At 35.2% G+C, this 288,358-nt stretch overlaps 1 protein-coding gene across 1 annotated transcript; it reads right to left on the reverse strand.

Annotated features, from left to right (window-relative positions):
- Positions 1–50,706: 50,706 nt before the first annotated feature.
- On the reverse strand, positions 50,707–227,680 carry LOC138694564 (uncharacterized). The gene is made up of 5 exons (XM_069818423.1): positions 227,469–227,680; positions 216,566–216,701; positions 92,863–92,996; positions 79,395–79,653; positions 50,707–60,400 (listed from the first exon to the last, which is right to left on the reverse strand). Exons 1-5 carry the CDS (start codon positions 227,604–227,606, stop codon positions 60,327–60,329), a joined length of 741 nt encoding a protein of 246 aa, XP_069674524.1. The 5' UTR covers positions 227,607–227,680; the 3' UTR covers positions 50,707–60,326.
- Positions 227,681–288,358: the final 60,678 nt, after the last annotated feature.

Raw genomic sequence — 288,358 nt, forward strand, 5'->3', positions numbered from 1 at the left:
AGATCTATGATATAGGTCTATCACTTTCACTACATCTCCGAATTAAGTCAAGCTATGGAAATTTATCGTCCAGTAAGATTCAGCAACGTTTGAATCGCGAACTTCTGATCTAATAGCAGTCGCGGTAGTCCCTTTTAATATAGCTGAATTAACACATAAAACAATAAATTGTTTTGTTAAAGTAATACATTTTATTTTTACAAATGAACCCAAAGTAAATAAAGAATTTCGTTTTGACTTGAATATGGACTGCATGAACACACGAACAGTTGGCTACACATTTATTACAGATTTTGTATTCAACTATATAATATCGATTCAACAGGCCTAATATCCATGGCTCCTATCCGTACAAAATGCTGTATACTCGGATCACGAGACCGTGTTGTAACAGTGAACGTAATGTATGCGATAAAGGAATGGTCCTCTAAAATCTCTGACTTGGCATAAAGAAGCAAATATATCACTGCACTGCAGGTCAGCGGAGCAGCTCAGCTCCAGGGACTTGGAAGAGGGGGAGGGAAGGGTTTACGGCGTATATCTATTGGAAAGGAAAGAGAAGGCAAGTCTTCTGGATAAGGAATGTTTTCAGTTGCCAGATAGAAAATTATTGGTCTAATCATATCTACAGTAAGAAGCAGTTACTACTTTTACTGATCCTTTTTCTTTTATTATCTTTGTTTTCGTCATGTCTAGGTTTTAACTTAGAAAGTAAGAGTAAAATGTCGTATTCTCTCACAATGGCCTAATACATCCGCAAGAAAGATTCTCTTGCACGTAGGAGTGATTTTATAGTTGTAATGTAACAAACAATGTGAACAACCTTATGGTAGATAATTAAAATAACTATTATTACTGTTGATTAATTGAATGATAAATAATTTCTATAAAATATGGTTATAAATCTCTCATATCTTTTAATAAATGAATAGGGCGGAGCTAAAACGCATTACTTTAAAATCTGACATGTACTAGATTTTTATGTATTCCAATACTTGAAAGTGAGCCATCGCCGAGATTTGAACTAGGTCCCGCGCTTGTTTTAAGCCAGAGCTTTGCTAATAGATGCACCAAGGCAGCTGATGTTACTGGATCGTGATAACAATACCTGTAACTGTAAAATCACTATATGTACTTTAAAATAAAAATTTAACGAATTTCCACTTATGATAGCTTTACAAACTTTCACCAGGCATGAGAAAACCTTTCCTATTCTGAACAATTCAGAGATGGTGTCGGGTGCAGTTCCTGGGTATCTCAGTCGGTAGAGCTTTGGTGCGTTCAGCCAAAGGTCCCGGGACCGATACCCGGTCCCGAAAAATTTGCTGGACATTTCCTTAGGAGGTTGCAGATAAGCCCTTATCACAATCACTCCATATACAGTAGAGTATAAAAGAGGTTATTACGTTATAGCTTACAGATAACACATATCAGACACCACTCCATCTCATAATAACACCGCTAGGACAGCTGAATACCAGAAGTGTTTCCACTAATTTTCGAATGATCTATATAGAAAGCGTTGCATGATGCGTGGTGAAAATTTCATTAAAATATTCTAAGTTGAAGTTAGTTAATTTTTATTTTAAAATATAATTATTTTAGAACTACAGTGACAGGGTTGTAAGTTGTAATGTTCCAGTATAATACTGTCTATGGTGATATTAGAGCCCCTACATTGCCAATGTTAAATAATAATTAGTAAGTACCTTTAACTTAACTAAGGAAATAATATAGATAATTCTATGAAAATTTTACTGCTGATTCTTTATTATCTGAAAGTGATGAGCTCTTGTTTATAAAGTGTACTTTGTGAGAATAATAAATTATAATTTTCTTTGTAACGGACTACGTTTTAAGAAAAATGAAATTACATTAATACTCATGACAAAACCGATTTTATCCAAATGATCTAAACTAGAGCTCAGCAATCAATATACCCGTAGGTAAATTGTAAAAATTTCATGCTACTAGCTGTCTTAGTTTCTAAGATAAGTTAGGCCTATACAGAATAGGCGAAAAATCGCTTTCCCCAAACACTTCCTTACATTTAACTCATTCAATTTACATTTTATTACACATTCCTTTGCAGATATTGTTCAGAATGTTTCTCGATACACAATTCACAATGTTTAGGCACTGATTTACAGATGGCAGAACATAAGTCACGATGTTCATCAATTTTCACGAATTTCTTCGACCATCTGTCGCAACTGATGCAGATATTGAGGTTCCTGAGAGAAAAAAAAAAAAAAACATCATTTTTCAGGATACTATACAGCGAAAAATCACATGGTGCCAGGTCGCATGATCTGGGTGGCCAATCTGATTTGCCAATCCATTCATGGAATTGCTAATTCAAGAATCCCTCACTCCTACACCTAAATGAGGTGGTGTTTCATCCTGCTGCCATATCAACTGCATATCGGATAAGTGAGGCTTCTTTGGATGTTGAGAAATAAGCACCTTTTCTAACATCTGAAGATACCGGTCGCTGGTAACCGTTCCTTCAAAAAAAAAAAAAAAGAGAAGACCCTATGAAACCTTCACTCCAAATGACACCCCAAACAGTCATACTAGAAGTGTTTAATTCTTTTGAGATAATTGCATGTGGATTTTCTCTGGCCTAGTAAACACAATTGTACCGGTTCACTTTGCCGTTTAGCTTAAATGTGGCTTCGTCAGTCAATAGAATTGTTTTCCAAAAGTCAGGATGAGCTTCAAGTCGAATGCAAGAAATTAGCAGTTATGTACAGACGCAATTCAATATAATAAATATAAAACAACAATAACAAGACATGACATCGGAAAAACAGCTGACGCACGAACATGGTTGCCAACCCAACACTTATTACATCAGCTATTAGTTTGTTCAAGTTATGACATTTGTATAAATTATTCAGTTTGTAGAAGTTGCTATAGAGTATGCCATTAGGAAAGTCCAGGATAACAGAGAGGGTTTGGAATTGAACGGGTTACATCAGCTACTTGTCTATGCGGATGACGTGAATATGTTAGGAGAAAATCCACAAACGATTAGGGAAAACAAGGGAATTGTACTTGAAGCAAGTAAAGAGATAGATTTGGAAGTAAATCCCAAAAAGACAAAGTATATGATTATGTCTCGTGACGAGAATATTGTACGAAATGGAAATATAAAAATTGGAAATTTATCTTTTGAAGATGTGGAAAAATTCAAATACCTGGGAGCAACAGTAACAAATAGAAATGATACTCGGGAGGAAATTAAACACAGAATAGGCTAAATATGGGAAATGTCTAAGAGGGATGAAGTTACAGGAGAATTGAGAAAGTTAAACAACACAGAACTGCACGTATTGTATTCTTCACCTGACATAATTAGGAACATTAAATCCAGACGTTTGAGATGGGCAGGGCATGTAGCACGTATGGGCGAATCCTGAAATGCATATAGAGTGTTAGTTGGGAGGCCGGAGGGAAAAAGACCTTTGGGAAGGCCGAGATGTAGATGGGAAGGTAATATTAAAATGGATTTGAGGAAGTTGGATATGATGATAGAGACTGAATTAATCTTGCTCAGGATAGGGACCGATGGCGGGCTTATGTGAGGGCGGCAATGAACCCCCGGGTTCCTTAAAAGCCAGTAAGTAAGTAAGTATGAAACCTAAGTACGAATGTTGAGGAAAACGACTTTTAACCCACCTTGAATATATTGTGAATTTTTCACTTCCGAGAAAATGAGCAACAAAGTAAACATTAGGAAAATTTACATTGTCAGAACCACAGAATACCAAATTTGTTCTGAAATTTCACAACGTCAGCCATTACAGTCTTTAACAATGCCGCAAAATTGTGAAACAAATATTCAGCATCAAAATACTCCAAACTATCACCTTTAACCAAAACGTTTCCAGATATATTTATATTTTGTGCAATAGTATGGAACGAGAAAGGAAAAATAGCTTCACATGTAAATCGCATTATATATTAAAATTACAATTATAATTTTTCAAAAATATTAGACCAAATTACGTACACATTTTCAAATAATCATTTGAAACAAAAACCCAATTTTGATTACTTTTATTCACAATTTGAACTCTAATCTCACCTGAAAGATAAATTTCGTAAGAGGAACGATTTCAGAATTATCTTTAGAACATTAATACCTCAGACAAGAGTTTCAAGGGTACCCTTTATTCCCAGTTGCATATTATTCCGTATAGAGTTAAAAATTCACAGTAGGCGGGTCTGCAGCAGAACACACTCAGCATGTCTGTGCCACTGCTCTGGCCTGCGGACAGTGCACGGTTTCACCATTCCATTCGCTGCATTTCATTAGTCCTTTACCACCCTAATGGGATTATTCTACCCTGCTCTCTCTTTCTCACTCTCCGGTATCCCTACATTTACTTATTTAGTATTTTTTTTTCCTCTCTCACAGGATCAGCTTTATACCGCGTTAGAATTAGTATGGAAGAAATTCAGGAACCAGGAATTAATTAATGGCAACGGTGGGTGTTGCGTGCAGCTTGGGATGTTGTAGATAATGTCCAGAGACATCTAAAATATCCTGCAGGGACTGAAAGTTAGTTGTCCAGTCGAAAGGGAAGACAGAGGAAATGTGTCCTCCTCGTGTTTCCCCTCATTCTCAACCTACGTAAAGGAAGCGGAACTTGCCTGCCCACTGTGTAGACTATATTGGAAACAAAGTCAATAACTCATTACTATAAAGGTAACCAACCTGTGGTTCGTGATCCAACCTGTGGTTCGTTATCCTATCAATTTAAAAAAAAAAATAAATAATAATAATAATAATAATAATAATAATAATAATAATAATAATAATAATAATAACTATTATCTTACCTAGCAGAACCAAGGTCTTAAAGTCTTCTCTTCCACTCAACCAGCTCTTCAGCACACTTAAATGCCACCAACCTGAGCCAGGATCGAACCCCCAACCTCGGGCACAGAAGGCCAGCACTCTAATCGACTGCGTTACCCAGGTTGACACGAAGTAAAAAAATATTGAATTTTATCTAAGGTGGTATTTATCTGAATACATTAGAATTTTAAAGATATTCAGGTACTTAGAACTTTATCATAATGTGACTAGTTGCAGGAAATGGGACATAAAGTAGGATTTTTCACTTTTTGTTTTCTGTGGTTTCAAAAAGAGGATGAAATACTGAGCATTAAAAAAAAATTCATGATTCTAGTTGCTATAGCAGTGGTTACCAAACACCACGAAATTGTGACGTAATAGAAATGCAACCCGCACACCACTATCGCAGGGAGAGGGGTGGAATGGGTATATCCTCAGGTAATGCAGAGACGGACTGTGACCAAAATATATATATATGATATTCTTCTGCTTATTAACTGCGCACACTTTTTTCCGTGTTAACTTTTATCCTCCTATTCATTATTTTTGTATTATTAACAAAATAAAATATATTTTCTTATTTACCATAAAAAGAGCGTGTACTTTACACCAGCAGATATTCGTACCAGGCTAGTCACGAAGTTGTAAATTACACTACATACTTAAAAAAACGTCGAAGTATTTTACCCCGATTAAAACATAGAAGCTGATACTTTTTATTGTTTGTTTATTAATGAAATATTCAAATTACACTACACAGGTCGAAAAAAACTTCGAAGTATTTTACCCAGATTAAGACATAGAAGACGATACTGTTTAGTGTTCGTTTATTAATGAAAAATTCAATTTACAGGTAAGGGCGTGGTAGTCTATATATCAAGAGGAATAATGACAACGTACATTGTTCTTTTATACTTAATTTAAAACTTTACAACAAATTAAGTATATCATATTTTTGCCATCTGCACAAAAAAAAAAAATACTATGCTCCTTAGAATTAAGTTTTTACATATTATCAGTTTTCTGTTTTGGAAAATATATCGAAACACATTATCCTACACACTTGTAACATCACATATATACGTCCGCTGCTGATAAATGTCTTGTCTTATATCGAAGTGATGGATGTAAACAGATGGCGAGGGTATGATGCCATGGTTACGCTTGAGTGCAGACAGGGACATGTGTCGCGACACAGCTTTTGGCGATCACTGTGCTATAGTATTTAATATATTAGGGGAGAGTTGGGTAGTATCGGACATCGGGTAATATCGGACAGTGAGTTTCCTTCGTCTACCACCAGATGATAGTACCTGAATGACATGGTTACGTTTCTGTGATGTCACATACAGAAACGTAACCATATTATTCAGGTATTACCATCTGGTGGTAGATGAAAGAAACGCACTGTCCGATATTACCCGATGTCCGATACTACCCAACTCTCCCCTACTTATTGAATGTTGATATTACATTATGTAATTTTCGAGAAAAATGCAATTAAAGTTTTCATTTGTTTTTTTTTTTTTAGCAACTAGAAATATTTAGGTATTTAATAAGCACTGTGTAAAACTACGTCCTAATTTAGTATGTAAAAAAAGGCCTATAGGTAGCGCAAGATGTCAAAACATAGAAATGCAGTTTTTACACCGCAAATTCGTTATTCTTTCTCCTGTAAAATTTCCTTTCACGACTTTAGGTCCCTTTTCGCGCAACGGGTCACACACGTAAATTAAAAATAAATTATTATATACAGTGTGATCAGTTTTGCTTTCCCCAGTAGTAGTTTGCTTATGGGCGAGCGAGTCGCTCGTTAGCCGGTTAACCAGGTCGGTGATTAGCAGGAGGGTAAAACAATGAAACAAACCAATCATACAACAATACACAAACAAATTTAAGAGGCTCTTTACTTACCAAATTATCAATGAGGTATTGAAACTGCCCGTCTTCATTCTCCACACATTTTTCGCATCTCTTTAGGAAATTATTCATCACATTTTCCAGAATCCACTCACAAAATTTGTGCCTACGTACGGGGTCACATGGCTGAAGAGCATGTTCCACAGTTATTTTATACGGCTTGAAGCGCAATAATTTAGTAGCCTTTTGCAGAGACTCATATGAAAGTCTCATCTGTTGTGCAAGACGACGAAGAGATTTTATAGGAAAATTTTCTAAACCAGTACGAATGTCATGAAATCTTTCTTCGGTGAGAACCCTACGCTGCTTTTTGGTTTCTTAGGCTGGACACTTGCAGTTTCCTGAAATTTACGATAAAAATTATGAAGTGTTTCACGATCTGGAGCGTCCACATCCGGAAATCTTTCTTGAAACCGTCTTCGAACTTCACGAGCTGATTGAGTTAATACAATATATGAATCGTAAATAAAGACACGCTGTGCCGTTGTAAACTCACGAGGCATAATACACTTTATATATACTGTCGAATTAATAAATAAACAACACAACACACACCCGTGAACAGCTGCGCTGCGACATTCAGCAAGGTCAACAAGTAAGCAAGTAGGCTTGCTACTCCCTCCAGTGAGTGTGAAAGGAGTGGGGCTCGCTCATAGCAAAAATTCCGCGCCGCGGGGGAAAGCATAATTGATCGTACTGTACTTAAAAATAATCATTGTTTAACGTAATAAGAGAAAATCAATTCGGCAAACTAGTCTGAAAGCAAAGCTCAAATTAAGCAAGTTCACAACAGTTCACGAGATTAATCGAAGTTCCCTTTCGATAAATATCTGACGACCTGGATATCTTTAGTTATCCAAAACACATAAACAAACTTACTCAACAGAAAATATGCACAAACTAAAAAAGAAAAATGTATAATGAGATGCAGAAACACTAAAACCACATTTGCTCTTCTTTTATTCCCTTACACTAACATAGTTCTATAACGCTTCTTGTTCGAATCTTCTCTAAGTATACCACCAAATTAGAACATTGATAAATGTTTTCATAGCGAATCAAGTATTTTTCAAATTCTCAGAATCATTGCATATATAAACTCAACAATCATCACGTGAAATAATTGTACAATGCGATGTACCCTCAGCCGTAACATATAATAATAATAATAATAATAATAATAATAATAATAATAATAATAATAATAATAATAATAATAATAATAGTAATACTAATAATAATAATAATTTATTTATTGAATCTGGCAGAGCTAAGGCCAGTAGGCCTTCTCTTCCGCCCAGCCAGACTCTAATTATAATTAAATACATTTGCTTACATAGTTATTACATTAATATCTAGATCATAAACAACATGAAAGTAAATAATGAAAACTGGATAACTAATGTTAGTGTGACAATAATAAACATTGGTAAGAAATAGTTATAATAATAATAATAATAATAATAATAATAATAATAATAGTAATAATAGTAATAATGAGATAATTTAGATATTTATCTGTGATATATATATAACCATTAAGCATTGAGAAACCTGAAACAGCTATTATTGTTAACAAGAATTGTTAGAAAAATATCTCGTTAGGCTATTCTTAAATTGGTTTGATGTCTGACAGTCCCTGACATTACTCGGTAGGGAATTCCAAAGTCGAGGAACAGCCATAGTGAAAGAAGATGAATATGAGGATGTTCGGTGGGAGGGAATAGATAACATTGAGGAGTGTTGTGATCGCGTGTCTAGGTTATGATGGGTGGATAAATTTTGAAAACGAGACGCAAGATAGACAAGAGTGGAGAAATGCAATATGTGAAAGAGAAGGGAAAGACAGTGGATTTTCCTACGATCTTCTAGACGGAGCCAGGACAACATTTCGAGGGATGGTGTTACGTGATCAGCCCGGCGAATATTGCAGACGAAACGGACGCACATATTATGAACACGTTGTAGTCTCTGCGCCGAAGTAACGCTTAGGTCAGTAAGCAGAATATCACAGTAATCGAAGTGGGGCATCACGAGTGTTTGCACTAACATTTTTTTCATAGAAAAGGGTGGAAAATTCTTCAATCTTCTAAACGAGTGGATTAATGAGAATACTTTTTTGCAGGTTTCTGCAACTTGAATGTTCCAATTTAAACTTTTATCCATATAAATACCTAGATTCTTTACTGATTCACTGAACGATATTTCGGTGGAAGTGAAATATCCTTGCAGATATCCAGAGCGAATAGCTCATGTTGTATGTAACAAAAAACTATAATACCATAATAGTGGAAAGGTCATAGTTCTTTGAGAAATTATTTTTTTCCAAATGTTTAACAGTCCCTAATTCGGTAACTATTGCGAGTAGGATCGTGATTTTTATCCATATCGATAGCAAATCCAATAATGAATCATTTATCCCTCTGGCGTATTTTAATAGCGTGCACGGTTTTCATGACAATTTAATTTTAAAAATTGAATCCAGGCCATATCACAATACGAGTAAGTGGCAAAGTCTTGACAGAGAACAGCTCACCTACCTAGACACACCGAGTTCGTTGACCTTTTCCATCACGAGCAGTGTGTGTTAGCGACGATGTTGCAGGAGTGCTGAAACTTCAAACTAAATTTTATAATTAACCGTGCATTTAATCGCAAAATGCAATATACTAGGTTTTCTTTTAATTTACGTGTGCCCTATCTTCTCTTTCAATCTGCAATGTTATTTCACTTCCACCTTGTAGAACCCACACACAATCAATAAGAAATTAACAAGTATAATGGACATAAACTAAAAAAAGCGACTGCTTTAAACGACAATGTTACCACAGTAACGTCATAATCGCATAATCTAAGCCTAGTGAAATAAGAGACTATACAGGGTGTAAGGGGTATAAGTGCCATTATTTTAAGTGATGATTATTCATGTCATAAGGAAGAAAAAATGTCCTCACAATTTTTTTTCTAATTGCAATATTTAACTATGCCTAGTTATTAAAGTTTACAATATTAGACGTTTGGCAACGTTGCTGGATGTGGAGGAGGGAGTTTACAAGTACACAGTACAGCTCAAGCGAGTACAGATATATCGGTATAATACAGATGCTCTGTTCTAATGCAGGGGCTAATGGTTTACATAAAACGAGCAACAAATAGAAACTTTCAATTTCATTAATAGAATATTGAGATAAATTTCCACTTCATTCAACAATATTGCTCCATTTTTAATTGCACGCCTAAAAAATATACAATAACAGTTTACCGCACAAAATCACACAAACTTTTTTTCTAACGCAAAATTTTAGTATCTCCAGTTTCCGTAAACCAGTATCATTTTTCAACAAATTTCTGGTTGTGTGATTTTCGAAACGGGGTAAGAGACTCCTAGTTTCTAATAATCGTTGAGAAACCGCTACAAAAGTTCGCCGATTGGGTAACCTTCATTGCGGAAAACATTGACGGTACATATTCTTGTCTCGCTTGAATTACGACGACTTTCTCCATAAATTAATAACATATGATGTTCCGAAACTGTGAATAACATTGTAAGTTGTTTATCGAATACCTGGTACAGAACTGTCATCTGCTCGGCAGCAGACCTATGCGGACAGGGAGCTTGACCTCAGCTGACATGTACGTACGTCTGTCCAGAGTACTGTCTGCTCAACACGTTGCCAGTCTCTCACACCAGAATATTAACAGATTTAAGCATGCAATTTTATTTAATTTCACGAAAACGTAATAGAACACACAAATTAATATGTATTTAAATTAATATTAACTCTTTGCTAGATATACCTACTGATGTAATTGTTCCCGTATAATTTTACTAACGATATAAGCAGAATAACGCGAATAAAATAAGAGAAGAAATATTTTGTTCTGAGAAAACTATCAAGTTTTGACCCTATGTTGTATGGACATTTTTTGATCCTGGAGACCGTCCCCGAAAACTGTGAAAAGGACGGCAATTATACACCTTACACCCTGTATATATTATAATATATAATCATACATACGCATTCGTACATGTAGGACGAACTAATTTTTAAGGTTATTGAAGGATATTTGCTCCCTTATCGCCAATACATTCTATGAAAACACATCAGCTGCTCATCAGTCACATTTAAATTATTAATAACTACATTGGAAAAATTCACAAAAAATATTAAAGTAATTGAAAAAGTTACGGAGAAGTTATTTTAAATATTTACCCAAATATAATGTTACATGAATTTTCATGATCGTGACACCCAAATATTCCTTGGCCTTCAAAGAGCAGATTATAGTTAAACTCCTCTCTACTTGTTACCGCGTTACTTTTACCTAATCTATTTTAAATGCTTCTCTATTCCCATCGAGTTCTTTTATTCTTCAAAGTCCAGCAAATATTATGCACTTCACTACAGAACGAAAAACTGTTGTTTTACTCATTTTCAATTGTCTGCATAAATAATAATACCTAGGCTGGTTTCTGTTCAACCGAAAATTAACAAATAAATACACGTTCTCATTCGGTAAATAAGCATTTGCAAGAAATGTATTTTTAAGTGCGGATACACAAAAGATACACTTCTTTCTCCTATTTTGTACTGTTACGATTTTACGGCATCTGAACAAGTTATTACGCCAGTCTGGATATAGGCCTACTGTATTTCTGAATTGATACACAAGTATTGTACCTACAAATACCTAAAGATTAATTAAATAAATATTGCCTTCATTGTTCCATTACATACATTTTTCAATTAACTTCACAACATTTACACTACAACTATCACACGGATTGAGCGTAACACAGTCGCTTTCTATACTTTTACTTAACCTATTCACTTTTTCCATGTCATGAAATGAACTGGTTACGCTTACTATGGCGAAAAATGTTCACTGATATTAAATCACCTGGTACGATATCTATGGTGCTAATAAAAGGTAAGTTACGTCATCTACAGTGTTAACAACGCTGTATGTGTACACTGACGTTCAAATCCAACACTGTCCATCTGACTTGTCTGCTTCTAGTAGACATTAGTTAAGCAACAATAATCATCTAACTAACCATATGTCACCCTTCAGATTCTTTATAAGGCAAGGGTCCTAAGGACCTGGTACTTAATCACCACTGCTTATTAAAAAAAAATACGTTCAAAGGTATCTGACTCTACTAATCGAATGTGATCGATATTCGTTGGTGTAAGTGTGATTTCTAAAGTTAATACTTTTATGAATAGATGGCGGTTAATAGTCAGTGTTGCCAATCGTACAAAAATATACTCGCATTATAGAATTCAATTTTTCATCCCACTCTACTGATTGTAAACAACACTGGGCTTAGTTGGAAACCGCTGATATGGTCGATTATGAAAATAATTTATGCTTAATCTACATACTCATTTTTCCTGAAACTTTTTAATCGCCCCAATAATGGTGCCACCTATTGGGAACTAGCGGAACTCTTTCAAAGAATGTCAATTTTTAATATCTTTGGTTCAGACATCCCGTGGCTGGAAAGTTCGTTTACACGATCACAAAATCGTAGGTCAGATATCTTTGAGTGTCAGTGTACCATGTAAGAAACATTTTAGTATGTGCTCATCAACTAATCGGTAGCATAGTGCATTAAATAGGTGTACTCGTTTGATAATCGGAATTTATTAGTTCGGTCCCATGGTCAAAAATATATACTAGTTCGGTCCGGAACCAAGAAGTAAACAGTACTAGTTCGGTTCCGGGTCATTAAATTAACAATACTAATTCGGTCCCGGATCGAAAATAGGGCAGTACTGGTTGGAAATCAACATTTTCCTTCCCATTCTATGCAGGTCTAGGATTGTCATAAGACAAGGACGGGAAATTCGTGACTCGAGACGGCAAACTACAAAATCAACATTTTCCTTCCCTTCTCACTATAAACAACACCTTCTTCTTGTTTGGCCACCTTTGTGAAGATCCGACTTAAAGAATGGTTGCCAGTGACTGAAATGACAGTTAGGTACGACTGCGCTTAATTATGAAAGCAAGTTCGAATTTATCTAGAGAAAATCAAAACTCGAGTGTTGTCTCTACTTTCATTTGAACCACAATATTTAGTCATCGTTTATCTTTAATAACCGTTAATGAATACGCCTACTTGAAAATACTTCTATGTTACATAAGATTGACTTTTAAGGAAATTAGAATTAACTTATACAGTGATTGACGAAGGAAGGTCATAACTTTAAAAAATGCCTCTAGAAATCGTTTTCAGTAAAACTGTTCATATGAATTTGAGAAAACCTCTGAAATGTCTGAAGCGCATCATTACATCTTTTGGCATATAATACTCCTGAAGGGCAGTGACTATAAAGATAGTGATGGTTACGAAATCTGCTGCTGCATGGCTCTTCATTAGCGATATTTATGTACTAACAATATTACTTTCTTGTGATATTGTACTGTACAGACACCATAAGAGTAAGCCTTGAGATATTTCCTTGTATATGCAACCGAGATTTAAACGGTTTTACATCTCTGAAAGCTTAATTTAAATGTTTTGTGAAAATCGCAGCCTCGTGCACGTCCGGTAATCCATTTAGCTCAATTAAAACGTTAGGAGGCATTGTTAGTAAATGAATCCCTCTTTCACCAATAAAGTACGTTCAAGTTTTTGTTTCCACTCTAAACATTAAAATGGGATTTTAAGAGGTTTCTGCATTGTGGGACTTCCTAAAAAAAGTACAGCAACTTCAAAATGAAATTGACACAGTACTGCCGTATATGCTCGCGTACTTTGCGCCACCGCGTATTTTACGCACCCTAAATTTTAAAGGATTATTTTGAACTTTAATTTTGCTCCGTGTATTTTCCCACACATTTTACGTACAATTTTTTTCAGTGTAGTATGAATGTTCCTTCCCTAAATTCCATTGCGTATATTTGCATTCCACGGCATTGTTGATTGGCTAGTACTGCTTCACAAAGAAATCCTAAATAACATTACTTCAACACTGACGCTTGTCCTTGTAAATTACCTCTAAGGACAGTGACAGTGACAAGTTTTACTGTTTAATATGTATCGTGCAGTTGTCACCGCAACATGAAGAATCCATCGATCAACCACCTATAGGCCTATAAACTCGTACAATGTACTGAATTAAAGACTACCTATTGAGACTGCTACATTTGCTATGTACTTTGCATTCATTATGATTGTCATATACCCAATTTAATTATTATTTGTAATTCAAAATTACCAGTAGTCTTAGGTGAGAAAAGTAATGTATACTTAATTACTATATACTTGAATACAACCCAGATCAAGAAGTTTAATTTAAAAAATTCGCATATTTTACGCACCCCAATTTTTCAAACAGCCAAAATAGATTAAAAAGTGCGCAAATTACGCTAGCAAATACGGTATTCAATATTGTAATTATGTGTGATAATGTATAGCAACACCAGTGAGCAATATTGCATGGAGTGAAAATTTTTATCATAGTTCTAAGATTAAAAATTTACGTTGAAGGCCGAATGTTACTAATAAATAATGAAAATATTATTACTTGTTTCAGTTATTTCTTGTGATTTCAGAAACTATGATTACAACTACAGTGTGTCCCAAAAGTCACTGTACACTGAACATTTTCACTTATTTCGACTATTAAATCAGAAATGACTTTCTCTTGGAAAGACAGCTTCGCGTTCAACGTGGGGAATTGGGAAATGGTTAAAAAAAATAAACAACAAAACACTGTCATGCAGTGTATCAATTCAATTTCATTCAAAATCTATGTTACTATAATCATTATATTCAGTGCAAAGTCGCTTTTTGGACACTGTCTATATGTTTACTATTTATTTCAGTGTGGTCTAATTCGATTCCAGTCTTTTTCTTTCTTTCTTACTTTTTTTTTTTTAATTTAGACCGGCCAGAGGCCGTTTACCAAAGTTATCTTTGTTTTCTGTTTTCGTTTTCAATTGTTTCCTTTGTTTTTACTTACTCTAATACAAACACAACACCCATGCCCGAGGCGGGACTCGAACTCACAACCCTTCGAACCAAGCGATAGAGATATGCCGTCCCCCTACCGCTTGAGCCATCCGGGCCGGCAGTCTCAGAATTGCAGAATTATCTTTCTTTCGGATTGGTTGTGGATGGATAGATTATACTGTATGTGGAAGTAGACATTCCTATGAGAATTTTGGCCACGAATAGGTGTCCATTATATTACTTTCGGAGTTGAACTTTAATGTGTTTGAGAAATGACCGATACAGCTCGTCTGGAGACCTCTAATTTAATGATCTTTCTCTTACGTGAACCTTATACAGATCTCTCACATTCGCTTTCATTTCTCCGGTTATCCAGTAGCAAACGTGGTAACCAAAATATAGGCCTAATCGAGAATTACAGACAGAGACAATATTATATCCCCTGTTCTAGAAGTTGTATTGTCCTGAGCGATAGTCTTATCCCAGGCTGACTACATGACCATAAGTCAGTTTGGTTATAAAACTCTAGCATTGGACATATAGGAATAACAGACAGGTTGATACTATGTGTCAAATCGCTCAGTCCTTGAAGCTTTATGTTAGGCATTATGATGGTAAATAAAATTATAATTTTATTAAATATTCTAACGTATCATTAATAATCACCCCTGTGGAGAATGTGCGCGATGGCGTAGAGTTTATGGAAATTTCGCTGCAAGCCGGAAAATAGCGCGTTCGATTCCCGATGGGATCACGGATTTTCTCCACTGATAGAATTCTTTCGGCCTCACTATGTCATTGATGTCTAGCAGAATTGATTACCAGGGACATTTCCTTAGGGATAAAGGTGGCAAACACGTAGGTCTGGTATTTCTACTGCTACTAATGTTGATTGCCGATAAAACTGCCTATTTATGTAACTGCAGTATTAATAGGCCTACATTATATGGGGTGGGTAAAATAAAGCTAGCCCGTGGAAAATATATATGAAATATATGAATTTATATGTAGGCTATAAGACTGACGTGGAAATGACCCTGACAATGCAGGAAACCGTGATTTCGATGCATCTTCTGTGATGTTCATTAACAAAGGTCAGTCTTTAACAGTCTTATAACTATAAATATATGTATATAAATGTAAATATTACAGAATTATTTTGCCCGCCCTGTATCTATTAAAACATGTGATAGAAAGTTATGGTTATTAATAAAATGGTAGTTACAATTTATTTCATTTTTGTACATTTCTTAACTAAAAACATACATTCCTTAACTACAGTCATTTTGTTTCAACTGCTTTAATGATTGGTTGTGAATAATTCAAGCAAGTCACATGATACCTAAATTAAGAAAAATGCACTTTAAATTTAAACTTGAGTAATAAATTTGCAAATAAATGTAACTAAATGCTTATTACTTTAATCAAAAGCGTATTATAGGACGTATCGTTGTTCAAAATATGGATCCTTGGAATTAATTATTGAGACATTAAATTTGTTTGTGGGCAGGTTCCTTTCTGCAGAATGCAGTTCATTAAGATAACTAGTTTTAGGAATAGTTACAAAATCGAGATTTGGCTGCGTCGCATTATGTTTCGTTTAGACTCCGAATAATGAGAGAGTTGAAGAAGAGAACCTCATAAAAAATCAGATTAAGGGTGATTTATATGGTGCTGGTTTAGACGCTAGTCGCTAGCTTCTCCTGTCGCCACCTTGATGCTTTCCTGGAGTGAACGTGAGGCTCCAAACTTGGCTAGTTGATAAACATTTACACGGTGCTGGTAAAAATGTAGGAAGTTTTCAGCGTTAGGTGTCATGGGGTCAGAGGAGGATATTATTCGAGCCGCTATTACGCTTTGTGCACGAGATATTCAATCCCAAATACTCGATTCTGTAAACAACTATAGACTATTGCATGTCTTTGATCCAAGATACCAGTATTACATTTGGAAGGCTCTGTATTTCCTATAAGTGGATCAGTTGTAAGTGACCGAGCTGAGAAATTTCATGTGCATGACTCAATATTAGGCCTAATCTTTCCTTGAGTTATTGCGTTTTTACTTAGGATGACAGAAATGTGTTTCTACTTTCTTTGTAGCCAGCAGGCTATCTCGAGCATGCGCAGAAGGCAGATCTATTTGAAAGTCTCTCTCTTATCGCTTTGAGGAAGGTTAAAGTTGGACATGTTCAACTTTTCAGCGATTCTCTTTTAGACGCTGCGAATTCAAGATTAGTCGCTAGCGAACAAAAGAAGCAGCGTCTTTTAAAAGTTTTGCCAGCGAATTGGCTAGCGACTAAATTTGCTTGATCAAAGTGAATAAAACCAGCAGAGTGTAAATCATCCTTTAGGCTGTTTCGGAGACACAACAGCAACTTTTATACGTAAACACGTTGCTGATAAATTATTGTTAAAGTACACGTCAGCAATGAAAATAAAAATTATGTTTCCCCTGATACTATGAAAGCCCGGTATATTTTAGCTGTGATGGGACTCCTGGGAACAGCCATCTTGTATGCATTGAAAGTAAACATGTCGGTTGCTACAGTAACCATCGTGCTCTATCATTTGATACTCGTTGCATATATGTTTGCTCCCATTTGCGTTGTATTTGTTTCGACATTCTGAATTTTCTCACTTGAATCAATTAAATTTGCAAACTTTTCTAATTTAACTTGTTGACTGCTAATTTTTGCTGACTTGAGATTGTAGCCTAGTTCGTTACGAATCTACAGCTTTGCATTCTCGAATTACACAGCCTCGGCTGCCGCGCGACCAGCCAATTCATGTCTCAAATTCTCTTCTCCCGTGCATCGCTAGATGACGTCACTTGCTCCAATTTTTTATTTTATTTTATTGGGTTATTTTACGACGCTGTATCAACATCTAGGTTATTTAACGTCTAAATGATATGAAGGTGATAATGCCGGTGAAATGAGTCCGGGGTCCAGCACCGAAAGTTACTCAGCATTTGCTCGTATTGGGTTCAAGGAAAACCCCGGAAAAAACCTCAACCAGGTAACTTGCCCCGACCGGGATTCGAACCCGGGCCACCTGGTTTCGCAGCCAGACGCGCTGACCGTTACTCCACATCTTGCTCCAATTCGAGGTCATATTAGATACATTGATTCTTTTTCTGTCGATTGTTTGCTTCATTGGAAATGTCTTTTAGTTTAACAAATTGTAGGCGCGACAAAACTCGCCTGAAAATGTGTCGGTAGTGTTTCTGGGATTTCATCCTAGTACTGGACCGAACATATAGATGTTTTCACACCAAAAATTCAGAGTGAAAAATCACACTAATATGTTGAGAAGCCACAAAAATAAACTTTAGCAAACATACAAGACTTATTTGTAGAAATCTCAGGAAAATAGGATGAAAAGTGGTGGACGATGTAGAGAGACGATACATTCGAGAGGGTTCATAAAATAAATTTCTTTTTCTTGATAATGATTTTGATAATGATGATGATAATGTTACGTCATTTGGAATAAAGTATTCACGGCTCACCTGCTAGGTTCTATTCTATTCTGTTATTCAAAACAGAGTTAAATGAGGTAGGCCTAATATAATTAATTCTACATCACTTTCGCTTTAATGTTTATCCATTTATCCAGTCCTCTCTGTGACGTCCATGCCTTTCACTTAATTCGAAGTATTAGTGATATAAGAGAACTAATTCTAACTCTATTTCATTACAAAGCCACAGTCATGTGTACCACAAACACGTCTGCATTCGAAATATAAAAGAATTAATTGTAAACCTCTTTCACTCTGCATGCTGGTCCCTGCATGTGGTCATAGGCATATCTTCCACTCATTCTATAGTAATGTACAGTTTTTTGTGTTAAAATAGAATTAATTGTAAACCTCTTTCGCTCTTGTTATTCCATTCGTGTTCGCAGCATGTGTTAATTACATTTCAGCGCATCTGTCTCTCCGCATGGAGCAACTCGATTTCCGGAATGAATTTTCATCAACACTTTTATTGAGCATCGGCATTAACGCAATTTACCTTATGTAAAATGTTCACAACAATTCCACTAATTTCTACAAAAAATTTAGCGTTCGCACTGAAGACAAAAACGATACATGAACGAATTTCTACATAGTAACGCACAACGCAATGAACCGCGAGATATGTCGATGTGTCAATTTTTAAACTAAAAATTGGTACAAGTCCGTCGCTATGGCTTAATGGGTAGAGCATGCCTTTCCAGCATACCGGTTCGTGGTTTGCTTACCGGCATTAGCGGAAATTTATCTCTATTCCACGGGACTGGGTATTTGTCCAACATCTTGGTACTTTTCCTGTGACATCTCACAGCGGCACTATATCGTGCTGACCCCACGCTTACGGAGACCAGCATTGTGAAAGAATGTAGTGTTGGTGCAAAACCACTTTCCCCAAGTTTCCCTAGACCGCACTGGATTGTAATTTGGTAGAATGGACGAGATTGAATAATAAGACAAAAAGAAGAAGACTATATGATATTTCACAACGTCCGCCAGAAAACATGTTTGTCTTTAATAAATGCCGTCGGTATTTTTCTGTTCTAGATCGAATACGACCACCAAGGATATAGTGTATACAATCTGTTCTATTAATTCCGTAACTTTTTGATGTTTGTTTAACCCCTCGCACTGACTATGCTACTAAGTTGTGTACAACAGACAAACAGAAAGCGTTCCTATGAGCAGGGGCTCTGAAATGTTGGCATACATCGCAAACAAGTTCTAATTGTGTAGCTACTACTCTAGCATGAACACCACTGAAGACTGAGATACTCAATAGAGGCGAGACAACCCGCACGTGTACAGTAGGAACGAGATAGACATAGTTTTCGTTGTCAGTTAAGACTAGGAAATCAGTGTAAATTTTCCATGGACCAAGAGTGGAAAGATTGTGTGCTGCGTAGTAAAGTATTGACAGATAACACAGGCAAGAGGGACTTCATTGTTAGAGTGTTAGTATACAGCTGACTTCCACTGAGTGCAATTCAGTTTAGTTCGTAGCGATACAGTACACATCAGAACAGTGAAAATTCACGCACGATATGTTGTGAAGAAATCGTACAAAACCTATCGTTCTATAGGCTATGGCTTTGGAGATTGCTCGCGCCCTAAAATCTTTTAGTGACGGGGAATTAATTAAAAACTGCATGGTAAAATGCAGCCCAGGGTATAGGGGATATGTCTTTGTATATTACCAAAAAAATAGGGGAAAAGTTCAAAGAGTTTATTTGTTTCTCCCTTGACAATGTACAATTAGCCATTTTTATTCGTGGTGTGGACGCAGATTTATCAGTACATAAATATTTACGGTATCTAATTCTCGTCAAAGGTACCACCACAGGTGAGGAGATTTTTAAAGGTGTTTGCCGATGCATTGAGTCTAAGTAACTTGGCTGGAAAAAATTGGTTTCGGTTGCAACTGATGGCACTCCGGCAATGATAGGAAAGCAAAAAGGATTTGTTGGGAGACTAAGGTCACATTTCAAATCATTGGGCTATTCTCACCAGGTGCTTAACATTCACTGCATTATTCGCCAGGAAGCATTGGCTGCTAAGGTTGCAAATATGACACATGTAATGGATGTGGATGTAAACACAATTAATAAAAAAAAGTAAAAAACCCTAAAGCACCAACAGTTTCAAAATCTTCTGAAAGACATGGAATCTGATTATGAAGATCTGATTTACTATACTGAAGTCAGGTGGCTCAGTCGGGGTAACTTGCTTCATCGCTTCTTTGAACTTAGTGAGACAGTACATGAGTTTATGAAACGTCTGGTCAGTAAAATTTTTCATACAAATAGCTTTTCAAACAACTACTTTATTATATTAAAAGTTATCATTTAATTTATTATGCTTGCTATATTTGTATAATGTTCATGTGCATTAATCAATATTGTTTTTTTACAGGGAAAGCAAATTATGGAATTAGCAAACAAAGAATGGATTCAAGATTGGCCTTCCTTATTTATATATGAAAACACTTGAATGGTCTCAATAAGACATTCAAGGAAGAAATCAAAATATTGTGAATATATACGACGCAATTAGATAGTTTGACGTGTTACCAGAGGGGCAGCTGTATCATTTTCCCTGTTTGCAATCTCTGCAAAATACAAATGACTACAATGAGTTTAATAAGTATATTCCCTTATTAGAAAATCTAAAGACTGAATTCTTAGAAAAACGATTTGCCGATTTCAAAAACATGAGAAATGATTTTGACTTATTTGTAAATCATATGCACGTTTAACCTGTAAAGATAAGGCTGGATTTGCAGTTACAATTAATATACGTGCAAAATGATACTTGTTTCAAATATCTATGTCATGGTAAACTTGATGTCGATGTACGTAGAGCTATTTAAACAATTTTCAGTTCCTAACACATGTCATTAAAATAGAAAAGGTTATATGATCAGTCAACAACTTATCGAAGTGTAAGTACAAAATGAATTCTGTCATATCACATTAAATTATATGTTTCACACATCACATTAAGTTATACTTCACAAATATTTTCGACTTATATAAAAAGTCATCTTCAGGTGACATAATAAAAGCAAACAGAATTGAACACAGGTGGTGGCTATACAATAAGTGAACACATATATGCATTACGAAAAAAATATGCATGCTCATTATGGAAGCGCATAAGTGTGGCTCTAAGTCACAACAGCATACAACATAATGAGTTAAAAGAATCTTGTAAAAGAAGATCACACCTGGATTAATTCCATGAATGTTGTATAAGTAATAACAAACTGTGTACCAATATTTAAAATTAAAATTTTAAAAGTTTAAAACGACGGAATGTATTCATATTTATTGCAATATTCAAACAGGCAAAGTCATTGAGATGTGGATATTGTACGTGTTTTTTTCAGTTGCTCGTAGGAAGTTCAAGATAACTTGCAATAACAGTACCGCTCTCGTTTGACTGACTAATATCTGTTGGCGCAATTAAAAATAGCTTTATCTGAAGTAAACCCAGATTTTGACGAAATAATTACAAATGTAAAAAAAAAGTAATTCAAATGTCGTTTCGTATTATTTGTTTACTCTAGTCTAAAATACACATAAACCGTCATCACTATTTAACTAAAGATCAGCAATCCGTCACTGCACTCATTGTCTGTTCATGTTTGCATCTATCAGTTCGTTCTGAACCACTTGGCGTTCTATGGTTCTGTGGATTGCTTATCAAGTGGTTAGGCGTTTGCCCATCGCTGGACTAAACGAATAAAATTCAAGTTACATATTAGGCCTTTATTTACATAGGCCTCCTACAGTTCGTTTCAAGACATTACAGTTACTTATCTACATACATTTTCCAGAGTTCAACGAACCGCAGCCCTAGCGTAGTTGAGATGATAGCGATCTGGACTCCTGCTTCGAATCTGCGATTAAGAGTGGATTCGTTCGAATTGCGCCTGAACTAATATTCAAACGTTTCCAAACTGTAAAGTGAACGAGGCACTCAGAAGCAAAGTAATATAAGTGACTTTTTTTAAAAAGTTAGATAAGTATATATTCTAAATCTTTAACGTCATTTCTGTTCAGAGAAAAAGTAATATAAGTGCAGTTCCAGTCAGTGCTGCTCCATGTTGGCCTTACACTTGTATTACAATGCATACAGAGTTTCACTGAGAGGCAAAGTAATACAAGTGCGTTGTTTACATAGTGTTGTTGCGTTTCTTCTGTTTATGACTAATTCATTTGCCATAATGGAGAGAGGTAATAGATTACATGTTCGAAACATCTTCGTGGAAGGCCTGCACACTTTGAGCTGGACCAACTATACCGTGATCTAATAAGGATAACTTTTGCTAAGTGAAGCAACTTGCAATAGCTAATGAAATTCATCCCACTCTTTCCTTGATGACCTGAAGCATTAGGATGGGCCTATAATGACTGTAGGACGTGGAAAAGTGCGTGGAAAAGGAAGTTGAAGGAATATTCGCGGTAGGAACACTACAGATGCACTTCATGACAGAAACATAGATGTTTCAGCAGAGAGAGATGTGACTTCATTAAATGAGGCTAGTAACGTAATGAACAGCGACTAAGGCTGAATTTCAGTTAAAATTTGAAATTTTCTTAGCCCTCTTCTTTCGGAGTACAAAAAACCACATCAACTGTTGCCTTGAAATTGAATATAATATTCAACCAATCAGACACTACGTATTAGAAAGGATCTAAAAATACATTTAAAATTGCAAGTCTCATCCAGATCTCAGATGTTCTTCAAATTGTTAGATAATATCCTATGTAATTTCTGCAAAATAAGCAAAGGAGAAATACCAGTCTATATCGCAGACACACTCATTGCCAAAACTCCAGTTGTAAATGAAATTCCTCCATGAAAATGGATAATTCCAGAACATAGCCTACAAATTCCACGAAATCATTTAAAAAATGATCCTCCATACATTCTTAAGTTAGATGCCATGGAACTACTCTGCAGCACATATAAGGATTACCTTCAAATTTATACAGATGAATCTCTAAACCCTGATGATGGAACATCAGAACCAGGGTATTATATTCCAAAATATTGTGAATTTTATTTGTAACAACAATGTAATTTATTCGTCACAACAATAATTCCTTTCTACAATTCACCTTAAAGGCTCTCGTCAACAATTGGATCTTCACTCACACAGTATTCGTTATAGCACTCCACCGACGACAATGACAATTTACTTGGACTAGTACGAACAACAATTAACTGTTAATCTTAACTAATATTTACAAAGCACTATTTACAAATCAGAACTATCAGTTCTCAGTTCACAGTTCTTCTATCTCAGTCACTCGAGTTCACAGTATCTCGAACCACAGACCTTCAGAGACAGTTCACTGTACTCGAACTCGGGTCCCTCCAACTGCAGTCCACTGCACTCGAACTCAGGTCCCTCCAACTGCGGTCCACTGCACTCGAACTCAGGCCTTCGGATGCTGACGCAGATGCGGACGCACACTCGAGTCGAACTCCGGCTGGCTTGCTTGCTCTGGCTTTCTCACTGACTGAATAACTGAAAACTCTACAACAACTCTCTAGTTCGCTGGCGCCTGCTCTTATATAGCAAAATCATAGTTGCGAGAACCTTCTACAGGTGTGTAGAGAATTATCTCAATATCTCTACATCGACATTTCTGGAAGGGCCGGGAAGGTCCGTTCCCCCTTCCCTCCGTAAGCAGCTGCGCGCGCGGACTCGTCGCGTGACGTAATACACCCTCTCTCTTCTCTCCACCGCGCGACGTCACTCAATGTTCCGTGGAGCCTGTGCGATCTGCTTTCTTGCGGGACGCTGGTCGTGAGTTCGATTCTCACGTCGCTGTCACAATATCAAGAAAATTACTTCATACCATGTTCAGCCTCCTCCAGTCTTGACACTGAATTGCTAGCTTTGATGCTGCTCTTTAGTGTGTTACTCAACTTTCTGAAAGATCTATTTGAATACTTACCGACTCCAAGGGGGCTATATTTAATATAATCAAATATGTACCACACCTATACGCACATAGAATTATTGCAATTCAGAAACAACTAAGTGAACTAAAAAAACTCCAAAAGAAAATAAAATTTCAATGGATACCTAGTCATTGTGGTCTCCCCTGGATACGAGAAAGTCGATAACGTTGCGAAACAGGCAACATATTTGCAACCAAGACCTCTTCCAGTGATATCTCTATCCAATGCCTTTACTTCAGTAAAGTTTCATTTTATAAACTTATGGATCAACAATTGGCTCTCTTCTGACAAAGGAAAAATTTTACAGTCCGTTAAAAAGAAACCGAATGACCTGGAAATTTACAAAAACTTGCCCAGACATGTTCAAACATTTTTAACAAGAGTCAGAACAGGTCACATTGTCACTCAATTGTACCTACACCGATTTCACATTTCTGATACTCCTACTTGTCTGTGGTGTAATAATCATGATAAAGATCTGGAACACATTCTTCTATACTGTCCATCCATAAACCACAAAAGAAGTTACTTAAAATCATCAGTATCAGTTGCAGAAGACACATCTCTGCAGTATATATATTATTGACTACACCCTACCTCTGGCTAGTAGCAACAGGCGTCTATAATGAACACAGATCAAAATATCCCTAATGTACTATGAAAAAAGAACTGAAAATCCTACAGTGGACTATAGTTGACTTTATGTTGTCTGCAAACAACTGGATACATTAAGAAGATTGATTGATTGATTGATTGATTCTTTCGGTTATACAGACACATTTTTTGTTGTAATATGATAATAAGAAAGCTGAAGTGCTGTTAAGACAGAAATGTTTCAATGTTGTAAGCAATGTCCTTGTTCTTGTTTTAAATAATATAAAAATACTGAAAACCCTTACACTTATTACTTTTCCACAAAAATATTTTCGTAGCAAAATAATACAAGTGACTTTAGGACCCTATTTTACCTAAACTGTTTTAGAATAGATAATTTCTATTTAGAAGTTAAAAAATAGAGGTACCAACATATACAACTGTAAATTTACAGCAACATAGTCCTGTAACAGATTTTTTAATTTCCGTTTCAACTTCAAAGTCACTTATCTCAAATATTACTAAATGTCACTTGTATCACTTTGCTTCTGAGTGCCTCAAATGTCAGTTAATCACATAATGTATCCTTGGATTCATATAATCAAGTATCATCTCTCTAACATCAATTCAACCGACGCGAGGTAATCGTGCAGTTGACATTTTGTCGTTACTGACGTTAAATAACAGACAGGAGGAACATATTTCTGTATCTGTATCTCGTGAAACATTTCATTTTTCTGGATCAGTGATCCGTAAAGATTACTTCATATAAAATGCAGCGCGCAATACACAGCAAAGTAGGAGATAGGAAGAGAAGGATACCTAAACTGCTTAACCTTGAATGAACAAGTGACGGCTAAGGGGAGGGTGATCATGTCTTACCCCTTCTTCCTGCTTATGTATTAAGGAGTTGACTAGCGAGTCAAGAAGTGCCGACCACTGGTTTAGATTTTAGAAGACACTCAAACAACGCAAATCAGCACAACATTGAGCTTTCCTCTCTCAATAGCTGTGGAGTAACGGTTAAAGTGTCTTACCATGAAACGAGCGGTCCCGGGTTTAAATCCTCGATGACGTAAGTTACCAGGTTGAGGACTTTTGCCGGTGTCCGATGATGAAATCAAGTCATAGCAGCGACGAATCTGTATGCCATGAAACAACATATTCCCTACGAAGTCTTTATGGCATAGCGATAGAGTTCTTTGCCCTTGTTACAAAGACCGGGCTTCGAATCTCTCTATGTAAAACACACTTGTGTAAACACAGCACACACTATAATTCCCGAGGTATTCCGAGGTGAGACTTAGCATCTGAACAGCGACCAATATCCGTTTCAAAAGGTATACAATGACGGACATAATAGTTGATCGACTCCCGAAAATTTTCGGTTATATGTTGACGAGATATTAGTATCACTTTCCTGTTTACAAATTGCATATCCATGCTGAGAAGCAACCAAAACTATAACCTTTATGAACCGCGATACAGATCTTGAAACACTTTCGCCGCATGTCCGTCACTGTACTTCATGAATTTGTTTCTTCGAGGATATGATATTAATTGTTGATTTTGCTGTTGAATCAAATGTTTCTTTCCATTATTTATCACAATCTGTGTCGATACCGCATAATTAAAACCAATATGGACAGCTAACTGGTCACCAGAGAAATTTTAAACCTCAGGCCGCGAAATAGCTGTTTCTTCTTATTTGTCGAGGGAACAAGGAAGTATGTATTACGTATGTGTACACAAAAAACTGGCACATGACACTGACATTCACACTCAGTCAGTATACTATACTTCACCTCTAAATAACATATAACAGAAATCTGTGAAGCTGAAACAGGTTCTTGCCAGCTTTAAAAATGGTGATGCCGACCTCACTCGCAATGCGAAGTTCGCGATCGAGATAACATAAACATCTGTGGTCGAAAAAATGTTGTGTTTTGGTATATTAATAGGCCTAAAATAGAACATTTCTCTTGTGTAACGGTCTTTTCCGATCCATTACAACATTAGGCCCATAGTTAAAATTTGTCATTTGTCCTGTAATAAAATATGGAAAAATTAGGGTCTCTGACTACGTTCTGAACGGATTTCACACTTTAAATAACATAAACTACATTAAAAAAGAAACAAATGTAATGGCTTGAGTGTTAGCAGCAGATTATAATAGTACAAAAAACCAATTGTTCACATATATCATATAATATTTAAAATGCACTACAACGCAAATCTGAAATGCGTGTTCACAGAGAGTTGGAGCATACTCTTCTCATTTTAATGTGAAGCAAAAAGTGCAATATTTTCATTTCAGGGCGGATTTAACGTAATATGACAAACGAATATTAGAGCAGTGAGACAGAATGTTATTCAGTACGATTAAGTAAGTAAAAGTGATGTTTTACAGCACTCATCACAAATTATGTGTCTAGACTATGATATGCACCAGCTGTAAACTAGTAGAAATTTACAAAAAAATGCGTCACTGTACAATAATAATGACTATAATGAAATATATGAAAAACATGACAGTAAAGAGAGAAGCTACGAAAGGATGCTTTAGTTCTGGTAATAATTTAATATTAATATAGGTGGTAGAACATAATAATATAAAATAATTATTGCGCTGATAGCTGGAAAATTGCGTGTTCGCTTCTCGATGATATAGTGTATTTTCTCCTTTGATATAATCATTGTAGCTAATCCTTTCGGCCTCGCTATGGCTCTGGAATGTATTCAGCATCTAACAGAAATGAGTAGAGTAAAAAGTAAATCCATGGTGCTACAGCCCGTGAAGGGCCAAGACCGACCAGCCGGCTGCTGGCCTCACGTCCACATGCCGAAGCAGAGGTGGACGATCATCCAACCACAATGGAGGTATCGTGTGGTTAACACGATGATCCCCCAGCCGTTATAGTTACCAATCGTAGCTCCTCAAGTGCATCACGATGCTGGGTGGGCACCGGTCCCATACACTGGCCGAAATTTCGTGAGAAAATTTCTTCCCTCATGAGGACTAGAACCAGCGCGCATTCCGTAACGCGAGTCCTAGGCAGGATGCCTTAGACCACGCTACGGCGCGGGACAACAGAAATTACTGAAAGTTATTTCTTTGGGATAAAGGAGACAACCATGTAGAACTCGAATTTCTACTGTTCGTAATGTCGTTTATATTATTTATTTATTTATTTATGTATTTAGTTATTTATTTTAATTAATTTAACTAATTTAATTAATTTAATTATTTATTTATTTTTTTAATTTATTTATTTAATTAATTTATTTATTTTTTATTTTAATTAATTTAATTATTTATTTACTTATTTATTTATTTATTTTATTTATTTAATTTATGTAATTAATTTATGTAATTTATTCATTTTATTTATTTATTTATGTATTTAATTAATTAATTAATTAATTTACTAATTTATTTAATTTATTAATTTAATTAATTTATTTATTCATATAATTATTTTATTTATTTAATTAATTAAGTTATTTATTTATTTAATTTACTTTACTTATTTATTTAATCTGAGAGGATTAAGGCCATAAGGCCACTTTTCCATCCTACCAGATAGCACATATAAAGATAAAAAAGAAATACAAATACTGATGAAAATAATACAAATTAAATTAAAGCCCTACAGAGGGTCAACAGGGTCAAAAGAAACACTGTAGAGGTCTCATCGAGGTAATACAAGACAAAGAAAGAAAGAAAGAAAAACAGAGATAGCATTAGGAATGTTTGCAAGAGAATAAATAAACAAACTGCACTATGTTAGTAATACACTGGTACGTAGATTACGTCATCAGTATTGGAAATGAAATTACAATTGTGTGTTTTTTCTTTTTTTTTTTTTTTTTTTTAAGTTCTGGTTTACCAATGGAGGATATGGATATCTGATATATGAAGCAATTAATGAAGGTCATGCAATATGTTTTCGCTTCCTATTAAGCGACATTCCGAAATTAGTCCCAGCTCACAACAAATTTTTCACTGTGGTTCACTCAAAGTATGTCGTAAAATGGTTCACGGTATAACTACTAACAACACAAACACTCAGCTGTAGTTCACAGTGTTGTTGAGTGTACATTTAAATGTATGCCGGTGTTTGTTTCACTACGGATCCCAGAGCGGCTGCCCATAATTGGTGTTGGAAAGCGGGTACATGATTTACCGCCAGTTGATTTTGCGCCATCTAGTGTTATTTTTCGATAAACTGTGTTTATATTGGTAACATTTAATGTTAGTTGACTTTGCAAATAATCTGACGCAGATTCCCTCTTTTGCAAGCTTGGTGGTGCAAGTTAAAAAATATTGGTTTAGCAGAGACAGGCAAAGATAAAATATCAGAAGACGGTATTACTCGACCAAGGCCAGTGGAGTCCAGCAGCCCGGAGCCGTGGTGTTACTGCTTCTGCGTTCGTAATACCTCATTGCGATAGTTCACATTACGCCCGCGGCTCCGGTCGAGTAATAAGTGGCTTACTCAAATTTTTGGTCTTCCTTATCTCGCTCCTAAATGAGTGAAGGACTATATATATAACGGATAATCGGTATTTGTAAGAAAACGTATTGTAGTATTATGTTATTTCACTAATGAGATGTTACAAAAGAAGAGAGATGACTTTGATATGAACAGAAAACTTACATCTTTAAAGTGATAATAGTGAAAAAATAAGACTTTACAAGACATAATTAACAAGCTCACAAAACCATAAATAATACTGATGTTGTATTATTTCATCACGGATAATTGTCAGCTACAAATTTCCCAGTATTATGGACAAGAAATATCTTTTAAAAATAGTCCTCAGGCAAAATTAATTAATAATAAATGTCAGTTAATTTCATGTTTTTATGTTTGCTAACACAAATTAGAAATAATATGCTATTATTTATTTTAATCGATGGGATTAAGGCCTTAAGGCCTTCTCTTCCAGCCTACCAGATAACGCATATAATTATAACAAATACAAACAGTGACAAAAATGACAGACTATAAATTAACGTCCTAGAAGCTCAGAATCAAAGAACACTAAAGAGCACTAGTTAAGCTAATGCAAGAGAAAGATAGTTAAAATAATAGTAATAGAAATGATGATGATAATAATAATAATAATAATAATAATAATAATAATAATAATAATTACAGTACATATTAAGGGTAAAACTGACTATAGCATAGTTACAAATTTATTATATGTTATAAGTTAAGCAGACATTGCGTAACCCGAGAGGTGCTTAACAAGCAGTTCCATGAAATAGAATGTGATTCCTTAATTTAAATTTGAAATTTGATATTATCCGACAGGCTTTGACATGGTAAGGGAGAGAATTCTAAAGGCGTGGAATCGATATGTGAAAGTTGATGAGTAGAAGGATGTTCTGTGCACAGGAATAGAGAACAAACGCACATATTGTGAACACGCTGTAGTGTGTGGTCAAGATCAGCATTTAGGTTCGTGAATAGGGAATCGCAGTCACCGAAATGGAGTATCACTAAAGTTTGAATGAGGCTCTTTTTTAAGCTAAAAGGTAGAACGTTGGATAAGTGTTTTAGGAAATGAATTATAGAGAAAAGTTGTCTTACGTATGTAGGTCACTTGACTTTGAAATGTTAAATTTGAATCTAAATACACTCCTAAATTTGTTATTGTATGTAGACCCCTAATTGAGGTATTTGGTATTTATTTTCGTTTTCGATACGGTGGCTAGATCTATTTAGTTTAACACTCGTTCGTGTCCCATTATAATAGCTTGGGATTTGTCTGGATTTAGTCTGAGTCCAAATTTTTGCAGCAATTGAGCTACAGATGCTAATTCTTCATTAATTCTGGTCACAGAAACATTGATTGTACAAGTTCGGGAGTGAATGTAAAGTTGTAAGTCGTCAACTTATAGATGGTGTTTTGAATATTTAAAGTTCTTTGTTACGTCATTTATGTAAAGCGTATAAAAGTAATGACCCCAGAACCGAGCCTTGAGGGATTTCGGCCTTCACGATGCGACAATTGGAATAATGACCATCAGCTGATACACAGCGTTCGCGAAGGTAGGAATCAAACCAAGCTACGGTACTGTTAGAAAGATTGTAGATTTTAAGTTCACACAAAAGGAGATTCGTGTCAACTGTGTCAAAAGCTTTGCTGAAGTCTAGTGATTTCAGTAGCATTAGTTCTCCTCTGTCACTAGCTTCTCGAGTGTTTCGAGTGTTGCAGGCGACTTGCAAATAGACTTTCCAGGAGATCGCTGTATCAAGGAAGCTTATTTCGTTTCTGTTCTCATTAGCGAGTAGAGCATGCTCCAGTGTCATTTGAGTCTGATGGAATGAAACATAGATTATGTGTAATGTCTCCCTCTCATGCAATGTCAATTCCTCATACATATTTTATCCTGCAATTTCAATGCTCTTTAAGCAAACAAGCCAAGTAAACCCTTAAGTAAGTATGTGTTTAGTATCAAAGCCAACGTTTCGGGCTGATTCTCTGGTCACTAAACTCACATATCACGACAAAGAATAGTGTTCGTCCAGTGGAATTTGGAGTGGTCAAAGTACGATTTCTTTCGGGCCGAATAGTTACGCACTTGTGCAGTGTATTAAATTAAATCAACGGAAATCCAGTTGATACTTTGTGAGCTCGTCTGATTACTTGTCGTTGTGAAATATTGCATAGAAATGAGCAACATAATATGTATGTATGAAGTTCTTGCTGAGACTTGTGGACGATTAACGACAATGTATAGGCCTATTATAGTCAATTAATAGTTGTTACAGAATATCTCCTATCCTGACGACTGTTACGACAACGATTTGAATTCCTGTAAGCGGACTTGCGGGAGGAAGAGGCGGGTGTGGCGAGTATGAAAGCAAATCCTTCACATTACTGAAATTAAAAACATCCGCTTACTGCCACTGTCAGTCTCATTTACTTCACTGGAATGAAAGAGTAACATAGAGAGCAGTGAGTCATCGATGTTTGCAGTTTTAACATACATACATAACAATCCGCGCTACGGAATAACTTTTTTGTTTCTCCTTATCTCTGTGATGTAGGGCAGACTTGGGGATATTTTTCTTCCACTGTACATAATAATGTATGCCTTAAATTGCGTAATGCACTCTTCAGCTACTTTGTACATTACAAATGCAACTTTCTCGATCTCCCACTTTATAGACTCGACCTAGCTTCTAAAGATTAATATCTACTAAAATGTTATTAACGGAGAAAAGTTCTCTCCGGCACCGAGGATCAACCCAGGATCCTCAGTTCTATGTACTGGGTGCTCTAACCACTGAGCTACGCCGAAGTTCAATCCACAGCACCGAATCGAATATTTCTTCTTTGGTTCTTTCCCTTAGTGGCCTTACTCCATGTTCGACATATAGCCATGTATATATATTATATATATATATATATATATATATATATATATATATATTCAAGGAAGAGGCAAAGGAACTGGCCACCCTACCTCATTACCTCCTGGTCAAGTTACCTCATATCTGGTGCCTTCTTGGTATCCAGTATTATATAAGTGATTGTGTAAAATGGACGATAAATCTCTCAATACTATTATACAAATTTTGTCAATGTTGTCGTTAGAAAATTCAAAATAAAGGAGGATGGTTTTAGTGAATTTAAATGAAGGTACCCTAGTACCAAAAATAAGTCATTTCACTTCCCATGTATTAATATTTTTTTTAGCAATGACAGGCACTTGACTTATGTCATTGGCCCATATGAAGCCAGTTATGTAGACCAATTACCGAGAGAGTCGTTGCCCAGTGTGCCGGTACGCTAAAGGAGGCTGATCTGCACTACACCCGCAATGAGATGATTATGTAGATTTGTTGGGATGCCATAGGGGAACCGGAGCTTCCCGGAGAAAACCCATATGTTACCTGGACCATGGGCTTGCTCAACACAAGTTATAAATCGGGGTTACAACGGGGATCGAACCCGGGTCCACAGGATTATAAGTCCAGCACTCTAACCGCGAGACCACCGTGGTGGCCCAAGTATTAATATTCAGTGTAAAAAAAGGGAATGCTAACACAATAAAACGACACCCGTGAGGGTTCTAATTGCATTGCAACTAAGGTAAATGACAAAAAAAATCCGAATACATTCACAGAATCTGTTATAGATTGCCATTTTGAAATGTTGTGTACAGACAGATTATTTAGTCCTGACAGCTCAGCGACGCAAAAGAGGTGAAGTAATCGGAGGAGTGGGGAGAGTTCCGGAGTAGAGATAAGGGCAAGCAGTCGGTAAAGGCAAGCGAGTGAATAAACCAAACACCCCTTGGCGTAACTAAATGGACTCGCCTGTCCCTCGCGCACATCTCCGGCGACTGTCAGGACTAAATAATCGTACTGTACAAGGCGATAGAAAACACAGAATTGATATTGATTACAACTCCTTGTTCTATTCTGAAAACTGCACCCACAATTGAGCCGCTGGGTGCAATAACAGATTAAGTTGAAAATCTATGTTTAGAGAGAAACAATGTCAAAGTTTTAGAGGAATGTAGAAATTTTATTAGTACATAGTATACTCGTATTATTTGTTTTGTATAATATTCTAGATTGTACAAATTATTCAAATCCAATATCAGTTAAAATTTATTATAACACAATTTTAATAGCCTATTTTTCATTTCATAGAAAGCATGAGATTTCTTAAATGAGAGTACCTAGGCATTAAAACCAGTAGAAAATTGTTATTTCACTAACATACACGAACTTCATTCAATGAATAATAAGAATAGTACATTAATGCTTCAGATTATTAAAATAATACAAAATAGTAATGTTTAGCTGATAAGCCTTTACATTTTGATGGAAATATACTGTAGAAACAAAATAGCGTTTGTTTTAAATTTCTAATAAGAAAATCAAAAGATGTATTTTTTATTTTTTTTATTTTAGTAGGTTATTTTACGACGCTTTATCAACATCTTTGGTTATTTAGCGTCTGAATGAGATGAAGGTGATACCTAATGCCGGTGAAATGAGTCGGGGTCCAGCACCGAAAGTTACCCAGCATTTGCTCATACAAAAGATGTATTAAGAAAATCAGTTGTGAAACTATGCTACAGATGAAAACTCCTCTACTATAGTGTCAAATATTCATGTTCACTGACTTCACTGTTGATTTTCAAGAAAAACGTTTTTAGGTCTAAAATTTCTTATCAGGTAGACAAGAACTTCCAAACTAACGGCGAAATTGTACTTTCTGGTGTCAATCTTTCAGAATTTTGTTTTGTAGTTTAAATACACGGAGTTCCCATGCTACGAAACCTCTTGCCAACCGATATGGTCCAAGATATTAATGTTTGGAGGTGAAAGGAAATGAAACGCGCTACAAGTATCCGAGAGGAACATATGAACTATTTTCCGCGTCCACACTCCCTTTCGTCCTCCGTTTTTACTATTTCCAGTGTCTTTTCTCCGTGTTCCTGTGACAGAGACCGGACAGGCTCTTGGCTCGGCGTTAAGATTTATGGCAGAATGCACTCTGCAACATGCTAGCAATAAGCAGGAGAAATGGCTCCCCACAGTTTTAACTCTGCTCGCTATCCAAGACAAAAGACTGGGGAGGGTCATTGGACTTTAATACTGCAACAACGGCTCCTCCGCGCGGGGTTCTTTAAGCCGGGAAATACAGGCCACTGGGGTGAAATTACTTGACGGGGGTCTTCTAACCAATCTCTATGGAGGTCCTGAGGGGGGAACTTCCACTCCTGAAGTTTCACTTTAATTTCCATCCTTCGTAGTGGGATTTATCATGGAAATTAATGTAACTCTGAACTATGACTAATCCCAATGGCTGAGACGGAAATTCGCCGCCAGTACTGTACTGCGAGTTAAGAGAGACAACGGAGGTCGAAGAATATGTGGTTGGCAAGAGATTTCAGGGGTTAGTGGTTGATGAAGTTTTTGGCTTTTGGAACCGTAAACAGATAATTAATTGCAACAAATGTTCGACACTACTTACATAATTTTTATCTTTATGAGTAAAACCATGAAGTATATGATTATGTCTCGTGACCAGAATATTCTAAGAAATGGAAATATAAAAATTGGAGATTTATCCTTCGAAGTGGTGGAAAAATTCAAATATCTTGGAGCAAGAGTAACAAATATAAATTACACTCGGGAGGAAATTAAACGCAGACTAAATATGGGAAATGCCTATTATTATTCGGTTGAGAAGCTTTTGTCATCAAGTCTGCTGTCAAAAAATTTGAAAGTTAAAATTTATAAAAGAGTTATAAGCTATTACCGGTTGTTCTATAGGCTATGGTTGTGAAACTTGGACTCTCACTTTGAGAGAGGAACAGAGATTAAGGGTGTTTGAGAATAAGGGTCTTAGGAAAATATCTGGGGCTAAGCGGGACGAAGTTCCAGGAGAATGGAGAAAGTTACATAACACAGAACTGCACACATTGTATTCTTCACCTGACATAATTAGGAACATTAAATCAAGACGTTTGAGATGGACAGGGCATGTAGCACGTATGGGCGAATCCAGAAATGCATATATTGGGAGACCGGAGGGAAAAGACCTTTGGGGTGACCAAGACGTAGATGGATTTGAGAGAGGTGGGATATGATGATAGAGACTGGATTAATCTTGCACAGAACAGGGAGCGATGGCGGGCTTATGTGAGAGCGGTAATGAACCTGCGGGTTCCTTAAAAGCCATTTGTAAGTAAGTAAGAGTAAAACCATGAATGAATTTCATCTTGTCGATAATTTCACAAGCCCGGAGGGAAGCGCAGCAAGACGGAAATCATCTGAAAAAAATATGAATCCACGAATGATAATTGCTAACAGTATTTCGTGACTAGAATATTTAATACGGAATATTAATAAAATAAAAACAATATATTTTTTTTTCCAATTTAATTTACTTGGATACTGGACTTCGTAAAGTGAAACAGCCTACTATATGCTTTAGTACTGCTTGTCATCTGGTATTAAGAATCTCAAGTACACGTGAATAATTGAACAGCGTAATGGTGTAAAGTATCTATTGAATCTTATTAAACTAAAAGTGAACTAAACACAATGAAAGTTTCATTTAACCTATGTTTATTGTAAATAAAAGTTTGAAAGTTTATAATATGACTCTACACTTACTTAAGTGTTCTAATTAAAAGTAAAATAAGACTGTGGAATTGAAATGTTTCAAAAGTAAAATTTGTCCTCTAAAATCATAACTAACAATATCCAAAAACTTGTTTCTTGGCAATTGGGCAAAAACTTACTTCTCACTGATTACCGGTACCATTTGAAAGTGTTTATTTTAAATATGGCAACTGTTGTAATTCTAAACATTAATGACTGTTTCTAAGTAAAATCGTTTGTTCTATATAAGTTTATGAATTATTAAAGAATAAATAAAATGAAGCTGTGCTGGAAAGAGTTGGTGAAGAAAGAATGATTCTGAAACTGATCAGGAAGAGGAATACGAATTGGCTGAGAAGAAACTGCCTGCTGAAGGATGCACTGGAAGGAATGGTGAACGGGAGAAGGGTCCGGGGAAAAAGAAGATATCAGATGATAGACGACATTAAGATATATAGATCATATGAGGAGACAAAGAGAGAGGCAGAAAATAAGAAATATTCGAGAAAGCTGAGTTTGCAGTGTAAGACCTGCCCTTGGTCAGAACACGAAATGGATGAATTATTATTATTATTATTATTATTATTATTATTATTATTATTATTATTATTATTTGTCCGTGTATTTTTGTACTGGTTGAGTGGAAAAGGAGGCATTAAGGCCTTAACTCTGCCGGCAAAATAAATCTACTGAATAAATGAATAATAATTTAAATAAGAGGAAAAGTTATCGTAGTATCAGTCTTTATAAACAATCTGGGAGGTTTAGTTTTGAATAGAGCTGGGGACGGAGCGAGTAGAACTGTTGAGTGGTACTCGGTTCTATCGGTTTATGTGCTTGGCAGCGGAGCACCGAAGTTATACGGTTAACCGTAGCCGTTACCGGTCAGTTCAAACAGAGTTCACGTGTTTTACTTAATTCTAGCAGACAACAACGTAGGTACTGTTGTATTTAAATATTTTATGCTGCAGGACAAATTATTCCCTTATCCCCAAAGCAGGCTGAGAGACCTATAGTATTGAAGAGGAGTTCATCCTATTATAATGACCTGTCAAGTGAGCCTAATGAACACTGACAGTCTGAACATATTACTGTACATAATAATAATAATAATAATAATAATAATAATAATAATAATAATAATAATAACAATCATCATCATATTAAAGTGATTAATATTAAAATATGTTAAAAACGAAGTGCATTATATTTTTCTTCTATTGTGTTTATTGGATTTTTGTTACCTCATCAGTCGTCACTTTATTTGTATTTATATGTACGACTTATGTTACCGGTACCTAATTACTTATAATTTATCAATAATATTACTTTTCACCAAAGAGTATATGGTTGTATTGAAGGCTAGTAATGTTATAATATAAATAAACATTATGTTCTTCAGTTTAAGATTCCACGTTTTATTAATTATTTTATCCACTTTCCGTAATAGTAAATAATTCTGTGTGTTATTTTTAAGTGATTTAGGCAGCGCTTCATGGAACCCATTTCTTTCTATCTTCTTTTTTACTTAGCTGCAGCGTTTAACGTTTACCTCACATGTTAATTTATTAGCTGTTAGTATTATAAATTATTTTATCAATTTTATTTCGTCTGTCATATATAACAACACTGAAAGTTAAATAGGCCTTTCGTATAAAATAACTCCTCAAATAGTTGTAATCACGTAAATAAAATTTGCAACCGCCATTTTGTAATGAAGAGAAGCACTTTTTTCTCGTCAATTGGCAAAGCGAAAGCGCTTTACTACAACGCTTTTAAAACACGCTTGGTTTCACTTTCAAAGTACGTTCTAAAATCGACTCAATCTAGCTAAATTTTAAATCTGCCGCCACAAATTTGTACTCTGTACTGTACTCGGATCAACCGAGTAGTCTAATGACTTCACAGTAACTGCTCCGAACCGAACCGCTCCGTCCCCAGCCCTAGTTTTGAATCATAACAGCGGTACTACGTCATCATACTATATCACCAATGTTTTCCAGCTTGTGAGTAGTGTATTTAGTCTGTTGACATGGCTTTAACTAAAATTGAAGGCAATTATTTATATTAATAATTAACTTATAAGACTGCTAACACATGATTTCTCTCAAAAATGCATGGAACGTCAACTGAAGCACAAACAAGAGCCAAGTGTTACCTGATAGTAGGCCTACCTGCGACAAGCACCAAAAATGAATTTAGTCTATGAACAACTAACCTTATCTCCGTGCGCCATGGGACAGGAAACGGTCCCTACTTACCATAAATAATCTACAAACATGTACAGATACTGCACTCTATTGAGTTATCTGGGTCGCGTATTGTGCACACAGCGTCTGTTCCCCGCCACACCCCTCAGAAAAGTGGGTTACAACCTGCTTTCATGGAAAAATTACTTAGTACGTATGTCCACTGTGTTGGTACAATAATTAATTATTGTATAATTTCGGGAGGGCATTCTTTCCGGTAAAGTGACTTTAAATTAAATTACTCGCTTAGCTTACAAAGCTGTACTGACTCATTAGTGAAATATGTTGGAATATTTCAAGAAAAAACAAATTCACGTGATACCGCTATGGGAATCATTATTTTAAGAGTAATTAATAACGATTACTAAATAAAATATGACGAAATAATTAAAAATAATACAATGAAACCTCCTATAAAATTTCCTAAAATTAAAAGTTAAGCTTTCATTAAATCAATAAAGCCAAACTCAAACAAGGAATATAGACCTACATATGGTAGAGACATCGAGTGCTTTTATTTAGGGGGGTGGTAGCGGATGATGTTCCAAACAAAACACATTAATAGATGTTCTGTCTGTTTTCACATTTAACTTCAAATATCAAACGATTACTGTGTTCATTTCTTTAATCAGCAAATTCGTTTAAGAAAAATTCCATTATAGAAATTTCGATGTCATACTGGTACTTATTTGTTTCCTTAAAGTGGCGTCCACTGATCAAGTAAAAAGAATAACAATGGAATTCGGTGATCTTTAAGCTAAACATCACCAACAAATATCTTTGTCAGTAGCCAGAAGAACGACAGAGTAAGTGATTACTTCCAAAATAGTTATTTATGCAACAAGTGGATAATCGTGATGATTATAGCAAGAGCGAACGAATGATAGTGAGTGAGACCATTTTCAAGAGTGTCATAATAAGATTATCCACCAGTTGGATATAACACTTTATGGCATCTTAGCATTAGGAAAGAAATTATGAAAGAAATTCAATTCGAGATCCATAGCTGAAAAATTGTCTTCATATTTTCGTATCGATTAGTTGAGCCTGACATTGAACAAAGAGTAATGGATGACCTTGCAGATTATGTTACAAAGTAGAGTAATGGATGACTTTGCACGTTATGTTACAAATGTTCCTTTATTTTGTTAATATAGTTTCTCTGAACTACAGAAGTGTTTTATGTGATATTACAAAAGTGATACAAAATTATTAAAGGTTGAAAACAGATAATACGTTACCTTCTATCCTGTATTTCATTTCTTGTTACGTCGCGTTTAGAAGATATAGGGGAGAGTCGGGTAGTATCGGACATCGGGTAATATCGGACAGTGCGTTTCTTTCATCTACGACCATATGGTAGTACGTTTCTCTATGCGACATCACAGAAACGTAACCATTGTCAATCAAGTACTATCATCGTGTGGTAGATGAAAGAAATTTCACTGTCCGATATTACCCGATGTCCGATACTACCCGACTCTCCCCTAACCAAGATAGCAATTTGAATTTTATATTGTAATCCGAACTGTCGGAAATTTTATCTTGTCTGAAAATAAATTTGTCGTGCTGTAAATAAAGAACTCAGCGATAACATAAATGCAGACAATACATCGTTTTTAAATCACATTCTGAAAATTGCAAAGCTTGTACTTTCTGTACAGTAATTGGCTTGGACTAAAGATCTTCAAGCTCATTCGTTTTAAATTAATGTTTTGTGTTCAAAAATAAAACGATTAAATGCTAGGTGAACAAATAATTATAAAATATAATTACCGAAATAATTATTTTCCACGGAATATGTATTATATGACTTTCTCGTGTTAAATTTTACCGTACCTGATTAACATGTTTCAGCCTGTTACGGGCCATCTTCAGGTACGTAAAATTTAACACTAGAAAGACATATACATATTCCGTGTGATATAGTGTTAAAAGTTGTGTAATCAAGATTTATAATTATTTTCCAGTAAATTGTCTATAATTCTGACTTTCACTAATTCATACTAGATCCCCCCCCCCGCCAAATTAGTCCGAATTAGTGAGGTTCTACTGTGTTTTTATGAATTCAACAAATTAGCAATCTTCTTTATCGGACCATTTTATTGAAGCGTGACTTAGTTCTCAATAAGTCGTCAATTATTCTCAATTGCGACTTTATGAAATAAGCTTTCTTACACAGTTCTTATTAATTTAAAATTTATTATTGCCGATAGACACACAATAGGTTTCCGTGTAGTGTAAAGTTTATGCATCACGAGACTTTATTAAACTCAGAGCTGTGCTGTAATTCAGGCTTGCAATATTAAACTTCTTTGTGGCAAAAGTTCACACTATTCAGATGTAGTGGGTGGAGAGACCTATGTATTTCGCCACCTTCACCTTATGAAGTCCTGTCTTTATTAATTCTGGAGAAGCAATATCGCGGCTTGCTTGCGCTATGGGACGCCTTTGTTGTTACACACTGCGAGGTGCATTTCCTTCATACTAAATTGTTCCACCTACACCATTAGCATACGCAATTCTTCTCTCAGTGTCGTAAAATAATTCTGTAACAACTATATGGAACAGAGGTCTGAATCGGACGTTTTCACTCGAGCGTCAAGTAGTTCATAGCATAATCCGATAGTTAGCGCACATGCATGATGGGTAAAATTGTCACGAGCGATAAATCCTCGAACGGTATAAGCCGAGCGTTAGACATTCGTTCTTGTTACAGTGATGAACTGTGTAGTAACATCATAGATGTTTATCATTTCAGAACTTTGCAGTGTTTAACTTACCTCTCCATAGTACAACTACAAAACTTGCTTTAAAATGTAATATAAATGTTGTAGGTAAATTTCCCCCCCCCCCACACAGGAGTGATTTTGTCTTTGCCACATCTGGTAGATGTTATTATATGTAAATGTAATTATTATAAACGGAGAACACAATCACGATAATGCAAGAACTGTATCAAGTTTTCTAGTAGTAGTAGTAGTAGTAGTAGTAGTAATAATAATAATAATAATAATAATAATAATAATAATAATAATAATAATAATAATAATAATAATCTCTAATAATTAGTGTATCAATCTTTGCGTCTGTAACAGTTGTGCAGCATGATCATTCGCTTTATTATATTTTCTGTGACGTTATCTCTGTACTAATATTGTTATTAATCTACTGCTATATCAATAATATTTTGTAAAACGTTTCTACATTGTCGCAGTATATAGGCGGAACATTAAGTATGGACCTATCATATTATATATGTGGTAAATCAAATATTGAATAATTATTAATTAGCAATAATAACTGTATATAGAAGTTTTTCATACTATTTTATTTATAACTTCATGTTCCCGTTTTGGTACGTTCCATTGACTGTTCCATTAAACGTTTGTCATAAACGCAGAAAATAAAGCCTTATTTTTACCGTATGAGCAAAACATGTGTGTATCTTATCTGTCGCCTTCCATACAAGATAAGACATGTCGGTGAGATGACCTTGTATTGTACTTCTATTTATTACGAGCGTATCACGACCGATCGTATCTCACTCGAGGGTGCGACACTCGACCGAGTTCAAGCGAGCGATTTAACTCCAATGCAGCACTCTGATGGAATAAGATGGAAAGAAGATTAAAAATAACGTCAAAAGTTGTATGTAAATTGTAAATTTGTTACAGAAGATACATTACATCAATTAAAGAGGCATGTATTTACTTAGTTTGAGTTTTTATTTAGATTTGAAATTCAAATTAGTTTAACATATTGGTTGCTGGTACGGAGATCTTAGGCTGGATATTTTAGGTTAATCTAGTTTATAAGTATGATTCTACGGATAATAAGCGCGTAATTATTCATCTGTTATTTGAATTATAGTGACAGCGAAGTTTATTATGTCAGTCAAATGAGTCTTTGAGTAGTAAAAAGTTTTTGGAAATAAAAGTGAAATCAATTATATGGACAGTGAAATGTGTCATAATGACAGTGAAGTGAGCGAGGTGACAGGAGAATCAGTGCATTGGAAAATTATCTGCACTAAAATGTACTTGTGCATATATGGACAGACATAGCCTATGTTATATGTAATTATTTGAAACTACTGACTGTGATAGCATTGGAACAGATTTAGATTTAGATTTAGATTTATTTATTTAACCTGGTAGAGATAAGGCCGTCAGGCCTTCTCTGCCCCTCTACCAGGGGATTACAACTATAATATGAACAATAAGATTACAATTAATATTAAATTTACAATTACAATTACAATAAAAATTAAAGTACGACAAGAATACCTGATTAATGAAAGCTAGACATTTTATCATAGAAGTTAAGAACAAAGAATATTTTTGTATTTACTAAATTACAAATTAAACCTACAATAACAAAATTCTATAGTGATGAAATTACCGGATATTGAGATATTTTGTGGTAGATTAAAAGAACTATTTACAAGAAACCATGTCTGAACGAGTCTCAATTACTGACCAAGTGCCTAGTAAGTTTGCGTTTGAATTGAATTTTATTTCGACAGTCCCTGATGCTAGCAGGTAACGAATTCCAGAGTCTTGGCAGGGCTATTGTGAAAGAGGATGAGTATGAGGAGGTGCGATGGGATGGTATTGTTAGTATTGTTTCATGGCGAGAGCGTGTGTTCAGATTGTGGTGGGAAGAAAGGTAAGTGAAGCGAGACGACAGGTACGAAGGAATAGAAGAGTTCAATATTTCGAAGAGAAAGAGAAGTGAATGTAAATTTCTTTTCTTATCTAGTTTAAGCCAACCTATTGCTTCCAGGGATGGGGTAATATGATCATATTTACGAACATTGCTTACAAAACGTACACACAAATTATGAGCACGTTGAAGTTTCATTTTGTTGTCGCTGGAAAGGTCAGTCAGTAAAATGTCAGCATAGTCAAAATGGGGAAATACAAGGGTCTGCACAAGGGACTTTTTTAAGCAAGAGGGAAGATGAACATTTATCCTTTTTAGCACATGAATAATAGAATATACTTTTCTGCAGGTTTCTGTGATTTGCATGTCCCAGTTGAGATTATTATCCATGTGAATGCCAAGATTTTTTACCGAAGAACTGAAAGGGATATGCACTGTACTTACTTTAACGGGGGAAATGTCGAGGTGCTTTACAGCGTCGGTTTGCCGTTTGTGTCCTAATATGATTGCTTGTGTCTTTCCAGGATTGATATTAAGATGGAATTTCTTTGTCCATGTCACAATCGAGTCAATGTCTTTGTTCAATTTATCTATAGCGTCATTTATTCGATCTAAGCGGGAAGAGATGTAGCATTGAAGGTCGTCAGCATACAAGTGATAGTTACAATGCCTTACATGAGATGTAATATCACTGACATATATCGTGAACAACAATGGTCCGAGTACCGAACCCTGTGGTATACCTGATGTTATGTTAAACCAGGAAGAGCTTCGATTCCCGGATACAACACATTGTTGTCTTTCCCGTAAGTAGGATTCGAACCAACTCACAGCAGTCTCTGACAAATGCAGATTTCTTCAGAGTGCCTTGATATGTAATTATTAAGTTAATGCGTAATTAATTGACATAATTATTAAATTGATGTGTTATTATTAACATTACGTGCAATCAATTATATTAAAATGTATTATTATTAAGTTTGACTTGTAAATAATTAGGTTAATACGTTGTAAATTGAGTTAACATAAAAATAACTTAGTTAACAAAAGATGACAGGAGAGAATGTAGGTTTCAGCTACGAACGGTTTTTGTTTGTTGTAATAGCAGGGATAAGTTGCGAGTTAGATTCACATTAATTAATTGCATTATTATTTCTACGATAGTGTGTAAAGTTTATTTGATTATGTCTCGTGACCAGACCATAGTACGAAATGCAAACACAAAAATTGGAAATTTATCCTTTGAAAGGATGGAAAAGTTAAAATTTCTCGGAGCAACAGTAACAAATATGACGAGAGGAAATTAAACGCATAATAAATATGGGAAATTCCTGGTATTATTATGCGGTGCAGAAGCTTTTCTCATCCAGTCTGCTCTTAAAAAAGCGAAAGTTAGAATTTATAAAACAGTTACAGCAATGGCAAAGAAAGCTTTTAATAGAAAAAGAAACATCTTCTGCTGACCTCTGGAGAAAGAACTAAGGAAGAGATTAGTGAAGTGCTTCGTGTGGAGTGTATCATTGTATGGGGCAGAAACATGGACATTACAACGAAGTGAAGAGAAGCGATCAGAAGCATTTGGAATGTGGATATGGTGAAGGATGGAGCGTGGAAAACGGACAGACAGAGTAAGAAACGAAGCTGTGTTGGAAAAAGTGGATGAAGAATGAATGATGCTAAAACTGATCGGGAAAAGGAAAAGGAAAAGGGATTGGCTGGGTCACTGGTTGAGAAGAAACTACCTTCTGAAGGATGCACTGGAAGGAATGGTGAACGGGAGAAGAGTTGCGGGCAGAAGAAGATATAAGATGATACACAACATTAAGATATATGGATCATATGCGGAGACAAAGAGGAAGGCAGAAAATAGGAAAGACTGGAGCATGCTGAGTTTTCAGTTAAAGACCTGCCCTTCGGCAGATGATTCCTAGGCTATATAACTATCGACCATCAGGATTGAGAATTGTGAAACCAACGGAACAGAAATGGAAGTACAGGGACATCATTTTATTTTTACTAACATTTTTAATATTAACTTGCCTATACCTCTGGATCAACGCCGTTTGGTACCCCCTTCCACGGCTGGAGTTCGATGATACTGGGGTAATATACGAACAAATCACTTTACTAGGTATAGGAGGGAAGAAAAGTAGTTCATCCATTTACGCAAACTAGGAAATATTGCGCTTTTGAGTTTGATCATTTTCATTAGGTTTTTGTTTAATCAAAATACAGTACAGTATTAACAATGAGTGTTTTTATTCACGAACTGAGCTGTCCATGTGGACGTATTCATTATACAGAGTATATTATACTGTCTACAGCACATTAGCGTACAATATAGAGAATGAAGTTAAATTGAAAAATAATCATAATATGGATATTTAAACACATTTTTTAAAATAGTGGCCGTTCATTTCGATACAGGCTTCAGTTCTAATACGCATATTATCGCACTATAGACTATTGTACCTAATCCCAATTACCAGTTTCGTTCTTCGTACTAGTAACTCATGTTGAAATAATTCTGTACCTACTCTATAAAAGAGTACCTTACGTACTGTAAATTCAATCTTCACTTCTGCCCGACCCGAAAAGATAAAATTACTCAGACATGCTATCTACTGTCCGTCCAAGTGGTTATGTCGTAGGGTGGTAGAAAGGGAGGAAATCACGTGACAGTTAATTACTTAACGAGACCCTTTTATTTAAGTTATTTTAAACAGTTGTATAATATTACGTAGACGTCCAATTCCTAATAGAAATTAATGTTCTCAGAAAAGAGCTAAGACCGCCCAGCCACTAGCTGGCGAATAGAACCAGGTGGGGGAAATGGGGATACAACGTAGGTAAATGTACGACAGTACCTGTCAATATTGAAAGGTCTTTCGTCACTGGAAAACGCGAACATATTTTTGGAACGTACTGTTTGCTGTGACCGTAAGGCTAGTATGTCTGTATATGTGGTCTTGGAGGACGGTGGAACTTCATTAGTAGAAGGGGTGGGAGTGAAGTACATTCAAAAACTCAAGTACAATAAAAATTGAAGTAAAAATAAAATGATGTCCCTGTATATGATGAGATGGCGGAATGAAGTGTGGAAGAAGAAGAGATAACGTTTTTATTATATGTGAATTTGCATTGTGACTGAGACCTTATAGTTAAAAATTTTTAATCTCGCGCTGTATGACCAACTGAACATAATATTAGTCCACTCAGCATAGTGGGAAACGAAAATGCATTGTCGGAGAAGGCTTAGTGTACTCGTATATCTGTGTATGTTATGTACATATAGTTCTGAAAAAGGGTTCCAATATTTAGAGAGGAGGTAGTATACATTAAAACAAGAAATAAAAGTCCTATAAACATGGTATCTAAAATTAATATTTTCTAAGAAATGAGCAAATGTTTATCATAATTGTAAGAGCGGCATATCTTCCACTATGAGCTCTTTGGCAAGAGGAAAATGAGGGAAGGGAATGTAACCGTTTGTCACTACGTGTTTCGTTTCTTTCTCAAGAGCTAACAGTAAAATATATGCGCTCTCACAGCGATGGTAAACATTTTGCTAATTTCTAAGTGGATATTAATTTTTTGGACCCGTGTTACTGTAACAACAAAACATGGTCCGATCCAACAGATACGAAAATAATTATTTACCCGACTCGAACAGATATAATACTGAAGAACTCACATACTAAATGTGCTAAGTGCCAATTTGTCAAATTTCATTTTATTAATTCTAAGGGAGGAACATCCATATGAGAATATCGTACTAAATTGTCTTTGTCATAGTTCAACTGTAAGGGACTCATTCGTGAGCCAAAAGACGGTGTTGTAAGTATCTCAACATGCATTTCGCAGTGTTTTTTTTTCATCAATATCTCAGAAAGTTGTTTTTGGCACTTAGAACATTTAGAATGTTAGGTTTACGATTAATAGTACGATTACGAACGAACTGTAACGTAGTGCCGTCTGCTTAAGCGTCATCTTGATACAAATACAAACAAAGGTATGCTGTGTAATATTCGTACATAGTGACAAACGTCTGCATTCTGTTTCCTCATTAATTTATTGCCCAAGAGCTCACAGTGGAAGATATGCTGCTCCTACAGTGATAGTAAACATTTCCTGATTTCTCAGAAAATATTAATTTTAAGAACCATGTTTATAGGACTTTTCTCGTTTTGATGCGTACTACTTCCTCTCTAAACATTGGAATATTTTTCAGAACATTCTGTATACAGGGTGATTCATGAGAATTTAGTCAATTACGGAGCTTATTTCCGAAGACATTCTGAGCAAAAAAATGCCATATAAACATTTGTTCTAATCTCAATATTTTCAAAGTTACATTAATTTGAATTGTTAGTAAAATACTTTTTTTCTTTAGTTTTAAGGTTAAAGAAATATTACAGATAGAGAATGAACTATTCAGAAGTGTCATTTTTTTAATTGACTAGTGTTCTGAAGCTAAAATGTGTTGTTAATTGCTTTGTACAGATTTTATTTTTCAATTTTTAAGTAAAAATGACATCATTCTTACGTCCTTAACACAAACATTGTTACAAATCATACAACTTTAGGAACTCGAGTCATTACAGTTTAATTATGCATCCTAATGTACAGTATTAAAGAAATTACAAGAGTGGCGTGATTTGTAACAATTGTTGTGATAAGTGCGTAAGAAAATTTAATTTTTCAGTTAAAAATCGAAAAAAAAAAATCTGTATGAAACAACTATGGAATTCACAACACATTTTTAGCTTCATAATACTATATTAAATTAACATGAGCCGTCTGTGCTTATCTAATTTTATGTAAATTGATTATAACATGAACGTTTTCGGCACTAATGTACCATTTTCAAATGCATGAAAGTTTGCCTAATTACATTTTCAAATAGATGCACATGAACTGTGTAAGTGAAACATATAATGTGTACCCTTGATGATTTGAACATAACATGTAAAACACTTTTATATAGATAATTAAAACACTCAATTAGTACTAACAATTAAAACCTATCAACTAATTTGTTCTTCTGCTATGTTGTCCATCTTTTGTAGAACAATGTGGTTAGCTTGACGTTAATATTTTGTCAAATGCAGTTATCCAGTCATTAGAATTGTTAAATTACACTGTGATATAAAATATTAAAATGTTAAAATACTTAATGTTGACCTGTCTTATTCATTATATCACATTTTATATCACAGTGTAATTTAACAATTTTAATGACTGGATAACTGCATTTGACAAAATATTAACGTCAAGCTAACCACATTGTTCTACAAAAGATGGACAACATAGCAGAAGAACAAATTAGTTGATAGGTTTTAATTTTTAGTAATAATTGAGTGTTTTAATTATCTATATAAAAGTGTTTTACATGTTATGTTCAAATCATCAAGGGTACACATTATATGTTTCACTTACACAGTTCATGTGCATATATTTGAAAATGTAATTAGGCGAACTTTCATACATTTGAAAATGGTACATTAGTGCCGAAAACGTTCATGTTATAATCAATTTACATAAAATTAGATGAGCACAGACGGCTCATGTTAATTTAATATAGTATTACAACTTGCTTATCGGAAAAACCATATAAAATGAAATTCATAATACTAGCTAATTAAAGAAATGATACTGCTGGATAGTTCATTCTTTATCTGTAATATTCTTTTATCCTGAAAACTCAAGAATAATAGTATTTTACAAACAACTTCAAATTAGAGTAATTCTGAAAATATTGAGATTAGGATAAATGTTTATATGATATTTTTTGCTCAGAATGTCTTCGGAAATAAACTCCGCAAGGGAATACTCGTGAATCACCCTATATATCAGTGACAGACATTCAATTCTATATGTCGCCACCATAGTACCACTCACACTTCTCAGAAATGTGAACAAAAGAAAGAAACTTTGTTTCTGAATGACTTTGTAAAATTTCCTGCAATTTACAGTATATTGTATCTCCAGAATTGATTTTACTGACTTCTGTTCCTTTCTTATGTCCACTGAGCATTCATCAAAGAAAATACTCTTTCTACGTTATCATTGTACCTAGGTGCAGAGAAATAAAATTATACAACTTTCAGAAATTCTGAGTACTGATCCATAGAAATACAGCTGTGAAAACAATATAACTAAATTTTGTTTGAAAGTATATATTTGTAACTTTCCTCTTTGTTGTCCGATAGAAAAGATTTCAATTTGATCATCTGGTCAAAGAGAAGACTCCCGTTCAGTTCGCAAGATATAGTATTACTACAGTCTAGTATATACAGTCACGAAATTCAATACGTAGTAAATATGAATCCATAGATAGTTGCTAACCACCAGGATCGCTATTATCGCCTCATTACAGACAATGCGATATAGTACCGGCACAGTCTACTGTTCCTAGTACCCTCAACAACTCAAGCTTCGTGACTGTATATACTGTATTAGACTCTGGTATTACCTTGTATCCACCTGAGTACCATTTCGACATATTCCACTAATAATTTCGAGAATTCTGCCCCAATGCATTCAAAATTGCGGACTTCTGTCTTTTCGGCCCGGACTTTCTTATTGCACTATAAAATCGCGGACTGTCTGCGAAATTCGCGGTGTATGGCAACTCTATTTACACCGTATGATTTGTAAGATCTGGCTCACATTCACGCACGCGGTCAGACTACTGTATTTACATAAATTAAGTTTGCATTTTAACTTCTATTGTAAGACCATTTAACGTACCGTTAGTCCGTGATGGTAGTTTACTCTAGTCTTCGCTTTAGGAAAAAGGAATTATTTTTTTGGAACATGCCTCTTCTAGAAATTTATTTCTTCTAACCAGCATATATTGAGGAATATTCTCGTCTAGGCTCTCGTTACCAGCATAGAATAAATAAGTTCAAGCAATAAGACAACAATGAATGGAAGTAAAATCAGCCGTTAATAATTCGAACAATTACTCAGACATTTTACCTACTAATACTAAAGAACATAAATGTTAATCTCCTGAGTCCTGGAGTATAGTGTACCATACTTTATAAATGCATTTAGTTTCATATTTTCCACTAAATGGAATCGTTATCGATCACTTCTTTTCTGTGCTTGTCAAGCTCCTGACATCTCTTGGGACTTACAGGAAGCACAAGAAGAACGATTCAATCATTGCAATGCGTGTTTCAACTATTTGTAAATGAAAATTGCGACCAGCAACTCAACGCCAAGGCACCGTAGGACATGCTTTGGAAATAAGTACACAGTAAGCGCTATATTTTAAGCGTAAAAAACATGGTATAAGATGTATTTGCACAGATCCGAATTATAGTATAACATAGCCTACCTGCATTTGTGCCCTAACTGTAACTTGAAGAATTTTTTAGCATTTTTTCTCATTTCAGTGACTTTTCGAAGTGTACTTTAAACTTTGAACTTTAAAAATAAAACAAAAAATGTCTCATGACTCAGGAGTATAATAGTTACAAGATAAAATAATATGACTTTGATACTAACAAATATCAGTAAATCCTCTTGTAATGTTTGGTATACCTAATTATATGCAGGATTATACGGAATCGTAGCTGCACCGATAACTGCATTCAATTTTAAACAGAATGACAAATGTAACTGTGACTGTGATAATGCGCGTGTGAAATTCGTGAGTAACTTGTCATCGCTACTTCTATGTCATTTAATAAAACAGTATTAACATTATGTAACGTGGTTCCAGGAAAGGACTACATACATTAAAATGAATGACAAACGCGAATTCAACTTAGAAATGCATATTTTATTTATTGACTACGTCAAAGCATTGGACATGGTTTTACGACATAAATCACGAAAATTCTTTCATAATAATTGTTATCCGTAACACTTAATAAAATAATACAGAATATATATGAACATGTACTTTTTATTAAAAAGAAAGTGATAAAATAAATTCCAAACAAGAAGGAAAACTTCAAGAATTAAGGCAAAAACGCCCTAATTTATCTCTGCCTTTGAACATTATGCGGAGTAATTCAGGAGAATAGTAAATACTTTTGCGGTGGTAGTTTGGACTATTCTTAACAAAAAAGTTCATATAAACATGAGTCCAGTTTTTAATGTTTGTGGAGATACAAACAGCTCTTTGAATGTTAGCATAAGAAGCATTGCAAGCGGCAAGTGAGAACACGTGACTTAATTATTGCATTTATCGCTTATTTACAAGATTTCAATAAATTTCAACAGTTCAAATTAATTCCTCAAAAATTGCATCAACGGTTTAAATGTAATTTGATGCTTCCCAAATCTACACAGACTAATTTACAAACAGCTATTTTTCTACATCATTTTTTTAATAGTGCTGCCCTCAGACGGTCTGAGAAGAGAGATACATAACGGGATGACTTGATATGCTGGGGTGACGAAACATCAACCTACAAAACGTTGATGTTTTGAAACGAAACATCAACTTGCAAAACGTAACAAGTCCCCCAGCGTATCAAATCACCTCGTTTTACGGTACTATTTCTTGTACGTAATTAATTGTCATTTCTTCATACCATTTGTCAGATATGTTATGCGCAACTTTCCAAACGCTATATCTCCACAAATTTTGAAACATTTACACACATTTATATAAAATTTCTACTCAGAATAGTTCATAATATCACATTATAAAATATTTAATATTCCTTCTAAATCACTCTGTATTTCGACGCAGTCATAGAATAATGTCACAGCCAATTAAAAAATTGATTCTTACGAAAGTGGGTTTTAAATACATAAACACTTGCAGAACACCATTGGCTACTAACAAATCTGAAAATAAACTACAGTTAGTCATCCAGTAATTACGCGATATTATTAAAAATATAATTCACAAATATAAAGTTTAAAAATAATTTAAATGTGAGAAATATACTTTGACACCAAAAACAGTAACTGGCAATAAAAAAATTGCAATAAATTAGTTATTCCGCTTATCTAGCACGTGATTTCTCTTCTAGCTGAAGAGCTTCATTAATTTAGTTATAAATGTATAGAACTATGAAAATAACACTTACAAATAAGACTAAAAAGAATCTCAAATGCTGTAAAATTATGATGCACCAATACTGCTTGTTGGCATCGAGATATGGTCTCAGAACACAGATCTCACAAGAGAATATTAAAACTACACATGTTTAAATATTAAATAAATTATTAGTTGTAACAAAAGTAGTAACCCAATGGTTCTAAGTTACATGTTTTGCACATTATGACAAAGTATGTGAAACTTAATAATCTTATGGTATTATTAAAAAGGAAGAAGAAAAACTAAGTAAGCTATTAAATATGAACCCACAGAACAAGAAGACGTGGATCTCACAGGAAGATTATAGCAATATTACCCTTAAATTTCTATGTGAGCGAAAGACATCTTGAAACTGATTCTGAAAATGATGCGTGATCATGCTAACGAATATAACTTTCGTGGTGATGATGATGATTATAGTGAATGTTGTACAGAGAGATGAAGAACTAGAGAGTACAAAAGCATAAGTATGTGTAACTTAACATCAAGCGAAATAACATATATTTAGTTTAGTTTTATGAAATGTAACATTTCAGTAAGTCACAAATGGAAGGGATAGATATACGTTCAACACGTTTGTGGGATGGGTGAGAATTGTAAACAAATAATTGAAAGTGAGTTTTATACAGTTACCATTGGATGAATAGTTCACAGCACAGCACTATTAAGTGTATTATTATATTACAAGTACACGATACAGCCACATGATACGTTTCTTCAAAATAATTTAACAATTTCAAAATATAAATTACTTAACACTTTTGTAATCAGATAATAATATGCCGCTCGAAATCTTGTACTCTGCATTGTCACAGATTTATGAGATACAAACACGGTGTTGTGAAATAAGATTCGTGAAAGGGTTCTGACAGTCATAATTCTCATGGAGTTGTTCGAATATATAATGTGGAAAACAACAAAAAAAAAATTACAAAGAAGGTAAGTTATAATTCATTTGTTTACTGCTACAATGTATTAGGCTATAGTTGGTAGAAAATGTGTAACTTAACATAGGAGTAAAATGAATGTTTGATGAGTGCTTGAAATGGAATAGAGCTTAAAAGCGTAATCCCAAAACGCGTTCAGTCCATTTTGTACGAAAAGACTGGTCTAGTTTTTTTATCCACCAATCTATGGACTGAGCGAGTTTTCAAGTGGTTTGCACAATAACACAAACTTCTAGACAAGGAATGACTTTTTTTAGAAAAGAAGCTTCAAATATAATGATAGGAGTTTCAAAAATATGAGGGAGAGTAAAAAAGTAACAATAATTGTTTTGTTAATTGAATATGTACAATAAGACTACAAACACTTCATCACTTTTAACATAGTATAACAGGAACACTTGCATTGAACGTAGTTGGGACTATGTTGAAAAGTTATAAAGTGTTTTTAGTCTTGTTGTACATATTCAATTGATAAAACAGTTATTAAGGTTAGGCTACTTTTTGACTCTCCCTCGTATATAAATCACAAAAATGGCCAAAGGAAATGAACGAGTTTTGGGATCGTACTCTTCAATCACATAAACAAATAAGCGCCAAAATAACATTACATTCTGAATAATTTCAAGGAAAAATTGTTCCGGGGCCGGGTATCGATCCCGGGACCCTTCGCTTACCGCACGAATGCTCTCCCGACTGAGCTACCCCAGGGACTATACACGACACCGTCACAATTTTTCCTTTATATCCACACAACTCAAATGGGCTGACAAGACGCCAGAATCCAACTTTGAGTGCACACAAACCTGCTTTACAGGAAGCTACTACCTGAAAGCCAGATTTGCATAACATTACATTCTGTTCTTGTCTCAAACTATACGATGAAACAGAAGCATGTTAATTCACTCTATCATTATTAAATACAAAATGTATCTCCATAAGATCAAAAATTTGAATGGTCCTAAACACGATTAGGTTATTACCAATTTTTTTTCTCATAATTCGGACCCAACTAAATAGTAGTATCACTGTATGGGTGAATTCGATTTCCTTTGGGTTAGTGGTAAGAAGAAAAGGTACACTGGCGTTCAAAGATACTTTACCTCCACTAATCGATAGTGACTGAAAATTTGTTCGTGTAAGTGTGGTTTATTTAGTTATTATTTGCACGAATAGATGGGGACGCTAACAGTCAATGTTGCCAATAGTACATAAATATACCTTTACAGAATTCAAAATTTCATCCCCCTCTGATGATTGTATAAACCACTATGTTTAGTAGGAAACCGCTGATATTGTCAATTATGAGAATAACTTATATTTAATATGCATCATTTTCCTGAACACATTTTTACCCGTCCCAATAAGTGTAACCTATTGAGAATTATTGGAACTCTTTCAAAACTCATCAATTTGTAATACCTTTGGTTCTGACTTATCCAGTAGTTAGAAAGTTCACTTATACGATCAGAAAAATCTAAGTTAGATATCAGAGTACAACCGAATTCCTTCCCGAGTCAACGAAGTATACAACCGAATTCCTTACTGAAATGTTCACAGACAAGTATATGTGTCGGAACAATTATTACGTTTCAATTTTTCACCACATAGCATTTGCGTAAACTTGTCATGGGCCTTGGATTTGACTGTTCCCGAGGTTTCACCCAAAGCACAAATGAAGGGTTGCAGATTCCATTCAGGTCACACGTGATGATGAAGTTCAGTCCTGTGGTTCTCAGCCCTATCTATAGGGATCGTACTTTGAAAATCAGTACATTTTTTAAACCGCTCTTCGATCTCTCTTTCCTTTCGGCAAGCGACATTGAAGACTGTTTTATGACTATACCAGTTAAGTCAAACGACAGTATAGTACAAGCATTTTGTGACTATCTTTTAGAAAACTATATTACTGAGGAGAGTGAATTTTCCTCCATGTGTCTCGGTAAACATGTCCTCAAGCTCAGTGCGCACAACGAATGCTATAAGTTTCTTCATTCGTACTTAATTATGGTAGTCAGCATGTCCTATCATCTTCATCCCAGCATTTTTTATTCATAATGTAATTGAATGTACACAAGCAGACAAATAAAAATGAAAGAACAACCACAAACTACAAGGCTCCTCCCAACGGCAAAGATGTCAGCATAGACAGACAAAAGTCAGTACTGTAAGCATCAGATGACAAGACTTGAATACGTGAAGGCAGTATGCTACTGACAGCTTCCAAAACAGTGAGAGAAGAGGAAAAATGTTTTAGAAAGTACGACATGGCATTTATTTTAATGTTCATTTACGTTATTATATGTAATATTGTATGTTCATGAAGAGGTCCACTGCATTTCTGAAGATGACTCTCATAGAAGAGCGGATATAATACCATTAAATAGGCAACAACAAAAAGGCTATTATCACAGATCCAACTATAGGCCTACGCTTGGAGAGAGATCTAAACCAAGCTCATCAGGTTGATCATGAAAAGGGGACCATTTATGAGCCTTGTATGTCCTGCCTTAGTGCCAAGTGCAACATCCCTCGCTTCAATTGTTCAGTAACAGGTTTATTTTTTGGTGCTAGGAGTTCTTTATCAAACTTCACATATAATTTTTCTTAAAACAATTGAAGACATTATTACAAAAACAGCCCTAGTCATTTTTAATGAAATTGAGTTAAGGACACATTTGCTACTATTTTAAATGTTTATAGACTCCAAAAACGGCCCATGTCAAGTGCAATAGACACAAGGTTAAAACACCAGTTAAACGGGAATAGCCGACATATGTTATTCTATTATTTTTTATTGTTCTCCTGAAAAATAGCAATTTTGACAAGGGTTGTTTTTGTAATAATGTCTTCAATTATAATCAATACTATCTTTTGAAATTCAAAATATCATCACCCAAATTCTTAAAGATTCCCTGCAGATTATACAATTTCATATATATATATATATATACCACTCAGAAGGTCTCATAAAGAAAATGCTATATGATGATTTTAACTAAAATCCTTTATTTATAATTAAAGTGGGAATGTCCATCAATTTGTTTATCAGTATTATAATGTTATAATTTACAAAATATTTGAATATTTACGATGTAATATTATAATTATTATTTTATATCGTAAATATTAAAAAAATTGTAAATTATAATATTACAATGTTGTTAAGCTAACTGAGGACATTGCCACTTTGATTAATGTAAAGAAACTTATCGGACCCACAAATCATGTTTATTAAATTTTATTTATAAGTTTAATTTTATGGTTATCTTTTAAGACTTTATTTTATAATTGATATCAACTATGCTTAATTGTACCAGTAACTAGGGTATCATTTTAACTACATCACCGATTTCCATTAGTGCTTGCTTAATTTATAATATCCTTAATCTTGCTGTTAGTGGTCCTAAATCTTTGAAGTGATTAGAAAAATGTTAGTTAATATCGTGGTAAGGAATTCGGTTGCACCCCCAAATTGCCCCACAAGAAATTCGAGTAGTTTCGAGTGCTTCGATTTCTCTTCAGTGTATATGTATCATATTATATCATTATTTGGTCTTTTATTTTGTTGTTTATTTTATCTATTTTGTACTATGAACATAATTTTATTATTCATTCTCACATCCTAATTGTTCTCTCAGTTATTGGTTATGTGTATGTATCCGGTTTTACATAATAATGACATGATATGAGATTTTACAATCTCTCGACTGTAACTTATAAACCAGGTATTTCCGAACATACTCATATTTGACATTTTTTCGTGTTCAGATATAGTTAACTAATCTCCAAAGTTTGTACAAGTACTATATTTCAGGAAAACCATTACTATTTACTAAAATGTTTCTCCTTGCTGATTTTGAAACTACTCTGAATTAATGAGATAAATTAGTTTATTTTTATACAATATTTTATTCTCATTGCAAATATTCGTACCATATTAAATGCACGGAACTTAAAATTAATGAACTACTTCGTTAATCTTACTTTTATTGTTTTAAGTAATTTTACTTCCACACATTTGTAAAAAAAAATAGTAAAGAGACTAACTGGTGCTGAGTAAGTATTTCGATATCACATAAACTGTTAAATGGTTTACGTAATATTACGTTACACGGATATTATAAACAAGAATCGTTTAAACATTCATAATAATGGAAAAAATAAACTTGAAAGAATTACAGAAATTGAAAGACAAGGTTGGAAAAACTAAAATTAAATGCAGAGGAAATGAAAATGAGAAACAAAAGAAAAATGAAAAGATAAAAGTGAAAATAAAGCAACAGAAAATGGTTAACAAAGAAATTAAAACCAGACATGGAAGTAATAAATAAAACATTAAGAAATAAGAGAGAAAATCAATGAAGGAACAAAAAGGAAAACTATAAAATTGTTAGTTTTTCACTTGGATTTATTTTATTGTATGAAATTATCGACATATGTAATGTTTTCACCATTTCATCTCTCTGAAAACGAAAGATAATCTAACTTTCGGAAAGTGCTTTTGTACATATTATTTCACCAAAAATTAGAAAGCATCAAGCTGTACCACTTAAAAAAAAAAAGTGAATTTTTCTATCATATTTACGATCTCCTCTATTTGAATCTCTTCTAACAACTGACAATAACTATAATTTATAATCAAGATTAGAGTTAATAGGAATACTTAATTACTTCGAAAGTAATTGTATTAAATTTGAAAAATATTATAATATTGATGTTATAAAAATACAATTGAAGAAGATTTTAAATTCCTGTCTTTCTTTTTTTAATTTTCATATCTGTGTAATTAAATAAATCATTTTGGTTACATTTTTATTAAACATAATATTAAATGGATGAGCTTTGTGTATGATTCCATAAATATGTGATAAAATACATTTAATTAATTATTGACGTAGACCAGTGGTTATCAAATTATGGGTCGCGACCCCCTGGGGGGGGGGGATCGTGTGAAGAGGCGAGCGGGTCGCGACATGGTTTACAAAATAAAATAAAAAAAACGCTTTATTAATAGCACATTTATTTTGTATTTAGAAATATAAACATTTTTTAACATTAAAGTAAAAAGACTTTCAGTAGCTATGTGAAAAATAATTAATGCGATAACTAGCCTATGCTTATTTTTGAGATGGTAGCTTCTCAAATTCTATATTCGATACACACACACTGATAGCGTTTTCAATTTTATGGACTTTTCGCTTCTATTACGATGACAATTGTGGGGAGAAACTTAATTTGCATGATTAATAATTTGCAAATGCTATAAAAAATTCAAAACCTTCTTTTAATTTCGAAGTATTCTTACATTATTTTGATCCAAAACTGGTCAAAGCTTTGCGAAAAAAAAGAAGAAAAAAGCATAGTTTGAATATTCCATCAGTAGGTACATATTTCAATGAGTTTTTTCCTAATACTGAATTTCTGCTAGTTGAGTGCAATTGTCTAAAAACAAATTCAGTATCCATCTATGACTCTTGTATTTATTTTATTTTGAGTTTCTTCCGGAAAATATATATAAAAAACTCTTATTTAAAACTATGCAAACTTAACTGTGTGCACAAAAAAACAAGCTCAGTATTTGTTATAGCCTGTCACAAATTTCCCATGAGTTCTTTAATACATTGGAATGAATAAAATTTGTTTTTGTCAAATGATGTCGGCCAAAAACCTAGTTTCCTTATAAATCACTCAATTGTATCTACGCTTGTTATTATGTCGACATCTTGGCCTTGCAGACTACTGTTCAAAGTGCTTCAGCATGGAAGGCAAGTGTAAGAAGTCAAAGATAATAATTGGAAAATAGTTTTGCATATTCCAATTTCTCGTTTTGCATTTATCGGTATATTAGAAGTTAGGTGGTATCCACTGGTTTGAGTAAAATAGTGTTTTTTGAATGGAATTAAATGACAATGGAGGGGGGGAGGTCGCAAACAAATGCCTTGCTCAAAAGTGGGTCGCACCTTGAAAAAGTTTGGGAACCACTGACGTAGATAATAAATTCTGCAGAGACATTTCATACCGACATGAGCAAATACATATATTTTCTTGTTTCACTGCGTCAATTTTATTACACTACTGAAATTTGAATCCAGAGTTGCATATTCGAACAAGAGAAATATCTGAAAATATTCAAAGTATATTGTCATTTGAGATATAATATATTAAAGATTTTGTGATTAGACAGTGTATTCCATATTATCGATTGGTTGAAGAGTCGTTTTCACACTTAGTAAATACATTAAATTATACTTTTATCAGATATCTTAATGCATAACGGTTTATTATTATTTCTGGGTAAGAAAATAATAACGATAAATTTAAAACTAATAAAATAATTATAACAAATGCTGGGAAAATTCTGCAAAAAAAAAATTCCTCAGGTTTCTAGTCACTTCTTATCAACAATTGTTCAATTTGTGATCTTGTACTTCCTACTTGGAAACGTCTCTATCTTTCTCTTAAGAATAACGTAAATTTTTAACTCTCGTTGGTATTGACTGTTACTTTTCACTCTTTCATTACTTCATTGTAATATTATGAAGCCCTTTTTACCACAGAATACTTTGTCAGGTCTCTTACACAAGATGCGAAGTCATCGACTAATATGGATTTGCCTCATCTTGTTTCGATAATGCTCAGCGTTGCATCGTAATGAAAACTCGTCTGATATGACGTGATTCTTCAACTGTCTAATCTCATAATCTTTCATACTTCATATCTCAAACACCAATTCAGTCTGGGCACGGCGATTTTCTCTGTTGTATTTCTTTTAACATATTCAATATTTCTACGAATTTGTCACAAATTTTCAGAGAAATACTGCATAATTCCTTATTTCTGAAAATTTAAACGTAATAATATATGCCTATTCAAATGTTTATACAATTTATATTATAGAAATTTTTAAATGGAAAATTGCTACTGATTTTAGAATCAAAACCTCAGGACCCTTTCACAAATATATCGATTTGTATTTCATTGTTTTCGTCAACGAGCGTAACAGTTTATTTGATAATATCATGAGCTGATATAAGAGCACACACACGAATCAACGGCCATACACACTTCAAGTGTCTCTCTTCACACACACGTAAACAGTACGTTAACAAATATCATCACATTTTATCTCAGAATATTTAATCTGAAAACACACGGAGTACTTTCTTATGAGAATTCATACGTTCACAATTTCTGGCACTGACACTTCCTTCTCGTGTAACATGACCACGATGGAAACACTTAAACAAACCAATCCAATACCTCTCAAACCATTATATTTAAAAGTTTTCTGTCTTTGGTATGGAAGGGACATTTTAGATTATGTATATATTTTGATGTGTGGGACGTTGGAGGCGCATTCTTAAGTTTTTATATCTCACCTTTCATTCGCTCTAACCTCAAGATGAGTACACAGTCTGGATTGACGTAGTGAGCAGGACAATAACGATCAGTGGTGACATTACCAAGACACCTGTAAAGAAGGAAAATAAAGTATTAATACTTTCAAATTATGTAACTCTCCATTTCTGGGCTTGAAGTAGCAGCATTTAATGCCACAATAATAGCAAATCTAAACTTTTTAAATTGTGATTGCTTTTTATCATATAGGCTCTTGTTCTTGTAATCTGTGTCATTTTATCGCTTATATTAATTGCTTATTTTGTCTTCTTCTTCTATCTGCTTATCTATAGTGCAGTCTTGAACTCCCGAACACGAGAGGTTGCTCATACGGGGGTAAATTCTTTAATTTATATTTCTGTTTTGTTTAAGTACTTTACTACATGTTCATACTTGTTTTATGTATAGGCCTAATAGTTTTAATATATTTTTGTTTCTATTATATTTAATACGTATTTTTGTAGTTTCCTGATCGTAATAAATGTGTATTTAATTGGTGCTAAAAATCTGATTTCGATATCCAGCAGAGAAATAGAAATATAGGCCTAGTATAATCTTTCATAGTCATCGCGTGTATGCGTATTTTATAAAATATTGTTTTTTTTAACTAGTATTCAATCAGTCATCTAACGTTGATATGCCGATTGAGAGGTTAACTAATGTCGATAGATTTTGTAGTTAGAAGTTGTTACCGAGAATTCATCACGAGATTACCTTATATTCGCTTTAAAGTTGGAGATAAGATCTGTATAATATGACAACACATCGGAACGTAGAATAGTCACCCAGTTTCGGGATTGAAATTACATTTTTTGCACGATAGTGTGTTTTCTCGTCGTTACAGCAAACGGCCGCCACGATTGAAAGTTGATTTTAATGAGTTCAGAGTTGCCAACCTAGATAAGATGTTGAAATATTACAAATAACTACTCTAGAGTTGTAATGAAAACCATATCTTCTATGTATGCTACAATCCTACAATGCACATAAAATTAATACGCAAAAGGCTAATTAATATACTTGCGTGAGCTTTCTGCTCTCTTCGTTTCTTGCTTAGATAAGCGTCAAGTTTTTAGTATTTAGTACACTTGCGGCCGGTGGCCTTACAAGCCATAACTCGCTGATCCCTGAAGCACCGGACTCCCCAGAGCAGAAAACTCACGCAAGTAACTTGAAAGCTCCAAAGTATCTAGAGATTGATAGTTAATTAATATACTTTATGCTCGAACATGCCGAAATGTAGTAATTATACACCTGGTAGCAGCCCTTTAATGGACCTCATTAAAGTACAACTATTCTTTAAAGTTCAGGTTTTCCACCAATCAGAAAGCAATATGAAAGCGCAAGTATCGATTATTCTCAGATATGCAATCGAAAGACTATTAGCGAAACGTCACGGAGGCTGGAAATCCAATAATGTCGCAGAAGGTTATGTTCTGTTACTATAATAATTAGCGTTAATTGTGGTAATAATATTCAAATAAATTCAATTTGTCATCTCGTTTTTCAATGTCTAAATCAATTTCCAGGTTATATCAAGATTAATGTTCATTTTACTCTCTAGATTATATCAAGGTCAATGATATTTGTTCCTCGGAAAAAATCAACACTTTCGCGTCTGCGCACATCTCACAGTTTATGAGATTGCACAAGGTCACTTCCATTCCCCACTCAGATAAGAATAATATGAATACTTATGCATAGGCCTAATTTCAAGCTAGAAATATGGTCGAGCATAAAAAGTCGTATGAAACTTGCCTATAATGGTAATTAAGACGCTCGTATGAAAATTATGAAACTCGCGTCTTAATTACTACCATTATAGGCTCGTTATATAATGTATTATTATACGAAACAAATCACTGCATTTGAATGTACTTAACTTTATTTAAACAATTCAAACTTCACTTAACAAAATGAAATAAAAATTATTCCAATTGAACACAAAATACTATAAGTACCCGAATCATTTTTACTCCTTCACATTGAAATTGATGGTGAAGTTTGTACGTTGGTCAGACTGCTAACCTTCAGTCAGCTGTTCATAATTTAACGTACGCACTGTATATCAAGATTTTTAAAAATATTACTTTGAAAATATACTATCGTGCAAAAAATACTGTACAATACACTTTTGTAAAGTACATTACAAAATCTCGGAAATTGAGATGCTGAAATATTACTGAGAGAGTTACCGCGATACAGTTTTATACGCAGTTTTTTCGCCCTCATGCTTCTAGCGAAGCGAGGTGCTGTCATTGGGCTTGGTAACAAAATTTACACTGGTTCATGACGTAAACTGGTCTACTAATAACATTAGCAACCGGCTAATACTCATCATGTTGTTACAGTAAAAATTTGAAACTGTCATTTTTTTTTTTCGCCACTGATCCCGGAACTGGTGCCCATACTCATGAGGGAAAAGGTTATATTTTTACGTCAAAATTCGGAAAAAAACACACATACGCCTGAACGTAATCTCTGATCACAAGTCTAGCTCGTTGCTAATGAGATATGATGGTGACTTCCCTTCAAATAAAAAAAAACCTCTCGCCATGCAGACTACGTCAGTGAGAAGGGAAGGGACAACGGATTCAAGCTTGATAATTGAATAATTGGTATGACTATGATTATGACTGTGGTTACAGGACATTTAATGGTAGACCACAAGGGTATTTAAGATTCATTAGTAGTTATTTTGGAAAAATTGTTAAGAAAATCTTCAATAGGACTACTATAAGCTATTTAGGTTGTGTTCTTATCTGTTGTAAATTATTTCTACGTCTACAATCTCAAACTCCATAAACACTTAAGCATAAATATTGACAAAGACTGGGTTAAAGTCGGAAAAGCGTATGCTAGCTCAAGTACAGTTACAAATCGAAGCTTCATATTATGATAATGTCGTGTCGTACGACTTAACTGAGCTATCACATTCTGAAGAAATTCATCATCACAGATTATGTTCGAAAATGTTCTGCAAGTAGTGTAATGCGTTAAGAAAGCAACCGAAAGTAAATGTAATTTACCCGCTAGCCACAGACTTCGCGAAGGAAGCAACTTTTTCTTCTCATTGCATGGACTTCCATAATATTCCGGTTGACTATCTCTACCGGCTGCGCATGAATGCGTCTCATATATTTCAGCATAGGTGTTCGTTCGCAGTGAACAAAAGGTAGACTGCCTACACGTGGTCGAGTGAAATATACTACGCAATTTTTGGACTCTTCGTGTGGAATTTCGCAGTTTTATTTAATTTAATAAATGTTCCTCAACTTGGTGAGGTTGCCAAAGACAAAGAATGTTAAACAGTAACATTTAAGGTGTGACATTAAACATATCTTACAAGAAGTTTGTTTACAATTAATTGAAATTTGCAATAGATAATGTTTTACAATAATGAGAATTTCCAGTAAAAAAAATATACTGAGAAAACTCAACTGTAATTTGAATTCAAGTACAAGTGCCGCCGTAAAATCTGCAGAGAACCCTTCAAAGCTATCATAGAAATTTTCTTAATTGTTGTTGTTGGAACTTCAAATTTATGACATAATGAGACGAATTGTTTTGTTATGGTCCCTCTAGCGCCCAACATTAATGCGATGACTTCTTTATCCCTGAGTGTATATGATGGTTTGTAATATGGGATAGTTGGTTCATAAATTGCCCTTTTCTCTAGACAACCTCCTCGGGTTGATTCTGATGCGTCTCGAATCCGATGGTCGGATCCAGAATATAACCTTTTGTCACTCCAGGTTTAAATGTTATACCTATTATCAATACGCCAAAGACTTCCGGTATCCGTAATTCCATGGACTTACTTTTTCCTTTATTGTCTCAAATAAGCCCGGAAGTGTTAATTTCCACGATGGAGTAATTAAGATGATGTGTTGGTGTTGTAAAGACATGGTTTTGCTCTTCTACGATTCTGTAGAAGCGACGTATTATAGCCTATGCTTTGGACGACTACGAATTCTGTTGCCAACAATATCCACCATTATATAATCCTATCACCATTATAATGTGGCACCACGAGTATATCTAATGATAATAAATATATTTACTTCGTTCTGTCTTATATTTTATCTTAAGACCTGACTGGCTTAATCAGAATGCTTAAACCTACAAGCATATTTTGCATTACTTGAATATAAGGTTCAGATCTCATTGTGAAATAAAACTAAATTTAATTTACTGTTCTTAAATAATACAAATTGACCACAGGCACAGGCGTGGCTCAGGCTGCAGGTGCGATTACCTGTTGATCCGGGGCTGAGCTTGGGCGTGGGTTCGATTCTCGCTTCCGGTGACTATCTGGTTAGATTTTCCAAATTATAAGACGCATTTCAGGTGGTCATATGGCGAGTTTTTGGTCTCCTCTTGTCAAGTACCATTTCATTATCATCACTTCCTCTGACCCTTAAATAACCCAGTAATTGATATAGCATTGGTAAGTAGCTGTCGACAGGTACATAGCTTTACTATGCTGTAGGCCTATTTCTTTATGAAGCACTGCTGGTGTGCGACGCGAGAAATGAAATGAGCCAAGTAGAAGGAGAATAGGGAGAATACAAAAACAAGGAGATAAGGAGAATAAGAGGATAGTAAGGAGAAGAATGAGAAAACAAGAATAAATACGGGAATGCAGTTCTATTAGAACTTACTTTGTCATTACTGCTCTCCTTTTCACTTCTTGGTAGCAGCTCATTTAGAATTCACACCTTTACGTTCTTTATTTTTCTTCGATAACCATGGTCTTGGTCTTGTCTGGTATTCAAGAATAGCTCATTATGAAACGATACGTACTATTGTCTACTATTCAAATATGATGAGAAAAAGTGTACCTGTGTGTATCATTTAGGCCTAATACATATGCACAAAGCTATCAAGAGTTTTATATTTGTTAAAGAAATTAATGACTTGCGTTTCTCAAAATTATTTAAGATGTGCCTATTTTTCTTTCTTCCAGTCAATAATCCGATATACCCCAATTTTCTTGGGAAATGGAACCAAAATTAGAAGTGTCTTGATTTTGCAAATGAAAGCCATTAGAATTTTATGTAAATATAACTATGTGGAACATTGTCGGCCACTTTTCAGACAATCACAGATTTTAACAATCATGAACTTGTATATATACGATCTAGTACTTTACACTCGACAAAATATCCACAATTACTCATTAGCGGCCAATATATACATGATCATGGAATTAGAAATAGTGAACAAATTAATATTTCATATTGTAGATTACACAAGAGCAATAGAAACGTTTAAATTATGGGGATAAAATTATATAATAAGCTCCCCAGTCAATACTATAAATTACCAATCAATAGCTTCAAAACTAGATTTTACAATTGGTTATCAAATAATCCTTTTTATTCCGTTTCTGAGTTTTTGAACACAAACTTGTATGAAATTTTATTGTTGTTTTAATAAATACATTTAATTGCAACTAGTTACAATTAATACATTGAGTGAACTGTTTTCTTTAATTTAAAAGTTCAAATTTTTTCACGTTTTAATTGTACATTTAAATTTTACTGTTTCTTTTATTAGTGTTTTTAAAATGTATTATAATGTTTTTCAATGTATTCTGACGAAGCCTAAAACTGTATGTCTCATGGCCAAAAATAAATTGAATTAAATTGAATTGAGTGATTCTTGCAAAATTTCCCAAGAGCCCCTTCGTGTACAATTTAATAGATTCAAGGAGATAGAAGTTACGCCCAAATATAGGTAAAGGACATTTCTATCAATTAGGCTACTATGAATTAAGTACTTTTGTTGCACCTAAAAAGAGCTACCTACTTTATCACTGAATGTTAATTCACTATATTTTGCAGGAGTGCCTTTTGCAGATGATTTGATTGGAAGCGGTTTCATAGCTTAAAAATTTTATTTTATTTAGATACATAACACAAGCAAATATGTAGCTCTACTATTTCGATTTAATTAAAGCACTTGTTAGTAAGAATACGAAGACGATTTGGCGAAGAAAAGTATTAAGAGAAATACTACCAAAAATGCTCAGTGTGAATCGATCCTGTGACCTCACGGTACATGTATGGGAGCACACTAATTTTGACTATCATAACCTTCTTCGTCTAGTCAGTATCACTGCATACTTCATGAACGCAGCGTTACAAACAACGTAATATTTTATAGAACTAATGAAAGCATCGGAGCAGACATTACAATTATCCTTAAATCGCAAGGGAGAAGAGAGCTACTAAGGCGATTAAACATTTAAACACAGCCACAAGAAACGCGAACTTGCTCGGTTTCTAATCTGCGTGGAAAGTTGAAGTCTGAATGAAACGGAAATAAATAGCCGCATCGTAGCGAAACCCACGAACAAATTACCCTGAGTTTACATTGCAAATTTCTCTCCAAATGGAGTTAGGTTAAGTTCACTTCAGCCAATCAGCAATTCATTACAGCCAACATGACAGTACAACTCCAACTGGAACTGATCACATTCTTATTCCAGTCACAATACTCCTAATAGTGATTTGGTCATATCTCGAAACTGCTTTACAAATTCAGTCGCGTTTAACTATTCTTTGCCCAACGTGTCGTGTTCATCACTGTGATTCAGTTCTTGCTGGTTTGACAATTATGCAAAGGACAGTAATAGAAACTCAAAATTAATAGGAAATATTTGTCGAAAATTAGTTATTCGACAGGAGCTGTGCTCAGTTTTGTAGTTACGCCTTTCACCGAGTTTGCTATAACCCGCCACATGGTGACGTTTTATGACGTGTGATCATCACACTTCGGTCCTGGGCACAGAAACGCATGAAGTTCAGAACGCAGGTCGATAGTGTTGTGTTGATCGAGTGGACTGGGAGATGGAGCGCGCCGTTACTTTGTGTCTTAACACGTGAATAGTCTGTCACAGTAAGGCACAAAATATATTTCATCCTGTACAAATGCAGTATATACAGTACATTACTAGTGTAGACAATAAATGTATGCCATTAAAGTATTAACGTGAGTTGTAACCTTCAATCAGGTGTCCCTACGCCGAAGCCTGTTACACGTACCGCAGCCAAGCAGCAATAGGCTTACACACAACGGTAATGCACATTACGGACCCACCTGTGCTGTTGCAGTCACCCCTCCACACGGGTCATGACGTCATTTATACTCCGTGTACTCTAAACCTCATACTGGCCGAAGCCTGGTGATCATCTAATAGCGTTTGTATATAACCAGAGATGGCTGGTGGAAACCTAAGTTATCATCTTAGACATGAATAATGATCGGCACAATGTACTAAATCCTTTTTGGAAAACTTTGTGTGCTTTCGTGAGAGAGTGGCAGCAGCTCATGTTACTGCTTATAGTACACCCCAAGTATTTGAAGCTTTCCACTTGCTCTACTGCCTCATTTAGAATTCCCAAGTTTACCTTCTATACTTTTCTTCCTATGATCATGGTCTTCGTCTTGTTGACATTTATCTTCATTCCACACTGCTCAAGACTGCCATTTAGCTCCAGTAGCATATCTCTTAGTATCATCTCCTCTTCTATTAACAACGCCATATCATCAGCAAATCTGACACATTTTATTAGAACTATTGAATTCACGCATCCAAGTTGGGTTTTAGGGGCTAATATGGTGGATTATATGTGTCAGCTTAGTCCTCGAAAAGGTATTCTTCACTGAATAAAACATGCTGAACGAAGGATTGGTCACTACACAAACACCGAATAATCTAGTTTCAGTAAGCTCACCTGTTCCGTGAATCGTGTTCTTTAATTATGCGCATATACTGAAATTTTAAGAGGGGAAACGTGCCCATCTCGATACTCCGCATACACTAAATTACTAATACGAATCTCTCGAGCAACATAGTGTACATAGTGTACTAACCTGCTAGGGCTGACTAACATCTTTGCAATCACATTCACTGAATATTGTTCGTAGGTAGCCGATTTACCGTGATCACTTCGTTTCATGTCCAGCATACTAAACTTTCGGCCCAAGACTTTATAATAAAATTACAAATCATTTCCCAAATTTCGAATATTTTAAAATTGAAGCTTTTAAAAAGAAATTTATAAAATTATTTATGATATATAATATTAACAAATGCATTTTTTACCTTTTATTTTTTTTCGACTAAATTCATGTTTTTATTGAATATCACTTGCTTCTGTCTGATTGTCAATTTATATTAAATGTGTATTTTTCTCTCTTTTTCTCTCTCTTTTTTTTTTTTTGCTCTTGTGTGTTATTTCTTGGTTTGAATTAAGTTACTTACTGTATTTAGTAAACTGTCTTTGTAAATTTTATGTTATATTATTGGCTAAGACCACACCGTACACGAGCCTGGCTCTTACGGTAGTGGCTAGAAACATTTTTGTTTTATAAGTTTAATTTGTACTGACTAGCTAGCTAGTTAAATAAATAAATAAATAAATAAATAAATAAATAAATAAATAAATAAATAAATAAATAAATAAGTAAATAAATAAATAACTAAATAAATAAATTAATTAATTTATGTAATAAAGTGCCTATACATTGCAATGTTGTGATGTACATGACAGCGTTGAAACTCGTTTCCTTTGTTGATCTGTGACTGTCCCAACAGAACTGTACTAGAGTCAACGGCAATTCGGAAGGCGGTAGTCTGCTAGCGTTTGCGTCGAGAGAGACAGATAGAGAGAGCAAGCCAGCGTACAACATTTCCACATCGTACTTCACGCGCAAGTGCAATACAAATAGCGCAGGAGAGAATTTAAATTATCAATAAACAATAATGACCTTAGCCGTTGATTACTGTAACCATGATACTAAACAAACCCTCTTTCCTTCACTAACAATATTCTTTGCACGGTTCTCAGTCCCACACCACATGCTTCTGCAGTCGTGTTTTGCGAGTTGGCAACGTTGCAACCAGCATCAAGATGGCCGGCAGCGTTCTGCTCGTCAACGTTTTTTAAATAATTATACATTTTAAACACTATTTTCCGCGCCTGCCTGTGCAATACTAGTCTTTTTACAGTCTCTTCTTTCATTTATTTATCTTACACACACATACACACACACAAACACACACACACACACACACAGAGAGAGAGAGAGCAAATGTTACTTTTACTTATTCAATGTATTGAAATACTCACACATGAATAAACGAACTCTGGAAGTACTTATTATAGACTGATTCCCGATTGGTTCCACTGTACAAGCTTGTGACGTCACATACCAGAAATGCTACGGCGCATATAGCAGCTGACCGCCTTCCGAAATGGGGTCTAGTCTAGCTCCACTAGCTGTTTAGAACTCAACGTGATCCTTCTTCAACTCCACATCAATATCAATTACAACTCAGTAAATTATCTCTCTCTCAGTTCTCAATAATTTCAAACAACGCGAAACAAAATAAACTAACTATAAACTTCATTCTTGTTTTGTTACCGATAAGCTGCTATAATTTAATGTGTAACACTTTTATTAAGCCGCTAATGCTTATCTACTATAATAGTCATTTACATTAATAAGATTTTTACATGAACGTTTTCGATACCATTTTTTGTATCATCTTCAGATGCATTATAATTAAAATTAACAATTAACATTTGTAAATGATTCAAACCTATCCATTGGTGTGTGTGTTCTGTGAACTTCTTTTTGTGATTAAGTGTGTGTTACATTTATGGATGTCGCTTGTACTTGTGTGTCTACTAGTAATTAGTGCTAATAGTAATACTAAGCTTACTTAATATCAATAAATTTCTAAAATGCAATATAAAACTTATAGTATAACACCAATATAAAACTTTTATAAAAGAACTCTTGTTTGGTCGTTTTTGTTATTCTGTCTTTGAGTTCTGTTGTGTCTTGCCTTTTAATGGGGCGATTATAACTGTTCTCTCTTTGTTTTTATATAAAACTTCATAATACTAAAATGCTGAATCGTTGTGTAAGAAGCAATTTGTAGAGCACTTGTTTTAATCACTTGGTTTTTTACTAAGTGAACTGGGGTAGCTTACGAATTATTAATTTCACTTTTGCACTGTGTGTTGTTATTGTTGTTGTATAAAACCTTATCTACTTTTTACTTGTCACGTAACCACATGTTAACATTACCATTTTGGAGTTCACTGTTGTCCACTATTTCCTATGCAAATTCGATCGTCTAACAGGTTGAGTTACAATTTGGTTTGATGTCGAGCTCCGTATTCAAGCGAAGCCAGTAACTCAACCTGTTAGACGATCGAATTTGCATAGGAAATAGTGGACAACAGTGAACTCCAAAATGGTAATGTTAACATGTGGTTACGTGACAAGTAAAAAGTAGATGAGGTTTTATACAACAACAATAACAACACACAGTGCAAAAGTGAAATTAATAATTCGTAAGCTACCCCAGTTCACTTAGTAAAAAACCAAGTGATTAAAACAAGTGCTCTACAAATTGCTTCTTACACAACGATTCAGCATTTTAGTATTATGAAGTTTTATATAAAAACAAAGAGAGAACAGTTATAATCGCCCCCATTAAAAGGCAAGACACAACAGAACTCAAAGACAGAATAACAAAAACGACCAAACAAGTGTTCTTCTATAAAAGTTTTTATATTGGTGTTATACTATAAGTTTTATATTGCATTTTAGAAATTGATTGATTTTAAGTAAGCTTAGTATTACTATTAGCACTAATTACTAGTAAACACACAAGTACAAGCGACATCCATAAATGTATCACACATTTAATCACGAAAATAAGTTCACAGAACACACACACCAATGGCTAGGTTTTCAATCATTTACAAATGCAAATCTAGTCTTTCAGGTGAAGCTCCCTGTAAAGCAGATTTGAATAATTTCAAGGGAAAAATTGTTCCGGGGCCGGGTATCGATCCCGGGACCTCTGGTTGAACGTACCAGCGCTCTACCACTGAGCTACCCGGGAACTCCACCCGACACCGTCTCAACTTTTCCCTTTATATCCACACAACTCGCGTGGGCTGACGAAACGCCAGAGACCCACAACGAGTGCACACAATCTCTGTGTGACTTGGAATTGTGGTTTTCTGTTAACGTACAAAGTGATGTATATATTATGCAAATCTAGTCTTTCAGGTGAAGCTCCCTGTAAAGCAGATTTGAATAATTTCAAGGGAAAAATTGTTCCGGGGCCGGGTATCGATCCCGGGACCTCTGGTTGAACGTACCAGCGCTCTACCACTGAGCTACCTGGGAACTCCACCCGACACCGTCTCAACTTTTCCCTTTATATCCACACAACTCGCGTGGGCTGACGAAACGCCAGAGACCCACAACGAATGCACACAATCTCTGTGTGACTTGGAATTGTGGTTTTCTATTAACGTACAAAGTGACGTATATATTATGCAAATCTAGTCTTTCAGGTGAAGCTCCCTGTAAAGCAGATTTGAATAATTTCAAGGGAAAAATTTTTCCGGGGCCGGGTTACAAATGTTAATTGTTAATTTTAATTAGAATGCATCTGAAGATGATACAAAAAATGGTATCGAAAACGTTCATGTAAAAATCTTATTCATGTAAATTACTATTACAGTAGATAAGCATTGGCGGCTTAATAAAAGTGTTACACATTAAACTAACTATAACTTTGTTGTTTACTACCGGGCGTTGTAAATTGACCTGTGTTGATTCCAAGAACTACCTGAGTCCGTCATCCAGTCCACGAATGCTTTGATGCTCTCAATGCCCTCGCTCTGTAATCGCCTTCGATGTCTTGTATAGCACAGCGGCGGCCTCAGCGGTCATGTTACATTGAACGCGTAGTACCTTTGTCTAATTCACGACTACATAACAACAACAAACGAAATACAGAAATGATTTCCATTTTGGCAAGTGACTTTGTATCACTCCAAATTTAATACTTATTTAATTTTATATTGAATCTATAGTCAGACGTGACTCAAATATTCTGGGACTGTAGCCAGGCAACATCAAAACAAAGCGCTTCCTTTGTCGACTCGCGCATGACGTAATTGTTGTAGTATAGAGTTCAATGTTTCCCATTTAATCCCCACTCCAGTGTAACCGGTAAGAGCATTTGGTTTCTGCGCATTATGAAATGTTTGTTGCAGCGCTATAGTGATTTTTCACTAGAAAATAATAGCTAAGAAGTGACTGTCGTTTATGTAGTACGCGAGTTATTCTGAACTGAATGAAGATAACTTAAATCGATGAATTAAATAAAATACACTTAAAGTATATAGAGCTGTACTATAAGCCTATATTAATTATGAAACAATTAAAACGGTCTCATAATTTGGTGTATAAATATTATGACACATAAGTACTAAAATACTTGAAATTTGAGGGAGATATGTAATAAAACATTATAACATTAGTTTAAAATGAAAGTAAATTGACATAAAATGTAATGAATATTTTGAGATTTTAAACTACGAATACCATTATAATAGTCTGTCAAAGAATTAAGTATGCGTTACTATGAAAAATTTTCACTGACGGATTGATATGCATAATAATCAATCAAACATCCCAAAGACGATATACGAATATTTATGAAACTTCATTATTGGTAGCCCACATCTAATACTTTGGTAATTTGGAATGTATTCGTTAAGCCTTGTAATATGTTACGAGAGTAATGACATATTCGCTTTTCCAATGCGCATCCTCTTCTTGCCAGTTGAATTTAAAAGTTGTGCTCTTGACAATCATTTCGTAAACTGAAAAAAAGTAAAGTCGAAAAACAAAGCAAATTGTCTATTCGTCTTTACCTCTTACTGGTAAAGAAACTAGCAATTTTAACTATGATTTGCATTTGAGGGGTTTGGTGCAAGAACCTGATAAGTCCAGAAAAACACTTTTGGAGTAAATGCAAAAACAAAGTTTGGCATCCATTGAAGGCATGTATTTTTAGGAATTGTACAAATGTAATGGTACTGAACGATTTCTGTATGTTTTTTGTGTGTTATATATGAATATCAATTATAAAATTATAGATGTGCATTTTAAAATTAATTATATATTTATTTGGACTTATCTGGGTTTTGCACTAAACATTTAAAATCTGACATATGATTTGGGAAAGACCATTATTGTCCAAGTAAATATCATGAAAAACAATATATAAACAATGCAAGATCATTATTTTGTCATTAACTATTAATAATCTTACAATATCTTTTACATGTGAATCATATTATATTGCAAAAGTACAAATTTTTGCATTTATAAAAAGTTCTGTTCAGTGTACAAATGCCAAGAGAATAGTTATCAAACTACACTGTTTACATTCTCAATACATTCTGTTGAACTGAATGATTAAATTATATGTATGGTTTCATGTTATATTTAAATACGTACCATAATAATAATAATAATAATAATAATAATAATAATAATAATAATGATAATAATAATAACAATAATAATAATAATAATAATAACAATAATAATAATAATAATAATAATAATAATAATCAATTTATCAGAATACCAGAACGTACAAAATTGGTAATACTGTACAGAAATAAATATAGTACATTAAAATATAAAAGGAAACAAAATTTAGTAGAAATAAAGATGTATTATATGAAGATAATACCAGTATTGTATTTAGAGGTTATTCAATATTAGTAACATGTTAATGAAAATATTGTGCGTTAACTTGATAATAAAATAGAGAAAACAGGAAATAAAATTAATTTAAATACAGTATCCACTCTAAGTCTTTAACTTCTTATTCAGAATCATCAGAGCTATGTTCACTAGCTTCATTGGCACTACCTTGAGAATGATACATTTTCTCTCGTACAACCCCATGTCTGCTGAAACAATGTACAGTATATCATTACCAGTTTAATCACATCTTCATATTTTTAGCCTTTTAAATAGGCAATGGCCCATTGTACAATAATATCTCTGGAAACCAAGATCTCCATTGGTTGTTTTCTTCAGAAAACTGAACTCTGAAATAACAGTTGCCTATTGATGTTGGCTGACCTTCAATATGTATTTGTGCTGGGAACTGTATTGAAATACTTTATACTGAGAAATTATATTGAAATTCTTGTTTTCATGTTTCGTTTAAACATAGGTTTGAAGTGGTATCTGAAGATTTGAACATGGTTTGTGTGACAGGAACAACTGTAAATGACGTAAATGATTTCCTGAGAAGTGATTGCCATTCTTGAGGACTAAGCAGTCTAGTTATATGCCTTTTCTTCTTTTCAATAATGCCGAAGTCCCTGTCACATAACTTCTTGTATGCATATGAGAAGTTACGAACCCCTGAATCTTCACCCCCTTTCTTCGTCGTTGAATAGATCTTGGTGTAATGGATGCACACAAAAAGGCATCTTGTGCTTCCTTACTTAAAAGACACCTGAACTTGGTTATTATTTCCTTTTTTTCTTCTCCGTCCAATATATCAACACATTTTCGCCTACAGTTATATGCAGGGCCTATTTCACGATCTGGATTAGTCATAATAATTCACCCTTTAATCTTTTCGCTTTGTCTCTGTTTCTTTTCCATTTACTGGGATCACGTTTTCTTATCCTTGAATGTTCACCATTATCACTATTACTGCTTGAATTATCAGATGACATGTTTGAAACGCACAATAATCTGACAAAGCTACACTACATCTCGTTCATGCAGCCATTTTACTGAAAGGAAACAACTGCTACACTTGTGCTGTCATCTTTTGGTGCAAGAACCAGACAAGTCCAGGACTAGTCTGATTCTTGCTCCAAACACACCCAAGGTCTCTGTTGGCAACTAAGCATATCTCATTCAGATAAGTCCACACAACTCTGGTTCTTGCACCAAATGATGCTCACTGTCGTATTATATATCATGCATACTCTAACTCATTTTCGACCAAAAGTGGACTTATCTGGTTTTTGCACCAAACACCTCATTTACAGTATGTATTCAAATACCTGAACTCAATGTACAACCTTTAACACGGAAAATGGGCGCTCTCCTGCAGCGTGAATTTGTGTAAGTGTTGTTCGGGTTTACGCGAGATCACACGGGGAATACTAAGAATCGAGATCAGAGGACAAAATCAAGTACGTAGCAGCAGCGACGTATCTGTATGTCACGAGACGTGATGTTCTCCGCGAAGTCTTTATGGCTTACAGGCAAACATTCTCATGCTGGTAAAAAAAAGTTAATTGTTTTTCTTTCATCATGTTAATAAATTCAAAAGTAGTACGTATACAAATTTTGGCAACTCGAGCGCAATTACGAGGGCCTTTCATAAGGTAAGTTTCCCTGGAGCAGTTTAGTATAGAAAGAAAACACATTTTCATAGAAAGATTTACTGGAACATATACAGATTTCTTTTTATTTTAGTAGGTTATTTCACGACGCTTTATCAACATCTTAGGTTATTTAGCGTCTGAATGAGATGAAGATGATGCCGGTGAAATGAGTCCGGGGTCCAGCACCGATAGTTACCCAGCATTTGCTCATATTGGGTTGAGGGAAAACTCCGGAAAAAACTTCAACCAGGTAAATTGCCCCAACCGGGAATCGAACCCGGATCACCTGGTTTCGCGGCCAGACGCGCTAAACATTACTCCACAGGTGTTAACTGATACAGATTTTGTTGAACTATATTTCAATCTATTCCCCAACCGAATTGAGAGAATTTCTCATACTGCAGTATCAACAGACAGGTGCAGACAGCTGTCACACATTGGTTTCGATCGCGGGCAGCAGACTTCTACGACACAGGGATACAAAAGTTGATCTCACGGTATGACAAATGACTCATTTCCGGTGGGGAATATGTCTAAAAATAGTTAAAAAATATCTGTATTTTTTCCAATAAATTTTTCCATGTTATTGTGTTTCCTTTCTGTAAACGGCCCCAGGGAAGCTTACTTTCTGGGGGACGCTCGTAATTGCGCTCGAGGGACCAAAATTTGATAAGCACTTGTTCTGGCGTTACTAACATGGTGGAAGGAAAAAATAATTTTTTATCTGCCCCGAAATTAACGTTTGCTTGTTAGCGATACAGTTCCTACTTCTCGTTACAAAGACCGGGCTTCGAACCTCTCTATATAAAAAGCACGCGTGTATACACAGTGTACAGCTGTCAAAAAAAAAGTGGCCGCACTCGTGAACAGCGAATATTTTCAAAGTCCACTTCGGGTCGCGGCGATGTTACACGATGCATGTGCTTGTACAAGCAGTTCCGGAACTATGAAAGTGTTCCATATCTGCTCCTCGCAGACCAGCGGTAGAGTGCTTATTTAATGATTCAAAGGTTCTGGGTTCGCGCCTTCTTCAAGTTTTCATTTTATTTTTTAATCGTTCTTTAGCGATGTAAATGATATTCAAATTATCATTTATATCCAGTTATCGTTCTTGATGGATATCACGTTATTTATATTTTGTTATCGTTCTTTAGAGATATGAATAAAATTCAAGTCATCATTTGTATTCTGTTATCGTTTTATAACGATATGAATAATAATTATTATTATATCTCCAATGGGGGTTAGCCCTATTTTACATATGTATGTTAGGGCTATAGTTTTATACACAAAAAAAGATAAGCATAAAGAGAAATGGAAAAGAAAATTAAATTAGCTTACGCGATGTAAACAAAACATAAACAATTCGTAAATTAGGCATTGCGATTGCAAAACAAATATCAGGTATCAATTTGAAACATACAAAAACATTAACAACACACATACGTAACACGTCTATAACACAAATATGCAGCTTTCCGTACCATAAATCATAAATTAATACACAATAGCCACACAAACATAATCAAACTATAATTACGACATTGCGACGACATCAAGCATCCCATAACTGACTCACATACATAACAAATCAAGCATCCGTTGCAACACATACACTTCAACATAGTAACCACAACATTTAAAAGTTACAAATTTGGCTCCAAGAAGAATAAATAGGACACTGTTACCAATTACTATTGTTCTACAATTTCTTAAATACATCTGTAATAAATCTGTGAAATTCCGATATGAATAATATTCACGTTTTTTATATTGTTATCGTTCTTTAGCATTATAAAACAATATTCAAGTTATTTATATTGTTATTGTTCTTTCGCAATATAAATAATCTGTATTTTATGTAGGTAATTATTTTATAACACAAATAAACATCTTTCTTTGTAAAATAGGTTATTTTATTTAGATAATTAAATACGTATTATATAATATCTTATATTAATTAAACAAACCGATATTTATCATTTATATTGAATTATCGTTCTTTAGTGATACTGTATGAATAATATTCTAGTTATTTATATTGTAATCGTTCTTTAGCGATATAAATAACATAAATTTAATATTAGGTTTGGAAAAATCCAGTTCCATAATACTGCTATTAGTTTTTATTTTTGTATTATTACATTATACTATCTTGAACCACAATAAAATGAAAAGGAGTAACGAGGAATTGAACCTGAGACGTTGACATATACATTCCGACGTTCGTCCGCTGAGCTACGAGGGCAAAAGTGTGGAAACATTTTCGGAAAAATTGGCCCAATCACACTCTAAGATTTTCTGTTGATTCGTAGAAGCTAGTCCAGGATGCGGGGGGGCAAAGGCTAATTGAGATTTCCCGATCTCTGATAGGGTCAGACATCCTGATAGAATTAATATTTAACCCTTGCCGTGACTTTCGGTGAAGTCCGGAGGGCCCAATTAGTCAAATCCACTCTCCTCATCTCCACGCTTGGGCCTCCTGGAATTTAATAAGATGCGAAAGAGATAGTGGTGTGCGGAAAGCAACGGGATGTTACCGCATTTAGGCCTATCCTTCCCAAGAAAAACTGCAAACATGAACAAAGGAAGCTTTAAATAGAAGAAGAAGAAGGATCTTCTGCGGACCACTGGAAAAAGAACTAAGGAAGAGACTAGTGAAGTGCTTTGTGTGGAGTGTGGCATTGTATGGGGAAGGAAGATGGACATTACGACGAAATGAAGAGAAACGAATTGAAGCATTTGAAATGTGCATGTGGAGAAGAACGGTGCGTGTGAAGTGGACAGATAGAATAAGAAATAAATTGTGTTTGAAAAAGTGAGGGAAGAAAGAATGATGCCGAAATTGATTAGAAAGATAAAAAGTAACTGGTTGGGTCTCTGGTTGAAAAGAATAATAGACAACATTAGGATATGTGGATCATATGCGGAGACTAAGAGGAAGGCAGAAAATAGGAACGATTGGAGATTGCTGGGTTTGCAATGAAAGACCTGCCCATGGACAGAACACTTATGTATGTATGTTCAGAATGCCTGGAATATCGTGTCTAAGAACAGTCGCTATTTGCAAAGACTAGTCAATTCCATGCCCACTCGACTGCAAGATGATCGAGATAAGAGGAAGATAGACTAAATATTGAATTGTGGCTTTTTGTTTTGTTTTTTGAACGCTTAATTGTTTGAATGTTTTAAGGCCGACGCCAGTAAATTTGTTTTGTTTATGCCACGAAAGATATTTTTATTGAGAATAAAATCTTTTTTCTTTCCATTTGCAGCTACAATATCATAATGATAAAGTCATGGCATAATATATTAATGAACTTGATGTTAATTACTAAAATAATCGTAAAAGAGAAAGGAGCCATTATGTATAGTTTGTCTCTCTCAAAAACAGAACAAAAAAGAACATAAAAAGCACGTGGTTGTAGTCGAACGCAGGACTTCATGAATAAGAGGCCTGAACGCTACCATTATGCTATCGATAACACACAGAATACTTCAATTATAACTGTAGATATCAGGCAACGTGGTCCAACAGCATGTAACATCGCCTGTCTCCGAATTGTGGCGAAGATACCCGAAGGGAACTTTGTTTCAGGAGAGCGGCCACTTTTTCTTTTGACAGCTGTACATGATGATTCCCGAGGTATTCCGAGGTGGGCACAGTCTCTGGACAGAGACCAATTTCCGTGTCAAAGGGTGTACATAACAGCTGAGAAGTTATTCACAATTTCGTTCCAAACAGTAACACAGAATACAAAATAATAATGAAATGTAATCAACTAAGTGGTGTGCCCTCACCTGCAGAGTTCATGTACCTCTCTTGAGCCAGCTTGTTGGAAGTGAGCCCTCTCGCGAGGCTGGGAAACATAGACTTGTGGCGGCCCACACCCCCTACGGTGGACGTACAGCGGATCTCCATCCTGGGAGAGAGGCCCCCTCCGTTGCTAGTGAAGTGGGTGTTCTGGATGCGGAAGTGGAGTCCTACAGTTTTCGTATGCAGACCCTGCGTGTCCGTCTCGTCGGGGCCTTCGCGGTACTCCCACGCACGTGCGTCATCCTGAAACAAAGTGAAAAATATAGTGAGTATCTTCTAAAAATTCATTCCGTTTCACTAACGTGTCATTTCCAGATTCGGTCGTCAACCTTAAACGAATTATGGGAATTTCAAACAGACGAAGGGAAGTTCCCACCCACGTGCGTCATCCTGAAACAAAGTCAAAACATTGCGAAGAATATAGCGAATATTTTCTAAAAATTCATTCTTCTTAACTAACCTGTAACTTCCAAATTTGCTCGTCAACCGGAAACAAATTATGGGAAAGTCAAACAAACGAAGATTATCATGTTCATTTGATTCAGCTAACAAGAAGACTTGGGTATTACAAAGTGTGCTAAAACTTAACATCTCCAACGTTTAGAAAGTGCATACAAGTAACGAAAATGAGTACAAATGAATATGCACGTAGGCCTATATATTATGAGACCTACATTCAGCTAAAATTGTACAGTGAGTCCCAGCCAACATTCTCGGTAGAGATGAACAAAACTAACTGCCGCTCTCACTCGCTGTGTTCGTTGCATTTCTCTTTCGAGTCTCGTCTCGTCATTCTCGAAATAGCATTTGGTCGGCACGGAAAAATTTCGTAACTTTGAATAACATACATCATTGAAATAAATAATATTATAAATGTTCAAATGAGACAAAAAGACAAAACAGAACAGTATCTTAGTTATCAATATGTTCTGGTTCTATTATATGATATTACCTATGGTTATAGTTTATAAACAGAAAGAAATCTCAAATAAATTTGCATTTCTAAGAAACATAAAATATAACGTTAATATCTTTTTACTTGAGATTGTACACTTGATCTCAAACATATGAAAAGAAAATTCCTACCATTTTAATAATAATAATAATAATAATAATAATAATAATAATAATAATAATAATAACAATAATAACAATAATTATTATTATTATTATTAATTTATTTATTTAATCTGGCAGAGCTAAGGCCAGTAGGCCTTCTTTTCCGCCCAGCCAGACTCTAATTCCAATTGAATACAATTGATTACATAGTTATTACATTAATATCTAGACCATAAAACAACATGAAAGTAAATAATGAACGTTGGATAAGTAATGTTAGTGAGACAATAATAAACATTGGTAAGAAATAACAATAATAATAATAATAATAATAATAATAATAATAATAACATATTTTAAATAAGGGCCTAGTAATTAAATAAAGACTGGGGAACGGATTATTATACACTGAAAGGTAGAGATGATGTTTCAAATAGGGTACTTGATTGTTTATACATATATATATATATATATATATATATATATAAGAGTTGCCAAAGTAGATAAAAGTTCAGTCGGGTATAAACAAGTGTGGCGATTCAAGGACGTTCGGGACTTCGGGAGTAATCAATCTCGACGTCTCGAAACACTCACAAGCAGTCTTTACGTCAACGACACGACGTATACAGCATTGTCGTGCGGGTTTTCGGCTTTGCGGGCGCTGTTAGTCTTGCTTTCTCGATCGCTGTTCATCTCTAATTCTCGCCGTTTTAGTCTTCCGACCAGAGTCAGAGCCCTTTCGCTACTGCCATTGCTTGCATCCGAGAACTCATGAAGCTTCACCGAACTAAAACAAACGTACTATAGCTATTATAAAATAGGTTATTAATACATTTAACAAGTTTCAAAAACTGGACATTGCTGTTTTATGATTAACCACTAAAGCTGCCGATTAGACTCTTTTCACGAGTTCCTCTCTCCTTATCTGCGTCTCTGGTGAATTCCCTAATGCTTAGCTTATTTCATCTCCTAACTGATGTTTATGTTATCGTTCACGCTTCAGCTCTTATTGTGTATGTACCAAGAGAGAGAGAATTATAAATAGAAATCACCACGTGAAAACTGCATGGTTGGTGAATCCCCGTAACCTGAGAAGTGAGATCTAAGATAGGCTTTCTCAGTCTGTTTTGGCAGTAAGGCAGCTAAAATAAGTGCAGTTTATTCTCTTACACTGTGTTGTCTTTTCTAATGGTTACATATTCAGTGCGAGAACGCGTACTAAACAATTTTAAATCATACATATTACGTCTGATTAGTGAAATATGTTACTAGTCAGCGATCTATTCAATTGAGAGGAAGAAACTGGCCATCCTATGGATATCAACCAGAAGAGGTATTTTTTAATATTAATTTTTTTACGCTCGAGTTGAATTTTACTGTTTTTATACATTTAGTGCATTAAATATATATATATATATATATATATATATATATATATATATATTAGTAAAATAAAGAGGAAAATTGTATAGTAAGTTTCGTTTCTGAAGGTCTGACACGTATGTAGACAAAAATTCTGGCCAAAATAGTAGCAAGTTTTGAAAACCTAATTTTACACAATTTAAAATTACAAACTAAAGGTACAAAATTTCATAGATCTACCTAGAATAATTTAGAACATTGAAATTTCACATCAGTCTAACCTTAATAGGGTTTCTAGTTTCTACGGTCTTTGTATTTTCCAATCGAGCCAAACAATACAATCTTGTCTCAAGAATGAATTCAGAACTTCACAAATATATTGTCATTCTTGCAAATAACAAATAGGATTAAAGTCAGAAATTCTTGATTTGAAAGGAAGAAGATTGTAAAAATTTGACACTGATCCTAATTGGTACGTGATTTTCATTTGTTTTATGTAGAAATATCATAGCTGAAACAACTTAAATTATAGATTATTTTTATAAAAATATTTTGGGGCCCAAATTTTGAAACAAAAACAAATATCAATATACAGTCATTCATTCGTCTCACAATGTATACTCGCTTAGGTAGCGGATCGTTCCTTTTTATATTTATAGTCACTTCTTTCCTTTTTCCTTATTTCTTTCACCTTGTCATAGAGAAAAAAATGTGCGCTTTTTTCAGTTCTCTGTGAACAGTTCTGAACACAGCAGCACTGCATTTTTTCGCATTTAAATTACATTCTTTCCCTATACAACTGTATACTGCATAGCGCGCTGGACTAACAATGGCGGACTTGTCGGAATTTGCCGGCTCAAACGATTGCGGTACTCTGGATATCCACGGACTCTGAAAATTTCCCCAGCCTCTGACATAGGGATCTACAACGTGTATGATCTGTGATTTACAATGATGTTCCTTCCCTTCCTAATTTATTGTGATTGGTGGATGTAACGATGTCAAAGATTATTCACTTGTAATACACAAAACTTATTGGGATAGGCTACCTAGTATGAAATGATAATGCTACTACATAGTCCTAAGTGCTACAAAGATGTAAGCATATACAGTAGGTCGAATAACTTTTACAATTTAACACTGATTTTATGAGTTAAAATCTTACTGATTATAACCAAAGCTCGGAACTTGGGGACTTGTGTCTTTGAACGTGGCTAAGCGACCGGACTTCAATGTCAACAAACTCCCGCTTCCAGCACAGAGGTACTGTAAGGTCTGCTATAAAAGTGGTTCCTGGCTGGAACAACATAATGATAATATTATGGTAGGTTGAAACAAGTAATTTTATAGCATATATATAAATAAACATGCAAAATATATCAAATTTACAGTTCTGCTCTGTATATTTTATTACAGTGCATGACTACATACATTCGAATATTTTTCGAACCCATACCTTCTTCGACTGTTAGTTAAACATGATTTGAAACGAAAGAAACTTATTTCCACGTCACATGAAGTGACGGGAGCAAAATTATTTTTTTTTTATTTTATTTATTTTAACTAGCTACCTACTGAATACAAATTACATTTATAAAACAAAACTTTTTCCAGCCACTACCGTAAGAGCCAGGCTCGTGTACGGTGTGGTCTTAGTCAATAATATAACATAAAATTTACAAGGACACTTTACTAAATACAGTAAGTAACTTAATTCAAACCAATAAATACAACACAAGAACAAGACTAAAGAAGAAAGAGAAAAAGAGAGAAAAATACACATTTAATATAAATTGACAATTCGACAGAAGCCACTGATATTCAATAAAAACAAGAATATAGTAGACAGAAATAAAAGGTAAAAAAATACATTTGTTAATATTATATTATATCGTGGATAATTTTACAAATTTATTTTTTAAAAGCTTCAATTTTAAAAAATGTCAAATTTGGAAAATGGTTTGTAATTATATTATAGTCATAGGCCGAAATGAAGTATTGAATGTTTTCACTGTCACTGTTTCCTGTTCGATTTTCAGTAGTTGCTAGCTGATCTCGTATCTGAGAAAGATAAGTATCCTAAATTTATCTCGAAAATAGTTTTCAATTTCTATGTCACTACTAGGGAAGGTTCCACTACGACTTGATCCATGGCTATGGACAAATTTTCCACCGATTTAAGGGACTGCAATGTATTTCAATGAATGCCCGTTTCCAATCTCTAGTTTGTGTTTGACACAAGTTACAAAATATAAACTCTCCATTCGAAGAAAATAATGTATCTCTTCAGAATTCCTCCACGAAATTCTGTACCTAAATTTTAAGAAATATATTTTCAAACGTATACAATATCCATTCGAATAATCGTATTTTCTTATTTTCAAACAGACCGTTTATCTCTAATTAATTATCTGAATGTCATTGGCTTCGACACGACACAGTTTCCTCGTCCGTTTTCCTGTCATTCGATGTGACCACTTTCTTAGTACACACGACTGTCCCTGAGCACTTGCAGCGTGAGCTTTGTGTACGTTGTACCTGTAACCTTACTCATGCACACGACACACAAGTCCCCAAGTTCCGAGCTTTGATTATAACAGACTTGTTTTCACTTTAAAAAATAATGCATTAAACAACATAGTCCCTACCTACTTCAAGTGGCAACATAGAAAATCTTACGTGAATTGAAAAAACCCTTCTTAGACTGAACACTGTATTTTAAAAAGTAGAATTTTGAATACTTATTATTAGGTATTAGTTTATATTGTCACATTACTCACAAAACATTGTGCTTAAGATAATACCACTTCATAATCCTAAGTACTGTAAACACGTACACATTAAATAAACTTTGCTAAATTACTTTATGTAACACTGATGTTTATAGTTTATATATTAATATGTACTTGTTATCACAACATTTTCATGATGCTCATTAAAAACAGATTTTTTATGTAATATGTTAATATAGGTTAATAGGAATAATATTTTGAAAATAAAATAATACAAGTTGAACAAACAGCAAAGTGCAAGTATCAGAGATGAGATACACATCATAGTTGAATAATGTCATTTAATGACCCTGTATCTTTCTATTAAGTCCCGCGCCGTGGCGTTGTGGTCTAAGGCATCCTGTCTAGGACTCGCGTTACGGAATGAGCGGTGTTTCGAGTCCTCATGGGGGAAGAAATTGTCTCATGAAATTTCGACCAGTTTATGGGACCGGTGCCCACCCAGCATCGTAATGCACTTGAGGAGCTACGATAGGTAGCGAAATCCGGTTACGCAAACCAGCTATAACGGCTGGGGGGATCATCGTGCTAACCACACGATACCTCCATTCTGGTGTCGACCTGGTTGGCAAGTTGGTATAGCGCTGGCCTTCTATTCTGAAGGTTGCGGGTTCGATCCCGGGCCAGGTCGATGGCATTTAAGTGTGCTTAAATGCGACAGGCTATTTCAGTAGATTTACTGGCATGTAAAATAACTCCTGCGGGACAAAATTCCGGCACATCCGGCGACGCTGATATAACCTCTGCAGTTGCTAGTCGTTAAATAAAACATAAACTTTAAAAATTTAAATTTCCATTCTGGTCGGATGATCGTCCACCTCTGCTTCTTCGGCATGTGGCAGTGAGGTCAGCAGCCGGCTGGTCGGGCTTGGCTCTTCGTGGGCTGTAGCGCCACGGATTATTATCTTTGTATTAAATAATATTAAAAATGAAACTATTACAAATTTATGAAAGAATATATATGGTTATAATAATTTATTTATTTAATCTGACAGGATTAAGGCCATAAGGCCTTGTCTTCCATCCTACCAGATAGCACATATAAATACAAAAAAGAAATACAAACACTGATGAAAATAATACAAATTAAGTTAAAGCCCTATAAAGGGTCAACAGAGTCAAAAGAACACTACAGAGCTCTCATCGAGCTAATACAAGAAAAAAGAAAGAAAACAGAGATAGTAATGATGATAGTGATAGCTAACTGATAACTGATAATAATAATAATAATAATAATAATAATAATAATAATAATAATAATAAATACATTACATATTAATTGTCAATTTTAAACAGCATAGTTACAATATTTACTATATGTCATGGGTTAAGGCGAAGTTGTGCAACCTGATAGGAGTTCAACCAGCAATTCCACGAACTAGAATGTGATTTTTTAATTTAAATTTGAATTTTGATATTGTCCGACAGTCTCTGACATGGTCAGGGAGAGAATTCCAGAGGCGTGGAATAGATATGCTGAAAGATGATGGGTAGTAGGATGTTCTGTGCAGAGGAATAGAAAGGAGGTACATGTTCCGGTTATGTTCAAGATTACACTGTAGTTTTTTTTTAAGTTTATTACTCCTTTCACTATCAACTTCAGAGATAGTTGGCTACTTTCTGGGGTCTTGTTGGTGTATAGTTGGCGACTTTGGTCTGGAAACATCTGGCAGCCCTGCTTCTTTTGGCTCTAGTATTACGTCCAATATCATACTAATGGCGGGTAGTTGACTGTTGTTTAATCACCCATTTAAAGCCAATTGTGTTGTATACCAATTTACCGAAAGAGTCGCCCCGTGTGCGCCATAGGAGACTGATCTACGCTACACCTGCATGAGAAGAAATTTTGTGAAAAAATTTGTAAATCACCGGTATGTTCATTTTACGACGCTAGCAACTGTCGACGTTATGCCGGCGTGCCGAAATTTTGTCCCGCAGGAGTTCTTTTACATGCCAGTAAATCTACTGGCATGAGCCTGTCGCATTTAAGCACATTTAAATTCCATCGACCTGAGTCGGGATCGAACCCGCAACTTCTGGCATAGAAGGCGAGCATTTAGTCTACAGGTAAAATTGAACAAAATTCGTTTAAACGTTTAGAAAATAATAACTTAATATATTTTGAATACTACGTTTTAAAAATAAAACAGTATATTGATATAATAGTTGTCTGCTATCAGTTTTTCAAATTTATGCAGTAAGACACTATCTATTCATTCTCTACATATGCAGTACTATCAACTGTGTACTAAATTTAGTGCACAACTGTATAAACTTCACAAAGTTGAAGCCACATATTTTCTAGATGAGCTGACATTTTGGTCAACCATTCCTATATTGTTTTATAATTGAATAGGAATACCGACTACAACAAACTTGTGTTCAAAGTTTCTCTTTGAAGAGACGATAAATCACTTCTGAGATCGGCGCCATGCTAGATAATCCTAAAATGACATCAATTCTCAACGAAAGCTCCCGTCGACTGCATCAGCTGCTCTCTCAAACTTGTAACAAAGTCGACAGTAAATATCCTAACAGGACATTAATCACCTTTCGTAAAATTTGATACCAGTTACATCAGCTTAAGTGTTAATCTAATACACAAGCCGGTCGCTCCTGCACGCCGAGTTTAATACTCTACTAAGGAAGGTAGTGGAAATCAGGAAATAAGTTATTTAGCCTTAGCGTAGACTATGTTTTTCAGCTCTATCATGAATAATTAAACAAAATATTATATTTCGGATATCTCTACACTTCCTTATTCAGCGATTACTCTCTCATTGTTTAGAAGTAACACTTTTAATCTGAGTTATTTTATTTCATATTTTCATATATTGTACAGTCTGATCTTTACGGGAGGACATAAAACAAAATCGTTATCAAATTATTTTAGAAGTGATAAAGAGGTTAGTTTTGTTTCAATGTGTTGAAACAGGATCATTTATCATTCTTTTTGCAAACAAAAGAAACCAGGGTATCGAACCCGGGACCTTTGGTGAAACGTACCAACACTCTACCAACTGAACTACCCGGGAACTCTACCAGACACCGATCCAATTTTTCCCTCTATAACCACAAACCTGGCTGACAACAGTCAAGCAACCAACATCCAGTGTATACTAACTCTGTGTGATTTAAATTGTGGGTTTCTGTTAACGAACAGTGACGTATATTATGCAAATCAAGCTTTCAGGTATAACTCCCTGTAAAGTAGATTTGAATAATTTCGAGGGAAAAATTGTTCCGGGGCCGGGTATCGAACCCAGGGCCTTTGATTAAACGTACCAATGCTCTACCAACTGAGCTACTCGGGAACTCTACCAGACACCGATCCAATTTTTCCCTCTATATCCACAGACCTCAAAGTGGGCTGACAACCGTCAACCAACATCGAGTGCACACTAACTCCTTGTGACTTAAATTGTGGTTTTCTGTTAACGAACAGTGACGTCTATTATGCAAATCAAGCTTTCATGTATAACTCCCTGTGAAGTTGATTTGAATACTTTCGAGGGAAAAATTGTTCCGGGGCCGGGTATCGAACCCTGGAGCTCAACTGGTAGAGCGTTGGTACGTTTAACCAAAGGATCCGGGTTTGATACCCGGCCCCGGAACAATTTTTTTCTCGAAATTATTCAAATCAACTTTAAAGGGACCTGAAAGCTTGATTTGCAAAAGAAACCAGATTAATTATATTTTTTCCACTATTTATATACAGAATGATCCGGTTGGGTATAGATAAAATAAAAATAATGTTAAACATTTACCACTGAACTTTATTTGTTGAAACTCTGTGTATAGAGCACTGAAAGATGGGAAATTTCTCAGAACTCTACATGTCCCTCATTGCGCATTTTGTACAACTCATAACGGCGATGCCATTCAGCCCATCCCTGTTGATTTGTTGGATAGGTTGAGTAATTTTTAACTTTAGATCATCAATGTTCTTAGGTTTCTGTGAAGAGAGAGTGTCTTTAACAAAATCCCACGCAAAAAAGTCAAGAGGAGTTAGATCTGGGGATTTTGGGGGCCAAGCAATTATTGATCCATCACGACCACACCACATACGATTGTAAGCTTTACTAAATGACGAACCTCCCATGCCCATTGAGGTGGTGCACCATTTTTCTGGAATACAATGCTCATATTTTTGTCTTCCTCGAGTTGTAGCAACAGAAACAACTGCAACACATCCAAGTAAGATCCATAGCGTATTGTCTTTTCTGCAAAGAAGAATGGTCCATACACTTTATTGCGGCTCGCTCCACACCATACGTTAACTTTTGTACTTGATCTTTAAAGCTCATGGGAGATATGTGGATTTTCAATCGAGAAAGAACTTCAGAAAAGTCTTCTGAAATTGTGTGTGTTTATTTACTAAGAGAAAAGACAAGTTAAAAATGGCAGACGGAATAGACAGCTTCTCGCACTGGGTTTCGCCTGCGACCTCCTGCATGGTTTTTTTTTTTTTTTTTTTTATACACAGAACCTGTTTCTACAAATATTCGATAACACAACATTATGGAATCGTATTTAGGTACACTGTGCTCACCATACAGTACTCAAGTCGTTGAAATTCTCTTTGAACTCGTTTCATTCACTCATTGTTCTGCCTCAGGGCAGCTCTTTCACTGCAAACCCAGCTTTCTCCAAATCGTTTAACACACTCAAATTTAGCATACCAAAGAACACATTGTAGCAATTTAAATCATTTACGATTTTCATTTCACAAGTATTACGAGGAAAACGGTTGTATAACATAAAACGACATTATACTATAATAAGTTGCTCATGAGACATTAAAAGATTGTGTTATTATTATTATTATTATATTATTATTACTATTATTATTATTATTATTATTATTATTATTATTATTATTATTATTATTATTATTATTATCTCTGTACGTCGATCCTTTTTCAGCAGATGTACGAATAATGCGGTTAGCTCACAGATTTACAATGTGATGTTAAATGAAAGCTAGATGTAAGGACTTGACAATAGTTGAACTTTTGAAATCTTTGCCAATAAATAAATATCCGAAGCTTCGTTCTTTCGCTTGCTCTGTTGAAGCCATGTTCGCTACAACTTACGTTTGTGAAAAATTATTTTCAACAATGAAAATAGTAAAAACCAAATTTAGATCACGACTGACAGACAAATACCTTCGTGATCAACTACGAATGGCAGTGACATAATTCCTGATTTTGAAATTCTGTCGCAGAGACATTCTGAAGACAGTTAATTTTAGGTTGTGATAATGTGTCCTATGTTTTCTTGTTCATTTCTTTCTTCGTTACACGTACTAAACATTAGTTTGTAACCTTATGCTGTATAAAATTATATTTAAGTAAAGAAAATAAAAATCCGTTAATAAGTCAGACAGTTGCTTCACTTCCCCTTCGGCTGTCCGCCTCTCTCCATAGTTGCTATGCACGTTACAGGTTACACAGTGGCTCGGCGCACCATCACATTTTCGCCACTGCTGGCTTAAGGTATTCGAGTTAATGAGTTTTGAAATTTTGTTAAAATATTTCTAATACATAAATAACAACTATGGTTATTAAACATTAGTATGACATACTTTGAAATTCAGAAAAATGAAAAGAATGATAGTATCTTTAAATTTATTATTGGTATTACCGTCACTATTATTATTGTTATTATTATTATCATTATTATTATTATTATTATTATTAAGTATATATATATATACACACACACAGTATATTGATAGTGTTTCGTATGTTGGATCTAGCTTTTTGTCGTTAAACCTGCAATGCAATGAGACAAAACAGAAACATAGGAAGAAATATTCTAAATTGGAATCAAACAATATATATTACCTCCCACCTAGCTCTTTTATGTGATGACATTGGTCGTTACAGCCTCATTAACAGGCTTTACTTGTGTCACTTTAGCAACCAATGTACGCACAACTTGACTATAGAGTTCCTTGAACATAGTAGACAGACTTACTGTGAATGTAAACAACGAGTCAATATGCTGCGCTATATTCTACTGTCAAAAGTACAATCTAGTGACGGTGGAAAATGAAATAAGATACATACCTCACAATTTTCATGCCTCTCAGCGACGTTGAAGGCGTTAGATTTACAATGAACAACCATGTACATACGTACAACTAGTTCCAAAAAATGTTCACTATGAATTGAAAACGTAAGGTGATGGCCTGAGTTCGTTTCGTAAGGAGAGGCAGAAGAATATTGTGCTTCTGATCACTAACCGGATTGTACACTAACGTACAGGTAAACAGAACTCAACGCGCACCTCACTCCACATGTACTCTGTTGCAATATATCTTCATTTCATTCTTAAGTTGTCTCGGATCCTAAACCTGCTCATTAATGATAACACGATTTATACAACATCCGAGTTGGATATTTAATTTTATATTCAGTCAGTAGAATATATTTAGCGAAAACAACTTTTAATTATTTTGTTTCTTTTCGTAGCTTTGACACACATAATCGTATCGATTATAAATTATTATCAGATATTGAGAAGCGTGTCATATAAGAAATTTAATTATGGTTTATTTAACGACACTCGCAACTGCCAAGGTTATATCAGCGTTGCCGGTGTGCCGGAATTTTGTCTCGCAGGAGTTCTTTTACATGCCAGTAAATCTATTGAGATGAGCATGGATGGGCAACTCGTGCTCACAAAGTGCTAAAAAGCTTGAAAGAGAGAAAGACAGAGGGAGCCAGTCGTAGCAGTTACAAGTTGTTTGTAGTTTCGCTGCAAAAGCAGTACACTGCAACGGTGCGCTCTGGCGGCTCATGCAGATGGTCGTGATATCTACTCCATGATTTGGATTTCAGAACGACGCATGCTACAATAATTGTAGTAATTTTATACAGACTGTACCTAAGCACACATAACAAAATTATATTATTTCCTAGCTTTGTAAATTAGTTTAGTACTGGAAATAAACGGAATACAACCTTTTCAAGATACAAGAAACATAGCTGCAACACTTATTTAATTATTACACTATTTGTTAATATTTGTTATGAGGTATATATCTTATTTGAAACATAGAACGTGAGAATTTACAAGTCTTTATACATTAAAGAGCATTCCTCTGTTCTCAGAAAGGTAAAAAAAGGTAAAAAAAATTCAAGGAAGTATTTTTTTACATGTCACGGCAGATGAACTAAACTTACTTCTAAATTCTTTCTGTACATTGAGAGCTGTTACATTTCTTTCTTATATTAAGCTCTGACTCAAGCACATACAGTATGTATATGGATGCAAAGAGTATATTTGGAAATTCTGACTTAGGCAGCATTTCAAATTTATCCACAAATCCTCTTAGCTAGTCGATCATATGTCGTGCAATTCTATAACTCGCACGCACAACGTGCTAACGATATTTCATATCAGTCTCACTTTGTTGATATCCCATTTTTACCTTTAGCTATTCTAAAGCAGATCTAGACAGTATTTCTTTACTAAAACCTTCACTGTTTATTTGTAACATAAAATGTCATGCGTAAGAAAGTGTAATAGAACATAATACAAGAATCACCTCCCTTCTTAATAAAATAATCTTTCTCTTTCGACTCATCACTACAGGGAAATGATCTGGGGATTATATTGTTTTTCACTAAAACGAGCCGCCACTTACTGCAGACGCGAGCAAACTTGCTAGTACAGAGTCCGTTCTACTTGCACTGAGGTTGTGTTCACAGTTTGAGAGCACGAGTTGCCCACCCATGGACATGAGCCTGTCAGATTTAAGCACACTTAAATGCCATCGACCTGGGCCGGGGTTCAACTCACAATCACGAGCTTGAGTCATATATCAGCAGTGTTTGTAGAACGTACGAGTTATAAATTTTATTGATCTGACTCTTCAGATAAAATAAATAAATTCTGAGCTATTACAACTACAGCTCTATAATTACCTCGAACTCTATTCACGATGATTTCTTTAATCATGTACAGTTTTCCTAGTTACTTATCTCATGTGCTTGTGTTCATTACGAAATTGTTCCTGCATTGAAAAATAACTCTGCTAAGCAATATTCTTAGAAAAGTGGCAGGTTACAAGACTTTGCATTTGCTATAAGTGATTGGATTTAAAATAAAAACATGAAATAACTTTCTTGTTAGTAGGTTATTAAACAGTGATACGAACAAAGATACGTTTTTGCTCAAAATATGAATTACAATTTTCCATTTCAAGTAACTACTTGTAAGCACATACCTGTATGCCGTTGATTTGCCAGGTGAGGACAGCTGGAGGGTTAGATTTTCCGGATGTGCAGTTTGCAGTAACGTAATCTCCGATCGTGTAAGTTGACAACACACCTTCGATCATCGGATCTTCCGACGGGAAAGCTGCAACAAAGAGACATAACATATTACCTATAAGCACGAAAACGCAAGCTACTAATTTGTTCTTAAAAATTATGCTTATACCGAAAGAGATGTAAAGAGTTTTAATTGAAGACCATTTTGGAATTGTTAGTAATAGTAGTAGAAATAACAGTAATTTAATAGCAATAATAGCAAACAGTCCATTCTTATAATCAATCACAATCAAATAATTCGAATTTCCACATTTTTGTCTCAGTTTTATGTGGACTATGAACATCAGAAATAACAAGATATCAGGGTCATGTGTTCAGCATGACTGAAGAACATTGCGCAAGACAAAATATGATAAACAAAAGAGAATGAATCATGCCAATTTGAATGACTTTGAGGTGAATATTCATATCTTTTCAGGATTCGAATTAATTTGCACTGTATTTATAACTATTCACTTCTCCAAATCTAAACCGAAATACCTTACAGTAGTTTCCTTCTGTCAGCCAGTTAGAATGGTTCAGTAAAGACGATATTGATGTGACGAAACTTCAGGATTTGCTATTGTGATCATATGACCCGTTTGAAGAGATACAGCAACGGTATCCACTTGTGACCCGTGAGTGAATTTCCCCTTAAACCGTAGTTCCACCCCCCTCAATCGCACTAGACAACTAGAGAGCTACCCTCATGTTTGTATTTCTAAAGGAAAGAACAATGACGAACGTAAATGAGTGACACTGTAGTCTTCAGCATCAAGACAACTTTTATGCTGAATGGGGAGAAGAATAATTCTGTATTTTAGATCATCATCATCATCCTTCCACGTATTAGTCCTTTCACACTCAGACATTGACTTACTAATTGCAAAAATAAAGGCACTGCATTTTCTGATAATAATTTAGCGTGGATGACTCCTACCTTCTTGAACGCCAACAGTGCATATCTATCAATAATCATTATTCCAATTGGCGTACTACGATGACTGAAGTACCACAGGACTCTGTGCTAGGTACTTTACTATTTTCTATTCATATTAATGATATTTCTTCTAATCTAACATACTGCCGACACCATATTTATGCTGACGACATACAAATCGATCTGCATAGTTGACCTAACTACCTAAATGACGCTATAACTAAAATTGAATTCAATATATTAATGGTCAAAAACGTTAACTAAAGTTAATGATGACTTGAATTAAATATGCATATGGTTGGAAACGTACGCACTTAATTTAAGTGGAAGTAAGTCGTAGACTATCTTAAAAGAACATCAAAGGTCGAAGTGTGAGAAACAAAATTTGTCACCGATAATTGTAAATAATATTACTATACCATACAGCTCGACTGTGAAGAACTTTGGAATGTATAAGGATTGTCACCTGGAATTGAATGAACAAGTGCATCGCAGTTCCAAAAAAAAATATATTTTCGATTATTCACTCATTAAAGCGACTGAAGTACTTTCTTCCTGATAAACTAAAATTAATCCTTGTACAAACACTCGTGATGCCATACTTCGACTACTGCGATGTTATATTAAGTAACCTAAAATTACAAATTTGAGCAGCAGGCTACAACGTGTGAATAATGCGTGTATCTGTTACTCTGTTACATTTGAAATAGTCGTAAGTAGTCTATGACCACATTTCCCCGTCTTTTCAAACCCTGTCTTGGTTAGGCTAAGCGATCGACGAGTCCTGCATTCTCTTATTTCAAATTCTGCTCACCGCTACTCCAATCTATTTAGTTTCTCGTTTCCAAAATTTATCCGCATATCATCAGCTAAGTGCTAGGTCTCATCACAACAATTTGCTCATTATACCTTAACATCAAGTATCTTTATATTCTTCATCCTATAGAGCAGTGGTCGTCAGCACTCGCTGAAATGTGCAAAGGGTACGCGGTGCTGTCCCGTGTGCACTGTCGTGTAACAGATAGAGATAGAGAGCATACCCGCTAGCAGCTACGGAGTGCACCCTAGTGCACTGCGTTTTCCGGGATAAGAGATTAGCCCCAGCGTGCTCTGTGCTGACGACCCCTGCTATAGAGTTTCAGTTCCTAGAAATTGGAACTCGCGTCCTAGTGTACTATTGGACAGTAACTTATTTTAGGTAAAAAATATATAAATTATTGCTTAACAGATTAATTACTGATTAATGTTTGCTACTACTTATAATGGAACTAACATCTGTCCATTCTTATTATTAGCACTAATTTCTTGAAATATAATACAAAATCTGTAATGAAAAAATTTAATTACATTAATATTATTCTCATTATATCAATGTAATTCAGATATATATTTTGCTCCCTACAACATAGTCCTTGTAAACTACTATTAAATTAATTCTCATCATTTAACCAACTAGCTATCTCAACTTAATTATAATTCTTTACATGCTGCATATAAACTAAATTGAATTACATTAGCTCATAAATTAAGTTACCGTAATTTCCCATAACTATGGTCCAGGCACCCAAATATGGTCCAAAACGCATTATGTACTACTTAGTCCCCCAAGAGTTCGATGTTTGCCATTTAAGGCGCCACTGTGATGGAATTATGTTCCCCATAGATGCTTCCATCTACCATTACACGTGGCAATGATATGGATGCTTAACAAGGTCAGTGTGCATCGTTCTACTGAATGTGTGAAGACACGAAATCATTCAGTTTGTGATTGTCTGTTTCATTAAGCTCTCCTCTGTAGAACTGGTACGTTGTAGATATACGATTCTTTGTACAATTAAACCTGGCTATATAGTGTTTACTTTCACGTAATAATTAGACTGGCAGAGGTTAAGGACTGTGCGTGAAAAATGTTTAACCTCAAGGCTATAAGTCAGTCCTCAACTATGTACCACAATTTTTAATGGACCATAGTTGTATTTCATTCTGAAATATTTGTTTCAATAAAATGTGACCAATGTGATTATTTACTTCTGCAAATACGGTATTGCAGTATATTCTAAAACACCATTTAACATTATAGTTAAGTAAACAAAGAAACAGGCTGTTCCAGCATCAATGGTACTAGCACGAATAATTGTCCGGTAAAACGAAAACTTCAGGGTAGAAGGAAAACAACCGTCCCTGTAAGTGACTATTAGAGCGATGAAATTGAATTTTATACAAGTGGCGAGAAATGGAAGACATTTTATTCTATAGAAAGGAAAACATAATAAAACAAATTGAAGACACCAAACGCGTCTCGAAAAAGAGATATCTATTTTCAATTTCAGATTTACAAGAGAATTGGAAATTCAAAGGATCGAAATAAGCCTAATCAATGTAGTTCTCAGTACGATAAATAAACATTATCAGTAAATTTATTTGCATAATATTTTGGTAAGAATGTGTTTATTTTGATACCATAATTTTGTTCTTTAATATACACTCACCTGCGAAAAAACCGGGCCAACTACGTTTTCTTTAATTTTTTTTTTAAATTGTAGGATTTTTTAAATAATTGTAGGTGTGCTGAGGTTCATTTACTTACCCGCTAGTACCAACATCTGGGTGGCCACAAAATCAGTTGAACATTTGGAAGAAAATTGATATAATTTGTAAGTTTTTTTTTCTGGGACGCAATGTTTTCTTCATTTCATAAAGGATTTTCTCATTCTCGCCTCATAAAAAATTGAGAAACTTTAGGTGGCCAGGTTTTTTTGCTGGTGAATGTAGTTGTTTATTATTGCAGAAAAATGACTTTCAGATTTCACTTGTTTATTGAGTGTTTATGTAATGTGTACTAATAAAAAGGATCCATGTACATTTCATTTATTTTTTATATTTCTGTGCTAGATTGTGTTTCTACACTTAAATTACAAACTCAGTATATTGATTTACGAATAATTACAGCTCCAGCTATAGTCCATTCATGCTTTCAAGCATGAATATATGAGTGGACCATAGTTGGGCAACTCAGAATACAACTATGTACCAATGCTTATTATTTTTTCAACACTTGTAATTAAATAATTTCAAACACATACCTCAATATTTATTTAATATACACTTACAAGAGTCCGAAGCCAAAATTTCACTTAATCTGGATGAATAGTATTGAATATACAAAGAAAAATGTGACAAATGTGGACCATAGTTAGGGGAAACTACGGTATTACTTTTTCGTATAGGCGTTATCTCAAATTAAATAAACATGTACTAGTCGTTAAAATTTAACTGAAGAATGTTGCTGGAGAATATTTAGTGTACTGTAAATATTCATAATTTAAATATGTTACTATTGTATTGATTAAGGTTGGTTGATTGAAAGAGATGGTCTTATGGCCTTAACTCTGTCAGCAAAAATAAAACATTCTATTCTATTCTATTCTATACCTGCGCGTGTTCCTTTGACGACACCATGACTGACAAGGGAGCTCATGACCCGACCTCTGCATATCTTTTTGTGGCAATTGAAAACATTACAAAACTTGATGAGTTTTCCTTTCAGATAGCACTTTCTGTTTCATTATATCTTTAAGCTTCAACTTTTACAAACAACTGAAATTAGGTTCATTCGAGTGGAACAACGTGGTATTTAGAAACAGCCACTACAACGAAAATGATCTACGACGACCAGCTGTAGACAGTTCTACTATAATAAATACGCGTATGTATGCTTTCAGTTACTGAAAATTAATGAATTATTTTCTACTAAGTTTACGTCCCTTGCACTTAAAACATTAAAGCGAAGTGAATAAATTTGACAGAGCAAGTTAGCAACGCCACGCTGTTCCTACAGCTCTCCCTTTTCGATCACTTTTCCATTCATAGAATTTTTTCACACGAAAGATAGATGTAGGTACCTAATTCTAGTGCAGAGATCAAGAAAGCATGGAGCTCAACCTCCATGCCTCCCAAGCGCTTTTATGGCGTACCTATATAGAGAATACCTTTACCTTTTTCCTTACAGATTGTTGTCGGAGAAAATGTATTATCACGATCATGTACCTGCGTTGGTTGGGGATAGATAGTTCCCGAGACTTGGTTGCACAAGGAAATGTTCAGGGTCCCAGTCTAGTGCGCTCAGTGAGCGTTACTCTCTGTTGGGGACTCTCAGTTTCCGAGATCCGACAGTATGTAGCAATGGATTGCAGTATCTGGTTAGCGTTACAAAGTTGCCTTAATGAAATTTATATTATATCTGGAGTTTCAAATTCATTAATTGGGAATTAAGAACAACTCCCTGTAGAACAGGTCCGGGCACTAATACCTCAATCGGGTCACTGGAGACTACTCCTTAACTCCCCACTCCATCTTCCTAGGCAGAGATAGTTATGTTTCGAACAGATACGAGTAGACAGGAAGGCAAGCATTGCTGAGTGACGGATTGCACAAGGCAGGCATCATAGCTTTCAGTTCTCGCTGGTAGCCTAAAGTCCACCATTGATGAATTGTGCCTTACTGTGTGTTTCTTTCTAAAGCTGTGTAAGGGAAAAGGACATGGGAGGGGGTATCTCTCTTCCATTTCCCTTCGATTTTATGCTTAGGACAGCTATAGAAGAAATGTAAGTACCCAACTTCTTCCCTTCTTCTTCTTCCTCTTCTTCTTCTTCTTCTTCTTCCCTGGTTCTACAGTCCGGTATGGGCCTTGGCCTCTTCTACTATACGCCTCCAATCATCTCTGTTTCTAGCCTTAAGTTTGCAGACTCTAATCCTCATTGCAGCAAGATCTGTCTCCGTAAGTCCAACCTTCTTGTTCTTGGCCGGCCTTTACTTCTCCTTGAGTGAAGTCTCCTTTTGAACATTCGTTTCGGCATACGGTTGTCTTCCATAGGTGTCCCGGCCATCTTAATCTTTGTAATTTAATAAACCTAACAACGTCCTGGTTCTCTATTAAATAATTTAATCCCTGATTATTTAGTATTCTTCATCTATGCTCATTTTGCTTGATATGTCCGAATATCTTTATAAGGAAAGTGCCCAACTGCCTGACCAAATCGATTTCGGATCATTTCAATTTGTTGCTACCACTTTAGCCACATTGGATGATAGAAAACAAAGTTATTTAACATTTGACTGAAACTTTGTTAAAAAAAATTCGCAGTTTTTATGAGGAAAATTTCAAACCTACCTGTACGAAAATACATCTAGGAGTGTTCGTAAACAATTTTTAGTTGTCAAAATGATGATGTTCGACGGACATGCTCTGCGGCTCATGGTCACAAATTCTGTGTGCCCATATTTCATGCAAAACGTTGTCATCGGCTGTCAAACGCACGCAAGTTATGGACGCTAACGACTTGCAATAAAACTCAATCAGTAATATCTGCAAGTCATTAAAACATCAGAAAGTATGTTGGCAACGCTTTATCATAAATGTGGCAAAATATACTGCCTGAATCGCAAGTATGAAATAAACAACACCGCTCCTCGCTTTATTTATGAAGCCTCTCGGAGAGCTGGTTGATAATGTAGTGCTGGTATGCGCACTGTAACCAATATATCTGTCATCTGCATCTCGTTCAATACATTAGAGTGAAATGATTGGAGCCGGTCACCATATACGGAATAGTGTAGGCGGAAATTTGAAGACTTGTGAAGTCACAGCGTGGGTTCAAATCTCATCTAAGACAGAATGTCAATTGCCAATGTTAAGAACCTTTTGTGAAACGATTATATATCTAATATATAAAAATAAATTTCATTAATTTCTCATTTCCTTGTATCAAGAATGAGGAGGGAATTTTATTATGCCTAAAATTACTACTATTGAGTTAATTTTTCATAAGAAAATTACTTAATGAAATTTAATTGGTCAGAGCTAAAAGGAATTGTCAGTTTTTACAACTTTCAAGGAGAAAGAAAAAATGTTATATCTTCAAAAGATTTGTTTGTACACATTTTTCACTCATTCAGTATTGTAGAGTACCGACAGACACAACGTTTTCAATAATGAATAAATATTTAGAGTTGTTTAATCATTTAAAAATAATTATTATATAAAACTGACATAATGCCTTTTAGCACGGAAATTGATTTCCAATAATGGAATCAGCTTGAAATTTTATATAACTCTATTTAATTCACCGAAACATGGTTATCAAATACGAAATAGTGTTAGGAAGTAGTCTGCTGTGTTTATCCAGTACTAATACAAAACATAATAATTCAATATTTTTTTTTTAAATAGGTACTCAAAATTAATAACAAATACCCACTAGATAATAACAGGTTTACTTGTATAAAAAGTCATCAACATAGATTAATTAAAAAAAATTTTAAAAAATTAGCAAAGGAAAAAAAGGTGTTCAAATACATTACATGTTATATTCTCTATCCATTACTGATCTGTTATAATCTCCTCCCCTGGCGGTAGTATCTCCTGCAGGCTATTCCAGAATTTTTTCTTAAGAACTCAGTGCCTTAGATTTCACACATTTAACTAATATGTTAATATCCTGTATCTTTTTAGAATTGGTTCGTACTTTTCCATCATAATGTGCTTTATCTTGAAACTTTGTACAGTAGTGGCAAAAAAACCGGACCGACCCTTGTAGCTGATTTCAGAGCCTTATTCACTCCATAGCACGATAGACTGGTAACTAAGACTTTCGTGGTTCGAATCCTGCCTGGAAAGAAAACTTTTTTTTTTGTTCCTTATTCAAATTTATTCCCAATACTTTTCGATTGCAACGATATTTTACTACTTAATTAACTTATTATTGCCAGAACATGAATTTTACCAGCAATCGAAGAGTATTGGAAATAAATTTGAATAAGGAACAAAAAAAGTTTCCTTCCCAAGCAGGATTCGAACCATGAAAGTCTTAGTTCCCAATCTATCGTGCTCTGGAGTGAACAAGGCTCTGAAATCAGCTACAAGGGTCGATCCGGTTTTTTTTTTGCCACTACTGTACAAAGAATGTTCTACTCTGACTTCATCAGAGAGAATGTTTCATTGAAGAAACTGTAAAATCTGAAATATACAGGATGTTAAAAAAAAGTATCCAATATTTTAAGAGCTGATAGTATGCATCAAAACAAGAAAATAATGTCTAATAGACATGAGTCCTACAACTCATACTTTCTGAGCTCTGTACACTTGTTCATAGGATGTGCTCAATGTGACGTCCATTTATGGCAATGCATTTCTCTGCCCTACAATACAGCAGACTACCAGATAATCATACCGTAATTGACACTCCTGGCACTCGCAAGGAATACTGAAAAAAAAAGTCTGGGTGCGGATTTGAGCGGGGTTCAGCAGAGATGATGATGTAAATTTTCATAATCAGCATGTCTGGGCAGATGAAAATCCCCATACAGTTGAAGAAACAAGGCATCAGCACCGATTCTCAATCACTGTATGGGCAGGTGTTCTTGGTGGCAGATTAACAGGCCATATATTCTACCACAGAGATTAACTGGGTATGGTTATCAGGACTTTCTTCGTAACATATTAAAACAAATTTCAAATGCATTGCCATGAATGGACGTCACACTGGGCACCTCTTATGAACAAGTGTTCAGATCTCAGAAAGTATGTGTTGTAGGACCTATGTTTATTAGACATTATTTCCTTTTTTTATGCATAATAGCACCTCCTAAAATATTGGATACTTTTTATAACACCATGTATAAACTGTTTAAAATATGCATAAGACCATACTTGCTTTTGTTTCTTTCAAGTAATTTAGTTTCATTAGATATAGTGGTTTTCTTGAATAGTTTCGGCCACCAGGTATTGAAATTTAATATTTCACCTTGGTTCAAAACATGAATTTCAACTTACTTCTTGCTATTTGCTGCAAGTTCTACAAATTCTTGGTGTTTTTGCGCTCTGTCAAACGTGTGTTAAGTTTTTTTTTCTTTAATCGCCAAAATTTCTGTCACATGACAGATAAGATTGCCCGTCTTCAGCAAATCTATGTGTTATTGTATTAAATCTTTTTTTTTACTGTTAAAGATATGCACATTCTTATCATGGTGTAGTTTTTATTTTGTAGGTATTAAAATTGTCAGAATATAGTTTTTTTCATCTTCACTAAAATATTTCAAAACATGAAAATCTGATGTATTTCTTCATAAGTTCTGTAGTACGAAATTAAGTGATATAATTTGTAATATTACATTTGCACTAACTTCTAGTCTTATCCTGTTTTCATTTACTTGTTGTCCACCATTAATTTACATCATACAAGACAAGGATGACATTTTTAACCCTTAAATTGGCAAAACTTCATTTCTCACACTAATTTATTAAACCTTGTCGGACTGTAAAGAAAACAACTATCGCAATGTCCATATTTTATATGTTGTACAATATTTAGATAAGACTATTTCGTTTATATGACGTCATTCCATTTTCGACCAATGAAGTGTAATGAAATTTTGAATTCCAACCAATCACAGTCACACTTTGCGATAATTTCTGCAGCTAGATTTATCGCTATCAATTTATTGCATGGTCCTTCATTTGTTTAGTCGTTGTCGCCCACTGTTTCCCCGTAAATTGATGCATACATACATTAAGATACATACATTAAGATGCAACTACACGGTTAAACTTTCCTTTCAACTTTAAAGCAATGAATGCAAGATTGATATTTAATATTAATTAATATATTTACGCAGTGAAGACCACGTTCAAAACGGCGCACCATGTAGACACAAAATCTTTATGCATCTTAATTGAACGTACATTTTAAATTTGATTATTTCAATATTCTTCCCAGATTGCACGCATACGCGATTAGAATATTGAACTGTGTAGATGCAGCTTTAGTTCCATTACACACTATAGCGAGAATGCGTTTGTGAAGCCATAAAAAATTCTTTTGTGTAGCACTCATTGTAAGTAACGGTCGAAACAAGGCACAGCTTCCGCAGGTAGGCCTAACGCAACCTATAAAATTGTAGCCTATAACATTTGTATTGAAATTAAACAATTAATAGACGTTCAAATTTATGTAACATCACCGCACGTCAAACTCAAAGACCTTGCATAGTAATAATAAGGTCTTTGATCAAACTGCCTTTCGTATGGCGTAATAAAATTCGTGTTTTAATTAGACCTATCTATACAGAGATGACTTCACTGTGTAGCAACATGTCTCGCTGTGAATACCTAAGCATTGGTATATAGCTGTCTCCACTGTTACTGTTAAATTAAATTATGATTTCAGCAGATAATGAAAATGTATTTGTTATAATAATAAGAGAAATGTGCAGTACATGTAATTAACATTGTTAAACCTGTATTTCGCTTTTCGCAATTGGCATTACTTAATAATAACATCGAATTTCTTTATTGCAATAATCGATATTCATCTACGAGTATTTGAACTTCACAATGTCTGAATAGGTTAAGTATTCGTTAATATACAATTATTAACATTTTGTGATCGAATTTTAGGAATATATTATTTAAATTTTTATTTTATTCACGAAATAGTCCTAATAAATGTCACTCGAGGTCTGAGATTTCCCAGATAAATCCACTGGCTTAGCTCGTGGATTTATCGGCAGATCTCAGACCTCTCGTGACATTACTACAGATAATAACTGCCTCCCATTGGAGGTAGCCCAGAAGGACTCAGTATACTCTCCTACATGAATTTTACAATATTAAATGTTTACATAAATTTTGTAGAAAGAAAATTAAAATAAACATATATGAATATAAAGTGAATAAAAAAATTAAACCGAGTGAATATGATGACTCATAATTTGGCAAGAGCGTTTCAAAACTGAAGTTATGATGTCAGCAGTAAGTGTCTGTGGTAGTTCAAAAGTCTTCCTGAAGCTTTCAAAGAACTTGGGAATCACACCACGAGCTCCAATAAGAAGACCAATCACCTCAATGTCTTCAAGCTGGTATTTTGCTTTGAAGTAATCAACTGTTGGCAGATAAATGTTGATCTTTTCTTTATTGACATCCTCCGGCTGGCTACTCCCCGTTTCAACCCTTATGGTAGGATCAATTATATATCCTTTCTTGGTAGTCTGGGAATACGCTATGATGTCAATACGTCTAGAGGAGCCATTAGTAGCAAGGCAAAAATCTTCCTCTTCTACTATCCAAGACTTTTTTCTTAAAGCAGTTGTAATTAAGGATCGAACATGATGGTGTCTGGCATTTCGGAGAAGTAAACCTCTGTTACACTGACCTTGGACGTGGGCAAGGGTTTCAGTCTCCGAGCAGCCATGTCTGCACCGGGATCCGTCCAAAGAGCGACCAGGTACTCCTCTAACTGCTGCTAAATTGGCATTCATTTTGAGGCAGGTTACTCATTCAGATGTAGATAGTCCAGACTTATTAAAAATCCAGGCGTACTGTGAAATTTTAATTTTCCTACCATTTTTTTTCTATTGTTCTATTAAAATTATAGCATATAGCCTATTAACCTGTTGTATCCTATAGGATACTTTGTCAATTTAAGGGTTAATAACATTAAATTTCTTTTGTGACTAGATTAATTTCTTTTCCTTTTTGGAGACATTTCTCACAAAATCACCACACAAACATAAACTATAACACACAATGTAACTAACAGAATAAGTATTGAAAATTAAAACGAGTATGTTCATTGTTGAGTGTGATGTTTACACGTGAAATCATAACAAGCGCGAGTCATAATATTACTTCAATGCTGCCATACAGCTCACAATGTCCGGCGCTGAATGGCATGTTGTCAATGACATAATGCTTTTCTCCTCCGTAAGCCCTGGTATGACTAGTGATTCTTAGCATAAGCAGAAGTTTCACAAAATTCTTTTCTCCACCGTTTGATGCAGCTTACTTTTAAATATCTAACTAAATAAAAACATAAAAATGAGATTTTTGACATAATGCCTTTTAGCTCTGACAGATTCAATTCTATTATTATAAATTAATCAATTCAAGCAATAAAAAATTATTTCTGGATTGCAAGTTTTTGCACTAACATTATATCAAACCGAGAAAAAAAAATAAGAAACCATCATTCTCAAATGTCATGCAAAATTCTGTAGCTGGAGCTTCGTGGGTTTTTGAGTTATTGGAACTTTAATGTAAATTTTCAATTTTACATAAATTCTTATTCAGAAATAAGATTTTTATTGTGAATAAACTATTTAACTAATTTCAATGTACTTTTCAACACTTATTCACTCTACTATGGTAAATTTACATGAAAAATTTCCTGCAGATATCTTTGACATATCAACATTTTACTTTTCTTTGTTGAAAATTTAGAAACCGCGCGTCTGGGTTGCCTTTACTTTATTGCAATTTAACTTTATATAAGATATATTTTATTTGAAAAATTATTTGTTTCCCATTTCTATATAGTATTTTACTACAAGTTTTGCATTTTGAAGACATTTCGTGTTTTATCTCATATTCAGAATTCATTAAAAAGTGATATAATAGGTATGTAAAATAAAAATACAAAAACACAAGCAAATTACAGTCATATCACATTTAATCGCTCTTGTGAAAAATCGCCACCCCTAGGTATAATATGTATAGATAACTACAGAGGAATGCCAGATGCGACGGACGGAAAAACCAGCTGATGAACCACGAGCACAAAACTGTCATGCAACTCGTATCGCAGGGATGTACAATAAGTCTCCTTGGGCTGTATGTAGTACGTAAAGGATGATCTCGCACGTAATGTTATAATTATCGAATTATAAATAGTTCGGTTAAATAAATATAATTGCCACCGGCATAGATCGGTCGGCTAAGACGCTTGCCTGCCGATCCGGACTTGCGCTCGAGCGTGGGTTCGATTCCCGCTTGGGCTGATTACCTGGTTGGGTTTTTTCCAGGTTTTCCCGAACCGTAAGGCGAATGTAAGGTACTCTGTTGCGAATTCTTGGCCTCATCTAGTGAAATACCATCTATCACCAATTCCATTGATGGTAAATAACATAGCTCCGGTAGTTGATACAGCGTTGTTAAATAACCGACTAAAATGTAATTCATTTCACGTATATGATGTTCTTCGTATATGATAATAAATTCTAATACTATTCTTAATACATTATAGACATCTAAAGTGACATGAAAATTTCAAAATGTATTAGTCTTTTGTTATGACATGTTTCTAATTATATCATTTGACAAATTACCTACAACACTGTGGAGGCAAATCGTACAAGAGAAAATATTTTGTGGATAATGTATCTTATATACAGAACAAAAGTGACCTTCACAACTTATAGTGGGAGGCATTATTTTCAATACGGTCTTTCTTGCCTTTTAGAATATTTGGGATGAAGTAGGAATTCCGAATTTATAATTTAGAAAAAAATATAAATAAATAAAAAGTTATGTTTGTACACGTAAAAATGTATACTGGAGGTAACATTTTTACTTATGAATACCGTATATAAAAGTAAATTATCTAATTTACAATATTTCCATAACGGCAATTGAAAAATTAAAATTACCTAGCGACTGTAAAATAGAAATATAACAGCTCTCCTCACTGTTAAATGAGCTGGCCCGGGTTCAAATCCTGATTGGGACAAGTTACCTGGTTGCAGTTTTCTCCGATATTTTCCCTCAGCCACTTAAAACAGAATTATTATTTTAATTAATAACAGTTACAGGTCGACCAGAGAATCGTGGCAGGCGTGGCTCCGGGATTCGTCTACGAGTGCCATCTGTTTAGGGGAGCTGTACAAATCCTAGGGAGCCGTAAGGTCTTTGAAAGTGGACTACAGACAGACCGGGTAGTGCAACTCCCTCGGATAGATGGCGGCTTGGTGAGTCGCGTAGTCTACGGTGGCGTTGCCTCCAGTTAAAGTCAAAGGATGCAGCAGAAATCAAGCACGAATTCCGAACAAATGTCATCTATCTCAGGAGGTGGTTCACGCGGACTCCGTCAGAAATGGATGCCATAGTCAAATCGTTACGATGGCTCCAAGCAGTGAATCATGTGCATGAAGAACAGTCCTAAGGACTTAAAAATCATTCAAAATGAGAAGGTTGCACAGTAAGCCTAAGGTTGCGGCTATTGCCTTTGGACCCACCTCTGAGAAGAGAAAAAACATGTTACTAAATTTAAACAGTCGAATCATACAGAACAATCGGTAATATAACTGTTTTGTAATATCTAAGTTTCATTTTTTTAAAGCAAATTAAATAACAAAAGCTTCTCACCCGAATAATAACAGGGATTTCTCATATTTATCCTGCGTTTAATTTCTTCTGGAGTGTCTTTTATATTTGTTACTGTTACCCCAAGATATTTGAAGTTTTCCACCTCTTCTAAAGACAAATTTCCAATTTTTATATTTCCATTTCGTACTATATTCTGGTCACGAGACATAACCATATACTTTGTCTTTTCGGAATTTACTTTTAGACCTATCTTCTTACTTGCTTCAAGTGAAATTCTCGTGCTTTCTCTAATAGTTTGTAGATTCTCTCCTAGCAGATTCACGTCATCCGCATAAACAAGCAGCTTATGTAATTTGTGCAATTCCAAAACCCTCCTTGTTTTTCTGAACTTTCCTAATGGCATAATCTAGAGCTAAATTAAAAAAGTAAACGTGATAGTGCATCTCCTTGCTTTAGCCCGCAGCGAATTGGAAAAGCATCCGACAGAAACCGGCCTATACGAACTCTGCTGTATGTTTCACTGAGACAAATTTAATCGAACTAGCTTGTTGAGAATACAAAATTCAATAAGAATATTATATAAAACTTCGGTCTTAACCAAGCCATATACCTATTTTAAATCTATGAATAACTGATGTGCTGTGCCCTTCTACTTCCATTTGTTCTCCAATATCCGTCGAATACAAAAAATCTTATCGATATGCGATCTATTACACCTAGAACCACATTCATTATCAACAATAATTTCATCTACATATGGAGTTAAACTTCTTAAAAGAATATTGGACAAAATTTTGTAGGACATCAATAAAAGTGATATTCCTCCAAAGTTGCTACAGTTAATCTTTCCCCCTTCTTAAAGATAGGTACAATTATGGACTGAAGGAGTCCTGGTCAGTCTTTTCCCCTTCTTGAAGACAGGCACAATTATGGACTCATTCCATTGTCCTGGTCAGTCTTTTCCCCTTCTTGAAGATAGGTACAATTGTGGACTCATTCCATTGTTCTGGTACAATATTATTTTCCCAAATAGCAGGTACAAACTTATGAACTTCAATAGATAATGCGTTTCAACCCTCTTGTAATGATTCTGCTGGAATGTGAATCCACCACCATTAAATAACATTATACATATGTATATGGAAGAGATAGTCACTATAATGCAAAACAGATCACATTGTGACAAACTTCTTTAACCAATTTCAGTGCAACGCTGTGTATAAACTATTTGAATTAAGTCTTTTCTACTCAATCATTAGTCATACGAAGCTCTTTGCATATCATACACTTTACGGTTTTCAATACTTGAGTAATGTACTTGATCTGGTTCACTTTCCTTTCCGTTTATGTCTGATACTCGAGACTTGAGACTGAACTATATTTGATTTCAAGCAGCGCATCTTAGATAAATGAAGTATTCTTAGATGAGTATAAACGACTCAAGTAGGTTCACAGCATTTAAAAGTTCAGATTAAAATCATACATAATGAAGTGAACGTGATCAAACTTTGGAAATTATGGAGAATATTACGACACTTAATTTGAACTGACGTCTGATTATTAGTAATTTAAAATCCTTCAACCTTTACGAGTTAATCAAAACCAACAGCAGATAATAATTACAATTTTTCATTCGTTATTTTACGACACTTCATCAACTGTTGTGGTTATATACTCGTAGCGTCTAAAAGGGATGAAAGTGATAATGCCAGGGTAATAAGTCCAGGGTTCGGCACCGAAAATTACCCAGCATTTGCTCTTACTGAGTTGAAGGAAAAACGGGTAATTTGTCCCAACCAAGATTTGAACCTGGGCCCTCTCGTTTCACGGTAAGGCATACTAACTAGAAAATGTGTTAAAGTAGCTCGGAGAAATGAAGAAACTGAAGGAATTACGGGATGTTTAAATCAAAGATTCGTAATCAGATTATAACGTGAATCATCCTTACCATTGTCGTTTAAGCTCTGAGTGAATGAGTGAGTGAGTGAGTGAGTGAGTGAGTGAGTGAGTGAGTGAGTGAGTGAGTGAGTGAGTGAGTGAGTGAGTGAGTGAGTGAGTGAGTGAGTGAGTGAGTGAGTCCTGGGGTTGATGCCGAAAATATAACTAATATTTATGTCTACAAAACTTATAATTGAGGCACGTTTTCATCTAAAGCGTTGTTGTATTGAAATACTTCCTGCCTCCAATTTGGTATTTTTATTCTCTGTTTTCCGCTTCAAATTCCTGCGGTATCACAGTTAGTTTAATGCACCCATGTCCGTCTTCAAGTCGATGAACGAATAAAAATAGATCGTAAGTTTTCCTCAATCAGAGTTTTTTTTCTATCTTCAGTTTCTTTTCGATGTAAGGCATTATAAAGATTTATCAGCTTTTCAGACTCTCGACTAGGTTGGAACCCATAGAGTAACCACTAGACTAATGAGGGCGATTAAAGTCCAAATATATTATGGAAGTCTATTCCCGACATCATGGGAAATTTTTAGGATGCGGACAGATTAACAAACAAGTTTGTCGCTACAGGTTCATTATGTTTCAGCCAGTAATTACAGCACAACGAAACAAGATAACAATGAAAGATGTAGGATCTGTGAGTGTGCTTATTCTCCGGTTACATCCCTACCCGCAAGGCTCCTCTTTTCCACTGCTTGTCCTGATGAGAGCCACTGGTTCATGTCTTTGAAATGGGCATTCTTATCTCTTTCAGTTCCAACTTTACTGCAGCCGACTCCCTGGCTCACTTCCAAATGGGCTGGATTTGAGCCCAGGACTTCACACGGTAAATATATTAACCTGGAATGAATTTAATAGCGACGAACGCATTAGTGGCCGATAACTTGCGCCGCGGGGACCGTTCCTAATGCTTGCTTGTGTTAACATGCACTGCATTCCTACGAGCTTAGAAATTAAATGCCGCTAGGTTTAGTTCTAGGCAAGAGCAGTTCAGGTATAACTGCTCTTATTGGAACTGGAAACTAGGGGTGGTCGGGGTAATTTGGGTATAGTGAGATAATTTGGGTATAAGTTACAATTTATTGAATAAAGCTTTACCTGTTCTTCAAACACATGCCAATTAAATATATGTATATTTCACGATTGCCTATCATGGAGTGTTAAAAACTTGTGTTTATCATACTGATTAAAAAAACTATTGTTTACCAGTCTATGGAATGATCCATCACATTCAAAGCAATATTATTGGGAAACCATTTGAGATACAGTAACAAAATTCATGTAGCATATGTGTACATTACATATGTCTATAACATGTTTTTAATAAATTTAGTAATATCATTAATAGTTAGTTAGTAAATTACAATTTAAAACTTGGGGTAATTTCAGTATGTTATAATTTATTGAATGAAACTTTACCTAATCTTCGAACACATGTTGCTTTAAAATACATTGTCTATTTCACAATTGTCTATCATAGAGTGTTAGAAATTTTGTTGATTGCACCGATATGTGTGGTAAAAAGTAGATTTTATTTACCAGTGTATGAAATTACACATATCACATTCAAAGCAATATTGTTGGAGAACAAGCTGTAATACAGTAACCAAATTCATTCATGTGTACATTACACATGTTTAGAAAATGTTTATAATAAATGTAGTAATATATCATTAGATAGTTTGTTAGTAAATTACAATTGAAAACCGTGGGGTAATTTGGACATGTAATTATAGGTCTTAGTAACTAACCTAGTTTTCGTTTCAGATAATTCCACGTAGACAAATTATGAATTGATGAAAGACAAATAAATATCCGAAGTGTTTTCTGTACCTGATTTTAACGGGCGGTATTTTAAGTTTACGAAATAAGCCTTATCAAGAACTTAAGTATTGGCTGAAAATTTTTGTCTTGTTAGGTATTTAAGCTATTGAAATGTTTACCTAACCTCCGCATTTTGTTCTAGGGGACATGTATTAACCTATGGTTGGTATAATTTGATCTTATACGGACTTTAAAGCATGTTTTACTTAAATAATACACATCATATCCAAATTTCCCCATCCATGGGGTAAATAGAGTGTAGGTAAACTTAATGTTATTTTTATGGTAAGGAGAGGACAACGTACAGGCCAGTTATTTTATGGTGACAGCTCTGGCCTGGCGACGCAGTGGTTTGGATGAGTTCACTGCTTGTTCCAAGGGGTGTTCCTTTTAGTCTTCCCCTGGCTGCGCTAGCGGTCACATCTCGGGAACGTTAGTATGGGCGTACAGTCGCGCTAAGATCTTACTACACCACCACTGTCTTGTATATTGCAATTTAGTGTGTTTGTTACGTACATTTCATTTAGTTACTTAAATAGTAGTAGTGCTTTTGTTTTGTATTATTTAGTATGTAGTATTTATTGTCTAGATTCACTGCTATTTCTGTTTGTGAAAATGCTGCCTGTTAGAAGCAAACTGAAAGGTCGGGTATTGCATTCGCAGTCGCGAGAAGTCGTGAGCAACGTGTAGCGCTTTATGAAGATAGCGTCGGAAGAAAAAACGGAACAAATGTTGGAAAACTTGTAGCAGAGTTTACCGCTGTGTCTGAGAGCTGTGTTAGGTAAATAATAAGGGAGAGTAAAGACATTGATAATCGGCGCCAAAATCAACTGTGGACAACTTTAATGAAGCTGTCATAAGATGAACTAAAGCACGAGTTATATATTTCACAGAAATAGCGGCCCACACTTAAAAAGTATATATATATATGTATTATTGAAATTGAAAGACTGTCGACTTTGAGGAAAGTTATTTTGAAATTAGGATTTCATTGAAAAAAATACAAAATAATCGCCAAATTCTGGTCGAGCATCACAGCATTAGGGCCAAAATTAGCAGTATTTTAGGAAAATAAAGAAATACAGAGAAGAAGGCAGCTCCATCCTTTACATGGATGATGATGATGATGATGATGATGATGATGATGATGATGGTGGTGGTGGTGGTGGTGGTTGGAAAGGTAACAGTGAAGCACTGATGAACATTACCGATATTTCCGCATGAGTATATTTCATTGTTAATTAGTGATTAACTGTTAAATATAGTGATACGATTGCTGCTCAGTGTATTTCCACATTAGTGTTTATTAGTGATTATTGTTCCGAACTGTTTCTCATTGTATTTCCACATTGGTTTACTTCTTTATTGTTTATTATTGTTCCGAACTCCTGCTCATTGTATTTCCATTAGTTTACTACTTTAGTGTTTATTAGTGACTATTGTTCCGAACTGCTGCTCATTGTATTTCCACATTAGTTTACTTCTTTAGTGTTTATTATTGTTCCGAACTCCTGCTCATTGTATTTCCATTAGTTTACTACTTTAGTGTTTATTAGTGACTATTGTTCCGAACTGCTGCTCATTGTATTTCCACATTAGTTTACTTCTTTAGTGTTTATTATTGTTCCGAACTCCTGCTCATTGTATTTCCATTGGTTTACTACTTTAGTGTTTATTAGTGACTATTGTTCCGAACTGTTGCTCATTGTATTTCTATGTTAGTTTACTTCTTTAGTGTTTATTATTGTTCCGAACAGCTGCTCATTGTATTTCCATGTTAGTTTACTTCTTTAGTGTTTATTAGTGAATATTGTTCCGGAGTATGAAGTGAACACAGTGACAAGAGCTCAAAATTATGCAGACGCTGCAACGTGAGACTTCATTTCTAATATGACTGTATTTCCCTCCCTCCATTCGCTCCGTCTCGGCTCGGTCTCCCTCCCACAGTCGAACCTTCTCCTCTCTCGCGTCGACGAGCTGTCACCATAAAGTAACTGGGCTGTACTTTAAAATGCAGAAGAATCATTCTAGATCACAGTGCTAGCATACAAAAAAAAAGTCTGGAAAATTTTGTCATAGTAACAGGTTATCGGTCTCTAAACTTATAAAAGTCTGTTTTTAAACCCGAATTATCTTAACCTACCCTACATCATAATATAAATAACTGAAATTATTTTAGAAGCCGTACAAATATTACTTTAATCTATCTAAACTATCAGACAAGTTAATATTTTCAAACCATTCTATAAATCATACAAAACTCTTAACGTCACAATTTAATCATTTGAGAAGATGAACTTATCTGAAAACCAACAGAGATAGATATTTCAACAATTCTGCAATCATCAAAATCATTTTACAGAAAATTATAAAGAATTTGGAAAGAACGTAAATTTATGCAGAAACCGTATAAATAATTCAGAATAATTTGAACCACACTAGAAGACATCTAAGCCATTTAAAACCACTTAAACAGCCAGATATAGTAGTTTGTGTATAAGGCATGGTAAAGTGATTCATAAACAACAGCAATGTACATACATATTTCGAGACAATTTCAACCACTACAGAAATCACATGCCGGTACCCAAATCATTCCGAAAACAAACTAAATCAGTCCTGGAGACTAACAACCCGAGAAGGGAAGTAAGTTTCCTCCTCTTTTCCTTTCTTACACAAGCAATACAAGTTATATGATCATTTATTTACAGTTCTGTCAGTGGAATCCATATTTTCAATTAAATATAATATTTATTTCCATTTTTTCATAGAAAAATCGATCCATAAAAATAATAAAAGTCTTAATTTCTTAACACACCGGTTTCAGCCCATTTTAGTAAAAACTAAACAAAAGAAATAAGTCGGTTACTCCTTTAAACTACTCTTTGAAAGTAACGTGCACTAGAACTCAAAATACTTAGTTGTTTAAGGCCCAATTGTATAAAACTCCCTGACTAAAGATCAACTTTGATCGAAGATCGAAAAGTGAACCGAGTTCAGACACTTCTTCTATTCTATAAAACTTTTCTGCAATAAAATTGCCTTAGTTCAAATGCAATCTAAGTTCATGTGAAAAGGATTTGGCAACATCGCATAAACAGATTAAGTATGTGATGCGTGGATCATGTTGTACAGGTTTCTTCAGTGTTGCCAATCTAGCGACTTTAACTTTTTTTCAACGACAATTTGTTTGAACTTTATATTGCTTAAATAGGGTTTTAGGGACCTTTTTAGCACCCCATAGTGACAAAATTTAATATTACTTTGTTGATAATGGGAAATCTAGCAACTTTCCAACTACTTTTGGCGACTTTCCGTACACTCTGTTGGAGACACTGGTTTGTTTTGTGCATTGTAAATAATGACGGACAATAATAAGAAGGTTGAGCGTTCTCCAAATTGTTATCATGTTATGGTGTTTGATACTGCTAGACATAATAAATCTTTATAAAACGACAATTTTCGTTTAATAAAACAGTTAATTGAAAATTTTTGAAATTACCTATCATATCCATTAATAACTTAATGGTTGTTATAAACATAATATAATTATAGGTTGTTATTTCATACTGCTGAACACGATAGAGCCTTATAAAATATAAGAATGTTTGTGTATTAAGGCAAGAAATTGAATATATATATACCTTTCATATCTATTAATATTAATAATAATAATGGATATTTCATTTGCACAATCTGTCACTCGTATATTTCAAACAGAAAAGAAATAACTGAACTTGGATCATCTAACTTAATCGGAGAAATTTCTTCAGTCAAGGTTAACTTTAGTTTAAGACAAATTAATCTCAGATTAGACTTTATACAACACAAAATTTCAAGTTCAGCTAGAACGAGGATCAATTTAACCTCTGATCTAAGATTAAATGGTTTATACATTCGGCCCTAAGTCTATTTAAACATAGCCTAATATTATTTAATTTTTGTCGAGATCACTTGAAGGAAAGACAGCACATTTTGCTGCGTTTTTTAGTGGTTATTTTTTTCTCCTTTCTTGTTTCCTGGATTTCCTTTTTTTTTCTCCAATTCATTTTTCCTTCTTTTAGTTCTTTTCTTTCTTTTAGCTTACCCGTGGGAAAAGTTTCAAAGGGAGCTTTAACCTGATGTTGAGGGAGGCCCCTCGTGAGGTGAAACAAGTAGTTAATATTATAATATTCGGCATATATGTTTACTCTTATTTTATTTTCAGACTTCTTACCATTTATGCGTATATTTGTTAATTCGTATTGTAGAGTTCATTGTGATATTCATTAAATTAATTGTAGAGAGCAAGGATTATGATTATTAATATTCTGGAACCGATAAAATCTCTTAAAATCATAATTTCCATTACACATTTTTTCATAAACACTGCAGCCATACAAGTTTTAAAGCGTTACATTTGTTACAGTTTGATGTTTGATTTTGTCTATCGGAAGCCTGTACTATATCACGAAACGTTATCCTCCGGTGACATCTGTACACAAAGTAGTGCGCAACTGTTAATTTTGTCTTATCGATGTTATTTTAGGTACCGCAAATGTACAGTAGTGGCAAAAAAAAACCGGAGCGACCCTTGTAGCTGATTGCAGAGCCTTGTTTACTCCAGAGCACGATAGGCTGGTAACTAAGACTTTCATGGTTCGAATCCTGCCTGGGAAGGAAACTTTTTTGTCCCTTATTCAAATTTATTCCCAATACTTTTCGATTGCAGCGATATTTTACTTCTTAATTAACTTATTATTCCCAGAACATGAATTTTACCAGCAATCGAAAAGTATTGAGATTAAATTTGAAAAAGGAACAAAATAAAGTTTCCTTCCCAGGCAGGATTCGAACCACGAAAGTCTTAGTTACCAGTCTATCGTGCTGTGGTGTGAACAAGGCTCTGAAATCAGCTACAAGGGCCGGTCCGGTTTTTTTGCCACTACTGTACATCATACCATTTTATCAGCCAAAGATTTCGAAGTCCCATTACAATACTATAGTCTTGGTCAAATATTAACCAGAAAACATCGGGTTTGATGACAACTATAGTAGGCACTATGCCATCTACGAATACCAGCTGAATATGTCCAATTTCGGCATACCACTCAAGTTTTATCAAAGTATTTTATATGAACTAACGAATTTTGTTTACTTTTAAGAGTCTCGAATATAATTATTAACTTGAAACAACTGAAAGCAATCAGCGGAAAATGCAAACAAAAGGTCTCTATTCACTCAGTGAATATGTTTCGGTGATTTCATTAATAATGCTCAGAAATTATGAAACTGCCGCCACTGCAAGGTAATCATTTTCATTAACTACATGCACAACTTTTATCCAGCAACATTCGCTGCATTTTCAGTACATCATAAAAATTAAGCAGGTAATTAATTGAGGGACCAGACACCATAGTAACAGCCGTTTCGGCTTCAGAGCTGGGCAGAACAAGTCCAGTAATTAAACCAAACATTTCGCAGTTTTTAGCACTACAAACACAAAAGCATTGATTGTGTTCACTGCCGCAGTCTCCCGAGAGCCTCTGCAATATTCAGCGTCTGTCTGACAACATTCAGAAATAACCCCCCTCACTTGTGTTCTAATGTTCATGTACAATACAACTCTCCGGTTCAGACAATTAGCTTGCATTTATATGAGACCAGTTTCAGAGATCATATTAACTTTACTGTTAATCAAGTTTTAAATCTTATAAAACATTGCCAACGTTAAGTTAGATTTCATACTCTTATCTTCAGGACCACTTACAGTATTTCTCCGTCTATTAGTTTATTTTATTTCAGGTATTATTAGTTCTGCTATAAAGATAATAACTGCAAGTTCATTAAGTATTTATTTAATCATGTTACTATTAAGACTGAAATATGTGAAAACGTTTCGTTATAAGGGTTTTGAGTCAACTTGTTTTTGTTATATGATCCTACTTACAGATAAATGTGACAATTTTTCCACCTGAAGTATGTTACATAATTTGATTTTTTGTATGATCCTACTTACAGATAAATGTGGCAATTGAAGGGTTCAAAGCCATAGTGGGTCAAGCGCCATTTATTAAAAACGGAGAAAGCAAGGGTTAAGGTTAAGTGAATATTCACGTAAAAAATACCATATTTTAAAGAAGATTGATATATCACTTAGTTTAGTTGTGTATATTTCATATTACTTGCTATATGTTTCCATTTAATTATGGTAATAACTTCATTTTAACCCTTGTTTTCTACGGTTTTAGTAAATGGCGCTTGGCCCACTATGGTTCTGAACCCTTCAATTTTTTTTTCACTTGAAGTATGTTACATAATTTGTTTTTGTATAAATATGATCCTAGTTACAGATAAATGTGACAATTTTTTCACCTGAAGTATGTTACATAATTTGTTTTTTTATATGATCCTACTTACAGATAAATGTGACAATTTTTTCACCTGAAGTATGTTACATAATTTGTTTTTTTATATGATCCTACTTACAGATAAATGTGACAATTTTTTCACCTGAAGTATGTTACATAATTTGTTTTTGTATATGATCCTAGTTACAGATAAATTTGACACTTTTTTCACCTGAAGTATGTTACATAATTTGTTTTTTTATATGATCCTACTTACAGATAAATGTGGCAGTTTTTCACCTGAAGTATGTTACATAATTTGTTTTTGTATATGATCCTAGTTACAGATAAATGTGACAATTTTTTCACCTAAGTATGTTACATAATTTTGCTATCATATTAAGAAATGCTTATTCATTCATAGTTTTCTACCCAAGGGCAGTTCTTTCACTGCTAACGCAGCATTCTCAGACCTTCCCTATTTTCTACCGTCTTCTTTGTCCCCGCACATGATCCATATATCTTATTGTTTATCTTCTGATATCTTATTCTGCCCCGAACTCTTCTCTCGTTCACCATCCCTTCCAGCTCATTCTTCAGCACAGACAGTTTCTTCTCAGCCAGTGACCCAGCCAATTCATTTCTTCTCTTTCTGATCAGTTTCAGCAACATTTTTCTTCACCTACTTTTCCTACTACAGCTTCATTTCTTCTTCTGTCTGTCAATTTCACGCATCCTATTCTTATCCATACCTACATTTCAAATGCTTCTAGTTGCTTAACTTCATTTCTTCGTGACGTCCATGTTTCTACCCCTTAAAATGTCACATTTCAAACAAAGCACTTCACTAGTCTCTTCTATAATTAATTATTTTTCAGAGGTCCTTAGAAGATGCTCCTTTTTTTGCTATTGCTATCCTCCTTTTGACTTCCTGGCGCAGCTCATGTGTGTCGGATTTTTATTTGTCTTGAAATGACGACATGGATACACCTGAATTATCAGTATAAACTGTAGAAGAAAAGGAAATTAATTAAATTGCAAATTAATTTTTATCCCAGTTCGCTCTTTGAAATGTGAAATTACTGTGAAAAAGTGGACGATAATTAGAGTTTTATGTCAACATCTCATTAAATGCCTGATATAATGCAAATTATGCAGACACTCCATTTGTCTATACTACATACTCTATAGGATCATATACAGGATGAAAGGAAATTTATTACATTAATTCATAGAGGCAATAGGAGAAGTCAACGTGAACAAGTTTTTTGATACGTCAAATAGTTTTGAGAGTACGAAATGTAACGCGTTGCAACACTATAACGCTCCTTGAGGTCATTGCTCCGCAGTGCGAGTGAATAATCGTCCACTTCACAAGACTTGCGTTGCAGCGTTGCAACGCGTTATATTTCGTACTCTCAAATCTGTTTGACGTATCAAAAAACTTATTTGACAAAATTTGTTCGCCTTCACTTCATCTATTGCCTCTGTGAATTAATGTAAAAGTTCCCTTCCACTCTATATACTGTAGGTACATTATGTGATTTATTCCCTTACATTACTTTTTGTTTGTTTACTAGTTACTTCTAATTAATTCAAGTCAGTTTTGATCTGTTAAGTTTATTTTTTATTGTTCAGACTGGTTTTTGATTTGCTTAGAATAGTTTTTGTTTCCTAAAGTGGTATTGATTCTCTAGATTGTTTACATTAAATTGTATTTAATTATGTCCACTTAGTTTCTTTAAATTAGGACAAGGGGCCCGAGATCAAAATGGGCTATGTCATCCGAAGTAAATTTTAAGAAAAATGCAAAAATGTCCTACATCTCATACAAGAAAGATACAAATGCGGGAATGGCTCTAATTTATGAATACGCCAGTAGTAAACATGCCTATCATGTTTATTCAAATCATAATGTACAAATATTCGTTTTGTAAGAAAATTTAAATATTGATATCCCATTTTGATGCATTTATTTTGAAACTCATTACTCTAATTTTACATTACTTGATCTAATTATGCTTTTGAACATGATTTCGTTAAAATAAAGATTTCCAAATACTTTTACTTTATTTTTAATAGCACTATTCCCAAAACAGTCACAAGAAACTTAAAAAACTGGAAGTGTTTTCTTGATAATTAGAGTGATTGCATGGTTTTACGAAAATTATAACAAAATCACTCTTCAAACATGTTCACAGGAATCTTTAACAAGGAAAATATCCGAGCGTTTCGCATGGGACTCGCATTCGGGGGGTCCGTGGTTCGATTCTCAGACCAACTAACCTCAATGTTGCTTAGCCAAATGCCGGATTGGAATTTTCATTGCAGTGTTCCTTTTTCTCTTCCCTTCCCGTGTAGAAAAAGAATTTAGATTTTCATATCAAATCATTCATCTTTCTCATCTCATTCAATAGCCAACCGTGATTTGGTTCCCACCCTTCAGCTATATTTTTTATTTTTATTTTAGTAGGTTATTTTATGACGCTTTATCAACATTTTAGGTTATTTAGCGTCTGAATGAGATGAAGGTGATAATGCCGGTGAAATGAGTCCGGGGTCCAACACCGAAAGTTACCCAGCATTTGCTCATATTGGGTTGAGGGAAAACCTCGAAAAAACCTCAACCAGGTAATTTGCCCCGAGCGGAAATCGAACCTGGGCCACCTGGTTTCGCGGCTAGACGCGCTAACCGTTAATCCACAGGTGTGGACCTTCCGCTATAATTATCTCTCTTAGGATTAATTCCTTAAGAGCACTTCCAAGGGCACTCCGACACCTTGGAAGGGCCGTTGGAATGGATCCTATGCTGCTTGGTCACCTTTTCGGGGTGAGGGTAGGAGGCCTCCATTGTGTGAGCAGATGAGGGGTGACATGCGGCCGGTTGGCTGGTACAACCTCATCCTCATTCACCCCATAAATTCGGGGTGCACAATAGGTCTTAATATGACCGATGTGCAAAGGGTCGTCCTAACCGCCTGTAGCCACCATGACCTAACCTAACAAGGGAAAAGCATGTGCAAAGGCCATTAACGTCCTCTTCTCCATCTTGTTCGTTTGTTGGCACATTCCTGTCATACGAATTTGCAGGTTTATCTGCGAATGGTCTTCTCCTTCCCAGAACAATCCAAAATGTTTCTACAACAATCCTTCTGCATCCATGACGTATCGATATATTGATAACCTACAGAAAATTTTTCCCCGTTTGCACAGTCCATATGATAAATATTGTTTGCTCTAAAAGCGTAAACATGGTTGTCCATTAAATAAGATGAAGAAAAAAGATTTTTAAATTCTGAGATCTTAAATAGAATGGAGCTGGTCGGTTTCACCATGTCTTTCGTAAATTTCTTTCACTTACGGACTGGACATTCTTCATTGCCAACCTTGATTACAGTTGCATGTTTCCCAGTGATAATATGATATTTCTTTCGCAACACAATTACTTCTTATTTTTTTATTTGATTCTCCACTTTTCCGAATATATTGTCGCAGGGTAGAAAACTGTGTCCAAGAAGAGGGAATAGAACCCCATCATATATCAGGGATGATGGAGCTTCATTGTAGAATCATCAACAGATCATCGATATTATAGTAGCATTTTTGTGACTCTCATCCATTTGAGACCAAAAGAATTTTCTCAATTCCATTCATATAATTACATATCAGTCTTTTCCTTCAGAATTTCCTTTAGAAGTCTCATGTTCTAGCATGTGTAAGAAAACGCACTATGTCTCAATATTTTGTCTTATCTCTACTCAACTACTGTTTCATTGTACATGTAATATTGCTTGGCTTAATATGTTGCTTGGTTAAAAGACGTGGAAATGCCAAATTCTGTTGACAATCATAGATCAAAGTGAGAAGATCTGGAGACATCTCATTCTTGATGTCATAAAAACTTTTCACTCTTAGCAGATGAATACGTTGAGCAGTCATAGCCTGTAGTCTTCTGTCTGACGTAGTATTACCGTAATTCATAAATTAACGCCTATTACATTAGTTTAAATAAATATTTTTCATAGCAATACAGTCCTTGCCTTATAAATTAGAACAGAATTGTAGAGGTATAATTACTGTGTAACTAAGGTCTGAACCATGTTAGTTTTCTGAAAAATCTAGCGGAAAAACTTAAACCACACAAACGTTAGCAAACATAGACCATTCTGGTTCATGTGCTCTGGAAATATAACGTAAAGATATTAAATATGGCCCATTTTGATCTGTTCAAATAACGGCTGGCATATCCCATTTTGATTAATTCATTAATAATAACATCCCATTTTGATAAAAGTACTAATTTTCTCCATGCATTTTACATGTCTAAAATAAAACATTTTGAAACTGCACCTTTCACAGTGTAAAGTCTTCAACCCATACTTGCCAATGACGTCAATAACTCATTTTCTGAAAAAAAAAAAAAAAAAAAAAAAAAAAGTCACATAGCCCATTTTGATCTCGGGCGCCTGCCCTCCTTCATTAACATTTATCATTGTTGTCTATATTGACATTCAATTAATCTACGAAAAAAAGTCCAGTAGCATACACTCAAAACTTTTCTTCTCGAAACAGGTTTTTAAAAGTAATACAGGTTTCAAATGATACGGCTTCCAGGCACAAAGTTTCATTGCTCTGAAACACCCTCAAGTGTCCGACATGCAAGTTCAAGTACACTACAATAGCGTTCTCTTAGAGAGATTAAAATCTCCGACATGAAACGCAGTTTTAAGCACACAGGGGAAACCAATAATCATTCCATTGTGAACTACGAACGTTAAAGTTCGTTAATATTATGTATAATTGCAGGTAAAACTCTCGTGGAACAGGCACAATAGGCCTACTTATACATACTTTTCCTTTCATCTTTCAAAGTACAGAATTTCTCATATGCTTATACAAAGAGTGCCTTGCAAATAATGGAACTGAACTTATTACAAGGGAAAAGAAATAATTATGTACAGTGTATGGAATTTTTTTTTTTTTTTCAATCGCTTTAAACCCTACGAGTAGCCTATACTGTAGTTGAAATAGAAGTATAAGTTTTGAAATTGGTAGATACAATAATGAAAGTATTAAAATTATAGTAGTTATAGTAACATTAGTTGTGATAGCAGCTTGAGTAATATTTGTAGATTTGATTCACTCATTTTTTCGGTAGGACCTGTAAGATTACTTATTACTTATTTACGATTTTTGTGACGGACATTGCAGGCTAGGCAGAGAACGTTTCCTTTGTCTATACGGCGTGTTATGCATTTTCTGCATGACAGAGATCCTCATTATTATTGCTTATCTCAAATCCAAATTTCCTAATCGGTGAATTGGTCGTGGAAGCACCAATCCGTGGTCACCAAGATCTCCAGACCATAACAATTTGGAACTATGTTTATAGGGTTACATGAAGGATGAAATGTGTAGAAGGAAAGTTAATACACAAGACGAAATTGCTCTCTTCTATAATCATGACCAGACTTAGAATCCGATACAATCTAAGAATGGAGTGAAGTTAATAGTGCAACAGAGTATAGATGGAGTGAGGCGCCGCGTTGAGTTTTGTTTACCTGTGCGTCAGTGTACATTCCGGTTCGTGATAGAGGTACAATATTCTTCCGTCTCTCCCTACGAAACGAATTCAGGCCAACACAGTGCATTTTCAATTCATAGAGAACAGTTTTTTTCGAATTAGTTGCAAGTATGTACTACATGGTTGTTCATTGTAACGCTAACGACTTCAATGTCGCCGAGGGACATGAAAAATTGTGAGGTATGTATCCTACTTCATTTTCCACCAACACTAGATTGTACTATTAACAGTAGAATATAACGCAGCACATTGACGTCGTTGTTTACATTCACAGTATGTCTGTCTACTATATTCAAGGAACTCTTCGACGAGCAACACGCCATCCCCTTTAAAAATTTCTTCAGTTCCTTCAGTGAAACGGCGAATACATGCCCTAGCCACTCAGTTCATCTTGACTGCTCAATTTTTTGTTAATTGTATTACTATCAGTCAGTTTAGCTACTTTGTATATATATGAGGAAGAAATTTTAAGAGAATAGTCATTATTGGCTACCAGCGTTTGGAATCCATGACATCATTCTTAAAATAAACACTTCAACCATTAAAGATCTGTGGCAATCCTGAAAAATCATTTATACCTAATATTATAATTTCCTCCCTTTTTTTTTCTTTAGTTCTTATTGTAATAAATATATGTATAATTTATATTATTGCTAAAATCCATGTTCTATGTTCACGCACATTTGACTAATCTACTTACTGTAATCAGTTATTATTCTTGTAATACGAATAATATTATTCTGTGGCTGCCCAGCATACCTGAACAGACGATATTTTTTAAATAAATTATATATATATATATATATATATATATATATATACAGGGGCATCATTTTATTTTTACTAACATTTTTAATATTAACCTGTCTATACCTTTAGAGAACCCGAAACACCGCTTGCTCCCCCCTCCAAGACTGGAGTTCGATGATACGGAGTAAAACACAAATCACTCTACTAGGTGTAGGAAGGAAGAAAAGTAGTTCATCCATTTACGTAAACTAGGAAATATCGCGATTTTGAGTTTGACAATTTTCATTAGGTTTTTCTTTAATCAAAGTATAGTACTGTATTAAGAATAAGTGTTCTTACTCACGAAGTGAGTTATCCATGCGAACGTATTCATTATGCAGTGTATATTATACTGTCTACAGCACATTAGCGTACAATATAGAGAAAGAAGCTAAATTGAAAAATAATCATAATATGAATATTTAAACACAATTTTGAAAATGGTGGCCGTTCATTTCGATACAGTCTTCAGTTCTTTTGTGCATATTATCGCACTATAGACTATTGTATCTAATTCCAATTGCCAGTTTCGTCCTTCGTACTAGTAACTCATGTTGAAATAATTCTGTACCTTCTCTACGTACTGTAAATTCAATCTTCACTTCTGCCCGACCCGAAAATATAAAATTACTCAGACATGCTATCTACTGTCCGTCCAAGTGGTTATGTCGCAGGATTGTAGAAAGGGAGGAAACCACGTGACAGTTAATTACTTAACGAGGCCCTTTTATTTAAGTTAAATTAAACAGCTGTATAATATTACGTAAACTTCCAATTCCTAAGAGAAATTAATGTTTTCAGAAAAGAGCTAAGACAGCCCAGCTATTACAGAGGGGCGAGCTGAAGCAGGTGGGGGAAATCGGGATGCGACGTAGGCAAACGGACAGTACCTGTGCGAAAATATGATTCAATATTGAAAGCTCTTTCGTCACTGGAAAACGCGAACATATTTCTGGAACGTACTATACTCACTAACTCAGTACTGCTTACTATCTGCGGTCTTGGTTCTGTGTGGAGTTGGAACTTCCTTAGTAGAAGGGGTGGGAGTGAAGTACATTAAAAAACTCAGGTACAATAAAAATTGAAGTAAAAATAAAATGATGTCCCTGTATATACATATTGTACATATTACATGACCGAATGCATTGCTTTTGGTGTTACTATTAGAAAATTTAAATATAAATCGTATCAACATAGAATATTCTTATACATAATACATGGATGTTTACTCGTGTCCCAGTCTCCCATTTCATAAAAAGACAAGAATAAAGATTGAAACAAACAATAGCAAAAGGTTCTGATCAATAGAAGCAAACCGATTATCCACAGGACTCTCGCTCTTCTGTCCCGAAGGAACATTCCACAGACGAGGAAGCAAATCCTCTCAATAAAAATCAGGAAACGCCCTGGGTGGATAGCGTTGCGACCCTCCCTTGATTCCCTTTGACTTGGTATCTTCAACTACTCATTTGCTTGGTCCCTATTGTATCAGGTTCAGCTTCATAATCAGGATAAGCGGTTCCGTCTGTCTGTTTTCATGGTTAACATTTCGCGATAAGTGAGCGGTTGCCTTCCTTCGGTCAGATGTCAATCTTATTCACTGCATCGGAGGGAGTGGTAAGGCGGCATTGTTTTGGGCAATAAGGACAAGTGTTAAATCAAACAGTAACTTTTCTTCTTACTTACTAGGCTGAAGTCACATCCGCTTGGAGTCTTTGTTATAGGCAGAAAAAGGAAGTTCATGCCCTAAAAACGTGAAGAATATGTATGCATTTATGCCGTAAAAATAGATAAATATGCTACAAAATATGCATTATCAGTCTGAGGTTATTTTAACAGAATAATAAGGTATAGGTTGCTTACGATTAGTTTATAGATTTTGAAGTGCTTGCCTCATTGCTGAATGCTGCTCCATTTATGCTGTTACAGTTCACAACTAAGCAGTGACGTATGTTTTATGTTGCCATTCTTCGTCTGTTGTCTCTCAGCATAGCTTTGCAGCGCGAGAAACTTCGTTCTACGTCACAAGAAGTAAAGGCTTGCACAAAAGCTGTGAGCTGTTCTATAGGTATTTTTGTTGATTTTTGGGGTGTTTTTCCTTCGAGAATATCTTGAATTTCTTTAAGTTTAAAATAGCCAGAATTTTTGGAAAGAATATTTTCTGTTTTCTCGTTCACTTTATCTCCTACATTTCCTGGAACTGATGTTAAACTGGATATTGTTCTATCGAAATCTGCTAAAGACTGCAGTAAAGGAATACCAATTGCTAACTTGAGAGGCTCCCTATGAGGGCGTCATCGTTACGTTCAAAATTCATAAACATAAATTAGTAGTGTTTACTACACACTTTTAAAAACTGAGGGAAAGAGAAATAAAAAAAACATAATATGCAGCTTCACTGCATAAAATGTTAAAATATGAAGCTTTTATAAATAAAGGCAAAATATGCACTTTTATGCACAATAAAAGTAATAACATTGTATTCAGAAATTTGTGAATCATGTAGATAATTTTTCAGTATATTCACACAACGATAGAGATTAATATCCAAATGCATGAACTTCCTTTCCCTAGTTATAGGTTATGTTGCAATTTCTCCACGCCAGAAAAGAAAGCAGAAAGAGGCGTTGAACGTGACAACGCTGCCACAGTAGAGCTAGTGTATTTCAAAAGGGATCGAATATTAATCATGAACCGAAAATACTTTACTTTTAACAATCTACGAAGGTAAAACCATACTTACTTACTGGCTCTTAAGGAACCCGGAGGTTCATTGCCGCCCTTACATAAGCCCGCCATTGGTCCCTATCCTGAGAAAGATTAATCCAGTCTCTATCATCATATCCCACCTCCCTCAATTCCATTTTTATATTATCTCCCCATCTACGTCTCGGCCTCCCCAAACGTCCTTTCCCCTCTGGCCTCCCACCTAACACTCTACATGCATTACTGGATTCGCCCATACGTGCTACATGCCCTGCCCATCTCAAACGTCTGGATTTAACGTTCCTAATTATGTCAGGTGAAGGATACAATGCGTGGAGCTCTGCTTTGTGTAACTTTCTCCATTCTCCTGTAACTTCATCCCTCTTATCCCCAAATATTTTCCTAAGAACCTTATTCTCAAAAACCCTCAATCTCTATTCCTCTCTCAAATTCAGAGTCCAAGTTTCACAGCCATACAGAACAGCCGGTAATATAACTGTTTTATAAATTCTAACTTTCAGATTTGTTGGCAGCAGACTAGATGACAAAAGCTTCTCAACCGAATAATAACAGGCATTTCCCATATTTATTCTGTGTTTAATTTCCTCCCGAGTGTCATTTATATTTGTTACTGTTGCTCCAAGATATTTGAATTTTTCCACCTCTTCGAAGGATAAATCTCCAACTTTTATAGTTCCATTTCGTACAATATTCTGATCACGAGACATAATCATATACTTAGTCTTTTCGGGATTTATTTCCAACCCTATCTCTTTACTTGCTTCAAGTAGAATTTCCGCGTTTTCCCTAATCGTTTCTGAATTTCCTCCTACCATATTCACGTCATCCGCATAGACAAGAAGCTGATGTAACCCGTTCAATTCCAAACCCTCTCTGCAATTCTGACCTTTCCTAATGGCATATTCTAGGGTAAAACCATTGTAAAACAAAATTAAAGAGACCAAAATAAGAGCTATTCTTTCCCTAATTGCAATTATAGCTCGCGCAAGGAACGATTACCGAAAAGCAATGGTTGCGTACTGTTGGTTTTGACGTGTGTATGTCGACATTCCGAGGTAGCGAGAGGTGCGCGGCAATAGAAGTACTGCCTCTTCCAAGAAGATGAACAGACGGGGACAGCCCCTGTGGAAATGAAGAGCGTAGCAAGAGGACAATCTGACGCTAATTAAACGCGCAACATATGTTCACTAATAACATAATGATAACCTGCAACGGGAACGCTCCATCACTACATATCATACTAAAATAATCGCACTTGAAACAACACAGTATTCACATGCAGTGGAACTGAATAAAAAAGTAATGTATCACAACACAAGAGTGATTCTATTGATGTCGTTTCTCTTCCGGATGTACTCTTGAATATCATTCAAGCTATCTCGAGATCTTTCCTATCACCCGCTCTTCCTTATCGCAATGTTTCGTTCGCATTCCTACCGTCGGTATTCCCTGCTTGCGAGACCTATAAATAAAAAATTTGTCTCTCTAAAACAAAATTCAATTCACTAACTAACCTTTACATTCAAAATTATTGCCCAAAATATCTTAAAATATTAGCTTTTAGCAGGTAATAAATTCATGTATACCATCTTATACAGAAATGGTCTATGTCATATAGGTACTACGATACAGAAATATGCTAAACACTCTCCTCTCCGGCATCCATGCTGAATGTCAGTGTGGTCATGAAATATTAAACAAATTTTAACAATTTGGCGGAGAGTGACCTTATGGATTAACGTTATGTAAGAATTTTGAATTTTTGTGATTTGTCATAGATAGAAGCTACGTAGCGGATCTATCACCACACGGGGCTACGAGGTAGCTCAAGTGCAACTACATGTGGACATGGACTCATGTCCATAGGTATGGATTCGAATCTCTGTTAGGTTGATAGCTTGATTAAATCTTGTCAGAGGTTTTCATAAATTATAAAGCGAATGTCGGGTAACTGTATGCCTAATTTTCAACTAATCTCCACAAATATTATCTCGTTATTACCAATTTTACTCAGTTAAACAACCTCGCAATATTGATGCACCGTTTTAGGTAATCGATGAAAAAGCCAATGATACAAGGGAAGTAGGACATATCTCATAGGACGGGACGTGAAGAGTTGTTCTCCAGGATATATCATGAATTCAATAGGTTTTCCTTTAGCTTTTGTTTTTATTACATCTTATTTACATTTGATGTGTCAAATATTTTACAACATATCGTATTAACAAAAATTCCAACGTCCACCTCTACATATTTTTCAACTCGTGCAAGAAGATTCCTCGACGGCTGCCATATTGGTCAAGTCATAGGCTCTCAATTTCAATGTAATTAAGAAAATGAGGGGAGAAACAGTAAAAGGTAGGTAAAGACGCTTCCTTGCAAGGGAATTTGGGGCTGAGAATAACTGACTTGGCCTATGTGAGCTCTAGGCCTTTTGGCTACTTGTCGCACTCCGAGTTTCGCCGTTTCACTGAAGGAACTGAAGATATTTTGAAAGGGGATGATGTGTTGCTCGTCGAAGAACATCGTGGCATTCCTCAATGCCGCCTATAGAGATCATGTGTCATGATCAGGCTTAGGATCCGGACACTTTAGCAACCAATGTACGCACAACTTGACTATAGAGTTCCTTGAACATTGTAGACAGACATACTGTGAATATAAACAACGACGTCAATGTGCTGCGTTATGTTCTACTGTTAATAGTAGGCCTACACTGCATTCGTTGCTCGGCCGGACCGTTCCGCGGCGGCCTTGGACTGGGTGAAGATTGGCGCGCCTGCCGCCAGAGTTACACGTAAACGACCGGCAAGTCATGGGTACGGAACACTAACTACTCTACTAACATTAGGCTTACCTGCATCACAACAGATGTTGAAAGTAGTTACCTTCAACTCTAACACATTCCCTATATCTCCGAAAACAATTCTGGTTCGCTCGGAAAAGTTCATGTTGACTAATTGCCTGTATTTCTCTCGTGATGTTGACCTTCAATTCTTGTAACGTGCGCAGATTTGATGCGTACACTTTATTCTTTAACGTTCCCCATAAATAAAAATCGCATGCAGATAGGTCAGAGGAACGAGGTGGCCACAATCCTCGACTAATTATTCTGTCACCAAACACACTTCGCAATTCATGCATAGAATTCGCAGCGGTGTGCACTGTAGCTGAATCCTGCTGAAACCAGCTACTCAATCGTTCATTTCTTGTTAGTTGCGGAAAAAATTATTTAAAATTGAAGTTACATAAACGTATGAATCAACTGTTGAGTCGAAAAATCTGGGATCGATAATTCTACTCGCACTCACTGCACACCAAACCCCAACCTTTGCAGCGTGGTGAGCAACTTCATAAATAATATGGGAATTTTCGGTAGCCCAGTATCGATTGTTCTTAGTAGAAACGTGACCGTCAAGATAAAATCTCGCTTCATCAGTGTAGAACGTTAAAAGTGGGTCCACGTCGCCATTATGAACGGACTGTACAACCAATTGCAATAATTAACCCTACTTACAGGATCTTGTGTTTGTAAAGCATGAACTACAGTTACCTTGTACGGCTTACGTTTCAGAAATTTCGTTGCCACAAAAGCTGACGTCTTGGAAATGTTAACCTCTTGTGCTAAACGTCGAAGTGATTTGCGGGGTGAGTGTTCTAACCGGGCCACTACATCAAACTTCTCTTCTGTCAGTACACGGGGCTGTTGAACACGTTTCTTGTTCAAAAGAAATCCTGTACGTCTGACTTTATTGACAAGGTCATGAATAGTTGAGCTGCTAGGAATTCGAACACCTGAAAACCGATGTTCAAATTCTCTTCCACACCTTATTGCACAAGAGTATTTCACATACGCATCATAGAGAAAAATACGTTGTTCTAAAGTGTACTCAACCATTATTAATATACACTTTATCACCAAGAGACAACACAATTTTACTCACAACACGCGCACAGACATCTTTCCCTCACGACAGATCCAACTCGATTGACTGTCACGTGAGCGGTAGCTGCAGCGCTACTTTGGCGGCAGGCGTGCCAATCTTCACCCAGTCCAAGGCCACCGCGGAACGGTCCGGCCGAGCTACGAACGCACTGTACAATTTAGTGACGGTGGAAAATGAAGTAGGATACATACCTCTCAAGTTTTCATGTCCCTCGGCGACATTGAAGTCGTTAGCGTTACAATGAACAACCATGTAGTACATACTTACAACTAGTTCGAAAAAACTGTTCACTATGAATTGAAAATGCACTGTGATGGCCTGATTCCGTTTCGTAGGGAGAGATGGAATAATACTGTATCTCTGATCACGAATCTCAATGTACACCACGCACAGGTAAACAAAACTCGACGTTCCACCTCACTCCATCTAAGTAGGCTATAATCTGTTGCACAGTTAACTCTTAAATTTTCAAAGTATCCCACAGGATACAACAGGTTAACAGGTTATATGCTATAATTTTAATATAAAAATAGAAAAAAAAATTCGTAGGAAAATTAAATTTAACCAAAATTTCACAATTAATTAATAAGAAAGACACTCTTTCAGCTTTCCCAATAACGGGACTGCCTCACTGGACAAAGCATAACACACAGAGTGAAAACAAAAACAGACCACAAAAGAGAAATGTGGGGAACGAACAAAAAAGGGAAATTAAGTACAGGAAGGATAATAGCATACATATAACAGGCCTAAACATGATAAACAAACAGATTAGACGTTCAAACAAAAGTTCTTCCTTTTAAGGAAACAAAGTACAGGTGGTATTTTAAAATGACAAGTGATCCTCTGATAGCAGTAAGGGAAACATCACGAATGAAGTCGTTGTTCAGCTAGAACTTCTTGCAGAAACTGACAAAGAGGCGAGGTATTGTGTCCCTAGCGCCGACCATAATATTGTACAACATATAAAATATGGACATTGTAATGGTTGTTTTCTTTACAGTCCGACACGTTTTAATAAACTAGTGTGAGAAATGAAGTTTTGCCAATTTAAGGGTTAACTTCACTCCATGCAAGGGGACTTTTTCCGCATACAAGGTTATTATACTATCCGACACTCAGCGGTGATTTTCATTTGAAACTTTGAAAATTAATGTTGTTGTCCATTGCAGCAGCAAACGAAACTAAGCGAACAACATGCAAGAAAAGTAAGGTACAGAATAGATGTGATAAATGAATGAATGTAACAATTAAATATAGGGAAAGCAACATTGTAAGCTCTGTCATGCTGAAAGTATATAACACGCCGAATAGCCAAAGGAAACGTTCTCTGCTTAGCCGGTAATGCCCGTCTCAAAAATCGCAAGTACTTGATTCGTCCATAGGATCGTCAAAAATAACGGGACATATCAACATGTGGTCTATCATAACACATGACACATTGATCGAGGGACGAAGTTTAAAATTTCTGTACACAATATGTGGGTTTTGGTGTTTGAGAGCGTATAAAATTATTGTTACGTGAATTACTGATTCCGTTACTGGTGAACGTAGTTTCATCAGAGAATAGTATTACTGGTATCAATTTTACGATTATTATGCAACCAGTGACAAAATCGTAGACGCTTGGCATTGTCCCCTCTCTGAAGATTTAATACGCTGTAGTTGAAATGGGTACAGTTTTTCTCCATGCAGTGTTCGCCATACGAGTGTTCGTGAAATACTGAGACATGAAGAAATTTATCGCGTGCTAAGCAGTAGCAGTAGCAATAGCGGTGGTAGCGGTGGTGGTGGTGGTGGTGGTGGTGGTGGTGGTGGTAGTAGTGGTGGTGGTGGTAGTGGTAGTGGTGGTGGTAGTGGTAGTGGTAGTGGTAGTGGTAGTGGTAGTGGTAGTAGTAGTCCACGCCTGTGGAATAACGGTCAGCATGTCTGACTGCGAAACCTGGTGTCCGGGTTCGAATCCTGGTCGGAGCAAGTTACCTGGTTGAGGTTTTTCCGGGGTTTTCCTCAACCCAATATGAGCAAATGCTAGGTAACTATCGGTGCTGGACCCCCGACTCATTTCACCGGCATTATCACCTTTATTTAATTCAAACATTAAATAAACTAATATGTTGAAACAGCATCGTAAAATAACCCACTTCTCTAGTAATAGTAGTAGTAGTAGTAGTAGTAGTAGTAGTAGTAGTAGTAGTAGTAGTAGTAGTAGTAGCAGCAGTAGCAATGGTATTAATTGTAGTAACAGTAATATTAGCCTCAGAATTTGTCTAACGACGTTTTCAACCGCAGAGATTATTCAGTGTCGAAATTCAGCGTTAGCTAGTACAAATGGTAGAAAAATCTTTTCTGCAACCCTCTTTCAGCAACAGAGTTCTTTTACGTATCGTGGATATTTGACACGTAACTCCGTCCTATATTTCTCTCCAGAAAGAATCCATATTATGTATTTTATCCTCCTTAACATTCACCCGACTTTAAAATTACGAACTTCGGATAAAACAACTAGCAGTTAATACAAAATACCACAAGGGGGAATTATAGGGCTCGACCTTCAATGCTTACTGGATTGATTTTTGTGTTGGATAAGCTCAGTTGACAAGGATTTCTGTATTGTTTCTATCGTTTCCTTCAAATTTATTGGTTTCCTTCATCAGGAATTCAGAGTTATACCTCACTCTGTCACTACTCCAGTCTGTTACAAGATAATTTATTGTATTACACAGAGTGGTACTACAGAGTGTTTCCAAGGTAGTGTTACAAACTTTCAGGGATGATGGCGAAGGGAACATGTATCAATTTGAGATAAGGAACCATGGTCCGGAAATGACTGAGTCGAAAGTTATAAGCAAAAATAGTTGTGTGGAAATGGAATTGTAATTTGGCACCAAGTGCCTTCCTTCCCTTAACTTTTGGAACAGTCGTGGAAAGATGGTATGGGCCGGATGTCTCCTACGTGGGTACTTGTCCCGATACAATCTGTGAGCTTGTCTACTGTTCCCATTGGCTCATCCGTATTCGAAAATCAGGTCTGCTTATTCCGCTCTCGTGTACTCCTCCATTTCACTAGGACTGATCGACTGGACACTGCAACTTGTACACATACACTGCTGTCTACAGACGTGCATATCAGGACTGACCATGTCCGTTACACATTACGCTATCTGCATTGCTTTAGTGTAGTTCCCTGTCCCCAATCCCTCAGACAGCGCACAGAATGGAATACTGCAAGTAGACAACGTAAACAACGTCAGATTAATGCAGTATGTGTAAGATGTACATATAAATACACATAAATAAGGAGTACAGAGAAATAAAGTTATTTCATTTCCAAAGAATTATTTTTGCTTGTAACTTTCGACTCGGTCATTTCCGGACCAGGGTTTTTCATCTCAAATTGATACATGTGCCCTTCGCCATCATCCGTGAAAGTTTGTAACACCACCTCGGAAACATCCTGTATATGAGATTAGGTGATAATGGACATGGCTCGTCAGACAGCTTTAGCCACAGAAATTGGTCGCTGTGCAGAAACTAAAGTCCCATCTCGGGGAATAGCTCGGTAATCATCGTGTGCGCTGTGTTTAAATGCGTGAGCTTTACATAAAGAGATTCGACGCCCGGCATTTGTAACGAGAAAAAAAGGTCTATAGCTAAGCCATGAATTCGTAGGGAATATGTCGTTTCGTGGCACACACATACGTCGCTGCTACTACGACTTGATTTCTTCCTTGGACCTCGATGCTCAATATTTCACATTGTGGATCTCACGCAATTCTGAATGACAGAAAAATTCATGCTACAAGAGAGCGACCATTTTCCGTGTCAAAGAATGTACATACAATTTCTAGTTCAGCGCTTGAGACTATGAAGCGGTGCAGATAATAACGGTAAGAACTTCGATAAGCATACGGGAAATTTCATGTTTGTAAAATTTGCTGTCACGTGACAATAGTCAGTGAAATGTAATGATAGACAAAAAATTACCGAGTTAACTCTATCTTATTTCCTCGTAAAACAAACTCATGTTTCTTTCGTCTCACCGTTGTACAATGGATGTATTGGTTACACTTCAAAATAAATTTTACCTCCTCTTAGTTGTCCTGCGAAGCCGGTATGATAATTTTAAAAGTTAGGCTCGAACGCGATAACTGTAGCAAAGAACAGCATGAGACGCGTGGTCAGCCGGCTTGGAGCTCGCATAGATTCTTCCTCATAGTCCATATTAACGGAAAACTATTAAAATGAGAAAAAATAGCTGTTACTATTAAATAATTGGAAAAAATACAGTTTACTTTCAGCCAAATACTTTAACACGTACATTGTGCTAATTAGTGGTGCGTAATGTTTATAATGGGTTGATCTATATATTTTTTAAAGAGATGAAGTGCAGGTCGTATGCAAAGCCTAAAAAATGGTATAATAATAGTTTTATTTTCCCTGGCAAAGTTAAGGGCACCAGACCTTCTCTTCCACTCAACCAGGATCGAAGGGATATTCCTAGAACTGTGAATGTGAGAACTTCTGTACATTCTGGTATTTAATGACATCTAGAAACTATGTTCATGATTACACTAGTAACGAATAATGCCCATGGATAACTAAGAGAGGATTAGTTGCACATACAAAAAGAAATAGTTTGTGAGTCTGCAGGCGGCTGATTGCAAAAATTTCTGTTCATATTGTACGTAGGAGACAGTGTAATCGGACCCTGTAACACAATTTGCTTCCCAGAAGCCTCTGCTAATGAAGCGTAACAGAGACCATTTGAACTGGAGTAAGCAGAAATAGATACAATTAATTTTTCCTGGAAGTCCAGTTTCCTAGCGCTCAGCAGGCGTGATGGAAGCCTGTATCGAAGTAGGAAGAGTAAGCGTCGCAATATGCACTGCAAGAGCACAAAAAGATAGCTAGGGAGGAGGTGGATAATTATTGTGTATCTAGACAATTTGATGAATTAGAACAAGAAATTTTTCATGTATAAATATTCAGTATTTCTTATAAAATATGATTCTATTAGAAGCTACTTGATCATCGGGGATTCAAATTGAAACAAGTAACACAGTTCTTCTCTTATTCATCAGGGCTGTCGTTCAGTGGTGTATTTTGAATATACCTCAAGTAGAATCAAGTATTTTATTATTGGGACATGCGGAATTTTACACATTTATGTACTACCTAAGCACTAAATAGTTGAGATGAACAAAACTAACTGCCGCTCTCGTTCGCTGTGTTTGTTGTATTTGTCTTTCGAGTCTCGTCTCGTCAATCTCGTGCGCTTCGAGTTTCACTCATCATTCTCGAAATAGCATTTGGTCGGCGTGGAAAGATTTCGTAACTTTGAATAACATACATCATTGAAATAAATAACATTATAAATGTTTAAATGAGACAAAAAGACAAAACAGAACAGTCCCTTAATTATCAAAATGTTCTGGTTCTATTATAATATATTACCTATGGTTATATAAATAGAAAAAAAAACAATTCTCAGATAAATTTGCATTTCTAAGAAACATAAAACATAACATTAATATCTTTTTACTTGAGATTGCACACTTGATCTTAAACTTATGAAAAGAATGTTCCTATCCTTTTAATAAGGGCCTAGTAATTAAATAAAGACTGGGGAACGGATTATTATTATTATTCACTGAAAGGTAGAGATGATGTTTCAAATAGACTACTTGATTGTTTATACATTATAACAATTGCCAAAGTAGATACAAGTTCAGTCAGGTACAAACAACTGTGGAGATTCAAGGCTTCTTGATTTCGGGACTCATCAATATCGAGTCTCGAAACACTCCAACCAGTCTTTACGTCAAGGACGCGACGTAATACAACATTGTCGTGCGGGTTTTCGGCTTTGCGGGTGCTGTTAGTCTCGCTTTCTCGATCGTTGTTCATTTACTGAAAGGACGAACATACATGAATGAATTAATATGTGCCCAGTAAGATTTCTTTTTGATTTCGTAGAATAGTAACACGGTAAATGACAGTGAAGTAAAAATTTATTCATGGGAGGAAAGCTTAGCGCCCGAGATGTAGTCCGAGGGTAATAATTTCTACAAGACAATAAAATGGATTTACTCTGGCGTTGCATAATATATTTTGTGTATTACTGATATATAAACCGGAATATATAAGAAAAATTTTATTTTTAAACTGTAGACCAGTGGTCGTCAGCACTGAATGAAATAGGTCGAGTGCATGGAGGGTAGGGAAATATGCTCCATCGTGCACAATGAATAGGGAGACAGCATACCCGCCAGCAGCCACGAATGCACGCTATGGCAGTGTCTTGTCTGCGGGTAAGAGACGCTAGCCCGAGGGTGCAGTGTTCCGATGACCGCTGCTGTAGACCTATTCTTGGTAACGTATTGATCGTGAAGAAATTATATATGAATTATTGTGTGAATTTTATTCTTGGTAATGTGTTGGTTGTCAAGTAGAGATTGATTTAAAATTTATAATAGTTAATTAACAGCTAATAACAAAATCATTGTTTACGTTGCCACGGACGACGGAATAAAGAGCAGTTCATATAGGCACCAGTAATATATAATAGTAATTTATATTATAAGAGAGTAAAATTAAAGTTTATGCGCGAGTGAAAAGTTTAGCGCCCTAGGCGAAGCCGAGGGTGACAATTACTACGAGAGCATAAAATTTATTTGCTCTCGTGTGTTATACAATATTAATTTTATCCATGAGTGGTATCTACATTATATTACTGGTATCTAAATTTAATTTTAAACTGCAGGCCTGTTCTTTATAATGTATTCTTTGTGAAGAAGTTACAATTAATGTATGGATTTTGTTGTTGCTAATGTGGTGGTTGTGATGGAGGAAATTATTTAAAAGCTGTGAATAAAATAATTGTTTAGGTTGCTAAGGACGGTAAAATAAATCAGTTTAGATACCAGTAATGGATAAATGAATTAATGTATAGATTTTATTGTTGCTAATGTGTTGGTTGTCATGGAGGCAATTATTTAAAAATTCTTAATTCACTGCTGTGAATCAAATCATTGTTTACCTCGCTAAGGACGGTGAAATAAATACTAGTTTAGATACTAGTAATGGATAAATGAATTAATGTATATATTTTATTGTTGCTAATGTGTTGGTTGTTATGGAGGGGGAATTACTTAAAGACTCTTAATTCAATGCTGTGAATAAAATCATTGTTTAGGTTGCTAAGAACGGTGAAATAAATACTAGTTTAGATACTATTAATGGATTTTATTGTTGCTGATGTGTTGGTTGTCATCGAGGGGGAATTATTTAAGAACTCTTAATTCTCTGCTGTGAATAAAATCATTGCTTAAGTTGCTAAGGACGGTGAAATAAGAATGGTAAAATAAATACCAGTTTAGATACCAGCCACGGATAATAATAATTTATGCTACAAGATAATAAAGTAGGATTTTATTCAGGAGTGGGATATTCAGTGCCCGACAAGCAAGCCGAGGGTGATAATTTCCCACAAGATACGAGTACATTAAATCTGTTTATTCTCGTATGGCATACAAAATTTTATCGAAGACCTCTTCATAAATCGTTATAATAAGTATTATTCTTGTCGTTGTTTAGTCAACTGTCCGAAGATTGGTCTGAACCTAAGAAGTGATGTCAAAAAGCACCACTTATGACGCAAATAGGCCAGGAGATAATGGGGTAAGGTGGCCAATTTTTTCCCTCTCCATTGCATACATCGCCGATTAGCTACATGTTACACTAATCAGACTTAAGATGTATACAAATAATTGTTAATATTTAATATTTAATAAAGTTATCCTTTATATGCATAGGCTATTGTTGGTGCCAGAAATATATAAATAATAATAATAATAATAATCCGTGGCGCTACAGCCCATGAAGGGCCTAGACCGACCAGACGGCTGCTGGCTTCACGCCCACATGCCGAAGCAGAAGTGGACGATCATCCAACCAGAATGGAGGTATCGTGTGGTTAGCACGATGATTCTCCCAGCCGTTATAACTTGTATTCGCAACCGGATTTCGCTACTTATCGTAGCTCCCCAAGTGCATCACGATGCTGGGTGGGCACCGGTCCCATACACTGGCCGAAATTTCATGAGAAAATTTCTTCCCCCATGAGGACTCGAACCAGCGCGCATTCCGTAACGCGAGTCCTAGGCAGGATGAGAAATATATAAAAGTCTACAAAAATCACTCTCTCAAAGGTAACGAGTGATCAGAAACAAGAATTGAAATATAAACTCGTTCCTAGCAACAAAAACAAGACTATAAATTATAATTCAATATACTACACACCAAAATAGAGAATTTTAACACTCTAAATGCATTCATAGATTCACCCATACGTGCTACATGCCTTGACTATCTCAAACATCTGGATTTAATGTTCCTAATTATGTTAGGTAAAGAATACAATGCGTGCAGTTCTGCGTTGTGTAACTTCCTCCATTCTCCTGTAACTTCAGCCTTCTTAGCCACGAATAGGCTATTTTTCTAAATACCTTATTCTCTAACACCCTTAACCTCTGTTCCTTTCTCAAAGTGAGAGTCCAAGTTTCACAACTACACAGGACAACCCGTAACATAACTGTTTTATAAATTCCAACTTCAAGTGATGTCTCTATGCAGTGCCTTTGCTTCAGTAAGGTCTCATTTTATAAACCTATGGCTCTCTTCTGACAAAGAAAAAAATTTATAGTCCGTACAAATGAAACCAAATGATCTGGAAATGTACAAACACTTGCTCAGACATGTTCAAACATTTTTAACAAGAGCCAGGACAGGTCACATTGTCACATAATTGTACCTAAACCGATTTCACATTTCTGATAATTCTACTTGTATGTGGTGTAATAATCATGATGAAGATCTGGAACACATTCTTCTATACTGTCCATCCATAAGCCACAAAAGAAGTAAATTCAAATCATCAGTACCAGTTGCAGAAGACATGGCCCTGCAGTATATATTGACTACACCCCAACTCTGGCTGCTAGCAACAGGCATCTATAATGAACACCGATAAAAATACCCCTTATTTCTCACGAAAAAAATCTGAATAGATACTGTGGACTATAGTGGACTTTATGTTGTCAGCAAACAGCTGGATACGTTAAGATTGATTGATTGATTGATTGATTGATTGATTGATTGATAAATTCTAACTTTCAGCGTTCTCGAGAGCAGATCGGATGATAAAGCTTCTCAACTGAATAATAACAGACATTTCCCATATTTATTCCGCGTTTAATTTCCTACCGAGTGTAATTTATATTTGTTAGTGTTGCGCCAAGATACTTGAATTTTTTCACCTTTCCAAAGGATAACTTGCCAATTTTTATATTTCCATTTCGTACTATGTTCTGGTCACGAGACATAATCATATACGTTGTTTTTCGGGTTTATTAGTACTCACTGTGAATAATTGATTCGCATATATTTTTTAATCTATAGGCTAGACAGTAATGTGATGTTCTGAACAAAACCACCACTGGCATAAAACGTTTAACTTCTGTAGTCTATCCTATTGCTTGACGTAAAATGAATAATTAATTGAAGAGGCTGTCAACTGTAAGTATTACCCTAGATCATATATATCCCAGATAGGTCGGCCTTATAGGCTTTGACGTTAACAAATTTTGTCAGGTTTACTACGCTGCCATCTAGTTGTTATATAAGTAGTCACGTTATAATTCCCATTTGAATTGCATTGGCGACTGTACTCCCATCTCGTGTTCGTTTACGGCGGACGGGTGGCGATCTTGGCGGTTGTTCTCTTCAAAGTGCTGCCGATTTTAACATAGCGATGACCTATCTGTTATATATATGATCTAGGGTATAACTCACTTAACAAAGTTTTGACTAATGTATCAGTCTGATTATAAAAAAAACAAACAGTTTTAAATTTACTATATGTTAAAATAAAATTCCGTATAAAACGTTGAGTATCCCTTCACGTCGCTTTGTATTGCAGAGCATGAGTATTAACTAAATCCGTAGTCAAGGATGACTCAAGTCTATCCGACCATTTGCAGTAATCACTACTTGAATAGATACGATTTTGTAAGCTCGTGGCACTACGAAAGCCATTCTCGACAATTTATTCCAACTTTGATTCTTGCTGTTCTCAATAACGAACGCAGGCAGGCGGAATAGGTTTCAAACGAGTCCGCTTGTGAGAGACTTTATCTAGCTTTCAATACTTCGTGCTTGTTGCTGCATAGCCCGTATACAGCTTACTCTCTTTCAACTTCTTGATAAAACAAGCCTATTTTGTACAGCGACATATATGCAGTAGATATTATGCTTTTATGACGATTGGAGAGCGGGTGTAGTTTTTTAAACATTTTGCATATGTGGTTCAATAGAAGACTTTTCAGTTCCCAAGAATAACATCATCGCTATCGTAACTATCATAACCATCGTTAACTGGTGGACACCATTCTGGATTAATTTTGTCCACTAACGGATAGTTCTAAACACGATGTTCCTAGTAAACATAATTTCTCAAGGAAAATAATACCAAATATCACCTTTCCCAACTTACCCATTTTCTAATCTATCTTTCACAGCCTCAAACACTTTAAAATGTTACTTTCTCACATTTTTATTTTTAAAACTATTCAAAATTTGTTTAAAGGTTTAATAATTTATTATCCATTTGTTAATGTTACTTTGTACATTAGGTTATTAGGCCTATGCATTACATGTTTTTAGAATTTAATTATCTAATTTCAAATTACACAGTAGCTAAGGCAAGACTTGTCCTGTGACTTTATCATTTGCTGGAGCTATATCACCAATGGGTATGAAGGAGAATTATAGGCTTTGCTCTGAGTTGTACTTCCGTAGATTCGTATAATATTAACTTTCATGAAACAAGCTCTCTTTCTGATAATTGATTTTTTTCGCACAGCTCACATATTAGGTCTCGCCTCATCATCTATGCAGGCTACCACATTATATTTAAGAACACAAATTATTTTCAATTGTTCGTAAATACAGGGTGATTCACGAGGATTTGCCGTCACTTACGGACCTTATTTTTGAAGTCATTCTGAGCAAAAAAAATGTCATATAAACATTTCATAATCTCGATATTTTCAAAGTTACACTAATTTGAAGTTGTTTGTAAAATACATTTTTTCTTTAGTTTTAAGGGTAAAGGAATATTATAAATAGAGAATGAACTATTCAGAAATGTCATTTCTTTAATTGACTGGTGTTCTAAAGCTAAAAATGTGTTGTCGGTTGCTTTGTACGTATTTTGTTTTTCAATTTTTAACTAAAAATGGCATTATTCTTACGCACTTATCATAAAAATTGTTTAAAATCATGCAACTTTAGGAACTTCTTTCTTTACAATTTAATTGGGCATTCTAATGTACAATCTTGCAGAATTTACAAGATTGGCGTGATTTGTAAAATTATTGTGATAAATGCGTAACAAAATTTAATTGTGTGGTTAAAAATCGAAAAAAAAATCGGTACGAAGCAACTATGGAATTCAGAACACATTTTTAGCTTCAGAATATTACCTAATTAAAGAAATGATATTCCTGAGTAGTTCATTATTTATCTGTAATATTCTTTTACCCTTAAAACTCAAGAACAATGGTATTTTACAAACAATTTCAAATTAATATAACTCTGAAAATATTGGGATTAGGACAAATATTTTTATGACTTTTTTGCTTTGGAAATAGGCTCCATAAGGGACGGCAAACCCTCGTGAATCAACCTGTATATTACAATTTTACTTCTTTCTCTTTATTTACCATATTTACGTTGTTCGATGATTTCTTATTCTCGTTCCCGCTAGTTATGTTACTATGCCGAAGTTTGCGATTTTTATAATGTTTATATAAATGTCCATCGGTATGTAAAAATTTACAAATTCCGTCATTATATTGGAAGTAAGTTTGCATAAAATTTACGATAATTCAATAAAACACCGTTCGTTATCATGGAAAGCCATTACAGGAGATCGCTAGGTTATCATGGTAAGAATGTAATGGGAAAAGCGGTTTAGAAAATGCATATTAGGATAATGGACTGAGACAAATAGAATGGGAAAAGAGCATTGGGAGAAATGGAGTGAGAGAAGAAAATTGGAGAAATATATATTGGAACTCACGCTATGTTTGGAATTCCAAAGATTAGGGGAAAAAAAGGAAATGAGAGAAACGGATTGGAAAAATTGATCACCAATACCATCATATAACATGAATTATGTTAAAGGCTGTCACGTTTTCCATATATCAACTCATCTATGTAAATTACTTATCTCCTCATAAACATGCTCAAGGACTCTTCAGTTTTCCTATTTGCTTAGCCATAAGCTTGTTTTTCCCATTAAATGCAGATACTATCATCTGTAGTTTCGAATTCTTTGGATTCCTATCAACAGATATTCTAACAACGTGATCACAACATTCCTTGAAACTACTCGTATTTGTTGCATCAGTAATATATGTCATATTCAGCTTGTTATGTTTCTTATGTTCGGGTATGTTCTACAATATTGGTTTCATTTCAAAAACTAAATAATATTATTTGAAAGGCCAGTGAGCAAAAAAAAAAAAAAGACAGAAGATGAAATTTGAAATGAAGAAACAGTCTGAATTTTGAATAATTTCAAGGAAAAATTGTTCCGGAGCCGGGTATCAATCCCGGGACCCTTCGCTTAGCGCGCGAACGCTCTATCGACTGAGCTACCCCAGGAACTATACACGACACCGTCACAATATTTCCTTTTATATCCACACAACTCAAATGAGTTGACAAGACGCCAGAACTCAACTATGAGTGCACACAACACTGTGTGACTTAATTTGTGGCTTTCTGTTAACGTATCTCCAGTAACGAATGTATTATACAAATCTGACGGTGTCGTGTATAGTTCCTGGGGTAGCTCAGTCGGTAGAGCGTTCGCGCGCTAAGCGAAGAGTCCCGGGATCGATACCCGGCTCCGGAACAATTTGCCTTGAAATTATTCAAACCTGCTTTACAGGGAGCTACTACCTGAAAGCCAGATTTGTATAATACATTCGTTACTGGAGGTACGTTAACAGAAAGCCACAAATTAAATCACACAGTATTGTGTGCACTCAAAGTTGAGTTCTGGCGTCTTATCAGCTCATTTGAGTTGTGTGGATATAAAAGGAAAAATTGTAACGGTGTCGTGTATAGTTCCTGGGGTAGCTCAGTCGGTAAAGCGTTCGAGCACTGAGCGAAGGGTCCCGGGATCGATACCCGGCTCCGGACCAAATTTTCCTTGAAATTATTCAAACCTGCTTTACAGGGAACTACTACCTGAAAGCCAGATTTGTATAGTCTGAATTTTATTACGATACTAAATCATTGGACAGGAGAACTGGACGAAACTGGTTGCGAATAGGGAAGAATGGAAAAAAAAAACTGGAAAAGGGCTGGTTTATACACAACTTTCAAGCCAATGGAGATAGTTGTAATGATGATGGTAATGGTGACAGAAACAACAGCAATATTTTATATATTTTTAAAATCGCCATTGTCCGGTTACAAAAGACAGTCTGTGAAAATATCAGTAATGCCAAAAAATTACTGACACGTTTTAACTTTCGAGATATTGTGCAATATATTAGAGCAGGTCTTCAGCATGTTATTCCATTTTCACACAAATTAGGTTAAAGCATAAGTTCAACATCACAATACTGCACTGTTAGATAGAAGATTGTTTATCGTTTGTTATTTGTCATTTATTATTTGGAATGTTGTGCTTATAAGTATGCCTGAATTTTGCACATTTGAGGAAAGTTTGTGCTATTTATCGGCTAAAGAACGTGGATTGTCAAGTGTTAAAAAGACGTACACTTCCGACATATTCTTCTGTTTGAGTTTAATAGAGGAACAAGGCAGCGGAGACGATTTGAAACATTTGTATCGTGTAAGAGGAGAATACCATCGGAGAAAGCACTGCAAGAAAATGGATTTGTCGTTTCAACCAGAATACACGGTAGAAACATTAGTGTCTAGGCACAAGTATATGCTAGAATAAATAAGGTGTCGTGTACTGCGAATTGCTTCCCAAGAATATAATCATAACTGCTGACATTTATTACCAACAACTCGGACGCCTTGCGGTCGCAATTGAAGAAATGGACTGGGAAGACTTCATCAAGTGTGATCCCACAACTCCCATATTCTCGCGATCTTGCGCCCTCAGATTTTCATCTTTTCCGCTCTCTATCCAATAATCAATCTTCAAGGTAACTTCTTTGGTAACGAAGATGTTTTACAAACTTGGCTTCACGACTTCTTTAACTCCAAACCAGCAGATTTCTTTAGACACGGAATCGAAAAAACTATCCCGGCCTTCGCAAGGGAGATAGAGATAATGTAGGAGATTACAATTACTTATTCATCAATTTCTGTATTCTATTCATCTCGAATAAAACTTTTGTTACATCGAAAAAAACACTACGGACTTTTACGTAAACTCAATAATATTTCAATATGGTGCATCTTATTCACGTTAAATACGGTAGAGCTATTTTTTTTCTATTTTTTTTTTAAAATTACACTTGTATCTTGCATTTGTTTCTGTTTTACCTCTTTTTTCATGTTATATGCAATTCTGTGTTTCTTAAACAAATCTGTACTGTCCATTGTAATTGGGGCTTTGCCCTGTTAGAGACATAAATAAATAAATAAATAAATAAATAAATAAATAAATAAATAAATAAATAGATGAGAAATGATCAACAAGCCAATAATGTTAACGATGAAAAGTATTTACAATCCATGTATTCCTCACTTCAGTGAGAGATACAAAATGAATACATGGGAAGTGAAAGGACTTCTTTTTGGCGCTAGGGAAACTTCATTTAAGTTAAACAAAACCTTTCTCCTTTCTCTCAAATTTTCTAATGAGGACATTAACAAAATTTGTCTAATGGTATTGAGAGATTCATTATCCACTTTACACAATCACTTGTATAACACTACATAATATTTTTTTTTATTTTTTTTTTACTTCATTTCATTTTTCTTCATTTTACTTTCACTTCATGTTTCTCCGGAAACAAATTGTACTTTGTACTCCACAAATCATATTGTATTTTTATTTTTAAGTTAACCTCAGCTTTGTATTCTGGAATCTAGTGGTCAGCCGTAGCTGTCGGCCAGATGTCCCAAATTGTGGAATTAGTAGTACCATAATATTATGATGTCATCATTAACATAAGTGTACTCACTCTATGAGAATTTTTACTAATATCTGTAGTGTAGTCAGATGACACAAGGTCATCGCTTAAGACAATACAAAACAAGACGAACACAAGAATAGTGGCATGCGCGCAAGATAAGGTACGCACCTCGTTCACTTCTAGAAATCAAAACCAGCCCCGTTTGAAATATTACAAGTTGAGCTATGGAGAAGGATGCGAGTCACAGTCATACATTAAAAATTAAGGTTCACAAAATAAACAAAACCCCTAGACTTACTTCATAAACGGTACCGAAATATTATCAATATTGTCTCATTGGAGAGATGTTTGGAGGTTAATTTTTTATACAGACCTTATTATCTGATAGACGTTTGTAACAATTACACTAAAGTTATAAAGGGTAGCACTATTTCTTATTAAAATAGTAGCTTTTGACTGAAGTTTGAAGTGAAAATACAGTAAGCAATACGGTTTTAAGGAGACAGATATTGCTTTTACTAAATACGAAAAGACTCATGCATTTTTAACATAATAATTTCAATTTCTTTTCTCATGTACTGGCACGTGTACGTGAACTGTGTAACATTGAAGACAACCTAATATCTTCTATGACGCGAATTAAATCAGAATGGGAAAAAAAATCAAGTCAAACGCAACAGAAACATTATTGGTTTGCTGTTGTAAGTAACGTTTTATTAAAAAGTTTAAATTGGAACATAGTACAAGTAGTAGCTAGTTTTTATTGTACTGCACAAAGCTGATATTCGAATCAGGGTTTTCATTCAAGCATATTCGTATTTTGTATTTTTAATTTAATTCCTGATTGTCATTTGTTATGGAAGTTCAATTTTGTGTACTTCATAACGTAATTTAAGAAACTGCGTTCGCAAAAATGTTATATTGTTCAATTTAAATCTGTAGGATATTTCTATCATATTGGTGGTTCTGCCAATCTGGGTGGCGCAAGCGGTAGAGGCACGGAATGTCTCTACTGCTTGATGCGAAGGGCTGTAGGTTCGCGTCACGCCTTGGGCATGGGTGTTGTGTTCGTATTAATTTAAGAAAAAGAAAAAAGGAAAAACAGGTCTCCGAAAATACAGTAAACCTGGGTCACAAAAAAATGATTATGTCGGAGGGTCGTCGAAACAGGGAAAATCACGTGACACTTATTTTTTCTTTTCTTTTTCTTTAAGATATTTTCATCAGTTACATAATATTACGTAGAAGGCTCAATTCCGAACAGCAAATTTTTTCAAGAAATATAGGGTGTATCTAAATTCAATACTCAAACTTCGAGGGATGATACAAGAGACCAAAACAAACGGTTTTTGTTAAATGACCATGGATCAGAAACGAATTATTGAATAACAAAACAGGAAACTGTACTGTAAGGAATAAAGAATTATAGTTCTAACATTACTTATGATACTCATTCCTCAAAACCACTTCAATTTGTAATAATTTATAAAAACTATTCAAAAGTGCGGCCTCCTGCGTCAATACAAACTCTGCAGCGACGTTTCATCGCCTGTCGTACACGTTCAAAGACTCCAGGAATGTTCTTTAGAGTGTCAGAAGCTGCAAGCACCCGAGCGACGAGCTGTTCCTCGAATTCAATTAGTCTAGTACACCAGGTTCTTCAAGTGCCCCCACACTCAAAAGTCAAGTGCGGTGAGGTCGGGAGAACGAGCAGGCCATCGAATGGGTCCACCGCGGCCAATCGTAGGCAATGACACATCGTCGCAGAGTTTGTGTTGAGGCAGAAGGCGGCACTTTTGAACAATTTTTGTAAATAATTACAAATTGGTATGATTTTGAGAAATGAGTGTCATAAGTAACGTTCCTTACAGTACAGTAAAGCTTCTGGTTTTGTCATTCAATAATTAGTTTTACGATCCATGGCTATTTAACAAAAAAAAAAAAAAACATTTATTTTGATCTCTTGTATCATCCCTAGAAGCTTGACTAGTCAACACCTGTGGAGTAACGGTTAGAGCGTCTGGCCGCGAAACCAGGTGGCCGGTGTTCGATTCCCGATCGGGACAAGTTACCTGGTTGAGATTGTTTCCGGGGTTTTCCCTCAACCCAATATAAGCAAATGTTGGGTAGATTAGTGAGGTTGTAGTGAAGAGTAATGAAGAGAACGCAAGATTTTCGATTAGTGTGTGTTGTTTTCCCATCAAATAGAACTTCATAATGGAGTTTCTTCCGAGGAGTTGAATGTTCATAAATATACTTTTAATGTTGGGGACCGATAGTAAAAGTTGAATGCAGCATGGTACATAGGCCGGGGACGTGAGTTGGTACGAGAACATTGACTTGGTTCTCGATTACGCTAATAACAAGGTACACATAAACAAATTTGAACAGCTCTAAAAGTAAATATAAGTTACATAGCATTACACAAATTTATTTTACATACTTTTCGTTATGTGCAGAAGAATTATCATAAAATTATTCATGGGTTTAAGTTTTATACTTTATTTTCTTGTGCTACAATGTCTCTGTATATAATATCGCTTATCTTCTCGTATGTTTGTATTACATAATTTACACGTAATGTTCCCGTCATTCACTTCAAAACACTGACCAAATTCCGCTCCAAAAATATGCACCTGAGAACCTTTAACCTTCGGCATTATTATTCAGCAGGTACACTGTTTACGCATGCTACAGTACTGACTGACGAACGGAGTATTCAGCAGGTACACTGTTTATCCAGTACTGACGGTAAACGAATAGTCAACTTGGAACCACCGTAACGCATCCTAAACGTCCCCAACTTTACAAGCCCATTCATAAGATATCACAAGTGTGCTATATGTGGCCTTAATCCTCGAAAATGGGTGTACTACATAAAATAAATGCTGCAATGTTAAAGAAATTTAAGTACTGTTATGAAAAAATTATAAGTAGCCTATGTGAGTTCTATCATACTTAAATTTGAGGCACGTTTCAAGACGTTTAAAACATCGCACCTACACTGGAATTCTAACCATAGAACGCCACTGGCGCAGAGGAAGGAAACATCTCATCCATCAATGTAACTGATCGAGTCCTTTAACGGTTCGAGGGAGAAGATGGAGGAGAAGGGGTAGTTGCTTGGTTGTATAAGGGTGGACTCCAATCCTTTTTCATGCTTCTTTTATACTCTTTCCCTTACTCACCAGACTGCATGAATTGGAATCATAAAGGCAGTCACTAGGGTTCCAATGAAACTTTAAAATTTTCATTATTCTATTTGAAAATTGTTCTGGCAGAATAATAAATCATGGCACGAATAATGGCCTCAAGGGTTACAGCGAAAACTGACAGGTAGGATTAGTGTCATCAACGCACTAAGATTGTATTGTCTAATTGATTAAACTAAGGAATCTCCAAAATAAAACAATATTTATGTGGATACTCAACCATTATGCTACACCCGGAAACGGAGAAGTAGATAATACTGCGAAAGGGGTAACGGATTTGTAAGCAGTATCTTTGCAAGTGGTATATTTATCCAGAGTCTTTGCTTCAATCAGCTCCCATTTTTTTAACCTTCGGATTAATAATCGGCTCTTATCTAACAAAGGGAACAATTTCCCAAGCATACAAAGCAGATTAAATTACTTGAAAATATACAAAACTTGGAAGATATATTGAAATATTCTTAACAAGAGCCAGAAAAGAATGCATTTTATCAAAGATGAATCTACAGAGAGTTCACCTTTCTGATATATACTCCTACTGTTAGTAGAGTATAATCACGAAGATGATCATTATAACACCTTTATATTGCGCACCTATATATCCTAAAAGAACCAGATTAAAGTCAAGAGAACACTGAACTCGGCAACACATACTCACAACAAATCAATTCTGATTACAGGCGGAAAACATCTATAATGAACACCCGACCAAAGTATTGTTCATTTGTTAGAAGGAACTGAAACTGATGGCATCAGTGGACTTCAGTGTACTATAATTATTATGTTGTCGGCATTCTTCTCGACATATTAACAAGGTGTGAGTGAGTGAGTGAGTGAGTGAGTGAGTGAGTGAGTGAGTGAGTGAGTGAGTGAGTGAGTGAGTGAGTGTATGTATGTATGTATGTATGTATGTATGTGTCCCGCGCCGTGGCGTCGCGGTCTAAGGCATCCCGCCTAGGACTCGCGTTACAGAATGCGCGCTGGTTTGAATCCTCATGGGGGAAGAAATTTTCTCATGAAATTTCGGCCAGTGTATGGGACCGGTGCCCACCCAGCATCGTGATGCACTTGGGGAGCTACGATAGGTAGCGAAATCCGGTTGCGAATACCAGCTATAACGGCTGGGGGATCATCGTGCTAACCACACGATACCTCCATTCTGGTTGGATGATCGTCCACCTCTGCTTCGGCATGTGGGCGTGAGGCCCGCAGCCGGCTGGTCGCTCTAGGCCCTTCACGGGCTGTAGCGCCACGGATTATGTATGTATGTATGTATGTATGTATGTATGTATGTATGTATGTATGTATAGCTGCACCCTTACTGTGTGAACCAGTTTATGTAACTAAACAAGAAACGTACGCGAGCAAGAGATCTGATTACTGCAATACCGCAGCAATTATGTATGTATGTATGTATGTATTTTTACTTTACTTGGTTATTTAACGACGCTGTATCAGCTACAAGGTTATTTAGCATCGATGGGATTGGTGATAGCGAGATGAGGCTGAAGATTCGCCATAGCTTACCTGACATTTGCCTTATGGTTGGGGAAAACCTAGGAAAAAAACCCAACCAGGTAATCAGCCCAAGAGGGAATCGAACTCGCGTCCGTATGTATGTATGTATGTATGTATGTATGTATGTATGTATGTATGTATGTATGTCACTTAGCCGAATGACTAGAGCAGTCATTTCCAACTGAATGCTCTGTGACGTCATAAAGAGCTTCTCTAGTTCTCACGTGTCACGCGATCATAATGATCAATCTCTTGGGAAGGTGGAATTGATAATTCCTTGAACATCAGTGAATTCATCAGATACTGAACAAAGTTATTGGGCATATGACATGTTCTTGAAAACTAAATAACCAACTCGTGGCGTCCACTTTCAACAAGTACATCACATTCCAATGGCGTATGTGAGATAATTACTGGAGCAGACGGAGTACCTTTTCTTCCAGGGATCAGCTACTGTACGTGTCTCTTACATGGCAGGAAATATTTAAAATCTCTAATATTACTATTTTTACTATGTAATGGCAGGTACTTGGATATTCGTCATTCACCCATATGAATCACTGGTGTAGACCAATTTACCGACACAGTCGTTGCCCAGGGTGAGCCATAAGAGGTTGGCCTAACTACACACGCGATGAGGTGATTAATGGAGATTGGATGCCACAAGGCCACTATAGCTGCCGGAGAAAACTGCTGTGTTACCAGTAGGTATAGTATATTATATCATTAGATAATTAGTTAACTAAGTCCTCTTCGGGAAACGCCACATTCACAAGACTAATTCTGCAGTGCTTGGGGAAAGTGGCATAAGTCAGTTTCCACAAACACTTTTTATTAATTTATTGACAACTTACGAAACATTTGCTCGCTCGGGAAAAAAAGACGTAAGTATTTCTCCCATTACAATAATTCATACAGAAGAAAATCAAATCGACATATACCAGTGTGAAGACGGTTTTTTCCTTCTACTGTAAAATTAACATTTTTGACTTGTGCCACTTTTCCCGAGCACTACAGAATTTACCCCTTGAATAGATCTTTGTTATATTTCATTTATAACATTGTTTTATAAACACACAGAAAAAGTAGTACACAAACAAAAGAAAAAATAAAAAACAGAGCAGAGTCATTCATTTGAAATTCGTTCACGTGTAAACCTAAGCTTTGACGGAATTAACCGAAGTCTTCCGGAAGAGACTCAGCGTATGGCAATCGGTGATTTTTTGTCTCAAATTATACAGTAATATAGATTACAAAATAGAAATAATTGTGTAACAATTCGGTATTAAATTAGTACTTTTGCACAGAATGAGCTTAGTTAGTACTTTCGCACTTGAAAATATGAATTCGTAATTACTCATGTAGAGCAGTGGTCGACATTTCTTATCTTGAGACTTAAATACCCTTAATACACAAACAGAGCGAAGGGGTGAGGCATGATCTCCCTCCTCTTAGCCATCACTCGTCCTAACTTCTCTTTGCTGTGTATTGCGGGCTGCATTCTATATGACAGTCTCTGCTGGTGACTGATGTAGAGTACAATAATAATAATAATAATAATAATAATAATAATAATAATAATAATAATTATTATTATTATTATTATTATTATTATTATTATTATTATTCATCCATTCATTCAATGTTCTGCCCAAGGCAGGTCTTTCACTGCAAACTCAGCATTCTTCAATCTTTGCTATTTTCTGCCTTCCTCTTTGTCTTCTCATATGATCCATATATCTTAATGTATTCTATCATCTGATATCTCCTTCTAACCCGAACTCTTCTCCCGTTCACAATTCCTTCCAGTGCCACCTTCAGTAGGCAATTTCTTCTCAGCCAGCGAACCAACCAATTCCTTTTCCTCTTCCTGTTCAGTTTCAGCATCATTCTTTCTTCACCCATTCCTTCCAACACAGCTTCATTTCTTATCCTGTCTGTCCACTTTACATGTTCCATCCTTCTCCATATCCACACTTCAAATGCTTCTAGTCGCTTCTCTTCAATTCGTCGTAACGTCCATGTTTCTGCCCCATACAATGCCACACTCCATACAAAGCACTTCACTAGTCTCTTCCTTAGTTATTTTACCAGAAGTTCGCAGAAGATGCTTTTTTTTATTAAAAGCTTCCTTTGCCATTGATATCCTCCTTTTGACTTCCTGGCAGCAGCTCATGTTACTGCTTATAGTATTTGAAGCTGTTCACTTGCTCTACTGCCTCATTTAGAATTCGCAAGTTTACCTTCTTTACTTTTCTTCATATGACCATGTCTTCGTCTTATTTACATTTACCTTCATCTCATACTGCTTACAGCTGTCATTTAGCTCCAATAGCATATCCCTTAGTATCATCTCCTCTTCTGTTAATAACGCCATATCATCAGTAAATCTTATGAAGTTCATTCTTCTTCCTCCTACTATCACTCCTCCCATGTTCTGAAAACAGTACTACTCTCTCTTTCGTATCTTAAAAGATCCGACGGGGCCCTAGCGTGGAGGTCAGAAGAGTGAATTTGACTAATTAGGCCTTGCGGACTTTACCGAAATTCACCACTAGAGTTAAATATTAGTTCTACAGGGTTTTTGACTCGATCAGATACAGGGAAAGCCCAATTAGCCTTTACAACCTCATTATTATTATTATTATTATTATTATTATTATTATTATTATTAAAATATACTGTGCGTACTTACACTCACACCCTTGACTATCTATGTAATGCGTATCTCTAGAAACCAATATTCATTCATTAACGTAAATCCCAGCCACAGTTTTAACATTATAGTTTTGAAGCAAACAATAAAATTGATAAATCCGAATCGAGATGGGCTTCCTCAGATAAGTCAATTATTCATTACGAGGAGCAGAGCGAGATTATGCTTATAATGCTGTAGTTAGAGTCAGAGTCCTCACAAAATCCGTTTGTTTATTTAAGTGGAAAATCGGAGCTATACTCCAGAGTCTCCGTCTCGCTTGAACACAATCGCATTTAGACTCCCGCAATCAGGGAACTACACGGCACGAGATGCTCTGTCTGATATGTCAATAACGTAATGAAAAATTCGAAACGGGCCAATTTATGTAATGGATTCTAGCTTCTGATAGGATTACACAAAGGCCTGAATGTTTAATTTCAGGGATGAGTAAACCTCCTTATTTAGCTGAATGCATTTCGTATTAATCTAAGAAAAGCACATTTTCCCTCTGAACTGCTGTATTAAAACAAGAGACAATCCTGACACAAATTATTTTACACACCAATGAATGATAAGCTCACCGTAATGTAGCACTAATAATAATAATAATAATAATAATAATAATAATAATAATAATAATTTATTTACTTATTTACTAATATTTATTGTGCTGTACAAGATTCTGGGCCAATAACAGTTTAGCACAAGATAAAATTAGCACAATATTTACAGTGAACAAGGAATTACAAAAACAGTGCATAAAAATAATTATTAAAATTAGAGACAACTAAAAATAAACAATAATGACAAAATGAGTAGATAACTGCAAAATACATGATACAGAGAAGCTCAAAAAGAACACAAACGGATGAAATTGAAATGAATGTGATTTTGATGAGTATGCTTAATATAAGAATAACCAAGCAACAAACTATACAATAAATGGATCTGAATTAATACAACGTAAATTGGCAGCTTTCATGCATCTGACAACTGGAGAGAGATATTTCGGCTTATAGGTATAAACATTTTTTTGAAATCTTAAACCATTCGAAGGGGCCCGAAGGTAGATATTGCTTAGGAAGAATTCAAATCAATGAAGGATTCTATAATAATAATAATAATAATAATAATAATAATAATAATAATAATAATAATAATAATAATAATAATAATAATAATAATAATAATAAAATTAATAATAATAATAAGCTGTAATAATTAAAGTTATAATATTATAATAATCATCAACATAATCCTTTTTTTTTATTTTCTCATAGCTCTGATTTTATCTACACAGTTCATAAGAACTGAGGAGAATTTCTTTTCATTCAACAGCTAAGAATTTATATACCTGTATTATCACAATCATTTATGCATATGACGTCATTCTGCTGAGTCTAAGGCTTATCGTTAGTATGCTAGTGTTCCATCCAAAGAGACAAGGTTCGATCTCCGGTCTGATCATTACGGAATATTTGATGTACAAAGCAGACATAGAGAGGATTTTATCGGGATACTCCCCTTTCCTTCTTTCATTCCGCTAACACTCACCACCTTCCTCCCACTTCATCTATCATTTGTAACAGTTAAAAATAGATAGGAGTGAAGTCCTAGAGGCAGTAACGGTTTCCCATATAGTTTGTTATACTTGGGCTATGGGCGCTGGGGTTTTCAACATTCGCCTGCCATAGCTAAGGCAGAATGGTAAAACTGTCAGCTCTGCATTCATGAATGCTACCCAGCCCATCCTTCGAACTTGGAACAATCATTGCTTATAAGGGTGCACAATGGGTCGCGGTAAGGCCTAGCCCTGGCCACATCTAACAGATCGCATAATGGCCTTTCAAGACAACCACCTTTATCAATTTCACTATGCTGTCATCTAGCGACTGCAATATAACGATGGCCTAGATCTAATACCACTTAATGTGATTCTTCCAAACTTTTCAGGAGAGACATAAAACTATTTATTATTTATAATTTATTTCTATTTGAACAACTGAAAAGCATAATAATCGGTAAGGATATTACATATTATTTGTCTCAAGAGTATTTTAAAAAATATTCGATTCTGAGATAGGCTATTTCAGTTTCTTAATACTGCGTGTTCAGTTCAAAGTGTGTCATGGCTCGCTGTATGCCGTCATGTGGCTAGTCGATGAGCCTAGAGAATTCAATCTTCCTACACTTCCGCAGAGGCGTATTACCTATGTGCCAGAGAAGTTGCCTAGCAAGTACGGCGTTCATTCTGAAGAGTACTTACCGATACGTACGGTAACGCCTATAGTCGCAGGAATGTGAACTGTTTGGAAACACGTACTGAGGTGAGTTTTTTTCTTACTGTCGGGATATGGGGAAAGGATTAAGACGATTACTTACGTACAGTATTTGTTGACATTAACTTCGACGGCCAACATGGACACGGAGCATTTGATTTGTACTGTGGAATGTTGCCGTACGCAACCGATGATAACAAATACCCTGTTTACGACTTGCCCGCGTAAAACACAATTCGAAAGAGGTTATAGTAACATACAGACTTTTCAGACAGCCATCTGTTGCTACGACGTTCAAGTTTTACCGTACACGTTCTCAAGTTCAGATTGAAAGCCTTGACATAAAAGATGAAACTCGCTTCAAATTGCTGACTCACAACAGTGACGTCATGACACACTTTGAAATGAACACCCAGTATACGTGTTATTAGAACGTGAATAAGGAATTGATACGTGTTATTAGTTGAAATGAAGCTAGTATTTTCTGACCCTTTCATTAAGATTTCAGATATTGTTTTTTATATAAGGTCGTTAACTATAGAATGATAAATAAAAATTATTTCACAAACAAGAAAATAAAAAAAATTACATAAACCTAACTGAAATTTCAGAGTTTACATTAATATGGAAAAATCACAATTTTTTGCGAACATTTTCAGAACTCCCACTTTCTGATTTCATTTTTTCCAATAATGGATACTTGACTTTGCGTTATTGACCCAATGTTCCTAATTGGGAGGAACACGACTTACTGTAGACTCTTTGCTACAGAACGTTTACGTTAGTGCACCATAGGCAGTGGCCTACAGATCACCATTGAAATGATAATGAATCACCATTGAAATTATGATTAATGTAGGAAATGTAGAATGCCGGTAGGGGAAACGGGAGTACCCCGCATACCTCCCATCTAACACCGACTTTGTCAACCACAAATTGCACGTGGGCTCGCTGGTATTCCAATCCAGGTTACCAACGTGGAAAACCGACGCTCTAGCTAACGGTACGTCTTTTTTTTTCTGATATTATTCAATGTATCATTTTTCTAAAAGTAAGAAATGACAAAAACAACAATTCCAAACTCGCAGAGCTATGAAGCTACTAGGCCTAATGGATCTTGCTTTTCGACACTGAGCAACCTATCAAAATCCACCTTAAAATTACACGAAACCTTTTAAAAGTATAAGGACTAATGGAAGGCTAAGGTCAAGAGGTGTACAAAGAATACAGGATCCTCTATTTATAAGTCGCCTGCGTTAGTCATATCCCAACGGAACTCTCGTCGGAAAACAAGCAAGTATATTTCGCGAGTGAAAATCATTCAATACCTTCGCTCCCACCTTTATACGAGAATCTGAAAATGCCTTCCTTCACAGTTCAGACACTATTAGCAACACCTGAGTATGTTGTTACACAACACGCTACTTCAATACACTGTCTCCTTTAGTATTTCCTACAGATAAAAGTCGCATGGATTTAAATCAGGGGATCTCGCAGGCCACAATCCTCTGCTAATTATTTTATCAACGACCAAGTCTTTTATAGTGGAACATTTTTTTCTGGATAATAGCGAAATATTGTCACAAATCCAGCTTAACGCTATACCATCACATTTAAGAAATCGTCAATTTTTATATTAAAAAAAAAACAAACACTTCAGCACATAAATATTCATCAGAGTTAAAAATGTGTTCAAAATTCAATTAAATATGTAAAACATGGGATCTAGATTTCAGCATGTTTTACATAAACATTTCTTATTAATATACTGAAGGTAGCTGATTTTAAATAGTATTTATATCTATTTATTAATCTGTAATTGCCATTTATAGCTACATTTTATACAGCTTTTAGTTATGATATCTGTATTTATAAATTTTTATTTTTTTTTTATTTTGTATTTTTCATTTATATCTATATTTGTGTCTTTTTTTGCAGGCCTACGTACTATGTGTTTGTCCGTTTTCTTTTTTCATTTACATTCATATCTGTATCTTGCATTTGTATCTGTTTTTGTCTTATTTTTCATGTTATCTCCATTTTTATAAATTCTAAGCAAATATTTGTACTATTTATTGTAACTGGGACTTTGCTCTGTTATATAAATAAATAAATAAATAAACAAGCAAACAAACAAGTTAATTAATTAATTAAAGTGTTCACTTATTCGGGAGAATGTCCGTTACCATTTCTTTAGTACTCTACTTGTGCAGTGGAAGCTCTTAAGTTAGACAGAAAACAAGTTCGACATTGTATAGTTCGACTGCTTACGTAGGAGAATTAGGCACGCCTCTATAGGGCACTAAGAAATGGGTTTTCCATTTGAATGGGAATTGATTCTGTGTCTTGTAGGGATACTTTTGTTAAAGGAAAACAAAATATTTTATTTATTAGGACATCCATATTTAATTACTGGTTTTAAATTAATGAACGCTTCTTTTTCTATTTGAGAATTATGCCGTTTGTGAGACGGAAATGTCGAAACCCACTGCGATACTAGAAGCGCATACACAAGTCTCTGGGCGGGCAGAAAATGCAAGTACAGTACTGTATTCGTTTATGCATAACCAATAAGAATTTGTATTCATTTCACCTGCCACACCCACTGCCCTTATTGGACTGAACTTTCAGTTCTGTTCAGTCGAATTTAGGAGAGTCCACTGTATATTGCTCCTTGACGGAGCGTGCTGGTGCAACCCGCAACATATCTTTTCTCCTTAGTGGCAGATGGTCCCTGTATTATTAGGAAAATAAATGAAGTTTGAATATCGTCATATAGGCCTACGTATTACATTCAAGATATTACGAGTGGTCTGAGCAATAAATGCTGCATTTATTTTCTTGCACTCGTAACAATATTCATTAGAAGTTCAGGTTCTTTTCTTCATGATTATGCTAAGATGAAATCAGCCACTAACCACTTAACGTGCCAAGCAATTACAGAGATTCCACGAATCCCATCTGTTTCCATTCATAGCACTTTCCTTCCTTTCGAACTAATACTACGATTTTTGTAGCTTTTATGCTTCATATAACAATAGTAAATTAACACATGCAGTTCTAAATATTGTAGCGAACAATAATGTGCAGCTATAGAAACTGACATGTCCCATTATGATATATCATATCCCGTGATCAGTTTTGAATAGGAGCTTCCGGCACTTATTTATATGTTCACGATGCCATAGACTTGTTTGCCGAGCATTACCAAAGAGAGACGATTTTACTGATTTAATAAGTTTGTGGTACTTTCGAATGTCTGAGTTTCGTAGTTAGTGTTTTTTTAATGCTGTCCATTTTAAAAACATGTATTGAGTAACAAAAGGCCTTCGTCGAGGGTGTAGCATGTCGCATATTATTTAAGATATTTCTACAGAGGGCATTGTCAAACTGGACCAGAAAATGTTCAGGAATGGGAATACCTGTTGGAGATCAATCAATAATATACATTACTGTGCAGACGATCAGGTAGTAATTGCACAAGAATATGAAGACATGGAAATTATGTTTCGGAAATTGTTAGAAGAATACAATAAATCGGTTTTGAAAGTAAATCTAGAAAACACATTTAAATGGGGTGTGGAATAAAAACTGAGATTTAATAGCAAAGGTCAGAAAGGACTGAAGACTTTTGAGTATGTGAAAAGAATGCCAGAAGAAAGGTTACCTAAAATGATGGTGGAATGGTGTCCGCCTGGGAGAAGAAGGAAAGGGAGATTTCGAAATTCATGGTTACAAGAGATCAGAACAATGAAGAGAGAGTGCATACTGAACGACATGGATTGGATGGTTAGAAAAGAGTGGAGAACAAGAATAAGACTTTAAAACTTTAGGCACAGAAAGATGTGTAAACATTATTATTCTGTATATAAATAAATAAAACTTATTTTCTCACGTGAATATTAAAAATATTAAATTTGTCTGTTAACAATTCTGAGAAGGTTTCGTTGAGAAAGTTCCTGAAATTATGGTAATTGGCTAGAAATTAATCAACGCAGTTATCGTCATCATGAAGATTACTGCTCTCCAACTAAAAGCCATGTGCTGAAGTAAATTTCAAGAAAAATTTTGTAATGCCCTGTTGTAACATTATTTTTCGCTCTTAAAAATTAAATGAAGTAAGGTTGTGATAATAACATGGATAACAATTATTTCTTGTTTTTAATACAGGGCTGCATTCATTTGTTAATAAAACATAAGGACAATACGCAATGCCAACAATAGACATGGTGTAGATCGTCTATCTATGCCTTGTGGATTAAATTCGCTCAGGCATACAGGAAGTGTAGTAACAAGTGCTGGAAACTCCCTTTAAAAATTGAACACGGGGTAAAATCTGGGACTGATGCCGGATGATCTATGGCGAGTCCTCGGCCTCACTTCACTTCATCCCCGTTTGGTCTGATTACCTGGTCGGGTTTTTCCGAGGTTTTCCCCAACCATAAGGAAAATTGTCAAGTAATCTTTTGGCGAATCCTCGGTCTCACCTCATCTGACTACATCTCGCCAAAAAATTGTAAAAAAAATGTAGAGAATTGTAAAAAAAATTGTAGAAAATTGGAAAACTGTAAAATTGTAATTGTAATCTCGTAAAATTTTGACTTGTTCCACATCTGTAAGATGTATGGAATATAATAAATGAAATGAAAAAAAAAATTAAATGAATTAGACACCGGCGTAGCTTAGCGTTAGCGCATTTCACTACTGATCCGGAGCTGAGCTTGGCCTAGGCATGGGTTCGATTCCTACTTCGGCTGACTACCTGACTGTATTTTTTCCTATGTTTTCCCCAACTGTAAGGCAAATGTCAGGTATTCTGTGCAAATCATCGGCCTCATTCCACCAAATACCATCTCGCTATTATCAACGCCTATCTAACCTAAATAATCTAATACACAGTTAAATAACCGATTAAATAAATACACTTTTAATGATATGATTCATTGCTTATTACACCGCCCGTAAACAGACAACGATAACGTTCCTCGCGCAAACAGAAACAAACAGCTGACAGAAATATCGCCGCGACTTATAAATAGAGGACACTGTATAAATTCCATTGCTAGACCCGTCAATGAACGTCCATTTTACATAAAAGTATTAACATAAATACCTCGTTTTACATGTAATGATTTTATAATCATAATAATTATAGACATACAGACATACAAGCTTAGTTTCTGAAGCTTAAAAAGAAGTAAAAAAACTGTGATTTGTAAGAGAACGATTTCATCAAAGTCATAGAAGATCAGAATTCATGAAAATCGATTTTTTCTCTGAAATCCGCATCAACTGTGAATGACATCTTGTAATTTCGAATCTGAAAAGGGAATGTTCAGCAATATTTATTTCAGTAAAGAAATAGGAGAGGAAGTTTCGCTTCGGTTTAGCGGGGACTAAATCCTGAGCGTGAAGTGAAGCTCAATCCTTTGAGGGTTGAAAGGTCCTTTAATTTGGAAGCTGCACACGAATAGCGGTCCAGCTCGACACTTCCCTTTCAGCCCTGCGGCAAGCATGATCGGGTTCACCTGATCCCCTGAAAGGAATGCATTCACAACACACAGTCTGTCTGAAATAAAAAGAGTCCATAGATTTATTTCTTCCGCAGATATACAGTTGCTATGGAAACTCACTTCCTTTTTCTTCTCAACGTACGCATCTTCTTAGCGTGTAACGAAGTGCATTCCTATTTGGTTCCTTATTTTTATTTTTCTTATTTTTCTCAGTTCTCGTCTACTCTTCATAATGACAGGTATTTTGTCTGTTCTCATATTACAAAACTTTGTATTGTTTCTTGAGTTTGTCACGACTGGATTTATTTTGTGGATAAAATAAATGGAAATTACGTCAGAAACTTGCTTCTTTCCGTTCCTACTATGCATTTTCTTAGTTTTCCCCACAACTTACAACAGTCTGATTTATTACATGTCTTGCGTTTTAATTCCATTTCACGCGGTTCTGTACTGACATTTGCTTACCTTAAACATTTTTATTTCAGCCGTTCGTCTCTATTAGACAATATTCTCTCTGCTCTTAAACCTAGAATAACATTTAGAATCGATAAAGCACCGGTACATAATTTAATTAGTCTCCTTTGACTTAATTTGAAAGTTTGCTCCTTCCTGTGTCACAAAAAGGATATATTAATCATTTATAAAATTGTTTTAACATTAAAAAAACATTGCGATTCAAATATTTTTTAAACGTAACTAACGATACCTAACAACTAATAAATATTTTAGTAAAATTTAGTTTTGAAAAATTAAAATCAAAATTATAAATACTTTCGTACATTTTGTACATATTCGTGTAACCTATTTAATCTGTAGGCCTACATTGTCATTTATAATTGTTTGTCTTTGTTCTTTTGAAGCAGGGTCAAATAATCAATCAAGATTATTTTAATAAAGATGTTATTTCGTCCATTCCAGATAATGTTTCACACATTGTCTAATTCTGTCGTTATTTACTGAAGTTTTCATTAAAATGAGAATAAATTATATTTCCTGAGAGGAGGTAATAAAATAACGTACAGGAGATAGGAACTGGTAACTAATTCTAATTTTCCTATTTTTAGAATTCCAGCTCTGACAATTATTTTATTTAAAGTGTTCCTCATTTCCCAGTTAAAAAGATAATATTATAATATTTGTCATATTAAATCATCATTTCTCAGTAACAATATTTTTTTTGTACAAACTACTATTTAAAAGAATTATATATTTTTAATTCCTCATTATATTGTGGCGTAAGTTGACGCCACCATTCTTTTTTCTTACTTCGTTATTCTTTTATTGCCGTGTTGATTTCTTTCTTTTCCCAGTTCGTTCTAGTATGTTTCATGTAGTTTGTTTTATGCTAGTGTTTCCCTAAAATTACGCTAGGAAGTGTGTCTATTTTTACATGCTTACAGGTATCGAGATTGACGATGTTCTGTTATTGGGTTCAAGGCAATGTATGCCTATTGGTTTGTTTATATTGTAATGGTTTTTCTCCCTTCCTCCTTTATGGTATTCTCGAGTGGAATTGATCAGAGCTCGAACATCGACATGTACACATCAAGATCTACCAGAGTCAGACCCGGGCCATACACAAATAAACATCGCGATCCAAGAGAATCAGAGCTTGTCCGTCGACAAGTACACAATCGAGATCCACCAGAGTCAGACCTGAGCCATCCACAAACAAACATCGCGATCCAAGAGAGTCAAAACTCGACTGTCGACAGGTACACTTCGAGATCCACCAGAGTCAGACCCGGACCATCCACAAACAGGCGCGGCTCCTTAAGGTTGTAGCAAGTTTACGCTACACCTGTTTTGGTTTAAAATACAAGTTAAATTATTGTGGTCTAAGTACACGATTGGCATGATCAGCTGTAGTAAGTTTCTCATCCAACTATAATCGTTTGTAGGAGCCTCATCGTTGACTTGCCAAAGTAAACGACCGCACTTCTTATGGAGACTGGCTTGATCTCTGGTATCTCTTCGGGACGAGGAGATGAGAGGGGTGTTGTCCAGTGTTGAGTTTCAGTTGTTGATAAACGAACAGGGAGGTAAACGAGCTTTGAAAATGGAAACAGATGGCAGTAGCTCGTAGAGCTCACAGAGCTACTGATGAGTGACAATGAATAAGTAAAAGACAGAACATGCCCGCCCTGTGACTGCAGTTAGGCGCGAAAACAAGTTTTTTTTTTTTTTTTTTAGGGTAGAGGGTGAGCTTATATTTTATTGGTGTTTATGCTTTCCGTTCACTGCAGTTACTCGAATCGAGTTGGTTGAGAGCACGTGGTGACGCGTAAGAAGCTGTTTTAATAAATTATGTTGTTTGTGTTATTCTACTATATTAAATATACCCTAGTTAAGATTAATACAATTCAGTCTTTAATAGAACATCCATTTTCATCACGCAGCTTAGAAGAGAAGTGTGAGATTAAGCGTCTTGGTATATCGACTCCGAACCTTGAAATTTCGCAGTGCGTGAAAACCAAAACCAGGTCGTTTAACAGAAAATTCAATTCTGACGCGTACGAGAAGTTTCAGTGGTTATGTGGCTTTGAAATAAGAAAGTCTTTGTCCTGTTTTCCTTGTGTTCTGTTCGGAGGAGAGAGGAAAATACCTTTCAGCTTCTGAAGTCGTCATAGGGATTGTTAGTAAAATTTTTAGTAATTTTGTACATTCGCCGAAAGTTGAACACGAATTGTCTCTGAAAAATTCCATTAGAGACACACAGCCTCAAATGTTTCTGAACTCGTCAGTGCCATAAATAACTGAAAGTTCAGTGCGAATATTCCTTTCATTTATGAACGGATACGCTCTAATGACACTACGAAGAGACTCTTTTGGGAAAACATTGTGGAAATAAATAGGTGAGTTTTTGCAAATTTTTACGACTGCAACATGATAGGCCTAATATTTTGTAGTAAGAAAGTAAACGAACAAAATTTTGAAGCACCAGCCGCCACTGTCCACAAATAAACATCGCGATTCAAGAGGGTCACAGACATGTATTGTAGGGGGTCATCTTTTTACCTGGATAAATATTTCAATTCTGTAATCTTAGGACAATGAAGGTAAGCTTATGCCTAACTTGCGAACAATTGGACACTTAAGGGCGTTTTGAATGTCTAAAATCATAGGAAAGTTGTTTAAATACTTATTTAAAGACGAAAAATAACAGTGAGGTAGACATAATTACCGGAATAAAGTTTTACATAGAAACTAGTGCGTATCATCGCCTGAACTCAAATATCTACTTCCGTAATGTTAAATAGGCTATATCAGTTTGCTAAATAAAAACTCTGCCAGTTAAAATAAACCATTATTATTATTATTATTATTATTATTAATTTTATTATTATTATTATTATTATTATTATTATTATTATAGAAAAATAATGTATTAGGCCTATGCAAACAAAATTATAAATATTAATAAATTTAAATGTTAAAATCGTCAGGTTTCAGGTCTTTTCAAGGAAAAGTAGTCCCTACATTGATTCACTGACCTAGATGTTTGAATTATCACTGAGGTGGTTCGATCGAGTCCGGTCAGGCCTGGGACTTTTGTTAAAAAATCCAGTGACACTTGTGCCAGACAACGTTGCACTTGTGTTTTTCTCGGAGTTCACTACTTTACCCACTTTAGACATGAACATTATTCTGTCCGATCTTCATTTCATTATCATACCATAGCATTCCACGAACGCCGGTTGTCGACGCACGAAAGAATTTGGTAGAAAGGCGAGTGGGGATATCTGCTCGAAACCCGGATACTCGGCGAACCTTAATATAGTCATCTGGTGTAAGTTGGGAATGTGCCTTGCTGAGGATCAACGTAAGTTCTGTCAGATAGACGTAACGCTGAAGTTCACCTTTCTCTTTCAGCACACAATAACTTAGCAAGGCATAACATAAGGAAAAAGAGAATCCTACTGAGGATTATACGTACTGCGATCGCTAACATACGAAATTGAAGAAATGATATGTAATCAAGCGTGTTGGGAGGAATGTGTTTTTCAATAAGAAAATAATTATTTCTAGAGAGCCGAACTTGAAAGCCATAAGAAAAAATTAATTTAATATAAATGAATGAGCTAACTAAAAGGAAGAGGAAACCAATGATAATGAAAAGTATGTTTGACAATCACCATCAAGAAATGGTTAAGATATATGACGAAATTATGACTGTGAATATGGCAATGAAAATTATAATAAAAATTAGTATAAAAAGTGAATGAGATCATATAGGTAACCTTTATGTTGTTCTTGATGGAGATGATTTTATTGAAAGTAATGAAAGTAAATTTATTGACGCTAATGGTAATTATGATAAAACGAACATGAAGCTGCCATTAGCACAATATAGCTATAATGAGCAAGATTCGAGCTGTAAGCAACACTCGGAGATGAGTTCGTATCCCGCTCGAGCTAATCACCTGTTTGAAATTTTTCCGAAATTTTCGTAACTCTTAGGCGATTTTCGAATGATCTTATAGAGAGTTGTCGGATTCATTTCATCATATGCTATCTCTATTATTATTCAAGATGAAGATGATTATGATGTTCATAACAACGATGACAAAATCCTCATTATAAAGAAATTATAAGATTCCGGTTTGAAACTTTGGTATTTAGTTTATTGGCAAAGTTTAATATTTTGAACGAAAACTCAGCTTATAGGCAAAGTTTAATATTTCGAACGAAAATAATTTTAGAGCAATAGGAAATGACAGCTTGTATGACGCACAGAAGATAATAAACTTTACAGCTCGAGGAACAGTAATTATGTTTATAGATAACAAGAGCCAATACATTCTGTGACCTTTCCAACTGGCACATATTTTGTGATGTGTTATTCCAGTAGTATGTGTGTCAATTCCATGTGCTTGCACCACGTCACCTTCACATACAAACTAGATCCAATATTTCCACTGCAGGACATGTTTACACAGTAAATTCCCTGCAGCTATATATGATTATTTATTATTTGTAACAGATATGAGCTTTACCCATAGCGCATAGAGGGACTAAACTACCTACATACACTGTGCTGCATGCATAGTGGCATTCTGTCTGGTATGGAAAGAACATAACACATTAAAGTAGAACATCAAATCCAAAGTTTACCTTCAAGTCACAATACGACCATTCAAGTTTTGGACTTTATAGACGAAAATTTTCCAGTAATGACTACGAATTACATAAAACATTAACACTATTCACTGTCGTTACCAACTGGTTGAAAGTTCGACACAGACAATAAAATTTAACAAAAAGAGAATATTTTGCAGCAGGGAAGATATATCGATCGTCCATTTCAAAAGTGCGACAACTAAAAAATTGCCATTTTTTAGTTATTTATACTACTGGAAAGCCCCTTTCGGAGCTCTTTCCGATTCAGTATTGAGATAAGTCAGTCATATTTACAACCATATAGAAAAGAAACTAAATAAATTGTTTTAGAAGTAATTGTAACTATGGACTATGCTAATTCATTATTAGTACATTTCGAAATGTGTTAATAATAAACTGGAAGATTGTGATATACTCATCCTGAATACTGACTCATTTCTAATTGCCGTGGTTATGAACCAGAACTCTGTTCCTTTCTAAGTGATTTATTTGAAACTTTCAACTGAAGATATCTCAAAACTTGTTTTTTTGAGTTGTCGCACTTTTGAACTAGACGATCGATATGTTAACACAAAATAAGATGCATTTGCAACTCGTAGGAACATGTTGGAGTATCTAAACTGGGCGTTTCAATTAAATCAAAAATTTAAATATTATTTTATTACTTCATCTACATAATATAAGTGTCTGATTAATGGAGTTGGAAAAGTTTCCCTTTTATAAAATTGTATATTCTGCTTAGTTTTACTTAAAATAACAGTTATACCAACACTTCCAAAATAACAATTTGGGACATATATTGCGGGAGGAACTTCATCATCTTCTTCACTTCATGGTATAGGCTTTGTGCCTGTTCCGTCTTCACATTTTATTCAGTTCCACCTCTTCCTAGGACGTCCGACATCTCTTTTGTCTTTAGGTTGCTGTTGTTGTATCAGTGGTGGAATTATTTCATTATCCATTCGAGACAGGTGTTCTTTCCACTTTCCTTTATAATCTTCAACTTTTTCGTTTATGTTGTATATATTTAATTCTTTACGGATATCCTCATTTCTTATCAGCTCCCTTCTTGTCCCTTTACTCTGCGAAGAAACCTCATCTCTGCAGCCTGTAATTTACTTTTATCTCGTTCTTTAATTATCCATGATTCGCTTCCATATGTCAACACGGGTACTGCCATAGTTTTATAGAACTTTAATTTTGTTTCTTTTCTAGTTTTATTTTTAGTGTTCTATTTATTGACAATTAATAAACATATCTTTAATATTTATTGTTCCGCATATCCACTAGAATTTGCTAATTTTGTTGTAAATATCTCTATCTACATCATAAGTTATACTACAACCTAAATAATCAAAATGAGGTACTTGTTCTATGGGCTTATTATCTACAATTATTTTTGTACGAATTGGGAACTTGTAATGGTAATTCTGTAAGTACTCTCTTTTCTGAACATAATTGCTCAGAAAATGAAAATAGATCCATAACTGAGTAGGCGCATTATCACTATATCATATGTCTTCATTATCATATTTTACTACCAAAATAACTACGTTCTTACTAGTTTGCTGATACTGTCAAAGAGAACTGTCTGGCCAGATTCGTATAATAAGAATTAAGGCATTTCTCTTCTCTGGGGACGGTACGAAACTGTGATCGAATCTGTGGTTTGAAATCTAATGAAATCTGCTTCTAAATCTATTTTCTGTCTGTTCGCAACAACTGTTGTTTTGAAATACAGTAGCTAATGTTTTTTTCTGGAACTGTACCATTTTTCCCCACTCTATCCTCTTATTGTTAGCTTCATTATATAAAATATGCACATCGCAACTCTAGCCGTTCTCAGAATCCAATATCGTAATTTGAAAAAAAAAAAAAAAAAAAAAAAAAAAAAAAAAAAATTGGTAGGCTCTCCACTTTACACTGACATACGACTAAATATACGTAGAAGATAAAGCGTGGCTGGTAGCTGGTAGCCTGACTGGTTAATTTGCTGGAAGAAATGCGTAAATGTTACGGAATGTTACTGTTCGGTGTATTGCTACCTAGTCTATTAGCCCGCTGGCAACTGGTAGAACGGATCCCCTCATTTTTCTAGCTATCAGCGACTGAAATGCCTTTACTGCGCATGCGTCCTGAGAGTCCATGCACACTTCCTCACGTGCTATAGGCCTACTGATAATATTTATTTCAACGCTTATAATGGATTGTGAAAGTTTAATTTCAAATGTTTACAACAGACCTGCTTTTTGAAATCAGGCTCATATCAACCAACCAAACCGATGTCTTACTGTGAAATTGTGAGATGAAGTAGGAGTTGGAATGGTTACTCATGCGTAAAATTATGTAAATTTCTAAATTAAAAATTGATATTTTAAAGTATGTGACGATTTACAAACTTGAGATAATTATCGGTACTGACTTTTGGCAATTAATACATATTATTTTATCAATATTCTATTTGCATTAGAATTAACTGTACTTACTTACAGACCAATTATTTAGTCCTGACTGCTCAGCAACGCGAAAGAGGGGAAGTAATAGACCGCATGCGTGACATTCGATCGCTCTGACTGCAGGCAACAGACTAACCTGAACATCCCTTGGCGTAACTTAATGGACTCACCTGACCCAGGCGCACATTGCCGGCGACTGTCAGGACTAAATAATCGTACTATATTTACTTATGATCACTATTAATTCGAGAAAAATTCGTTCCGGCACCGGGAATCGAACCCGGGACCTCTCAGCTCCTCTCATTGTAATGTTCGACCGGTACCGTGAATCGTGTCCCGGCATAGCTCAGTTGGAAAGAGCGCTCAGCGCTCAGCGGGTTTGATTCCCAGTGCCGGAACGAATTTTTCTCGAATTAATGGTGATAATACACATTGACTACTTCATAGTAGTCGTGATAATATTCAATGAGGGTAGCGAGACCTCATAAAACGAATATGTGATGTATTACTTACTTATGGCTTTTAAGGAACTCGGAGGTTCATTGCTGCCCTCACATAAGAACGCCATTGGTCTCTATCCTGAGCAAGATTAGAATTAACTATATGAGATGTTGTCTAATGAAAGGATTTTATTGTGGAAGAAGATGCTGTTCAGGAAAGTGAAAATGTATTTATTTATTTATTTATTTAAATTTAAATATACAGAATAAAGAATATAATTACAAAACAAACAAGAGAAATATAAATAAAATAATACAAGCAATATAAAAAGAAAATACAATAGTATTAACAAAATTTGAGACCGAATGAGCAGCGCTCGTTCTCGGTCGCAGTTCAGATATAATATTAAAATAAAAAGAATAATAATAATAATAATAATAATAATAATAATAATAATAATAATAATAATAGTAATAAAAATAAATAAGTAAAATAAAATAGCAACTAAAATATAATTACAGTGGCAATGGAATTATATAATACAATATTAACACTAGAGAAGAATAATATCGCACGTGAAAAGTAGGACTAATATATATTTCAAAATTATAGATTACAAATATTTACGTGGTTATTTCCGCACTGTCGCATTGAAATTACTGGTTGAGAAACAAAGAGAATTTAATCTAGAAACGCATATGGCATTCATTGACTTTAAAAAGGCTTTTGATAAAGTTAATCGGAATAAATTACTTCAGATTTTGGCAGATGATCAAGTACCTCAACAGATTATAAAAAATATTTGCAATATATATAAAACAACCATCATACCAATTCGAAGCAACAATAAACTTTCACAGTGGCGACCCATTTATAGTGGAGTACGATAAGGCTGTGGCCTTTCACCACTTCTGTTTATTATATATATATATATATATATATATATATATATATATATATATATATATATATATATATAAATAGAATCATTCAAGATTGGCGACAGACACGCCATGGATTTATTCCAATTAATCGAAATTTGCAGCTTGATGCTTTACTTTTCGCTGATGATTTAGTTCTCATGGCATCAACTGAAGATGATTTACAATATTCAGTACACAATTTAAATATGGTCAGTGAAAAATATAACATGGAAATTAATATTGAAAAATCGAAAATCATGTCATTTTGTGGGAAATGCCCTGTACCAAGCAAAATCTGTTTGAATAATAAAATAATAGAAAGCGTAAATACCTTCACTTATCTTGGCTATACACTATCACCTTATGATGAAGTAGATATTGCTGAAAAAATATGTAAATATAATAAAACAATGCGGATCATTAATAAAATAATGAAACCTTCACTGGTACAAAGACACACAAGAATAGGCTTGTACAGGGACATCATTTTACTTTTACTAACATTTTTAATATTAACCTGGCTATAACTTTTGCTACCCTTCCCACGACTGGAGTTCGATGATACTGCGTAAAATAAAAACAAATCACTTTACTAGGTATAGGAGGGAAGAAAAGTAGTTAATCCATTTACGTAAACTAGGAAATATCGCAATTTCGAGTTTGATAATTTTCATTAAGTTTTTGTGTAATCAAAATGCAGTACAGTATTAACAATAAGTGTTTTTACTCACGAACTGAGTTATCCATGCGAACGTATTCATTCTGCAGTGTATATTATACTGTCTACAGTACATTAGCGTACAATATAGAGAATGAAGTTAAATTGTAAAATAATCATAATATGGATATTTAAACACATTTTTGAAAATGGTGACCGTTCATTTCGATACAGGGTTCAGTCCTTTTGTGCATATTATCGCACTATAGACTATTGTACCTAATTGCATTTACCAGTTTCGTCCTTCGTATTAATAACTCATGTTGAAATAATTCTGTACCTACTCTGTAAAAACGTACCTTACGTACTGTAAATTCAATCTTCACTTCTGTCCGATCCGAAAAAATAAAATTACTCAGACATGCTATCTACTGTCCGTCCAAGTAGTTATGTCGTAGGATCGTAGAAAGGGGGGAAATCGCTTGACAATTAATTATTTAACGAGGCCCTTTTATTTAAGTTATTTTAAACAGTTGCATAATATTACGTAGACGTCCAATTACTAACAGAAATTAATGTTTTCAGAAAAGACTAAGACAGCCCAGCCACTAGCCTTTTCAGCGGCGTGAGCAGAAGCAGGTGGGGAAAATCGAGATGCGACGTAGGCAAACGGACGACACCACCTGTGCGAAAATATGATTCAATATTGAAAGCTGTTTCGTCACTAGAAAACGCGAAAATATTTCTGGAACGTACTATACTCCGTACTGCTTGACTGCATGTACGCGGCCTTGGTTGTGTTCGAAGTTTACTAGTAGAAGGGGTGGGAGTGAAGTACATTCAAAAACTCAGGTACAATAAAAATTGAAGTAAAAATAAAATGATGTCCCTGTATAAGGCCTTAGCACAGCCAGTATTAAGCTATGGTAGCGAAGCGTGGACTGTGAAGAATAAAGATGTCAGTAGAATAACAGCAAGTGAGATGAGGTTTATGAGAGCAACAGCTGGATATACTCGCTGGGATCATAAAAAAATGAGGACATAATGCAAGAACTTCAAATAGAACCCATTATGCAGTTCATCAGCAAATATCAACTTCAGTGGAAGTGTCATCTCGAACGAATGAATCGATGCAGAATTCCAAAAACACTGTTTCATTACCATCCATATGGCAAAAGATCTCTAGGGCGTCCAAAGAAGAGATGGACTGAAAATTCTAGTTTGAGACCGTAACAGGCCACTTGGCCTAATACTTGTTAGGAAGATGATGATGATGATTTCCGCACTGAAAGTGCCAAAATATCTAAAGTACCGCTACACTCAAGAGATCCCGGAGACCAATGCAGTTCATTCTCGCAGTTTTTTCTGTAATTGTTGTTGTTTTTAAAAGACAATTGTACCTCATTCTGCAGAAAGGAACCAGCCCACAAAAAAGTATCTCAATAATGAAATAATTCCAAGGATCCATATTTGGTCAAAGATATATCCTATAATATGCTCTTGGTTAAAACAATAAAGTGTTTAGTTACATTTACTTGTGAATGTATTACTTACGTTTAAATTTAAAATGGTTTTTATTCTCAGTTCAGGCATCATGTGAATTGGTTCCTTTCTTGTAAAATATGGTCCAATTTGAAAAGTAGCCTATAGTCAGTTCAGCTACGCTGACTGGAAGATGCAAACTAGCGTCGTTTTGATCACCCTGACTTTCTACTCAGCGAGCAGGTAGGTTACGAGCCAGCCAGGCTTTCTCTTGTACGTACCTTTAGTCTATGTTGCTTCAAGTAATGCTTTCAAAATGCAACTCTTTCGACATGTACCTAGGCCACAAGAAGTTGGCCGTTATATTTGCTAGATATATAGGCCTAGTTGTTCAATATCATTGTACATAATAATCCACATAACCACAATTGCATTGAAAGGACATTACATGTTGAATTTATTGTTATAAATGTAAATTAAACACTACCCACAAGCAAACAGAGAAATCAATACGCCCACATATTAAATTAATTAATGGTTGAATGTTTATACACAACGTTATTTTAAATGGAATTTATTTGATGGGAGGATTCATAAACTCGATGTGTTGACATATGTAACAGCTGCGTAAATATACGACCAATTCAAGCTGGTTTCCAAACTACATGAATTTTTAATTATTTCATAGTCCTAATAGAAATAAACATAAATATATGTATACAGCCGTCTTGATAGCACAATTAGTAAAGCGCTGGATTACGACGATTACTGACCCGAGTTCAAATCACTGCGATGACGAAACTATTTATGGTTGATAAAACCAAATGTGAGAGCTTTTCTCAAGGTATCCCTGTTTTTCCTTCGTCATTGCACCAACACTGTCTACAATTCCCCTTCGATTATCTTCTCCGTCTCGAAAAATAGAGTACTTCCTGTGTTTGCATGAAATCGAATCGATCGACTCCATAATAGGTGTTCCTCGCGGTTTGTCCAAACATTGGTAGCTGGCAGTGGTGATAGATTCTAAACGACACACAGATCTGACTAAGAGGCAGAGAAATCCTTCAGGATCTCACAATTAACTGGGACATTACTACTCATGTAGATCTGTGAGATACGATTGACTAATACCAGAAGTAGTCAACACCTGTGGAGTAACGGTTAGCGCGTCTAGCCGCGAAACCAGATGGCCCGGGTTCGATTCCCGGTTGGGGCAAGTTACCTGGTTGAGGTTTTTTCCGGGGTTTTCCCTCAACCCAATATGAGCAAATGCTGGGTAACTTTCGGTGTTGGACCCCTGACACATTTCACCGGCATTATCACCTTCATCTCATTCAGACGCTAAATAACCTAAGCTGTTGAAAAGCATAGTAAAATAACCTACTAAAATAAATAAGATACCAGAAGTATGCTGATTTGGTGGTTGGAGAACATTACATGGTCTGATGATTAGTGGAGTCAGCTTAGATGGTAACACATTCAGCACGCAATTCATTTCATCATGGGTGCATAAGAAGTTCACTTGGGTTGGGCCGAAATGCTTAAGGGGACACTCAACTATATTTTGGAACTTTTTCCCTAGTTGACGAATCTTTTTCAAATTTGGACAAAAAGTTTAATATACACATGGAAAGTAATATGCAAAATCTCAGCTCATTAGATCCAGTACTTTTCAAAATAAAAAATATTTCAATTTTTAATCAATCATTAATTGAAATATCACTTTTAATTACCATTTTTTTTATTTTTTTGGCTTTGTGCATTTGACTGTGACTTCTCAATGAATAGGGGAAGATTTCTGCGTATTGATTTAATTCTGTCACGTAAATTAGTGTAGAAATTTAATTTTTAATTTCTATGACACTTTTTATGCAAATTTTTAAGTTGAGTGTCCCCTTAAAGAAGCTCCAAGTATCGCCAATTAAGTTCCTCTACGCCTCTCTTTCACTCTCTCATATACTGTACCTGTACGTGGTATAGTCATTAAGTTCTAAGACTTGACGCCTGGAGGGTAGGCTCCCACAAGAATCTGAATGTATCACAAGATGCCGCATAACACGGCGTACATTTAAACAGAACCACATCCTCCCTCAAAATAGTCTCCGTTGGCCGTTATGCACGTTTGCCAACGTTGGTATAGCTGCTGGAAACACCGTTGAAAGATGTTGGCAGGAAGGTCCCGTATGGCTTCTCTTGTGGCAGTCATGACCTCTTCGGAAGAATGAAATCTACGCCCACGTAGGGTTGCTTTCATGCGAGGAAAGAGAAAAAAATCGCATGGTGCGAGATCAGGTGAGTATGGAGGGTGTGGAAGAACTGTCACCTGTTGTCTTGCAAGTTCCTCTTGGACAAGGACAGAGCGATGTGCATGGGCGTTGTCATGTAGCAACAGCCAATTCTTTGTACGCCATAGCTCAGGTCGCTTACGGCGAATTGAATCTCGTAAACGGCCAAGGATCTCTTTGTAGCGGGTTTTGTTCACAGTTGCACCTTCTGGGATGAATTCCATGTTAACAGTTCCATTTGAATGAAAAAAAAAAACAGTTCAAGCATCACCTTGCCTTTTGACCTGTCTTGTCGCGGTTTTTTCTGTCGTGGTGATAACGGCGTTTTCCAGGTGGCGGATTGTCGTTTCAGTTGCGGATCGTGAAGGAAACACCAAGTTTCGTCTCCAGTTATTATCCGGTTGAGAAACGTCGGATCATCGTCAGCACTACTGATGATGTCACCCAAATCGTCATGCGATCATCACGTTGGTCTTGCGACAGGATTCGTGGCACACTGTGCTGGGTAACAGGAGACATGTTCAGGTCATCAGACAGAATTTTGTAGCAAGTACCATGGCTGACCCCTACTGTTGCTGCGATATCGTCTACCTATTGGGAGCGGTTAGCACGCACCAACGTTGCAACTTCTTGGATCTTGCGTTCAGTTCGAATTGTTTGTGGCCGACCAGTACGCACATCATCTTCCAAACTGTCTCTTCCTTGCAAAAAACGTCGGTGCCACCTAAACAACACTGCGACTCACTGCGTCCTCACCGTAAACTTGCTGCATCATTTGAAACGTTTCGGCAGCAGTTTTGCCTAATTTCTGGCAGAACTTGATGTTTGCCCGTTGCTCAAACTGTGACATCTCGGGTTCCGACGTGCGCATTCAAATCACCGTCACAACAAAGACATTAGTTCTGCTTACAGTGCATGCACTCAACTACCTCTTGTTGGGTCGAGAGACTAACTCACAAGGTATCATACCATGGCGCCACCTATGCGCTATAGTGCACCACAGCGCCACTATGCGCTCAGTATTACAACTTAATGACTGTACCACGTATAATAAAATGTATAATTTCCGAAACTCAACACTACACTTCACTACAATGTCCTCTCCTGACTATTTCTTTACACAACACTATGCTATACTATAACTTTCATAGTGTCACTTGCTAAAGCTTGGAATTCTCTCCCCCTCCATAGCAAAGTTTGCTGGGACCTGCCAAAATTAAAAAGAAGATTGAAAATGCATATATTAACAATAAACACCCCACTAAATATGTATAAAATGAATTGGCTACTGATATTATTTTTATCTCCTTTCTCTATTAATTTTACTATTTCTGTGTAATTCATCATCATCATTATCACATTCATCATCGGCACTACAGTCCAACACGATTCCAGACCTTCATTCACTCTTATCCATTGTCATCTCTTCCCAGTCGCTACAGTGAAGTAGCAGGTGACTAATTCCCTTCACTGGATCGATCCATCTTTTCTGTGGTTTCCTAACATGTCTCTTTACCAACATATTTCCTTTCATGAACATCTTAGGAATGCTAGAATCTCCTATTCATTGAACATGCACCGCCCATTGTAAACTTCTAAATTTAAAAATCGTTTATATTTCTGGTTTTTTGTGCTGTTGATATAATCCTGTGTTACATCTGATTCTCTAGGTATTATGATCATTAATGAGTCCAAATATTCTCCTAAGTTTGGAACTTGCTACCGAGTGATGTAAGGGGTTGTTGGACAATAACTTCATTTAGGTCAAAATTACATAAATTCTTACTTAAGAAATTAATTGCTGATTAATATTTATTACATATAATGAAACTAACATTTGTCCATTGTTATTATTATCATTAATTTCTCTAAATTGATTTACAAAACCTCTAATGGCAATTACATTAATATTCTCATTATAGAAATATATTTTAGATTTATATATATATTTTTTTCTCCCTGTAACATAGTTCTAGTGAGCTTATATTAAATTAATTTTCATTTTACTAGCTATCTCAAATCTCAAATTAATTATAATTGATTGAATTAAATTAGCTCATAAATTAAGTTATTACTTTACCTTATACGTTTATCTAAATTTAAATAAATATGTAATCTACTAGTCGTTAGAACTTAACTGAAGAATATTGCTGGAGTACCTTTTAAGTGTAGTGTAAATATTCGTAATTTAAATATGTATTGTATTGATTAAGGCTGGTTGAGTGGAAGAGAAGGCCTTATGGCCTTAACTCTGCCAGCGAAAATAAAACATTATTATTATTATTATTATTATTATTATTATTATTATTATTATTATTATTATTATTATTATTATTATTATTATTATTATTAAGTTTACAGAGATGTGGTGGCGACCCATTACTAAATAAGAGCTGTAGAAATAAATATATCATAATTGATGGTACGCAACTATTATTGTTAGTAATTTATTTATTTATATTTATGAAGATTTTTTAAAATTTGTGGTTGTACCGGAAGATGTCGCTAGGATGATATTGTATAATACAGATTAAATATTTGCAGTTAAGAGTTTCATATTCTCCTACGTGCTTCTCCTTCAAACTTACCAATATTTATCATTTCTATACAATTACTATGCTTAATATAGCTAATTAACGAATAATATTAATTACATCTTAGTGAACTCATATTTTTAAATTGAACGCTTTATCTGAATCTTTTTATGTCATTACTGTCTCATATAATCAATTTATTGCATATATTTATTGTATTCTATTTCATATGGTTTTTTGTTGTTAGTTCTAGTGATGGGGTGTGATTTTCAGACTTGTGATTTTGTCGCTGTGAGAGGTTTGTTACTGATTCCGACTGTGACTATAGTTCCAATATCATAGCTCCAAGAAATCTCCAGCCCAGAACGATATGTGATTCATAGGTATAGCGAATGATGTATCTACGTGTACGATTAATTAGTCCTGACAGTCGCTGACAATGTGCGTCTGGGTCAGGCGAGTCCATTTAGTTACGTCAAGGGGTGTTTGGGTTAGTCAGTCGCTTGCCTTCAGAGCGATCAGTTGTCTTGCGTGCAGTAGAGCGGTATAAGCTGTACTGCATTCCTTTACTGACCGCTCGCCTTTATGTCTAGTCCGGAGCTCTCCCCACTCCTTTACTTTCCCTCCTTCGCGTCGTCGAGCTGTCAAGACTAAAGCATTATTACACAGCATTAGGTGTATGTCTACGAATTACATGCTTATGAAACTAGTTACATTTTGCGACCTGCATTTTCATATTGGTTTCAATAATATTAGTTTGCTGAAACAAAATCCCATTTCCACCCCCCCCCCAAATTTCAGAATACGAATTCTTCTCCTGCAATGACTAAGACGTGAATGAACCACAATCGGTATATTAAGTCCATAAGTATCGTCTATTGAATCAATAAATTCATTACAAGAATACTTGGATAATATTTAAGCTTATACCTACTTACTTACTTACTTACTTACTTACTTACTTACTTACTTTTACTTACTTACGTATGGCTTTTAAGGAACCCGGAGGTTCATTGTCGCCAACTAACACTCTATATGCATTTCTGGACTCGCCCATACGTGCTACATGCCCTGCACATCTCAAACGTCTAGATTTAATGTTCCTAATAATGTCAGGTGAAGAATATAATCCGTGCAGTTCAGCGTTGTGTAACTTTCTCCGTTCTCCTGTAACTTCATCCCTCATAGCCCTAAATATTTTCCTAAGAACCTTATTCTCAAACACCCTTAATCTCTGTTCCTCCCTCAAAGTGACAGTCCAAGTTTCACATCCATACAAAACAACCGGTAATATAACTGTTTTATAAATTCTTTCAGATTTTTTGACAGCAGACTAGATGACAAAAGCTTCTCAACCGAATAATAACAGGCATTTCCCATATTTATTCTGCGTTTAATTTCCTGCCGAGTGGATAATATTTATATTCAATAATATTGCCATTTCATATTCTGATAGAGTAGACCTACTTATTTATAACTATCCACAAGTTCATTGTTGTTGACACGATTTCAGAGATGTCCAGTAAGAATTCTAGAGGATTCTAATATTCTAATGTCTAATGCTCTTCTGAAGCAATCAGATCCGTTCAGTTCCACTGATTTCAACTATTTCAGCTTCATCCACTGCTATTTTGCAGCACAGAATTTTCCCGGATCGGGGTATTTAAAAGAGCCAACTAGAATGTTCAAAACTTCTGTCTTCTCTTGTCTGATTCTTAAGTCCAGTTTGTATTGTGTGGCTTACATTCGTTAAATATTGTTCCCAGTATAAGAGATCAATGCTGAAAATACTACAAGAAGTTAGTAATGATATTGAATATAATACTATGAGATACATTCCAAACCAAATTATTTAATCATATACTCTTGAAATGAAAAACGAAGTAATTGGCCAAATTAAATGAAAAATGACTATGCCATCTGTAGTTAACAGCGAGAGTTTCATGGAAGAAAATGAGAACAAAATAATAGCGGTTCACAGAAAGTAAGTAAAGGTATTCCAGATTCATCTTCGAAATCTCCACTTTATCTAGAATTTTTATAACTTTATGTTTTTCTATCTGTGCCGCAAAAATTTCAATATTTTAAATTATATAACACACATTTCACAGTATTAAAAATATTATAATTTAGTAGGTACGGATTATTTCAATTGAATTTTTTGTCTATGCCATTAATTACACAGTAACTTTTAAGTGTTTCAGTCGAGAATACATTTAATTTAATTAGCTTCAATTAATATTGCGTTTGCTATGTTATTGTATAGATTTAAACAAAGCGCACAAACAAAAAAATAATAAAAGCAAGAGAAATTAAATTTTAATGCACTGTAGTAAATGATGTGTGCTTCGGGTTACAAAACTGTTAATTATTGTATAAGCTTACGCGTAAGGAAAGGTACATCATTTATAATTTGTATTTAACAATAATAAGTATAGGGACTCTTAATCAAGCCGTTCATAAATTGTTTTAATCATCACACACAACGACTAAAGGTAAACACTTTTTGTCGTTGAAATTCTCTAACTCGCAGTGCTTGTATTTTAGTCTTAATAATGATTGAAAACAGCTAAAATAATAAATAGATACAAACGGGTTGGTTCATTAATAATATTGATTCATACAATACGTTTCATTAAAGAAAAATTAATTTCTACTACGTGAATCTCTCAATGTAGTTCCTGTCTCTCAGCTAGAGTAATGGATTCCATGAATATTTCCACTGCCTGTAAGGTTTCGCTCCACGGTTCTTCTTTTCGTACTCTTTACTGTCGAATTTCGATAGAAGGTGATTCTTGAAGATTCTAGTTAACACTAGTTTAAAACAGACATATGTAATCGATGAAACAACTTATGAACCAGAATTTTCAACAGCAGTAGCTACAAAAGCTTGAATCCTGTCTTCGGTAATCATTCATGGTTCGAATCTCTGAAACTGATGACACCAAAAATTGAATGACAGCAGTAGAAGAATTGAATAAAAAAGTATTCCGGCAAGCAGTATACGTCGATATAGTCCAGATCCATACGGGTTGTCATTGATCTCGTATGTCATAGTCTGAATCCAACGTTTTTTTCAAGGTCTACCCAGGTTGTGACGTTCTCATGTAGTGTCGCTAGGAGTGATGTACTCAAAGTACCTTTAAATAAATGAGTAAATTATGTTAAAATTCTACGGTGTCTTCTTATAATGTTCGTTATTTATTCCGAATGAAGCAAAACAAATTAATTTAAGACATTGGAGGTAACTTACGTATTAAGAAATAAAAAGAGAATAAATGACTCGATAAAACACTAACCAATGAAAAATGAGATGATAAGAAACGTTCGAAAGCCGAAAGAAAGTAAATAATTAAAATAACAGATTGACTGCATATATTTAACATAAATTATCACCCGAAAACTAAAATTCGTTATCATTCACGTGACGATGTCAGTGGACGTTATACACATAGGCCTACCTGTTTCCGCTTGCAGAACCACTAAATACCTCCCATATACCTTGACTGGTCCGCCGAGTTAGCTCTGTGGTAGCGTGTCTGCCTAGGGTTCGATTCCCGGCGGAGTCAGTAATTTTTCATGTAAAATTTCTACCTCGGGACTAGGAGAGATGACGGTTCATAACTTCTAATCACTAGATTGTGCCCCAATATGCCTGGGTTACACCCCAAATCTCTCCGCAGTGCATATGAAGAGAAGGTATATGTCACTGTTGATAGTGATTCGTCCGTCGCATGGGGACGTTAAGCCTGGCGGCCCCTTTGGTGCTATTCGGCAGGATTAGGCTACGTGCCGGCACCGGGTTTCCTCTTCTGCCTTCCTCATCTTCATCATCATCATCACTCATTCCCTACACTGCACTTACACGAACACTTACACATACACTCATCCTAGTACACGACATAACTCTCCATAGATACACATCATGACCCGCCGAAGTGGTGTACAACTAGAAAATGGGTTACAGTTCTGCCATCTATCTGAAATATGCGGAACCCGAATCACGCAAGTGAATTGGGTAGGCATTGGATACACATACACACATATCTGGAATAATGTTTGGGCTGCCTAAACAAAAATGAACTGCTTAACTCAGACACTTTATGATATTAATTTTGTGATTCATTGTACAAGTCTCAAAGCTACGATTTTGTCGAAGAATTCCATTTCAAAAGTCATGAGTGTATATTATTTTGTTCTTAACATATTACATATGTGGAAGGGCACTTGACTTCACACTCATATAGTAAACCTTAAAACATACATTACAGACTGGTTGAGTGGAAAAGAAGGCCTCACGGCCTTAACTCTGCCAGAAAAATAAATTACTATTATTATTATCATTATTATTATTATTATCATTATAATTATCATTATCATTGTTATTATTATTATTATCATTATCATTATCATTATTATTATTATTATTATTATTATTATTATTATTATTATTATTACAGAGTCTCTTTTCCTTTGCTTGCAGATAAAACCTAGGTTCGGAGTTTCAAATTCACTCAAGGACAATAGATTTATTTTTTATTGGTTTATTTTATGATTCTTTATCAATTGCGATGGTTATCTAGTGTCTGAATGATATGAAATGCCAGTCAAACTTATTCGGCATTTGTTCTCAGTCGGTTACGGAAAAGCCACGGAAGAAACCTCACCCAAAAACTTGCTTCAACCGTGATTTGAACTCGGACCCGCTCGATTCACGGGAAGACATGATAACCGTTAGTCCACAGCGGTGGACGTGATGGATTTTGAAGGGCAATAAATTAATTGGCTTGGTTTCGTACGAGAGAAAGTAAACTTGAAAGTCTCATGTCTCATAACGGAAGACACGGAAAAGAACCATGACCTTAATAGAGAGCCCCAGGCAAAAGTTTTCTGTCATCTGTCTCACAGGTCAAAATTTAGAATTAGTACAAATGGTCAAATCAATGGTCTAAGTGTTCATGGGCTTATCTCATCTTCTAATTCTAAACCATACCATGCTGTTTTATACCATACCATATAACACCATAACACACGGTACCATATCATGTCATACTATACCACATTATATCAAACGGTACCATATCGTATTATACCATAATCAGACACTAAACACAATAACATTATCTTATCGTCTAGACCAGCCGTGGCGAGAACGTGACTCGCGAGACATTGTGGCTCGCAGTGATACCTGTGCTTGCTTCTACCCTCCGCCAACCCCCACCCTCTCACTCACTGGAGTCAAACTCCGTTCCATTTGTGTTTGTCTCTGACCTGCGAGTGGCTTATGTCTCTCCCGAAACCATGTACGAAAGTTCCAAATAGGATGGGAGGACGCATTTTTTTGCTGTCAATATGATGAGAATGTTAAATGCATGATTTGTTCACAAGTATTATGAGGAAAACGGTTGTATAACATAAAACGGCATTATACTACATGTTACTGATGAAACATTAAAAGGTTAAGTGTTATTATTATCATCATCATCATCATCATCATCATCATCATCATCATCATCATTTCTGTACTTCGACCCTTTTTCAGCAGATGTACGAATAATGCGGTTAGCTCTTCAATTTGAACTCACTGATTTACTATGTGATGTCAAATGAAAGCTAGATGTAAGGACTTGACAAATGTTGAATTTTCAGATCTTTGCCAAAAAATGAATATCCGAAGCTTCGTTCTTTCGCTTGCTCTGTTGAAGCCATGTTCGCTACAACTTACGTTTGTGAATAATTATTTTCAACAATGAAAATAGTAAAAACCAAATTTAGATCACGACTGACAGACAAATACCTTCGTGATCAACTACGACTGGCAGTAAGTGACATAATTCCTGATTTTGAAACTCTGTCGCAGAGACATTCTGAAGACGGTTAATTTTAGGTTGTGATATTGTTCATTTCGTTCTTCGTTACACGTATTAAACATAGTTTGTAGCCTTGTACTGTATAAAATTTCATTTAAGTGCTTGACGTAAGGAAAATGAAAATCCGTTAATAAGTCAGACATTTGCTTCACTTCCCCTTCGGGTGTCCGCCTCCCTCCATAGGTGCTATACACGTTGCAGGTTACGCAGTGACTCGGCGCACGATTACATTTTCGCCACCGCTGGTCTAGACTACAGAGGTAAAGGATCACAAAGGTAGAGGAAGACATAGAGCCTTCCTAAACACTTCAATTTTGTTTAGCATATACAGTAGATTCCTCGATTTTTTTATAATTCTTGACACTAATTACAACAATGTTTTCTTACCGCGTAGAGATAACGGACCAAGAGGATAAAGGGAGAGGTAAAGGTGCTTATCGGAAGTGACACAGAGCCTTCCTAAGCACTTCAGTTTTGTTTAGCTTATACAGTAGATTCCTCGATTTATTTCTTTTAATGTCTGACACTAATTTACAACAATGTTTTCTTATCGTGTAGAGGTAACGGACCATAAGGATAGAGGGAGAGGTGAAGGTGCTTATCGAAACGTGACACAGAGCCTTCCTAAGCACTTCAGTTTTGTTTAGCTTATACAGTAGATCCCTCGATTTATTTCTTTTAATGCCTGACACTAATTACAACAATATTTTCTTACCATGTTGCGATAACGGACCATAAGGATAGAGGGAGAGTTAAAGATGATTATCTGGCGCGACATGGAGCTTACCTAACCACTTCAAATTTTTGTTTAGCATACTTATACTGTTCTCCAACCAGGAGATTAACCGTGAAAGGAACATGCTTACTATTGCGTCATCTATTGGAGCGAAGTAGATAGATAATATTACCGTTATAACGTCAGTTTAAAAAACATGCGCTCTCCTGCATATGTTATTTCCTGTATGGAGGGATTGAAAAGCTAGGAGATTAACCGTGATCTAATTTTGTAACTAGGGTAATATAAGTATGTGTATCAGTTTTATCGTTTGTGCATTGAGAGTTAGTCAATGGAGATGCGTGTATGCACGTGTGTGACCTTATGACATCTTATGACATCAACATTCATTCACAGCATTACCCCGCTGCGTCTCAGTCCCCTGAGACTTTCTCCTGGTTGGAGTACACTACACTAGATTCGTCGATTTTTTCTTTTAATGTCTTACATTAATTACCACAATGTACAGTTTCCCTGGAAAAGGATGAGACGATTGAATATTCCTAAGTCTCAGATGTAAGACACTGCGCATGATCGGAGACCAGAGCACCGATACACAAGATAACGAATATTGAGTTACTTAAATCCAGGCTATTTGGTTTGTTACTAGCATCGTTCCGAAATTCAATTAAAAAACTGCAAAAAATATGATAATATTACGTAAATAAAAGATAAATATATACATAAATCGTGTAGTTAAATCGACAATGGAACTTCATGAATAGATCGACACTCCGCACAGAAAGGAAAGCTTTCATGTCGTTTCCATAGCTCAGACGGTAAGATTTCTGCGTGTTGTGTAGAAGAGTGCGAGTTCGATTCTTAGTCTACACAACAATTTTTTTTTTTGTCTAAATAACGTTGAAATAGCTAAGTCACGTTGAAATATAGCTTTACAAAGTCCTGAGATTAAGTGTTAATGATCGCAAACAATACAAAATTACAAGTAATAATATTATAAACGTTAATCTAATGAATGCATTTATACACACACATATATACAATGTAAATGCATATATATTAAAAACTAACAATTAAAATGAAATTAAAAAAATATATAATAATAGACAAACTTTTACAAAGGTTTAGAGTCCTTAGGCTATGTCATTTGTTGAGTAATTTTTACAATAATTTATTAATAGCTTTCCCATATGTGTAAGAAATGCACTCGCAAAAAACAAATTTTGTTAAAAGTATGGCTTTGGATTATTTCATTCTCACCCCTGCAGTTAATTTTAACTATTTTATCTACGTGTTTGCATTCAATTTTATTCATGTTATGATTGAATGTATAAGCACTGTTGCAGTTATTGACTAATTACATATATTAATAATAATTATTAAATACATCTCTTAAGTAACCAATTGCAGTATCTTTTGCAAAATCTTGAATGTTTAAGTTGTCAATAATATTTCTGTACTATATACTATAATACGTTAAAAGATTTGGGATCCTCTACTTTATAATCATTGGTTTTAATGAAAAAATATTTTCTTTCTTAGGATATCTACAAGTTTAAATTTAATAATATTACGAATAGGTTTAATTGCATTATCTGAATTTTGTACTTTTCTACTCAAATATATTCTATTTCCCTCTTTCATAATTTTTGATAAATTACACTGTACTTCTTGCAGTATTTAAGAACATGAAGATCATTACATTGCAACTCTTTACATATAGATTCTTCTTTTTAATACATGGGATTTTGAAGTCCCTGCGTTATCTACATGTTTTAACTTTTGAATTTTTTCATAACATTGAGTGGAGAACATCCACTGAAGTGATTATGAAATTAAGTGAAAAATTCAATATATTTACTCTTAATATCAGTAGTACCAGTATCATATATGTTTTTCCAAGATTCATTTTGTAGACATAAATGTAAATAATCACTAGATACAGCAATTACGATTAGTTTTTAAATTAATATTTTGAAATTGTTCAGTGACATTGGAAACACATAGGATTTGTTTATCATGGTCAGACAAGCCATTGATTATATGTTCTGTCGAATAGGAATTCAGTCTAATTCTGTGTACAAAACGTTTATCAATGGCTGTGTTACTTCAGCTTGTATGCTATGGGAAAATGACCCTACGAATAAGGTTTCCAGTTTCAAGGAGTGAATTTAATTTACTTTTACGGAAAAGTTCCGAGAGATAATCTATGTTTATGTCACTACAGATCACAAATTCCATATGAGATTTCTAAAGTATTTTCTTTACAAATTCAATGTTGGCTATAAATATTAATAAATAATGTAAGAAATATGAATGATTGTAGTTATAAGTCTGATTTACATTATAAAAAGCAAGAAGTTACATTCCTCGGCAAGATTCGAACTTTCGATGTTTGGTTTTGTCGTCCAACGCACAACCACGGACCTATTCAATGCTTATGTTAATAACATACAATTTAGCAGTAGCAATGTTGTGTCATAACTTGGGGTTTGTTTATTTAATGTAATTAGATTTAATTTGATTAGTTTCGCAACAATTGGACTTCCTGTTATATCCTGTTATTTAGATATTTAATTTAGGGTTGATTTATTAACTCTTACTATGCAAGATGCCTCTTATTTCAATAATTCTATATCATGTTAAATAGTCATTGTCTACACTAAAGTATTATCGTCACCTCTCATTTCTCATCGTAATGGCGAACCGACGTGACATGAGACAGCGAGTTATAGCTCTAGTTGAGGCTGGATATGGGGCTAGATCTACTGGCCGTTTGGTCGGTGTTCCTGGAAGTACAGCCGCGAGATGGGTTCATCGTTACCAAAATTTTGGGGAGGTCGAAAATCGCCCTATTCCTGGGCGTCCGCGGATATCTTCATTGGAAGAGGATGCTCTTTTATTCGAGACAGTTCGACAGGACCCCTTTCTGACTGCTAACGAAATAAGAGCAGCATCTAACTTTCCCGGCTCTTCACAGACTGTGATCAGCAGGTTGAGGAACCGCGGTATTAGGAGCCGGAGGGCTGCGCAAATGGAAATATTGGGGGAAGCACAAGCTGTCGACCGTCTTGCCTTCGCTACCAATCGAGTGGATTTCGATTGGAGAAATGTAATTTTCTCCGACGAAACAACCATCTCGAGTGATTACGAAGGTCCTGTCCGTGTCTATCGTGAGGATGGTCTCCGACATGATCAGCGCTATGTGCACCGACGTGAAAGATCGGGGCGCTTTAGCATATCGTGTTGGGGGTGGATGTCTTACGATGGACCTGGCGTTATAGAACGCATCGATGGCCGGTTTAATGCGGAAACTTACGAGCACATTCTGGAAAATATATTCCTTCCTTCCGCCCGAGAACGTTTTCCCGAAGGAACATAGCTGTTCCAGCAGGATAACCATCCCGTGCACTATGCTGCAACCATTCAAAGATGGTTTCAAAGGAGACCCGAGATCGAAATCATTAATTGGCCTCCGAAGTCACCTGATTTGAATGTCACCGAAAATTTATGGGCGGAATTGAAAAAGAGAAGGATCGCCACCTATGCCCACCGACGCCCTCGAAATCGAGACGAATTGTGGGATCAAGTTGTTGACACCTGGGAAGATCTCGCCGGGGATCAGAACTTATTCCACAATCTCGTGACATCCATGCCGAATCGACTTAGAGCTGTAATAGAAGCTGATGGCATGTGGACAAGATTTTAAGTTAACAGGTCTCTTTTTGTTTCTTATGATTTTTGTTTGAGGAAGAATACTTTTAACTTCCAAGTAAGATTTATTTTTTGACGAGGTTCAGCCCACTTGTAAGACCCAGAAATTGGGCATAAATTATTCCATATTTTTCGACAAATTAGATAGTCGAGGAACTCTGAACAAATTAATTACACCTCAATAAAAAAAAGTTTTACCTGGGATCGAACACGAGACGTTTCGGTTATACAATGGAACCGGCACGCTACTATATGAGCTACCGAGACAAGACAGTGATAGCAGCAGTCCAGAATGTAGATCCCTTAGCAGGCATTTGCCATTCGGTACAGTGAAGCAATGATATTTTGGGACTCGAGTTATGTTGTGAAATCCTGGCCTTAAATGGCAGTCTTCTTCGTGATCCTTATTCTGGTCCTTGTCATTGTTGTGGTCCTTGTAACAATTCTTGTACTATCTGTCATGTTATGTATCCCTACGTCGATATCGAGTGAACCGCGCTGTAGAATTTTAACTTCCGACGACCAAGAATCGTCTCATTCTTTTTCAGGGTAACTGTACAACGGAACACAGAGATAAAGAGAGAGGTAAAGGTGATAATCGGGCGCGACATGGAGCTTCCCTAAACACTTCATTTTTTTTTTCGCAAATACAGTATATTCCTAGATTTTTTTCTTTTAATATGTGACATTAGTTATCACAATGTTTTCTTACCGCTTTGGGTAACGGATCACAGAGATAAAAGAAGAGGTAAAGGTGATTATGGAGCTTCAAATTTTTGCTTAGCATTACACTAGATTTCTCGATTTCTTCTTTGATGTCAGACACTAATTAATCAGGATATTTTTTACCAATTAGAAGTAACGGACCACAGAGATAGAGATAGAATAAAACGTGCTTATCAGGCTGGACAAGAAGCCTCCATAAGCATACACCGAAAAGCTAGAGGAAAAGTGGTTTGAATACGCTCTTGAAAGCTATGCATATTTCAATTAAGGTGAAAACTTTGTTCATAACTTTTCGTAATCATTAAGAGAAGTGGGAGCACTTCAATCCTAGTAGGATTTTTCTGTTTCTGTAATGAAATAAATTCCCTGCCGATTATATGCTGCCCATTTAAACCGGCCCCAACATTTGCCATACCACGCATTCTTCTCCAGCTATTAAATTCGAATATTTTACCTTTTGTGTTAATCTGTTGTACCTCACAAATCTACATGACTCGTCATGTTCTCATCAGAAAATATGGAAAGACCCTGAGAACACCAGTGCCTCATAGGTCTGCAGCATACTACATCGGACATTGTCTCAGACAGGACGGTTTTGTCTCGAACCGTTCGATGTGACAGTGACTACACGCATTCTTATGAGGCTGCAGCATACTGAACTGGACGAATGTCACAGTCACATCGAACGGTCCGAGACAAAACCATAACGATCCGAGACAGAACATTCCTGTCCGAGACCGAATGTCCGATGCAGTATGCTGCCTTATTCGTTCTATGAGTCATCTAGAATCCACCACCACCGCACCTACCAATCTTTCAACGAACGCGAGGAACACCTAACGTGGTGGATGATCGATTCGAAGTCACGCAAATACAGGAGTTGACTATTTTTACAGACGTAGATGATAATAATAGAGGAACTGTGGAGAGTCGGTAGAATGAACACGTAGAAAGGAAAAATCGCAAGAAATACCGCACAGGCTTGCCTTTTCCATCACAGATATTCTATAACTAAACTTTCATCGCCGAAATTTGAACTCATATCTGCAGCCGTCGTAAGCCAAATCTTATGTTTCATAATTCAGTACAACATATTATCCCATAAAAAAGTTAATCACGTCTCGTCTGATCGACTTTCAATCACTTAATGAACACAGAACAAAGCGTTTTAAATAGAATATTAATCTAGGTTTTGTGCAATTACAATCAGTAAAGTGATTAAAATCCACTTTGTTCAATGCAAATAGACAGAGAGAACAGACTGAGTTTCAACATTCGTTAATTCTAGGACACTTTGACCATAGTTTGCTGATTAAAATCCTCCCTGATTGCCAATTACAGACTAAAAGGTTTCCGTGGACTTAGAGCCGGAGCTAATGGAAATGTGATTCAGTGCACAACGAGGAGAATATTCACAATGCGAACAGACAGTCAACAATACAACTACGTCGTCATGGCGACGAATGACTCAAGACAAAAATACACCTGAGTCCTCTTTAACACTGGACGTTCGTGTAATTAATTTTGCGTGTAAGATATAATCATTTAGAGGAGTGTAACTTAGTTGATAATGTACATAATATATTATAAAATCAGAGAAAATATGAAATACTTCTAAAATATAAATATGTAATTAGGATTCATTAATATCTTGGTCTGACTAAATGAACGTACGTATATAATAAAGCAAAAAGCAACGAAAGCGAACAAACACAACAGCATACAAAGAAATAACTGGAGAGGAAATTAAAAAATACGAAAAAATAACAAAAGAAGTAGAGACCAAGTAAAGACAAATCAAACGTAAGAACAAACACATAAAGAAAACAATAAACGCGGAAAATTCATACGAAATAACTACAAACGAAATTAATTATGGGCATACAAAACAAAGAACAAACGAAAAGACACACATAAAATGGACACACGAAATAAACAACGAAAGGGAACAAACGAAAGAAGGAATTGACGAAACAGCACACGAAACAATTATCAAATTAAGAAAGAAGAAAAGAAAGCAACCATAAACGGAAACATGGAGTACATGGGGGAAAAACACACATACTAGTAAAATCGAACAGATGGCACAACAAATAAACGAAACAGCAAACTCACGAACAAATTGACATGGAAAAGAGTTAAAAATGAAAACGCATATAATGTACATATTCTATGTATATAAACTTATAATTGGAAAATTAAATACACATAAAATTTATATTTTGAGGATTCAGTTTTATTCATTTCAATTCAATTCATTTTGGCCATTAGACCATACAGTTTTAGGCTTCGTCAGAATACATTGGAAAAATATAATACATTTTACAAAACACTAATAAAAGAATCAGTACAATTTGAATAATACAATGAAAACATGAAATAATATGAAACTTTTAAATTAAAGAAAACAATTCACCCTTAATTATTAATTGTAACTAATTGCAATTAAACGTATTTATTAAAGTACATTTTCATACAAGTTTGTGTTAAAAAAATTCAGCAACAGAATAAAAAGTAGGCCTATTATTTAATAATCAATTGTAAAATCTAGTTTTGAAGCTATTGATTGATAATTTATAATATTGACCGGGGAGCTTATTATTTGATTTCATCCCCATTATTGAAACTTTTGTGTTGCTCTTGTGTAATCTACAATATGGAATATTAATTTGTTCACTGTTTCGTATTACATGATCATGTGTATTGGTCACTAATGAGTAATTGTAGATATTTTGTCGAGTGTAAAGTACTAGATCTATAGGCCTATATTCAAATTTATGATTGTTGAAATCCGTGATTGTCTGAAAAGTGGCCGACAATGTTTCAGATAGTTTGATTTACATAATATTCTATTGGCTTTCTTTTGCAAAATCAAGACATTTCCAATTCTGGTTCCATTTCCCCAGAAAATTAGGACATGTCGGATTATCGACTGAAAGAAAGAAAAGTAGGCACAAGAACTTCTGTCAAGAACTTTCAAACACCTTTATCTCAGAAGTAATATTTGTTACTTAATGTGTTTTTCTTGTAAACCGACGACAATGAAACAATGAAGAAACAAAAGTTGAAGGAAATGGAAACAACTAATTAACTAAACAAGGAGCATATGAAAAATGAATGATCTTAATGACGAAGAAACCAGACAATGAAGGAAAGAAACAACTATAAACGAAATAAACATTATAAAGTGAAACATGAACCAATAGAAACAACTAAACATAAAACAACAAACACACGAAAGACCAAATGAAACAACAATCATAACATAAAATATAGCAAGAAACAAAAGAAACAACTCAATATGAAACAACGAACACATGAAATAGCAAACAAAAGAAAAACCAACGGACAAAACAACTAACGCAAGATAAAATAATACAAGAAACAAAAGAAAAACTAAATATGAAACAACAAACGCACGAAATAACGAACAAACAAAACTATCAATACAATAACAAAGCAACAAACATAAGATTAAATAAAAATGAACAGATTAATTTAAAACAAAGTGTTCACAGATTAATGAACAAACAACCAATAAAATAAACATATGAAAAAATGAAACAAGAAATAAAAGCAGCAACTAAATATGAATATAGGAACAGACGAAATAACGACCAAAGAAACTAACCGATAAACAAAACAAAAAAATATTTTCTACGGAAAAATGCAACAATAAAACAGATAACAAAATATGAAACGAGCATTTGAAATAATGAACAAACACAACAATCAATGAACGAAACCACATGCGACCAATGAAAGAAAAAACAAAAGAAACAACTAAATATATATTAAACAAATAACACACAAAATAACAAACAAACGAAATGAACACTATATGAAACAAAAACACATAAAATAATTAACCACACAGCGAATTAACGAAACAATAAACATACGAAACAACGAAGAAACGAAACAAGGAAACAAGGAGAAAACAAAAATCATACAAACAAGCAAATGAGATACGAATACAGTAAATCAAGAAAAGGCGAAACAATGAACAAGCGAAGCAACCAACATACCAAACAAAGATGGAACGAAGAATGAAACAAAGAGATTAACAACGAACACATGAAAAGTGGAACACACGATACTAATGCCCAGCATTATGGTACTCAGCAGCTTTCCAACTCTTGCAGTTTGCATAACACAGGATAACACATTGTACACATTGCGTTGAACGGACCGGGGTTCCTTCGTTCTGTACGCTGCTATACTCGCCAGGTACACAAAAGACGGACGACGCGGCACGTGTCATATACTCTGATACGAAACAACTTCACTTTTCCTTAAGTCATCCGGCATACACTGTCTACTGATGGGTATTCTGTCATTTTCAAACCACTGATTCACAAAGTAGTCGTTGAATTGTTACATTCTGGTCGTTAGGTGAATCTTCTATGACATAACCAGCTCCTTTCAACGTCTTTAAGCTGTAAGAACGCCATGATGCATATATACAGATGTGAAGTCGAATCGCTTGGTCCTCGTTGTAAGACTGAACTAAACCCAAATGTTGAACTTTACGCCAAATGCACTGGTAACGAAATATAGAAAGAAGAGTATAAAGATAATATGTGTGTCTGTCGCAAATGACGCACTTGTTTATCAAGTTGTCGGGGGGAATATTAGCACTGTCGGGAATGACACACTGTTGCAAATGTCGCAGACTCCACTTTATGGCATCTTAGCATTATAAATTGTAGGACAGAAATTATGAAATAAATTCAGTTCGGGATCCATAGCTGACAAATTGTCTTCATATGTTCGTATCGATTAGTTACGCCTGGCATTAACTTTGAGTAAGGAGGAATGGACGACCTTGGAGGTTATGTCACAAATGTTCCTTTATTTAGTTAATATAATTTCTCTGAATCACAGAACTGTTTTATGTGATATTATTACAAAAGTGATACAAAATTGTTAAAGATAGGAAATAAATGATACGTTACCTTCTGTCCTGCATTACATTTATTGTTATGTTGTGCGTAGAACCGATAACCAAGATAGCAAGCGTTCCGGTATTCCGTCATTGCATACACGTCATTGCTTTTATCGGCACGCGTGCTATAATAAGTCAATTAGGCACGATTTTCGATGTAGTAACAACCTGTTTATAATGCTAAGATAACATAAAATCATTTTGGTACAAATTTTAATAAACCGTTTTGTAAATAACAATTATGTGTACATTATCATACACTGTTCAGAAATGGAAATGTAAATTGATAGGAACTGAAGATGCAGTTAAAGCGAAAACATTTATCCAAATAAAGTAAAAACACCAATTTAGTGTAGCCTATGGTTTTCTTTATAAAGTCATCAATCCTAAAATAGAGAATTAAATTTCTTTAATATATAAAACATGCATATAATATCTCAAAGGTAATAACTTTTGTATTACAGGCATTTACATTGTAGTTTAAGTTTATGACATATAATTTCGTTAACATAAGTAAAGTTCTTTTAGGTGACTTTTATAGTTATCAGAGAAAATAAAAGCAATTAGATGTCGTCTGCATCTGACGACTTTCTCGCCGTAGACTTTCAACTTTTATCTCAAAGTTTCAGAATATTCCAACTGGTAATTTATATAATTTTAAGTTTAAATTTATAAGCCGCGTATTATCACTAACACATGTCACACGAATAGTACAGAGTTTCTTGGCAATGAACAACGTAAATTATCTGATTTTTTAAATAAAACAACGTTATTTTAAAGTGTGTCTCACAATATAATTTTGTTGTATGTCTGTATTGCATAACATGAACCCATTCCCATCTAACAATTATACTGCGCTGTATACAGAGGTCAGGGGGGTAAAAGTAAATCTGATAATAAATGACTCAAGCAGGGCCGTGTAAAAATAACTGTATGTGCCCCTTGGGTGCCATGCTCGGATAAAAACCCACCCTGTTTTAAAAGTTTGTATGGGTCTCTAAAAGCAGTGAATAGCCCAGCAAAATTGCTGGAGTCAAGTCTCCGATCGAAGAGACACAAAAGCCTCACGCATCGGTACACAGTTTCTGCTCTCACTTAAATTACTCTACCAAGCTAACAGCATCAAATTAGTTCGGGGGACGCTATACTGACCCGCCTCGCAGCACGGCCTTCTAAATACTCTACTCATGTTGTTAGCATTGACATAAATAACGCTAACTTCACGGAACGGTTGAAGAATTTATTTTCCGTGTAAATTACCAGACGTTTAACATGTGCTTAAAGAATAGGAACACTTGATATAGAGCTTTCTGGACGTAAATCCATATCGGAATTCCAGCTCCATTCCTTTGTCCTTTGATGAAAATGAATTGAATAATATATCATACTACGGTAGGATGTAAGCAGTGGTATTGGGTTGGATTCTCGACAAAGAAGCAAAGTCTTGTTTAATTTTTATGCTAGTGTTTCTCTTGTGTCATGCTGACGGCGCGAGATTGAAACAAAATTTCCCCTTGGATAGTCAGCTCATTAATAATATTTATTATTGTTATTATTAGTATTATTATTATTACTATTAATACATTTGAAATAAAAATATTAGCTTTAGTTTGAAAGTTTATAAAAAAAATGGTGCTATCTATATTTCTTACGGTTCCGGTTCTAAACGAACTACGTATATCTGTTTTACAAAATATGTCACGCTTACGCACTGAGTATCGCGACTGCTTAACCGAACTTTGAATATCTGCATTATAAAATATCTCATGCTTACGCACTGAGTATCGCGACTTCTTAACCGAACTTTGAATATCTGCATTATAAAATATCTCATGCTTACGCACTGAGTATCACGACTTCTTAACCGAACTTGAATATCTGCATTAAAAAATATCTCGTGCTTACTCACTAAGTATCGCGACTTCTTAACCGAACTCGAATATCTGCATTATAAAATATCTCATGCTTACGCACTAAGTATCGCGACTTCTTAACTGAAATTTGAATATCTGCATTACAAAATATCTCGTGCTTACGCACTGAGTATCGCGACTTCTTAACCGAACTTTGAATATCTACATTACAAAATATCTCGTGCTTACGCACTGAGTATCTCGACTTCTTAACCGAACTTGAATATCTGCATTATAAAATATCTCATGCTTACGCATTGAGTATCGCGACTTCTTAACCGAACTTTGAATATCTACATTACAAAATATCTCGTGCTTACGCACTGAGTATCGCGACTTCTTAACCGAACTTTGAATATCTACATTACAAAATATCTCGTGTTTACGCACTGAGTATCGCGACTTCTTAACCGAACTTTGAATATCTGCATTACAAAATATCTCGTGCTTACGCACTGAGTATCGCGATTTCTTAACCGAACTTGAATATCTGCATTATAAAATATCTCATGCTTACGCACTGAGTATTGCGACTTCTTAACCAAACTTTGAATATCTAAATTACAAAAGTCTCGTGCTTACGCACTGAATATCGCGACTTCTTAACCGAACTTTGAATATCTACATTACAAAATATCTCGTGCTTACGCACTGAGTATCGCGACTTCTTAACCGAACTTGAATATCTGCATTATAAAATATCTCATGCTTACGCATTGAGTATCGCGACTTCTTAACCGAACTTTGAATATCTACATTACAAAATATCTCGTGCTTACGCACTGACTATCGCGACTTCTTAACCGAACTTTGAATATCTACATTACAAAATATCTCGTGCTTACGCACTGAGTATCGCGACTTCTTAACCGAACTTGAATATCTGCATTATAAAATATCTCATGCTTACGCACTGAGTATCGCGACTTCTTAACCAAACTTTGAATATTTGCATTACAAAATATCTCGTGCTTACGCACTAAGTAAGGCGACTTCTTAACCGAACTTGAATATCTGCATTACAAAATATGTCGTGTGTTGCACACTAAGTAAGGCGACTTCTTAACCGAACTTGAATATCTGCATTACAAAATATCTCATGCTTACGCACTGAGTATCGCGACTTCTTAACCGAACTTTCAATATCTGCATTACAAAATATCTCGTGCTTACGTACTAAGTAAGGCGACTTCTTAACCGAACTTGAATATCTGCATTACAAAATATCTCATGCTTACGCATTAAGTAAGGCGACTTCTTAACCGAACTTTGAATATCTTCATTACAAAATATCTCGTGCTTACTCACTGAGTATCGCGACTTCTTAACCGAACTTTGAATATCTGCATTACAAAATATCTCGTGCTTACGCACTAAGTATCGCGACTTCTTAACTGAAATTTGAATATCTGCATTACAAAATATTTCGTGCTTACGCACTAAGTAAGGCGACTTCTTAACCGAACTTTGAATATCTGCATTACAAAATATCTCATGCTTACGCACTGAGTATCGCGACTTCTTAACCGAACTTTCAATATTTCCACTACAAAATATCTGATGCTTACGCCCTCAGTATCGCCATTTCCTAATCGAACTTCAGATATCTTCATTACAAATCTCATGTTATGCATTGACCTATGGAGATTTTTTGACCAAATTTGCTATATCTTTATTATAAATCCATAACATAATTTGGAGGTAGAATAGTATATTTTAAATGCTGGCAGATTGCAACATTCGTTGCAATAACTCGGCAGTATTTAAGGTGTAAATTAGCTTCCCTACACTTCCATTTACGGGTTCTATGTGAAATTGATTAATGAGAATTTTTGTAAGTCTTGGGCTAGGCTACGGATGAATGTGAGAAATGGCACTGCTCTCAGATAACCAATGTGAAGCACAAACCTGTGGTCGATGAAGCTAACCTCGTAAACTAGTCGGAGCGGTTAGACGGTCTCATTCCAGTCTTGTGTTTCCAAATAAGCTACACCTTCCTACATTCTTTTTACTTCTCGAAATTTCCCAAGTTCCAGATGAGTGGACACATGCTTTGTATCTAACATCGTTATTCCAGTCTGCTCCTTGACCCCACATACGAAGAGAAGATAATCTTGTGTTTTAAATATTCTACTTACGCATATATACTTCTTAATACTGAATACTGAATTGGGAATAATTACAAATACCGGTAGGCATAAATACATACATGCATATATACATACATACATACATACATACATACATACATACATACATACATACATACATACATACATACATACATACATACACACAGTCCACACCTGTGCAGTAACGATTAGCGCGTCTAGCCGCGAAACCAGGTGACCCGGGTTCGATTCCCGGTCGGGGCAAGTTAACTGGTTGAGACTTTTTCCGGGGTTTTCCCTCAACCCAATATGAGAAAATGCTGGCTAACTTTCGGTGTTGGACGCCTGACTCATTTCACCGGCATTATCACTTTCATCTCATTCAGACGCTAAATAAAAATAACATAAGCTGTTGATAAAGCGTCATAAAATAACCTACTAAAGTAAAAAATACATATATACATACTACAGTGTTCTGTCAAGTGACAGGTCTTTCACTGAAAACCCAGAATTCTCCAATGTTTTGTATTTTCTGCCTTCCCCTTATCCTGCGCTTATGTCGCATGTAAAAATAGGCATGTTAATTAATAATTATAACATTATATCAATTCCTTTCACAGACCAAAATTAAATAAACTACCTACATGTTTTTTAAGTACCGGTACACTCTAATTAAGAGTTCATTACACAACATAGAACTGTCAAACACTTTTACGACAGAAGTTTTCTTCCTTTAACAGTTATACCAATAATCAGCGCCTGCGTTAGCTATACTGCTGGCGAGAGAATTTTAAATTAAAAATTTAGAGTCGTTGAAGTTATTACAGAAAGTGTCGAAAAAATGTGGTAGTATATTCTATTCACACATAAATAATACGGAATATAATATTGCCGAATGAAATTCTTGTTTCACATGACAAAATGAATGGAAGTGTGAAATTTAATACTGCGAAATATTTGGGTTAAAAATATTATTGTATTTCTGAAGACTTATTATCATCATAATACGCTTATCCATTCGTGATTTGATAATAATAATAACAATAATAATAATGATAATAATAATAATAATAATAATAATAATAATAATAATAATAACAATAATAATAATTTTTGGCTGGCAAAGTTAGGGCCGGTATTAATTTCACACCTTCCATTGATTTTGTCATGTGACACAAGAATATCATCCGTTAATATTTTATTTAGTATTATTTAGAATATGTGTATAGACTATACTACCATATTTTCCGGCACTTTCTGTAATAACTTCAACGACTCAAAATTTTTAATTTAAAATTCTATCGCCGTAAATAAAAGTTACGTGTATACAAGAATTACTTATGAATTAAACCGTAAAATACTATGAACTATTAATTAAACAATGAAATACAAACTGTGTAGCAGAATTAAACTAAAATACATAGAATGTTAACATATTACAAATATTGTTAGATAATAAAAAGACATTATTGTGTGACAATTTTGTCTAGTTATGATTTTTTATCCATAGATGTTCAATTCTGCGATCGCAGTACGACACATTACAGATAGAATTCATGAGATAAAATCACCGATAATTAAAAAAATTAGGAATATTTATTTTTATTACTTCTGTATGCCTGTCGGAAATAAACTGAATAGCACAGATTTCTTCAATTCCGACGTGAGACCTCCTTTCCGTGATATTTATTTCCCCTCATTGGAGATTTATATGTAAACCTTACTACCAGTAACAGCTTTGAGAAATCGTGGCTTAAACATTCTCTGAAGGGTTAAAGTCCGATACTTTAATATTTTTCTATATTTTTTGGCATACCAGTTATATTAGTTTAAACATATCAAGTTATTGTACAGTAAGGTAAAGATTGCTTGCTGAAGAACATTCTCTCAGACTCGTGCATGCTAATTTTACAATACGGAATACGATTTATGTTAACAGCTCGTAATATAGGAGTTTAATTTTCATCCTCACTCTGAAACGAAAGGTACACGCTTCTTAAATGAAAAGATAACATTAGGTTTATTGTATATTTATTTTCGCAGGAGCAACATAGTGGTTTATGCTCTTGAGTTTAATGAAAAGGGTAGTATGAACGAAAAGTAAGCAAAGATTGTTTGTATAAAGTAGTAAAAAATTAAGTTATTCAACACCTAATTAAACAGCCCGTTGCTATGTTGATATCCAATATATAATTTTATGGCCTACTTATATTCATATTTTCGTTGCCAGGAAGAATGAGTGGATATTTACACTTACGAGGAATGATTTAAAATTTTATCCACTCGTTGTTCCTGGGAAGTGTAACATTAATATAAAGGATAGCTTTATATATATTAAAAGAATGTAATATTTATTTATTTATTTATTAAAACGATTAATGAGGTACTAGGGTGTAAAATGTGGTAACTGAACTTTTGGTCAAAAATGAGATATTTAACGCATGATATTATGGTATCTTACTTTCTGCGTCTAATGCAGTAATTGGTTTCCAACATCTCAACACATGGCAGAACTAGACCTACATAGATTTTACTTTCCTGATAACTATACAAACAGTCCACATCTGTGGAGTAACGGTCGGCGCGTCTGGCCGCGAAACCAGGTGGCCCGGGTTCGATTCCCGGTTGGGGCAAGTTACCTGGTTGAGGTTTTTTCCGGGGTTTTCCCTCAACCCAATATGAGCAAATGCTGGGTAACTTTCGGTGCTGGACTCAGGACTCATTTCACCGGCATTATCACCTTCATCTCATTCAGACGCTAAATAACCTAAGATGTTGATAAAGCGTCGTAAAATAACCTACTTAAAAAAACTATACAAACTGTTCATGCATAAATGTTTACCTACCTAATATCTTCAAAACACTAAAATATCACTTACCATGTTTTACTCCCGAATTCCTCATTTATTAAGATGTGTTGGATAAACTTTGTATGCCACACGAGAGTAAAGTTGATATTTGACATATATTTTATGTCAACATTTACATACATGTAATGTGGACCTCACAATTTGTATCCGGTACCACAATTACATTCATTACAGTTATACCTTTTGTAGATGCTCTTATAATTTAACTTTCGACCACATTTAGATCATTCAAAATTGAACTTTTACAATCCTGTTCTTGATTTTCAGTACACTTATATCGAACACACACTGTTTCTAATAATACTTGTTAGTAATACATACTACACCATTGTCCAATATGTCCGTTACTATGTCTGTTTCTTGTGTACATTCCATTTTCAGATCTCACTAATTTTCTACATATTATACTTCACTATCCTAGCTAGCCTACCCCGCCATACTCTTCACCTATTTTCATTATCTCTATCGTTTTACGTAACTTCCTATTACACTCCTCTAATTCATTCAAAATTGACACCTTTATCACTCCGTTCTAGATTTTCAGTTCACATAGACTGTATCGAACACACACTGTTTCTACTAATATTTGTTACTAAAACATATTACACCATTGTTCAATATGTTCATTATTATGTCTGTTTCTTGTGTACATTTCATTTTTAGATCTCACTAATTTTCTAAATATTATACTTTGCTATCCTAACTAGCCTCCTCCACCATACTCCTTACCTATTTTCATTACCTCTATCGTCTTATCTAACTTCCTATTGTAGTCCTCTAATTCATATTTCAATTTATTACTAAGTCCTTAGTCGTCTCTTCCTTAGCCGTCTCTGTACCAGAAATATCCACTTCACTATTTTCTGTTATAAACTCGTCTTTCTTTTTCTTCACACACGAGAGTAAACAGATTTCATACATTCTTGGAAATTTTCAACTTAGGCTATCATTACGAGTTCTATTTCCGATGTGGTCATAGATTTTCTCCATTGATTTTACTTACTGCCGGACTATGAAGCTGGGTTTATTCGGTCTCTAACAGAAATGAGAACGAAAGTTATTTCAATGGAATAAAGACAGCACGTCCGTAGAACTGACATCCCTACTTTAATGCCAATTGTACACGTAGGAGCCATAACATCTCGCCATCCTGTGGACCCCCATGGCGTACAATATAATGACTTTTACTATTCGCTAAATAAGAATATTATAAAGTGTCACGCTAGGTTTTGAGTTCATTTGAGTAAATTCACTCGCGGTTTTCTCTCATTAATTTAGCAACGGAACGAAAGACTTTTGTGATATTACTGTGAAAGATCTTTTGGACTTCAGCCGAAAGAGTGAAGAAGACTACTGAGACATATGGAATTTTAATATGCAGTACGGTGTAGCTGAAGAAACGTAGACTATATAATTATGAATAAACATAGCTAAGTTAGGAATTTACATTATATTATAAGACTAATTTAGATTTGAAATATATAATAATCACTATGATGATAGACTATTATGTTAAATATTCTTGTAGATCATCAGTGTAGCTCAGTCGCCAGACTTGCTTTCCTGTTGATCTGGAGCTTCGCTCAATTAATAATCATGTTTATTTGTCAAAATTACAATAGCGTATTTATACACATTGGTAAATAAAAACAAACAGATTAAAATTCCATATTCATATGGCTGTCTAAAAATTCATTAATATCATAAAAAGGATTATCTAAAAGCCATTTTTTTAAAAACAACTTTAAATCTAAATAAGATAACTGAGTGGGCATTCTTAGGCAATCTATTAAACATATCTAAAGAAATACAGCGTATTCCGAATCTCACCGGTGAGCAATCCGATGGCATCACGGTGTTCCGAATTCCACCGATGACGTCATTGATGCTCCACCGGTGTCGCACCGGTGCCATCAACTTGCAGAGGTGGTGGCAGTCTCCATCAGCCGCCATCAGTGAATCTGATTGGTTCTTGTATAGGATGGGAATTAGCAGACGAATGACATCGTGCACTGTTGTGTCATGGCGGTGTGTTCTCCTTTAGTTCTGCTGTAATGTTTGTAATGAGCACAACGTAAAAACAATATGTTAATGGCTTATGAGCGAACATGGCAACGGACCAGTTATTGCTACCGGTTCAAGAAATAAATTGTTTATGCTCTCTTTTCTTTGAACGAGATGGCAGTACGAAAATTTCGCAAAATTTTGCTAGCGTAGTACAGACAACAACTTGTACAGTCGCCATGACATCCATCGATCCTTCCAGCAGTTTTGTTCCTTATTTCGCTGCAACGTGACGTCATTGATGCCACCGGACCGGTGAGATTCGGAATACGCTGATAGCATTGAACCATTTCTTGGTCTTTGTCAACCTGACCGTAGGTGTTACAATATAATAATTATTTCTAGTACAATATTTGTGAAGCTGGGACTGAGAAGCATGACTATTTAAATTAATCTTGGTATAAACTAAACAGTCATAAATATATTGATTAATTACATTAAGAATATTAGCAGTACGAAAAAAAGGTCGACAATGAGCATTAAAAGATGAATTAGTAATAATGCGTAATGTTTTTTTCTGCAAGATTAGAACACTATTGACATTAGCACCATTACCCCACAAACGAATATCATAATGAAATACACTATGGGAAAATGTATAATATGCCTGTTTCAAATATTTACTAGACAGAAGAGCTTTTAATTTACACAAAAGATAAAGTACACGGGATAACCTTTTACATACAATCGCAATGTGACCCGCCCAAGTAAGCTTTGAGTCTAATGTAATGCCAAGAAGTTTAACTTCTGAAATCATTTAATCAGAAACATAATTTAATGAAAATAGTATCCGCTCAGACTTGGGTTAGACTTTCGCTTGAGTTTATTACCTGGTTGGGTTTTTACCGAGGTTTTCCCCAAACGTGAAGGTAATTTATATCGTGAATCTATTGCGAATCCTCGGGATCATCTTATTTCGCCAAGAAAACGTGTAACTCTTCACTTGTTCCACATTTTAAAGCTTCAATACTATTGTAAGATTTATGGAATACAATAAATTAAATGTAAAAATTAAATATTTTCTTATGATATTATTAATTATAGTGGAACTAAATTTTTCGACTCGAAGATTTTGAATCTGTAAAAATCTCCAGATATACTGTACATTATACTGAATATTTAGCAAGATTATATTGAATCGTCTTCCTTTTTAAATCTTTACCGTTCTATAGAAATTAAATCCCAAAGTAACCTGACAGAATGTGAAGAGGTTTCTGAGAAAACTTATCTTTCAGCTGCTTCTCACTTCATAAAGTTCCTTGCTTCGCTGGCAGAAAATATATGTTTATGTGAATTATTCAATTGATACTAAGGATTTCTTCATAGAACAACGAAAAGGTCTCTGAAAGGCAAAGTACGAATTTCTTTTTTTAAGAGAATTTTATCCATGTTTGTTTAAGAATTTAATTTTCTAGTATTTTTGTTCTTATTTGTTGGTAATTGTAAAACAGTCACAATAATGTAAAAGGATGCTACAGTGAATTTGTGCCTAGTTAGTGGACGAACTCTCTGGAGAATAAAAGGAAAAGTGCTAAATCATACACGAAACTAAAGTGAAAACAGACCGGCGTTCCATCTCATTACATCACGATGAAAATTGGAATCACAAATCCCAGTAATATTTGTGAGAATGAAGATGGAGACAAGATAATGGGAAAACGGCTCTAAATTCCATTACAGTACCGTCATTTAAATGACGTATGCGTTTCGAATGACAGCTTAAGGATTTGATTCATTTCCTCAGTCCCTGCTAGGAAAGACAAATCGGGTCAGAAGATATCAATTACGATAAACCTTCAAAGTGAATATCTGCATCGAAATTTCATTCCATTCTCACACTAACGGTTCATCATTATTGGATATCAATCAAGTATAAATTATAGGATTATATTCATGATTGTACGATTTGATTAGTTATGTTACAAAGAAAAGAAGAAATTATGTGCACATCACCAACAACTACCTCTTTGCGGAATGTAAGGGCTGAATAATAAAATTTAGCACTGAAAATTTTAAAGTTGAAATGACTATACGCATGTCAATGTGCATTACAAATTATAAAAATTAGTATAATTTATTTATTATACTAATACTCAAAACACATTTTAAAATAAAAGGGAGAAACATTGATACATTTTTGTTTGCTGACGACCAGATCTTAATTGCAGATTCGGAAGATATTTTACAAAGAGCCATACATGAATTAAATAATATTACAAGTGAATATAATCTTCAAATCTCATATGAAAAAACGAAAATAATGGCTCTTTTTTTTTACTAGGTTATTTTACGACGCTTTATCAACAGCTCAGGTTATTTAGCATCTGAAATGAGATGAAGGTGATAATGCCGGTGAAATGAGTCCGGGGTCCAGCACCGAAAGTTACCCAGCGCTGAGGGAAAACCCCGGAAAAAACCTCAACCAGGTAACTTGCCCCGACCGGGAATCGAACCCGGGCCACCTGGTTTCGCGGCCAGACGTGCTAGCCGTTACTCCACAGGTGTGGACTTAATGGCTCGTAGAGGTACAGATCTGTTAAGAGCAAAAATTTGCAAAAATAATAAGCCCATCCAACAACAAACTGATTTTAATTATCTTGATTACACTGTGTCATATACCGGCAATATAGATGTGCAAAATAAATTAAACAAATTCCAAACACTATGTGGTACAATAAAAAGAACTTTCAAATAGAGCAACACTGTTAAAACTTTACAAAGTAATGGCGATCGCAACCTTGCTTTATGGATGTGAAAGTTGGGTCTTGACTATCTCACAACAGAAGAAAATAGAGGTTGCTGAGATTGTATTGTATTGTATTGTATTGTATTGTATTGTATTGTATTTATTAACATTCCATAGTATTCATACATGCTTACAGCTAGAATATGGAACAAGTCAAAAAACTTAATACTATTATAAAATCTTAATTTATAGTCACAGTCTAGATGAAATATATATATAGACGAGATTTACAATATACAGTAGTCTACTAGTACAACACGAAGTTCTAGTATCAATTTTATGAAGTGTTATTGAATGTCATGAATTCACCTACAGAATATAAGGCGTGAGAAATTAGGTACTTCTTTAATTTGGCCCTAAATAATTTTATGTTTTGAATTTCATTTTTTATATCGATAGGGAGGCTATTAAAAATTTTTACTTCCATATAACGCACTCCTTTTTGATAGCACAATAGACTTCCCGATGGAGTATGAAAGTCATTTTTTGACGTGTATTTATGCTATGAACGGTTGAATTAGTTACAAAGTTTTCACGATTACATACGAGGACGATTATTAATGAAAATATATACTGACAAGCCATGGGCATTATTTGTAGTTTTTTGAAAATAGCCCTACACGATTCCCTAGATTTGGCACCTACTATTATTCTAATATTACTCTTTTTTGTAATAGAAATATATTGTTACTATCTGTGGAATTTCCCCAGAATATTATTCCAAAACTCATTACCGAGTGGAAGTATGCAAAGTATGTGAAAGTTTTGAGACAGCTGGTAGGTTATAGACTCATAGACAAAAAGAGGAATGAAGATATTAGAAAAGAATTGGAAATTCGGAGTCTAAATAAAACAATCATTAAATACAGACAAAGATGGCAAGATCATATACAAAGAATGGATGAAGATCGTATGCCACAAATAATATATAAGTATAAACCTGTAGGTAGAAGAAATATCGGCAGGCCACGGATGAGATGGTCGGATCAGTTTTCTTGAAGATGGAACGAGCCACAAGGCTTATGCCGTAATGAAGATGATGATGATATTAGATTTTATAAAGTGCTATCTATTCCATCATTATTTGATGCATATCAAGATTGGACCTTGTTATGGAGAACAAAGCATAAAATCCAAACTTGTAATTTTCAACTTTAACAAGAATGTTAAGTAATATCCGTGTTCCGTTCGAAACACAAATCTCACCACATACTCAATCAGTCCAATATTTAGGATTGATCTCATATTCTCGATTAATATGGAAGGCATACATAAAACAGTTACTTAAAAAAACTAAGAAATTAGATTACGTAGATGAAATTTATAATCTACGGAACATAACAACTTCCTTGGATCTCAAAATATTGATATAACCCACTGTACCTCTCGATTATGGGACTGAATTGTACTTATTTATGTTCCATATGGGGTTCTGCAGCCAATTCACACATTAAAAGAATACAGACAGTGCAAACCGGTGTTTAAGACTGATCACTGATGCACCATTGTTCATCTGCAGTGCTACAATTCATCGAGATCTTCAAGTCGTCGGAGTTACTATGGTCCTTACCACGGATTGAAACAGACTTTTCGTTTCTTTATTGATCATTCTAATCCTCTTGTAAATCAAATTCCTGCACAAGTGCCACCCATAAGACAAGAACGAAGATTAAAACGGAAGGAACATACAAATTTCAGAAATCTGCCTTAAATAATCATGAAAATCTTCATTGGGAGGTATTTTCAGTCTATATTTTATCTGCATTTTGCTCAACTAAGATGTAAATCGTTACAATTAAATTTACGTAGTCAAAATAAATTGTTTCACATCAGATCTATTAACCAGAACTAAAGAAACAGGAATATGGTTGTTAAGACGAAATAGGCCTTAAATGTAAACTACGATTTATTACAAAAATATTAGGCCTATAACCACTAATAATTATTGTAAACAAAATTAATACTATTGAGAAATTTAAGGTCTGCCACGGAAGCTGTAAGGTAGCGTATCAAAGTAGTCCGAGGTTCGATTCCAGGTTAAATAATGAAAGAAATTTATTTTCCGTCTACAGAACTGGATGGCTGTGTGTTGCCTTGACATCTGTCCGATGGCCTGCGTTGTCCCAATCCCAGATCCAGGGAAGACCGCAATATGTAGATGTCTAGTATTGATTCAAAGATGATACTCTTCATTTTTTTACACTATTGTGATCTATAAGTCGGTAATATAGGGGAAGAAAAACAGATAAATAAAGAACGAAAGAAAGAAGGAAAGAAAGCTAAAGAAAGAAAGAACGAAAGAAAGAAAGAAAGATAGATAGATAGATAGATAGATAGATAGATAGATAGATAGATAGATAGATAGAAATAAAGCTAAAGAAAGAAAGAACGAACGAAAGAAAGAAAGAAAGAAAGAAAGAAAGAAAGAAAGAAAGAAAGAAAGAAAGAAAGAAAGAAAGAAAGAAAGAAAGAAAAAAAGAAAGAAAGAAAGATAGATAGAAAGAAAACTGAAGAAAGAAAGAAAGAAAGAAAGAACGAACGAAAGAAAGATAGAAAGAAAGAAAGCTAAAGAAAGAAAGAAAGAAAGAAAGAAAACAAATAGAGAATTAAATAAACAATAAATTCAAAAACAATATAAAATAGCATTTTATACAAATACAAAGTAGGCCTTTCCAAATTTTCATAGAAGTTAATTTGTAACAAAACAGAAAAAAAATAAGGATACTCCGTATTTCAATGACCTCGAGAAAGGAAGAAAGATTATCATTTAATACTTGGTGATAATTATGTTTGTTGTCGTCTAGTCAACTGTAAGAAGACAGGTCTGAACCTCATAAGTGACAACAATAAGGCAGAACTCATGAGGCAACTAAGCTAGAAGATATTGGGGTATGATGGTCAGTTTGCTTCCCATTTCATTGCATATATCGCTAACTAGCAACATATTCCACTAATCAGGTCTCAGATGTACTCGTATACAAACAATTCTTCTTCCTGTGACACATCATCAAATGAGATATTATTATTATTATTATTATTATTATTATTATTATTATTATTATTATTATTATTATTATTATTGATTGTGAAAGCGATGATTATCGTCAAGATGACTGAAGTCTCAACGAGCAGGCAAAAGCAAAAGTCGTCGAGATAATAAAGTTGTAATTAGTCCAGTTTTGAAGTTATTCATGCAAGTTTTAGTTGCCACATGTGAGATAAGGAATCTCCTAACACCTTGTTAGTTAACAGTAGATTGGAAGACTTTCATTTTGTGAATATGATATTTAGACTTGGGTATCGTGTTCCGAGGCTAAGTGCACACGTGCGTCCGCATCCCGTTTGACTTGATTACCTGGTTGGTGTTTCTTTGTAAGGTTTTTCCCCAACTGTAAGACGAATGTCAGGTATCCTACATTAAATCCTGCAACTAATTTTTGGAAATAGTTATCTCGTTCTCACAGATTTCATCGAGGCTATATAACCTCATGGTTAGTAAAACGTCATTGAAATACTGCTTAAAATTTAAGGTCTGCTATTGAATGCTGATTATATGAAAACTAAAACACTGCAATAGCCCTTCTGTAGCTGCTCATTGCCAGAGTTTAGGCTAATCATTCTACGTACTCCGGGTGATGGATGAGGTTTTTTTTCTTGTTTATTTAAAATTTCATTTCTCTATAAAGTTTACATACCTTATTCTGCCGTAGTATTTCAAATATGCTCCTGAGTGTTGTACGACAGAGGAGTGGTGTAATGACTAATGTTTTGCTCCACACTTTCACAAGTATTATGGAAAGTTCGAGGATTCCATGAGAGAGGTCAGATCTATCGTCCGGAGTTAGTCGGTAAATCTGATGATCGTTAAAAAACTTTGCTTACAGGGTACTACTAAATTTTTTGCATTTAATTCCTTACTTAAAGAGGAATGGTACGCACAACAGAATTACAGTTGCAATTACGAAGGACTTTCGTTCGTCTCTAACATGATATAAGATTATATACGGTATTTAGTAGGATAAGTAAAGGACAAATGTTTGCCTAAGAATCCTATGTTTATGGTCTTCAAAACAAACGATGACGATGAATAATGACAATAAAGATTCTTCGCATTGTTTATTTTGAAAATGAAGTAAAACCTCTATTTTAGGAATAACATAGCAGGAAAAAATACCTCGATTTTTCACCAAAACTTCCAGTTTAAAAAACAAACGATTCTTCACTTTTTCTAAAATTACAGGAATTCTGAATGACTGAACCCTGAGAATGGGAATGTCGGATCTAGATATTATTATAAAGATTTTGGAAATCGGTAAATACTGTAGAATGAAACATAAGAGTGATAACTATCCGATGTTAACCGAAGAGACACATTGAGCCAATTTACAGTCAAAGCTAGAGGAATAATAAAACAGCCTCAGCTCTACAACGGAACTTCCATCCACAAGAAATGGGTTGAAACCTCGTCCAGGTCCCGGTGCAATAATTTGTGATGGCTAAAGCAGATATTACAGAGGATTTTTCTCTAGGTGTTATTTTCCTCTTTAATTCCACCAAAACTTTCCATTCCCCTCTTTTCAACTGCCATCCGCTAGAAGAGTAAAAATAGGTTGAGGTGCACTTTTTAAGGTAGCTCGTGTTTCGGATATCAATATAGGTTCTAAAGCCTTTGGACTCTGGATCTTGGGTTTTATCAAGTATTCGTCTGGGTGTGGGACTGACTCTTTAAACATCGAATTCCAGCCACCTGTTAGACCGGAACAATAATTATAGCACATATAGAGCGTAAAATCGACCGATGTGGTGTGAACCTATGTGCACGGATCCATCACCGGGTTCGGCCTTCGGAAAGCTAGGCATCTAGCCAAACTTCGTCTAGTTTTAAACTACCAAAGCACAAAACAAATTTGATCAAATAAATTACAAATCACATAGATATTATACTTTATGTCCTCGTACATATATGCAATATCTAAGAACAATTACACTACAGTTGGTATTTTTTCTCTTTCACGGAATAGTGAACTGTATTTGAAAACTCCTCCTACCCAAATCCCAACCTCATTTTTTAGTTGACTTGCCTATATTTGGAAGGATAATGTAAATTTTACATCATATATGAAGAAAACACCATACGTCGTGCCCGTATGAATGATATAGGAGGCAGCCTCTCCATTACATTTTTCAGACGAAATATTCGTTAACCCTTCTTGAGAATAAATCCAAAGTGAAAGAAAATAAAGGCAAACGTAGGACATTTTGTGAGAGCGGAATAAATTCTTCTACAGCTGCAGATGATTACGATAAGTAATCTTTCGCTTGAAGAGAAAAATTTTACACAATCTTCTTTCAAATATTGAATATATTGTAGTGAATATGTTACAGAGTCTTAATGGTGGTAGAAGGGGTAAGAAGGTACAATTTTTTATAAGGCACCTGTGTCCGAGAATGTACCATTTAACTCTTAGTGGATCCATTAAGGCATTACTGTGTCCGTGAAATCATCCAGCACATCTACAACGTTTTGGCGTATCTGTTGGTTCGGTTGCATATGGTTCAGGTGTTTGTGACTTGCAGGTAGGCATTCTTATTACGTATTAGCACATTCTAATATATATAGTCACGAAGCTCAATACCTACTAAATATGCAAACATAGAGAGTTGCTCACCACCAGGATCGCTACTATCGCCTCATCACAGACCCTTTCCCCAGCAGACGATAAAATGTATTGTACTTTCGATATCGTATTGTTTTGAAACAATTAACACCTTCCTTCCACTATTAAAATGTGAAATACATAAGGTTTATATATTATTTTCATAAAGTATATATTATATTTTATAAACTCACTTTCCTGGATCTTCCGGAAGAAGGATAACTCTGACCTCTTTCTCTTACAATATTTATAGTACCACAAACGTCTCCTTGTCCCATATTATTATTCAAATTATTGTATTTTAGCCATTTACAGCTATTACAACCGATAACGAACATTTCACAGTTTACACAACTTTTCACAACAAAGCTAAATACGGCACAGTCAATGCCTATTCGATCTAGACCAGGCCGTAATGTATGTTCGGGTTTTCTATTTCAGTGTATGGAGCTCAGTGAAATATTATATTATAACTTTATTGCGTATCATTGCTAAGCTTTATTTAGTGTATTGTGTCCATAAGTTCCGTTTACTTATTGTTGCATAATATGTTGCAGAAATAATTAAAAAACTGTGTTATTTTAATGTGAAGAGAATTTTACGTGTTAACATAATCTGTTCGCATCAACATTTTAAGTTTAGAATGGAAGCTATTTTGAGGTTCAATAAAAACGAATTTATATTGTGATTTTAATTTAGCACATCTACCTTCCTTCATTGTAGACAGAAAATTTACCATACCACCACAGTCTAGTATATACAGTCGCGAAGCTCAATACGTAGTAAATATGCAAACAGATAGTTACTCACCACTAGGATCGCTAATATCGCCTCATTACAGGCAATGAAAAATAGTACCGTCACAGTCTATTGTTTCTAGCACCCTCAAAACTCAAGCTTCGTGACTGTATATAGTAGACTGTGATACCACTCCTATAAAATTAGTATACGTACGATTGTGTTATTTCGTCTCTTAGGTAGTAGATAAATACAATAATTCAGTACTCAATTGTAGTATTAAAATACAGACAAATAGAATGTGACGGGTGTCATACATGACATGTTTAATTATAATGTATAATTGCGAATATAGGAATATAAGTTAAATATAGTAAACATAACCTATAATATCCATATGACATAACATACATATGTAGTGGTATGACATTGAAGACCACTAAAATTAGACAGAAAGGGGCAACTGGTGCAGTAAACATAACTTATAATTTGAACATATCTAAATATTCGTGCGGTGAAACTGAAAGTTATTGAATCGTGCATAAATGAATGTACAAGAATTTCGCAATATTTAATCGAAATAAAGACAGGTATTACACATACGAACAACGTAATTTTCACATCATAAATAATATTATACCGTAACTCGCAAGGAATTATGTCTGAAGTGTCCTCTAATCATTGTTTTAAATTTTATTAATGCAATTTCACTACATTTTAGAGACATATATGTTACTTTTTATGCATTCCAATTAATTTATATGGTTGAAACGCCTCCCTTCGTGATCGGGTTAAGCGAGTCACATGGTCTGCCTTACGGCCTGTATTAGATCACGATGGCAGTGACACAGTCTATTGTTCCTAGTACTCACAGCCCTCCAAGGGGCTAGCAACTATCGCGAGAAATGCAACTCGTTGGCAAAAAATCATCCCAAGCTTCGTGACTTCATATAGTAGACTGTGGTATTAGTCGGCCGAAGGGAATGCAGTCCGGCAACCCGGAAGGCCACTTGTACTGCTACTGAACTAAAATATGTCCGTCTCGCGGTTGTCAGCTGAGGGTAACAACTGAAATACAAAACATCTTACACTCGCGTCCGTAAGAATTGCAAATATGAAAAATAGTCTAAATATATAGTTTTTTCTAGCACGTAGGTACAGTTTTTGAGATAATTAGGGGAGATGATAGACTGTCATCCATGTAAAAATGATATAAATAACTTGAGAAAATTCTCTCTTTTTAAGGACATAGAATGTTTTATGTTCACAATTGTTAAACATTTTTAATACTATTTAATTCTCATAATATCCGCAGCTAGTTTGCCGTGTTACTTATATTAAATTGATACAACAGAAAAGGCAAAGGACTCATCCTGCCTAAGTTTTTACCGTGGTTTTCCTAAGGCGCTAAGACAAATGTCGGGATGAGCCCTAAAAGAAATGGGCCACGGACCTGCACTCATATCCCCATTAATCTCCCTAATTACTTTAAATTAATTAACTAATTACATCTCTCCCCCCTCTTCGTAATTGAGCCATCATATAGCCAAATGGCTTGTCTCAAAATTGAGACGATTCAACAAGGCTCATGATAACAATCACTTCCTACATAATAGCCAAATTGGCTAGTCTCTTATATGAGACAACTCATCCTGCCTAAGGTATTCCGTGGTTTTCCTCAGGCGTAAGACAAATGTCGGGATGAGCCCTATAAGAAATGGGCCACGGACCTATATGCCCTCCCCCATATATATTCCACCTTTATTATAAACGATGTATGCCCTAGTTCAGATAATATTAACAGTCTATTAAATATACGAGGTCACTCAATAAGTCGCAAATTGGAAGGACAGGGACCTCTCAAATTGCAGATTAGATTTCACGGCGCTTCTTCCGACGGCCTTCACCTGCTTTGTCATCGAACAACAGATGACGGCGTCTTGCCATCCTAACGGCAAACACCAGCCAACTCCTCCTCGCCCCGTTCCGTGATCAATTGATCAATCTCAGCCCCTCTCGCGTATGTGGTACCTAAGAGGTTACGTCCAATTTCGGCTTCCCCTTCAAAATTTCTAGAGCTCCTTCAGGGGAGCAGCGTAACCCGGAGTGAGACTAGTGGCCAACAGGCTTGGAGCTCACATATTTAGTTTTGTACAGCCCCCAACCCCTTGCAAGGACGCGTTTTGCGTACCTTTTAAATTTTCCTCCCAATTCTTCTTCGATTTTTCGATTTTTTCGATTTCGGCAAAGGCAATGATAACATGGGCGGTTTCAGGTGCGATGATTCAATTCGTAGTGCAATGTACTTTTTGAGTCCGATATAATCTACCACATTCACAAATATTGTCTGAATAATTAACCGTAAAGTAAGCGAGTGAGGTTACTTTTAAACCAGTGGGTTTTAGTCTACTGCTAAGTGATTCCATTTTGGTGTAATGCGTACTCCATTGCGAATATGATATTTATGATATTTATTTGCCATTCAACTTTACAATTCATAGTTATGGTGGACCTTCACATTTCTGTTTTTCGATCCACCATCCCTTTATACATATAACTCTTTTCTATTAATGTATTCTTTGCCGAGAATTTCTTGATTACTTTCTAATGTTCTGTTATGACTGAATTGCTATATGTTCTTCCCCCTCTATCCTCTTCTATTCTCTCCCTCCTACCTAGACTGTCTCCCTTCCATTTCTCACTCACCTATTAAATATTGCATATTCCTTCCTTAATAATATGCGTTATTTATTTATTTTCTTCTCTACCCTCAAATCCTACCTATTCTTAATCATTGTTTTCCCGCTATTTTCTCCTACATTACTTGCTGACTTTTCCGTTTACTCTATTTTACAACACTTACATCACTTATTTTTTCTATCTGATTATTTATATATTTATCTCTTTCTTTTCGCTTCACTCCTAAATTTCCTATTGTATTATCTCTTTCCATATATTTATTTCGATAATACTCCTACAGTTATAGTACCCCTGCTACGACTCCCAACCCATACATTGAAAAACATGACATATCTAATTCACTTAATTACACTTGCAATTTCTCTCTCATTCCACTTCACATTTGTTCAGATGATTTTTTTTTTCACTTTACTTCTCTTGTATTCATTGTTTGATAGTCTTATTACACTCTTACCCTACCTTCTTATACTTCACACTTTCTTCTCTACTCCTTTTCTTACGCTTTTGCCACCCCTAACTTTCTTGCACTCACTTTTTAGTACTCTTCTTCTTGGCTAATAACCTCTCCAAAGCTCTATCTATTCTGTCCTAACAATCACTAATATCTGGTAGTCGCTTCATTCCTTCACTCGTTCTTCTCACGTCTTCTCTTGCATTTCCTCCACTAGTCTTGTCTATGCCCCTGACCTCAGACACTTCCAGCTGTTTCCCTAATCCTTCGTCCGCAGTATTTAGTATCTGCCTCACGTATTGTTATCCTCCTTGGTTTATTCTGGTCAGCCGTTTTGCACTCGAAGTAGGCGTCAGATATCGACATTGTACATCTCTCGTTTCATTGATATTGAAGTTTTGTGTCGTTTGAATTTTTTCATTCTTCCTAGCGTCCTGCCTTGACGTACGCATATTTTCACGTTCATTGAACCTCCGTTTCACTGCGCCTTGATTCACCTGGTTTTGCTAGATTTCAGTCCAAAACTCTGGTTTGTCACAATTCTTTTCACAGTATTCGAGAACGTACACTTTATCATTGATTTTCAATTTGTCTGATGCTCAGACTAAGTCAGATCTTTCCTCTAGTTCACTTTTACACTTCACACGTCTTAGTTTTCACTTCCTTGTTTCTTTAACTATCACATAACTCGCTGAATTTTTATAATTTGATCTATTTTCTCGCACATCTTTTTTAGTTCCCTCTCAAAAACCTCAACGATTTCTGAACTTTGACCCTCTGCGCTCTCGTTGACAGTTGTCTTTAACTACCACATAATTCGCTGCATTTTCATACAAGTTATACTCCATTGCGAATAGCTGCTTAATAGATGTTATAGCCTAATATGATATCAAACCTGTGGCTATGTTCAAGCTTTGTGCAATGTTGTAAAAAAACGACCTGCAAATTGAACTGGGTGGACACCTGTCACCCTCGTGTCTATCTGTGTCATATTTGAGGCCAATTAAAAGAACGAAAATGTGCTCATGGCTGCTGCAATAACTCTAAGCAAGCGCGGCACTCTTTACCTTCCCCATTCCCTCTGCTGTTGTATCATTGACCCAATGATATTTTGCTTTATAAAATGGAAGTAAATGTCTGCAAATTATATAAAAGAGGAAAGTGAAAGTGTCTATAGTAGGTAACATGCGCCGTGCGCTGCGTTGAAAGATTTATTTCAACGATTTTCGCTATTATTCAGTTTAAATCAATGGCTAAACAGTTTAAATTGCAAAATAAGATTCAAGACATTAACTGTTCAGATTATTTTAATCTATCTTGCTTATATAGCAATCAGCCATTTTCCTCGGGCCATTACCGCAGTAGAGCGCTGCAAACATTGGGCAAAGATCTTCTTTTTTTTTTTCTTGCTTAACTGTGCTTCATAGAAGGAAAAGTGTAATAAATGTTTTGTTATATTTAACATGTAGAATCACCTCTTAAATTTTGGTGCAGAAGCTACCATCCACAATGTATAATATTAACTTTTTTTACCAATATTTATAACACAGTAATAGACACTTTTACTTTTCTCTTTTATATAATTTGCAGACATTTACTTGCATTTTATAAAGCAAAATATCATAAATTTAGGAAAAATAGACAAGAGCAAATTAATATCCGAATGTGGGTCAATGATACAACAGATGAAGAAAATTACGCTGGTATGAAAGTGATACTGCAGTAGATAACATAAGAAAGCAATCGTGACTATATTATCAGAGCAAGCCGTACCTGAGGTTGAGCAAGCAACGATGTGTGCATAATATAATATAATATAATATAATATAATATAATATAATATAATATAATATAATATAATATAATATAATATAATATAATATAATAGTATATTATATAATATATATATATATATATTTATAAATGTGTCTTGAAAATATAATTTCATATTGAATGACAAGTGTCCCCCATGCGCTTAATAGTATAATAAATATATCAATGGCCTACAGCAGAACTTCATAACATTATAAACAACATGCAGAGCTTGTTCATGAATAGATTTATTGCATTAAGGCTACACCACAAATACAGTTGACAGTCAGGCGGTTAACCTACCCTAAACTATACTGTAATTACCTCTGCAGCTCTTGTGTTCGTATTGCGTCACCATGCCAGTTCACATTCTGTCCGCGGATCCACTCGCCTTGGTCGACTAATACACAGGAATGGTGGAAAAAATTAACAAATATAGAAACTATCTCCTCTACTAGTTTCTGTAAGAGGCCTATTGCATTATAATAATACTTAAGTAGTCATCTATCATGAATGGAAATTACATCAAACATCTTGTCCTGGGTAAGGCAGCAGATAAAACCACTGCGTTGGCTGAGCCACGCAGGCGACCCCAGTTCGAGTCTCGGTGAAAATACAGTCACACTTGTGACGTACAAGATTGCATTTGGTTGTGATTTTCGGAGTCACGTTTTCCCAAATTGTAGGCATTTACATAATTCCGTCAACTCTCTACTTCATTCTCATTGCATAGTAATCTCCGATCCCCGAGTGGCGACACACGGAGTAGCTAACCAGGGCTGAGTGGGTGAGAATGCGTCTAGCTAAGGAGTTTAGCACAATACAAAGTTCATTCCCCGAGAGAATAAAAAAATACAGTAGCAACATATTTGCACGATTATGGAACTCTGGTCTACACTAAAGAATTGTTGTTTACTATCGGCCGTTTACACTAGAGCGCTGGTCAATGCTGTGAAGTCGGATCTCTCTGTAAATACATATTTGCAATAAATTTTCACTTACCCATGACCGTCATATTGGAGCTTTGAGCCACCGTTACGAAGTTGGGCGCCTCTGTAGACACTTCACATTTGTAATTGCCGCTTGTGTTGAAATGTAGGTTGATCAGTGTCACTCTGTTTATGTTCGATTTCTGCAACTGAAACACAAAGAGAACGGAACATTAATGTAAGTCTGAGAGACTTGAGATAAATCTAAGGAGAGGACACGCTCTGTATATCACCGAATGGAATAAGATTGTGTGAGATAAAAGTACAAGAAGTACTGTTTAAAGTCATACCTGGTATGGGTGGTCAATGACCCCTCGTTTTGAAAATATTGGCTATTGTTTGTGACATACTTCCGTTAGGTGCCTAATAGGGAAGCATTATACTGTGTAACAGCGTAGCCCATATGGTTGGATGCTGACAACCTAAGTTCTAATCTTAACTGGTCCTATATATATATATATATATATATATATATATATATTTTTTAATAATGATTAATATTGTGATCACAGTTATCTATTTACATGTACCACATTTCTCATTGTATTGAACGCTTCATCATGTTTTAAACAAATTATAATTAACTAACATTGTATTCTAAAGGATAAACAATGAAATATTGCTCATGTAGGCAGGTAAGATGTATCACTGGTGTCTGTTCTGTTTCTGTAGCAGCTATTCCACTTCATTTTGTACCGATTCGTTATGATAAATGTCATAAAAACACACAAAACATACATATTTCCTGCACCATGCACAGCAAATGAAAGAAGGCCGTCCACAGTCACACACATTTTTCCGCACTTCTACTGCGAAACAGATAGCATTCACATTCACAAACACTTCTCATTCGTTTATTAATTTTGATGCATACCACGCATACTTCAACATGGCTTTGAATACAGGAGCTGACAACTGAAAGTGAATAAAACAATGAAAAGATGAAATAATAATAATAATAATAATAATAATAATAATAATAATAATAATAATAGTAATAATAATAATATCAAGCTTTAAAAAATGAGAAGGCATTAGGATTCGAACTCGGGTTGCCTGGATGACAACTCAGCATCCAACCATATGAGCTACGCCGTTACACATACACCTAACGGAAGTATGTCACAAACAATAGCCAATATTTTCAAAACGAGGGGTAATTGGCCACCCATACCAGGTATGACTTTAAACAGTACGTCTTGTACTTTCATGTCACAAAATCTTGTTTAATTCGGTGATATACAGAGCGTGTCCTCTCCTTGTTAGTTAAAATAAAAATATATTTATGTAGCCTATTGTATTTATTATTTATTTATTTAGTTATTACCGTTATTTAGCGACACTGTATCAATGACGAAATTATAGGTTAGAAATGGTTATAGTCAGCTGGTAGTTTTAATCAGATTAGTCTAAGAATTCGTAATGGTATTGCCTGACAATTTCGCCTTACAGCACGAAAAAATCTAACCAATGTAAAGTGGATTTCAAACCCATGAATAAATTATACATCTCAACACGGGACCGGTCACCGGCGTAGCACGGTCGGTTAAGGCACTTCCCTACCGATCCGGAATTGCGCTCGGGCGCGGGTTCGCTTGGGCTGATTACCTGGTTGGGTTTTTTTCCGAGGTTTTCCCCAACCGTAAGGCAAATTTCAGGTAATCTATGGTGAATCCTCGGCCTCATCTCGCCAAATATCATCTCGCTATCATCAATTCCATCGACGCTAAATAATTTCGTAGTTGATACAGCGTCGTTAAATAACCAAGTAAAAAAAAACACGGGACCACCGGAGTAGCTTGGTCGGTTAATGCGCTTTCCTGCCGATCTAGAGACGCGCTCGGGCGCGGGTTCGATTCCCGCTTTGACTTATTACCTGTTTGGGTTTTTTCGAGATTTTTCCCAACCGTAAGGCGCATGTCAGATAATCTATGTTGATTTTTCGGCCTCATCTCGCCAAATACCATCTCGCTGTCACCACTTTCATCGACGCTAAATATGACCGTAGTTGATACAGAGTCGTGAAATAATTTTTAATAGGTTATTTTACGACGCTTAATCAACATCGCAGGTTATTTAGCGTCTGAATGAGATGAAGGTGATAATGCCGGTGAAATGAGTCCAGGGTCCAGCACCGAAAGTTACCCAGCATTTGCTCATATTAGGTTGAGGGAAAACCCCGGAAAAAACCTCTACCAGGTAACTTGCCCCGACCGGGAACCGAACCCGGGCCACCTGGTTTCGCGGCCAGGTGTGGACGCGTCTTTAAATAACTAAGTTAAAAAAAAACTATTTCCGTTCGCAAACCCTACACCAAGATGGTGTTAATTCATTTATTTGCTTGTAATATACAAATATAATTTGCAGTTTTTATAGATTCATTGAGAAATAAAGAATTTACCCGAAACAAAATATGACAAACTTCGTAAACACAGAAAATATAAATAAATATTTTACAGTTATTCTGAATGAAATTATGAAACTATTTTATTGTAAAAGATAACTTTATCAAAATACAATGACATAAAATAATGTTATAAATTTTCAATCAAAGACACAACTATCCGCAAATGTTTATTTGCTACATGAATATAAGGTATATAAACGTTTTCGCCTTGTGGAGCATCATCAGATATATTAAAATTATGTGATCTGAACTTAGATTAAATTAGATTTATAAAAGCAAATACGAACAGTGTGTAATACATGGTGATAAAATTTCATGAGTTATATGTATACTAATTGTAACAAGAAATAAGATAAAATGATGAATTTCAATGTAGTGTAAATTCAAATATGATTAAAATTGGAATTGTGTGTACATATAACTCATGTTACATTATAATACATATTTATCAAATAATGTTATGCAAATTATTATCATGTTAAAATGAATAAATGGATAAAATCTTGGGTTATAGTTATTCAATGTTTAGAAAATTACACGTCTTGGACAACTGTGTATCATACCGAAGTTTGCAGTAATCGATGTTGTAGGTAGATTGTGATGTGCGTATAAATTATCATTCATATACTGTAAACATAAAAGTATGATTTATTTATATAAATATGAACATTATTTTGTGGTCAAATGGGATAGAAGTCTATTTTGGTTTTGGATGATATGAAAAGGTGTTAAGATTACTTACGGGTACTTTGCTTGATTGTAATCTAAATGTTGTCTAGTTTCGATGCAAATAGTGGTAATCCTTGATCCTTTAGATCTAAATAATCTATCTTTTATAATGCATATCGTTGTTGAATTACTATGTTTAATTAAGATGTGTGTGTGTATGGAAGAATTCTGTAAAAACAAGAAATGTTGCCATTAATATTTCGATCAATTTGAACTATTTTAAAAGAAATTATATGAGAATAAATAATTAATTCTATGAAAGTGAATATGGGGTATTAATTTGTGTAATATTATATTAATAACGGTTTTCAAATTACTTACGTACGTATATGTCTCGATGTATGTGGGAGTGTTGATGGTTTGAAGTAGACTGAAGTTGAGTGATCGTATGTGTTCTGCTGTGTAATGGCTGAGTAATATTGAAGGGAACTATTTGAAAGACGGCGTGTCATGATGTAAATGGATCTACTTTAAATTGTGTAAAGCGGGTTTCTAAAGTTTAGTAAATTTTCATTAATTATATTTTTATCTTTATTGTGGTAATATGAAAGTAATCTTAACACCTTTTCACATCATCCAAAAGCAAAATAGACTTCTATCCCATTTGATCACAAAATAATGCTCATATTTATATAAATAAATCATACTTTTATGTTTACAGTATATGAATGATAATTTATACGCACATCACAATCTACCTACAACATCGATTACTACAAACTTCGGTATGATACACAATTCTCCAAGACGTGTCATTTTCTAAACATTGAATAACTATAACCCAAGATTTTATCCATTTATTCATTTTAACATGATCATAATTTGCATTACATTATTTGATAAATATGTATTATAATGTAACATGAGTTATATGTACACACAATTCCAATTTTAATCATATTTGAATTTACACTACATTGAAATTCATCATTTTATCTTATTTCTTGTTACAGTTAGTATATATATATAACTCATGAAATTTTATCACCATGTATTACACACTGTTCGTATTTGCTTTTATAAATATAATTTAATCTAAGTTCAGATCACATAATTTTAATATATCTGATGATGCCCCACAAGGCGAAAACGTTTATATACCTTATATTCATGTAGCAAATAAACATTTGCAGATAGTTGTGTCTTTGATTGAAAATTTATAACATTATTTTATGACATTACTAGACATATCTGAAATATAAAAATGAATTGCAAAATACAATGGGTTTAAGAGAATGTTCCTTGTGCTTCAGTCGACCTACCAGCAGCATTATTTTCCCTCTACCATCGCTCCTTGCATCTCCGAACTCACAGCGCTTCGTCGGATTAAAATTTACGTAGTATAACGTAACGCTCTCCACGTGTTTGTTGTTCCAGTCGGTCCTTGACAGGCGGTGGTAAAACACGCAGTGAGTCAGCTAAGAATAAGAGTAGATTATTTTCTTACGTTGTGTAATGCATTGCAATGGTTACATATTCAGTGCATGACCGTATACTCCTTTTGAAAACGTACACAGAGAGAAATAAATTGTACGGCTGAACAAGCGATAAACTTAGGCGAGTTCAGTGTAGAAGAGCACTATTAAATTTATTAATACTCTGTATGAACTTAAGGAAAACTTATTCTTCAAAGTTACATTTCAGATGGCCTTATGTACTGTACTACCTATTTACTTAGAATCAAAATACTAGATTCTCCTAAATGCACATGTGGGAAGATGGGAAAAATCCAACATATAATCGTGGGATGTAAATTATGCAAACCATATATGGATCTCCTCATGGAAAAAAGTTATAAAACAAGGACTATGGTCCATGACACGTGGACTCAATTTTGTTTGGCAAAGAATATAATATTACCAGTAAAGAGTTTAACACGAGCGAGATCGCTATATAGCCTACAGTATCATCCGGGTGGTCGCATATCCGGAATTTTGCTGAAACCAGCGCAGTAATAGATTTTTTTCTGTTATAACTTTTGAGAAGGATGAAATATCGAACGGAAGTGAGAACACATGTTTTCTTAATTCTCGGGTCTTCTTTTTATGTATAACAATATGTAGTTTCTTAGAAAAGAATGTCCATATCTCCTTTAACACTTCACGACCGTATTTATGTTCAACTGGCTTGTGGACTGCAAAGTATTCTACAAGAGGTAAATTTACTGGAAAAATACATGTATTCAGAAAAAGGTTTAGAAACTTTTAAAAGAAAATAATGAATTCGAAAAGGATTAGGGATCTATTAACTTTAAGAAGGCATGATAGAAAATATTTCGTCACAACTGATAAAATTACTTAGCAAAATGTTAAAGTAGCGACCAGCGCCGGGTTAAATGACATATTTCTAATTGTAAAATGAAACTATAGATTGACGATTATCTTTCCGCAAAGTTTTTATAATCAAGACATCTGATAATGGAAGTGACACAGTCATGAATAGCCGGATAACTTCGTTGGATGATGGTGTCTCTAAATAACGCAAACAACAAATTACAGTGTACTGTGGAATCAGATTATCGTTCGCAGCATGTAGTTCTCCCACTATTTATTACAAAGCTTTTATTGTGGAATGCCACTACATTTGCCTTGGTGTACATATTTCAACATTGAAAATTATCTAAAGTTAAAGAAAGTAAAATGTCTGAAACAATTAAAAGCCAGACAAAAAGATTAGACCTATAATGTCAAAGATAAATACACGTAGTTATGGTGTTATAACAGGCTGTGGTACATTCACAGCGAAAGTTCTGATGCGTCTGAATTACAATACAGTGTGGAGGAAATTATATCAATAAATGTTCATTTTCTTTGTCTGCAGTGAACACTCAGAATATGACAATAAAATTGTGCAAACCTTATGTTGAAGGGCACTATGAAAACTAATTATTTAATTATAATAAGGCATATTAGTAGAACTAAAGATGCTATATATGTTTGTTTTTAATTCTGCACCATATTAGGAAATTTGTGTTCTTTGTGTTAAGTAATACTGTAACACAGCGTTGTCAGACAGGGACTAAACGGAGCGGAGCGCTCCACTATGACTCGTTGCGTGCTCCGGTGTTTCCACAGAGTCCACACCTGTGGAGTAACGGTCAGCGCGTCTGGCTGCGAAACCAGGTGGCTCGGGTTCGAATCCCGGTCGGGGCAAGTTACCTGGTTGAGGTTTTTCCCTCAACCCAATACGAGCAAATGCTGGGTAACTTTCGGTGCTGGACCCGGACTCATTCCACCGGCATTATCACCTTCATATCATTCAGACGCTAAATAACCTAGATGTTGATAGAGCGTCGTAAAATAACCCAATAAAATAAAAAAGTTTCCACAGACATAAACAAGTTCACGCTTCGACTGCACTCTCTAGCTCCACAACCGGTTTTGGAGCTTACAACTCTGACACTACTGCTGTAATACAAGTGGTATGTTATTAGTAAAATTGTTGTTTAATTTAAACTTTTATGAATGAATACCATCTACGATTTTCTTTCAATGTACAATGATTGTAACCAATGGTAATCCATATACATACATGTATTTATAAGTAACTAGATGTGAGGAAGCTTAAAAGTCTGCAAACTACATATTTTTTCAGGAAGAAGATAACTAAAATAAACGGGTTTCGGAGAATTACAGTATGAACCAAGTAATGTAATTTCTGTCCTAACGTAAACATTTCCATATAATTCTGCAACAAAGAACGCTCATTTGATCTCGGTGGAACAACTGCAGCCATCAGCTGGGGCAAGATAAGAGTCGATGCAAAGTATACGTCGCGTCGGTGAAAAAACAGTTTCTCCCTTCGCAGTCGCGTGCAGTGCTATGAATTCTTACTCACTTCAAGAAAAGAGAACTTTCCATTAAATATCTCATTGAAGAGGAACGACATATAGCCTGTGGTAAATAATGCTATCATAATGTTTCTTCTGTGTATAGTATGATATTGTAGATTATGGGCGGAGGATTAGATCACAACATACATTTACACCACTGCTATGAGCAAATTTTGATACCAAAATTTTGAACGTAGGCGAGAATGGCTGTTAACTTTTATTTGGATAATGCAATCAGGCAGAAACTTCTTTTGTATATCACAAATATTCGACACGAAACACTATTTTACTTTCATATTCACAGGAGACATGTTATCATTGTTAGAAACCAATCGACTTCGGACAGGTTTGATCCCGTGAACCACGAATATTATAACAATTAATTATTATTGTAAGTACTAGGTCAACAAGAACGACTTTAATTTCTGCATTCAATCATCGACGTAGGAAAATATCCGGTAATTTCATCACTATAGAATTTTGTTATTGTAGGTTTAATTTGTAATTTAGTACATTCAAAAATATTCTTTGTTCTTAACTTCTATGATAAAATGTCTAGCTTTCATTAATCAGGTATTCTTGTCGTACTTTAATTTTTATTGTAATTGTAATTGTAAATTTAATATTAATTATAATCTTATTGTTCATGTTATAGTTGTAATCCCCTGGTAGAGGGGCACAGAAGGCCTGACGGCCTTATCTCTACCAGGTTAAATAAATAAATACTAAATACTAAAATAATTCCTTAATAATTACTTTATAACTATTTATGAGGAAAGCTCAATTTTTTTTGTTGCAGCCATATTTATCTGTTGTATGTTAAATGTAGAAATTTCCATAACAAAAAGTGTAAAAATTCAAAATATTCGGATGAACTAATTATTGACCGAGCGAGATGGTTCAGTGACAAAACACTAGACCAAGGTCTCCTGGAGGCCAGGCCAATCTGATTGTGGTTCCAGTGGTTCCCTCAAGAATCTAGTCATTACAAAGCTAAATGCCGAATTCGTTTCCACTTCCATGACAGAAACAATTTTACTAATTCGCAAGATCAGAATTCAACATTACAGGCCTACATGGTGCATATCACTGCAGATTATTCAGATAAGGCCAATAGGTGGCATTATATCGAAAGCGTTCATTACTTTTAACGCGGTACATTCCAGTAGACAGAAAAACTTCAGAAGTAATCATGCCTCCGTAGTGGCCGTTAGATGGTAGTAAAAGAAAAAATAATGTACCACTCCCAACAAACAGTCGCGATATAACCTCGCGTTAAAGCAATTTTAAACGAACCTTATTAAAAAACTAAATGTCGAAGCATAAAATAAGGTAATCGCCTTCATATCTTATGAAAAATTAATCACATTTAAGTCCAGTGATGAACGAATAGGTGCTTCAATAAATTTTTCATATGCAGTCTATCTTATAATTTCGGACTCATATTTGAACTCCCTATTTTTAAAATGCATAAAAAATATATACAAAGATAATATTGTGTGAAATCTACAAAAGCTTTCGGTCATAAATTGTTCTATACAGTTTAACGTTCACAATGAATTGAATATTTATAATGAATTTTTTACGTAAATTCGTACATTACTTCCCTCATAATAAATGCACTTTTAACAACAGTATTTTACTTTATGCGTAATGGACAAAGCGAACCAAATTGAAAAAAAAAAAAAACTTGTTTTGTAGTTCGCATTTATATGTGCCAATACACGTTTCAATATCCTGTAATATGAAGCAGATTTTCGCCATAATTCTATTAAATAACCACATATTATATGCCATGTAAATGAAATTACATCTGGCCATTACATAAAATTTCAAGCTCACTTATTATTATTATTATTATTATTATTATTATTATTATTATTATTATTATTATTATTATTATTATTATTTTACCAACATCATCATCAATATACATTAACTAATGAAGAATAAGAAATTCATAAATTAGCACGTATATCATTTATATATTTATGTTTTGTTTCAATTAGGCATAGATTGTCACTGGCAGCTACGCTATATGATAATGGAAATATGCCGATACCGTAAAGTAAAAATTTAACTTCATTAAGGGAATTTATAAAGTAAGTCGGATAGAGCATTTCGTAAGTATGCATAAATACACCATTTTATGTTCATAAGTTTGAAGTGAATCTTTTAATCCGTTCATCGAAGTTTAAACTGTGCAGAACTTGTTTGTAAGAGGGCTTGCGAAAAAGAAAATAACTCTTAAATTATTTGTATCACAAGTCACCATAATTCATATTTCAGTGACAGATTCTGAGTTAACCCATATTTATTAATCTTAAAGAAAAATATACACATTTTCATTACACAGTTTTAACACCTGTATCACTAAAGATTTGCTAAATCGACGGGCCGGTTAAAAATAAAAAAGATCAAAATTTAAAGTTTTGGTAATCCTGCATTTTAAAGCTTGATGTTGTGTGGAAAAACCAAGAATCAATGAAATTACTCCAAATCCTGTTTTTTACATTTTAACGACGCTGTCTCAACTACTAGGTTATTTAGCGTCGATGGAATTGGTAATTGGGATGGTATTTGGTGAGATGGGGTCGATTCGCCATAGATTACCTGACATTCGCCTTCAGTTTTGGAAAAGCTCGGAAGAAATCCAAACAGGCAATCCAGTCCAAGTGAGAATCGAATCCACGCCGAGCACAACTCCGCATCGACAAGCGCCTTAGTCGACTGAGCTACGCCGGTGGCTTCCAAATTATGTTAGTGATGTTATATATATATATATATATATATATATATATATATATATTGTCAGTTTCAAACTAGAGTGTATTAGTTGGAGTTTTCACAGCAACATGGATCTTTAAAGTTCAGCTTTCGTAAAACTTTAAATTTTGAGTTGTTTCCCTTTTGAACTGGGCCGTCGAAATTAGTTACATAAACAAGTTTTTAACTTTCCTGTCTTAATGGTGAAACTATTACCCACTATTACCTACATACTATTATATATTGCCCTTCAAGAATTTCGTTATTCGTTAGTTGTAAGTCATTAACTTGTCTTATTATTTTAATTATTGTACTTGTTCCTGAATCATGTATGTAACTTGTAACCGTAAATCATTGCTTGTAATATCTCTTTATTACTCTTAACTGTTCCATTGTTCATGAATTAAGTATTAATTTGGAAGTGAAAGTCAAACTTTGATATATTAATCTACTCTTGATTATCCTTTTAGGTCGTGTATTTACTCTGAAACGGTTAGACATTCTTGTATATCTTTTGCATTGATTATTCCTCAAACATCTCATTAATCTTTAACAGGATCCATTCTTTCATTAGGGTGGATTCTTCTACATAATTCATGTGAATTGTAACTGTGATCATTATTTTATAATATAACTTTACTATTGTTTATTGGTTATAAAATATGTATTTTGATGCCAACTATAACCCTAATATACCTCTAGGTGATCTAGGGTTTATTAAATTGGACAATAAAAAAAACTATTCATTAAGATAAAATACCATAATAATTTCATCATTAACACGGGAAAGTTAAAATTTGTTTATATAACAAATGTTACAAACCGTTAAGAATATGCGTTATTTTAATGTTACGGTACATTTGGCATATTACCAATTTGCAGAGTAGCTTGTTTGTATGCAATAGCCCGCAAATATTGAAACTGTTTGTCGAAAATGGTCTGTAATTATTACAAGCGAATAACATTTATATTGGCAAGATTATATTCAATGGGCTTGATAATATTTTTCCACATTCTTAAACAAATTGGTAGCAGGATGGGACGCGAAAACATAGATCTCACGGGCTATAATATCACATTAATATTACATAGTTCTATCTGAAATTATCAAGTTTCGGAAAATTCCTCATGTCAGATTTTCATAAAATTTATCTATTGGTATGTACAATGTTTGGCACTTACATCAAGAGAGATGCCCGGTGTATGGAATGCCTGGCTTTTAGGTTCGTAGTCGGGCATGAATCTGAAGAACTCGCAATCGTCCTTGTACCACTTAACAGAATACAGGTTTCCGCCCTCCAGGTCGTACTCGCAGCTCATTGTCACGGGCTGGAAGATGTCAGCAGTGGGCGGCACATTAAGACTCAACAGCTTCAAGCCTCGAGCTCCTGTAATCAACAAACAGAGAGGTCACTTATCAGAAAGAACATGTCGGCCATGGTAGTCGCATTTAAGATCAACAACTTGAAAACTCATTCTCCCGTAATTAAGAAAAGGTCACTTCCGGGAAAAGTATGTCGGCTTTGGACAGCAAATTTACATTCAAGCCTCGATCTTCTGTAATCAAGGAGTTCAATGTCATCCGTGGATGTCACATTTAGATTCAACAGCTTCAAGCCTTGTTCTTCTGTAAACAATGTGTTTGTTGTTATCTGTGGATGTCACATTTAGACTCAACAGCTTCAAGCCTCGATCTTCTGTAATCAAGGAGTTCAATGTCATCCGTGAATGTCACATTTAGATTCAACAGCTTCAAGCCTTGTTCTTCTGTAAACAATGTGTTTGTTGTTATCTGTGGATGTCACATTTAGACTCAACAGCTTCAAGCCTCGATCTTCTGTAATCAAGGATTTCAATGTCATCCGTGAATGTCACATTTAGATTCAACAGCTTCAAGCCTTGTTCTTCTGTAAACAATGTGTTTGTTGTTATCTGTGGATGTCACATTTATACTCAACAGCTTCAAGCCTCGATCTTCTGTAATCAAGGAGTTCAATGCCATCCGTGAATGTCATATTTAGATTCAACAGCTTCAAGCCTTGTTGTAAACAATGAGTTTGTTGTCATCCGTGGATGTCACATTTAGACTCAACAGCTTCAAGTCTCGATCTTCTGTAATCAAGGAGTTCAATATCATCCATGGATATCACATTTAGACTCAACAGCTTCAAGCCTCGATCTTCTGTAATCAATGAGTTTGTTGTTATCTGTGGATGTCACATTTAGACTCAGCAGTTTCAAGCCTCGATCTTCTTGTAATGAACAAGTACAGTATGATTATTTAGTCCTGAGGGTTGCCGGCGATCTGCGTCTGGGTCAGGTGAATCTATTTAGTTACGCCAAGGGGTGTTTGGGTTATTCACTAGCTTGCCTTCGGAGCGATCGGATATCATGCGTGCGGTAGAGAGGTATGTTTCCAGTACAATTAAACTGTACTGCATTCCTTTACTGACCGCTCGCCCTTATCTCTATTCCGGAACTCTCCTCCTCCTCCTAATACTTTCCCTCTTTCGCGTCGCTGAGCTGTCAGGACTAAATAATCGGTCTGTACAGAGGTGATTTATGGTATAAGAGAAAAGTCATCTGAAGGAAATGTGGGCTCTGGGCGCCATAGTTAGATTCAATAGCGTCAAGTCTAGAGTTCCTATAATCAACTAAATTTATTGGCTTACAAATGGATAATATATTGCATTGGAAAATGATATTAAAGAAATAACTTTCAAACCAAATTGTGCATATTTGGCTATTAGATCTATGTAAAAGATAGTAAATACGTATAATTTCCTTAAAACAATATAGGCTACTTTGCATACTTCCACTCGATGAGTTCTGGATTGATATTCTGGGAAATTCTACAGATAGTAACAGTATATTACCACTACAAATAATAGTAATTAGGATAGAAGGTATCAAATCCAGGAAATCATTTTAAAAAACTGTAAGTAATGTACAAGGCTTGTTAGTCTATTTCTTTATTAAGAAATTTCGTCCTATGTAAACGTGAAAACTTAGCAACTAATTCAACAGTTCATAGTATAAATTACTCGTCAAAAATGACTTTCATACTCCATCGGCAAGTCTATAGTGCTTTCATAAAGGAGTGCGTCATATGGCAATAAAAATGCTTAATAGCCTCCCTACGGATATAAAAAAATCAAACTCAAAACATAAGATTGTTTAGGGCCAAATTAAAGAAGTATATAATTTCTCACGCCTTCTATTCTGTAGATCAATTTATGATATTCAGCAACACTGCATGAATATTTCTTTCTTGTTTTAAGTATTGACACCAATCCCTTGTATTATACTAGTATATTGTAAAACCCTTCTGTACATATTACGACTTTGTATTACAATTAAGATAGTTTTGACATGTTCCATATTCTAGCTGTGAAGCGATGTACGAATACCACAGAATGTAAATAAATACAATATAATACAAACAAGTGCAGAGGTCAATTATAGGATAGAAGATGTCAACTGTGGATAGTACTGTATATTAGAGGATAGAGCTATATTTTTAATTGTGGACAGTGCATTTAGACTCAACAACTTCAATCCTTGATAAACATTGTTGTTTTCAGATAAGTTACCAATGAATCAATGTATGGATCCCAGTAAATATCTTCATATGACTTTAACATTTAACAATTTTGCATTAAATATAAGTGAAATTAAAAACATATTACAGTATATCTCGTTTGCATTCAATGATAGTAAAATTACTCGTTTCAGACATTTCTATGCATTCTAACGTCCACCAACAAATATTACGACCAAGTTACTATCCATCTGTAATTACCACTGCTGGACATTTAATTAGATATTTCTAAATCTTTGATTCGATAACTGATAGTACCTGTCAACATAACACAGATGTAATTTTAACAAATATGTACAACTAATTTATTCAACATATGTTTTTCAACTGTCTTAATTGAATTTTAACTGTTTTATAATTAAGACATATCTATTGTACAGAATACTTTGTAATTCTGACTTTTTCACATTAAAAAATTATGTACAAATACTTTAAAAATCACATTTGCACTAAACTCTGACATGCTCTTAAAAAACGCATTTGAGTTTCTAGTTTTTGTCGTAATGGCACAATTCATGCATGTTGTAATTTGTCAATCAGATATTTTATAATGTGTTTTTGTCATGTTCAGATGAGACCTGATGATGCCGTAAGGCGAAAGCGCTTTCATAGAATAAAATAAATTATATTTAAATGATATAATTCATTGTTTTAAGTGATAAGTATTGAATGAACAGTAACCTGATACATTGATTCAAGCCTTGAGCTACTACAATAACTAAATTCAAAGGCTAGACGCCATGTTAATTGTTGGCCGTGGATGGCACATTTGGACTCCATATATTCGTCTCGGACGCTAAATAAAAAATTTTAATGGCATCCCTATGGAGATAAAAAACCAAACTCAAAACATATGATTATTTAGGGCCAAATTAATTAAGTATCTAATTTCTCACGCCTTCTATTCTGTAGGTGAATTCATGACATTCAAAAACGCTTCATGAATATTTCTGTCTTGTATTAAGTATCGATACTAAAACTTTGTGTTATATTAGTGGACTATGTTGTAAAACTCTTCTGTATACTGGGTGTTCATTTCAAAGTTTGTTATGACGTCACTGTTGATGAGTCAGCGATTTGAAGCAAGTTTCAGCTTTTATGTCAGAGAAGTTGCCTATTAATCAAGGTGTTCAATCTCAACTTGAGAACGTGTACTGTATAACTTGAACGTCGTAGCAACAGATGGCGATATGTACGGTCTGTGTGCTACCATAACCTCTTTCGAACTGTGTTTTGCGAGGACAAGTCGTACGCAGGGTATTTGTTATCATCGTTTGCGTACGGCAACATTCCACAACACAAATCAAATGCTCCGTGTCCATGTTGATTGTCGAAATTAATGTCAACAAATACGTAAGTAATCGTCTTAACACTCTCCCCATATCTCGACAGTAAGAAAAAAACTCACCTCAGTACGTGTTTCCAAACAGTTCATACTCCTGCCACTACCGGCGTTACCGTAAGTATTGGTAAATACTCTTCAGAATGAACGCCGTACTTGCTAGGCAACTTCTCTGGCAAATAGATAATACACCTCTGCGGAAGTGTAGGAAGATTGAATTCTCTAGGCTAATCGACTAGCCACATGACGGCATACAGCTAGCCATGACACACTTTGAACTGAACACCAAGTATATTTCAACTAGACTGTGACTATAATAATTAAGACTTTATAGTACTATTAAGATTTTTTTTCTTTTTTCGTTTGACATGTTTCATATTCTAGTTGTGAAGCGATGTACGGATACCATGGGATGTAAATAAATAAATACAATACAATACTGCATCAAAAGAAACTTCAAAGATTAGGTGCTATGTTAATTATTGGCCGTTGGACAAAATAGTATCTTTAAGTTTCGAGCTATCGTGACCACCATTTATAAGCCATTTCTTCATCCATATCAAAATAAAATTTTACACTTAGCATAATGTGACGATGAATGGCCTGCGTGTGTATTATTGTCTACGAGTATAACCCAGCATCTCCAATTCATCAATCCCTATTCAATTATCACCAAATTTCTTGATATTTTCATCTATCCAATTCTCTTGATATAGGCTGCCTTTTTCAGTAACTGATAGAAAATTGTATACTATTGAGAATTAAATTAAATATTGAGGAAATTTTCTGTAGAATTAATTTTATTACGTGCATTACGTAATGTGAAATTATCCGTTCTACTTTCAGTGACTTTAAGAAAATCTATGTTTAAGTATGGATATTGGGTACATTCTACAACGGTTTTAATATTTCAAAATTAACAACATCGTATTATAAACCTTATGCCATAGACAACGTAATAAAAATAATATAAAAACCTCCGCATAAACTATGGACATCAATTGAATTCGTAATGTTTTAAAATCTAAAATAGTTGTTTTCACCGTGTCGCTCTGAACTTGAACAGAATCTAACACAGTGTTATTCTATCACCTAAGAATATATTTATTGACAAAGAACTTTATTACAATTTCTTAGCGCAAGACATATTTGAATTATTAATCGGTGTGTGGCAAGTTAGGTCGACTCAAAAGTTTATTTTCCTGTAAATGTACTTCGGTCAATTCATACTGATCTAATCGTCTTGCACACTACTGGCCGTGTGCACCATTCTCGATCATCTAGCCCGTTTATCAGCAATCACGCAAATATGGTTAATTCTTGACAATGATCAAGTTACAGATGCGGTGCACCGACATTTTCCCTCGATCAACTCAGTACCGTCGCTTGAGAAGAATCATCTGAGCGCTAGGTTACCGCGTATAAAACAGCGAACGAACGCACTCTGTCAATTATCGCTTCGTTTTTGTTTGTCGGACTAGTTTCAAACATCCTCGCAGTTTTCAAATAACAAGTTTCAATAATCATGTAAGAAAAAAAGAAAAGAGCACCGAACTTCTTACAGTTCGAAGTGGGAATTCCTTTAAAACTCGTCAGCAATTATGCATCCATATTACAGAATAAAAGTACTGACGAAAGTTCTCTAAGAGAAAAGCAGGCTACCTGGTTGGATTTAACCTCACAATTCACATGAGTTATACGTGTTTACATAATTCCACATAATTTGTAACGTAATTTATACAGTGGTTATTTCATAGTATTGATAATAATTGGGAAAATTTCAGTATACGGATACCTCACTGACAATTATTTTGAAATAGGCTACTAAAAAGAGCAGATTTGTATGTGTTTGTCGAATGCTCATCATCTTGCTTATGAAAAGACACATTTCAGTGCCAATAATTTATTTGGGAAAATTTCAGTATACGGATACCTCACTGACAATTATCTTGAAATAGGCTACTAAAAGAGCAGATTTGTATGTGTTTGTCGAATGCTCATCATCTTACTTACAAAAAGACACATTTCAGTGCCAATAATTTATTTGGGAAAATTTCAGTATACGGATACCTCACTGACAATTATCTTGAAATAGGCTACTAAAAAGAGCAGATTTGTATGTGTTTGTCGAATGCTCATCATCTTGCTTACGAAAAGACACATTTCAGTGCCAATAATTCAATTGGGAAAATTTCAGTATACGGATACCTCGCTAACAATTATTTTAAAATTAAAAAAAAAAAAAGAAAAAGCAATTCGTCTGCGTATGTCGAATACGCATCATCATGCATACGAAAAGGAAGTTTTTAGTGCCAATTTATTTTGTGTGCACAAGGTTGGAATTTTGGAGTAAGAGGGAAAGGAAAGTATCCTTGTTCTGAAATTTATCCATTTATTTTGTGTTCACAAGGTTTGAATTTTGAAGTAAGAGGGAAAGGAAGGTATCCGTGTAATTTCTCTTAATTCAAATGTAAATAGTCTAATTGTCCAAACGTCATGTAGGTCCTAATAGTTTCAAACGGCAAATCTATAGCTAATAAGTGATAATCTCGCATTCTACAAAATGGTCATTTAGTTTTGCTATATTATTACCGGCATAGAATAATACTTTATTATTATGTTAACAAAATTGGACAGTTAGGCCTAAATAATATTTTGTCCTCAAGTAAAGTCCCGATCTTCCAAAGCAGAAACATATATAAAACATTAGTCTAATTTGAGAAGAAAGAACATTTTTATTATTCATCTACAAATTTACTCTTTCTACAATAACACCAATTCTGTTATTTCCGCAGTGATTTGCGTGTTCAAGATACATCATTTCATCTTCAATTCCATCAAGTACGTCAAATCGTGCCGCCATTTTGGTTTTCTCGACTTGACCATGTTCAATTGAAGATAATCGGTCCCACACCCGTGATCAAATTTGATCATCATCAACTCGCTTGTTTAACTTTGATCGAGATTGATACTCCAAATTGGCGTTGAAGATGGTCAAGTGCCGACTTAACCATGGTCAAATTTTAATCGAGAATGGTGCACAAGGGCATACGAGATTAAGATCTGGACTTTGAACTGTGGTAACAATGCTCGCGTCCATTACTGTGGAGTTACGGTTAGCATGTGTGTCCGTGAAACGAGCGGGTCCGGGTTCAAATCCTGGTTGGGAAAAGTTATTTGGTTAAGGTTTCCTCCGGTATTTTCCCTCAAACCAATAGGAGCAAATGCTGGATAACTTTCGGCACTGGAACCTGGACTCATTCCGATGGCATTATCACCTTCATCTCACTCAGACGCTAGATAACCATAGCATTGATAAAGCGTCATAAATAACCAATAAAAAACAATGCCCGCGATTCCACGCTGATAGACCTTTGCTCCATCTTACGGTAGAAACTAAACTTAACGAGTGTTCCTATCGTATGGTGCGTATTTTAAATATATATCTTAAACGATTAAAATGCTATAAAAATTGAAATTGGACATTTTCGAGCGGAACATTGTGGTACTATTTAATTCTTACTGCATGCGATATCATTATTGCTGGAGCACAAACTATAATGGATCTCAGAACACTAACCAATATATCGATTACTGTTGTATTATGATGGCTGTTGCATGTTGATGAAGCTGTAATAACTAATGATTTTGCTGCAACCCTTAGAGTGACATTACGATGAATTACTTTATTATAGTAATTAAACACATGAACAATGGGAACAGCAACGTTCAATAACTCCCTTGATGTAACACGCATGACGTGTAATGGAAATGGACATGATACTACATGAAGCAATGCCCAATACGACATTTTCTAACTACATATCCACGATATAGGAAATTATTCGTCGCCACAAGTGATAAATGGGCACTGGGGCGCTATACGACGAGTGTTACCACGTCCCCAAGTGATTGGATATCCGCTAGTGCGGATTCCTTCTCATCGATATCAGCATAGGCTACTCTCTCACCGAGCAATCAGTTACTATCACCGTCTGACAAAGAGAAACTGCCGCGCACCTCAGTGAACTGTGTTAGATACACAGCCGGCAACAACCAGACACATTCTCTGGCACTTAGTCATGTTTTATTAACAGATTAAGATCTAGCACGTTGAATACTCTGTGTAAACTTTCAAATCACATAATTTTGGAGTAACTAAACAATCAGCACCATTATACATGCCTCAAACTTCAGTAAAAACTGTAAACATTGCCAAATTGCAGCATTCTGATGGGGCATTTAGTGATATGAATATGGTGATAATCATTACTGAATATAATCTCAAATATGAATATATCGTTGTTCTATCTTCATGAAACGGACAATTATAATTATGACAAGATATATAATAATTTTACTAGAGACAAGCACAATATGAAGAAAATTTTCTCAAAACATAGAATTTACTTTGACTATTACACTTTTACTACGTCATACTACTTTTTTACCAATAAAACGATACGAAAGGATGTGTTTCAACCAATCATGCCTGTTTATCGCTACAATTTTATCACTTCCCTAGCATTTGTTTATTTTTGTCACTTTCCTAGCATTCGTTCTTTTTATCAGTTCCCTAACATTTGTTTCTTTGTTTACCAAAATTTCAAATTGCAAATTCTTTACGGTACTGTACTACAAAACATGCTTTGCGATCGTTATTTGTTTCCCGCATTGATAGTCGACTGAAAATGGTGACTCCGTTCAAACATTTTGGTGAAGCTAACATTAGTGAAATAGAATTTTAGTAAGTCAATTAATATCTATTTTATTGTATTAGAGTACTTTATTTCTTCTAATCTTTATACACTTTCTTCTATTTCATCACATCCTTACCATTTGTTTCTTTCTTTGCCAACATTTCAAACTGAACAATCTTTAAGGTGCTATAAAACATACTTTGTGATCATCATTTGTTTACCGCATAGATAGTCAACTGAAAACGGCGGCTCCGTTCAAACGTTTTAGTGAAGCTGACATTAGTGAAATAGAATTTCAGTAAGTCAATTAACATTTAATTGTATTAGAGTACTTTATTTCTTCTAACCTTTATGTACTTTCTTCTAATCGTGTAATAGTCAATTAAATCTCACTCGAGTTTTGATTTCCTATAGATAAAGCAAAGCCTCTAGTAAGATTACTGTTGACTATTACACTTTTACTACGTCATACTAGTTTTGACCAATAAAACGGTACAAAAAGGCGTCTTTGAAACAATCTTGAATGTTTATCGCACAATTTTATCGCTTTCCTAACATTTGTTTAATTTTATCGCTTCCCTAGCATTTGTTTCTTTGTTTGCCAACATTTCAAACTGTAAATTCTTTACCGTACTATAAAACATGATTTGCGATCGTAATTTGTTTCCGGCATAGATAGTTGACTGAAAATGGCGGCTCCGTTTAAACATTTTGGTGAAGGTAACGTTAGTGAAATAGAATTTTAGTAAGTCAATTTATATCTATTTTATTGTATCTGAGTACTTTATTTCTTCTAATCTTTATATACTTTTTTTCTGTTTTTATCACCTCCCTACCATTTGTTTCTTTGTTTGCCAACATTTCAAACTGCAAATTCTTTACGATACTATCTGAGAAGATAAAAAAGAGAGTACTATAAAATATGCTTTGCGGTCGTCATTTGTTCACAACACACACAATCAATCGAAAATGGCGGCTCCGTGAAAACGTTTTAGTGAAGTTAATATTAGTGAAATAGAATTTTAGTAAGTAAATTAATATCTTATTGTATTAGAGTACTTTATTTCTTCTAATCTTTATAGGGTAAATAAGGGTCTGTTGGACAGTGGGGCATGTTGGACACTTTGTACTTTAACGTGTTACCTCGCCACTTGAGGGCACCACATTCTCCTGGAATTCAATGACGGAAGTAGCCACAACTGGGGCTACTTCCGTCATTTGTATTGTCTGTGTAGATAATTTCATACTGTTAAAAACATCAGATTATACGGGACAAATAATGTCAGCAACTTTATTCAGACATGTTTTAATGAACTGTCCTCCATTATAGCACTTCAATGATTTTGCGATTTTCAAAGCAATAGCATAACTGGCATGGAGTTCCCTTTGACTCATAGCATGTTTGATCAGATTTTAGTATCGGAACTCTTATTTGAATTTAGTTTTTTTTTTTTTTTTTTTTTTTTTTTTTGCTTCGCCCCGTCCAGCCCTACGAAAAGAAAATTATGTTTATACTTATTTTCTACTGCATACATTTCAGTTTTCAATTACATTGGATATGTTCATGCTTAGTAATTAGTAATCAGGTAATCCGCCACTGATAGATCTCTGTGTTCTAGAGTTGCAGGGGAGTTGGACGGAAGGCAGGGGGTGAAGCAAAGACAATTTACTGCGCTGCCCCTGCGACGTAACTATTGCTAGTAGTAGTGATCACGATTACATTTTTGCCGATCCCTGATGTAATGAGTTCAAAATTTTAAATTAACATATGTTTATGCACTTATTTATTCATGCTGTACCAAATTTGAACAATTTCGTTTATTGATTCTCAAGTTATTATTATTCACCTTTCAATTATTTACCATCCCTTGAGCACTAGTTTTAATCTGAGCTAACATTTTGCAGAACTATTTCTGACGTATGTACAGATACGGAAATAAAATTTGGACCTCCATTATTGTGTAAGTTTCGCTCCCAATACACTGCGTATCTGCAATAAACAAGAGCCTCTGTATACAGCCTAACTTATGCTACTTGTGAACAGTCGTGCGAAGTTGTTGCCTACATAAAGGAGAACTCCCATCATTACTTGCACTAAAGTTCAATTCCGCATCTGTACGAACAAAATTGTTCTTGGATTCAATATTATATGTATACCTTATTTCTTACAATTTTTTTAAATTTCATTTACATTAGTAGGTCTATTAAAATTCATTATTTTTGCAAGTCAATCTCCCAGAATATATACTGAATCTCAATGGATATAACGCAGAGCGAATTTAATCCTTGTACTTATTACAAAATTCTCAGAACTTTTCAAGTAATTCGGATAAAATCCGTTTCGCACAAGATATTTTGTGCACAGAAACCTGCAGAAAAATAAAGAACTGAGAAATGAACAAGAAAGGCGTTTACCGGTTCTTTGAATTTAATATACTTGCTGCTTAAAATGCTGTGCAACTTTCTCTCTCCAAAAATATTAACAATTTCATTGGATTTTTGCAACACTCTGTGTCTGTGTCTGTGTATATGTGTGTGTGTGTATATATATATATATATATATATATATATATATATATATATATATAGTCCACACCTGTGGAGTACGGTCAGCGCGTCTGGCCGCGAAACTAAGTGGGCCGGGTTCGAATCCTGGTCGGGGCAATTTACCTAGTTGAAGTTTTTTCCGGGGTTTTCCCTCAACCCAATACGAGCAAATGCTGGGGAACCTTCGGTGCTGGACCCCGGACTCATTTCACCGGCATTATCACCTTCATTTCAGTCAGGCGCTAAATAACCTCTCTTCAAGTTCGAGAGCATTTACGCGGCACATTCGGTGAACGTTAGATTGGTCGGGGTGGGCCCATTGCATGACCTGCTCGTTCTCCTGACCTCACCCCACTCGATTTTTTGTGTGGGGACATTTAAAGAGCTTAGTCTATGAAATGCCAATTGTGTCAGAGGAACACCTCGTTGCTCGGATTCTTGTAGCTGCCGATCACTTACAACATCAACATGGAGTACTTCAACGTATGAGAGACGCATTATCACGTCGTTGTACATCATGTATTAAAGCAGGAGGCCGCACGTTTGGACAGTATCTATAAATAAACTGTCACCAAAACCATTTTAAATGCTTACCACATTCTCAATGTCTGCGTTCGAAGGTGACGACTGACGTAACTATTGCTTTCTGAGCTATGGTTATATAACAACAAATCTTTGGTTTGGATTCCTCTACCATCCCTAGATGTTTGAGTATGAAGTTTTGCAACACCCTGTATATCTATTTCTTTAAATTTTACAAGTTTCAATCATTATTATTTAAAAAATCCACACAAGATTTAAAAAAAAGAAAATCTTCGCACATTTTATTCTTCTGTGTTAGAAACATAAGTTCATCTCTTTAAGCAATACAAAAGAGACACGAAATCTCATATGCTTTTGTTACATTTGCATTTATTTCCGTAATACTCGACATATCAATTGGTTCAGAATCAAAATAAATTTCATAACATGGTCTACTTAATGTAATGTTTAGGAACTACATAAATACAATTATTTTGAAAAATGTAGTTCAATTTCTGAGTCAGTAGCATTTAATTTAGATGGCACGAATAGCTACCCCATTTCTCAAACACCCGATTATCTCTTAACAGAAGACACTTCTATCACATAAATCAGTGAGACAATGAGATCACAGGCTTGCCAACTCGTCTGACAGCATTATCCCACATCGCAACGGGATGATGTCGAACAAGAGACAAAAAACAGTGCAGGAAGAGAGCGCGGAGCCAATCGGAGACAGTTTAATTAAGTTGTAAGCCCGTCTTAAAGGCGAACTTTTGGCGTCTTGTCTAGCAATATACGTGTTGGGAATGGTCATCCTGTGACGCTATTGATTTATCCACAACATTCAGACCAAGTTTCGTGTCACACAAACCATTATCCACCGAACTATACACAAATCCAAACTCAGAAACTTTTAGAAAATAGTTTCTATCAGATAGTGTCCGATATATTTTAAAATTGATATTCTGGTTATGTAGTGAATAATTATGGTTAATCCAATTTCAAGCTGTTCTATTTTGGTTCAGAGAACTAATCAATATCTACATTCATAAAATATTGCCGTCTTTTAAGTATCTCCTTATTTTTTTGCAGAATACATAATAAGAGTGACGAGAATATTGTACGAAATGGAAATATAAAAATTGGAAATTTATCTTTTGAAGAGGTGGAGAAGTTAAAATATCTTGCAGCAACACCAACAAATAAAAATGACACTCGGAAGGGAATTAAACACAGAATAAATATGGGAAATGCCTGTTATTATTCGGTTGAGAAGCTTTTATCATCCAGTAGGCTGTCAAAAAATTTGAAAGAATTTATAAAACAGTTATATTACCGGTTGTTCTTTGTGGTTGTAAAACTTGGACTCTCACTTTGAGAGAGGAACATAGGTTAAGGGTGTTTGAGAATAAGGTGCTTAGGAAAATATTTGGGGCTAAGAGGGATGAAGTTACAGGAGAATGGAGAAAGTTACACAACACAGAACTGCACGCATTGTATTCTTCACCTGACATAATTAGGAACATTAAATCCAGGCGTTTGAGATGGACAGGGCATGTAGCACGTATGGGCGAATCCAGAAATGCATATAGAGTGTTAGTTGGGAGGCCGGAGGGAAAAAGACCTTCAGGGAGGCCGAGACGTAGATGGGAAGATAATATTAAACTGGATTTGAGGGAGATGGGATATGATGATAGAGAATGGATTAATGTTGCTCAGGATAGGGGCCAATGGCGGGCTTACGTGAGGGCGGCAATGAACCTCCGGGGTACCTGAAAAGCCAGTAAGTAAGTAAGTACATAATAATAGTGAATCTTCCAACTGTTCGGTTCTTATACTATACAAAATTACGAAAAGGGAGAAAACACCCAGTCCCCAGATTTCTTGCAAAAGTAATGCAATCAACAGCTTTTACACTAAAACAGAGGTGACATGAGATAATGATCAGTATGATTTCAAGGAGAAAATAAAAAAGAGTTAAGAGCCAAGTGTAGATTGCTCACCTGTGAACAGCAAAATCTTTTGGTTATCCCAAGAAATGAAAGGGGTGGGTTACTGTCCTCTACACAACAGATCCATTTGGTATTCTCAAGAAGGACTTGGGATAGGTTACTGTCCTCTACACTACAAATTCATTTGGTATTCTTAAGAGGAGTAAGGGTAAGTTACTGACCTCTACACAAAAGATTTTCAAAGGCAATGTATAAAATATATCTGTTTAATTTCGGCTGGAAAAAACACTACACTGGATTATATACATATAGGATTTGTCTGGTATTGACTGAGAATGTGTTAACATTTTATTTTTCAAGTTACCTTTGGACACATTCGGTTTTGACCGAAAAACATATTTAAAATGCAATTTTGGGAATTTATTCAAGTTTGACACAATATCAATACTCATATCGATAGAATCTAATAAAATTATAACGAAAATATCATAAACTCATTTTATTTAAATTATGGACTTCTATGGTTTTTGGACGCAGGCTCCACAGTTGTGTTAGTGTAGTTATATACGGTGCTTAACTGTACAAAAGACATCCTGCTTAGTTCAGACAAATTTTAAGAATAGCACAGGAAAATAAAATATAGTGGGTCTTTAAATATTTAATTTGCTCTCAAGATTTTTCCCGGACTCTTCATCAGTATTATTCCAATACATTAGAATGAATTCCAAAACCAAATAATACTCTGTTAGTTATACACACTTTCCATCTCTTGGAAAAATTAAAAAATGTAATTACGAAAAACATTTTTACATTTCAATTAACAACGACAAAAGTAACTATCAATGGCTCATAAAATTAATGAGTTAAGTTGCCACCTCATTCAAAATGAACAGATAGTAAAGCCCAGACGATCAGATAATGTGTAATAGAGGTGTATGGTGCCGAAAACATGCATCTTTATTAACTCCTTACCCAACAAGACTGAGGAAAGAGAAGAACCTATGTTAATTTCTACAAAAGTTCCATGAAGTAACTTACTGTAAGTCGTTTTATGTTGCCGTAGTAATTTATTACGTAGCCAAATTTCTAACAATTCTACGTCAGTTTAGCAGTGCGAGTGTTCCGCGTTATGAACGTGAAATCATTCTCTGGAGGCATACACACAGCCTTGCAGAGGCGGCAACCAGAAATATAGCTCTGTCATTGAAGTTGCCGCTACTGCAAGGCGCATTCCATTTTGAAGTCATACTTTCTTATCCTTGTAATATTAAAAAAGAAATTCTTAACTGGAATAATATTATCTGCTACTTCTCCGTTATAGGAATGTGGATATCGCGTACGCTTCCTAACCAAGCTGTCCGAGTTTCGTTTCCCGCCGTGAACAGAAGAAATTAAATTTTATCATCCCTTTACTGTACTTTACTGCATGGGTGTTCATTCGTTATTTTGTGATGTCTCAATGCAATCCCATGATCAGAGAGGCTCGAATTTGTGACCTGTATAGTGTGCGCACAAATTATTTATCACCTTCTACTAACCACAGTGGTATGTAAGTTTCAGAAATTGGAGGGTAAACAGAGTAAGGAAAAAATAAAAGAACGTATTAGTTACTCCTTGTTTTATTCTCATCTTTCTTCCTATCTTGGGTTGGTAGTGACTCGCGATGTGTTTGTATGCCATAGTGGGAAGACACTTTTATAAAAATAAATAAAGATAACTTGTAAATAACGTGAATTAGATTTCTATTTTATTGTTACTATCATTATAACACTTTCTTGTATAAATGTTATTACAGATATTTTTAATTCCTATTGACAAACAACTTCAAGAATGGCTGGATGATTGCAACGAAAAAATTAAATTAGGGAGATTAAAAGTGAAAATAACGTCAGAGAAGAAAGTAGTTTCCAGTCATCACAATTCAAACTGTAAACAAAGTAGGGTAATAAATAAATGGTAATCAGAGAAGTTTCGTCTTCTGTACATTTCCTCTGAAAGGGTAAGGTGGGAGGAGTCTCAAAAAATTGTGCTTTATTTGCGTGTGGTACGAGATAGTCTGGAGATGCAAGACACACACTGATTGAGTCAATTTATGAATTATTTGTCAACATTACAATGAGAAAAACAAACTTATATATATATATATATATATAGGTCCACACCTGTGGAGTAACGGTCAGCGCGTCTGGCTGCGAAACCAGCTGGCCCGGGTTCGAATCCCGGTCGGGGCAAGTTACCTGGTTTAGGTTTTTCCGGGGTTTTCCCTCAACCCAATACGAGCAAATGCTGGGTAACTTTCGGTGCTGGACCCCGGACTCATTTCACCGGCATTATCACCTTCATATCATTCAGACGCTAAATAACCTAGATGTTGACACAGCGTCGTAAAATAACCCAATAAAAAATATATATACGTTATTAAAGTAATATTTGAACGTGACAGGGATGCCTAACTTTCAAATGTCATGGCCGTTCTTGATATACTGTGTATTGGGGGTATTTTGAAGTTCGGAATGTTTAATTTATAAGAATTGTGAAACACAAGACGCACAAGACTTGAAGCTATATGCTTCATTATGTCTTTCAGCAAGTTTAGATTTCTTCTGCATTATTTGCGTTTTTGACAACTCTTCTAACAGCCCTGAACGAAAAAGATTGACAAATATATGTGAGATATTTGTACAAACTTGACGGCGCGCATACACCCCAGTGAATAATCTCACAATTGACGAGCAATTACTCGCATTTCGAGGACTCTCTCCTTTCGGAAATATAATTATATTCTATCTAAACAGAGAGCAATATCTAAGCTATGGCCTATAAAGCTACAGCAAAATATAATCTGAACATTTATGAGGAAAAAAAATTACCTTCAGTGGTAAAGAAACCAAATAATATTGAAAATTGCTCAATATAATGCCCATAGAACAGTTTCAAAATTCTTTAATGTCTAGGTTGTGACGTCAGTTATAATGATAATGATAATCACCTGATAAAATCCCCCGAACGGTGTAAATTATAGAAGATGGAATATAATTGAACAAGCTATTAAAGCCACCGGCGTAGCTCAGTCGGCAGAGGCGCTTCCCTGTCAGTCCTGAGTTGCGCACGAGAGTGGGTTCGATTCTCGCTTGGGCTGATTAATTAGTTAGTTTTTTCCGAGATTTTCGCTAACCGTAAGACGAATGTAAGGTAATCTGTGAAGAATTCTCTGTCTCATATCTCCAAATACCATTTCGCTATCACCACTCCTATCGACGCTAAATAATCTAGTAGTTGAAACAGCGTCGTTAAATAACAACCTAAAATTTATTTTATTTTATTTTATTTTATTAGGTTATTTTACGAAGCTTTATCAACATCTAGGTTATTTAGCGTCTGACTGATATGAAGGTGATAATGCCGGTGAAATGAGTCCGGGTCCAGCACCGAAAGTTACCCAGCATTTGCTCGTATTGGGTTGAAGGAAAACCCCGGAGAAACCTCAACCAGGTAACTTGCCCCGACCGGGATTGGAACCCGGGCCACCTGGTTTCGCAGCCAGACGTGCTGACCGTTACTGCACAGGTGTGGACAAACTAAAAAATTAACACATACACACACAAAGATGTAAAGGACAACAAAACCGTATGAGGTTGAAAAGAGATGGAAAAATCGTTAATAATGGATTTTTGTTTGACGAACTAACTATTACCCACATGTATCTATTGGTAATAATTACGACATTAATAAACATCTACGCATATGTCATATGTGTAACAAGAAGAATGGTGCTAATTGTCATAACTATTTTATTACTTTCAATTTTCATTAGTTGTTCCAGTAAATTCGGTCGTATGTAGTATCTCAGTATAATATAACATATAAATTGGAGTTATTTTTGTCTGGTTATTAGGTTAGATAATTATGCTGGACCCAACAGTAAAAGAAGCTATTCCTCGTTTTGAGTGCGATGGATCTGTGGATGGAACATGTACGTAAAATCCTTAAATTTTGTAAGCTATACAGTGTAAAATTTCTGTTTTTCACTTCCAGTTTTAGAGTTAATTTTGACACAATCTACATTCATTTGTGACTTTACGATATTATTTCTTATCTTTCAGGAGAGATTCTAATATAGTTAACAGAACTGTTATGCCTCTTCTTCATCTGTCATATTTCAATACGTATTCTTCACAATTAAAACAGCATAATCCTTGACAGACACCGAAATCCCGTGCTCGTAATAAAAATTTCAAGAACGCAGTCCGTCTTAATAAAAGCTCATAACTGGCTGAAACGCAGTAATATAAGAACAGCGAGCATCCCGGTCCCCTCATATTTCAGCTGCTTTCATCCACAGTCTTAAATCAGTGTTCTGTATAATATAGAGGCAGCATTTTCTTCGCTGTAAGTAAATTCTTCCACGCTTCATAAAAATCTCGTTAATCATGCGCTGCTCTGCTACAGTCCAAACAGGGAGTTGACCAGCAAAGATAAATGTAGCATAAATGCACTGCACTGGATTCCTCCTTGCTGCCGCTTCACATTTTTATGAAGACTTTAAAAATGAAATGTATTTTGTTTTGTTATGAAAATGTGCAAGGAATAGTTATTATAGGGTTACAATTTCGACGTAATTTCGGTAATATTTATTTATTTGTCTAATGGCTAGTACATGATATTTACTATCATTGACTGAGCGAAAAACAAGAAAGTGGTGAACAAAACTACGGATTAAATAATTAAAAACATTCGGGCTCTGGCTTCCCAGTAGCGGTCCACTTCCTTGAAGGATTTCAGAGTAGGACATTTTGCAAGATGTTGTCCATCCATGTCTTCCTGTTGATGGCACAAAATGCAGGATGCTAATGGTAGGATGCCAAGACGATTGAGGCGTTTACCTAGGATGTCATGTTCATTTTTAAGGCGAAAGCTTGCAACTGCCAGTCTTCTGGGTTCGGGAGGTATATCCTTCAAAATTTCCTACGTTGTTGCGAAATGTTTATGTCCAATTCTTGTTGGTGATTATTTTTTTTTTGTAGTTGCTTGATATATTGTCTTACTGAGCTAAATGACAAAGGTTTCCGTGGGCTTATTTTGAGATTGGCACCCTTCTTAGCTAATGTGTCAGCCTATTCATTCACATGTAGATTATAATGTCCTGGGATCCATTGTAGCACAACTGTTTTGCCATGTTCTTTTAAAGTTGCTAGTATTTTTTTTGACAATTATTAATTTGTTTGTGTAGGGGTGGTCAGTTTTATTTATGGACAAAATGGCTGCTTTTGAGTCCGAAAGGATGACGGTGTTTGTGAATTTATCCCTATGGAATAAAAGTTGATTTCAGGCAACATGTATAGCTTCAATTTCTCCATCATAGGCAGATCGATAATAACCAACTGGGAGATAGAAGCAAAAAAGATTACCAAAAATCAACACAGTAAAGAAAGTTTAAAACAACTGGCCCTTGAAACCGTCAACATCAGATATCCGGAAGACTAATGGATAAGAATTTCGGTAATATAAAGTGAGTGATTACTAGGAATCCTATTTTATAGCGAATAAAAATCTTAAATTTCGGTATACTAGTAATTTGCGTAATTTCGGTGTTCTTCTCATATAAAAACATAATTTCGGCTTATTTCGCATTTAAAAATATCACTTTTGCCTATTGTCGTATCGTAAAGGGTAGGGAATAGCTGGAGTGGGTCTGAGGATGAGCTCTCAGAGTTTATAAAATGCTCCATATAGCTAGCGTAAAAAAGCCTCTCTCTACCGAACCCTACCATCTACCTTCTTGCGGTTGGACTGTTTCTTTCTTTACTGAAGATGGAGGATGACTGGCGAATTTCTGGCGCCATAAAACCAGATGCTCAGGGTAGACAGAACTCTATAGCCCTGTGAGGCTATATGTCTAGGAGAAAGAAAACTCCGAAATCAAACTCTGGTCCTCCAGGTTGGGGGTTTTGCGGTTGGTCTCGTAACCCACCCAAGTAAAAATTTTATTATTCAGCAGTCTCAAGCACAAAGACTACCCAAAATAATTACTACATACAAGCCAAATAGTAGAAGGGACTGAGGACGACCGAGGAAAAGATGAGCTTGAGACCAGAACAGGTTATTGGTGACCTAATCCCGGAAAGGAGGAAGGAGAAGGAGAAGAAGAAGAAAAAGAAGAAGAAGACTATTGTCGTGCAAAATACTGTACATTACTGTGTATATTTTTACAAAGATTAGAGGTCTGCATCATCAAGAAAATAATCGTGTTTTTTGTATACCATTTTACACGGTAAGTGGTCGCTCTCCCTCAGCGTGAATTTATCTAAGTGCCGTTCGGGTTCACGCGAGATTCACGCAGGAAATTATTAAGCATCGAAGTCACGGATGAAATCAAGTCATAGTAACGGCTTATCTGTATGTGAAGAAACTACATATTCCCTGTAATGGCGCTCTTTCTTCCCGTTACAAAAACTGGGCTTCGAAAAAACTCACGCATGTAAACACAGCGCATACTATGATTCCCGAGCTATTCCAACCTGAACGTAGCCTCTGAACACTGATCATTTTCCGTGTCAAAGGATGTACATTTTTACAATACTAGTATCCTATCGGCAATTACTTGTTATGTAGACTTTTTTTGTAACTGTCTTCCGTCCTGTGTGTGGATAATATAAACTAATAGGCACCACAGAACATTCAAGTTATTTCTATTTTATATATAAAATATAAATCATTCGAAATCCTGCTTTAATGTTGCATTCACAACAAATGAAATGAAATGAAATGAAATGAAAAAGAAGATGACCAGACGTTTCTTGAAGATGAAAGTAGCTTGTAATCAAACCATTAATTTAAGAAGAAAAAATATATTTTACAAGCCAATCAGCAGTATCTCGCATTGCATATTTATTACAATAAGGAAAAAAAAATGTTCCCTTTTATAGCTAAGGAAAATGATTCAGAGAAGAAGAAAGCGAGACAAAAAAGACGTTTTAATTGCCCAATCGCAGGAATAGTCACATAAGGCATTTGTGGACAGAGACAAGTATGGTTAGGACAGGAATTTATGGTCAAATGCAATGAGATTTCTTTCAGTGTTGAGAAAAAGAGGGTTGGTTGGATTGATCTTGGGGTTTCTTTATTCTTTGATGTCGGGGTCAGAATGGAGTAGACTATTGGCTGGCGTCTCTGGAAGAGGTTTTCTAAATAGAATTCCCGGAGCTGCAGTTGTGAGTCTCCTTCTCTGCTAATTAAAGGCTCAGTAAAAAAAAAACTAAAAGTTTCAGTGTGTCGCTGGATGCTGGCTGACAGAGCTGTCTGGTATTTACAAAAAGAGAACCGTCTTTCGTCTCTTCTAGATATTGTCTCAGAACGTAACCAAGGCCGCCAAAATCTCTTCATTACTTAGTACAAGTTCATGTAAAAACCACGGCAGATATAATTTCATTACATGGAAACTTCGTTCAGTAGACATTAAACTGAAATTATACCACAAAATAACTAAGAAATTTAGAAAATATTAAATTATCAGTAGCTACCTCAAAATGTCTATGGACTGCCTAACATTACATATTATTCACAAACTAATACCACCCAGTCCAGTATTTTTGGACTAAAATCGCCTGTATAAAAAGGAAACAAAATACATAATATATCGCGGTGTATCTTGAGCATTGGAAGACGTCAGTATACAGCTCTTATACAGCAAATTAGAAACATTGATCACTAGAGACCGGAATTATATGCACTAAAATGCGCCACATATGAAAGCATGTTTGTCCTTAAAACTGGGATATCTGCATTAAAATAACAAAACTTTCACTATTAAAAAATGAAAAACAGATTTTATTTAAAGTATTTTACTTTCAATTATAGTTTATATACTTCACTAATATCTACATTTTCAATATTTTATACTTTTTAAACTTACATTAAAATCGGAGTAAACGACATATATATATATATATATATATATATATATATATATATATATATATATATGATTTTACATATCTCCATACGGAACAATCGAGTAGATTCATGTTGGATGACCTCGCAGGCCATAGAATATGGCCTCCCCTTTCAATTGAGCAACCATAAAATGAAGCATCTAGATCAGGCCTGCACAAGGTTTGCGCTCTCCGAGCCGGCTCACAGCTCATGAACGGAATGCAGATATTAGCTTCGCTCTGTATAAGGGTGGACTGGAAGAAGGGGTTATCTCGTACAAAATATACACAAAAGGAAGTACTATTACGAGTGCTTATAAAATGAATTCCCGTTCAGTGTTTGCAAAACTATTATTAAACAATAAAGAAATATTTATTTTACAGAAGTAACAGAAAGTCTATAGCTACTTAAATGTACATATCATTTTGTTATATTTTTATTTATCAGTACATCAAAACGAGGTTTTATGCTATTGGCAGCTGAAAGGAACAGTAGCCTACTGATCGTAATGAAACATCTGTTACAGATGTTCGATGTCTGCCTTTATTAAAGTTGATTATAGAAAACAGTTGCTCACAAATATAAATGTTGAGCCAAACATAGCAAACATTTTCACAGCCAGCCTGTGTTGTGGATATTATTGCTAATGTTTAGTCTTGTAAAGTTCAACCAGGCTAGTAGTATAATTCAAACGATCTTTAGCCCTTAGGTCACATTGAAGATCAATAAGTTCGAGCTGTAAATCGTTGAATGTTAAATGTTATGTTCCGTCTTTTAGATTCCTACATACTGTACTGTAGCAGTAGGTAAGCAACTTGAAACAGTTACTGAGAATAGGCCTACACACTGCACTCCACTAGATAGCTGAGCGGTAGTTTCCCTCTCCTCTACCTATAGCAAGTCTATGTCATTCTGACGTATCTTCCTCTCCGTTTCGGCGAGCGGTAAACACCGCTCTCCCGCTCCGAAGGAGCACGTGCGCTCGTTGAGCGCTGTTTGTGCAGGGCTGATCTAGATGTACTGGTACTGCGCCATCGTACTTCAAATGGTATGACATGTTGTGTCATGGAACCACAATGTAAATACGGTAAGACAGAGCAACCTTGTGAACGATAAGTGATCAAAAGCTACTTCTTGGATTGCCCAGGCTTCAAGTTCTCCCCCATATGTTTAATCGGATACCTTTTGAAGCTGTCTTCGCAGATCACAAATTCCCTATCTCAAAATGTTCAGTAGAGCATCCCCTATGATGTCCTGTTTAATGTTCCACGCTTTTGTTGAAACACCCTATATATTTTATTTAAGTGTCCATATTATACTTATGATTTACACGTTAAATTCAATAATGTCTGCAGTAATAGACGTATGAATTTGATCTCGACATTAATTTATTTTCCATGTAGCATTTTTTTGCAATTTTATTAACAAGAAAATGTGTACAAGAAATTCGTTTCGGAAGTCCACTCCTCCTTATGTTCATTCGGCACATGTCTACAGAGAGAGAGAGAGAGAGAGAGAGAGAGAGAGAGAGAGAGAGCAATAGAAAGTTTCATTTTTACAAAACATTATGCAAGGAAAATAGAAGACATCGACTGAGAAATATATTATGATATTTTTATTTGATTATTTAACGACGCTGTATCAACTACTCGGTTATTTAGCGTCGATGGGATTGGTGATAGTGGGATAGATTATTCGACATTCGCCTTGCGGTAGTGAAAACCTTGGAATAAATCCTACCACCTAATTAGCCCAAGCAGGGATCAAATCCGTACATATGGGCAAGTTCGGGTCGGCAGGCAATCGCCTTAGACGACTGAGCTACGCCGGTGGCTAATTTTGAAATGAGGAACTGCAAATAATCAGATGAAAACCGACAAAAATGGGTATGTTTTCTTGATTTGATATTTGAAACGTAATTGAAAATTCTACAGCTTTCAGAGTATCGAGAAACTAAAAAACATCACCATTTAGAAACTAATTATGAAACAAATTTTCAGAAAAAGACATGTAAATGACTTGATCCTCTTTAAGACATCTCTACACCAGTAATCCTATTATCACAATAGACCGTGGATCAAAATGTCCCAATACGGGAAATATGCATATGCAAGGAATTCCATTGCCATACCAATGAATTTGCCATGCGACTGATCAGCCCGGAGCAGATCGGCGGTGAGCTTCCAATTATCTTATCAAAGGAATTCCACGCAGTACCTGCTTGTCTTGCATCGCGTGTTTGTCTTCATTAACAAATCAGCGTCTGCTGGGTCTCTGTTGATGAAGGTGGTCAGCGTTGTGGAACCAGGCAAGCTTCCTCTACGTGGGCGAAATTTATATAGGCCTACGTCTATCTGCGATCATCACACCTGTGTTAACGCCTTTCTACATCTCAAATATCGCCCGTTTTACAATTTCATAGCCGCGAACAGTAATGTCCAAGTTTCGGGAGCTTAGTTCCCTGAGCTGAATTAATCACACTCCCAACATGAAAAATGTCGTCACTTTAGTTTTTAAATTATGTGGAAAATAGATATTCTTATATCAACTGAACAAGTAATACTCACAGCATTAGCGTTCAGTTTGTATGGAACATGTTTCTAATCGGCTATTTAAGGGGTGATATACAATTTTGAGGTTCAAAAAAGTCATTTTTCGATTAATTTTTTAATATAAAGATTGTACATTTTTCTTTATGTCAGTGAAGGAATTTTTACAATATATAGGCCTATATATACATATACATATATAAATATATATATATATACATATATATATATATATATATATATATATATATATACACATACAATATTCGGCCTCGGTAACGTAGTTAGTATAGCGCTGGCCTTCTGTGCTCGAGGTTGCGGATTCGATCCCGGCCCAGGTCGATGGCATTTAAGTGTGTTTAACCACTTCCCTGATTAACCCGAGTTAACTCGGGTTGCTAACGTGTGTCAAAATTTATTAACCCGAGTTAACTCGTTTGAGTCCCATTTTCGCCGCTAAGGATTATATCCCGAATCTATACGTTTCCATTCTTTCATTAACCTTTTCTTCACTAGATGGCTAGAGAAGTTAGTGACATTGCTATATCTGGTCGTGTTTTTTGTACTTTTCCTTGCGAGTGGAATTCTATGCTCATATAGCATTCACACACAGTAGTGAGTAGATGCTAGTTAGTTTTGGCGGTTTCTGTTTGTGTTTAGTGTTTTTTATGCTGTTTTATGTAAAGATTGATCAAGTTAGTGATTCCGAAACTTTTGATCAGGAATATATTCCTGTAGAAGATTAGGAAATGAAACATCGGTATCAGAAGACGAAGTTATAGACCAACAAACAGTTGATGTCACGTCTTTTCGACAGTGGTTTGAATAGAAGACATCTGGCACCATTTCTTCTGCACCTCCTAGGTCCCCATTCCCTGAAATTTTAACATTGTTTCTGATAACGATAATTCTCAATTTTTAAAATTATTCTTTAATAATGACCTCATCAACATTATATTCGAGGAGATGATTCGGCATGCTAATAAGTGTTCACAGAATGCTGAAAATAATTCGTGGCGGCCTACTACAGACTCTGAAATACGTGTACTTTTGGGCATAGTGATACTGCAGAACATTATTCACAAGCCTGCAGAACAGATCTACTGGTACAAACATTCAATGACTGCTACACCATTCTTCCCAAAAGCCTTTCATATAGGAGAGCAGATACTACTGTCCGGAATGCAATGTGCCACTGTGCGGAATACCCTGCTTTCGAGTCTATCACACGACAAGCAACATTTAACGCCTTGATAACAACACTGGTATTGTACCTCATAAATTAATCCATAAAAAAAATTAGTAAAGAGTTCAGGAGAAAATCAAAGTGGGACAACTATCACAGCTGGAATCAAGGTGCACGAGACAACTCGGGATAATAATTCAGGTTTTAATGTATGTCTATTTCATAGTGATTTTTTAGGTATGTAAGAAAATTAGTGATGTACAGTGATTCTGCAATATTAAATGACGTCTTTAAGAAAATAAAAATATAGGCTATGACACTTTTCTTCACAAAACTGGTAAAATATATAGTAAGGGAAGAGGTTAAATGCGAGAGGCTCATGTCAGTAGATTTACTGGCATGTAAAAGAACTCCTGCGGGACAAAATTCCGGCACACCGGCGACGCTGATATAACCTCTGCAGTTGCGAGTGTTGTTAAATAAAAACCATAATTTTTTATATAACTTAATAATTTGGCAGATAGGCTATGACCATAAACGTGCGAGCGTGAGCTTGTTTACCTCTTTAGACATACAAAGTATATTTAATGCTCATGTCCCATAATTTTGTACCTTTCAAAACCGTTTTTGTGACAACTCAGTATGTTTTTAAGATATCGAAGTAAAATTTAGCATGCAACTGTCTTTCATACTTATGAACAAGATGAACTACAATTATTGCTATAACATTTATAGTTTCTTTACCTATAATTATTAAAAATTTAAGTTCCCATAAGAAATTAATATATATATTGCAAACGTTTCAAGGATTGTAGTTGGTATTGTTCATTTGACATTCAGGAATAATAGAAAAAAGAATAGCTCAGAAATATTCTTATTTGTGGACATTATCATTAAAACGGCACATCTGTGCACAAAAACGGTCATTTTTTTGTTCTGGCTATTACTCATAATGGTGAAACTGTTAGTAAATATGAAAATAGTCTATTATTGCAGTAGCAGTGAATACTGATCATGTCAAATTGTAAAGTGTTTGCCATTAGTTGCCGATAAAAAATATCAAATTTCCCTAATTTTTTAGTACTCTAACCTGTATATCCCCCTTAACAGCCATTTTATAAGCCTACAGCATCAGTAGAATTGTTGACAGTGAAATAATACTTGGCAGATACGTCCGAAGTTTCGCCGTGCTTACCTAAAATTCGCCTTATAGTTGGGGGAAATCTCGGCGAAAATAACAAGACAATGGGCCCAAGGCAATTTGAATCCAAGCCCGAGCGCCACCTTAGTTCACGAGTACCTTCTCTTAACCCAAAAGTACGCCGATGGCCTCTTAAACATGTTATAATTCTGATTAATTTCTCCATCGCTTCTTTGATGTTTTCGTAAATTCTTCTAGCTGCCAAAATGTAGATATAACTATTCTGTGAAAATGCATTCTCGGAAATACTTACTACATCAATTTGATATTAAATGTACTGTAGAAGAATTATTAATTTTAATATCATCATTCTTTTAATATTTTGTACGCTGCATTATGGTACTTTTTAAAAATTATATCCCCTCTGTTTGCAGACATCACGTATCTTCTTCTCCCATGACTCATGTTTCACTCGTATTAAGCATCAACGAAAGGTACGTTGCTTTATAAACATTTTACCGGGATTATTTTGTATCTGTCGTTTACTACACCGCATATACCAGGAATTATCAAACATTTTTCTCAGAGTGCCACTGATTCAGGGAATTGAAGACTCAAGTATAGATCATTCGATTTCTCCTGAAACCAAATGCATGAGTGCGTCGTAGCTTATAGTAAGAACCTTGTGGTGGGGGTATGTGAGCTAGTAAAAGCGTAGCGAGGGAGGGAAGTTTTTAAGTCCACTTTCTTCTTCCTCTGGCGCGTAGGTAGGTTTCACGAGATAACGGATGGCCTATACGACCTATCAGAGGAAATGTAGGTACAGTGGACTCTCCTAAGTTCGACAAAACGGAGTTGAAAGTTCAATCCAATAAGGCTAGTGGGTGTGGCAGGTGAAATGAATACAAATTCTTATTGGTTATCCATCAACGAATACAGTACAATAAAATATTCTGTTTTCCTTTAACAAAAGTATCACTACAAGACACAGAACCAATTCTATTCAAATAGCAAATCCATTTCTTAGTGCCCATATAGGGACGTGTCTAATTCTCCTACGTAAGCAGTCGAACTATAGGATGTCGAACTTAAGAGCTTCCACTGTATTTACAAAGAGTTAAAATGTTTTCATAAGTAAAGTGAGCTGAATTAATTAAGTTTAGAAATTACAAAATTTGTTTTTAATGAGAATCATAGACTTATTTTAATCGCGCTAGGTCAGGCCTGGACGTAAATAGCTCAGTTGAGGTACTGCAAATGTAAGTCCCCCACTACTAACCAGACTCAATGTTGCTTGAATATTGAAACCGTTATTTTAATAATTTCATGGACTGAATCCAACAATCAAGTAGAGTACAGTGGAAAAAACAAACAGATTGACGTCGTGAATAATATTTGATTGATGGTGAAGAACTATCTCTACACTCATCTGGAATACTCATCTAATAACACTTTCGGGATATTGCATCAAACGCAGACATTTTTATTCATAGAGATTAAATACAGCCTACAAAATAACAAGAAATACGTTGCCCAGAATGCTAGAGCTAATAGAAGAGACCATAAGAAATATCTTTGTAAACAACTCATTACACTAAAAGTCTGCTTGCAGCTAATTAGCTATTTGCGTTGAAGCACGTCTGACATCTGAAGTACGTCTGACATCATTCTCTAGCACCACACGGTAAAGTAGCTCTAGTAGCTCACCATTGTAGTATCACCGTGTAGCCCTACACAAACAGGAAACTTACGGATATGCACTTTGTTTACAGTGCTCCTGAAAGCAATGATGGAAGATAGAAGAGGCTGTATTACGAACGTTTTCTCGATATACAGAATGGAAGGGGATCGATGTACCAAAATTTAAGAGGTGCTTCTACATGTTAAATGCAACAAAACTTTCATTACATTTTTTTCTTCGATGAAGCAGCGTTAAGAAGAAAAATAATAGTATTTGTCCAATGTTGCAGCGCTCTATTGCGGTAATGACCAGAGAAAAATGGTTCATTGCTATAAAGCAGATAGGTAAAAATAATGTTTTGAATCTTTTTTTGCATATCAAACCGTTTGGCCATGAATTTAAATTGAATAATTGCGAAAATCCTTAACATAAATCTTATAGCGCACTCTCGCGCGTCACCGACTGAGTACAGCAGAAGTGAAGGGGAAAGTAAGGAGTGCAGGCCGTGCTTGGTAGAGTTATTGCAGTGATGTTGCTAAATGCTTAATAGTAATGATTTTCTTTAAAACGTTGAATGTTAGAGAAAAAACTTATTTAGATTTTTCAAATCTGTCCTCATGATCTATTACCGGTTTCATTTTGGTGCAGAGGTTACCATCCACTCTGTATAATCTCCCGATTACAGTACATTTGGTCCAAACTATCGTCGACAGGGAAATCGGCTCACTGACGATACCCCGGTCTAATTCAGGACGAATACAAACTATGGGTAGAATTTAATTCGAGAAGGAACTGTTATTACGCTTTGAGGATAATCCGACGATAGTTACATGCGCATTCGCTTCCAAATTCGATTTCATCAACGCCACGTATGGAGCACGATGCATGAACAGTAAAGATGAACAAAGATCGAGAAAGCAAGACTAACAGCGCCCGCAAAGCCGAAAACCCGCACGACAATGTTGTATACATCACTTCCTTGACGTAAAAACTGCTTCTGAGTGTTCCGAGACGCCGACATTCATCACTCCCGAAGTCCCAAACGTCAAGCAGCCTTGAATCGCCACAGTTGTTTATACGTGACTGAATATTCATCTACTTTGACAACTGTTATATATGTATAAACAATCAAGTATCCTATTTGAAACATCATCTATACCTGTCAGTGTATAATAATCCGTTCCCCAGTCTTTATTTAATTACTGGACCCTCATTAATAGGCTAGGAATTTTCTTTTCATACGTTTGAGATGAAGTGTGCAATCTCAAATAAAAAGATATTGACGTTAAGTTTTATGTTTCTTAGAAATGCAAATTTATTTGAGATTTTTTTTCTATTTATATAACCATGGGTAATAGCCTATCATATAATAGAACCAGAACATTTTGATAACTAAGATACGGTTCTTTTTTGTCTTTTTGTCTCATTTAAGCATGCATAATGTTATTTATTTCAATGATGTAGGCTATGTTATTCAAAATTACGAAATCTTTCCACGACGACTAAATGCTATTTCGAGCATGATGAGCGAGATTCGAAGCGCACGAGAATGACGAGACGAGACTCGAAAAATAAATTCAACGAACGCAGAGAACGAGAGCGACAATTAGTTTTGTTCATCTCTAATGAATAGCTACTTCAACCTTTCCGTCTCAGTAGAGTGCAGGCCATAGGCCCACTTGATCATCTTTCCTCGCATTGAGTTTGTACGCTGATTTTCGGAAGTTGTCGGGATGAGGGGTAATTTATTCGGAAAAATGTGAACAATGTACACAACTCTCGTACATGGGAAGATTTTTATTTTTGACGTAGAATATATCTTTCCTCGCAACGAATATAGGCTCCCAGGTAATATCTCGGCATCGAAATCAGCTACAGATCTGTTCTACCACTAGCTTGATTTGTAATCGCGAGTTCTACAGCATCAAAGTGACAACAAAACACGTACGACACTCTTTGAATGAACCATAGTCAACAATTCGTTGTCACCTGGATTTAATTTTCGAACGTCGCTTCATATGAAGACAAAAATATGCCCTTCATTAGTTCTCTTATAACAGACCTCATACTCTCCAGCTAAATAGAAATAAAAATAAAATATTCAAGCCAACACAACTGTAGTTTCATTCCTGAAACTGGTTGACGTACCTATATCTAAGTGACAATGTATCCTCACTACAACACAGAATTATTTCATTTACACTGTCGTACATTAATGCCAATGGCGAATAATGATTTCCATTGTACGTTTTACAGATATTTTAATAATTTACTATAATTTACCAAGAATGTACAGTGAAACGCAATACTGGTACCCGCATCCATTCATGGATGTGTTGATGAATACTATAAAACTAGATGGAAAACCGTTGGGTTGTCTTGTGATAACAAAACATAAATAACATAAGCAATACTCAATTGAAAGCCATTATAATAATATCAATCAACCCACAAGAAAAGTGGCATAAAAACACACTAAACATAAATAATATAGAAAAATATGAATCTCAGTTCCATGTTTGCAAAAACAAATTGACAGAATGAGAAATAAAGGGAACCTCCTCAAAACATTCCTAGATCGTTAGTGTTCGGATGTGAGGACTTCAGTACAACGGTGAGATAAAGAAGTTCAATTTGAGCTTTCATTTCATCAATATCTGCGGTATTTGCATCTCGATCTCTGTCGTTGTTAGATTTGATAGATTCAATAAATATGTTTGTGTACTCCACAATTTTCCTCAACATATCGTAGGTAAATAATAGAGCCCATGCTTCAGAAACAATAGTGGCGTGTTTAGCCGTTTCTTTGACACCTGGTAGATGTGTTACTATGTCGACGGTGTTTAGGTAAAAGGGTTTATCCAACGAAAGAAATTTTTGTCATAAACAACAAAAATTAAATTTTAATACATTGTTATTAGTTACTTTATATGAAGGAATGTAAACATAACTGTCAAAAAACAAAAAATCTTCACATTTTTTTCAATTAAAATTTAACTAATTACACTAATTACAGCAAAAAATTCGCATTAAAAATGAGGGTTAAGCCCTTTTATCTAAACACCATTCATTTTTTCTAACATAACTTTCGCATAGTAAAGGAGACGCATTATCTTCTGAATCACTCTGTTCTGTATCAGTGCCGCAATTTCTGTTTCCAACATTATCATCAACTTGTTCTCTGTCACTTTCTACCTCTCCTAATTAATTCCGCATTAACCGTACTTCACCCGCCATTAACATGATGTACATAATACAGAAATGCTATTCGTGAGGTGTTAAAATAAAATAGCAATATATTTTTTTCAGATAAGAATACAAAAGTGATTTTGCAACTGCAAGAGAAAATCTTCCAACTTTCTATATTAAGCTCGGTCCAGACGCAACAGCTTACTTGACGATTTACTTGCACATGCAAAACGTTGCATATTGGAAGGAGCGTGTGGACCGGAAAACTGGCCGATTCTTAGAACTGAATGCTTCCAACTCAGTGTTCAGTTCCAAAATTCGCTCAGTTTTATGGCCCACAGGTCCTTCTTACTTGCAACGTTTTAAATGTGCAAATAAAACGTCAAATAAACTGTTACATCGTGCTTTAGAATATATATTACCAAATTAATGAAACACTACTTTTGCAAATACAATTATGTTATGGCATTTTGCAATTCTTTGTTCCTTGGTTACCACAATAACTTCTTTCATAAGAATCACATTGTTACCAAGAAGTAATTATTGGTAATGAGGCCTGCGTTATAGAAAATTTTTTCAACATAATCCCAGGAAAAGGCTTGTTAGAAGCAGGCAAATCACGCTACACTAGTGGTCGGCAAAGATGACGTCATATGAAATACATCCCGCAAAAGACAATAACGGGGAATATGGAAGGAGAGAGGTATCAGAGGAGACGTCTCGGAACACCTTCACTATTGCAAGTTCTGTGTGCACAGAGACAGGCAGTGAACTTACCTAAATGAAGCAAATCGTGTCCGTTGGAAGATTCTCACCGAGGCCCTATGCTCCACATAAGGAGTGAAAGGATATACATACATACATACATACATACATACATACATACATACATACATACATACATACATACATACATACATACATACATACATACATACATACATACATACATACATACATACATACATACATACATACATACATACATACCCAAATGAAGGAAAAATTCAAACAAGTTTATGTCAACACATATACCTATTTGTTTATTTCCTTTTCATTTTTCAATTATTTTATTTCATTTTTTCTGTTTTTAAAACAATTTAAACATTTAAATGGATGTCAATTAAATCATTAATATTGGGAGATAAGCTACGAATTTCAATTGAGCAACGAGATGTTCGTCTGTCATACGCGAAATTGTTTTTGATTTTACAACTGATCCTGTCGTGTATACTTGAAAATTGCATAACTTTGAACAAGTGATGGCTAAGGGGAGGGAGGGAGAGCATGCCTTACTCCTCTAACCTGCCTGTGTGCTAAGGAGTTGAATCGCGAATCAAGAAAATGACAACCACTGCTCTACATTGTAGAAAATATTAATCTTTTATAACTAAAAAATTCTGTCATACTTGGTGGTCTAGTGGTTATGATGCCAGCCTCTACATCCGAGATTCGTAAGTTCAAAATCCATCGAGAGTGGGAATTTTAAGATAGCGATACAATCGTTAGCTTAGCCTCTGGAAGAGAAGTAAAATAGTGGATCATATGTTAAGTCTGATGAGTGTAATATGTTACTAGCCACCGATGTATACAATGGAAGGGAAAAGGATATGGACATGCTATCTCATTACCTCCTCGCTTAATTGCCTCATGAGTGATGACTTACTAGTGTCACTTATGAGGTTCAAACTTGTCTTCTAACAATTGGCTAAAAAACATGTAATAGACGTACAGTAAGTAAACAATTTTGTTTCTGTTAGGGTCCAGGCAAAATTTATTTGCTATTTCTCACTCGCTTTGAATTTCAATTCTGAATAACTTGTCCAGTTGAAATCATCGTTAACAAAATAATACCACAGTTTAGTATATACAGTCACGAAGGTCAATATGTAATAAATATGCACCCATAGATAGTTGCTAACCACTAAGAGCGCTGCTATCGCCTCATTACAGACAATGCGAAATAATAGCTGCACAATCTATTGTTCCTAGCAACCTCAACAACTCAAGCTTCGTGACTGTATTTATTAGACTGTGATAATATCACTATTCCTACAATCTTTAAATATTTTATTAATACGATGGCCGCCTCAATGCAAAATAACTTCAGATGATGAGAACCAATTTCCTCATAACTTTTATTTTTTCTCTTCATCACAATCTTTTCATACTTCCTCAGAAATATCTGAAAAAGAATTCGAAATGCTGAAATTACATTGTTCTCAATTTTAAAGGTACGGTAACAGAAAAAGACCAGTCATATTATGCCAGCAAACAGAAACTTTTACACAAAGAATTAGTCAATGAGGAAATAAGTTCCATAATATTCGAGCAGAAAGCTACCTTTATTTCTGCGTTCTTGCAGAAAGTTGAAGTACAAGCGTTCTTGATAATTATGTTCGCTTGTTGGAATACATCAAAACAAAAATACATAACAGCACTCTTCAAAGCAGCTTCGCTCTGGCGCTCGTTTATGTTACATTTTATAGAAATGAGCGTCGTATAAACCAAACAACTTTGTTGCCATTAAAATATTGAATATCTTTGGAATTCGTTTCTTTATAATATATGTTGTGTTATTGCTAATAATAATAATTGTTACGTAACGATATGTAAATCAAAAGAAATTCGTTTACAAATCATGACTTCTAGGAAGTAGTTTCACATACTTCTATTATTATGTTCAGTTTTCAAATACTAAAGCTTTAATCATCGATCAAAGCATAACTGTCCACTGCATGACAATAAGTGCTTCATAATCGAGAGCTGCTTTCAGTGCTACTAACAAATTATTCTTCACTGAAAGGGAGAAGAGTTCGGGGTAGAAGAAGATATCAGATGATAGACGACATGGATCATATGAGGAGATAAAGAGGAAGACAGAAAATAGAAAAGATTGGAGAAAGCTGGGTTTGCAGTGAAGGACCTGCCCTTGGGCAGAACACTAAATTAATTAATTAAGGCTGTATTTTTCTTTGTCAGCAATTGTGATGCATTTTGCCTCTTCAAATATTATATAAGATAAAGATAAAAATAAAGATAAAGATAGCCTATTGTGTCCCATGAAGGGCAAAGGCCTCCTTAAATAAGGGAAAGCTCTATTTGCCAAACGTGATGAGCTAGTTCACGTTAGACGTGATATTTAAGTCTAAGAACTTGAATTTCTTTAACAATGATTCTCTCACTGCCTTTTACAACTTCCTGTCTATGCACAAATGTCTCTCGAGTAGTTTCCACTTTCTTCTGTCTCTTGCCTCTCTGGACCATTGTTGACTTGCCTGTTCTCTGAAGAAGTCTGCCCATCTGCGCCGAGGTCTGTCCTAAAGTCTCCTTCCTATGCGGGGGTCCCACATGGCAAATATTATACACCTATTTCTAATTGTAAGTTATTTTTTGTGTCGAATAAATTGAATAATGTATATTTAAAAATTTGTTTCAATTGAATTTCGTTTTCGACACCGTAATGACATCACATTGTCTCATCTTTAGTGCTAATACGTACGAAACCTCCAACCAGACCTAGACAGATAGCGCAATTGATAGATAGCATAGATGGTTAAAGTAAACAAGCCCTAGTCTGTTCCCCCCACCTCCACCCAACACTCCGCTATCAGTTAACAGGTATCTCTCCGACTGGGATTTGAACTTAAAAGTATTAGGCCCGGTTTCTTCAACCACTGTTAAATTATAACAGTGTGTTATTCCATTTTAACTGTAAACTTAACAGTTGAAGCATTTCTTCAACTACTGTTAGTACTAACAGGCTGTTAAAACCTATGTCAATTTAACTGCCCAATTTCAAGCAGTTAAATCATTTAACTCTCTGTTAGCATAGAAGTATCCAATATGGCTGGTGCGTTAGATGCCGAACTTCAAATCTGGATTATTTAGAAAATGATATCCAAGAATATATAAACAAAGGGGATGATTTCTGTGATCTGACAGATCAGTAGTTCATACAAAGGTATAGTCTATTTTCTACCAAGCCTCACTTTTCGCTTTCAACTTAGATACGTTTGTTTGTTTATTCTCATAATTGGTTGATACTGCGAAATAATTTCCAGCAGAAGGCTTCTTTCTAACGAAGAGAAATTAGTCCCACGACTTCTTTTTGTTCCAGTGTTTTCCATTTCATAACAGTAATACCAATATGCCGCTGCATGATATTGTGATACAGACGAGGAAAGAAGCAGAAATCAAACCTGAGAGAATAGAAAGACTTCTATCCTCTCTGAATCAAACAACGGAAACAAGCGAGAATCGCAATTGTCAGAGTTCAGAAAACAGAAGTGAGCCTATACTTAGTTATAGATTATGGTTAAATTCTAGAATCTCTGGTCCTAACAGAGAGTTAACAAACAGAATGTTAAAATGTGAAATGTAAAGTTGAAGAAATGCAATATTTTTAACAGCAATACATACTTTTAACTTACAATTAATTAACGCTATGTTAGGTGCATTTTAACAAAGGTTGAAGAAACTAGGCCTTAGTAGTATTAGTATTAGTAGTGATTACTAGAGTTCGAAGTTGGGGCATTGAAGCACATTTACTCTGAGCTTAAGTACTACACAAAGAATAATACAGTGTTTACAAAGCAGCTGGTAAGTAGTCTCTCCTCTCATATACACATCATGCTGTCCACACCTGTGGAGTAACAGTTAGAGCGTCTAGCCGCGAAACCTGGTGGCCCGGGATCGATTCCCGGTCGGGGCAAGTTACCTGGTTGAGGTTTTTCCGGGGGTTTCCCTCAACCCAATATGAGCAAATGCTGGGTAACTTTCGGTGTTGGATCCCGGACTCATTTCACCGGCATTATCAATTTCATCTTATTCAGACGCTAAATAACCTAAGTTATTGATATAGCGTCGTAAAATAACCTAATAAAATACACATCATGTTAGTTGGATGAAGCAATGTAGGCCAAGCAAGGAAAAAATTCAATGTTCGCAAGAAGGACAAAAGTAAATATTACACTCTGTTGAAATACATCGCATTATCGTTTCTAGGTTGTATAAATATAATATTATTCTTAGCTCTATAAACAGTTACATAGGGAAATACTATTTACAAAAGTACTTTGTAATAATAATAATAATAATAATAATAATAATAATAATAATAATAATAATAATAATAATAAACACAATAATAAACATAATAATAATACTCAATTATTAGGATATCAGAACACACATCATTTGTAACTGTAGACCTACACAAATGACAAAATAAGGAAAAGAAGCAACAGAAACACAGTAATTATAAAACAACATAGGTCACAGAAATATATTTGTCTGAAACTAATTAGATTGCTATAAAAGAAATATAATTGAGATAAAATCTAAGCCCCCTATGAGTAAAATTCTTTACCAAGAAACGAAGATAATATTATACTCGAAATGAAAATAAGTGAAGTATTCTATTTAGTAAGAATTTAATATTAGTAAGAAGCCAAAATGAAAGTTTTGTAGGTGAACTTAATAACAAAACAGAGTAAACTAAGAATCAAATGAAGTAAAATGAAGTACTGGTATCACAAACTAACAATATACTTATTTAAAATATACAATATGTTAAATATAATTTAATAATATATTAATACTAATTTAAATTGCATATTCTAACACAAAACTGCACGCATTGTATTCTTCACCTGACATAATTAGGAACATTAAATCCAGACGTTGAGATGGGCAGGGCATGTAGCACGTATGGGCGAATCCAGAAATCCATATACAGTGTTAGTTGGGAGACCGGAGGGAAAAAGACCTTTAGGGAGGCCGAGACGTAGATGGGAAGATAATATTAAAATGGATTTGAGGGAGGTGGGATATGATGATAGAGAATGGATTAATCTTGCTCAGGATAGGGACCAATGGCGGGCTTATGTGAGGGCGGCAATGAACCTCCGGGTTCCTTAAAAGCCAGTAAGTAAGTAAGTAAGTAAGTAAGTAAGTAAGTAAGTAAGTAAGTAAGTAAGTAAAATATCTCCTATTTCTAATTTAGATTTATAGAATATAAATTTGAAACATAGATACCGGTACTTCAATATCATGCCATTATACATTTTAGTCCGTAATTAAGGTTGTGTTTTTTCGGCAAATGTGGCGCAATTTCCCATTTCAAATAAAATTACTTATTTCTACTGTACGTTTTTTTTTTTTTTTTTGGAAGGAATTAAATAATGTACAGTATATTTAAAAATTTGTTTCAATTTTAATCGCAATGACATCATGTAGTCTCAACTGTCCCAGCTTCAGTGCTAGCACGTACGAAACCTCAACCAGTCCGGAAAAAGTAAACAAGCCTTAGCATGTTCCCCCACCTCCGTCCAACACTCCGCTGTCAGTCAACCTGTATCTCCTCCATCGGGACCTGAACTTCGAAGTCTAGTGATTACACGCATTCTCATGAAGCTTCTACATACTGCGTCGGATGAATTATGCTGCAGCCTCATAACAATGCGTCACAGTCACATCGAACGGTCTGACACAAAACAGTTCTGTCCGAGACAGAATGTCCGATGCAGTATGCTCCCGGCCTAACACGCGAGCAAGCTAGGATGTGTCACAGAATGGGCGTTTTCATCTAATACCGTCAGCGTCTAATAGGAAAGTACGAGTGATACTCTGCCTGAAAACCTTCATTCCGTAACACCAAAGCTTGCATATAATATTGGACACCACAGGCCTATTTGTTATCGTCCTCGTTCGTTTAATGGTTAGCAGGATAGCCGTTGAATCTAAGGTTTACGGATTCCAGGCCAAGGGCGATATTTTGTAAATAAATAAATAAATAAATAAATAATTAATAATAATAATAATAATAATAATAATAATAATAATAATAATAATTTATTTCCTTCCGATTATAAAGATGATGTATTAAACTAGTACCCGATGGACCAAAGCTCGTGCTCGGATGCAGTTGTTATAATAATAAATGAAAATAAAATCCTTACGATTACTTTCTCCTGAGTGAAGTATAGCTACAGGTTCCGTGTCGTAAATGTACGGACATAAAAAGGCCCTGTACTTTATAGAAGGCAAAAATGTATAATGAATTTCTTGTCCTCTATGAATTAAGATGTTGAAATGTCACAAATTGTAAGCGTCGTTAAAAATAATATTAATAAGATGAAAGTTGGACGTAAAATAGTGTTAATGAAATTAAATTTGTAATGTTAATAGAAATTGGAGAACTCTGGAAAAATCCTAATTCTCTAATCATCATCGTCACATCATTATACATGGATTTGGATTTGGACCATTGGTTGATCCGTTCCAGTCTCCTTTCGGACTAAGTCTTTCATCTCTTCATATAACCTGGTGTACTATATCAAGTTCATTTATTACTGTAACATGGTATCTACCCAATTATATACTTTTATGTCTGTTTTAGGTTAGGATATATTATATAATGTGTTTTGCTGTGCCATTTTCATTTTAATATGTGTTCTTTTAGGCCCAATTGTATAAAACTCCCTGATTAAAGATCAACTTTGATCGAAGATCGAAAAGTAAACCGAGTTCAGACACTTCTTCTATTGTATAAAACTTTTCTGCGATCAAATTACCTTGGTTCAAATGCAATCTAAGTTCACGTGAAAAGGATTTGGCAACATCGCATAAACAGGTGAAATACGTGATGCGCGGACCATGTTATACAGGTTTGTTCAGTGTTGCCAATCTAGCGATTTTTAACTCTTTTTCAACAACAATTTCTTTTAACTTTTATATTGCTTAAATAGGGATTTAGCAACCTTTTTAGTACCCCATAGTGACAAAATTTAATCTTCCTTTGTCGATAATGAGAAATCTAACGACTTTACAACTACTTTTTCGCGACTTTCCGTATTACACTCTATTGGAGACACTGGTTTTTTTTTTTTTTGCAATGTAAATAATGGCGGACAATAAGAAGAAGGTTGACTGTTCTCCAAGTTGTTATCATGTTATGGTGTTTGATACTGCTAAACATAATAAAGCTTTATAAAACGACAATTTTCGTTTAGTAATACAGTTAATTGAACATTTATGAATGTACCTATCATATCCATTAATAATTAATGGTTGTTATAAACATAATATAATTATAGGTTATGTTATTTGATACTGCTGAACACGATAGAGCCTTATAAAATATAAGAATATTTGTGTATTAAGGCAAGAAATTGAAAGAAATATATATAAATGTACCTAACATATCTATTAATATTAATAATAATGGATATTTTATTTGCACAATCTGTCACTCGTATATTTCAAACAGAAAAGAAATAACTGAACTTGGATCATCTAACTTAATCGGAAAAATTTCTTCAGTCAAAGTTGACTTTAGTTTGAGACAAATTAATCTCAGATTAGACTTTATACAACACAAAATTCCAAGTTCAGCTGAAACAAGGATCAATTTAACCTCTGATCTAAGATTAAATGGTTTATACAATCGGGCCTTAGAGAGTAGTTGGATATAATCATAGGTGAGGGGAGTGAAACATACAAAGTAGGTCTTGTTTTAGGTACAAAGCACGTACGGTCAGAAGACACGTGCATTGGATTTTAGAGAAAATTATGATAATATAAAATCTGTATGTATAATATTACTCAATAAATCCATCTATCTATCTACTGTAACATTCACCGTAGTTGTGTCTGAAACTCCATTTTCAGCTTTAATTTTGTTGGACTTGCCACTTTCCTCAGTATTATTCGCTTTTTCTAAGTACCGCCACCTTGTTACTTTTATATAGGACTCCAGTTATTTTTAATAAAAATTTCTAATATTATCATCTTCCAAGAGTTATATCTTTAATTCATTTTCGAAAAATAAATAAAATATGAGTTTCTAAATTAATCTTAAGTATTTTTTCCATTAATCGTTCAAAATAGGAATCTGCATCGGTAGGCCCACAATTGTGTCCCTGTCTGAATCCATTCTGTATCTCCAATGATGGCAGTTTTCTGCAAAATATATTAGGGTAGATCTCATAACAGGTATTAAGTAAACTATTACCTCTATACTTTTTTTAATCTCTCTCTTAGCGCTCTGTTTGAATAGATTATAGATATGACTTGTTTTTTTTTTTTTTTTCCATTCATCAACAATCTCGCGTGGGCCTATATTTATCAAGAAGTTTAATAAGCGGAATTTAAATTCTGATGGTGCATATTTATGTAATTCTGAATTTATATATTATATTCACTGGATTCTTCGATATTCATGACAGTTATCAATACTTTAGTCACCGCCAGGAATTGAAGCTGAATTAGCGGAGAGACTGTCTATCGTACGGTTCCAAATTGGGCGAATAAATTTTTCACGGTTACTGTTAATTCTTCTCGATTACATTGCGAATTGTAGCACATGAATTCCCCCAACGCACTTCCACCTAACAAGCAGACTTCTATTATTCCTATCCGTTTTTTTTTTTTTTTTTTTCAAAATTTTAGACTTGGACACCTATTCCCCATTTCAGTTTGGTTGATAGGCTTTCCCCTCTACTCACACTCTCTACCATCAGTGAAGGGGAAGATGCTACTGTCCATCTTACTAACGTTCGACTAATTCACTTTCAATATAGTGACAAATTTTATTATTGAAAGTGTTTACCGGTAATCTATATTTCGAAAATCTATACTAAGCGTTTATATTTCATTTTATTGGTATTTACATCAACTGGCTTATTAAAAAGCTACTGACAGCAGAAGATAAATGTTTTCTTCACTGCTAATTGCTACTCTACAGCAAACACAATGGGTCAATCTATCCTGTGGCACTCCCCCCTGACTTCATAATACAAACGAACATTCCTTAATTTAATTAATTATTACTTGAAAATACTGTAAGAACGACACTAAAATATACTCAAAGATGTAATTGTCAAACATCTGTGTCGATGTATTTTATATTCACTAATGTACTTTAGTTAATATTTTACTTTCTAGTGTGTACAGTTTAGGTATAACAGCTACTGGTCTGTCACTGACGGACTCAAAACAAGTAGAAGGGGAAATAAATGCCTTCGCATCCTCTCAACTTGTATGAAATGTCGTTTAAGATCGGAATTTTGAGGTGCTAAAATGCATATCCTTTCTACACTTACAGGACGGTCCTGCGGGCCATTCAAGTCTCCTGCTAAATTGAGTTAATTACTAGAGGTAAAATTCGGTCGGAACGTGGTGCTGACCACTCCACCTCATTGTAGTAGGAAGCTAGTGAAAGAATGGAACTGTACCATACCTCTATGTCTCTCACGTGCATTCATTCATTCATTCATTCATTCGTTCATTCATTCATTCATTCGTTCATACTGTTCTGCCCAAGGGCAGGACTTTCAGTGCAAACCTAGCATTCTGCAGTCTGTCCTATTTTCTGTCTTCCTCTATATTTCCTCATATGATCCATATATCTTAATGTCGTCTATCATCTGATATTTTCTTCTGCCCCGAACTCTTCTCCCGTTCACCATTGCTTCCAGTGCATCCCTCAGTAGACAGTTTCTTCTCATTCAGTGACCCAACCAATTCCTTTTCCTCTTTCTGATCAGTTTCAGCACCATTCTTTCTTCATTCACTCTTTTCAACACAGCTTCGTTTTCACGTACATTAATGGCGTTTAAAAGGAATATTCTTTCTTTCTTTCTTTCTTTCTTTCTTTCATATTGCAAATCAACCTCATAATAACATAAGAATAGACGAATAAAAATATAAAATTGCACTTGGAGAGTAAAAATATGGACAGTTTAATTCTGATATGGATAATGAAGGGACGTTAAATTTTAACTGAAACACTCTTAATCAGGCTGTTAAAAAAAAACTCACCTCTTACCTTTGCTTGTCGTCCGAAGAACGACGAACTAAGGATTTACAGCCTTTGAAAATATCCCGTTACCTTTGGCCGAGTTTGAACATCCTAAGATCGTATCCAGTGACAAGCGCTGTATCTACTAAACAACAAAGAACGACAGTAACGTATGAATATATTAATTATGAAAATAAAATCTGTCTTATATTTTAACCGAGAAACATACTGTGAATTTTAAGAATTTTTCTTACTACTTTCACAACAGTGTCTGAATTGTGTTCATCTACGATACATTATTTGGTATTGCAGTATTCATTTACAACTGATCTTCATAGTCTGAATTTAAGACTATTTTCAAACGACCATAAGCCAATTATAAGAGCTACCTCACTGCAGTATCTAATGAAAACAACAGCAACTTGAACTATAGGTATGAAACACATTCTATACTTAATAAAACCATCTAGCGATTATAACTCTCTGATGAAAAATTATTAGCCAATCTACCACAAAATTAAAAGTTTAAGATATAAAAGTTAGTAAATTTATTATTCTTTAGGCTAACGGCACAGTTATCACGTTCTTTAAACACATTATTTAAGTTAAGGTAATAAAACCTAGAGCTGTTTATAACTTTCATATTAAGTGGATTTCAAGACTCCATACTTCACCACAAAAGACCTGTATTTGTTGCCGAGCCAGGTTTCATTAAGAACACCACGGTTTAATTAGAGCATTCATAGCATTACTTTTAAAACATTCAAATTTAGGAAGCAAATATCTATTGTAAGAACTATTTTAAATTAGATTTAAAATTTATAACACAGCAACAAGCCAGGAACAAATATGCTATAGTTGCATTCTACAATTTATTTTTATTTCATGCAGAAAGTCCTTTATGTTATAAGAAACGTTGTTTCTCTGATGAAATACAATTTCTCGCATACAATAATGTCATTTGTGCCAAATGAATTTGATGTAATTTCCCACAACTCGTGTCTTAAGTATTCACGGTTGAATCGAGTTTAAAATTATTAAATTCTTCACTCTGAAAAAAAAAGTCAACGCTTCATCATGAAAAATGTATGTATTAATTATATGTCTACCAGAGTGCTGCATTGGAGTTAAATCGCTCGCTTGAACTCGGTCGAGTGTCGCACCCTCGAGTGAGATACGATCGGCCGTGATACGCTCGTAATAAATAGAAGCACAGTACAAGGTCATCTCACCGACATGTCTTATCTTGTATGGAAATCGACAGATAAGATACACATATGTTTTGCTTACACGGTAAAAATAAGGCTTTAATTTCTGCGTTTATGACAAACGTTTAATGGAACAGTCAATGGAACGTACCAAAACAGGAATATGAAGTTATATATGAATCGGTCATTGCAGAAAGGGGATAAGTCATGAAAAACGCGAAAATGAGTTAAGAATGCCATTGCTTTCTCCAGGCCTATACACACATTTCCATACAGAAATGGGACAAATTTGCCCATTCTCAACGCAAAGCAGAGTACCATAAGCAGCGCAGTCATTGCAGAAAGGGGACAAGTCAGCGACTTACCTTCTTTCTGCACTGACTGACGACGTGACGCAACTGAGTGCCGCGGATCTAATAAGTTACGCGCCCATCAGCTGATAAGGAAAATGACAGATAAGCTAGAAGTAGTAAGTGACCCAGGGGAAGAAAACTATATTATTAGTGGTAAACGTAAACACAATGAAATTAACTACCACAGAAATGTAAATAAGAAAAATTAACTGAAAGCATTGGAACGTCAATTCCATTGGGAAGTCTGTAGCAGCCCGTACCACAGGAGAACAATGTGAGTAAGAAACTACTCTGCGTTTGTTTAAACGCAAATTTGGGTCATCAATTTTCAACATTCACAATTTCAAAGACCATACGGCGCACTTCTATTATCATGAAGGTATAGGCCACGAATCTTCAAATGAAGTGTGTTCCTTCTGAACTACATCGAAAATAATGTCCCTTCTTCAGTCAAGGAATTGTATCTTTTCTCTGATAACTGTGGAGGGCAAAATAAAAATCATACTTTAATTCGATTGTTGTTTGCACTGACCCAAATGGGGAGATTTAACAAAATCATTCATTATTTTCCACAACGAGGCCATTCATTTCTTCCCTGTGACCGCAACTTCGGTGTCGTGAAGCGCAAACTAAGGAAGACAGACGGTATAATATGTGCCAGACCAATACAACACCTTGATCCACCAGGCAAACACAAAACAGATTTTCTGTAGAATCAGTTACTACTGATGATATTTTGAATTTTAAATACTAGTCGCCAGAGTATTACAGTAAAATCACCTCCTCATTAGACAGACTGAGGAAGAAAGGGAAAGATAACTGTTTTCTTCAGCACATTTCAGTGAATTTGTTTACTCTAAAGATGATCCAGGATGTGTGACTGCCAGTTTGTTCATTGGTAGTGAAATGAGGAAACACAGATTCTGTATGAAAAAAACCAGGTTCTGAATGCATAGTAATGCCTACACAAAAGCATACAATGGGAAAATTCCCATTAATACGAAAAAAACTTGGAGATGTATCGAAAGTGAGACAATACACTCCATTGGAATACACTAAGAGATCCTGAACTGGCCACCTTGTGACAAGGAATCTACAAATGACGTGGCTTCTAACGTCTAACAATACACTCTATAACAATTGAAACACATGATTTTGTGTAGTACTTTAGTGTATTTTTATTGTGCTATCCTATATGCAGTTTCTAAGTATTAGTTTAAAAGTAGAGTTTTGAAATAAAACTGTGATATAAAATCACATATTGGTACATTTATTTAGTAGGAATAATGATTAAAATGCAAAAATAATTATGTAAATGGTGACAGTAAATAGTAATTACACACAAAAACATCGTTATCATTGTAATTATTAACATTTAGTTTGTTTTCAAATATTACATTAGCCCAAAATTGTAAATTATTTTTTTTTTCTTTTATATTTAACAATTCCTTGCAGAAAGGGGATAAGTCATGGTTCGATTAAACAACTTTAAACAAAAGTGTTTGAGATGTCAGATGTCTAACATGATGTATTAGACTTCACTATTCATAAACAAAGTAAGAAAGAATATATATAATGATTACTCCAGTATTGGAAGAAGAAAACAGTTTTTATTGATTATCTCATAAGTAAGATTTTATGACTTATCCCCTTTCTGCAATGACCGATTCATATAAAATAGTATGAAAAACTTCGATATACAGTTATTATTGCTAATCAATAATTATTCAATATTTGATTTACCACATATATAATATGATAGGTCCATACATAGTGTTCCGCCTATATACTGCGACAATGTAGAAACGTTTTACAAAATATTATTGATATAGCAGTAGATTAATAACAATATTAGTACAGAGATAACGTCACAGAAAATATAATAAAACGAATAATCATGCTTCACAACTGTTACAGACGCAAAGATTGCTATTGCTGCTGCTGCTGCTGCTACTACTACTACTACTACTACTACTACTAGAAAACTTGATACAGTTCTTGCATTATCGTGATTGTGTTCTCCGTTTATAATAATTACATTTACATCCAATAAATCTATCAGATGTGGCAAAAACAAAATCACTCCCACTGTGTGTGGGGGGGGGGGAACGTTTACCTACAACATTTATAATACATTTTCAAGCAAGTTTTGTAGTTGTACTATGGAAAGGTTAGTTAAACACTGAAAAGTTTTGAAATGATAAACATCTATGATGTTACTACACAGTTCATCACTGTAACAAGAACGAATGTCTAACGCTCGGCTTATACCGTTCGAAGATTTTTCGCTCGTGACAATTTTACCCATCATGCATGTGCGCTACCTATCGTATTATGCTATGAACTACTTGGCGCTCGAGCGAAAACGTCCGATGCAGACCTCTGGTGTCTACACTACTTTTAATAAGACCATTGTGGGATAAAATAAATAAATAAATAAATAAATAAATAAATAAATAAATAAATAAATGAATAAATAAATAAATTCGAGGGGCGACAGTCCATGAAAAGTCAATAATGATTCCCTTGGCTGTTATAGCTGCCTCACGGAACCGAATTTCACTACCTAACGTAGTTCCCTAAATTCGTCACGATACTGCGTGGTCACCGATCCCATACATACAGTGTCCGAAATGTCATGAGAAAAGTCCTTCCCCATGAGGATTGGAAACAGCGCGCATTCTCTAACGCGAGTCCTAGGCATGATGCCTTAGAGCAGTGATCGTCAGCACTCGCTGAAATGGGTAGAGTGCAAGCGGTGCAAGGAATGATGCTTCGTCGTGCAGAAGGGATAGGGATAGGGAGCACGCTGGTGCTGTAAGAGACCTGCGGGTAAGAGACGCTAGCCCGAGAGTGCAGTGTGCTGACGACCGCTACCTTAGAGCTTAGAGTATGATGCTACGGCACTAGACAGCATTGCAGGATACGTAACAAAAACTTCTAAATAATCAATAATATATTAATTGCTTCAATGATTTCTTAAAACTGTTACCTTTATTTTTCTTATGATAGGCATAGATAAGAAACGTTGCAGCACCTATCTTTCAAATTAAGTTTTCATCAAATGTATATCTGACTGGTCATTTCGCTTCCTCAGCTTTTAGAGAGACGGTCTCGGCACGGTTCATGTAGCCTACTTACTGTACAGTAGTCTCACAGCAGATTGTTTCGCGTCCCAAATACAATATTTTTTATCTATGTCTCATGATATGGTCTGATCCACCGCTGAGGAGTAACGGTTAGCATGTCTGATTCGGGTTCAAATCCTGGTTGGGACAAGTTGAGGTTCTGTCCGAGGTTTTCTCCCAACCAACTGAAGGAGAATAAAATTGCTGGATAACTTTCGGATCTCGGACTAATTTCGCCATCATTACCTTCCCCTCTTTCATTATCCTCGTTTCGTTCCCATATTTCAAGCTTGCGTTAGATGTAGAGTCTGCTGCGTGCCGCCACTGAAGCTGGAAATGTAAAAGTGATTTCGCACGCTGTAGGGGACTTCGGGACTGCCCACAAGAGAATCTGTAGAACGGGGGAGCCTTAGGACATGCACATCATTTCATTCCGGATAGTACAATAGGCCCATGTAAGCGGCCTTCGAGCGAGGGCATTCTCCATCCTGTGCCCCTCTCCTCAAGGGTGACTAATAGATACAGTGCTTCAATCAGGATGATGCGTGCGAGAGGGCAGAGGCGTACAGGGGATCTATCGTTTTCAGATTGATTCTATATTGTGATTGGCTAGAGATAGACCTTAGAACAGTTACATAATATATCAATACAAATAACTGGAAACGAACAATTTTGTCATCTAGACTTCGATTCAGGCGTCACCTTCTTTACATGTAAAACTAATTTGCAGTATTTATGTTAAAACAATTAATTTTTATAGCACATGAAACATTTTATATGTGTGCGAAACATTTCAAGCAAGTGCACCCTGTAAGTGTTGTCTGAGGAGAATTATATTGAAGTTGTTTACTGTTTACTCCGGAGGAAAAGTGTTACATGTTATAAAACCATGTGAAGACGAATTTTCACATTATGCAACGGGAGCTTTAATGCGTCAACAATAATGTTTGGTTTTGAAATTGCAGCGCACAGAGCTATTAAAAATTGCTTTCCTGATTAAACTCTAAAATGTAATTTTCACCTCGGGCAATTTTGATTCCAAAAAATAGTTTAAATGTGGTTGAAATAAGAGTAGGCCTATTACATAAACATTCGGAGGTGGGATTATGGTTAAATCACTTTTTCGTGTTATAGTTACCCCCAGAATAGGTGTCTGATGCATTTGTAGAACTTCACAGCATTGTTACCGATAGGCCTACTTCCCTAGCTAAAATGTATTTCTAGATTACGTATTCGATAACTAAGTAAGCGATGATAGTCAGTTCTCTCCAAACCAGGGATACAGAACTGGCGAGAGAGGGGTGGAAAGCATGGAGAAAGCATTGTTTCCCCGTCCACAGTCCACCGGCGTTGAATGACGTATTTGTGGCCCGTACGCAATCACATAAGACAGACACTGAATACAAATCCCCTTCCCCACCAAGTCAATGAGGTGGGGATGGAAGGAAGGGGTGAGTGACTATTCCGGTGAGTGACGTAACGCTACAATTGGTGCCCAGTTCTGCAAGCCTGCTCCAAACCTTTGGGCACAACTGCCAAATGAAAATAGCCCCAGAACTATAAATGGCGCAGAGTCCTTACACAGATAGGCCACATATTTTAATACATATTTTAAAGGAGCTACAAAATTAACCGTAAATATAAATCCTTATACGAAGCAAAGAAAAATTAAGAAATCTGAAATTAACCAACATTGTGCCATTAAAAACTGGAGCTGCGTAACTTACGGTGTTGGACCCCGGACTCATTTCACCGGCATTATCACCTTCATCTCATTCAGACGCTAAATAACCAAATCTGTTGATAAAGCATCGTAAAATAACCTAATTAAAAAAATAAAAAAACTGGAACGATTATGTTTCGGAAAAGATTAATTTATTAAGATAAGTGGAGCCAATGAAAATACATATAAAGCACAAACACTGTAATTTCCATAAGACAATATGACAATATTGTCATCAGGTAAACATGCTATTTTAATAAGGAAGACGACTTTAGGAAGTGACATGCCCATCAAATTGCGGCACACATTTTAGTTTTAATAAGAAAGAAGCCATTTTTAGGAAGTGACGTAACCATAAAATTTCGATGACCCGACACAGTGTTGCAACATCTCTCTTAAAGGAAAAAATGTAAGTACCATTTCTGTACTTCTTTACTTTGTTCAAATGAATATCTTCATTTGCTCTATTGCAATGGCGATTTGCTCAATGTTAATCACGGCCTAACTGTTGCTTTTTTACTTAGTAGCAGCATATATGATGTCACGTCTCGTCCCTACGTGCTTTTCAGCCGCGTTCTGCTTGTTTTGGCAGGGTAGATAGCTGGGTGGCATTCGTGAATCCGATCCTAACAGCCGACCCATTCTGCTTCATCCTTGCGAAGAATGTCTCATCACCAGGCAAGACTCAGAGCCTCAATCCCTTCTATCGTCTATGAGTACTGGACACCGTATTGCCCCCCAAAATTTTACATCACTCTATTTTTAACTGTTGCATATTCTAGATAAAATGGAGATGGGGAAAGTTGTAATGAAAGAGGAAAACAAGAGTACTCGGAGAAAAAACCCACAACGAGATATGAAATTAAGTGCGTTGCAGCGCATTGGTGGGATTAAATTGGTGATGTTCGGGAAAGAGTGAAGCCCCGAGAACAGTATCATTATTTGATTGTCCACAGCAATTATCATTTCACTCATTGTCAGCAATTTCATTTTTTGTCAATGATATTATTACTGGCTCTACTTTTGAGTTGTAATACTATCATTCATTTTCTTTTTGTGAAATTAAATATTTTCTAGTCTGCAGACGTCGCTTAACCCGATATTATGATGGCAATTATTATACCTTATACAGGGACATCATTTTATTTTTACTTCAATTTTTATTGTACCTGAGTTTTTGAAAGTACTTTAATCCCATCCCTTCTACTAATGAAGTTACAACTGTCCTCCACACAGAACCAAGGCCGGATATAGTAAACAGTACTGAGTTAGTGAGCATAGTACGTTCCAGAAATATGTTTGTGTTTTCCAGTGACGAAAGAGCTTTCAATGTTGAATTATATTTTCACACAGGTACTGTCGTCCGTTTGCCTACGTCGCATCCCGATTTTCCCCACCTGCTTCTGCTCGCCCCTCTGTAAAGAGTAGTGGCTGGGCTGTCTTAGCTCTTTTATGAAAACATTACTTTTTGTTAGGAATTGGACGTCTACGTAATATTATACAACTGTTTAAAATAACTTAAATAAAAGGGCCTCGTTAAGTAATTAACTATCACGTGATTTCCCCCTGCGACATAACCACTTGGACAGTAGATAGCATGTCTGAGTAATTTTATCTGTGCGGGTCTGTGAAGATTGAATTTATAGTATGTAAGGTACTCTTTTATAGAGTAGGTACAGAATTATTGCAATATGAGTTACTAGTACGAAGGACGAAACTGGTAATTGGAATTGCATGAAATAATCTATAGTTCAATAATATGTCTGTATCGAAATGAACGATCACCATTTTCAAACATGTGTTTAAATATCCATATTATGATTTTTTTTTTCAATTTAACTTCATTCTATACAATGTATGCTAATGTGCTGTAGACAGTATAATATACATGTATAATGAATACGTTCGCATGGATAACTCAGTTCGTGAGTAAAAACACTTATTGTTAATACGGTACTGTATTTTGATTAAACAAAAACCTAATGAAAATCATCAAACTCATAACTGCGATATTTCCTAGTTTACGTAAATGGATGAACTACTTTTCTTCCCTCCTATACCTAGTAAAGTGATTTGTTTGTATTTTACACCAGTATCATCGAACTCCAGTCGTGGAAAGGGTAGCAAACTGTGTTTCTGGTTCTCAACCGGTAATCCAAAGGTATAGCCAGGTTAATATTAAAAATGATAGTAAAAATAAAATGATGTGCCTGTATAACTCGTAATAATTCCTGGATTGCCATTACTTCCTTTGATTATCTCTAAGAAGCCTACAAATTCATATAAGTCACAGTGGTAGAAATTTTCTGTATAATTTGGACAGATTAAATCCATTATATTACTATTAAGTCCAGTGGGTTCTCTTCACAGGGAGAGTAAATTAGAGTGGTGAGATTTCAAATCTGCTGATGAGAAGTGTCTGAAGAGTTTGATTGTGAAGAGAATGTAATTCTGTCAGTAGGGCAAGACGTTGTCCCTTAGTATCAGTCTCTCTTCGAGATTATAGACCGCGCAGCCGGGACTCCTAATTACCGTTGATAAATAATTATCCAATTAAGGACGCTCTCAAAGGCGCCTGCAAGTTCAATTTGGTCTTGTAGAAGCTCTGTGTGTGATGCTGTGACGGGGTTTCCATGGTGACGCTGTTTTCTGTTCCCAATGTGTGGAGGGATAGACCTTTCGCGTTTGAAATATCAAGACAAGTGGGCGGTGGCGTCACACTGAGAAGAAAGCGTTTTCTTCTCTTTTCAGTAAGTGTAACTTTTTATATCGCTAGATGTACACTATCTTGATGTACTGTTAGTAAAAGTGAAAACGCAAGATAATAAAGATAAAACAAGTTTTACCAAGATGACACGTCGATTTTACTCCCTTCCTTACGTAAAATTTCAATTCCTTTATTATGTTTCGAATGATATTACTCTTCATAATTTACTTTATTTTACCGTTATTAGAAATATATACAATAATTAAATAATTTAATCTGCACTCCTTGTAAAAGGCATATGACTCTATTCCACGACATATCATGTGAGAAATCTTATAATATTTACAGGCGTTTAAAAATCATTAAACAATTTTACATAAATAACCAAGTTCAGAATAAACAAGGAAAATGCCTGTCAAGAACTCAAGACCATTTAGTTGTACAACTAAACGATTTCCAAACGGTTCTAGAACAATGGAAAATAAGTTGTAAGGGAATGGATTCTTTGCTAAAGATGCCTATGATTTAGAATCTATGTCTCAGAGACTTTACAGATAATATCAGAATTATTCTTATCCTTTATTCCACTTTCATCCGACTGATATATCATTGTGAGGGAGATTCTTTAGATCTTACACTAGACATCTCACAAATACGGGCCTCTCTAGACATGGAATCGACATGACGTAGACCCACTACAGGGACATCACAGGACAATCCCAAGATAACAGATAGACATGCAGTTCGGTGAAACGCTATCCACATAGCCACAACGGCGGACCCCATATCAGATGTATGGAATGAAAATTATTTATCCTAAACAGAGTAGGTCTATTTTGTTATTAATTCAGATAACAAACCTGAGATCTTCATTACTGAAGAAAAACCTAACAAATTAGTAAACCAGTTTAAATAAGTAGGTATTATGGGCACTAAAAGTGGAATTGGAGATGCAAATATAAAATCGTGTATAGAATAAGTAAGAAAAATATTGGGATCTCTGAACTCGATCTTGTGGGATAAAAATATTGCAAGAAGAACGAAAATTCATAGAAGCAAAACACCGATCGAGACTGCCCTATGCTGTAACAGTGAAGTATGAAACGCTGAGGAATGAAGAAATAAAGATACGCCTGAATGCTGAAAAGGCCTTAATTGATCGTATGGAGAAAGGAACTGATTTGGTTTAGACACCTTATAACATTGAACAACAGATGGTCTACAACAGTGCCCGGCATGTTCCGTGCTCTATGACGTCATACCACGGAGCCGCCACGCTCTTTGCTCGGGAAACTCTGCATACTGAGCACAGCGAGGAGAGAAGGTTCAACTGAACAGTGGTGGTACGGCGCCTATGCAATGACAGAGCGCGATCCATTCGTCTGAGGTAGTATGGGAACAGCACAATTACGATACATTTGTACGAAAACAAAACTGTACATCCGTAATAAATCAATGTAACAAAATATTTTTGTTTGTAATCAAATTTAATATACTTATAATAAATGAATTTCATAATACAGCCAGCTGCAGAAGCGTTCGCATTATGTAAATGAGGCTCCGAAACTGCTATAAATATACAAATATAGAAATAAATAATTTAAGCAGTACTACAACACTTCGTCTACTCGGAAACTTGAAAACAGTTCAAGTGTTTTTAACAGACATTTTCCTACACAATATACAGATTGAACTATCTAGGCCCTAACTTGGTGAGTAGTATGCAAAGTATATTTCAACTTTTGAAACACACCATCACTTTGTATTACTATCGTGCCCAAGCTAAATGCTTTGTCGAGATCAAACTGTGTTATGGAGTATGGAGGAATGGCGAAGTGTTTGATTTGTGGCAAGCTGTTTCAGCATGTAAAGAAATTCAATATAAAACGTCATTATTCTGTATGCCACACAAATGATTATGAGAATATCGACAAATACTAGTGCAGCAATTGAAAGATAAATTGTTAAGTGAAGCTAGTGAACACACTGTCAGTGAATCAATGGTAAGCTTAAGCCTTAAGATATAGGATTTCACTAGCCATTGCAAAGAACATGCGTTCTTTTAATGACGGGGAATTTGCCAAGAATGTTGCCATCATGACCGCAGAGTAGTTATTTCCTAGCAAACTACAGGAATGTGATTCCATCAATTTATCTCCAAGAACTGTCGTATCATTGCTGCACTGACGCCACTGCGCTGGTGCGTGTGTGAACAGTAATACGACTCAACTGCTCGCTCTTCCAAGCTCTTGAGGCCTGACTGGCTCTTACGTCATAACTGCAGCTTCTGCCGGCCACTGATCTAAAAGAATGTTCCAGTGGATTCCAAATGGCAGAGGGCTATGGGGCAGACCAAGGACAATATGGTTTGTGGGCATCAGAATGGCCATGACTGCTAGGGATCTTCACGGGGAAGATGCTGTAGATAGAAAGAGGTGGTGAGTAGGAACAGAAAGACGGCAGCAGCTGCAAAACACACACACATATATATAATATAATATAATATAATATAATATATATATATATATATATATATATATATATATATATATACCGTATATATGTATATATGGGGTAAAGGTTGCTAAAATTATGATATGAGTAATATTGTGATAATTCTTTTTGAGAATTTATTACAATTTTACTGAGCGAGAGGAAGATCGGTTTTTTGCGTCAACGTATTAAGGGAATGCTCGTGGACAAGTTCCTGCACAAAATCGGTTCTTCTCTCGTTCAGTAAAATTGTAATAAAAAAAACTATCACAATATTATTCGTACCACAGTTTACCAACCTTCACCCTATATAGGGCTTTCCTTTCAAAACTTCCCGGTATAAATATCTAATTATTTAAATTGAATTCAATTTAAACAAAAAACACGTCAATTTTGATATTGAGAGCGAACTGAAACCAGGCTTAATTGAATTTTAGATTTCACTCCTACCTCCCAGCCATCCCCTCTCTTTTAATGCTGGGGTGAAACAGGGAGTCGCATTATCCACAACATTATTTAACCTGGCAATACATCAGGCAATCGAAAAAATAGACCAAAAAGGCAGTATATTCCTCAAGTCAAGCCAAATATGTGCATACGCAGATGATATTACCATTATCACTAGGAAGCTGGCAACTCTTAAACGATTAACTACAGAACTTTCTAATGCAGCTCAACCAATGAGATTAATGATTAATCAAGAGAAAACTAAGTATATGGTAATGCCTACCGCCAAATCTAGAAACATTACTCAAAACATATCAGTAGGAGATATGACGTTTGAAGTAGTTAAACAATTTAAATACTTGGGCGCCATAATCGATTACAATTGCGATATGAGCGTAACTGTTAAGGAGAGAATACTGGCAGGCAACAGAGCATACTTTACAAATGTTAAATTGCTTAGTAGTCGGCTAATTACGAGAACAACCAAACTACACATATACCACAGTTTAGTTCGACCGGTAATAACATATGGATCTAAGACAGGGCTGGGCGTCGAGAGCGGATCCAGACTCTAAACGGGGACGCTTAATATTCATCCGTTACTCAATCAACGCTGCGCGGTGTTCGGCTGGGAAGAAAGGGGATGAAGAGGAATCATATGGCTCCCCGTGAGAGAGTAGAATCCGTTCTTGCTGCCCAGCTCTGATCTAAGGCATGGGCACTAACTAAAGTAGAAGAAGATCTCCTACGGTGTTTCGAGAGAAAAATTCTAAGAAGAATATACGGACCAATATATGAAAACAACGAATGGCGGATACGTTATAATGAAGAAATCAATCAACTGATTAGGGGCAAGATATTGTCAACTTTATAAAATCCCGGAGGTTGAGATGGCTGGGACACATACAGAGAATGAACGAAAACAGAATTCCCAAGAGAATACTACAAGGGAAAGTCCACAACAGAAGAAGGAAAGGAAGACCTCAGAAGAGATGGCTGGATGGGGTCATCAAGCACCTAGAAATAATGGGAGTGAGGGGTTGAAAAAGAAGACTGAAGATAGGACAGAATGGAGGACTGTTGTACGAGCGGCCAAAACACACCCAGGGTTGTAGTGCCAGTTGATGATGACCCTCTATATTTATACTTGAATATGAAAGAGTATTCAACTGTTTATAGACCTCATTCCTTTTGTTTTCTCATCTTTTGTTTTCTATCGTCGACTGGTAACCTGGATTGTTATTATTGTTGATTAGAGCTGAAGAGAATAGAGCTACAAAAACTTATTGAGCATTTCATATAAGAGTTGTGTTTGTGTATTAAATTATTTTAAAATGGTGTATACCCTTCAAGAGATAACATAAATCATCATTATTGATTAAATTTAGGAAATTACACAAAATAAGCCGTGCTTTCATCCTAAAATCAACTGATAATAACAAAAATACAGGTTGCCAGGTGACGACAGATAACAAAAGATGCGAAAACAACTGAATGAGGTGTATAAACAACTGAATGCTCTTTCATATTTAACTACATAAATATAGGGATGCTATTTGAAATTTCAACGTGAGGGCGGATGGAGGGTGGGAAGTGAAATCTAAAATGTTATAAACCCTAGTTTCAGACTTCCCTCTCAATGTCAAAATTGACGTGTTTTTTTTTTAAATTGAATTCAATTTAAATAATTATTAGTTATTTAGACTGGGAAGTTTTGAAATGAAATATATATAGAGCCTATATTTGAAAACTCGCTCAGTCCATAGACCGGTGGATAAAAACTAGCCTAGTTCTTTTATAAAAGTGGATTTAACGAGTTTTGGGATCACACTCTTCAATTAATATTTAAAATCCGATTGATCCATCAAATGTTTTAATCTATTAATCGAACCGATTAAAAGTTATGCACTTTTTGAAAATGGCAATTCTTTTTAAATTAAAAATATCCACAATTTTCTTGTCTCTAGGGTAAATGGCTGGTGTGATGCAGGGAAACAGTTCATGGGTGACTGCAATTAAGTACGAGCATATAACTTGAAATATATCTGCAACATTTTTTATTCTGGCTGCTGCTTCATTTCCACGTACACGTAGCACACGGCATAAATGTAAATTTTCAACCCTAGTTTCGCACAGCAATGCGAGTTGGTGCATTGTTAAATAGTGTTTTCAATTAAGAAACCGCAGGTGTGGCAGTTATGTATGAGAGTACATACAACTGTAATGAAATAAAAATATAAATCCAAAACTATGGCAACAGGAAAAAAATAAACATATTTTCTGTGAAACTATCCTATACCTGCAATGAATACACGATATAAATAAATTTTGATGATGCATAAGTACTGAAATATATATCAAAAAAAGAGTTCTAATGGAAATATTCAGCAATTTCAGACTATATGATCTCTTCCAAAATAGAACTCTAACCCTGGTAGAGTTGTAAAGTGAACACAATAATATCGTATCTGCATGTAATAACATGAAGACCACAGGTTTAGGTCCCGCGTTAGCGCGTTTTTCTAGCGATATTGGTTTTTATCTCGCTTGGATCGATTATCTGATGTGGTTTCTTCCTAGGTCTTCACCTACTGTAAGGCGAACATCAGGTAACAGATGGCAAATACTCAGGCTCGCATCGTAAAATACTACCTCGCTTTAACTAATTCCATGGATGAGAGATAAGTTCACAGCTGATATACAATTGTATTAGTTAAGGGAGTAAAAACAGCACTGCATTAAAATGAGCAACACAATTTCTCATTACACACTTTACAGTCCATACATGGGCACAATTTTCGGTTACGTGAGGCACTCGATTTGAAATAGTTTGTTTACTAGGAGACGAGACTGCAGAGTAGGATGGGAAATATAAACTGCTGTGACCTGCGTCACCTTATCGTAATCGCTAAGGCGGTCAGTGGCGAATTATTAGGAAAGCGCTTGGTTAACGTGAGAGACTCGAAAACTTTTATTCAATTTGGCAAATTAATTCGGCAGCTTTAATCATAAACCTCTGTACTATTTCTCCATCATTGAATTGATTTAAATTACAGGCGAGAAATTGCGTAACTAGCCAATAATATTCCAACACGTTGTCTACGTTTATTTTTTTGAATTTCTGGCGTTCCCCAGGATTACTTCTCGACCTAAAATAATTTCAGAAAATCATATTTCGTTTTCTACGCACATTTGATATTTTTTTTATAAATTTATTTTGGAAATAATACGTAAAAACAACATTTAATTCCTCGTACCCTTTAATGCAGCGTGTTTAAGGTATACTGTCGTATTTAATATACTATGCAAATGTTAAGATCATAAATTTTTACGGAATAGTACGAAAAATAACATTTAATTTGTCTTACCTTCTAATTCAGCATGTTCTTTATGACATAAGGAGTAATGTCGTTGTATATAAAATGTATTAATGCCTAATAGGATTTTCGAGCATAACATACATCGCATGTTCTCCCCTTCTAAACAGCAAAAAAACTCTTCTTCCCATTTCTCATAAAGTAATCGTTCTCTAACGCGTACACACTGCTTTGATAATGCCATTATGCCACCACTGATATTGCTTATGAAACTGATATAGTACCTGCCCACGCCTAGGAACTACGTGAGTGAGGAACGGGGACTGTGAAGATGATATCACTCAGAGCGATAAGCTCAGTGAAGGTCAGTGAGGCACAAATTCTCAAGTGAGGCACGATGCCCATGTATGCTTTACACTATTCAAAACAGTTCAGTTCCATTGTCATGTTGAGAAGGATATTACTGTTCATACAAAGGCTAGTCAGAAAGTTACAAATTGAAGGAGCGACCTGAATTTTTTAACATTGACCCTGAAGTTATCACCGCTAGATGACAATATTATCCAGGTGTCGAAGTGATCGACGTACGCACAAGCGAAACAAAGAAACGGCAATTGCAAGATGGCGGCACTTCTGCAGACGTGTACTATTGTCGATCAGCGCTTCATTGTGCGATTACGGAAAAAGATCTGACAGCAAAGGATGTTCATAAAATAATGCTGCCCGTGTATGGTGAAAAATGTCTATCACGTCAAGCTATCTGCAATTGGATGAAATAGTTTCCCTGAAGGGTGGACAAGTACCGAACACCGAATCGGTCGGCCAGTGGAGATGATCATGAAGGTAGTGAGCAACATAATGGCGACTTGATATAAGCAGACAAAATGAACGAGACGATACTCTAGCCCAGATAGTCACAGGTGATGAATCTCGTATGCAGCATTACCAGCTCGAAACAAAATGTCCATTAATGTTAGGATCAAGTCACCAATGTTACATTCTTGTAGATGTACCGCCATCTTGAATTGCTGCTTCTTTGTTTCAAAAGGGATGGGGTGAATATGTGAAACCTAACTGTAATTAACACTGGTTTTAAACTTCTCCATCACTATGATATGATAATATTTGTTGTCATAAACATCTATAACAGTTATGGTGTACCAACACATTTCTGCATACTGGTTCCACCATAACTTTCTATTACATTTTCCTGCAATTAATATGAAATCCCGACAATTTTTTTAACCAAAAACTTTACTTATCCTGATATTAGCTTAACTCCAAACAGTCTATTTCTCGTTATTGATCTTAAATATCCACCATCTGTTATTACTATTCTAAGATCGTGCACTCGACTCCTGGATTCTATTCTTCCTAACATAATTTATCTATAATTACGGTCTTTCTACATCCCATCTTACTCTTCCTACTTTAGCCTTTTACATTTTATACATTTTAAGTCATTGCAACAATCTACCATTTTTCATACAGTATATTCTATTGTTCATTATTACTCTTCCAAAACATCGCTCTTAAATGTTAACTACCTATCCTATTTAAAACCACTATACTAACATTTTATTAACGTCCCTCCCTAGTTACAAAAAAGAAAAAAATCGCTATTCCTACTTAACACTGAACCTTCACACGGTTTTACTCACTGGGATACTCTTTTTCTTAATACACATTATTTTAATCTTGCTAAATCTTGACATGAGTTTCCATCAGTTTGATCATCCATTCCTTAACCTCACGTAACATTCATCCTACATTTAAAAAAATGTAACTAAGCTCAATAATATCATCTTACATATATTCTCTACATGTTTTTTTCTAAATTTACTTCTTTACCAAAAACGTCTACCGATATCTATATCAATTAACTACTATTTTAAATTTCCCCTCGTCCGTTTCAATTCTTTAACTTCCTAACTGACTTCTATATCCAAGTTCTCCTAAACACAATTCCATCACACTAAACACGATTTACCAACATTGCATCACCAAACTACTATTCCACCTCAAGAAATAAAATTATATACTTTTTGTTTAAATTAAATTGGAATAAATATTTATTTAGACTGTGAAGTTTTTAAATGAAAGCCCGGTGTAATGTTATAACTGTATTTATTGATAAATGTTTCAAAAGCCCTTTAACTAAAACATTAGTATCTATGTTTTGAATTTGGAACGCGTCTGAGAAGTTCAATATAACCGAAAGCGTTGAATACCGGTATCTTAATCACAACACTGTCCAAACAGAATATGTAAGAAATTATTTATTTTCGAAATTGTTTGTTAGAACATCATTTGGGATATTTTACCTTTATATGCTCAGTGCTGTAATGACAAAGTAAAATGTTCTGCTTGTGTTTATAACGGCTTATGTAATACGGATATTATTATGAATTTCATGTTGATATTATTATGTTTAACTTTGTGATCATCCTGTATTGATGCTCGAATCTTTTCCCTAGCCAATCGCTCTTAAAGATTAAAGAGGAACTCCACTGAACAAGAAATGCTTGCCTTGGATTGCTTGAAGATCAAATGTTCCTAACTACGAATATAAAGTCAAAAACCCAAGCTTTGGATAATCGAGGAATCCCGGAGGATATCTAAAAACACTTTCTGAGTGAATAGCTGCTACAAAAGCAAATGAGATCCCTGAGTTACTTGGATCGATTGTATGCATCCAGCGTTGAATCTCTTCAGACCCGTCTGTTGACTTAGTCAAACTCCAACTAAATGGATTACTATATTGCCTGTTACAAACGGGAAGAGCTACTCTACTCTAAGTATCTACAAATGATTTATTCTTGGTACAGGGTGCATCTTTGAAGTACATTCTATTACAACATTAAATATAAAGATTTGAAGCCCTACATAACATTTCTCTTCGAAGAGGTGGAAAAATTCAAATATATTGGAGCAACAGTAACAAATATAAATGACACTCGGTAGGAAATTAAACGCAGAATAAATATGGGAAATGCGTGTTATTATTCGGTTGAGAAGCTTTTGTCATCTAGTCTGCTGTCAAAAAATCTGAAAGTTAGAATTTATAAACCAGTTATATTACCGGTTGTTCTGTATGGTTGTGAAACTTGGACTCTCACTTTGAGAGAGGAACGGAGATTAAGCGTGTTGGAGAATAAGGTTCTTAGGAAAATATTTGGGGCTAAAAGGGATGAAGTTACAGGAGAATGGAGAAAGTTACACAACGCAGAACTGCACGCATTGTATTCTTCACCTGACATAATTAGGAACATTAAATCCAGACGTTTGAGATGGGCAGAGCATGTAGTACGTATGGGCGAATCCAGAAATGCATATAGAGTGTTAGTTGGGAGACCGGAGGGGAAAAAGACATTTGGGGAGACCGAAACGTAGATGGGAGGATAATATTAAAATGGATTTGAGGGAGGTGGGATATGATGATAGAGAGTGGATTAATCTTGCACAGGATAGGGACCGATGGCGGGCTTATGTGCGGGCGGCAATGAACTTCCGGGTTCCTTAAAAGCCATTTGTAAGGTAACATTTC

The sequence above is a fragment of the Periplaneta americana genome, chromosome 2, assembly GCF_040183065.1.
Source record: "Periplaneta americana isolate PAMFEO1 chromosome 2, P.americana_PAMFEO1_priV1, whole genome shotgun sequence".
Classification (NCBI taxonomy): Eukaryota; Metazoa; Arthropoda; class Insecta; order Blattodea; family Blattidae; genus Periplaneta; species Periplaneta americana.

Bases quoted from the DNA above. Each gene is read 5' to 3' on its own strand.
- LOC138694564 (XM_069818423.1), bottom strand. From the start codon at position 227,606: ATGAGCTGCGAGTACGACCTGGAGGGCGGAAACCTGTATTCTGTTAAG. The intron at 92,997-216,565 runs GTAAGTGAAAAT...TCTTTGTTGCAG, and splicing joins CTCCAATATGACGGTCATGG to CTTTCCCGTCGGAAGATCCG. The intron at 60,401-79,394 runs GTGAGGGCACAC...CCTTCTTTACAG, and splicing joins GAGGTACATGAACTCTGCAG to GTGTCTTGGTAATGTCACCA.